General features: G+C 39.7%; 4 protein-coding genes, 3 long non-coding RNA genes and 1 other non-coding gene across 18 annotated transcripts; 5 read left to right on the top strand and 3 right to left on the bottom strand.

Moving 5' to 3' along the window:
- Nucleotides 1–13,448: 13,448 nt before the first annotated feature.
- Nucleotides 13,449–16,118, bottom strand: RPL37 (ribosomal protein L37). Its single transcript, XM_003981441.5, has 4 exons — nucleotides 15,962–16,118; nucleotides 15,209–15,344; nucleotides 14,886–14,970; nucleotides 13,449–13,566 (listed from the first exon to the last, which is right to left on the bottom strand). Exons 1-4 carry the CDS (start codon nucleotides 15,962–15,964, stop codon nucleotides 13,497–13,499), a joined length of 294 nt encoding a protein of 97 aa, XP_003981490.1. The 5' UTR covers nucleotides 15,965–16,118; the 3' UTR covers nucleotides 13,449–13,496.
- LOC111557036 lies at nucleotides 13,645–13,724 on the bottom strand. Its single transcript, XR_002736784.1, has one exon. It is a non-coding gene; the product is annotated as a small nucleolar RNA SNORD72 (small nucleolar RNA).
- A 3,669-nt stretch (nucleotides 16,119–19,787) lies between the features above and the next one.
- On the top strand, nucleotides 19,788–37,239 carry CARD6 (caspase recruitment domain family member 6). 3 transcript variants are annotated; one of them, XR_006585599.1, is made up of 6 exons: nucleotides 19,788–20,556; nucleotides 21,650–22,207; nucleotides 28,342–30,026; nucleotides 35,931–35,994; nucleotides 36,197–36,371; nucleotides 37,109–37,239. XR_006585599.1 is itself a non-coding variant. In XM_045037731.1 (4 exons), the coding sequence occupies exons 1-4, from the start codon at nucleotides 20,274–20,276 to the stop codon at nucleotides 36,218–36,220; spliced, it is 2,550 nt and encodes an 849-aa protein (XP_044893666.1). In that variant the 5' UTR covers nucleotides 19,788–20,273; the 3' UTR covers nucleotides 36,221–36,352. The 3 variants fall into 3 exon arrangements, 2 of the variants coding, with proteins under 2 accessions (XP_044893666.1, XP_003981489.2); XM_045037731.1 differs by lacking the exons at nucleotides 35,931–35,994; nucleotides 37,109–37,239 and having other exon boundaries at nucleotides 36,197–36,352; XM_003981440.6 differs by lacking the exons at nucleotides 35,931–35,994; nucleotides 36,197–36,371; nucleotides 37,109–37,239 and having other exon boundaries at nucleotides 19,791–20,556; nucleotides 28,342–31,584.
- Nucleotides 37,240–63,340: 26,101 nt separating this feature from the next.
- C7 (complement C7) lies at nucleotides 63,341–119,851 on the top strand. Of its 3 annotated transcripts, XM_003981508.6 has the most exons (18): nucleotides 63,473–63,616; nucleotides 67,243–67,298; nucleotides 69,241–69,316; nucleotides 75,019–75,160; nucleotides 77,553–77,700; nucleotides 78,758–78,896; nucleotides 87,150–87,320; nucleotides 89,761–90,004; nucleotides 92,140–92,250; nucleotides 95,851–96,017; nucleotides 98,264–98,492; nucleotides 100,387–100,558; nucleotides 102,308–102,395; nucleotides 104,793–104,925; nucleotides 108,148–108,339; nucleotides 112,967–113,057; nucleotides 116,279–116,463; nucleotides 118,656–119,851. In XM_003981508.6, the coding sequence occupies exons 1-18, from the start codon at nucleotides 63,611–63,613 to the stop codon at nucleotides 118,835–118,837; spliced, it is 2,532 nt and encodes an 843-aa protein (XP_003981557.2). In that variant the 5' UTR covers nucleotides 63,473–63,610; the 3' UTR covers nucleotides 118,838–119,851. The 3 variants fall into 3 exon arrangements, with proteins under 3 accessions (XP_019667038.2, XP_003981557.2, XP_019667043.2); XM_019811479.3 differs by lacking the exon at nucleotides 69,241–69,316 and having other exon boundaries at nucleotides 63,341–63,616; XM_019811484.3 differs by lacking the exons at nucleotides 67,243–67,298; nucleotides 69,241–69,316.
- A 12,410-nt stretch (nucleotides 119,852–132,261) lies between these two features.
- MROH2B (maestro heat like repeat family member 2B) lies at nucleotides 132,262–203,951 on the bottom strand. 6 transcript variants are annotated; one of them, XM_019811443.3, is made up of 43 exons: nucleotides 203,588–203,951; nucleotides 203,459–203,503; nucleotides 201,765–201,826; nucleotides 200,235–200,345; nucleotides 198,567–198,726; nucleotides 197,752–197,850; nucleotides 194,898–195,052; nucleotides 191,778–191,918; nucleotides 191,338–191,430; nucleotides 191,177–191,246; nucleotides 189,184–189,297; nucleotides 188,228–188,301; nucleotides 185,687–185,809; nucleotides 184,839–184,952; nucleotides 182,618–182,774; nucleotides 182,431–182,471; nucleotides 181,399–181,540; nucleotides 180,798–180,841; nucleotides 178,414–178,521; nucleotides 174,823–174,939; nucleotides 163,089–163,196; nucleotides 162,406–162,558; nucleotides 159,637–159,663; nucleotides 158,742–158,861; nucleotides 158,446–158,525; nucleotides 152,290–152,425; nucleotides 152,100–152,195; nucleotides 151,749–151,838; nucleotides 151,260–151,380; nucleotides 148,785–148,882; nucleotides 146,036–146,188; nucleotides 143,718–143,875; nucleotides 143,080–143,206; nucleotides 142,298–142,485; nucleotides 140,858–140,998; nucleotides 140,424–140,538; nucleotides 139,644–139,790; nucleotides 139,219–139,401; nucleotides 135,148–135,303; nucleotides 134,670–134,804; nucleotides 133,925–134,027; nucleotides 132,855–132,920; nucleotides 132,262–132,401 (listed from the first exon to the last, which is right to left on the bottom strand). In XM_019811443.3, the coding sequence occupies exons 2-43, from the start codon at nucleotides 203,484–203,486 to the stop codon at nucleotides 132,295–132,297; spliced, it is 4,761 nt and encodes a 1,586-aa protein (XP_019667002.2). In that variant the 5' UTR covers nucleotides 203,487–203,503; nucleotides 203,588–203,951; the 3' UTR covers nucleotides 132,262–132,294. The 6 variants fall into 6 exon arrangements, 4 of the variants coding, with proteins under 4 accessions (XP_019667002.2, XP_019667010.2, XP_044893639.1 ...); XM_019811451.3 differs by lacking the exon at nucleotides 134,670–134,804 and having other exon boundaries at nucleotides 203,459–203,951; XM_045037704.1 differs by lacking the exons at nucleotides 181,399–181,540; nucleotides 182,431–182,471 and having other exon boundaries at nucleotides 203,459–203,951.
- On the top strand, nucleotides 135,224–139,220 carry LOC105260944. The gene is made up of 3 exons (XR_002735820.2): nucleotides 135,224–135,328; nucleotides 137,518–137,627; nucleotides 137,734–139,220. It is a non-coding gene; the product is annotated as an uncharacterized LOC105260944 (long non-coding RNA).
- Nucleotides 173,826–198,573, top strand: LOC123380157. The gene is made up of 3 exons (XR_006585585.1): nucleotides 173,826–173,887; nucleotides 179,638–179,818; nucleotides 197,012–198,573. It is a non-coding gene; the product is annotated as an uncharacterized LOC123380157 (long non-coding RNA).
- Nucleotides 203,952–204,080: 129 nt separating the features above from the next.
- On the top strand, nucleotides 204,081–217,105 carry LOC123380158. 2 transcript variants are annotated; one of them, XR_006585586.1, is made up of 3 exons: nucleotides 204,081–207,192; nucleotides 210,019–210,097; nucleotides 216,975–217,105. It is a non-coding gene; the product is annotated as an uncharacterized LOC123380158 (long non-coding RNA). The 2 variants fall into 2 exon arrangements; XR_006585588.1 differs by lacking the exon at nucleotides 216,975–217,105 and adding an exon at nucleotides 211,347–213,212.
- The last annotated feature ends 30,596 nt before the right edge of the window (nucleotides 217,106–247,701 follow it).

The following is a 247,701-nucleotide window of genomic DNA, read 5'->3' as shown; positions in this document are numbered from 1 at the left end:
CTCCCTTGGGACACCTGGGGGACTTAATCGGTTGGGCATCCTACATCGGCTCAGGTCATGATCTCACAGTTTGTGAGTTTGAGCCCCCACATTGGGCTTTGTGCTGACAACCCAGAACCCACTTTGAGTTCTATGTCTCCCTCTCTCTCTGCCCCTCCTCCTGCTTACACTCTGTCTCTCTCAAAAATAAACATTAAAAAAAAAAAAAAGATTCTCCCTCTCCCTCTGCCCCTGCACGCGCTCATGCTTTCTCTCTCTCTCAAAAAGGAAAAATGTGTAGAACTTTTAATTTCAGAAATTAAGATGGTTTTATGTGGGAATTTTATTCTGTTTGTGTTAGGCATTTGGTTTAAGTCTAGCATGTTTTATTTTTACTGAAATGGTTCTAGATTACTTGACTCTATGAAATTCTTCCTTGGAGAATCTTCTAGATGTCTTATTTGATTACAGACCTTTAGTAGAAGACTGTTTTGTCTGGAACTAATATTTTGTCATGTTTTTTTCTTGGTTAGATTTCTATATATTATCATAAATTCAACCCAAACTCTCTACCAATTGTCTAAAATATTTTCTCAGGACTTTAAAATGCATGGAGTGGGGGCACTGTGTGGCTCAGTTGGTTAAGCATCCGACTTTGGCTCAGGTCATGATCTCACAGTTCGTGATTTCGAGCCCTGCATCGGGCTCTGTGCTGACAGCTCAGAGCCTGGAGCCTGCTTCAGATTCTGTGGGTGTGTGTCTCTCTTTCTGCCCCTCTCCCACTCACCCTTTGTCTATCTCTCAAAAATAAATATTAAAAAAATTTTTTTTAATAAAATGCATGTAATGTATGACATGCAGAAAGTATTAATTAATGCTTTGTCATGTTTTTTACTTGCTTAGTTTTCTATGTACTTATCAATTCAGCCCCATTCCAATTGCCTAAAATCTCTTAAGACATTAAAACATGTGTGATATATATTATCAGTTTGATCTTCTTGAACACAACTCTCCTAGACAGAGCTTTCTTACCTTATTTGCCTTCTACACATGTGTCAGAGTTATCACCCAAGAATCCCCCTTCACCATCTTCCTAGAGAGTCCCTTTACCTTTGTCCTGTGTTGGACTTAAATTGTTTCACGTATACAAAACAGTGGTTTCCTTTTTTTTTTTTTCCCGCCTGTTTTTGTTTCTGTTTTCCCTGGTTTGTGTGAAATCTATTCCACCAGTATCTTTAAGAAAAAGGCGCAGGGAAGTAAATTTTTCTGAGAGCTTATGTATTTGAAAATGCCTTTATTCTACCCTCACATTGGTAGTTTGATTGGATATAGGGTTTTAACTTCGAGAGTTTCCTTGAGAATCTTGAAGATATTGCTCCATTGTCTTCTGACCTTCCTTCTTTTTATTTTTAAACACGTTCATTCAAGTATGATTGGCATTTAATAAAATTCACCTTTTTGTAGGTGTAGAATTCAATGAGTTTTGAAAAAAATATATATACAGTAACCACCACCACTGTTAAAATATAGAAATACCTCCACCACCCCCTAAAATTCCTTCATGCCCTTTTGATTTCTGGTCACATAATTTTGCCTTTCCCAGAATGCCATACAAAGAAAATCATACAATATATAGACTTTTGCATCCAGCTTCTTTCACTTAGCATAACCCTTTTGAGATTTATCCAGGTTGTGTCATGTGTCGGTAGCTTATTGCTACTTATTACTTAATAGTATCCCATTATGTGCATATACCAAAATATTTACCTATTCTCCAGTCGTGCTGTGCTGTTTGCGTTGTTTCAGTTCGGAGAGCAGGAATAGCCTGCTATACACATTAGCACACAATACTCAAGAGTCAGATTGCTGGGGTTGCACGGTAGGTATATGTGTAACTTTATAAGAAGCAGCCAGATTGTTTTCCAAAATGGCTATACCATTTTTCAATTCCACCAGCAATGTACAAGCATTTGTTACCACTTGGTATTATCATTTTTTATTTATTTGCTTTTCATTTTTAGCCACTCTAGTAGATATGTGGTGCTAGGTCATTGTGGTTTTAATGTGCATCTCCCTGACGACTAATGATGTTGAGCATCTTTTCGTGTGTTTATTTGTCATGCTTAATTATTCTTTGGTGAACTGTCTGTTTGATTCTTTTGCCCATTTTAAAAAATGTGAAATTAATTTTTTTAATTACTCACTTCTTCTAAATACAAGTCATTTGTCATATATGTTTTGCATATATTTCCTTCAAGCTCGTGTCTGGTCTTTTTATTTATTTTTTAATTACTTCTTTTGGAGAACAGGAATGTTTAGTTTTGATGAAGTCCAATTTACCAGTTTTTTGTTTTGTAGGTTGTGCTCTTTATGTCATATCTAAGGAATTTTTGCCTAACCCAAGTTCACAAAGATCTTCTTCTGTTTTTTTTTTTTTCCATAGTATTGGGTAGTTTTAGGTTTTACATATGATCCATCTTGATTTCATAGTATAAGGTATGGCTTGAGATTCTTTTTATTTAAAAAATTTTTTTGGCATATGGACGTCCAATTGTTCCATGACGATTTGCTGAAAAGACTATTCTTTCTCCGTTGAATTACCTTGGCACCTCTTTTAAAAATCAATTTACCATATATGTGTGGGCCTATTTGTGGACTCTGATATGTTCTACTTATTTATATCTGTTCTTATACGAGTACTACACTACTTTGACTACTGTAGCTTTATAGTGAGGCCTTGTGTGTGTGTGTTTAACAATTGCATTACTATTCCATTGTAAGAATGCACTCTAATTTATTTAACTCAACCTCTACTTAGGGGACTTAGGTTTTTAAAGTATATATTATAAATAATGCAATAATAAATGCCCGTGGGCATAGAACTTTGTGCCCTTGTGATAGTGCTTGGGTAGTATACACGTTTAGAACTGGGAATGTTGGATCAGTGTTTCCTCACAGTTTTCCCTAGCAATTGCGTCTGCTTTCAGGTCCAGACCCACTTGGGTTGGCCTTAGAGTGGAATGAATTAGACTGTCTTGGCTGTGTTCCAAGGCCCTGCATCTGATCTTAAACCATGTCTTTCAGCCTACTAGCTCTTTGTTAAAACAAGGATTTCCTGCTTTCTTCTTTGGTCAGTTCATGGAAGCTATGGAAAGGTGCTTTCTCAAGAACAGAAAGATAAGAATGCTCTTTCAGAGTTAAAGAAAGTGTTTGTTGAGACTTCCAAAGCATTCTACCCTTTTGACAGTTATATTTTTGATAAGTTGGCAAACCAATTCTCAAACAATTTTTAATTATGTGGGAGTGGGTTAATCAGTTTGCTGATTAACCATGAAGGCAGGTGAAGTGCATGGTGTGGTGGAGAAATTGAGTAAATGGTGAATGTATGACCTTGAGATTGAACCTGAACTCATGTAGTAGATATCTCGGGATCATGCCTTGTCTGCTCCCTCTGCCTTTCAACTGAATCTTAGCCAAGTAGCTGATCCTTAATCAGAAATAATTCCCAAATGGTTAACCTACCCCAACCTAGATAATAAGAGTTGATGGTCATTTTGTTTTAAACATGACTTAGGCTTATCCATGACCATTTTCCTGCCTTCCCCTCTTGGTTCACTGATATATCCCCAATGCCTAAATCAGTGCCTGGCACAAAGACAGTTTTCAGTTTACTTTTGTAGACAGAAGGTTAAAAACAAGTTTGTTGGATATATGGTCATCTTGGTTACTTGGTTAATATGAGCTTCACCTGAGAGATAAACCATGCTCATTGTTCTGATCAAATCAAATTTCTCAGCCTACAGTGCTATAGAGTCTAATATAGCATAGATCATTGATTGTAGTCAATTCACCTAGATACATGTTGTCTTTATAGGGTTCTTTCTGACTTTCTGCTATTATCAAAGTGATATCTCTTATCCAGGAATGATACCTATATAGTAATAATAATGACCACTAACATTTATCAAACTTTTACCAGGCACTGGGCTGATAACTTATATGTACTATCTCATTTTGTTCTCATAGGAACACTTTGCAACAACAACATTATTAGATAGGCACATTTTATTTATTTATTTATTTACTTACTTACTTACTTACTTATTTTTACCAATTTACAGGTAAAAAGCTGGGCTTAATTGACCTAAAAGGTAGTAACTTTTGTATGTTTTGATTTTACCTATAGATTTACATGGTGAATGCAGCACCATTTTTTTTTAATTTATTTTGAGAGAAAGAGAGAAAGTGGGGGAGGGGCAGAGAGAAAGGGAGAGAGAATCCCAAGCAGGCTCTCGCTGTCAGCATGGAGCCCAATGTGGGGTTCAAACTCACAAACCGTGAGATCATGACCTGAGCCAAAATGAAGAGTCGGATGCTTAACTGCTAAGCCACCAGGTGCCCTGAACACTATTTCTGATTCAGACGGCTTCAATGATCACTCAACCTCAAAATGTTAAACTTGATGTCAAGGTTCATGCTATCCGATAGGGTAACCCCTAGCCACACATAGCAATTGAACGTTTGAAATGTGACATCTGAACTGAGACGTGTTGGAACTATAGAATACAGACTGTATTTTGAAGACTTGGTATGAAAAAAGAACGAAAAATATCTTCAGTTTTATACTAATTACATGGTAAATGATTTTAGACATACTGTTAAAAAATATTAAAATCTCTCTCCCTCTCTCTGCCCCTTCCTTGCTTGCTCGCTCTCTCAAAATAAACGTAAAAAATATATATATAATTAGTTTCACTTTTTTTACATTAAAAAAAAGTTTATTTATGTATTCTGAGAGAGAGAGAGAGCGTGGGTGGGGGAGAGACAGAGAAAGAATTCTAAGCAGGCTCCATGCTGAGCATGGACGCGGGGCTTGAATCCACGAACTGTGAGATCATGACCGGAGCCTAAATCAAGGGTCAGGTGCTTAACCAATTGAGCCACCCAGGCACCTCTTTTTACATTTTTTTAAAGTAATCTCACACCCAACATGAGGCTCAAACTCATGATTATGAGATCAGGAGTCACATGCTCTATCGACTGAGCCAGGCAGGCACCCTGTTTTCTTACATTTTTAAATGTGGCTGCTAGAAAATTTAAAACTGCTACGTGGTTTGCATTTGTGGCTCACATTATATTTCTAAATTAGACAATGACTGTCTAGCATATTTTACAGATATTTATATTGGCCAAGTCAGCACAAATTTTACTTAGATTAAATCTGACAAAGAACTCTAAGCTGTATTAAAATGATTCTTGGGGTGGGGAGGCACCTGGGTGGCTCAGTCGGTTAAGTGCCCAACTCTTGAATTTGCCTCAGGTCATGATCCCAGGGTCATGGGATCGAGCCTGGCATCGGGGTCCACTGTGGAGCCTGTATCTTAAGATTCTCTCTCTCTCTCTCTCTGTCTCTCTGTCTCTCTCTCTCTCCCCCTCTGCCCCTACCCCCACTCCACCACTTGTGCGCATTAAAATAAAAAAAATAAAATAAAATTATTCTTGGGGTGCCTGGCTGGCTCAGTTGGCAGAGTATGTGACTCTTGATCTCGGGGTTGTGAAGTTTGAGCCCCATATTGGGTGTCGAGATTACTTAAAATCTTTAAAACTACAATGATTCTTGGTAAACTTGGGAAAGAGGCCTACGATTTTTCCAGAGCCAGGCTCCTGCAATGGCCACAGGTGCCTAAATGACCAGAAGCTTCCCTCAGAGCCCCTTCAGGCAGTTTCACAGCAGAAGGCTATTGGGCAGCACGCCTCCCCGTAAATGGCTTCTCCATCAACATCCCACTGGGCTTCCCAGCTAAGTCCCAGCAGCAAGACACTCCAATACCCAATGAGCTATGCTCTACTTTCTCTGACCTCTGAATCTCAATTCCAGGGGTGAGGCTTTTTCCTTTGATGCCTTATCTCTGCTTCTAGGGGTAGTGCCTGCTCCTTTATTTCTGCTCTTCCTATATTCTGTAGAGTTCTCTTTCATTTTTGTATTCAATTCTTCATTACCTCCATCCCTTACATTATAGGATTCCTGTTCAGGTTATTGTGTGGTTTCTGTCTCATTGAACCCTGATATACCAACTATTTTTGCTGGATGTTTGTATTTTACACTCTACATGTTATCTCTGGCATTTATGTGGTAAACTACTATGTTTTGATACAGTAAGTGGCTTCCTTATTTTGCAAATACTAAATGCCTGTCTGTGCTTGCATCTACACAGATTTTAGCATAGTCTAAACTCAAGACATTGAAAAAACCCAGAAGGGAGAATGTGCGTGATGCTGTCTTTAAATCTACCTATAATTGGTCTATTTAGACTTTAAAAGTTCTCTTTAATGAATATGAAATTTATTCAAAAATTTTAAACCGTTCAAAATTTAACTGTTGAGGATTTTACTCTATAATATATTCTGTCACAGGACTTTTTAAGAGGGAGTAGATCAGAAAAGAGCAGATTTGCTCTGATCAAGATTACTGGAAAATGGTTTCTTCTTACCTTTTAAACAAGTTAACCCAATGCTAAAATTATGTATGTGCATGGTATCTTGGATCTATACTTTATCACATATGATTAGTATGATTAGCACAGTGGTTCCACATCCAGGCCATGGATGAGTAAGGGTTCTACTAATGAAGACACATTTGCTAAAAGCTCACATTGTGCAATGTCTTCATTAAAGGAATGCATTCCAACAACACTCACTGCTGTCAAATTTTTATTAACAAAGAAAATATGTGCCTTTAAAAGTAATCTATGCCCTTTTCTCCTCTCCATGATAAAGGAGTCCTTTCACACCGTCTCAAGTTTCCTGAAACTGTAAAAGCACCGCGCAATGCTGTGCTACCTCACAGGGGATGTTCCCAGAGGTGTCTCTCCCAGGAGCCGTCCCTAATTGGACAGTACTTCTCTCTGAGGCTTTCCGCTTCCTGTGTCCTCGCCTGGGGAACTCTTCTCTGAGGGCTGCTCCTCTGGGACACAGGAGGCATCAACAGTTTCTGCCCTGACTATGCCTTGTCCATTCTGAGGTGGCTGGATCATATGCCACCCCTCCATTCCTCCCATTTGCCCAAGATAATGATGGTCCTGAAATAATACCATTTGCCGCCTGGCACAGTATCATTTGCTTCCTCTTCAGCCACCTCTACTAACTCTATCCTAACTTGGGGAAGCTGGACTTTTCTCTGATACCATTTTACCAGTTGTTTTTTTTTTTTCCAGAACTTTCCTCTCCAGGACTTACTTTCTCTATAGAAAACGTGGGAGTTCAAATCATTTTAAACATTTTTAAGGGCAAACCAAATACTTTTTTACATTGCCAGATGTTTATGGTGCAGAGCTATATAAATGTAACACTTTACCAGAATAGGACTTTTCTTGCTTTAGGAAACTACCAAAATTAGACACACATTCTCACCCCCCCCCCCAAGAAAATATATCCAAAAACCTGGTCACAGCTTTTAGAATCCTTGGATCAATGATATAAAAGGGGTACAAGGGAGAGACTGGCAAAGAAAAACCTTTGAAGAGTTTTAAGTATTTAATCCAACCTTGGAAACAAGGGTTGCTACCTTCTAGTCCTAAATATGGTGAAGGGAACTTCAAAGGGACCACTCAGAGCTTTGAAATGTGTTTCCTGCAACTGTTTTGGTGGCGTGCCAGGAGAGGCCTGCTGCCGTATCTCCCTGCACTTCAGAATTTGGTCAGGTCAGGGATGTGGGAATGTTTCCTGTGGACCAAATGTGGGCCACTCAGGAAAGAGCATGGAATAGTTTTGGATCCTGCCAATACAGCCCTGAGAGGTAGAGAAAATCCTAGGAGAAAGAAGCTGGATACTATGGGCTAGAAAGAAGTCACAAAAGACTATTCTGAATGGAGATGAGAACTACAGGAGAGGGAAATCAGTAGGAAATCTCCAAGGTAATCCAAGAGCTCAAAGAGTAAAAGTCAGCTTAATCCTCTGCTGGGTCCAGGGAGGAATAAAATTGCTGTTTACAAGTTCCAGAGTTATACAGAAAGCTGAAACCAGAGCAACCATTCCCCCTTTTCCACTGCTGGCATCCAGCCCAAAGGAAGTCAGGCTGGAAGAACTGAGTTAAGGTTAAGTCATCTTTGAGTTTTGGTTTATTACAAAGGATTGGACATTTTACTTATTGAAGTAAAACTGTTTTTACAACTAATCATGGCTGGAAGATATTTTTTATTATCTGTGAATGCTCTAAAAATACATGGGTCAGACCAAGTCTTCATCCTGGGGCACTGGAGCATATTCCCACTGTATAAAGAAAGGACACAAAAAGTTAGGTTTTTATCTCAATCCACTTACCATGCTTATTCTACAAACCACTTGCATACACAGGAACCATTTTTTCAATGGAATTTTCCTTGACAAACATCCCTCTCTTAGTGTACAAGGACACTTTTGCTTCAGATTCTATTCTTGATTCCTAAGTTTACTGATAGTCTCTACCCTGTGCTTTTCTTATGATTCAAACTACTTTTGTTTTGAGGGAAAAAAAAAACTAAATACAATCCATATGTACTGTGAAAAAGAAAGCTTTCTCTGAAATAAAACAATTCTATAATGCATTACTTTTTAACATTTTTAAAAAGAAGTTTAATTAATTAAGTCCTATCTGCACCCACGATGGGGCTTGAACTCACAACCCAAAAATAGTTATGTGCCCTACCAACTGAGCCAGCCAGGCACCCTGTTACTTTGCTTTTCTTACATGAATATACAGTATTACAAAATTTCAGCTAATTATAGCCTAAGCTAAATTTTGCAACCAATCCAGAACTCAAAAAAGGCAGAGTATAATCTCTGCCTGAATGACTGTTCTGGTCTTTGCGGGGGTGGCTCTTTTTCATTTAGCTTAGCCACCTTTTTTAAAAAAAAAAAAAAAAAAAGAGAGAGAGAGAGAGAAGAGAGCACTAGTCAGGAAGGGGCAGAGAGAGAGGGAGACACAGAATCTGAAGCAGGCTCCAGGCTCTGAGCTGTCAGCACAGAGCCCAAAGCAGGGCTCAAACCCACGAGCCGTGAGATCACGACCTGAGCTGGTCCGATACTTAACCGACTGAGCCACCCAGGCACCCCTCTTAACCACCTTTCTAAGAAGGGTTCTCTACCCCCACCCCCATTCTCTTTCACATCTTTGTCTTCACAGCACTTATCACTACCTGAAATTGCCTACTTGCTAATGGTCAACCTCCAACACACACACACACAAGCCTAGTCCACACGATTGAAATCTGTCAGAGCAGGGTCCTTTTGTCATTTTCTACCTATCTCCCGGACCTGGAACTACTTCTGGCACACAGAGGTCACTAAACAGTTATTTGATATAAGAGAAAGGGCACTATGTCATCAACAGAAATGAAGAAAACCACAGAATTTCCAGTATCTTTCCAAAAGCATCTTTTTAAAACTAAACTCTCCATTCCTCATTGCCCATCTTTGCTGAATCCTTAGAAAACTGGCTTTATTCTCAATACTCTACTGAAATAAAGTTTATGGAAAGTAAACACTAACCCAAATTTTGCCAAATCTGGAAATCTTTATTTTTAAAATCTTCATTCTCAAAAACAAACACCCCCCCCCCCCCCACCACCACTTCATTCTACTTGACCTCAGCCAGGTGATTGAATGCCCTGTCAAATAATCCCCTTTCTTTCTGACTCAACCCTGTCCTAGTTCATGGGTTCATTATTCTGCAAACACTGGAGTTGACTGTCAACTTCAACCACGTTTTTGTTCCCACTGCACCTCTAACATGGAAGGCGCATAGTAGGAACATTACTACACAGATTGTATGGTGAACAAATGAATGAACTACTCTCTCTAGTATATGGACATTTCCCCATATCTTTCTTTGAGCCTCTCTAAACCGTCTTTTTGTTTGTATCTTTTCAGTTTCAACCATTACTGTCTGAAGGATGGCTACTGAAGTTCCTCAGTCAAGAAATTGCATCCACCATTTCTAAATGGCCACTAGGTCTCACCATCACCTCCCATCTCTGTGGAAATTATCTTCACCATTCTAACCTTTAAAATAGGCCCCCTCCCCCTTTTTTTTAGTTTACTTTGAGACAGTGAGTGGGGAGAGGCAGAGAGGGAGAAGTCCCAAGCAGGCTCTGCACAGCCCCCATGAGGGGCTCAAACCCACAAACAGCAAGATCATGACCTGAGCTGAAATTACGAGCGGGAATCCCCACTGACTGAGCTGCCTAGGCGGCCTAAAATATGTTCCCTTTCACAACTCTAAGTTCCCTACTTCTACTATAGAGCTCCAGTCTAGCCACCTTTTTAAAAAAATTTTTTATTTATTATTGAGAGACAGAGACAGAGTATGAGCATGGGAGAGGCAGAGAGGGAGACACAGAATCTGAAGCAGGCTCCAGGTTCTGAGCTGTCAGCACAGTGCCTGACGCGGGGCTTGAACTCACAAAACTGTGAGATCATGACCTGAGCTGAAGTCGGATGCTTACCCAACTGAGGCACCCAGGCGCCCCTCCAGCCTAGACTTCTAACTAGAACTGCTACCAGGTTTATTCAATTCCTCCTGAACACTTCTTCATGGTGTCCCACAGGCATTGCAACAAAACCCGAGTTTAGTGTTTCCCTCTCTTGCCTCCATTCTACTCTACTTCCTCAGTGAAATGAACAAATCCCCTCTGCCATGGCCAGAAAACTGTCATCAAAGATTCCTATCTCCCTGGTAATATTTTTGCATATATGACCTCATGGAATGTTCACACAGCCTGTTACAGAAGGAAATGGGAGGGGGGCTGGAAGCTCCCTTTGATTTAGATATTCTCGTTTGAGACCTCCCTAATACAGCCAGTCCTGCCACTACCTTAGCCCACTCCTCATTTTCACACCATTTCAGAACCTGCTTCCTGATTTTCCAGCTTCAAGACTCATGACATCCACATCACCACCTTCCACATTTATCTTGATAATGAAAACTAACCTTAGTGCCACTGGGGGGTCCAAAACCTTCAATGACTTCTCATTACATTAGCACTTTAATTACTACTTGAAACTTTTCTTCATCTGCTCACAGCTTGCTTACACCTCTAGATTCTTCCCTCTCTTGACAAACCACACTATCTGTGATTAAAGGACCAAGTAAATAATACAAGACACAAGGCACTCAGTATTTCTGGTTCTCCTTTCAGCCACACGTTGGTGATACTCATCTGGTCCTGAGTAGCCTCTGCCCAAGAAACACAAATTCCTCAGCAGTTCAGTAAGGTGATTAGGTGGCTCAGGTGTCCCTTTTACGGTCTCAATAGAATTAAGTAGGGCATCTTTTGTCAGACTGGGACCTACTGCCCAAACCTCAACCAATCCTCAGGATACCATCCAATTCATCAGACATGAACTTCTGCAAACTGACTCAACTGAATACACCTGTTTGCACTCTTCAGAATGTGCCAACCCAGCCCCATCTCTTTCCCATTGCTTCTCCCTGGGCTTTAAAATCACTGCTAATTCATCAGAGCGGTTTCATTTGGTCCATGTGCCTTCCATGGTCTGTGGGGAGAATTACCACGGAGCCAGAGTAGTTTTCAAAACTTACTCTGTGCTAAGGGTCACACGCATTGGCAAATGAAGTAAGCTCACCTTATACTCCAACACACAGGCCTTTGTTAATGCATCCCTGCCCACCAGTCCCCACACCCCCTTCCCCTTTGCACCAATGCTTTTCCTGACCTAGTATTCAGTTAATTCCACAGGTCTTCAGGTCAGTGCTCATTTGCCTCAAAGCCTAGTTATTCTATACTGGCCATTACCTATCTTAATGGGTCCCTCCATCATTCAGGAACCAACTAGTAGTAACACTGGAAGATTTCAGAAAGACTTTGCAATCAAGTCCGATTATTTCAGTTCAGTTCTCTCAAGCCAAAGTATAGCTAAGCCTTGAACGATGGAGGGTTAGCATGCAAACGTACCATGCAGTCAAAAATCCACGTGTAAATTCAATTCCCCCCAAACTTAACAATGGACTGGAAGCTTTACTAGTTAACAGTCAACATGCATTTTATATATGTATCATACATCATATTCTTACAGTCAAGCTAGATATGTGAAGAAATCATCAGGAAGATGTCTGTAGTGCTATACTGCATTTATTGAGACAGTTCAAACCTGGTTGTTCAAGGACCACCTGTAGGTTTTAGATCAAAAGCAATTTCATAAACTTGATCCTAATTATTCAGTTGTCTACTGTAAAAGCACCTTTGCTTAACTATTTGACTGTGCTCACAAACACATGAAAGTTACCATTAGCCTTCTAGTTTACCAGTGAGCAGAGGCACTGAAGTTAGGAAAATCACACTAACAAATGGCAGCCAAGCTCCAGGAACCATACTCTTAATAGATCCCTAAAGTACAGAGCTCTGTCATTTCAGATCTTGTGTCAGGAAGCCCCATATCGGTTTCTATCAGCAGGGGCTCCTGTACAACTGACTGTAAGCTGTGATCTGAAGTATGAGTTAGGAGCTAAAGAGAAAATCAGGAGGGCAAGACTTAGCTAGTATCCTGGCAAAGCATTATAGGGGGCAGTAAAGTAAGGTTAGCAAGGCACTGAAGATCATGAACATCCTCCACAGGTCAAGTTGTAATCAATGAAAGCTGTTAGACAGTACTTGACCAACTCTATTTTATGGTGACTGTTCGAACACTCGTGCTCCACTTAATCTTCTCTGCTGTCACTCCAACTAAGTTGGCCTTGTCACATTTCAAATAACGGACAATAAACCACCAGAGCTGGGAAAGCATGGTAAAAAATTTCAGAGCACTTTAACACAGAAAGATCAATGATCATTTGAGGGTTACAAAAATTCTACTGGGGACTTTATTTATCACTGCCTTTTGTCCACAAATCCACGTTTACATATTTCGCTTTCCTTTACTTTCTATTCAATTCACTACGTTTGCATATGGCCCTACAGACTTTCTCTTAACCCACCCCACTCAAGTGTTTTTTGGACTGCCACCTAGCAAGTAGCTTCAGGTATTCACTTAGCTGGCCACCTTAAATAACACATAAGCCTGTATACTAGACACCAACCAAGCGTTTTGGAGACTCGATGAGCTAACATCACCTTTCCAAAACTCATTCAACACCCGTCCTTCATGTTCTCACTGGTACTCCAAATCCTATCACATAGGATTAATGACCACTCTCCAGTCATTAGACTATAGCAGATAAAGGCTACTAAAAGCAGTTATGCTTTCTCATTTACTCTAACATTTTAAATATCCATGTATGTCACATGAGCTCTGCTGTGCTAACTCATACTTTCTTTCCATTATCTTCCAGTGTTGTCTGCTTGAAGACAACCCAGGTCAAAACTAATGCCCCAGAACAGTAACTTAACAAGTAACTCTAATATTAAGTTGTCCCATCCCCAATCCTACAATAATTCACTGATACAAGGCAATTAAAAATACCTTAGCACACCACATATTTTTTAAAACCAGAACATTTATTGTGTGACTAATCGTTGAAATCCTTAAGATGAACTGGATGCTGCAACAGCTGCCCTCTTGGGTTTAGGCGTTGTTCCTTCACGGAATCCATGCCTGCGTAATGTTAAAAAAACCATTACTTCAGCAACTCCAATATTTACATTTCAACTTTTACTAATACAGATTTAAATGAGCTTATCTCAGTTGAATGCTGAAATCAGTATCAAATTCATATGTTCAGACATTTATTTTTACAACATCATGGATAAGCTGCATTTTATTTACTACTTCTGCATCAAATCACCCATTTTAAGCATATACTTAACTGCAACTGGAAAAAAGGTCAACAATTTATTTGGTTGTACTGATCACTGGGCCAGTACTTCTTTCCAGATATTAAGAGCCCTAAGGTTATTTGTGAAAACGTGTCCCTAGGCTATTGGGCAGTATCCTTTAACCAAGGCAAAAAAGGAGCAGGTTTAATGGCGGATATTTTCTAAACTGCTTAACTATGCTTTACATTTTTAACTTTTAATATGCATACACACTAAGGCAATTAAAAATACCTTAGCACACCACATATTTTTTAAAACCAGAACATTTATTGTGTGACTAATGGTTGAAATCCTTAAGATGAACTGGATGCTGCAACAGCTGTAGTTATCCCCCTTTTAAAGACTTCTGATCAGTTCATGCTCTTAAACTGACATTAAACTAGCAGACCACTCAATACTAAGCCCACACTACTGTATAATGCTTTTAAGGGCAAAGAAAGGTCATCTCAGCACATGAACACAAACACATGTAAGCGTGTGGTGTTTACAAAGCCTCAAAATTCCTTGTTATCTTTTAAAATTAGAAAATCTGGAATTGAGGGGGCAAAGACCAGGGATTCCCCAACAAAGAATGATCTTAGTTGAGACCTAAGACACCTTAAAAGATGCCGTTAAAATGCAGTTTCTCTGAAAGTCCAGGTTGGAGCTGAAATTCTGCATTCTAACTCTAAAGCCTGGCTTTGACAAGACAGAAAGGTATCTTTCATTCTATACTAATGCAATAACTATGACAGTTTTCTGTAGCAGATTTGCTCAAAGCCACAGAAGTGAAGGCCTGACCCCAGGCCTCATTCACCACTACTGTCCTGACAAATTTTGGTGAGAAAGATGTAGATTATCCCTGGTATTATTACATTTGAGGGAGTCGAGCTCAAATCACTCTACACGTTTATAGCTTATACTATTGCTCACTGAAAGATTAACAAAATGCAGATTAACTGATCTGAAGTTTACAGTGGCAGCAAAAAAACAAACAAAAAAAAAACCTTCCAATGAGTCATTCCCACCAACCAGGGCAGTATCCCTAGTTTACAGTAGATAAAGAGGTTCTTGTTTAAGCTCACAGAACCAATTACGATAGAAACACAAAAACTGTACCTGAATCTGCGGTATACAATTTTTAGGTGCCTCATTCGACCGGTCCCAGTGGTATTTCTTCTTTTAGCCTTGGCACTCCAGTTATCTAAAACATAAATTCAGGTCAGGTTCTAACTGGTTTTTCCTACACACGTTGTACGCACTGTCGGTCAATATACTTTAAAAAGTGCCTTGTTTTTTAAATCCACTTCGTCCACATACAGATGCACTTTTACGTTAAGTACCAAGTACTGCCCAAAGCCATGCCCACTTAGGTACAACGCAGACTATTAACATCCCTTCCAACAGCTAATACAGTTGTGTTGAAACATCAATCAACTTACACTTTCTCTTTCGCTTGGCAGGATAGCCACATTTGCCACAGGTCGACTTCTGAAGGTGGTAGGCCTTCGAGCCACAGCGGCGGCACAACGTGTGCGTCTTATTGCGACGCTTTCCAAACGATGACGTCCCCTTCGTCTGCAAAGGGGATGAACGATTCGGAGATCTAATAATTTCTATATGAATTCCGATGTCTTCAGGATAAGAAAATTAACTCTTTAAAAAGATTTTTAAAGACAATCTACGGCTGAAACTGCAGCGGAAGCTTCTAACTTTTTAAATGCTAAATTAACTACCAGCATTTCACGTTACCTAAAGCATTCTACAAGGGTTGCAGTATTTCGAAATCAGCTACGTTTTTTTTTTTAAAGAAAAAACAAGTCGCAAGACGAAATAAGGTGGTGGTTTTCCTACGTATTCCGACCCCCAAAATCTAAGAGCTCCTGCCAGGTCTCCCCTTCAATGAATTCCTTTGCTTATAGAGCCAAACACTCCCAAAACATGCTGCTTTTTCCAGTCTCATCCGAGGAAAGGAGTTCCCCCAAAAATCAAAGGGAGCAAGGGACCGAGAGTGGCGCCTGCTCCACGGATGCAGACTGAGTACCCCAGTTACAGTTAGGAGCCATTCTACTGGCCCCGTTGCTGCCCACCCGCTCCCCTTATCAGGAGCCTTGCCGGCCCCCTAAGGATGGCAAGGAGGACAACGCAGAGGATGAGGATGGAAGGCGATTCCAGAACCCTTGGAAGAAACTCACCATCTTGTTTCCGCAACCGAGACCAAAGAGGCCGGAAAAGAAGGCACTTCCGCTATATGGTGGCTCAGAAGCTTCCGCCCAGGAAAGTACTTCCGGCGGGACCGGTGCACCGTTCTCAAACGCCCGTAGCGCAGTGTGGGTGGGTCTAGAGGAGGATCCAGAGCCAGGCGGGGCCAATAAGGGTTTCAGGGCCGGGTGGCGGGAGGGCTCACAGCTTCCTAGTGTCCGAATGGGCGTGACTTCGCTGGACCCGCCTTGGCCGAGAGCAATGTTCACGCCAGACCTGCGTTCTTTGTGCGCCTGCTCCTGCTCTTCCACCTTCTCGGGTTCTCAGAGTTGTGGTCACACCGCAGATTTCAGTGGGGAACCTAGGGGTGCCCGTGCTGACCCTGCGCTACCGGCGTGAGGTGTTGGGTTCGGGATGGGACTGGAATCCCCAGCTGGGAGAAACTAGCGCTTCTGGCTAGACGCTCTTGGCTGAGCCGGTTCTTCCCTAGAGGTCGTCAGCGGTATGGAGAACACGGACCGGCCTCTGAAGAGCTGGGTTCCGAATCTAAAAACAAAGGCGAATCATGTTTTTTTCTAGCTGTAGTAATTTAGTGGCAAGTATTTTGATCTAAAATTATATTGTGTCAAGGGAACCTGTAGATGTAGTTTCCTGCACCCTGATGTGAGGAAATCTGATTTGGCCCCTTTAGGTAGGGCCTGGCAGTCTGTACTTAAGCACTTTTATTATTTTAAAAACATTTTTTAAGAGAGCACGTGAGGGTGGGGGAGAGGGGCAGAGGCAGGGAGAGAGAGAATCCCCAGCAGGCTCAGCTCAGGGCCCAACCTGGAGCGTGGTCCTACTACTCTGGGATCATGACCTTAACCGAAATCAGTATTTTGTTGCTCAACAGACAGAGCCATTCAGGCACCACTAATTTGTTTCGTTTTAAGCCTCTTAAGTTTGTAGGAACTTACTAGAACCGTAGTAAGAAACAGCACCTAATGCAGAAAGTTCCTGGAATTGCAGTTTAGTCTGGGCACTTAAATGTTGGCCTCCTCTTTATCCCTTGGCTGCTGACCCCTCATCTCCGATCTGCCACTATCTCGAGGACAGAGACTGCCCTGTGAACATTTTTATTCCCAGCCCCTAGAAAAGAGTCTAGTACTTCTACAGCGACTGTTAACCTGTTCAAATTAAATGTCTGATTTCTAGAGTTCATTTTGTTCTGCTAGCAGTTATTCCATTACCTTTGCTAATATCTCACAAGTGACAGCCACTGAGGTGGCTCTAATGCCGTGGAGACCTACGTAAGCAAACAAATCTAAGCCCGTAAATGCCTCCACGTTGGGAAAGCAAAACATTAAGGAGAGGGTGCCTGGCAGTCAGAGCACGCGACTCTTGGTCTCAGGGTCTTGAGTGGGGCGTAGAGAGGACTTAACAACGAACCAAACAAAAAACAAACACAAAACCACTAAGGACAACCAATTAAAACTAACTGGGCTTAAAGTTACACCCAATCAAGTCCTTGCCTTTCTTTGCTTCTGCACTTTCTGTTTTCCCAGGCTCTTGAAGTCTGAGACTCCTAACCACTTCTGGTTTGACACTGCCCTATTAGAATTCACTTTTGCTCAAACTCTTCAAAATTTAAATATGCCTCAGTTTATCTTTTAACAGCCCCTTGTGATTACATTGGCCCCACCAGATAACTTCCTTAGCTCAAGATCAGCTGATTAGCAACCTTAATTACATCTGCAACCTTAATTGTCCTTTGCCATGTAACCTAACATATTTATAGGTTGTGTTAATAAGGACATAGACACTGGGGTGGGGGGTGGGGGTGGCATTCTGCCTAGCACAGGTGTCCGAATAAATGAGATTAGAAAAGGTAGGGCAGGTGGCAACCACTGAGGAACCAAAGCAGTATGACTGGCACTGTGTGAGATTCTTTTTTTACTCTCCCAGTTGTAGACAGGGAAAGTGAAATATTTTTGCTCTTTGATGTAAAGTAGTTGTTTTTGGTGTGCTTGATTCCACGCTATTTCGGTCCTAGTCAGGTTAACCCTTAGCTCTGCAAAGCCAATTCAGAACCTCCAGGTTCCTGTCCAAATGCCATGTTTAGGTCAGGAGTAAATGAACTTCTGAAACATGATATATGCTGCTACCTAGGTATTTGCTCTATGACATGTTGCCTTTCAGCAGAGAATGATGGAGACTACATAAACACTGCATCCATGATTCTGGTACAATCCAAGGCTCTTGACCACCAGCACTTGGCACTAGCCCTCCTTCCCCCCCCCCCCCCACCTATAGTAAATGAAATTACTGCTGACTTTTCTTTCTATTTTTTTTAAAAAAATGTTTATTTTTGAGAGAGAGAGATTGTGACCAGGGGAGGGGCAGAGAGAAAGGGAGACACAGAATCCCAAGCCCAAGCAGGCTCTGTACTGTCAGCACAGAGCCCAACATGGAGCTCAAAGTCATGAACCGTGAGATCATGACCTGAACCGAAATCAAGAGCTGTCGACGCTCGACTGACTGAGCTACGCAGGTACACATTCAACTTTTAAAAAGAGTGTCTTGCTGCATATAATCTTTTGGGACTTAAAGTTTTCCCTTAATATATGGTTATCTTCTGGGTCACTGAAGGTCATTCTTTTTGAATGGTGTATACTGTTAATGCAACACTAGAGTTTATTTATCCAGTATCCTGTTGATAGTTATTTAAATTGTTTTGTTTTCAGGTTCTTGTGAACTACATACCTATAAATAAAAACCACCCAGGTAGTTTTTTTAGAAAAATCAAAATGAAGTCTGCTAATAAAAACAAAAACTATGAAATATTAAAATAAAAAGGAGTGTTTAAAGTAGAAAGTATGAATCCCCCTGTCATCATATCCTCAGAGTTAACCAGTGTTACCATTGGGCTATCTCTCTCCTGACTGTGTTCTTTTAAAAAAAATTTTTTTTTCAACGTTTATTTATTTTTGGGACAGAGAGAGACAGAGCATAAACGGGGGAGGGGCAGAGAGAGAGGGAGACACAGAATCGGAAACAGGCTCCAGGCTCTGAGCCATCAGCCCAGAGCCTGACGCGGGGCTCCAACTCACGGACCGCGAGATCATGACCTGGCTGAAGTCGGACGCTTAACCGACAGCGCCACCCAGGCGCCCCCGACTGTGTTCTTTTAAATCTATATCTACATATGCATATAATATATGTATGCTATGCACATTTTAATTTTTTAAACAAAAATGGGATCTTAACTTGCTATCTTTCATAATGATATATCATGGGTATTACTAGCTGTCAATATGTATAACTCACTTCATCCTTTTTACTTATTTATGTATTTATTTTTTGTTAAGTAAACTCTGTCCCCACTGTGGGCATCAGGATCATGACCCTGGGATCAAGAGTCGCATGCTCTACTAAGCATGCTCTACTAAGCCTGACAGGTGCCCTGTCCTTGTAAGCTGTTCTTTTCTGTTTCACTGTTGATGTATCAACATTTATTCCACAAATGCCCACTTTATTTAAATCTTGGTTATTTAAAATTTTTCTGCTATCATAAATAATGCTGTCACGAAGATTCTTACACATGTATCTTTGGGCATTTGTCTGATTATTTCCTTAAGAAATTTTCTAGAAGTGAAATTGCTGAGTTGAAAGGTATAAATTTGTATTATTTTTTACTTTTAAAGTGTTTATGTATTTTGAGAGAGAGTGTGTGTGTGTGTAAGCAGGGGAGGAGCAGAGAGAGGGAGAGAGAGAATCCCAAGCAGGCTCCGTGCCCAGCACAGAACCTGATGACATGAGGCTCAGGAACTGAGATCATGATCGCGGCTGAGATCAAAAGTCAGACACTTAACCGACTGAGCCACCCAGGCACCCCTTAATTTGTATTTTTATCTATCAGCATTTATTTATTTATTGCTGCATATTGCAGGATTTCTCTCCAGAAAGAATTAATCAATTCATTCTTATCACGAATAGAGCTCCGAGCAGGGAATACCTAGTCCAAACTAAATTTCAGGAGAGACTTCTCAGAGGAATTAACACTGGGGCTGAGTCAAAATGAGACTGAGTCAAGTGAGCAAAAGAGCAGATAAATAATCTATAGGGAGGCAGGCCTGGCTGGGTTTAGGGCTGGCTCCACCCCCCACCCCCCACTTGTTTGTACTTGCCCTCTCCAATGCTAGATATCTTTGACCTGTTTAATCTTTGCTGAATAGAATTACTCTTTGCCATTTTTTTTAAACCTGTATTTATTTACTATTGGAACGGTTTCAAAATCCATTTCCTGGTCTAGAGGACACAGGAACAATGGCTGCCAGGAGTGTTCCTTCAGAGATCATAGAAAAAGAACGAAAAAAGTTACTTGAAATCCTCCAACACGATCCTGATTCTGTCTTAGATTCGTTAACCTCTCGGGGGCTGATTTCTGAGGAAGAGTATGAGACTCTGGAGAATGTTACAGATCCCCTGAAGAAAAGTCGAAAGCTGTTAATTTTGGTACAGAAAAGGGGAGAGGTGAGCTGTCAGCATTTTCTCAAGTGTTTACTTAGTACTTTTCCAGAGTCAGCTACTGTTGGTGGCTTACAAAACGGTAAGTTGGATTTCTGTACTTTTTTGGGGGGTAAGAGTAAGAGTGACAAGGCAGATTCCCTGAAAAAAGAACATTATTGTCTTTTGTTTTCATTTGTCTTTCTCCTGGAGATAATTTTCACTAGCATATGAAAAAGGGGAAAAGTGTCCAGGATTTTAAAAGCAGGGAACAATGTATTTTTTTGGTTTAGGGGATTGATAAGATTTTGTTCAAACTGTATCCAAAACTTGCGGTTTTTTAGTGCTAGTATAAACTGCTTATTATTCAATAAGTAAATTCATGGATGTTTTACAACCCCAAGACCAAATGCTGCATCTTTCACTTAGTATAGCCATTTTGGAAATATCAGAAACATGATTTTGTAGCACACCTATATGGTGGATCAGTAACTTCATTTTTTTTCTGTGATAAGAATACCTGCAGAAGCCTACTCTTCTGAAACAATTGAAATGCTAATTCTTCAATGTTTAAAGATAATTAGTGGCAGATGAGGGAGTAATTCTTCCAGAATGGATTTTTTAGTGACTCTGTACATTACTACCAGAGACAGATGTAGCTCCTTTTTCTAAAAATCTAAAAAATATTGAAGATTATTTCAAGAGGTATTAGAGAGGTAGAGGTTCAGCCAAAAAGGTTCATGTTAACAGTCCGTAATGTAGGACAGGACCCATGTGCTTAGAGAAATAGATATTATTATTTCTAGAACTTACTATTCCAAATTAGAGCTATTTGCTTCCCAATTAGAAATTATTAGGATCAGATTTCATCAGCAATGGCCCTAGGAAATCTGACTTGGTTTTGGGTCACAGTAAATCCACAAGTCAGCACTATTTATAGGATTCAAATTTTCTGTTTCACTCATGTACTCTTTGAGTTTGCTATGAAGAGCCAAACTTTTGAGCAAGGTAGGAATGTGATCTGATTTTTTTCCAGTGAGAGAAAGAATGACAATTGACTTGTTATTTGTCTGGGAGATGCTAGGTATTCTTATCCTCCAGTTTTGAAATAAAGAAGAGAGATGATGCTTCGAGGTCTTTTTGTTAATTTGAAAAAACAAAATACCCCCCCCCCCCAACTTTCTTGTGCTTTTCAGAATTTTTAAAACATAAGAATATAGAACCTCTTCAAGCTATCGGGATAAGCAAGAATTCAGAAGATGTTTTTTCCTCTGGAGAGAAACAGCCCGAGAATCCTGAAATCACAGTGTCCTTCAAAGAGAAAGAACACCTGGATGTGGGAATTTCTGAGTGCTTCAGGGACACGAAAACTACTTATAAGGGAGCTGCTTGGTCCTCAAGGGAAAATGAGGAGGAATACAACACACCAAAAGGCATATTGCCACATTTAGTTGAGAACATTAAATATGAAATTCCAGCAACCATTGAGTATTTACAGGATGGACAGAGATATGAGGAGCCAGATGATTCTTTGTACTTAGGAAAAGAGGAATATTTTGAATCTGTTGGACACTCTGAAGATGGAGAAACCTCTGTGGAAGAAGAGGATTATAATGACTCAGAGCACGGTGTTTATGATGGCGAAGAGGGCGCTGCATATTCAGAGACCACACAGTTCTCTGATGAAGAACAGAGTTATGAGGATTCCGAAACTGGCATGTCATTCGCAGCGGAGGAGGAGAAAAAGATGGAAGGTATGGCCATACTATGTGGTAGTTGGGCCACAACTTATTTTTAGGTTTCCACGACACAATGGGGAGGAGGGGTAAGGAAAGGCACCAGAAAAGCAGCTACTCAGAAACTCCTTATGCCTCTCTAGTTTGGAATTTCCTTATGGGTGGGGTTGACAGAGAGGAAGACCTAGGCCCTACAAAATGATGGACAATATAAGCAAAACTAAATACTGACTGTCAGCTTACAGGTTTCTGCAGTTACCTCCATGGTACATATAAGTTGCTAACCACTAACTTTGCTCAAATTAAGCCTCAAATTAAGCCTCTTAAGTCATTTCAGTGCCTTTGTGACCAGTCAGAGGGATATGGAGATTATGGGCCTAACTACTGAAGTGAAAATCAGAGAGGAGCTTATAATAATTGGATAAGATCCCAAAATATTGGTACTTGGCTTGATCCAGTCATAAATTATCATCTTGATAAGGGAAATTATATTGGTATCTTGAATTGGAATATTTCTGAATGAAAATTCAAAATGTTAGAAATGCTTCATTTGGAGAGATATTGTCTATGAAAATAAATATCACCAACTTCTGAGCAGAGAAGGGAAAGAAACATAGCTATTGTCTCACACTCAGTCCAAATCGTGGGGATCCATCATCCAGTTCTAGGTAGGAGAGGAGTAATGTCCTCCTCATCACACCTTGTATTAGTTTGCTACTGCTGCTGTAACAAAGTGCCACAAAGGAGGTAGCTTAAACAATAAACAACAGAAATGTGGCGTCTCAGTTTGGAGGCCAGAAGTCTGAAATCAAGGTTGGTTACTTCTGAAGGCTGTAAAGAAGAATCTGTTCCTAGTTTCTGGCAGTTTGTTGGACATCTTTGGCATTCTTTGGCTTGTAAAAATATCCCTCTCGTCTGCATTCATAGTTGTCTCCCTGGGTGCATTTCTCTAGGTCCCTAGGTCTCTAGGTTCTCTAGGGGTGCATTTCCCCTTTTTATAAAGACATTAGTCATATTGGATCAGGGCTCACCCTAACACTTCATCTTTACTAATTATATCTGCAATGACCCTATTTCCAAATAATATCACGGAGGCATTGGGGGTTAGGAATTCAACATAGGAATTTGAGGGATACATAATTTAACCTACAACACAATTCTTTTTTTTTTTTCTTTTCAAATTTTTATTTAAATTATAGTAAGTTAACATACAATGTAATATTGGTTTCAGGAGTGGAATTCAGTGATTCATCAGTTTCATTCAACACTCAGTGCTCATCACAACAAGTGCCCTACTAATAATATCCATCGCCCACCTAGCCCATCCCCTGCCCACTTCCCTCCATCAACACTCAATTTGTTCTCTATTGTTAAGAGTCTCTTGTGGTTTGTTTCCCTCTCTCTTTTTTATTTTTTATTTTCTCCCCTCCTATATGTTCATCTATTTTGTTTCTTAAATTCCACATATGAGTGAAATTATATGGTATTTGTCTTTCTCTGAATGACTTATTTCATTTAGCATAATACACTCTAGCTCCATCTGTGTCATTGAAAATTACAGTATTTCATTCTTTTTTTTTAATTAAAATATTTTAGTGTTTATTTCTTTTTGAGAGAGAGAGAGAGAGACAGAGCATGAGTGGGGGAGGGGTAAAGAGAGAGAGAGGGAGACACAGAATCCAAAGCAGGCTCCAGGCTTTGAGCTGTCAGCACAGAGCACCACGTGGGGCTTAAACTCATGAACCACGAGATCATGACCTGAGTTGAAGTCAGACACTTAACCTACTGAGCCACCCATATACCCCAAGAGTTCATTCTTTTTAATGGCTGAGTAATATTCCATTTACAACACAATTCTTGTTCCACCCTCATACCTTCCCAATCCATAGTCATTTTTAGGCCTCATTTTTTTTTAAGTTTATTTATTTATTTTGAGAGAGAGAGAGAGAGCATGAGCATGAGCATGGGATGGGCAGAGAGAGGGGGAGAGAGAGAATCCCAAGGAGGCTCTGCACTGCTGGCATGGAACCTGACACAGGGCTCTATCTCACAAACTGAGATCAAGACCTGAGCCAAAATCATAAGTCAGATGCTTAAATGACTGAGCCACCCAGGTGCCCTAGGGCTCATTCTTAATTTTTAAAATTTATTTACATATTTCACTTATCGTATAGGGTTGACTTAATTATTCACTGCATAGTATCATCATTATACTGTGAAAAGCCCCATGTCTTTTTATTCCCTTTTTTCTTTATTCCCCATTCCCCTTATTCTATAGGTAACATTCTAATATTATGATGTGTTTCTTGCATGTTACTGTTTACTTTGTATGATCTTCTTTTCTATGTCAGTTATTTAGTGTAATAATAGAGCTTATCAAAATTCAGTTGCTTAAAACAATAAGTGTGTGTTATTATTCATGTGTCTGTAGTTGGCTGGGCAGTTCCTCTGGTCTTTCCTGAGTTTTCTCATGTGTCTGTGGTCAGCTGGCTATAGACTAGTCTGTCGTCTTCTGGCAGTCTAGTCTGGACTTATTCTCGGACTAGATGGGGCATATTCTTACGGAGAGGACCCAGGAGTATGAGAGAAGGCAAGAGGGAGAGAGAGAAAGAGACAGAAGAGAAGGCTTAGATTTAGTACTATCATGCCATCTGAATTAGTTTCCTAGGGCTGAAGAAAGCACTACACAAGGGTAGCTTAGGACAACGGGAGATTTATTGTCTCATAGTTATGGAGGCCAGAGGTCTGAAACCAAGGTGTTAGCAGGGTCAAGGGCTCTCTGCAGGCATTAGGGAAAGAGCTGTTCCACTACTCTCTAGTTTCTGGTAGCCTCAGTTATTTCCTGGCTTTAAATGCCCATCTTCTCTCTGTGTGTCTTCAATCACTTTCCCTCTGTGCATGTCTCTGTTTTCAAATTCCCCCTTTTTGTAAGGACAACAGTCATACTTCATGGGAGCTCACCCTAATGACCTCATTTTAATTTGACCTCTTTAAAGATTTTGTTTACAAATAAGGCCACATTCTGAGGTACTGGGGACTTCAACAGAATTTTTTTTTTTGGTGGGGAGCACAATTCAACCCATAGCACCATCACTTTTGCCACATTCTGTTGGCCAGAGTATGTCACACAAAGACAGTTGTGACATACTCAAGAGTTGGGGAAAAACAGATACCACTTCTTACAAAGTAATATTGCAGAAATCCAAAATATATCCAGAAAGCCATTAATTGGGGCTATTTTCTGCAATTAATCTAGCACCTTTAGTAAAACATGTCAAGGAAAGTTTCAGTAATAATGTAGTTCTGACTTGCAATGTAATTCTAGTAGCTAACCAATCCAGTCTAGTTGGCTGGAGGCATGAGGCTAACTCTGTCTTTTTCCTCTGTAATATTTGTTTGTCTATGCAGCTAGGAACTCAAAAAAAAAATCCAAATGTATCTGATTCAAAGGAGAAACATCATTATGTTTTTTGTTATGTTAAATTTCATGACAAAAAAAATCACAGTGTCAAATCTAAGTCTCAGGAAGGCTTATGGTGTTGCTTTGTGTGCTCTGCACTGTATAAGGTCAACTTGTGTATAGACTATAGCGATCAGCTCCCTTCCCTTCCAGCTTACAGTTGAGTTCATCCAGCGGCAGGAACCCATATATTTACCGTTTCCTGTGCCCTTTCTTCCTGAAGACCTAAGATTTAATGTGATGTTGTTTCCGTTTAGCCTGAAGAATTTTTATTTATTATTATTATTTTTAAATTTCTTTTAGTGTAGGTCCATTAGTGGGAAATTCTCTTATTTTTTGCTTATTGAGAAATGTCTTTATTTTGCCTTCATTCCAGAAGGATATTTTTGCTAGATATTGAATTATAGATTGACAGGTTTTCTGCCTTCAGCACTTTATGGATGCCATTCCTGTCTTTTGGCTTCCATTGTTTCTGATGCTAAGTCTACAGTTATTTTATCATTGTTCCCTGTAAGTGTTATTTTTCTACTTAAAAAAAATTTTTTTTAGCAGTTGACTCTTATATAGTTAGATATGATTTTCTTTGTTTTTATCCCCCTTAGGATTTGCAGAATCTGTAAAAAAATTTTTAACCAAATTTGGAAAATCTTTAGCCATTATTTATCTAAATATATATTTCTGTCCCACTTGTTCCCTCCTCTCTTTCTGACACTTCAAGTACATATATGTTAAAGTTTTTATTACTCTTCCATTGGTTCTAAGGCTTTATACATTGGACTCAAATTCAAGAATCTCCTTTCAGTAGGTGGCAGCTAAAATCATTTCTTTTTGCCTTAGCTGGGGTATTTTCATAAATTTTAAGTTTACAAACATATATTGGGTTCTAGATATTATTGCTTCTTAACTTTTTTTCTTTTTATCCATTTTTGTGCTTGTTGATTGTATCATTGTTGCTCTGTATAAGATTTGTTTACTCTGTTGCTTCTGGGTATGGTATCCAGATGAGCTCTGTAGTAGTCAGGAAAGACTAACAAGTCCTTACCTTGTCACTACTTGGCCTGGGCTGTGTGGGTACCAGTTTTTGTGCTGAAGAAACAGAGGATTGTTGTCCAAAGGCAAAATAGGTGATAGGCAAGAGCAGGACCTAAAAGCTTTCCTGAAACCTAGCCTCTTACTGCCTCCCCTGGGAACCCTTTTTACTAGCCCCAACTCCTCCCTTACCTTCTTAGCCCAACACATATTCCACCTGAAGCAACTTTTAGACTGTCCAAGGATTTCTTAGTTATCTTTGTTAATCCTTGAAATCCATACCTTTCTCTCACTTCTGTTGTTTCTTACCAGGCTAATTTTATAGGGGATCCAAGAAGCTTATGCTTGTTTGCCAGGAGTAAATACTACCAGGAGTAAAAAAAAGTGCTCTCTGACCTTCTTCTCTAAGCACTATCTCTGTATTCCCAAGAAGTGGTTAGGAGGTATTTTAGGAAATGGGAGATTAAGAGAAAGTAGGTACAGCACATAAATTCTGAGGAAACTTTAATGGACATAAAATCTTTCATTTCTCCAAACTGTAACAAGAGATACATTTAAGAAAGAAATCAGGAGCACCTGGGTGGCTCAGTCAGTTAAGGGTCGAGCTTTGGCTCAGGTCATGATCTTGGGGTTTGTGAGTTGGAGCCAGTGTCAGGCTCTGTGATGACAGCTCAGAGCCTGCAGCCTGGTTCGGATTCTGTGTCTCTCTGTCTCTCTCTCTGCCCTCCCCACTCATCCTCTGTCTGTCTCTCTCTCAAAAATAAATAAACATTAAAAAAAGAAATTAAAAACCAGAAAGAGAGAAAGAGAAAGAGAAAGAGAAAGAGAAAGAGAAAGAGAAAGCAAGAAAGCAAGCAAGAAAGAAAAAGAAACCAGTATCGGGGTGCCTGGGTGGCTCAGTCAGTTAAGCACCAGACTCTTGATTTCGGCTCATGTCATAATCTCACCGTTCTTGAGTTCAAGCCTTGCATCTGGCTCTGTGCTCACAGCATGGAGCCTACTTTGAATCCTCTGTCTCCCTCTTTCTGCCCCTCCCCTGTACACACTGTCTCTGAAAAATAAACAAACATTAAAAAATATTAAAAAAACAAATCAGTATCATCCTAGAGAATTCCTCATACACGTGTGCATATCATGGAATATTAGCAAGGTTTTTCATCATTGCATACAAACATTAGCCAAAAAATTGGAAAACCTAAATGACCATCAGTAGACAATGGTTAAATAAGTAATGGTCCGTCCAAATCATGAAGTACGATGGATTAGCTAAAAATGAATTAAGTCAGTCTGTGTATGAACTGACTTAGAAGAATTTGCAAAGAATACCATTGAGTGAAACGAAGTCGAAGAATCATTTATTTAGGATGATATGATTTATGTAAAAATAAAATAGCATCCACTGAACCAAATGATATATTTCTCTGTGTTCATGCATTACCTATATACTTGCATAGAAGAAGGATGGGAAGCAAATATACGTAACATATTGGCATCTCTTAGAAGGAAAATGGAATTGGCAGACTGGCAAAAAGGAACTTTCACTATATTTGTATCGTTCCATCTTCTTACAACGAAAAAGTCAATTACTCACTTAATTTTAAAAGTCAATGAAGGTAGCTTAGATTCTGAATGTGACATTCACTGAGTATCTTTTTCCCTACAGAAAGAAAAAAGGTATTTAAAGATGTCCTGTCATGTTTGAACATGGATAGGAGCAGAAAGCTTCTGCCAGATGTTGTTAAACAATTCTCCTTAGATCGAGGATGTATGTGGACACCTGAGACTCCAGGAGACTTAGCCTGGAATTTCCTGATGAAAGTTCAAGCGCTGGATGTCACGGCCAGAGATACAATCCTCAGACACAAGGTCCTGGGTGAGGGTAACAAAGAGGAACTGCTGACTGGAGTAGAGAATTTGGAAATTAGAGACATACAAACCATTAATCCCTTTGATGTTCTTTGTGCATCTATGCTCTGTTCAGACAGCTCGTTGCAACGCGAGGTCATGTCAAACATGTATCAGTGCCGGTTTGCTCTTCCCCTGCTCCTGCCAGATGCAGAAAACAACAAAAGCATCTTAATGCTGGGGGCCATGAAGGGCATTGTGAAGAAGTGGTCAGCACAATCTTCAGGAGGGCCTACAGGGGATACAGAAAAGTGCCTGACTCTCATGAAGATGCCTGTCATCTCTTTTGTGCGCCTAGGATACTGTAGCTTCTCCAAGTCCAGAATCCTCAACACACTGCTTGTCTCTGACCAACTAAAATCACACAAAGTCTTTCTCCATCAGGATTTTACTGGCCCGGTGTTTCCCCGGCAGATCTCTGACGGCCTGGTAGAGATAATGTGGCATTTTCCTGATAGCGATGGTCTAATGGAAAATCCTAGTGTTTTCCAAAAGCCTGTTGCTCTGGCCAACCTTCGTGGAGATCTAGAAAGTTTTTGGACACAGTTTGGTTTCTTGGTGGAAGTTTCCTCAGCTGTGTTTTTTTTCACTGACTACCTAGGTGAGAAGGAGTGGGACTTGCTAATGTTTTTAGGAGAAGCTGCCACCGAGAGATTCTACTTTGTCCTCAGTCCCCAGGCCCAGGAGAGTGAAGAGACACAGCTTTTCCAGACGACTCTGAAGTTGAAGCCATCACAGCTACTGTTTTGGAAGGGGGAGGCACCTGGGGAGAGAGGGAAGAATATTGAGGGTCTTCAAGCTGCTCTCCAGGAAGTGATGTCCTCTTCGCTCAGATGTGTGTCTGTGGAGGACATGGGCTCCCTGGCCAGGGAGTTGGGAATCCAGGTAGACCAAGACTTTGAGAATGTTCAGGGGATTCAAACCCCCCCTAGTGAAAATTTGTCTGGAACAGCTAAAGATGAGAGACAACAAAGACCCAGTCAGTCAGAAAGCTCATGTGAAAGCCCAGCTGTGATGCCTGGAGAATCTGGGGCTAGCCAGAATCTCCAGAATTTCTACCTCCTCCCAGGATTCGTGCCTCGTCTGGAAAACTGTCCTTTACCAACCAGAATTGGAGGGAACTTTAGCCACGTTTCTTTGAAAGCCCCCTGGGTTACGGGCTCCCACTTTTGGTCAGAGCAGAGGTCTAAGTGGTTCCGTCCCTGGCCCTTTCAGAAAACAAGGGCCTATGGTCGAGGTAAAAGTTTTGGGTTTCGGTACTTCCAGCCCCAGAGATTTTATTCACCTGAAAGATTCACGAAATTTTCAAGAACTGCTTTGGGACATCCTATGACTAAAACAATTGGAGGACTACCAAGACCTGTGTCTCAGCATGTACGTGCCTGGTCCAGGAGACCACAGACAACAGGAGCTCTTGAAAGGTCTGGGGTAGTGGTCTCCCAGGTAGGTCACTCCCACTCCCTAGGTCTGCAGCCAGCAGAAGCAGCTGGGAAGCCACAGCCTAAGCAAGGTTACACCCATAGAACACAGCCACCAAGGGCACCTGGGAAACCTATGAAAACAACATCCCATATTGAAGGTTTTTACCCTCAGGCCTTTCAACCAGCAGGAGCCACAAAAAACCCTTTAAGGCCTGCCTCTCATCAAGGAGCCAAACTGAAGACACAGGATGGGCCTTTAAATCCAGCCTTCCAAAGGTCCAATAGCAAATGTTTACCCAGCTCTCAGTTCAAACCCAGTCAGCCCAAGCCATCCCAGGTCAAACACTCTCAACCTGTGCCCTCTCAACCCAAACCCACTCAAACAAAACCCACTGAGTGCCACCCCTCCCACTCTAAACCTTGTCCACCCAAACCCACTCAGCCCAAACCATGCCCATCCCAGTTCTCCCAGTGTAAGCCTTCTCAGCCCAGGGCCACTCAACCCAAGTCATCTAAGACTAGTCCTGCACAGGCTAAGGCATACCATGCAAGAGCAGGGCCCAAGAAGCCTGGGAAACATTAAAGTGCTTACTCTAGAGACCTATGAAACATATCCTTAACCCAGACCATTGCTATCATGTGGTAACCTAAAGAAGAGTGGTAGTCATGGTAAGAGACCACTATTATTAGCATGACACAGAAAAAGAAAAGATATACACAACCTAAACGGTATCATTAAAACATTTGTAAGAATGATTTTTCCCAACAGGAAAAATATGAAACAATTAGGAGTAGAATCGAGGAGTAAATAAATGAACTAAATCCAACCCTGAGTATTAGGTGATATATAACCTGAATCCGAGGAATGGGGCTGTTGAGACCACCCCATAAAATAAGGCTCAGGCTGCCTGATTGTTGGAACAAAAATTGCTCTAAATGCTGGATGCTCCAGAGGTGTCTTGGTCAAAAGTTTGTGGTCAATATCAGCCACTAAGCAGATAACCTTGTTTGTTTGGGGGATGTTTAAATCAACTTACTTGTGATAATAGTTCCAATTTGCTTGGATAATATAACTCTCTCATTTGACCCTTACATATAGAAATAATGAACTAACAACCAATGATATAAATTATTTTGCATTAACTTGGGTATGATTTGACTATGTTTTATACTTAAAATGTTTGTAATAGTTAAGATAATTTGGCTTATTAGAGGATATTATACATTGTCCTCAAGATTCCAACTTAAAATGTATACTTGAGTTTTTAATTTTAGAGTTGTGACTTTTTAAGTTGAAAAGATTAAGATAGGTTTACAAAGCTTGTAAAAAGCATTGCAATGTTTAACAGAACTTAAGATTTACAAAATTTACAATTTTAATTCATTGGATTCATTATTATCCTAAACATACAGGTAAGTTCTGCTAATTAGAAGGATAAGTAAAAGGAATGTATTAAATTTAGAATATTTAAGCAAAGTTTAATTGTAAATGACATCAAATATTATTAAAAGGTCACTTTAAAGATTCATGTTAAAATTCACTAGATGTAGAAATAAAATAATAAGATTTGTAAATTGGATTAAGACCTCTGGTTTTTGGATTTTGATTTTTAAAAAATTAATACTAATTTTTAAGTACTAAAATAACCCTGCTTGTCTTTCCTGGGTTTTTTTTTTCTTTTTTGCCTTCAAGGACACCAAGGGAAAAAAATCATATTGATGCATAGTTAAGAAATGATCTTTAAAAAGGAATAACTAATCTCTGAGAACATTCTCATACTATAATAGGTATCCTTCATTTGTGCCTGTTTTAAGCAATTAATATGGAGTATTTAGAGGGTGCTAAATCTCTAAAGGTTATTGAAAGGATGAAGAAAGAAGGGACTATGCATGTAGATTTTTCTATTTGTCTTTTCAAGAGAAAAAGCATAACTATCATGACTACAAAATCTTTGATGTTAAAGTGGAGCTTCTCAATGAAAATAATCTTTTTGTTGTTTAAACTTTTGAAATGAGCAATATTAGTGATGTTTTAAAAATGTTCTTCTGAACATTTCTTCAAGATTAGTTATTGGAGGAGAGAACTTGTTGGGCTCTTTGTCACCAACAGATTCTGTGTCAGTTTGGGTCATGACTATACATATGTGGTTCATTCAAATCGGACACCTTTAGGAGAGTTTAATAATGGGACTATTTATAAAGGACTGGACAAGAGGTATAAACAGTGTAAAAGAGAGGGCAGCACACTGGATGTGAGTGTGAGGCACGTTGTCACCCCAAGATCTGAAGGGAGAGAAGGGGTCAGTGCTTTCTCCAGTCAGAAGAGCTGTGTAGGAAGGGTCTTGGGTCTGGCTGGTTGAGGGGGACAGCAGGCTACAGTGACCCACAGGGAGTAATTCCGGGGAATAAATATTTATTCCACACCCGATCTGATGGTGCATTCCCTTGGCCAAAGCCAACCAGAAACCAGGAAACAAGGAACCCACTTAGCCAGTTCATGTTGATCAGTCTTAGGGTTCAGAGCAAGGTGGAGAGTGAACCTGGAGGGGCAAACAGATGGCACTTAACAGATTTCTCCCTTTCCATTTCATTCTTCCTTCCTTTTCTCTTTTCTCCCTTCTTCCTTCTCTTGCACTTATTTATTGAGCATATATTATGTGTAAGGCATTGGAGCAGGAACTGAGGAGACATGGAAAGAGAATGAGAAATCCTACTATAGTTGTGAGACCCTATAAGTCTGTTTCCTCTTTATTATAAAACTATAAGCTCATTGGGGTGCCTGGGTGGCTCAGTCAGTTGAGCGTCCGACTCCTGATTTCAGCTCAAGTCATGATCCCAGGGTTGTGGGATCGAGCCCTTCATCGGACTCTGTGCTGAGCATGGAACCTACTTAAGATTATCTTCCTCTTGGGAAATACATATCAAAACCACAGTGAGATACCACCTCTCACCTGTCAGAATGGCTAAAATTAACCACTCGAGAAACTACAGATGTTGGTGAGGACGCAGAAAAGTGGAACTCTTTTGCACTGTTGGTGGGAATGCAAACTGGTGCAGCCACTCTGGAAAACAGTATGGAGTTTCCTCACAAAATTAAAAATAGAGCTACCCTACGAGCCAGCAATTGAACTACTAGGTATTTATCCAACAGATACAAAAATGCTGATTCAAAGAGTCATATGCCCCCCCCCCCCAATGTTTATAGTAGCACTATCAACAATAGCCAAATTATGGAAAGAGCCCAAATGCCCATCAACTGACAAATGGATAAAGAAGATGTAGTATATATACACAATGGAATATTACTCAGAGATCAAAAAGAATGAAATCTTGCCATTTGCAACAACGTGGATGGAACTGGAGGGTATTATGCTAAGTGAAATAAGTCAGAGAAAGATACCATATGATTTCACTCATGAGGAATTTAAGAAACAAAACAGATGGACATAAGGGAAGGAAAGGAAAATAAGATAAAAACAGAGCGGGAGGCAAACCATAAGAGACTCTTAAATACAGAGAACAAAGTGAGGGTTGCTGGAGGGGAGGTGGGTGGGGGGATGGGCTAAAGGGTGATGGGCACTTGGGAGCACACTTGTTGTGATGAGCACTGGACATTATATGTAAATGATGAATCACTAAATTCTACTCCTGAAACCATTATTACACTACATGTTAACTAACTTGGATTTAAATAAAAAGAAAAAAAAAGATTCTCTCTCCCTCTGCCCCTCTCCCCCTCTCACTCTTGTGCTCTGTCTCTAAAATAAATAAAATGAAAAAAACCCACAAAAAACCTATAAGCTAATTATATATAGTTTTGAAAATGCAAAAATAGACAAAGGAATATAAAAATAGTCTGCAGTCTCTTAACTCAGAGGGTAATGTAGCCCTCTGATTCACTAATAAGATTTTCATAAATTTTTTCTATTTGTGTATATTTATAGACAGCACTCAGTTACATATTCAAGTCTATGCTATGGTTGAATGTGGCAAAATCAAATAAGGGAATAGTCTAGTTTGTTTTGGGACAGGCAGTATAAATATAGTCTGTTTTGGGACAGGCAGTATAAATAGTATAAAATATTGGTTTTCCAGACTTAAGAAAGTCTGAATTCAGGACATGAAATATAGTTAAAGGCATCTTTGTATAATGCACAAGTTCAAGTGTTATAAGTCAAATGTGCAAAAATTCAGAACCACTTGTTTATATGTGTGTCATTTACTAAATTGAGAGCATTCAATTTGTACTTGGCTTTTTTTGTTGTTGCTGTTAGCAGATTGAAGAGTCTACCCAATGACGCCTCTTTCAACACCTGAAAATCCTTTCTTAAACACCTTAAGTCAATTTATATTTTTTACAAGAAAACCAATAAAGATTACCTTTTGTAAAAAACATTGAAAAAGTGTGTTCTTTGTTGAGATGCTGGAAAGGAGTATATTCCAATGTCATACAAAGTCTGGCCATAGGGACAAAGCTGCCTCATAAATCACACTATCCTCATAAATCTGTGTTTTACCTACATGCATGGTGACCTTCTGCATTTCTTTATGTCTTAGAATTTTTTATAGTCTCCTTCTTGGTAAGGTATAGCTCCCTTTCTGATGTTTGCTATATAGGGTCCATGTAAGCAAAGTGTCTGTTGGGGAAGATAAACATGACACTGACTGCCAAGGATTTAGAAATCTGATTTAATGGGTGCTTCTAAGTGGTAATTGCTCAAGGGTAGTTCTTAGTGTTTGTTAGGGTAAAGCCTAAGTAAGTTGTGATAGCAAAGGCAAGGCAAAAAATATAGTGGCTTAAATTATATGGGAGCTAATTTTTCCTTCGTGTATATAACAATACAGTCTGTCTAAGCTGATGGAGCAGCTCTTCTCCACAGGGCTCATCAAGAACTAAGTTCCTACCACCTTGTTACTCCATTTCTTTGGACATTGTCCTTTTCCGTATGATTGAAGTCACTCTCGTTACCTTGATGCAATTCACAGAATGTGAGAAAAGCCATATTCCAGAGAGTAGCCTGACTTAAGTTAGGGATGATTTGAAATTGTGTACTGTCTTTCAATCACATTCCATTGGCCCACACTTGGTCATATGGCCACATGTAGCTGGAAAGGAGGCTGGGAAATGCAGTCACCAGGTGGGTGGCCATGCATCCAGGAAGAAGAGAAGAAGCAGCACTTTGCCTAAATATCATAGAATATCAAGAACATCAGAGGCCCAGGGGCACCTGGGTGGCTCCATCAGCAGAGCATCTGATTTCAGCCTAGGTCATGATCTCGCTGTTCCCAAGTTTGAACCCTGTGTTGGGCTCTGTGCTGACAGCTCAGAGCCTGGAGCCTACTTCCGATTCTGTCTCTCCCTCTTTCTCTCTGCCCCTCCCCCACTCATGCTCTGTTTCTTTCTCTTTCAAAAATAAATAAAAACCTTAAAAACTTTTAAATAAAATAAGGTAGGGGCGCCTGGGTGGCGCAGTCAGTTGAGCGTCCGACTTCAGCCAGGTCACGATCTCGCGGTCCGTGAGTTCGAGCCCCGCGTCAGGCTCTGGGCTGATGGCTCAGAGCCTGGAGCCTGTTTCCGATTCTGTGTCTCCCTCTCTCTCTGCCCCTCCCCCGTTCGTGCTCTGTCTCTCTCTGTCTGAAAAATAAATAAACGTTGGAAAAAAAAATTTAAAAAAATAAAATAAAATAAAATAAGGTTGCTGCTGTGATCAGGGTATTGTCTGCTCCTGATCCTAAATTATACACAAGGGCCATAATGTTTTCTATTATTCTATAATAGAAATACAAACTAGACTATTCCCTTATCCCAGGTATTAGCATTCTTCACACTCTTTTGGCAAGTTTCCTTAAATTCAGAAGTAGTGATTGTATAACATGAGCATGCATAACAATCACCCAACATGGTTGTTAAAATTGTGTATTACAGGGGCGCCTGGGTGGCTCAGTCCGTTATGCGTCCGACTCCGGCTCAGGTCATGATCTCTCAATCCGTGAGTTCAAGCCCCGCGTCGGGCTCTGTGCTGACAGCTCAGAACCTGGAGCCTGTTTCAGATTCTGTGTCTCCCTCTCTCTCTGGCCTTCCCCCACTCATGCTCTGTCTCTCTCTGTCTCAAAAAAAAAAATAAACGTTAAAAAAAAATAATAATATAATAATAATAATAATAATAATAATAATAAAATTGTGTATTACAGATTGGCTCAGTAAGTCTGGGGTAAGCCTGAGGAATGGCCTTTTAACAGGGACTCCCACTGAGGCAGAAGATCCTGGGGCCACATTCTGAAAAACCCAGAGAGGGCCCAGGCTGCAAACCCGTTTTCAGGTGCTCAGAGAAAGAAATTTTCATCTGGACCAGGAATCCGGTCTGGGGTAATTTCCCTTCATTTATCATTCTCATTAAATTCATTGTTCATCTCCTGCTGGAAAATTGTGCACTTAAGAGCTGTTGGAAGGAGGTGATAATGAGGTAAAAAGTTTTAGCCATTTAACATTAGGACTGTTCTGTTCTACCTATAGGTTTCTATATCTAACACTTCACATTTTGTCTGCAAGTTTTGTACCTGATTAAATTTAAAAATGTCCTTTTACTTTTCAAAATGTGCTTCTTTCTCTTTGCTGCATGGCTAAGACATGACTTTTTTTTCGCATCAAGCCTCGGCCCTTTCTTCCTCTTGTCCAATGTCACCAGTATAGATCATATTATTCTTTCACTAATGGCAAAATGACTTTGCTAGGGATTAATGCAGATGATTTTGGGCTTGGGTCTTGATTTGACACTCCCATGTCTCTAGGCCTCACAAACTAGATAAACTTCTCTGGGATGGAAAAGCAGAGAGAAAGGAGAATAGTCAGGATACTGAGATGTTGTGTGTGTGTCCCCCAGACTGGTCCTTGCTCCCTACCCCCAGTTCTTGGCAAATTCCCCACTCCCACCTCTGGGCCCCGCGGATGAGCAATACAACCCGAAGAGAGATTTGAATACTGTGTACTTTTAATGTCTGTCCCACTTTTCATGGCCGGATTGGGTTAAGGGATGAGGTAAGAGAGGAGGAAAAACTCTTAATAAAAAAGCATATTAATTAGTACTTCAAATCCCATCCCAACAGGAACAGAGCGCCAGGAGGAGGACCAGATGGAGGAGAGCCAAGAGGGGTGTGGTTTAAACCCTGGCTGGGGTGTGTTTCCAGAGGACAGCGCAGTCTGTCTTGGGCATTTTATCAAATCGGGGCCAATTTCCTTGCTTTTAGACTGGACCTACTTTGGATGCTTTTAAGAAGATCAGGAATGAGATGAAAGTTTCAGAAGCTAAGAGGAAGACCTGTCAAAGATTATTCTGCTGTCCCAATCATACTGAAAACTACCCGAAGAACTGCCCATATAGTTTGGGTCCTGGGCAGCCATGGGGTGTGCTGCTCGGTTCTCCGCTCACCGCGGATCCACCTGTGCTGCCTGAGGGTCCACTGCAGGATTCCCCAAAGCACACGCGGGCCGGCTGCTCTCAGCCAGTGACTCTGCAGGGCAGGGGAGCTAGAGCCGGGCGGGTCCTCCCCACGCGGGGGCGCTCCAGCGGGCCACCTCTGTCCGCTCTGGGTTCTGAGACTTTCTCTGAGCTGCACCGTGGTCTGATGCTCTCCCCCCAGCCTGCCCCAACTGCTGCCCCCAACCAAGTCCTGCTCCCTCGTTTTGCCTTCCAGATGTCAGACCTGCAGGGTGGTGGGACACCCTTCTTGCCCACTCCTGCTCTTTTGCTTCGCAGGTTTTCCCTGCGCTTGAATGCTATCTTAGTCTATGCGTCGTGAAGGACTTGAACTGCCGCAAGTTCTTTGTGAAAAATGTTTCTTCTTTTTTACAAGTGTCTGTTTGGTCGTGGGCTCACCTACTCCCCCCTCAACTCTTGTATGAGAAAGCAGACCTGTCGAATTTTGTCCCTAGTGTTGAGAGCTTACTTCAAAGAGGGAAAAAATGCTTTGGCCCTTTTTAATTCTCTTTTTTAGGTTGGACATAGTGATTTTGAATGCAGAATTTTTTGCAAGAGCTTTGAAAAAGCTTAACGATAACCAAAAATCATTCACAATTTGCTATTCTCTTTTGTAGCTCACAAGAAAGAAGAAAAACAGCATAGTAATATGATGAGTGCCAGCATGTTGCTTCAGGTCTGTGGGATCTCTTCCAGTGGTGGCTAATAGTGTCAAATACCTCAGCAAGACCAGTAAGGTAAGAACTGAGACATGTGCCCTTGCCTTGTGTGCTCGGTGTCAGTTCAGTTTTAGGGAGATAAAGGCACAGAAGCCAAGCTGAACAGGGTCAAGGTGTTAATGGAAAGTGAGGAAGTGGACACTTCAGGAAATTTGATTGAGAAGCAAAGTGCTTTACTTATTTGGCCAAGAAGAGCCTTTCTTCTTCTCATCCTCTTCCCTCCTTCTCCCCCTTCCTTCTTCCCATACTTTCCTTTTTTTTTCTTTCCCCCTTATTTTCTTCTGATCCATCTTCCTTTTTGTTTTGTTTTGTTTGCATCCAAGTTAACATAGTATTGGTAAAGATTTCAGACACTGTTGGAAATATATGATGTTGGAAGTTCCTTGTAATGCCACCCTCTGGAAAGCAGGAGTTCTCAATTCTGGTTGCATTTAGAATCATCCAGGGAGATTTTTTTTTTAAGTTTATTTATTTATTTTGCGAGAGCAGGTGAGAGCAGGGGAGGGGCAGAGAGAGGGAGAGACAGAATCCCAAGCACGAGGCGTTCAAACTCACAAACCGTGAGATCATGACCTGACCGAGATCAAAGAGTCGGACACTTAACCAGCTGAGCCCCCAGGGGCCTCTAGGGAGACTTATTTTTAAAGCCTGATGCCAAGCCCACAGCCCATGTCAAAGGCATGGCACCCAGGTATGAACATTCTTTAAGGCTTTCTAGGTGACTCCAGTATACAGTCAAGGTTGAGAACCACTGCTCCAGGACTTTGCTACTCAAAGTATGATCTGTGGACCAGTGGCACAAGCATCAGCATTCAACAGATTCTCAGCTCTGCACTCCCTCTCTACCTGCTGAATCATAACCTGCATTTCAACAAGATCCCCTGATTTTCATATGCATAATAAAAACAGAGAAGCACGTTCTATAGAAAAATCATTAAAAGCAATAAGGAAGACTTTTTTTTTAAAGGTGGAATACACTCATGCTTGTAGACTGAGAGGAAAAGCCTATAAAGGAGAAAGAATACAAAGTATAAAACAGAATGTCATAATTGGTAAGGCAATGTCCCAGAAGTGGTGGGAGGGATAGAACTGACAGCCTGTTGGGAAAAATGGACTTTGAAGAGGAAAGGGAATTTGTTTCCTTATGACATTGGAAGGAAAGAGAATGAATGATAGACTTACAAGCAGATTTGAAGGCAGGGCAGTAGCCTCCTGATGGCCTTTGTTTTCTGCTTCTTACAGGGAAGTAGGAGAGGTCATTTGCTAACAATGAATGAGGTATTGAACACTCACCGTGTTTTGCAAACAAAAATCATATGTAATCTTTCCAATAGCGCTATGATGATTCTGTTATACACATGGGAATATTGATGCTCAGTCTCTAAACATCTGTTCTGAGGTTCCTTCTATATGTCTTCACTCCTTCGGTGACACCACTCAGTGCCCCTGTAAATGTTATCCACATGACTCTGAATCCCAGATCTACATTTCTGGGCCTGATCTGTGCCATGAACACCACCAAGTTGCAGACTTGACAATTCCATAATGTTGCCTGATAGGAATCTCAACCTGGGCAAAGAGAACTCTTCCGAAAGCTGTACCCCACCCTCGACCCCACTCATCATAATAAAGCTAAAATTCCAGGACTTCTCCTGCAAGTGCTTCTGTCGCACCCATCCCCAAGTCACCAAGAAGTCTGGTCAATTTGATCTCCATAGTATTCTGAGTCCCCACACTTGAGTAACATCTCCACTACCATCAGGCCAGCCTAAGCCACTGTCACCTCCTACACAGACCAGCCACCCTCTCTGCCTCTGCCATTGCCTCCCTGTAACCTGTTCTGTGCATTTCAGCCACAGTGAGGTGTGTGCATGTACATGGCCATTTAAAAATCATACCCACAAGGGGTACCTGGGTGGCTCAGTCAGTTAAGCATCCGACTTTGGCTTAGGTCATGATCTCACAGTCTGTGGGTTCTAGCCCTGCATCAGGCTCTTTGCTGACAGCTCAGATCCTAGTGCCTGCTTTGGATTCTTTGTCCCTCTTTCTCTCTGCTCCTTCCTCATCACGCTCTGTCTCTCTCTCAAAAATAAACATTAAAATTTTTTTAATAAAAATAAATAAGTAAAATCATACCCACAAACAGGGTAGTATAACCACCCCATCACAACTGCTCCAAAAGTGGTCAATAATTTGTGAATCATGTTTTATCTATGCTCACACCTTCACATTAAAAAAAAAAAGTATTTAAAAGCAAACCCAAGATAGCCATATCATTTCAACTGTAAATATCTCAGTAGGTATCTCTAATGGAGAAGGATTTTTAAAAGTACTGTAGCCAGAGGCTCAGTAGTTGAGCTGGGTGACTCAGTCAGTTGAGCGTCCGACTTCAGCTCAGGTCATGATCTTGAGGTCTGTGAGCTGTGCTGACAGTTCAGAGCCTGGAGCCTGCTTCTGATTCTGTGTCTCCCTCTCTCTCTGCCCTTCCCCCACTCAGGCTCTGTCTCTCTCTCTCTCTTTCAAAAATAAATAAATATTAAAAAAAATTATAAAGTACTGTAACCAGAATGCTCACTCATTTGTAGTGCTCCAGGGTGCTGCACACATTTATATATTGCAGCTAATCCTTCACAATTGTTTTGTGAGGTGGGCATTGCTAGATGACTTCACCTACAAGAAATTTTTTTTTTTTAATTTTAGAGAGACACAGAGAGAGCATGAGCAAGGGAGAGGGGCAGAGGGAGAGAGAGAGAGAGAGAGAGAACAAGGATCTTAAGCAGGCTCTGTACTCAGTGTGGAGCCTGACACAAGGCTCGATCCCATGACTCTGGGATCATGACCTGAGCAGAAATCAGTAGTCAGATGTTCAGCCAACTGAGCCACCCAGATGCCCCAAAAATGTAGAGAGTAAGGCACTTGCCCAAAGGGCCGAAATTTAAAGCAGGAGTCCTCAAATTGCCTGTTGGGTGCCCTTCCCACCTGGTCACTCTTCCTCTTTCCTATGTGTGAAGGCTCCTGTGCTCATTTCTTAGTGGCTTGAAACTCGTGATCTTGCATCATTTTAAGAAAAGAGAATATAAAAATGGGAACAATCTATCTATCTTCAGATTTTCCTACTAAATTTTTTCTTTAAAATTTAGGAAAAACATCATTATACTGCCATCTTCTGGCCTTTTGAACGCTAACACATCAACAACAATACAGAGAATTTAAAACCAGGTCTGTCCAGCTCTTTCCAATCTAGGGCTGACATATTAAACTTTGTATAATTAAAATTATTTCTTTAGTTAATTGAAAAAATTCTTTAACAGTTTAATACATATCAAATGTGGAGGCTAAAGTTACATATATTCAGAGATCAGTTATTTATTTTTATAGAGGGGATGGAAACAAAGATACATACTTAAAATTTACAAGTAATTCAGCAGCCACCTTTTGGCCATTAATTTCACCCTCTTCCAGTGATAGTTTTTAAGATTATGTTAATAGAGGTGGTAGGTAAAAAGGCTTTTCCACTGTTGGTGGGAGTATAAATTATTGCAGACCTCTGGGAAAGCCATTTGACTACATATATTAGAAATAAAATTAAACACGTGTAACTTTTGGCCCAGTAAATTTACTTTATGAAATCGTCCTACATATATTCTTGTTGATGTGTGCAAAGATATATATGTAAAGAATGTACAATCTCACATTGTCTATAAAGGACTAGAAAAACCTAGAATACTTAAGGAAATATGATACCTATGCAATGTGATTTTATGAAGTTGGTTGACAATAATGTTGCAGTTATGCTGGTAATAATAACTGATATTAAAAGAGGTTTTATTTATTTATTTATTTTTTAAAGTTTATTGATTTATTTTGAGAGTTAGGGGGAGGGGGAGAATTCCAAGCAAGCTCTGCCCTGTCAGTGCAGAGCCTGATGTAGGGCTTGAACTTACAAACTGTGAGATCATGATCTGAGCTGACATATTAAACTTTGTATAATTAAAATTATTTCTTGGGGCGCCTGGGTGGCTCAGTCGGTTAAGCGTCCGACTTCGGCTCAGGTCACAATCTCACGGTCTGTGGGTTTGAGCCCCGCATCGGGGTCTGGGCTGATGGCTCAGAACCTGGAGCCTGCTTCCGATTCTGTGTCTCCCTCTCTCTCTGCCCCTCCCCCGTTCATGCTCTGTCTCTCTCAGTCTCAAAAATAAATAAAAAACGTTAAAAAAAATTAAAAAAATTATTTCTTTAGTTAATTGAAAAAATTCAATTAATCTAATAATTGAATACATAATCTAATACAGATGCTTAACTGTCTGAGCCCCAGGTGCCCCAAAAGAAGTTTTTAAAAAATATCTTGGCCCAGAGCTGGAAGACACTACATAAAATAAGTACTCTTTTACAATTTTCTTTTGAGGGAGGGAGGGAGGGAGGGAGGGAGAGAGAGAGAGAGAGAGAGAGAGAGAGAGAGAGAGAGAAAGAGAGAGAGAGAGGCACGGAGAGAGGGAGACACAGAATCTCAAGCAGGCTCCAGGCTCTGAGCTGTCAGCACAGAGCCCGACACAGAGTTCAAACTCACAAACCGTGAGACCATGACCTGAGCTGAAGTTAGAGGCGTAACTGACTGAGCCAGCCAGGCATCCCTCTTTTCCAATTTTCTACTAGCAGATATTTATGTAGCAAAATCTACATTTGGATTTCTGCCGCTAGAAGAATGATACAGAGTTTTAAGAATGGAACATGAGGCAATAAAGTATAATCTTAGCTTCATAATCTAATACAATAAATAAGATAAAAATAATTTGAGTGTAAGTTATATTGTGTGGTTTCTATTGAGGAAAAATTTAAACTAACACGAAGAAAACCCTGGTGCCCTGTGAAATCCATACCATGAGGCTAACTTTATAGTGCAATGTCTTTTTGCTTACTCTCTATTTAATAATAAAATCTTAAATAGTTTAGTAATAATGACTGATATTTATCAAGTCTTTTCTATGTGCTGAGTGCTACCTAAGTGGTTAGCATGGGAGATGTCAGTTGGTCCTCTCCATGACTCTAGAAAGACAGCGTAAAGGCAATATTCCTTCCTATTTAATAAAATAGAGAGTAAGGACAGCTGAGTGACTTCCAAAGATCACACAGCCGGCAAATGGTTAAATCAGGAACTGAGTGTAAGTAATTCTGAATTCATATACAGTGCTCTTTGTATTATGCCCAAATGGGTCAAACGGGGAACAAATCAGTGCCGATGCCTGCACTGAAATTCCTGGTGACATGTATGAAGTGCTAAGCACACTGCCTGGCACAGAATAATTACTCACAAAATATTGATGATAATTCTTGTCGTCATTATTATTTGAGAGGAAATAAGGGTAGGTGTTTCCCCGAATGACACTGACAAGCATCCTTCCCCCACAACCCTTCCACTGAAAACTCTCAATTGTATTGTAATGTTCTCACACTAATATGCAGCATAAGACCCATGAAGACAGGAGTTTTGTCTGTTCTGTTTACTGCTGCACCCCGAGACATAGGTCACAGCTCAGACTAAATGCTCAGCAAACATTTAGTAACTAGATGAGAAACCAGAAGTTTTTCTTGTTCTTCTTTTCTTCTTTTGACTGTGACATCATTGGCCTACTACTGGTCTGCCATTCTGTATAATTTATAGGCTTTAGAAAAATGTTTCTCAAGTCTTGGTGGTTATGAAAACTTCTTGTTAAACATTTAGATACCAGAAAAAAGTAGATCCCCAGAAAGCTTCATTATATATTTTTATATCTTAATGAATGCACCCCCAAAATTTGGTACATGTATGCCATGTACCTTTTATATCAAAAGGATATAAAAAATACATACTGAAGTTTTGGGGGATAGAAAGCCTCCTGGGCAGGCCTCCCAGGTGGGCCAAGAATGGCATGAGAACAGAGAGAGAGGCCAGCTTGGGGTTTTATTGTGATTTGGGGGTGGGACTGAGGTAAGGTCTCTTCCAGGAAGCTGCACACACCCCTGTTGCTGGAATCTCCTTGGCCAGAGGTTAGCATCGTGTCCTTGCCTAACCGCAAGGGAGATTATAAAATGTAGTCTTTATGCCACATCATCAGGTGCCCAGTTGCCACATTAAGCTTCCATTACTACATAAAAAGGGGAGAATGAACATAAGGGGACCAAAAACAGTCTCAAATCCAGTTATTCAATGACATTAGTTGGAATAACATTAATTGTTTCAAGTCTTCTGTGTATAGTTTACCTCTCTTATAATTTCTAGTTAGTGTTCCAAAGGTTGCTATTTTTGTAGCTTACTTATGGGTTTTAATATATTCCAAAGCATACCAGGTAGGCTGGGGAGGTGAAGCTTAATGGAAAAGAAAAGGAAACTAACGTTTATTTCTGGCAACATGCCAGGCACCTGATTAGAGACTTTCACATATTTTTTCTCATTTGGAAGGGGCAAGAGAGATAAGAAGAAAGAGTTCTTTCATCCATGGCCAATCATTGGCAAAATGGTAAGGAAGCCAGTTTCTCTGTCAAAACTCATGCTTTCCCTTTCCATAGGTCTTTTCTAAAATGTGTTCTCTCTGTTTATTATTTTACAACACAATATCCAGCATAGAACATAACTGAAAATATTCTGTTGTGCAACATGGTATGTAGGATATAAGTACAAATGGGACCATAATTTGTCCAAATAAATACTTAGACATAATTTGGGGCCTTACAAAATAGTACTTTGATTAGATGGTTTCTAAATCTGATTGGTCTGGATCCCAAATAACAGTCATTCTTTCCCTGGCCAAACTCAAATAACCAATATGTGGGAGCATCAGGGCCAATGGTTGGGTGTGATCACATTTGGTTCCTTTTCCTAAAGCTTTCCGTGCCATCATCATACAAATATGAGCTGCCTTGGGTAAAAGACACCAGAATTTTCTCAAAGGAGAGTGGTTCATGTGGTCAGTGTGGTGAGTATTCTACACGAATCTCTTGTTTGCTATTTCTAGTTAGACTGCAGCTAGATGACTTTCTTCAGTTTATTATACAGGACAAGCACAAGGGCTCTGTGATATTGTGATTTATAAGACGAAATATGTATTTAGTCTTCTTCCCTTTTCTGGCACAGAGGTCCTTAAACTTTTGGAATTTCCTGCAATGAAAGCCTTATAAGTATGTCTTGTTATGTTAATGCGGTGATTTTCCGACCCCACCTAAGGGTGGGGGCTGGTTGCTAGGGGAACCAACCCTGTGATTTGGAACTTTCAGTCCCACCCTTTGACCTCTAGGGAGGAGAGAGGGACTGGGGGTTGAATCAATGGCCAATAATTTAATCAATCATGATTATGTAATGAAGCCTTCATAAAAACCCGGAAGGACTGAGTTTGGAGACTTCTCGGGTTGGTGAACTGGTGGAGGTGCTGGGGGAGTGGTGCATCTGGAGACGTCTTTTCCTCATGCCCTGTCCTATGTATCTCTTCCATCTGGATATTCCTGAGTCATATATGCTTTTATGATGAATTGGTGATCTGGTAAGATGTTTCTCTGAGTTCTGTGAGCCTCTCTCGTAAATTAACTGAACCTGAGTAAGGGGTGATAGGAACCTTTAATTTATAAGCAGTCAGTCATAAGTATAGGAAACAACCTGGGCTTGAGGTTGGTATCCCAAGTCAGAGGGGATCATTGGAACCTCCATTTTATAGTGAGTTTGTTGGAACATAAGTAACAGCCGGGACTTACAACTGGAGGCTGAAGTGGGGTGGGTGTGGGGGCAGTCTTATGGGACCAAGCCCTCAACTTGTGGAATCTGGTGCTATCTCCTAGTGGATAATGTCAGAATTGAGTTGAATTCTCAGGCACCCTACTTGTGTCCTAGAATTGCTTGGTGTTGTATGGGAAGATTTTCCCAGACCCATTTTCATTTTCTTTCTTTCTTTCTTTCTTTCTTTCTTTCTTTCTTTCTTTCTTTCTTTCTTTCTTTCTTTCTTTCTTTCATATGAAAATTTTTCATATGAAATTTATCGTCAAATTGATTTCCATACAACACCCAGCGCTCATCCCAACAGGTGCTTTCCTCAATGCCCATCACCTACTTTCCCCTCCCTTCCACCCCCCCCATCAACCCTCAGTTTATTCTCAGTTTTTAAGAGTCTCTTATGATTTGGCTCCTTCCCTCTCTGTAACTTTTTTTCCCCCTTCCCCTCCCCATGGTCTTCTGTTAAGTTTCTCAGGACCCACCTAAGAATGAAAACATATGGTATCTATATTTCTCTGTATGACTTATTTCACTTAACATAACACTTTCCAGTTCCATCCACGTTGCTACAAAAGGCCATATTTCATTCTTTCTCATTGCCAAGTAGTATTCCATTGTATATATAAACCACAACTTCTTTATCCATTCATCGGTTGATGGACATTTAGGCTCTTTCCATATTTTGGCTATTGTTGAAAGTGCTATAAACATTGGGGTACAAGTGCCCTGTGCATCAGCACTCCTGTATCCCTTGGGTAGATTCCTAGCAGTGCTATTGCTGGGTCATAGGGTAGATCTATTTTTAATTTTTTGAGGAACCTCCACACTGGTTTCCAGAGTGGCTGCATCAGTTTGCATTCCCTCCAACAGTGCAAGAGGGTTTCTCCACATCCATTTCTCTACATCCTTTCCAGCATCTATAGTCTCCTGATTTGTTCGTTTTAGCCACTCTGACTGGCGTGAGGTGATATCTCAGTGTGGTTTTGATTTGTATTTCCCTGATGAAGAGTGACGTTGAGTATCTTTTCATGTTGAGCATCTTTTCATGTGCCTGTTGGCCATCTGGATGTCTTCTTTGAAAAAGTGTCTATTCATGTCTTCTGCCCATTTCTTCACTGGATTCTTTGTTTTTCGGGTGTGGAGTTTGGTGAGTTCTTTATAGATTTTGGATACTAGCCCTTTGTCCGATATGTCGTTTGCAAATATCTTTTCCCATTCTGTCGGTTGCCTTTTAGTTTTGTTGATTATTTCCTTTGTAGTGCAGAAGGTTTTTATCTTCATGAGATCCCAATAGTTCATTTTTGCTATTAATTCCCTTGCCTTTGGAGATGTGTCAAGTGAGAAATTGCTGCAACGGAGGTCAGAGAGGTTTTTTTCCTGCTTTCTCCTCTAGGATTTTGATGGTTTCCTGTCTCATATTCAGGTCCTTCATCTATTTTGATTTTATTTTTGTGTATGGTGTAAGAAAGTGGTCTAGTTTCATTCTTCTGCATGTTGCTGTCCAGTTCTCCCAGCACCATTTGTTAAAGAGACTGTCTTTTTTTTCTTTGGATATTCTTTTCTGCTTTGTCAAAGATTAGTTGGCCATACTTTTGTGGGCCCAGTTCTGGGTTCTCTATTCTATTCCATTGGTCGATGTGTCTGTTTTTGTGCCAATACCATGCTGTCTTGATGATTTCAGCTTTGGAGTAGAGGGTAGTTTTCCCAGCCCCATTTTCAAATTGAGTCTCAGAACACTAACAGGGGCTCCATCTAGCCTTTGAGAATTTTGGATCATGTACCTGGAAAAAGGCTTTTCCACTTCATGTTTGGAAATCTTCCTCTAGCATTTGAGGGGCCCAGTATACATGATGTCAGCTCCTTTGTGCCCACATTGCAACATCAACCATTGGCTTGCAGTATTGCAGGAGTAGGAAACTGCCTTGTCTTTTCAATTGTGCTTACTTGGCAGATTCTCCAACATCAGCTGCCACATGGGTTCTGGGAAAATCTGCCGGGTAGGTGAAAAAGATTGAAGTAACTATAGCTGCTCTACCAGAGATCATCTTGCCAGGAAAACACTTCCGGTGTTGTGTGTGCTTGCCTATTCTTCCTAAGAACACCTGCTCATAGTTACCCTAGAAGGCCAAGAGAAGGGCTTGAGCAAGGAAAGATCTGTTGACACTTATCATCGTGCCCTTCCAGAAGGAGAACACCTCTTGCGCTTTGGGAAGGTGGAATATGCAATCCACTCTGCCTTTGTGCAAGGAGTCAGCAGCCACTTGGTGGCTCACATGTTGCATCCGCCACAGCAACTTCTCCTGCTTGATTGGACCCTGCAGTTGTGGAGGTGACACTGGTGATGGTGTCGTCAAGAAGTCCTTGGTGAAGTAGATGACCTGAGTAGCCATGGCAGCAGAATGGGCTGGAGGAGGAGGTGAGGCCAGAGTGGGTGCTTTGAGAGCCAGGAGTGTGGGCTTTGCTGGCTCGGCCCTGCTACCGCTGGGACTGAAAGGCTAGTATGTTGCTTAATTTCTTTCTACTGTCTTTTCCTTGTCTTTCTTTTTTCTTTCCCCTTTCAAGTAGGACTTTCAAGTGGTCCACCCTGGAGAAGGATTATATTAAGCAAAGAATAAATTGGTAAACCTATAATTTCAGGTCTCATGACAGATAAATATTTGGGTAAAAGGTATCTGGAAAATGTGTCCTGAATAAGTGCGTGAAAATTGGCACAGGGGATTTTTTGTTGTTGTTGAAAGAGAAGTGAAAAAAAGCGAGGGCAGAAGACAAAGGTTGGGGCATAGGGAAAGTCTTTGCACTAGTGTTGCTGCTAACTCAGGAGAAACACTGCTTTACTGCACTTGATCTATCGAAAGAGTCAGGCTCAATAGCTCCTTTCATTACCTTGGAGCATAATTCATCAGTGGCATTCTTTCCATATATTTTTGAAGGCTGCTCTCAGATGGAATATAAAATACTTTAGAAACCAATTTTAGTTATGCGAAGCATCATATTTTTTATATTCTTGCTGAAGGGACTTGGGGTGAACAGTAGGTCAGTTTTATCTCTCGCCCTCTCTCTCTTTTTAAACCAAAAGGGCACATCACTCAGCAGAGCACTCAGTGGTTATGAGAATGAAAAATATCTCCCCCAGCATAAGGTGTGGGGAACATATTGGATTAGAAAGTATAATAAGTTTTGTTTCTTGAAATAGGCCTAATCAATATACTTTTTGTACTTTATCAGAAGCATTCATCAATAATTGATCAAACACTAACTAGGCAAAACTTTTCCTGAGAGGGTTAGAAACTCTGGCTGGAGTTGCAGACCTGGGATCTGGGGTTGTATGTATGACTGTCACTCTACAAAATACTCTGAGCACCTACTATGAACCCAAATGAAGAGTGTCACTGGGTCTTGGAAATGCACTTGTTTGGGGGAAACATTACATATCTTGCCTGGAACAAGGGTCACGCAATCACTCCATCATGCAATACTTAATTGTAAAGGGAATGGGGATACAGTCTCACTGAGTGCAGGGTTATTTCCAAGCAAAGTTTTAAGAATAATGAAGGCTAGGGGCGCCTGGGTGACGCAGTCGGTTAAGCGTCCGACTTCAGCCAGGTCACGATCTTGCGGTCCGTGAGTTCGAGCCCCGCGTCAGGCTCTGGGCTGATGGCTCAGAGCCTGGAGCCTGTTTCAGATTCTGTGTCTCCCTCTCTCTCTGCCCCTCCCCCGTTCATGCTCTGTCTCTCTCTGTCCTAAAAATAAATAAACATTGAAAAAAAAATTTTTTAAAAAGAATAATGAAGGCTGGATCCTTAGGTTCTTACTGCACGTGGACAGGATGGGATCTGGTCAATAAGTGGAAGAATTGGGCTTAGTTAGGAGCACACAGAGTTCACCTGTGGTAACAAAGGGTCAGGCAGAGTATTGGGGCACAGATCCTGGTGGGCAGATGCACAATGGGAGCATATGGAAGTCCTCTTATAATGCATTCCATTTTATTATTGAAATAAATGGAATTATTGAAATAAGAAAGTGAAATATTGATGAAAGTAATGAAATAAGAAAGTTGTTGGTTGAGAGGCACCTGTATGGCTTAGTTGGTTGGGTGTCCGACTTCAGGTCGGGGCATGATCTCATGGTTCGTGGGTTTGAGCCCCACGTCAGGCTTTGTGACATGGGAGCCTGCTTCGGATTCTCTGTCTCCCTCTCTCTCTGCCCCTCCCCTACTTGCGCTCTCTCTCAAAAATAAATAAACATTAAAAAAAATTTTTAAAAGGAAGCCATTGGTTAAGAATGAGTGTGAGACAATAGATATTGGAGGTACGCTATGAGGGCAAAAGTATGAACTAGCTAGCCACAAGTTTTTCCATGTAAGAAGTCTTGGATTCTTTTCAGTCTAAGTTACACTCACCAACGTTCCCCTTTGCACCCGCTACCTATCCCTACTATCCCAGTTATCAATATTAAATTGAAGCCAGTGAAGAAAGATTGAATGACAAACTTAACAAGATGAATGAGAGAGGAATGTCATAGGGGACTGATATGCAAGTCAAAGAATGGTTAAGCCTGGGATCGATTCTTCCAAGCCCTTATGGGGCCGAGAAGGACCTTTGATCCTGTCACAAAATATCACCCATTTTCATGTTTACTCCAGTGTCTCAGAAGACACTAGTTTAGTTCCAGGGGTGAGAATTGGGGCAGAGGCTCCTTTCCTGGCTAGACTGCCTGACTGAGGATTGTAATTCCTGATTTTGACACTTACTACAGCTTCTTCTTCCATCCTTAACAGAACAGAACTAACAGAACAGAACAGAACAGAACCAAACCAAACCAAACAACTTACTACAAAGCTACAGTACTCAAAACAGTATGGTACTGGCATAAAGATAGAAACATAGAACAATGAAATAGAACTGAGTCCAGAAATAAATTCATACATCTATAGTCAATTTATTTTATTTTATTTTTTAATTTTTTTTAATGTTTATTTGTTTTTGAGACAGAGAGAGAGCATGAACGGGGTAGGATCAGAGAGAGGGAGACACAGAATCTGAAACAGGCTCCAGGCTCTGAGCTGTCAGCACAGAGCCTCACGCGGGGCTCAAACTCACAGACTGCGAGATCATGACCTGAGCTGAAGTCGCCGCTTAACCAACTGAGCCACCCAGGCGCCCCGTATAGTCAATTGATTTTAAACAAAGATAGACCATTCAATGGGTAAATAAAACTTTCTCTTTCACAAATGGTACTGGGACAACTAGATATCCATGTGCAAAAGAATGAAGTTGGACCCCTACCTCACCGTATTCAAGGTTAACTCAAAATGAATGAAGTCTTAAAAAGAGCTTTGAAACTCTTTGAAAAATGTATAGGGCTAAATCTTCGTGACCTTGATTTTGGCAAGGGATTCTTAGGAATGACACCAAAACAAGGGAGACAAAGAAAAAGTTAGGTAAATTGGATTTTATCAAAATTAAAAACTTTTGTCCATGAAAGGACACTATTGAGAAAGTGAAAAGACAACCTACAGAATGGGAGAAAATAAATGTGAATTATATGACTAATAAGGCTTTAGTATCTAAGATATATGAAGAACTCTTATACCTAATAACAAAAAGACAAGAAATTCAATTAAGAAAATAGGTAAAAGACATTTCTCCAAAGAAGAAATACAAATAACCAAAGGCACGTGAAACGATGATCAACATTCTTATTTATTGGATAAATGAAATGAAAGCCACAATGAGAGGCCACTTTGAGCCCTCTCAGATAGCTATAATTAAAAGATAGACAGAAGTGCTGATGAGGATGTAGAGAAATTAGAACTCTCATACATGGTTGATTGGAATATAAATGGTGTAACTGATTTTGAAAACAGTTTGGTAGTTCATCAAAATGTTAAGCAAAGAGTTACCATATGACCCAGTAATTCTAGTCTTAGGTATAGGCATACCTTGTTTTATTGCATATCACATTATTGTGCTTCACAGATATTGTGTTTCTGTTTTTTTTTTTTAAGTTTATTTATTTATTTTTAGAGAGTGCAAGCAGGGGAGGGGCAGAGAGAGAGGGAAACACAGAACCTGAAGCCTAATGAAGGGCTCAAACCCACAAACTGTGAGATCATGACATGAGCTGGAAGTCAGATGCTCAACCAACTGAGCCACCCAGGCGCCCCAGCAATAAAAGTATTTTAAAATTAAGGTATGCATATTGTGTTTTTAGACTTAATGCTGTTGCACACTTAAAAGACTATAGTATAGTATAAATATAACTTTTATATGCACTGGGAAACCAAAAACTTTGATTCACTTTATTGTGACATTCACTTTATTGCCATGGCCTGGAACTGAACCCACAATATTTCTGAACTATGCCTGTATATTTTCAAAACAATTGAAATGGTATATGCACAGAATATTGTTGATATATACCCACAGAATACTGTTATATTTGGTATATCCATAGAATGCTATTCAGCCATACAAAGCAATGAAATACTGATATATGCTACAACATGGATGAACCTTGAAAACATTATGCTAAGTGAAGAAGTCAGACAAAAAAGGGCACATATTGTGTAATTCCATTTGTATGAAATATCCAGAAGAGGCAAATTTATAGAGCCAGAGAGTAGATTAGCGGTTGCCGGGAGCTTGTGGTTGTGGGCAATGGGGAGGGGCAGCTAATGGATATAGGATTTCTTTCAGGAATGATAAAAATATTCTGGAATTAGATAGTGGCGATGGCTTCACACACACATATATTTTAAACCACTAAGTTATGTGCTTTAAATGGGTGAGTTTTATGGTGTGCGAATTATATCCCAATAAACAAATACACCAGACAAGCAATAAGGGAGCAAACAATATGGAGGGCATGACTATACACTGACAGTATGAATGAATGCAGAGGGTATAAATCAGAAGAATATTCTACAGAACTTGTTGAATGATTGGGTGTGGGAGGCAGTGAGAAGGAGGAAAAAACGAGCGATTCAGAGGTGCCTTATCACCTTGTGTTTCATTGATTTATTTATGTATTTGCCCATCCCATTAGAATACATGTTCTTCGGGGCGCCTGGGTGGCTTGGTCGGTTAAGCGTCCGACTTCGGCTCAGGTCATGATCTCGCGGTCCGTGAGTTCGAGCCCCGCGTCGAGCTCTGTGCTGACCGCTCAGAACCTGCAGCCTGTTTCAGATTCTGTGTCTCCCTCTCTCTCTGCCCCTCCCCTGTTCATGCTCTGTCTCTCTCTGTCTCAAAAATAAATAAACGTTAAAAAAAAATTAAAAAAAAAAAAAGAGTACATGTTCTTCAACCTACCTTGGCTAAATACATTGGGTCCATTCTATGGGGAAGGGGAAGTAAGTGGCAGTTTCAGACACACTTCAGATAAAACATCAACAAAGGTTTCCATTTTCATGGGTCTGCTTTATGCAATTCAAGAGTGTTGCTCATTTTCCCCTGTGAAGAGAGAAGTTTGTCCTGTGTTTGGACAATTTTGAGGTTTCCCCATTTTAGTCTTGATGAGAGAAGCACTAACCTCTGTTGACTCCACATTAAGTGTTGGATGTTCTGTCAAGTTCTTCCCAACTTTTCCCCAAAGAGGTGCTGTCTGCTGTCTTCACTTCACCTTGCTTTGGGCCACATGTTTTGGAAGACTTTTTTTTTTTTTTTTTTAACAATAAAAGCATTTGTTAACATAACTGATTTCACTTTTTGCTCAACCAAAGTTGTAATAATGCAACTGTCAACTGGACCTTCTCACTGGTATGAACTGCACTGTCACTCACAATGCTAGTTGATATCATTTCAATCTAGAGAAAAGGATCTTGATAGTTTGATAAATCTGTACATTCTCATTTTAGTTCACGTAAATTTTGGTCAGTAAAATAGCCCTTGGTCTCCTGGTGACTATCTTCACAGACCCCTAAGAATCTAATGTCACATAGTTGGTGATTTCCCTGGTAATTAATTATTAATCAGGTACCTTCTGATTAATTGCAAGTTGATTGATTGTTCTCAGGAAGTCAGTCAAATTGTATATCATTGGAGGAATATCTTCAGATAAACTGTTTTGCTAAAATTTTTCTTTGGCTCATATTTGTTTGTGTATTTATTTTACTTTATTTTATTTTATTTATTTTTTAATGTTTATTTTTGAGACAGAGAGAGAGCATGAGGGGGGAGGGGCAGAGAGAGAGGGGACAGAGGATCCAACTCTGGCTCTGTGCTGACAGCAGCAAGCCTGATGTGGGGCTCAGACTCACACACCACGAGGTCTTGACCTGAGCTGAAGTTGGATAGTCAACCGACTGAGCCACCCAGGTGTCCCTGTTTATGCATATATTTTATTTATTTAAAATTTTTTTTTTAAATCTTTATTTATTTTTGAGAGAGAGAGAGACAGAGTGTGAGCAGGGGAGGAACAGAGAGAGAAGGAGACACAGAATCTGAAGCAGGCTCCAGGCTCTGAGCTGTCAGTACACGGGGCTTGAACCTACGAACTGCGAGATCATGACCTGAGCCGAAGTTGGACGCTTAACCAACTGAGCCACCCAGACGCCCAATGCATATATTTTAAAACTTATTTATTGTTCATGGGTGAGGAGGGTGTGGAGATCTATATGTACTCAAGATGATTTCGTGTGCATTTTATGTATTTTGAATTTCATCAGCCCCACAAAGAAGGTCTCATTTATCCTTTTCTTTTCTTTTCTTTTCTTTTCTTTTCTTTTCTTTTCTTTTCTTTTCTTTTTTAAGAAAATTGAGGGTTAAGGGATGTCTGACTAGCTCAATTGGTAGAGCATTTGACTCTTGATCTAGGGGTTGTGAGTTTGAGCCCCATAATGGGTGTAGAGATTGCTTAAAAACAAAATCTTAAAAAAAAAAAGAAAATTGAGGGTTAAGAGGATATCACTTACAGTGAGTGGTAAAAGCCTAAATTTGACACAGACTTGTCTGATGTCCTTTCTGACAAGCCATGTTCTCCCAAGAAGCAGGCCCACACTAGCAGAAGCTGAAGAAGGAGCAAAGAGAGAGCGAAACTACCTTCTTTATGAGTATGGGTACCTTATTACATCTTCATGCGTATTTAAGTATACATGGTCAGTGTACTTTATTTATCTGCTCACTATGAAATGAAATAGGATACATTTTTAAACATGATCACATAGAAATTGTGGAAATATATCAACAGTGCACTGAAGTGAAGATCTATCAATCACCAGATCTACCTGGCATCCAGACCATTCCTTCGGCCCTGGTATTCATGAAGCATTTCATTAAAACTCTTGTTTCTGTTATTGCAATGTACATCCTTACTATATACCCCAGCTCTATCAGACAAATGAATAAACAAACAAGCCAGCAAAGGGCAGAGAATCTTTAGGATGCTATTCTATAGTTAGAATAATAAAATAATGGAAGCTAATGAAATACAATTAAGTAATCTACAATTTCTTTTTTGAATAGGTAATGCATTCATTAATGTATTAAAAATATAAACTAGTGTAAGGTAAAAGGCCTTAGTCTCATCTCTTTTTCTATCTTATTTCCATCTTTCCACCTGGTTCCCTTTTCATACATTTGCCCCGTGAGATGATTTTATTAGTTTCTTTCTTGTTCTTCCAGAGTTTCTTCATGCAAGTATAAACCAATGTAAATATATATTCCTTTCAACCCCAAAGTAACTACTGCTCTGTACTTTTCTTTTTTCTGCCTAACAGTGTATTTTATATTTGCATGTCAGTGTGTAGAGAACCACTTCAGTTTTTTATAGCTGCATAATGTTCAATGTAATGTGTACACTATAATTTGGTTGACCAATCCACTATGGATGAGTGTTTGGGTTGTTTCTTTTCTTTTCTTTTTATTTATTTCTTTTTATTTTTTATTTTTTAATTTACATCCAAGTTAGTTAGCATATAGTGCAATAATGGTTTCAGGAGTAGAATCTAGTGATTCATCCCCTATGTATAACATCCAGTGCTCATCCCAACAAGTGTCTTCCTTAATGCTCTTTACCTATTTAGCCCATCCCCCCACCCACAACCCCTCCAGCAACCCTCAGTTTGTTCTCTGTTTTTAAGAGTCTCTTATGTTTTGTCCCCCTCCCTGGTTTTATATTATTTTTGCTTCCCTTTCCCTATGTTCAACTGTTTTGTGTCTTAAATTTCACATATGGGTGAAGTCATGTGACATTTGTCTTCCTCTAGTTTCGCTTAGCATAATGTCTTCTAGTTCCATCCACGTTGTTGTAAACGGCAAGATTTCACTCTTTTTGATTGCCGAGTAATATTTCATTGTGTTATATACCACATGTTCTTTATCCATTAATCTGTTGATGGACATTTGGGCTCTTTCCATACTTTGGCTATTGTCGATAGTGCTGCTATAAACATTGGGGTGCATGTGTCCCTTTAAAACAGCACACCTGTATCCTTTGGATAAATACCTAGTAGGGCAATTGTTGGGTCATAGGGTAGCTCTATTTTTAATCTTTTGAGGAACCTCCATACTGTTTTCCAGAGTGACTGCACCAGTTTGCATTCCCATCAGCAGTGGAAAAGAGTTCCCCTTTCTCCACATCCTTGCCAACATCTGTTGTTGACTGAGCTGTTAATTTTTGCCATTCTGACTGGTGTGAGGTAGTATCTCATTGTGGTTTTGATTTGTATTTCCCTGATGATGAGTGATGTTGAACATTTTTTCATGTGTTTGTTAGCCATCTGGATGCCTTCTTTGGAAAACTGTCTATTCATGTCTTTTGCCCATTTCTTCACTGGATTACTTGTTTTTTGGGTTTTTTTCTTTTCTTTTTTAAAGTGCACTCTATGCCCAACATGGGGCTTGAACTCACACCCCCGAGATTAAGAGTCACATGTTCTGCTGACTGAGCCAGCCAGGCACCCCTGGGTTGTTTCTAATCTTTTGCATACTAGCTCACATTTATTGGACTAAACTTAGTATATTCCAAGCAAGTGCTAATTGCTTTACTTAGATTTATTTCGTATAACAATCCTATCAGTTAGATAATATTATTTCCACTTTTTAGGTGAGGAAACAAGAGGAACAAAGAGGCTGAGTAACTTGCCCAAGATTTGAACCCAGACTCTCTGCCTTTAGGGCAGATATTTGTACACAGATTAGTGCCTTTTCGCTTTCAGGGGAATTCCTACTTTTAAGAAGTTTCTAGTTATGTGTTTGTGACTGTGCTTTACTGTTTTCTAAAACTTTATCACAAACATTTGAAGAGTTAGTTGTATAATTCAGAATTTTATTTCTTTTTTAAAAAATTGTATTTTGAAAAAAAATTTTATTTATTTTGAGAGAGAGTGTGCACTCACACGTGCATGAGTGGGGGAGGAGCAGAGAGAGAGGGAGAGAGAATCACAAGCAGACTGCTCACTGTCAGCATGGATCCCAACTTGGGGCTCTATCTCACAAACCGTGAGATCACGACCTGAACCGAAACCAAGAGTGGGATGCTTAACTAACTGAGCCACCCAGGTGCCCCAGGATTTTATTTCCACACACTCATTCTTTATTTTTCCTTGGCCTTTGGAACATGCAATGATAAATCTGACATCAAAATATATCTGTGTAAAGGCAGCTTAAGGAGGTAAAGCTTAAAATTATGGCACAGACTGAGATTTTGGGAAAGCAATTACTTTTTATTTTATGGTTATAATATGCTGGATTCTTGATCTGGAAAAACAACAACACAACAAACAACTCTCTGTGTAGACACTCCGAGTTTACTGTGCAGATCAGATAAATGACCTTGTCCTTTGCTAGTCACCCTTCCCCTGCGGGTCTTAATTCAGTTATGGAACCATGAGAATCTTAGCATTTTGTGTCTTCCTTCTCAGAGCTGCTTGACTTAATTCAAATTTAAACCAAATGAAATGTATCTTCGAATTGCAGGCTACTGCCACAATGTGCATTGCAGATAACTGAAAAACCCAGCTGACAGCTAGAAACCCGAACAAATCCAGGCCTTCTCCTAAATTTAGCAAGTGCCTGCCACTATTGAAAACCATAACGACAAAGTGTCTTATCGCTTCCTGATTGTACTTTGATCCTTGCTATCCTTGCCATCTGCGGCCACCAGGGCAAAGGCTTGTCCAGTGTTGTAAAGGGCAAGGACAATGGTCTAAAAGAAAGTATGATGACCTGGAAATACTTCTTAATCTATTTAAACCTTAAACATCATTCTTATGAGGGATTGGATGCCAATCTAGTGATCTCGCTTTAAATTAATGCAGGCAGACAGTCTCTCCTTTGCTGTCTTGCCCACTGCTTCTTTGCAGTGTATTCAATAAACTTCTCTTTTAAAAAATAAGAAAATAAATAAATTAATGCACAAATCACAGTATTTAATGCAGTGCTATCAGTATTGATGGGCAGCATCCTATTAGGTATAATGATAAAGCATTTAACAATCATTGTTTTGCTGAAAAATTCCTTTAGATAAGGTATTGCCTAGCAGCCATTTTTCATTCTCAAACTATTCACACAGTGACACTTTAATGGAAAAAGAGATACTACCTGGAGTACTTATTAGCTTAACAAGCACTTGACTTGGAGACTAAGATTCAATGTTTTTCACTCCTGAGTGTTTTAACTCCAGGGCCTAATACTCTTCTCTTACTCAAGGGACTGGAGCATGCCTGCCACTAGGGGATGCTGTTGCTTTTTGCTCTAACTTCTGGCAGTTTCAATTCTGACCTTCTCAGACTCAACAGAAGAGAGAAAAGGAGGCTTCATCCTTCCTCAGCAAGTTTATTCCTCTTCTGCTGCTAGAGTCAGTGGAACAATTCAGAATGAAATTGGCTTGTTAAAATGTTTTCAGATATCTCCCCAAGGTGGGCCATAACAGCTTCTTGGTATCATCAGTGATCTGTTTCATTAGAGTCTGGGGATGTTAAGGTTTTTGAGGTGTTACCAAGAGAAGTGAAGACTAATGGGGAATAGGGAGTGTGTCATAGCAAGAGACAGGGAGAGGGCTGAACCCCTGTGGACCCTTCCCTAGTCAGCAGAAATCTGCTTTCCTCTTCCACTGATTCGGAATTGGCTTAGACGTTTGCTGAAGTGCATCTGCTATGCCAGTTTTTGAGGTTGTCAGAAATACAAGCTCTGGGGTCACATGAATTTGGAAAATTCTGGTTTGAAACAACTTTTAAGAAATTTTACTTCGTGTACAAGTTTTAGAACATTTAATGCATTATAATGCATTGTGGCATGTGTTTTGTGAATCTAAGGCTGAGTACTGGCTAGGAGTAGACACCATAATGGTGGTTCTCAATGGAGGAGGGATGATTCTGCTTCCAGGGGGCATTTGACAATATCTGGAGACATTTTTGACTGTCTAGGGAAGAGTGTTACTGGCATCAAGTGGGTAGATACCAAAGACGCTGCTGAATATCCTCCAGTGCACAGGACAAGCTTCGTCTACCCCCTCTACCAACAAAGAATGATCATGCTCCAAAGGTCAGTAATTCAAAGGTTAAGAAACTCTTCTCTATAATACATATAGCTTCTTACAATTAATTAAACATAAAATTAATGATTTTTTCTTGAGATATCTTGTAGCACCAGAGTGGAAAATATGTGGGGAAACTCTGCCCTCAGTTTATCCACAATGTTTTAATTATGTTTCAGTTGCCAAGTGGTGAGGTTTTCCCTCAATACTATTTCTCTTTGAATTCCGTATGGCACTTGTCACTGTTGACTGACCTCTCTGTATGTTTCTCCTGAATTGGCTGGACACTGCATTGTTTTGGTTTTCCTCCCCCTTCTGTAACCTCTCTCGCTTCTTTCTGGCTCTTTCCCTTCCTTCTGCTCCCTGAGTAGTGGCATATCGTATTGTTTTATATTTCATTGTGATCAGTCTCCCATGATTTCACTTATGTGTCCTCATGCCAGTAGCTCTACCTATATCCTTGTCCCAGGTATTTCCTATATTTCTTTCCAAAAAGATCTACATTTCTGGTTGTGTGTTGGTTATTTTCTCCAAAGTAAAATGTCCCCTCTCCAAAATCACCTCTTCCTCTTCAACTTCCTATTTCTGTCCTTTATTAATTTGTTTACATTCTTCTAATTTTCTCAATCAGACATGAAATCACGTTTAATCACAGCCTTGTGGTTCTTTATCTATCCCTTCTTAGAGGAGGCTTTGATTCACTCTTGTCTGACTACTGAAATGAATTCCAAGTTACATGTCCTTCTTCCCCTCCTTACCTATGTGGTCTGCATATTACCACTGTTTTGATCATCTGAAAACATCACTTTGATTCTTTCTTTAAAACTTCCATTGAGTGAGTTTCCATTGTCCTTTGAATAAATTACACACAACGCATGCCAGCAGTCAAATTTGCCACAGTACATCTCCTACCTACAGTTAAAGCCTTTGTTCCAATGACTTCTCCATTGACATTCCTCCTGTTGAAGAAACATTGTTTATGTGAGAGTAAAGATGTGGTGGAGATGGGAGAGTGAAAAGCACTTGGGGAAAGGAAGTTTTTGTTAACTTTTTAAATGATCTCTGGCATACAGTCTCTGGGAGCTGGACAATTCAATTTCTACGTTATTGTAGACACACTGTATGCGTGTGACTCATCCTCTAGACTAAGGATACTTTATAAATGGGCTCATATGATCTTTATGGCATGTAAGGAATGAAAATAATAAAGGATATTGCTCAAAGCTTCTGTCAAAATCTATAGCCTGTTATATTATGCATCCTCAGTAAATATTTGTTGAATTTAGAATAAAAAATTAATGAATGCATTCATGCATGAATGACAAGCTACTGTGGAGGTGCTGTTGGTATCCTGCTTATATTCCCTTAGCACTCATTGCTACAGGACAAAGGCAAATGTCTGCAAATATTGCTAATACCAGCAACCATCTACTTGAAGGCTTTTTTCCCCCCTAGCTACAGGTGTGTGCTCAGCTACCCCCCCAGAGCAAACTGAAGTGTCAGAGAGTTGATGAGTCTAGGAACTACCCTCAATCAATGATAGGATATTGGTAGATACATTCCTTTAGTCAGAATAATTCTGAGAAGCGTTCTGCAACATCTCTCATTTCCACATTGAGACTGAGTTCCAATTCCCACAGTGGTATCTTGCATGATAAAGTACCATTTACTGACCACCTCTCCTTCCTTGTCTCACTTTCCCATCTCCCAGCAATGCTTTGTAGGATCACTTCTCAAAACGGAAAACAAAACAAAAACAAACAAAACCTCACAAAAAACCCAACCAAAACCCAAGCCAAAAGACCAAACCAAAGCGCGCGCGCGCACACACACACACACACACACACACACACACACACACACTCAGACACACACAAAACCAAAACCCTATTTTCAATTGATTTCCTCTCTCAGAATCTGCTTTCAGGAGGAACACAAACACAAACTAAGCCCCCAAATGTGGAATTGCACACTGAGTACGTAAGAAGAGTCCATAACATCTGGAAGTCATACAATTGGAGTTGAATAAAACAAACAAACAAACAAACTTTCAGGAATTAGAGGTCATCTTCTCTGTGGCAAAATTTCTTCCACACAAATTACTAATGGTTTTAACAAAAGATGTGTAAGCTATCTTTGGAAACCCACTGTCAATTTATGAGGGAAAGGTGAGGGTTGTTCTCTATTTTCTTTTTTTTTTTTTTTTCAACGTTTATTTATTTTTGGGACAGAGAGACAGAGCATGAACGGGGGAGGGGCAGAGAGAGAGGGAGACACAGAATCGGAAAGAGGCTCCAGGCTCTGAGCCATCAGCCCAGAGCCCGACGCGGGGCTCGAACTGACAGACCGCGAGATCGTGACCTGGCTGAAGTCGGACGCTTAACCGACTGCGCCACCCAGGCGCCCCATCTATTTTCAAGCTCTTTGGATAAAGAAAGAAATAAATCATTAAAACTGGGAAATATTCACTAATGAAATGTTTAGTTATAAAATCACTCAACTCAGAAAATCCTTTCCCACTTAACACTTATGTCTTTCCCACTCATAACACCCTAGTAGCAAGTGTCAGAATATTTGGCCAAACTGTGTGAATAAAACCTAGCTCAGCTTTAATAGTGTGAGAAATAAGCCCACTGTTCCAATCGAAGGAGGGATGTGGGGACTCGGGGCACAGTAAAGCAACGCTTTAATCAATGTTCTTACAAGAGCAGGTGTCTGATGGACAGACACACTCGGGGCGGTTACAGCAGATAATTTATCTCCTACTATTCAGGTCCCTCCCCTGATTCCTCATTGGCTGAATACTACAGAGGTTACAGCTTTACCCAGACAATGCCTATGCCCATGTAAGGCAAAAAGTAGTCTGATGTACATTCCTTGAGGTGATGCAGAGACTTCAGTTCTTTGGCACATGCTCATTGCAAAGACTGCGAAAGTAACCTTGCCAAACCAAGAGGGAAAGAACCAGGAAGTGAAATGTCCAAGGATTTGGGACTCCATGGTGGGGGGGGGGTTTGTACATTTTCCAATAGGTTGGAAATTAACCTATTGTTAATAGGTTAATAGGTTAATAGCTCCCAGCTGTCAGCACAGAGCCTGACGAGGGGCCATGAGATCATGACCTGAGCTCAAGTCAGATGCTTAACCAACTGAGCCACCCAGATGGCCCTAGACAGCACAGCTTTTATTTGGTACTTCTGAAAATGAATCATCTCCCTGCCTTCTCACAAATAGAAAATCTGAAATCTTGCAAAAAAATAAAATACAGCATTCATGAAACCTCTGGAAGTGATGTTGGGAACTGCTAGAATAAATGCAAAGCTGTGGAGAACAAGGATCTAGCAGAGTTAGACAAGACAATAACTGAAGAAGGGAAAATGGACAGTTAATGACCATGATAGGAACTTTCCAACGATGATCTGCAAGTCAATGGAATAGGGAAAGCACTTGGGAAAAATTAGTGAGGCTTTTAAATATGTTTGCAAAAGATGCTTTTTTTTATCCATCTGTGAAAGTCAAGTGTGAGTCATGGATGTAATATTGTGTTAGGATATGTATATGTGTGTGTGTGTGTGTGTGTGTGTGTGTGTGTGTGTGTGTGTGTGTGGTGGTGTTGTTTGTTTTGTTTTCCTTTCTTTTTGTTGGGGGAGGTGTGGAAATTCTACTCCAGAATGTTCCATTTACCTCCTGAGTGACAGAACTGAATTTAAATCCTTTCATCTCAAAGTTTGGTGTACAACACACTTTAAGAGAATCATGAAAACATCTATTTCATTTAGAAGATTGAAACAGGAAGGAGGCTTATCCTTTGCCTTGTACAGGGTCTCCTTTGGTTGAAAATCACTTAAACATTGAACTGAGAACATTTGTTGCCTTTCTTGATTTACAGATGTTTTCTTAGAACTACATTGCCAAACAGTCCCAGCTGGCTGTAGCTAAGGCCTGTGTAAATTGATAAGAAGCATCTGGCTTCAAGACACCAACTAAGTACAGGGGCAGGCTCTTTGTGTCCCCAGAGAATCTGGTTGGGGTAGGAACTAAGTCTCAGAACGACTTGCTGTGTTTATGAGTGAGTGCCAAGTTAATCCCCAGCAGGAAGAGACAGGGACAGAGCCCACTGCTGGGCTCTTCCCACTGTTGAAAATTCACCAGGAGCTCAGCGGAAATTTTCTTCCTTTCTTCTGCCCTGAGTGTTTTCCCAAACATGAAGGTAAGATAATAATTTCATTACTTTTGTAAGTGAAGCGATCTCAAAAGGGAGTGAGGCTTAACTGAAATGGCTCAAATAAGGAGAAGACATGGGGAAATAGGAAAGAGAAAGATATGGGGATAACTTAAAAAAATCCTTATTTAAATATATTTAACAATTCAGACAAAGTGAATTCCTTTTTCTTGTTTTGCAGTAAAATTAGTGGTTCGAAGGTATGGAAATGAGAGTGGAGACTATGTTTATGAAAGTCCTGAGAAAGCCATCAAGGAAAACAATAGTGCCATTGTTATTTTTAGGGAAAAATACCTGTCGTGTATTTTGTTTGTTTGTTTGATTTGCAGCTATGCAATGAGTCCCCATGATCTGACTTATCTAAAAGCTTTATAGAAAAGTGAGTTCGGAAACTTGGAACTTTAGAATTTGGAATCCTGGACCAAAGGGTCAGGAATGTGAGAGTGGAAGACACAGAGAGAGGAATGCAATGAAAGGCTTACCAAATGTACATGTTGGCCCAGTGCAATGTAGCCAAATGTTAGAAAAATTACTATTCAACTAAATACAGGACCAAAGACAGCAACTTCAACTCCAACTTATTTATTTTTTAAATGTTTTATTTATTTTTGAGAGACAGAGACAGAGAGAGAGAGCACACAAGCAGAGGAGGGGCAGAGAGAGACAGGGACAGAGGACCTAAACAGGCACTGCCCTGACAGCAGCGAGCCCATGTGGGGCTTGAACTCATGAACCATGAGACCATGACCCGAGCCGAAGTTGGCCACTCAACCCACTGAGTCACGCAGGGGCCCCAATTTTTGTATCATTTTTAAAAAGTTTTTAAAATGTTTATTTATTTTTGAGAAAGAGCACAAACAGTGGAGGAGCAGAGAGAGAGGGAGACAGAATTTGAAGCAGCTCCAGGCTCTGAGCTGTCAGCACAGAGCCCAACACGGGGCTCGAACCCATGAACTGTGAGGTCGTGACTTGAGCCGAAGTCAGTTGCTTAACCAACTGAGTCACCCAGGTGCCCCAAGTATCATTTATTATTAATTTATGATTGTTCTATCTTGTCCATTTGTTAAGATACTCTTTCTGAAGGTGGGAAATGATAACTTGATGACTTGTTTTCAGGGACTTAGCTAGCAAATTCAAGAAATTCTTTTGGTTAATAGATTCAGCTTGTGTAACTCATGAACAGAACTGCCTTGTAATTAGGCAGATCTTCAGAAGTTACAATAAGGAGTATGTATATGGGGAAGGTGTTGGCAAAGGCACTGCTGAAAAAAAATGTATATTCCCTAAAGCTTGATTGAAATTCTTTTAAAACACGTGTAATAATAGAATGTTAAGAATGAATTTTTTCATGATGACTGCTTTGGCTGAGAGTCAAAGGCCAAGAAGAATAAGTGCTCAGTATCCCCACATTTTAAAGTGAGATACTGGACATTCAAAGCAGTTTTACAAAAGGATAGTGTCCAGTGACCTTTGGCTATCCCCATCCTCCAGAATATACAGGATCGTGCCCCTTAGAGTATAGGGGATGTAGGGAATCATACTCTAGTCATGTCTGGGAAAATCTAAAGGCACAGGCTGGTTTCCTAGCCTGCCATTAACAGAGTTAATCAACACAGCATTATTGGTTACATTCTGGACATCCAGAGTCTGACAGGGTAAGGATGTGTGCAGGTATCGTATGGACACAATCTGGACCTTTAGAAAGGAGCCAGACTTGGGTTGTCAGGGCTATTGCCTGAGAAACTGCCTGCAGGATGAAGCAACTCCAACAGGCAGCATCCATATGGAAAAGGAGTCCCAGGAGGCAAGCACTGGGGAGAGTCAAGTGTGATAAACAAAGAGATGAATCATTTTTGCCAAGAGCATAGTGGTTGTAGATCACCAATGGGGGCCATCCAAAGAACCACAAAAACACAGTGGGAGATAAAGACTTGGCATTCAAATATCCACCACATCCTGGGTCACCATTATGGACTCCAGCTGGATTAGTCACACAAGACCCTTTTTGGCTCTTGTCCCTCTCCTGTTGCTGTGACTTTGAAGAAGACAGAGGCAGTCTGGGGATGTGGGGAAGAAAAGCAGAACAAGGAGGAGGAATTTGGAATCAGACTCCACCCCACTCCCATTATGAGCATCCAGAACCCAGGAGTAGGAGAGACACTTAAAATTGGATATTGAATTGAAATTTGACTGTTAGAGTGTTTCAGAATCTTTGTTTTCCAAAAATGTGACTATCTGTTAGTGCCTATGAGTGACCAATAAAGCTATGGAGATAGGCTTTCCCAGGGACGGAAAAAGAAGTTGACAGCATGGAGTAAAGATATATTGTTGAAAAACAGAAAAATTAACCCAAACCCTTGTAGGTTTTTTTTAAATTGTTTTTAATCCTTGTACTTTTTAATTAAAAACAAAACCTGTAGAAGGTGTTGCTTTATGTTATGTGCTTTACCTGCTCATTAAAAAAATCACATAAGTATTCATACCTCCCCCCACTCATTTCCAGCATGCCCATAGCTGTTTGGTTATGCTAATCAGAATAATAGGCTAAAAGCTTCTGAGAACAATAAAAGACAGAAGTGGGCAACTAGGACTTTACAACTGAAAGGAAGATACCTAATAAGATGGCAGGTGATCCAGGAAGGCAGGGAGAAGGATCTGGAAAAAATGTTGGGAGGCCACTCCACAAATACATTGAAAGAAAAGGTTTGAGGAGGTCAGGGAGAAGAGAAAGAATATTGGCCTGTTAAAATATGGAGTAAGATGGTTTTAAGGACTTTTACACTGGGTTATATATTGAATACAATTGATATCCTTGGAGAATCTCCAGGAAAGATTTGAATAATATTCCCGGACACCCTCAGTTGTCAAAGTAGGGAAATACATAAAAGTAAAAAAAAGTTAATAGAAATTACCTATAATTTCATTGCCAGAAATGAACTATTATCCTTTATTATATTTCTTTCTAGATTTGTTTTTAATACATGTTTGACTTTTCAAACAAAATGTAATGCCATTTTATATACAATTTTGTGACCTTCAATATTTAGGCTGGTGCTGTCATGGACAGATGATTGCAACAGGCCTCACAGGTGTTTTAAAAACCAGAGGAGCTGCCCATAGAACCAAGGGGCAGGGTGAGGATCATGGGCCCTCTGGCTGGGGATGTGCCTCAACTTTTGGTTGACTCTTCATTTATGAAACTTACTTCCCTTCTAACTTCTCACTCTTGGCTGGTCTTTCTTCCAGGCTTCATCCTCTTTGGGTGTCTTCATATGTGTTGAAGTTAGAGTGAAGGAGGGTAGAGAAAGGAATGAAAAGATGATGGGTCCTTAAAGAAATGCTCTAATGAGCTACATTTTCAATTTGCTTGGCTATGACATTCCCCAGTCCCTAGCCTTCTTTACAGAAATGAATAGTAAGAGGTGAGCTCAACAGAATTGTATTAAACTTTTATTTAAAATGGAAACTTAAAGGACAAACAGAGTCATGGAGCCTTCTCCATGCTTCTTTCCTTCTTTATATTCACAACTCACAAATCTTGACTTGCACAAATGTATTCACTTTCAACTCATTAAAGAAATATAAACTAAAGCAATGCTTTATTCTCCCCCCAGGCAATAAGTTTTTTCATCTTGGTGGGATTTGCAGGAGAGTTCCAAATTTTTTCAAGGTGAGAATGTTTTGGATTGTATTGGAGATCATTAAAAATCATTATTATTTTTTTTAGTTTTAGGAAGTTCTTTATCATATGGCCTGATTTTAACATTGCAGCCTGAACATCTTTTTCCCTTCAACACTTATCTTTCTGCGTTTTGAGAAAAGGCAATGATAGCAAAAGCTTGTTTTATTCTCATTCTTCTTTTACTTTATTTTATTTCCCATAAGGAAGAAACTTGAAGACTAAAACTACCTCAAAGTTTTCTTCTTGTTCCAGTACCATGATTGTACCTGCAATTCAGAGAATTGCACCGACCTTAGAATTAACACATCTTGGAGTAGAATGTGATCTTTAAATGTAGTCATTGTAAAACATTCTTTGGATTTTAAAGGTTGAAAGTTTTTTTTTTTTCTTAATTGAAATACAGTTGATACACAATGTTATGTTAATTTCAGGTGTACAACATAGTAATTTGACAAGTCTATACATTATGCTCTATTCCCCACAAGGGTAACTTCCGTCTGGTTGAGAGGTTTTTTTTTTTTAAGAAAATGGGTGTGCTGACTCTTGAGACCTGGAAAAAAGCCACCATCATTTACTCATGGCTTTCTCTTGCTTTCACTGTCAGTTTGATGGGATAGGACCAGGTCAGTTCACGTTTTCAAACTACAGAATATGTTGTCAGGGGCTGTGCTAGTGACTGGGGACACAAAGGGGGCCAAGTGTCTGAGAGTCCACTGGGTGATACAGATCTTGAAACGGTTGATGTCAATATAAATGTGCTAGGCCTCTGGGACAGGCCTGCATGGGATACTGTGGGAGCACAGAGAGATGAGACCAAGCTGGCTTCCCTTCCTAAGCCTCAGTGTTTGGGGAAGGTCTCTGCCTGTCCCTGGAGCACAACATAGAACAATAGCAAGTTCCTATTGTTTAAGGGTCAAAAACAGTGAGGCATTTGGATCATTGGCGCCATGTCAAGACTACAAGTTAGCAAGTTTGGCTTGAAAAAAAGCATGAGAGGCACATGCACTTCAGATCAAACTTCTTACTTTCAGGATCACCTCACAGGCTTAAGATAAGCACAAATCACCTTGACTGAAGGTGTCCCAAGGCTAGGAATCTGCTCAAAATCCAGAAATCAGGATTCTGATTTCCTTTACCCCTTGTAAAATATGCTTTAAGTGAGACTTCCTTAATCGCTGAGGATGAAGTCATGATATGCTCTCTACAAAGCTGGAGTTAAGCATCACACAACAGATTCTCCATTCTTCATGTATTTTAGTGGAGCGGAATTGTTTAAGCTCAAATGGACGCTACTTGGATGTGTTCTTGAGGAGTAGCCTAAATGCACAGGGGGAATATTTAAAAATCAATTTCTGTCCATTTCATCTTTGCCAGTTCTTAGTTTTTCTCTTCTGATAGGGTCTTTTTAGAGCCTTTTGTCTTCCACTTAAGAGTTTCTGTTATAACTCTTCAGTTCATTATTTAGAATCCTTTCAAAGACCGTATACCTTCCTCCCACAAGTTCTCACTTACCCTTCCAACTGTGAACACTCCTTTATCTATATTTCCATAACACATTATACTGTATACATTTTTGTTATGAAATTGATCAAAGTAGGTACATTGCATTATGGATCATGTTTGTATTATTATATTATAATTATTTGTTTACATATGTGTCTTTGTCCTCTCCTCTATCAATGGTCAGTGATCTCTCTGTTATTGTGTCTGCAACTTTAGTATCTAAATAGTGCCTGGTACATTATAGATGCTTGATAAGCGTTAATCTTGAGAAAAGTTGGTTCCTTCCACATGTATTTTTATAGATCTTGGGATACTTTTGATGTCTCAAAAAATTGTAAAGCAATTATTTTTTTTGAAATATTTTTGACTATTCTTTGTGCCCCCTCCCCCCCATTATCTTTCTACCTGATTTATCATAATTTGGCAGTGCTTCCTCTCCAGTCAATTGCCAGTGGGATTCCTATGCCCTGTGGTCAGAATGCAGTGGTTGTACCAAGACTCAGGTAGGACCATACAAAACTTTGTATTTATTGTCTCCTATGCAGAAATAGCTTACATATGGACAAAATGACATTAGCTTTTGAATGTTATTTTTTATGTTGAAAATATAATTGGTAGTTTTAAAGGGAGAAAAGTATGACTCTAGTGATTAATAATGTAATAAAGTAATTTTTGTGTTTCCTATTTTTCTTGCAGGACTTTTCTAAATCTTACATTTGAGCCTAGAAATATACACAGGGTATAGCAATTCACTAACTCTTTAACTAGAGAACTCTTTAATTAGAGGAATAGAGTAGCATGAAATGAAGATAGTAGGTAATTCAAAATCTGTTTCATATTTACTGGGTTCAACTTTTCTTCTTATTTGAAAGGAACGCTAACGAGTAGCAAAACTTTGTTTTACCTAATGAACTGAATGATCATGAAAAATGAAACATTTACACCTTTTTAAAAAAGATTTTATATTTAAGTAATCTCTACACCCAAGGTGGAGCTCGAACCTACAACCCCAAGATTAAGAATCACCTGTTCTACTGACTGAGCCAGGCAGGTGTCCCTGTATTTTTAAACTTTTTAAACTTTAATTTCTGAGTAATACAAATAAAATACTGGACTTGATCTGGAGATTATAAAGTACTTCTAAAAGTGTTTTTTTTTTTCCTTATAAGTTATTCATTGGAGGAAACAGGAAGGTCTAAATAAAGAAAACACTATTTACAATTTTACCAATTACAAGAAACCAGGGGTGTCTGGATGGCTCAGTTGGTTAAGCGCCTGACTCCTAATCTCAGCTCAGGTTATGATCTCAGGGTCCTGAGTTCAAGTCCTGCGTTGGGCTCCACACTGGGTATGAAGCCCACTTAAAAAATAAAAAAAGCATGAGATTTTAGAGGTGCCTGTGTGGCTCAGTTGGTTAAGTGTCCGACTTCAGCTCAGGTCATGATCTCACAGTTCATGAGTTTGGGCCCTGCAATGGGTACATGTCTGTGCTGACAGGTTGGAACCTGCAGCCTGCTTCACATTCTATGTGTGTGTCTCTCTCTGCTCCTCCCCCACTTATACTCTCTCTCTCTCTCTCTCTCTCTCTCTTTTTTTTCTCTCTCTCAAAAATGAATAGACATTAAGAAAAAATTTTTAAAAGAAACCAATATACCATCATTTTGGTATTTATTCTTTCAATTTATCTTCTTTCTCTATGTTTATAATTTTTTTTTTAATTTTTTTTTTAACATTTATTTATTTTTGAGACAGAGAGAGACAGAGAATGAACAGGGGAGGGGCAGAGAGAGAGGGAGACACAGAATCTGAAACAGGCTCCAGGCTCTGAGCGGTCAGCACAGAGCCCGACGCGGGGCTCGAACTTACGGAACGTGAGATCGTGACCTGAGCCGAAGGCGGACGCTTAACCAACCAAGCCACCCAGGCGCCCCTGTTTATAATTTTTTTTTTTAATTTTTTTTTCAATGTTTTTTATTTATTTTTGGGACAGAGAGAGACAGAGCATGAACGGGGGAGGGGCAGAGAGAGAGGGAGACACAGAAGTGGAAACAGGCTCCAGGCTCCGAGCCATCAGCCCAGAGCCTGACGCCGGGCTCGAACTCACGGACTGCGAGATCGTGACCTGGCTGAAGTCGGACGCTTAACCGACTGCGCCAACCAGGCGCCCCTATAATTTTTAAAAATACAATTGTTTGATTAAAGTTTTATATTCTACTATTTAAAAATTTTTGTTTGTTTATTAAAACTTTTAGAGAGAGAGAGCACAAGCTGGGTAGAGATAGAGGGAGAGAGAGAATCTTATGCAGGTTCCATGCTCAGTACCGAGCCCAATGTGGGGCTCAATCCTACGAGCCTGGGATCATGACCTGAGCCGAAATCAGGAGTAGGATGCTCAACCGACTGAACATGTAGACACCCCTTTATTTGTTTATTAAAAAAATTGCTTTTAAGGTAAACTCCATGCCACACATGGGGCTCAAACTCATGACCCCGAGATCAAGAGTCATATGCTCCATAGACTAAGCCAGCCAGGTACCCCTATATTCTACTATTTTACCATGATACTCTCAGCGTGAATTTTAACAGCTGTATTATTTGCTGTTATATGAATATACCCATCTTATATATCCACTTTCATATTGTTTGAGATTTAGATTATCTACATTTTTGTTTGAGTGAAACTTGAGTGAATATTTTTGTACATAGAAATCTGTCCTCTTTTCTGATAATTTTCTTAGGACAACTTCCACAAATATAATGTTCATGTTAAAGATTCTAAATATTTGAATGAATAAGTGTTTTTATTGAGATATACTTAACACATAACATTTATATTAGTTTCAGGTCTATAGCATGATTCTATAGTTGCAAAATATTTTAAAGGTGGTTCAGCTTGAATAAAAATGTGTATTTAAAAATCACTTTTTAATTCTTAAAATAACAGAACTGTATTACAGGAGATAATTTCTGTTTTATTTTTTTATTTTATCAAAACAATTTTTTTAGATGTTTATTTTTGAGAGAGAGAGAGAGACAGAGCACAAGCAGGGGAGGGGAAGGCTCCGAGCTGTCAGCACAGAGCCTGAGGAGGGGGTCGAACCCACAAATTGTGAGATCATGACCTGAGCTGAAGTTGGATGCTTAACCGACTGAGCCACCCAGGTGCCCTGATAATAATTTCTGTTTTGAAGCATCATCATAATCATCATTTTCATCAAACATTTAGTACCTACATGAGTGGTATTTACAAAACCAGTTACTTGAATGTGGAATTTGGCTTTGGGCAAATAGATGACTACTCTGAATACAGACAGGCAAATGGGTCCATGAATAACAAGGCAAAAATCAAATACTGACCACAGAAAACATTTTTATAATTTAAAAACAAGCTAAGAAAGAACACTAAATAGAAAGGGATGAGAGGTATTTTTCATATTAGTAATTTTTTTCTTTGCATGAAGGTCATCATGCAATGATTACATCCCTAGATGGTAACGACAACATTTTCATCCAGAGAGACAAGTGAAAATGGAAACGGGGTCATAAGATCAGAAGTTGTCAGGTGAGAATATGGCTGCTCACAGTGGGCAGCTGTCGAGGTCATCCTTGTATGTGGAGAGAGGGAAGCATTACTTAGATGAACAACACAATCTGTGCTTTAGAACTTCAGAAAAGGACAATTAAAAAAAAATTTTTTTTTAACGTTTATTTATTTTTTTGCGACAGAGAGAGACAGAGCATGAACGGGGGAGGGGCAGAGAGAGAGGGAGACACAGAATCGGAAACAGGCTCCAGGCTCTGAGCCATCAGCCCAGAGCCCGTCGCGGGGCTTGAACTCCCGGACCGCGAGATCGTGACCTGGCTGAAGTCGGACGCTTAACCGACTGCGCCACCCAGGCGCCCCAGAAAAGGACAATTTAATAAGACACATTATGAGAGGCGTCTTCATCAATCAAATACAGAAACTAGGAACTTATGAAGGAACTGCACTGAGTTCTATTCCCCACTCATATTCCTCCATGGCTCCTCTGCTCAGATACAATGGAAGGTGCCAGCACCAGGCCCAGGTTGACACACAGCTGCTCAGAGATCAAACTGCATTACCGAGACCCTTTGTCCCAATGAGTCCCCACTTCTAACCCAGTTTAGGATGGGTGAAGAGATTCAATGTTGGTTTGTGATGAGGGATAGAAGCAAAAATGTGTTCGCATTTAGCCCAGAAGGCTGACCTATAGCCTGCGTAGTTCCGATAAGTATCAAATATGTGCTGGTTGCTGCATTCTTAGAGTCTCATGACTGTTCATCTCACTTGTTAATATCAAGCTGAATGATAAGCATCGGAGAAATCCTGTGAAACTACTTTTAAGAGTAGAAATTTGAAAAAGACATTTATGATCTAATATTCCCTGCACGTCCCCTCCCCTTTGAGCACTTAATATAATAACCAGCATCTTCACACAGTAAAAGTGCAGCTCTTTCTCCCCACGGGCCCTGTCCCCGTGCTATAATAAAAGCACCTTTTTGCACCAAAAATGTCTCAAGAATTCTTTCTTTCTTTCTTTTTTTTTTTACTTTTTACTTTTTTCTTTTTCCTTTTTAATTTTTTAAATTTTTAATTTCTTTTTAATTTTGTTTTATTTTTTATTTTTTTAAATTTACATCCAAATTAGTTAGCATATAGTGCGACAATGATTTCAGAAGTAGATACCTTAGTGCCCCTTACCCATTTAGCCCATCCCCCCTCCCACAAGCCCTCCCGTAGCCCTCAGTTTGTTCTCCATATTTATGAGTCTCTTCTGTTTTGTCCCCCTCCCTGTTTTTATATTATTTTTGTTTCCCTTCCCTTATGCTCATCTGTTTTGTCTCTTAAAGTCCTCATATGAGTGAAGTCATATGATTTTTGTCTTTCTCCGAGTGACTAATTTCACTTAGTACAATACCCTCTAGTTCCATCCATGTAGTTGCTCAAGAATTCTTTCTTGACCATTCGCTTCTGACCCCACATCGGTTTGTAGATCCAGTCTTCCCTGTTGATCTTTGCTCAAGGTTTAAATTCTCTGGAATGTCAGATTCTATTTTTTTTTTTTTTAAATGGGGAAAAGATGAGTATAGGAAGAGGCTTAAGTGATGCATCTTTGATTGCTGTTGGGCAGGAAAAGGATTTTATGGACCTTTCTTTTTGTTTAAGTGTTAGATATATGTGTTCACATTGATAAAATGAACTTTAGGATGACTTAGGTGTTTCTCGGTTGGCTTGATTTCCTCAATTTTCCGATACTTTCTCTCCCAGATGTTTGCCTTTGACATATTTCCCACTTCAGAGGCCAGTGATTTTTATTATCTAGTAAAATTCCGTTGCAGAGGTAGCTTCACCTTTGGATGACCGAGGTTTCTGTGCTGTAAATTTGACTTCCATATTAGCATCTTTCTCTCCAGATTTATTTTGCATTGCCTTCCTGAAGAAGGCTTAACATTCAGCTCAAATCAATTGCCACCATTTTTCTAAAGTTTTTTTTTCCTTTTTTTTTAAGAGTTATTTTTTATTTTTTATTTTTTTGAGAGAGAGAATGAGAGTGCACCTGGGTACACATGAGCCAGGGAGGGGCAGAGGGAGAGAGAAAGAGAATCTCAAGCAGGCTCCTTGCTCAGTGCAGAGCACCACATGGGGCTCAGTCTCACGACTCTGAGATTATGACCTGAGCCCAAATCAAGAGTCGGCCCCTGAACCCACCTGAACCCAGGTACCCCTCTAAAGGCTTTTCTAACTTTACTTCTTACCCATTGTTCCCAGTATCCTTCCCGCCCTCTGACAAAATCCATTTCTCCTTTCTAGTTGGCACACAGCTTGAGCAGAAACATTAAACGTTCTATATCGTAACCTATTTGCTTATATGTCTACCCAGCTAACTCTTTCAAGTTGCTTTTTTTAAGAGCCACTGTTTTTATTACTATTATTTTTTTAATACTCAACCCTGAGAATAAATACATAGCTGGGAGAATGTCACAAATAATAATCCAAGTGTCACTTGTCACATACTCCAGGACAAGTAGGTCTGTGGGTTTATTGATTTGGGAGGTTTTACATCTGTGGAACACCAGAACAATTTCCTGAACGCTGTTTCTTCAATTGCATTAATTTCTCTCAGATTTGTTTCTCAGATAAAGGAAAGGAGATATCAGAAAGTACTACCTGTTCTGTGTTTAGACTCGCAGGCGGTCAATAGCTGTTTACGGACAGTATGGAGGCCATCCCTGTGTCGGAAATGCATTTGAAACACAATCGTGTGAACCTACCCGAGGATGTCCAACGGAAGAGGGATGTGGAGAGCGTTTCAGGTGTTTTTCAGGTATGTTTTCATAGGCTTGGTAGGCAGGGTGTAATTTCAAATGCTATTTGGTTAACTTGCTCAGTATGTGTTTGTTGACTTTTACTGAATGTGTATCGGCCTTAAAATTAATTTCAGGCCAATATCAGTAAGATTTTTATTGGCATATTAATTACATACTCAGCTATCATTATTTAGAATGCAAGAGGAGGCATCTGTTAAGAAAGGTAAGGATACTCCTCACTTCTTTGAAAAGAAATATGGCTGTTGCCAGACCCAAACAGTTCTTGACATTGCATTGTTGGTGGAGATGTAGAATGAGTCCGGTACACCGAGATTAGGCAAAAACAATGTTACTGCCCAAATTATCATTATGTTTACAAGAGAAGCAACTCTAATTAGCTAATCAAGGAGTAATACAGGTCACTCATATACACAGGGTGATTGAAACACAATTTCAAGTTTTGGCATTGAGTATTATTTGACCTAGTGTTTATGTATCATTTGTGCAGTGAGGTTAATTCAACAACGTTTACCAAATATTCATTATTGTTACTATGTTCCAGATACAGTGGTAAGGATTGTGGATATACAAATGAAATGCTTAGCCTCTTCCCTGAAAAATATTAAAGTTTATGCACAGAATAGTTCATAATTAATCTCTGTATTAGAAGTGCTCCTCAACAAGACCTGTCAAACTCCTATTTTACTTTCAAAACCCAGATCAGGTGACTCCTCTTTTCAGAAGCATTCCTTAACTTCCCAACTGATACAGATAATTAACAAATCACTTCTCTGTGTCCCTCCATACATTGTACTATCTGTAATCTGGAGAATTTACTGGCCTGGTTATCTCTCTTGGAGACAGTGAACTCCTTGAGGATATGGATTATATTGCTTTAATTTTTTAATGTTTATTTATTTTTGAGAAAGAGAGAGACAGACAGAATGTGAGCAGGGAGGGGCTGAGAGAGGGGGAAACACAGAATCTGAAGCAGGCTCCAGGGTCCGAGCTGTCAGCACAGAGCCGGACGCGGGGCTCAAACTCACAAACCACCAGATATGACCTGAGCCGAAGTCAGACACGTAACTGACTGAGCCACCCAGGTGCCCCTGTTGCTTTAATTTTTGCATCTGGAATACTTGGTACATAGTAGACTGTCCACAACATTGGATCGGATTGAGTGAGAGCATAGTGGGATGCATGCTATACCGTCAGGACAGTTGCATGCAATGCACACTATGAGGACACAGAGGAAGGACATGCACTATAGCCTGTGGAGGAGGGATGGTCTCCAAGAGGAGATGATGTTTAATTTGGTTCTTGAAGGACAGGTTGGTGACAGGTAGAGAAACCCTTCTAGTCTGAGGGAACCGTAAGTGCAAGGTCAGTGGAGATGACAGAAGCCTGGCCTTTTATTCATGCAGGTGTGACTGTCGCATCAGAAGCTGGTAGGACAGTGGCTGGAGATGATGCTGGGGAGGTAGGCAAGGGTTAGATCATCTGATACCCTCCAGTGCTTCCTTGATTCCTGGGATGTATGTCTATCATAGCAATTACGTTGCTGAATTATAATGATCTATGTCTTCATAGTCCTTTCTGTTAGTTTGTAAAGTATATGAAAAGCCCAGCATACCATTTTTATTTATATTTGTACCTAACACCTGGAAGAGTGTCTTGCACAGAGTATATGCTAAAGACGTGATGAGTGTTAACCTTTTGATCCAGTTTCTATGCTCTCAAAAGCTTACACATCAAATCACCAAAAGAAGCAGGGCTTTGACATCTTGGTCAGTGATGGCAAAAAATAAACTGAAAGTTGAAGGGCAGAATGTCAATCTGTCTTCCCAGTGGTCGGCACTGTTTGATTCTGGAAGATTCAGACAAACTGCTTGGTTATGGGTGAGAGCCTGGAATTTGTTTTTTTTTTTTTTTTTAATATATGAAATTTATTGTCAAATTGGTTTCCAAACAACACCCAGTGCTCATCCCAAAAGGTGCCCTCCTCAATACCCATCACCCACCCTCACTTCCCTCCCACCCCCCATCAACCCTCAGTTTGTTCTCAGTTTTTAACAGTCTCTTATGCTTTGGCTCGAGAGCCTGGAATTTGAATTCAGCTTCTATTTTCAATTTTGTGTCCAGCTGAGGTCAGAATCAGTTTTGTGTATGTAATATGAGGACCCAAATAATCACCAGTCTTTTCCTGGACATCTTGAGGACTGATCTCAAATTCATATTAGAATATTAATACAATTTTGGGAATCAAAGGCAAAACCCTTTTGATCCCAGGTAGTTGTTCCCTTCTTCCCTCTTTTATTTATTTATTTATTTATTTATTTATTTATTTATTTATTCATTCATTCATTCATTCATTCATTCATTCATTCATGGTGCTTATCTTGTGTACAGGCCAGTGCATCAGCAAATCTTTGGTTTGCAATGGGGATTCTGACTGTGAAGAGGATAGCGCTGATGAAGACAGATGTGAGGACTTAGAAAGCAGACCTTCGTGTGACCTTGATAAACCTCCTCCCAACATAGAACTTACTGGAAATGGGTAAGGTGCTGGCCAGTTTTCTGCGCATATTGATGGATAGTAGCTTTTCATTTTGTTTTGTTTTATTTTATGGTTTGGTAAGTCTGATAACAAATCACCTAATAGCTCAGCCTTTGGCTCAGAGCTCTTTGCCACATCCTGAAACATTTTTTCATTCATACCTGTATACTTGAAAATGTATGTGGTAAATGCAGAGTGTCCAATTGTCCCTAGACTGTCCTGCTTTTAGCGCTGGAGATCCTATGTCCAGGGACACCCCTCAGACCTGGGGAAACCTGGATAGCTGGTCACCCTGTGGGAGAGAGGTAGAAGTAGAGAGAGACAGAGGGAGAGAATTGATTCAATGACACTGATGTGAGGCTCCTTATGAGAATGAAGAGACAATAGAGTAAGAACAGAGAAAGAAGAGAGAAAGTAACGTATTGGAATATTGAGGCTTGAAAAGTAATTGTCTGAACTGGCTGGGAACTTTCATTTTCAAGTGAAGTTGGGACAATCCCATGTTTGTCTTTCCAAAAAGAATTCTGAGGAATTTTGAGGGTCAGATCCAAGTTGAAGATTTCAAGACTTTAAAACTGTCTATTTTAGAGTGATAGAAGTGGCTTTTCTATCATAGTTTAAAATTCATTAACAGAAAAATGGTAAAATTACTCTAAAGAGTATACCATTCAGTATACTAAGAGGCAAATTAGTTGAAATTTGTTGTAGAAAGTTCTTTCTCCTCAAGAGTCATCTTAATTGTATTGGTTTTATTTATAGATTCAACTCAAAACCAGCTGTTGCCATAAATACAAAAGGGCTATGTTTTCCAAACATGTTCTTAGGCTGAAGGATGTTGGATTTCTCCAGTTATTAGTTTTAGCTATTATACCACCCAGGGGAGGTTGGATAATATATGGTATGCATTAGGACATTGTTCTTTTTATTTGAGCTCTCTCAAAGAGATACTTCACTATATTTCAAAAATTTCTGGAAGTTCTTTTTCAGAAACTGCTATTTCTGATTTCTAACCATCTTTTCTTCCTTCCTTCCTCCTTTTTTTTTTTTTTTTAAACAGTTACAACGAACTCACTGGCCAGTTTAGGAACAAAGTCATTAATACTAAAAGTTTTGGTGGTCAATGCAGAAAGGTGTTTAGTGGGGATGGAAGAGATTTTTATAGACTGAGTGGAAATATCCTCTCCTATACATTCCAGGTACTTAATTTCATTGATTTAATTTATTTTTAATCTGTGAATTATTGCCAGAGGTCATTATTTATGTGATATTGATTTTTTGGTATTTGTTGAGAATTTATTTGTGGCCTAATATTTGATCAATTCTTATAAATGATTTATATGGGCTTAGAAAGAACACATATTCTTTAACTCTGGGGTACGGGGAAATGATACTTTAATTTGTCTCATTTAAGCTGAAATATTCTTTTGCCTCATTTTCAAGTCCATGGACCACATGGGCCCCAAATAGGATGGTCTGTCCCTGTACAGTGTCAAAGCTCAAGGCCCTGGCCATGACTGGTCATGATAATCTCTTCGCCACTGCCACAGTGTCAGCTCACTTAAAAATGCTTTCACTGTTAAATTGTAAACTATTTCATATATGCAAAACAGTGTAAGTAACATAAACATACAGTTTGAAGAAAACTAATTAGATGAATACTCATATATGCCAACCACGTACCTTAAGAAATAGAATATTGCCAATGACTTAAAGGCTCCCATCTACCCCTCTCTGGTCACATCCTCCCCACTCTGACAAACCACCATCTTCTGTTTTGTATTAACCACTTCTTTGTTTTTCTGTATATGTTTATCTCATATGTATTTGTCCCTACATAAAAATTTGTGATTAGTTTTATCTATTTTTTGCCATTTATGTAAGTAAATCTTATAGTATATGTTCTTCTATGACTTTTTTCCCCCCTCAAAAATCACAGTTTTGAAATTTATTCATGTTAGTCTAGATGCCATTTTTATTGCTGGTTCTACTTTTTTCTTATGAAATTGCCTTGCACATTCTTGTGCATGAGTTCCATGCAAATGAACTAGATTTTCTCTAGGGCATACACCTGGTACTTGGATTGCTGCCTTGCAGGTTATCATAGGTTACACTTTACTCAGTAAAGTTTCCAAAATGGATGTATCATCAATTAATACCCGATCTGCAATGTGGAAGGGTGGCCTGTGCTCCATATCCTTGTGAACGTCTGTATTGCTAGACTTTTAAATTTTCCTTAAGGTCTCAGGGTCTTCTTTCCAGCCTTCTGCTTCTTGCAAGCTGTTTCTGTCACACATGCCTAACCTCATTCTATTCCATGATTTCAACACAAAATCCACTCACACAAAAAACAGTTATGTCTTTAGGGGGAGAATCCTGAACATTGGAAGGGGATATTCTGTTGGAGTACTGCCAACACATTCCACAAAAATGGTGGACATCCTCTGTCTTAAAACATCTGTCCTTAGAGTGCCAGTAGGGGAGAGGGGCAGAGGGAGAAAGAATCTTAAGCAGGCTCCATGCTCAGCATGGAGCCCAGTGCAGTGCTCGATCCCATGACCCTGGGATCATGATCTGAGCCGAAATCAAGAGTTGGATGCTCAGTTAACAGGCATCCAAAACATCTGTCTTTCTAGAACCTCAACAGATCAAGATTTCTGGTCTCATCTCATTTTGGCATCTTGTTCTCTTCTTCCAGGATCTTCTCTCTCATTTCTTTCCTCCCTTCTTCCCAGAATTCTAAAAATTTCCAGTTCAGTGCTTCTTATCTCTTAGTCCCGAATTTGTAAACTAAAACTATTGGGATGTTCAGATAGAAGGGCTTTTCGTTTACCAAAATAAACCCCCTTCAGAATGCAATTTTGATTATAAACAGCAAACAGCATCATCCTCTGACTTACAACAGAATAAGTTATATTTAAGAGTTATTGTATCATGAAAATGGAAAGTGAAACTGATCTGAAAAATAATGATAGGTACCAATTTTTGATTACCTACTCTGGCATCTGTACTGTTTTAGGCAATTTGTATAGGTTTAATCCTCATAACATCTTTGGAAGGTAAGTAATATTTTACTATTGTATATATGTAGAAATTGAGGCTCAGAGGACTCCAGCTGACTTGCTCTAAATCGCCAAATTAGTTAAGTAGTACAGCTTGGATCCAGCCTGTCAGACCTCACAGCCCTTTGTTTTTCTAGTATGTTTTACTCTCCCAGTATCTTTTATTTAACTGCTTTTTCAACTCTAAATTCTATATGGTGTATAATATGTATTGTAATTTAACCATTGGCCAGAAGGGAGAATGTGACATAGGCATATGTAGAAAACTTTTTTCTCCTATTCCTAGGAGGATGGGTTGATAATTCTTCATAATTATAAGAGGGATAATTGCATATATATTTTTGGATCAAATTTAGAATGTTACAGAGCAGAGAAAATAATGAGAGAATTTCTGACATAGTTGGAGGATAGACATGCTGGAAGTCTGCAGTTTCTGAAGAAGAGAAATAATTTAATAACAGCATAATCCTGACATTCATTTCCCTCAGCATGGCTTGGTTTTTGGATTGACATCTGAAATGCCTTTCCAGTCACTGAATTTGAAGGAGTTTGTCAGAGTTAGAGGGAAATTATAGAGATGTTTTGAGGATCCAGCCTGAGGGAAGTGAGATGGAAGCAATGAGTCAGTCCCTGAAGTGCTAACCCCATGTGGATATGCAGGTGGTAAGTGTCTTCCACAGGCAGATAGACCTGAGGCCACTGGGTGTTCAGTTACCTCTGAGTGGAAGATGACTTCTGACTTGTCGGAACATAAACATTAGTAAGTAAACACAGAACAGAATCAGTTAATTTCTCTTGTGATCTCTGTTTCAGTTTTGAGCATTGTAGTTTATCCAGGGCAAACTTGGTCTCTTGTTGACTAAGTCACTTTCTTTGATGCCATGCACTTTCTCTATCTCCTCATATTTTTCATCCCACGAGGAAGCCTTTGACACACAAGCACATTCCTGCTCCATGGTCGCTTTGGAAGGTGCCCCTCCTGTAGTTGTCTGGGAGGCTACCGAAAGACTTTTTGTTCATTGTCAACTTGGAATGAGTCACAGATGGGAGTAAAAATTAGGGTGGAGAAAATGAATTACTTCTTGGATCCTCCTGTATTTAGTTTTGAATGCACTTCATTATATTTTGGGAAAAGAGATACTAGTGTATATCAAATAAGAATCACAAAATTATATTCTAATGTTATTTTAACTAATGATTAATGATCTGATCCTCTGCTTCCTCTGTTGGTCTGAATCTAGATATCTGAGATTTCTTTTTTTTTAGTTTTTAATTTTATTTATTTATTTTGAGAGAGATAGAGAGATACAGATGGGGGAGGGGACAGAGAAAGGGAGAGAGAGAATCCCAGGCAGGTTCCCTGCTGTCAGCACAGAGTCCGATGTGGGGCTCCATCCCACAAACTGCAAGACCACGACTTGAGCTGAAACCAAGAGTTGGATGCTCAGCCGACTGAGCCACTGAGGCATCCCTGGATATCTGAGATTCCTAAATCTACCTTTTAAACCAGGAATCATTTAAATGATGATCAAAAAATAGCTCACATACATTATATACTGTCCACTGTTTCAAGTGCTTAATGGATCTTCTTTTCTTTATAATAACCTAAAAAAAGTAGGCACTGTCATCTCTATTTTACAGTTGAGGAAACTGAAAGAAACAATGCTGAATGATTTACCCACAATCATAGAGGTAATAGATAACAAACATGGATTCTGAACCCAAGAGTGTCTCCAGAACCCTTGTAACACACTATACTTAAGTGGGGTTGGAATATATATGAGTTTGATATATACGGAATGAAACCGTAGAGAGAGAAAAATGGAAGCTGTGGGAGAGGGAATGAATAATGAATTTAATAAGTCCTTAGAAGAGGTGGGAAGGAATGAAATACAGAGAAGAGACAGAGAAGTTAGCTTTATTATTTTTGTTTGTTTGTTTGTTTGTTTTTGGAAGATAACTCAGTTTTTTAAAAAAATATTATTTATTGTCAAGTTGGCTAACATACAGTGTATACAGTTTGCTCTTGGTTTTGGGGGTAGATTTCTGTGATCTATCACTTATATACAACACCCAGTGCTCATCCCAACAAGTGCCCTCCTCAATGTCCATCACCCATTTTCCCCTCTCCTTTGCCCCTCTGCCATCAACCCTCAGTTTTTTCTCTGTATTTAAGAGTCTCTTATGGTTTGCCTCCCTCTCTGTTTGAAACTATTTTTTCCCCTTCCCTTCTCCCATGGTCTTCTGTTAAGTTTCCCAAGTTCCACATGTGAGTGAAAACATATGATATCTGTCTTTCTCTGACTGACTTATTTCACTTAGCATAATATCCTCCAGTTCCATCCATGTTGTTGCAAATGGCAGGATTTCATTCTTTCTCATTGGCAAGTAGTATGCCATTGTATATATAAACCACATCTTCTTTATCCATTCATCAGTTGATGAACATTTGGACTCTTTCCATAATTTGGCTAATGTTGAAAGTGCTGCTATAAACATTGGGGTAAATGTGCCCTATGAATCAGCACTCCTGTATCCTTTGGATAAATTCCTAGTATGCTATTGTTGGGTCGTAGGGCAGTTCTATTTTTAATTTTTTGAAGAACCTCCAGACTGTTTTCCAGAGTGACTGCACCAGTTTGCATTCCCACTAACAGTGCAAGATGGTTCCTGTTTCTCCACATCCTTGCCAACATCTGTTGTTTCCTGAATTGTTAATTTTAGCTGTTCTGACCAGTGTGAGGTGGTATCTCAGTGTGGTTTTGATTTGTATTTCCCTGATGATGAGTGATGTTGAGCATTTTTTCATGTGTCTATTGCCATCTGGATGTCTTCTTTGGCAAAGTGTCTATTTGTGTCTTCTGCCCATTTCTTCACTGGGTTATTCATTTTCTGAGTGTTGAGTTTGATAAGTTCTTTATAGACTTTGGATACTAATTCTTTATCTGATATGTTATTTGCAAATATCTTCTCCCATTCTGTCGGTTGCCTTTTAGTTTTGTTGATTGTTTCCTTTACAGTATAGAAGCTTTTTAGCTTGATGAGGTCAAATAGTTCATTTTTGCTTTTATTTCCCTTGCCTTAGAAGATGTGTTGAGCAACAAATTGCCGCAGCTGAGGTCAAAGAGGTTGTTGCCTGGTTCTTTTCTAGGGTTTTGATGGTTTCCTGTCTCACATTGAGGTCTTTCATCCATTTTGAGTTTATTTTTGTGTATGGTATAAGAAAGTGGTCCAGTTTCATTCTTCTGCATGTTGCTGTCCCGTTCTCCCAGCACCATTTACTAAAGAGACTGTTTTTTTTCCTATCGGATACTCTTTCCTGCTTTGTCAAAGATTAGTTAGCCATACATTTGTGGGTCCAATTCTGGATTCTCTGTTCTATTCCATTGGTTTACGTGTCTGTTTTTGTGCCAATACCTTACTGTCTTGATGATTACAGCTTTGTAGTAGAGGCTAAAGTCTGGAATTGTGATGCCTCCTGCTTTGGTTTCCTTTTTCAACATTACTTTGGCTATTTGGGGTCTTTTGTGGTTCCATACAAATTTTAGGACTGTTTGTTCTAGCTTTGAGAAGAATGCTGGTGCAATTTCGATTGGGATTGCATGAAATGTGTAGATTTCTTTGGATAGTAGTGACATTTTAGCAATATTTGTTCTTCCAATCCAAGAGCATGGAATGTTTTTCCATTTCTTTATATCTTCTTCAATTTCCTTCATAGGTTTTCTATAGCTTTCAGCATACAGATATTTGAACAACTTTGGCTAAGTTTATCCCTATTTTATGGCTCTTGTGCAGTTGTAAATGGGATCAATCAGAGAAGTTAGCTTTAGATGGAGGAGGGACACCTGTGGAAGAAAGGAAGGGGAGAAATGTAAATATGTTTGTCGATTTGTTAGCCAGAAATTTAGGAATCCTCTGTCTGGTAATGGGAATGTTTGTAAAGAAAGAGGTTAAGGTCATTTTCTGAAAGTGAGGAAAGTGGTTCTAAGATTGGGGGATTGAGGTAGGGGTTGAACTTTTGAAATAGGTACTGTAGAAAATGGGAAAGAAAGAGAACGGACTAAAGAAATATAGGGCTGCTGGACTGCATTGAGGGTTCCCCTGAGATCAGAAATCATGAATGGACTTACAGTGGTACCCATCTGTAGCTGTGTGATTTTTCTATTGTAGTGCTAAGTAGCTTGGCTGTGAGCATTGAACCAGGTTGGAATTCTGCCTGGCAAGCATGATGGCAGGGTCTATCTAGGCGAGGATGTTAAGTTCATTGATGAGAAACTGTTGAAGTCATGAACCATGAAGGCAATCCGAAAAAGAAAGAAGTGAAAAAAATGAAGGTGCTGATAGGGAGAGAGAAAGGAAACTAAGTTGAAGAACTTGTTTCTACGAAGTTGAATAATTGCTCTGGTGATGATAGTATGAGAGTCAAAAGAGTATAGGTGGCAGACTGTAGGATGTTTGAGTTTGTGATTTTAGAGGAAGGATCAGTCTGAGAGAATTCAGGATTCAAAGTTAGATGGGAAAGAGAGCATCAATTCAGGGTCATTTAAGAAAATCACATCAGCTTGAAGAAGATGACTTGGCAGCCATATGTAGAGCAGAGGAGAGTGAGGAGGTGCCGAACTAAATCATCTAAGAGGCTTATTTGCATGAATCGAGTATTTGAATTGTAGATCTGAAGAGGGAAAATAGGTTTTCTTTCTTTCTTTTTTTTTTTTTTTACATCAAAAGGAAGATAGATAACTTCTCTTTCTTAAGAGAGAGAGAAAAAAAAATTAAATTGTGTGCCTATCTAAAACCTAATAGGACCAAAACAGTATCTAGTGGCTGCAGAAATCTCTAATAGCATTCTTATTAACGTCTTCTTTGTAGTCAATAATAATACATATATTCTCCATCTCAGCTTTGACCTAAACTTATGCATTTGACTTTGAAATAGATCCATTTCATAATTTAATGAAAATAATGCCCTAATAAAAGATATGAATAAATCTATCTTTTCGTATTTTGTGGTGTGTTCTTAACATTCATGCATAATTTTGAACATGGGCAATGATAAAAGTAATATAATATTTTCTGGCATTTTCCTGATGAATTTCTTTCCAGTCTTTTTTTTTTTTTTTTTTTTGACTGGGGAATATACTTGCACTGATGTAATTAACAGGATTATCACATTTATAACAGTTTCTCATTTAACATGAGTATTTCTCTTCATAGGCATCATTTAAAATGACTGCATAATAATCTGTCATTTTCTTTCCTTTTAGGTTTGTGTTTAAAGTATATCATACCCATCATTTTAATTTTCCCTGTGCTTTTTTATACTTCGATCTCAAACACAGATGTGTATGGATATATGCTAACAACACAAATGCTCGTGGAAACACAGTTACTGATTTGACTATTTTATATGGAGCAGACATTGTGAGAGGGAGTCCTCGTGCGTGTCTTGTTTTATTCTCGCGGTGACTGGCATTTGTTAGCAAATTAATTGTCTATGACTTAAAAATTTCGAGATTTTTGTGTCAAGATTCAGATTTATCTCCTTTCTTGAAAACAGATCACCTGTCAGTGCTAGAACCTGTAGTTACACATGGTTAACTGTATGATGGATTCCTGCGTTGGTACCCCTTTTCCACAGTGCGTGTGTTCACTTCATCACCCTGCCTTCCCCTGAATGCCTCCAACATTTATATTACTTGCCAGCCCCCTGTAGGCATTTTATTTTGACACTTGATCTAGGATAAAGTAAGGGATAAATAAATGATTATCTTCTTCATCAGTGCTGGAGCTGTCATGACTCTGTTAGCCACATGTGACTATCCTGTTGCCTGCTTCAAAATTCTTGTGGGATGGCCTTTTCTTCTACTATCTATCACAGAAAAAAAATCCAGTTTCAGCATTAATTAGAAAATTATAGCTACTACTGGATCATATAGAACATTCCCAAAGTCCAAAAGATCTACATGCTTCAGATCACCGATTTGCATTTCTGTTCCCTTTTATTAGATGAAAAATCAAGAGCCAAGTGCTTTTCAGTTCTCTGTTAGTATGGTTTTGTTAATTTTCTGACTTCTGGCCTAGATGTTGACATTAAACAAAATGGGTGATGTTTGTACACAAATGCATTCTGTGAATCACTTGGGATTACCATTACTGAGACCATGTCTCCTGCTTAACGAAGAATAATTATAGAATGGACTCTATTCCTTATATTTATATGGGCCTGGTCACCATGAGAGCCACAGTTGTTTTGTGTCAATGAAGAGCTTTCTTTTTTTGGAGAGGATTGTGTAAAGAAAGTATTCACGTTAAAGGATCCATGGCAAAAGATTTTGGGTTATACCCAAGGCCTTGATTTAGTCACAACAAAACTTTTCATTTTCTTTATAGGTGAAGATAAATAATGATTTTAATTATGAATTTTACAACAGTAGCTGGTCTTATGTAAAACATACTTCAGCAGAATATACATCATCTAGTAGGAAACGCTCCTTTTTTAGATCTTCAGCATCTTCTTCGTATAGTCATATTTCACACAGCAATGAAATCCAAAAGCAAAAGGTTAGTATGAAACATGAGTTAACTTTTCCATATTTTACTGCTTAAGTATTTCTAACATTAACAAAAGTGTACTTACCAAAAGGATCAGCTTTCATTTTTAAATTAGGGTAGTAGTATCTTCTTCAAAGAGACAATGTAATATATTTCCTTAAGAGGTAACATTGTATCTTGTCAATTCTCTTGGATAATATATCTATTAATACTTTGTCTTCTTTCTTTCTTTCTTTCTTTCTTTCTTTCTTTCTTTCTTTCTTTCTTTCTTTCTTTCTTTCTTTCTTTCTTTCCTCTATGACTAACCTTGGGCTGAAACTCACGACCTCAAAGTTAAGAGTTTCATGCTCCACTGACTGAGCCAGCCAGGCGCCCCTATACTTTGTTTTTCTTATTAAAGTATTTGTTCTTATTTGAAAATCTTAAAAAAGCATTACTTTCAAATCTACTAGTTAAAATTTTCTTAAATTTCTAATTTATGATTGCTATACATGATTATATGTGTTATAGAATTGAAAAAATCCTGTTAATATATGTTTTCTAAACAGTAATGCTAGAATCTTTCTTAGAAGGTGCATAAAACTAAAAGATTTTAAAACACTTTGTTACTTTTGAGATACCACATTAAAAAAATGTTATTTATTTATTTATTTTGAGAGAGAGAGAGAGAGAGAGAGAGAGAGAAGGCATGTGAGGGCACAGGGGTAAGAGGAGGGGCAGAGAGAGAGGATCCCAAGCAGGCTAAGTGCTGTCAGCACAAAATTGGATGTGGGGTTTGATCTCTCAAACTGTGAGATCATGACCTGAGCTGAAATCATGAGTTGGACGCTTAAGTGACTGGGCCACCTAGGTGCCCTGAGATACCAAAATTTTTATCTGAGGAAGTTAAAAATCTTATTTTTAGAAAGTTTGTTGTTTTGAGATACTAAAATTTTTATCTTGGGCAATCTGAACAGTTGAGATGACTTGTACTAATTGATGTATACCTACTGCTGATGAATTTTCACGTTGACCATCATTCAAAATCTGCATACTTCATCTCATTCTTGAAGTCAGTAACTTGATTAATAAATCACAGGGAGGTATAAAGGAATATTGATTTTGTTTGTTTTGTGACTAAGAATCTGACTATGGGAATAAGAATTGTATAAACATTTATTGTATTTGTATTATTGTTCACAGAAATGAGGATTTGATATAAGGTAGATCTGTCTTGGACATCATTAAAAGATGCTTAGGAAGTGTTTCAAAAACCTCATATCCACTACTGGGTATTTACCCAAAGAATACAAACACTAATTCGAAAAGGTAGATGCACACCTATGTTTATTGCAACAGTATTTACAATAGCCAAATTATGGAAGCAACCCAAGTGTCCATTGATAGATGAATGGGTAAAGAAGGTATACTATATATATACAATGGAATATTACTCAGGCATAAGGAAGAATGAAATCTTGCCATTTGCAACAACATGGATGGATCAAGAGAGTATAATGTTTAGTGAAATAAGTCATTCAGAGAAAGACAAATACCATATTATTTTACTCACATGTGGAATTTAAGAAAACAAACAACAGAGGCGCCTGGGTGGCTCGGTCAGTTAAGCGTCCGACTTCAGCTCAGGTCATGATCTCATGGTCCGTGAGTTTGAGCCCCGCGTCAGGCTCTGTGCTGACCGCTCAGAGCCTGGAGCCTGTTCCAGATTCTGTGTATCCCCCTCTCTCTGCCCCTCCCCTGTTCATGCTCGGTCTCTCTCTGTCTCAAAAATAAATAATCGTTAAAAAAAAATTAAAAAAAAAAAAGAAGAAAACAAACAACAACGAAAAGAGACAAACCAAAAAATCAGACTCTTAACTATAGAGAACAAACTGATGGTTATCAGAAGGGAGGCAGGTGGGGGGGATGGGTGAAACAGGTGATGGGGATTAAGGGGTGCACTTGTGATGAACACCAGGTGGCATATGGAATTGTTGAATCACTATATTGTACACCTGCAACTAATATAACATAGTATGTAAATTACACTAAAATTAAAAAAAAGCCTCATTATAAAGTGAGGAACCATAGTATGAGATATAAATTATATGTTCACCTTACCTATAAGTCATTGTCAATGTATACTCCTTAGGGACACATTATTTTATATACCTATTTGTGAGCTTGTTTAGTAGGGAATGAAGATGATGCTTTTTTTCTAGTTGAGATTTTAAAGGCCATATATGTAAGAAATTACGTATCACTCAGATATTCCTATTTGGCATTCCAAAAACTCTTTAGATTGCTTCAGGTGAGTGAGCCCAGAAAAGACCTCATCATGCATCAAAAATAAAAATTCATATAGTTTGGGTTGGAGGTGGCAGTTGATGGAGACATTGAACAGGAAAGTAATTTCACTGACTTTTTATCTTCAAACTAAAACTCCTTTTATTCTTCCTTCTTCCCATAGAGTCATCAATTGTTGGTTGTCCAGAACACTGTGGAAGTGGCTCAGTTTATCAATAACAATCCAGAATTTTTACAACTTGCTGAGCCCTTCTGGAAGGAACTCTCCTACCTTCCCTCTCTGTATGACTACGGTGCCTACCGAAGATTAATCGACCAGTATGGGACACATTACCTGCAGTCTGGGTCCTTAGGAGGAGAGTACAAAATTCTATTTTATGTGGACCCAGAAAAAATCAAAGAAAGCGGTAGAGTATTAAAAAAATTTATTAACTGCAAGCATTGCAGGAATTTTAATGGGGGAAATAACATGTAGTTAGCTTAAACTTTTAGAGATTTAAAGTATGACAAATAGAGATTAAATTGCAAAGGAATCCAAAGTGGTGTGAATCCATTATAATCTACTCAAACTCTTCAAACTGCCTACTCTTTTGGCTAGTACCCTGAAATGTGAGATAACCATCATCATTACTGGCTGTCTCCAGGAGGTATTGATTGGATTTTTAGAATACTTTTTAATGTTATCCATTTCTCAGCTTAAGTAATATTCTTTGAGGAAAAGCTAATAAGGTATTATATTTCAGAAATCAAAATGTTTTAAAGAAGTATTTTATTTACCTCTGTTCGTTGCCACTCACATTCCTATAAAAAAAACCTGCTCTGGATATCACAAGTTTGCTTACTACCTAATTCTTATGGCTTGAATTTATTGGATGCCTTTCTTACAAGAGGCAAGTTTCATGTTAGCAATGATCCTCACCGCTACCCAGAGAGATGGCCACTATAATTCTTGTCCCACAGACTGAGACATGGAGAGTCAGTGTTAGATAAGACTCACCCACGGGCATATGGGTTGTAAGGAGGTCTAACTTGCTCCCAAGTCAGCTGAACTTTTTCCTTATGCTATGTTGTTGCTAGAATGGCCTGATTTTTGTTAGAATCAGTGCACACCATGGAGTTCATGATTTTTTGGACCCCATAGTAAGAGGACAGTCCTCACCATGTGTCCCGATGTGGGAGGGTAGAGGGTTGTGTCTTAGTGTCCATTCCTTCTCTCCAAACACCTTTTGGCTGGTTTACTAATATTCCAAGTCAAACCTACTTCTTCACAACTTTGTCCTTCAGCTGATGTCCACACTTCCTTCTCCATTCCAAATCACCTCTTCGGGGTCTTTCTCTTCAGTCAAGGCTCCCTTACAACCTTGGAGGAGAATAACACTTACTACATGAGATTCAGAGGAAATCTTGTAACCTTCCCTTGTGGGTGAATTACAATATTTTTCTATGTTTCCATTGGCTTTTTTTCCCCCAATGGGCTTAGTTTTTTTGTTACCAGTTAAGATTTAACTAGAATTTGAACTTTTCTAACTTCCCTGGTTGGAAATGATGTATAAGCACAAGTTTTTTTTGTAGCAATGACAGGGACAATATTTCTTTGGAAAATTAATCCAGCAAGTGGCTTGATCTAAACTTAGTTTCACTGCCTGCCAACCATTTATTCCTTAGCACTTAAAGAAATGGGGGAGAATTTTATTAAAGCTTTCCAATTTGGTCAAAGCATATTTTTTAAGTAAAAATTTTACTCTTGAGAAGTTTCTGTCCTTCCTAAAAGTTCTAACTGAAATATAATCAAAACTCCTGAGATGTAATAGATCCCCCCCATTATTCCTTTAAGAAATATTGAGATTATTACAACACAGTTGGCAAAATTATATAAGAAAAATATATTTCCACACTTATTATTTTCTATCCTTCTTTAAAAAATGCATTGGCAAAACTCCATTTGATAATGAGTAGAAATTGTTACATTCTGAGGTTATGAGTCATGGGAAGGAATTGTTAGAAACTAGAGATAGTAAACATATTAAAATCAAGAGATTGAGGCAGTAGACCTGAGGTTTTAGGAATTAATTACTATAGAATCAGAGCCCAGCTTTTGGGGTTTCCAGTAGGTGGACTGGGACCATCACATGTCTACTTTTATCTGTTTGCTTCATACTTGAGAAGCTGACTGTATGTGGGTCAAAGATATCACTGTTCCGGGTGTTCCTTCCACTGTTTCATGTAGAAATCACCCCAGTCTCCTCTCTCTGATCCAAGATAATAGAAGCCAAAATTTGCTGAATCATTTGAAAGTAAGTTTCAGACACATGATGCTTCATTCCTAAGTGTATGCATGTACGTGTTATTTTGTTTAATAACAAAAAAAATATATTCCTTTTTCTGACCCTTGATCCTCCTACAGCACTTGAAAATGTCCCTATCATATCACTCTTGATTAGATGGCCACAATAGTAGAGTATCCCTATCCTCCCACCTAGCTGCATCTCAAAAGACGTGTTTAACAAATGCAGAAATAAAACCTTTAAAACTTTTCCCTCAGGTCTTAGTTCAACAGATATAAAGACATGTACTTCATCAAGTTTCAAATTTTTGTATTCGTCATCAAAGGGCAAATGCAAGGAGCTGGAAGATGCCTTAAAATCAGATTCAGGTAAATAAGAAGGGGGCAATTTGCATTACAAGCTTAATCTCCATCCCTCTCTCTTGTGGTTAATTCCTGGCCTCAAGGTCCTTTGAAATTTTATCAGGTGTTCTATCTTGTGTTTTTAAAAATGTATTTGGTTGTTTTTGCCTCTGCTCTCTCTTTCATATGTCATGACAGTGAGACACTGCCATGGAAAGTTCACTGGGTATCTCCTGTGCACGGTAGATGTGTCCTCAGCATATACTACCTTTTCCACCTGCAGTGACAGTTGGCAATCCAGCCTAGAAAAAGGACACCAACAGGAGAGATTTAGTTCCACTCTGACATGGATGCTCAGATGCTGCTGCTGGTGGTGGTGGTGGTCGTGGTGATGGCAGAGGGAGTGGGGAAGGTGGTGTGCTATTCTTTGAGTGATTAGAAAGGAACTGGAAAAAAAAAACAAAACCTGATTTAGATTGTGTCTAGATGCCCTGTTAAGGAATTTGGATTTCATTCTGGTAACAAGGGGGTACCATTAAAGGATTTAGTACAGGAAGTGATTAAATGAAAGGTTAAAAGATAAAGTTGTAGAGAAAGAAGAGGGACTGAGAAGGGATAATCTGACAGGATAAGAATCAGCGAAGAGGTGCCTGGCTGCCTCAGTTTGGTAGAGTATGCAACTCTTGATCTCAGGGTCGTGAGTTTGGGCAAAAAGCCTACTTAAAAAAAAAAAAAAAAAAAACAACCAGAAAAGATCAGTAACATTAAAAATAAAGGAGAAAGAGAAGTCAATAAAGAGAAATTCTAGACAGAAGTTAAGTAAGAGAAGGGCTGGAGACTGTTCATTGAATTTGGTGATTACAACTTAACTTGCCTTACAGTGAGCTTCTTAGTGTGGTAGCAATGGACTGAGCAGGTACTAGAGCTTAAATTCTCGGTGACAGCATAAATTGGGGCAAAGGTGAAGACTGACCCAGATGCCAGAGTTCTTACTGAGGAAGTGGGGATTCTTGGGATATTGGCAGATGACTGTAGGAAGGAGGAAGACAGAGGAATGAAACCAGGTGTATGTACTCATTCACTTCCTTCATTCATCAACTGTTTATGGAGCCTGTGGTACATGCAAGGATTTGTTCTAGGCACTGGGGTACAAGCAGTGACATGCCGGAGAAAATGCCTGTCTTCGTGGAGTTGGCATGACAGAGGAGGAGGACATGTTTTTGTTTTTGTTTTTAAAATTTTTTTTTAAGTTTATTTGAGAGAGAGAGAGAGAGGGATAGAGAGAGAGAGAATATTCATGAGCAGAGGAAGGGCAGAGAGAGGGGGAGAGAGAACGAATCCCAATCCAAAGCTGATGTGGGGCTCGAAATCACAAACTGTTAGGTCATGGCCTGAGCCGAAATCAAGAGTCGGACACCCAGCCGACCGAGCCACCCATGTGCCCCAGGAGGACATGCTTTTGAAAGAGATGGAAATATCGTGATCTGGAAATAAAGATGAGTGGGAGCTTTGGGAAGATAGAGACATCAGTTATCAGCTGGGCTGGCTACTGGAAGCTGCTCACTGATTTTATTTGATGTTGTGTTTAACGTACACATAGCACACATAGCTAGGTATTATTCATATTCTCATTATACAGACAGGGACTCCGAGTGACAGAAAGATTGCCCACGATCACGTTTGGTAAGCGGCAGACATGAGATTCAAAGGCATGATGTGTGGCTTCACAGTCTGGGCTCCTGATTGTCGCACCATGCTGCTTGTCTGGGGGAAGAGGGCCAGAGGGAGCAGAGAGCTCCCTGAGGTATGGAGAGAGAGGCTACAGGCTTAAAAATAAAATTAAAACGGATTTCTCAGAATCTGTAATTCATAAACAGGTGTGCCAGGGCAGGTGGTGATTTCTCCAACTTTACTATACGAGGGGATTACCCGGGAAGTTGTTAAGATGCTGGTTCCAAGGCTGTCCTCCCAGCTGTTCTCTTAGCGGGTGTTGAAGCTCAGAAATGTGTAGTCACTCCAGATGATTCGGCTCTGGGTAGCGGAGGGACTGAACTTAGTTGTGATAAGCTGCCTTAAAAGGGTGACTATGTGCATATCAAAACCAGAGCTAACAATGACAATGAGGACGCACTCCAGCAATTTGTCAAAAACACCGGGCTTTAATAATTTCTTTTTTTTTAAGTTTCTTTTTTTTAAAGTTCATTTATTTATTTTGAGAGAGAAACAGAGAGAGCAGGGGAGGGACAGAGAAAGAGGGAAAGAGAGAGAATCCCAAGCAGGCTCTGCGCTGTCAGCACAGAGCCCGTCTCGGGGCTCCAACTCACAAACTGTGAGATCATGACCTGAGCCAGTCAGATGCTTAACAGACTGAGGCACCCAGGCACCCTAGGCTTTAATAATTTCTGATAAATGTACAGTTTTTGAGTTTGCAGAATTTTACGAAATTGCAAATTTTCATTAAAAGAAATGAACTAAAGATCACCCCAAATCTGGTTTGCAAGTTAGGAATTTCCAGTCATGACCAGCATAAAAATCAATTACAAATGGAGACAAAAATATTTCTGAAATTATAAGGCACTTAAATGCAGAAAAGAATTTAATTGGTATTTACTGTTTAGAACACTTTTCATGTGTTAATGTATGCCTGTTAATTAATAGCTTTTTTTGCTTAGTTAATATTCCAGATGCAATGAACTCCCCACATTTATTTTTATTTTTATTAAAACATTTTTTTAAATGTTTATTTTATTTTTGAGAGAGACAGACAGACAGACAGAGAGTGTGAGAGGGGTGGAGTCAGAGAGAGAGACACAGAATCCAAAGCAATCTCCAGACTCTGAGCTGTCAGCACAGAGCCCTATGTGGGGCTTGAAATCACAAACTGCGAGATCATGACCAGAGCCAAAGTTGGATGCTTAACCGACCGAGCCACCCAGGCGCCCCTAGCTGAACCATTTAGAAACACATTCCATGATGCTTCATCCCAAAATATATATTTATTTCCTAAGAAATAAGATAGTCTCCTGTATAACATAACGTTCTTATTATACTAAGAACATTAAGAATATGAACAATAATTCCCTAATATCATCTACTGTCAGGTAATGATTGTGTTTTTCTTTTCTTTTTCCTTTTAATAGATATTTTTGAGAGTCGTTTCAGATTTACAGCACAATCGAGCAAAAAGTACGAAGAGTTTCCATATACCCCTGTCAGAAACTAAGGCCTCCCCACTCTCAGCATCCTCCACCACGGGGGTGCATTTGTTCTAAGTGATGAATCTACGTTGACATATCATCATTGCCCAAAGTGCATAGTTTATGTTAGGGTTCCTTCTTGGTGTTATACATTCTATGGGCTTGGACAAATGTATAATGCCATGTGTCTACCATGATAGTGTGATGTAGAGCAATTTCACTGTTCTAACAATTCTCTGTGCTCCAACTATTTACTCCTCCCACCCACCACTGCTGGCAATCACTGATGTTTTCATTGTGTCCATAGTTTGTCCTTTACCAGAATAGGATGGGTTGTGTTTTAGTACTTGAGAGACATTTCACTTTTTGATTCTTCTCTTTGTTTCCTTTGTGCATCCTGACCTATTTCATTTGATTTCTCCTCGTATAGGAACTCAAAGCAATGTTCTGCGAGGGAACCCATTTGTCAGGGGGGGCAGTTCGGGCTTCGTGGCTGGCCTCAGTTTCCTGGAGCTGGACAATCCTGCTGGAAACAAAGAGCGATATGCTTCGTGGGCGGAATCTGTGACTGGTCTTCCCCAAGTCATAAAACAAAAGGTACGTCCTGCTCTGTTGAAAGCACACAAAGCAGACATGTTTATTCGCATTGGGAAAATGAGATTAAATCAAGGTGGTTAAACAGAGACAGCTGTAATTAGCATTTTTGTATCCCAATTATGTTTTGTATAGCAAAATGAGTGCATACATAATAATAAGAAACAGAAGATTCATTATCTTGCATGTCCATATTTCAATTGTAAAGGTTAAATGTCTTGTAAATCCCAAGAGAAATTAGTAACAAAATTTGCATTTTAAGCTTTTGACCTGAATTTGATTATGTTTTCCTTGGTCTCTAATTCAGAGGAATTATAGATTCTTGCAAGAGGAAGGCATTTAGGCTTGTCTACTGTCTCATCAGATCACCTTTGTTCCTCTGGCCATGGCATGTAGGCTCTTGGAGACATGTAAATTAAAATAGAACAAACCTGACTGGCAGAATTTTAGGATGTTTTATTGATACAGTCACTTCTGTCATAATGCTACGTATGTGTTCCTAAAATCAGACAGCTAGACAGAATTGCACAATGAAGACCCCCTGGCTTATGGGGAAAATGGATTAAGGACACAATACTCAAAAACTTGATCTATGACACTCATTAAAAAAAAATAGGCATCAGTAAAAACAATAGTATAGCTTTGTATGTGTTAAATTGTTAAGAAACGCATATATATTAATGTAGCACAATTCTTAGAAAAAGACTTGAAGCTTGCTGGGTGCTGGGTGGGTTAGAGCCTTTGAATTATTGGGAAGTGGTAGGAGGAGAGCTGCCAGAGGACAGATAGTTCCTGCATCAGATGTGGATGGGTGTAGTATATTACACAGGCGGTGAACTGCATGGATGCTTGAAGTGTGTGTTTGTGTGTGTGTGTGTTTTGTGTATTCCTATGTTGGTTCAGTTGTGTCCACTTTTCTGGGTTCACCTGGTTTTTCTTACGGATGAAATTGTATGAAATTTGTGATATGTTCATGGTGTTCCCTAACACATCCATCCCAATGGAACAAATTTACCCTTTCAAAACAAGTGCTATGGCAGAACTGATTCTATGATCTATTCTTTGTCATGGGAGTCAAGAAATGTCTCAGGTGAAACTTGACTTGGACACATTTTATAATCCGCCCCCCCCCCCCAAATTACAAAAGCTTCTTAAGCACCCTCCCAACACCATATCCACCCATTTGCCTCTAAGTAAGGGTAAAAGGAAGAGGCCAGTTTTCCTGGCCTTATCATATATCACGTTCTTATCATAACGTGCCACCATCAATATTCACAATGACCTATTTTCAATACCAGTGCCCCGTTACAAATCTTAAAAAATTCTAAGTTGTTGATTAGGGAGGATCAGACATTCCTTCTCATTCTCAACTCTGCATTTCTCCACATAGGACTGTCACTATCATAGCTGTGCTAACTTATTATAGGTATACGTTCACACAGTGCCATCTAGTCAGTTCTTTTATAATGCAGTGTGAGAGAGTTTGGGCAGAGATGGAGGGAGATGTGGCTGGGTCTGTAAGTTATCCTCCTACTCCAGTGGTATGCTGTAGCCAGCTCAAGATGGACCCTCATAACAGCCAAAGGTGCCTATCTCTTCCCGACTCCATGGTCACTGGCATCCCAGTGGCAACCTGAAATCGGCCATGGGAAGAGTAGTAATACTGCAGAAATTGGCAAATGCTACAAATCAGAGCATTTTTGTTCTTAGGAGAGCAGATTGTTAAAGCTTAGCCAGCACATCTAGGGGCTCCAAGCTGCTTTTCATCAGACATATTCAACACAGAGAAGTAATGTCTGTCTGTTTTAAATTTTGTCAGGAAGAAAGAGTCATGGTCTCTGCTAAGAGACATGTTAAGTCTCTTAGAGCTGGGTATTTAATCTTAAATTTAATTGCACTTGCTTCTTCACTGTAATTTAAGTGCATTTCCTTTTCTTCTGCCCTCTGCAAGGGTAGAAATGTACTTCCTTCAAAATAAACTTTCAATAACTAGAAAATGAATGTCCTGTTGGTTTTGAAAAATTTTATGCAAGATACAAAAAATATTCCTTCCCTGTTCACTCCTATTTTTCCCTTTGTCTTGCAAAGAAAATGAATTGCTTTCTTTTTATTTGAACAAGAAATAATTGGAATTAAGATGAGAGTGGCTTTTGATTTTTATTTTAATGGAGATTCAGCCTAAATGCCAGGAGAAAAATATTCTTGCCTAAAACCCTGATTTACTGACCATGATGTCTTTATCTGTATAGCTGACCCCTCTGTATGAGCTGGTAAAGGAAGTACCCTGTGCCTCTGTGAAAAGACTATACCTGAAGCGGGCTCTTGAGGAATATCTGGATGAATTTGACCCCTGCCATTGCCAACCTTGTCAAAATGGCGGCATTGCCACCGTCGAGGGGACCCAGTGTCAGTGCCATTGCAAACCATACACATTTGGTGTGGCTTGTGAGCAAGGAGTCCTCGTGGGAAATGAAGCAGGTCAGTGTGCTGAGTTTTTGCTAGTTATGCTGGACACTATGAAAAAGGAATCACTCTTTTCTGCTGATCCCTGAGATCATGCTTCTTTGTGTATTAATTTAGTGTCTCCCTTCCTATTGCACTTCTGGGTTCTAGCAAGGGGGTTAAGGCCCTCTGCTGTCTCTGTTTTCTTGTCTTAATGAATAGACCCACCATGCCCTCCATTCCCTGTTCTCCATTAGAATAGATTAATGCCTAAAACACGTCTCTCTTTTATGCCATAGTCAGCTCATTGAGGTTTTGTCATAACAGGTCTGTGCAGCTAGTGTGCACATGGCTTAACCTTTCCAATCGCAAGCTCTTTGAAATATCTCTATTTCTATTTTGTATTATGTTTTATCAATCAATTACTCACAAATACTTTCTGAACATCTGCTGAATGTGCTCAACTGAAGGCTTGGTGCTTTAGAGGCACGTCAGTTCACACAGAACTATGTGAAGTTTGACTTTATGAGTAGACAAAGTGTGGGACAGTTTTGTATTTATTTATATGCCTCTCTCCTCTAGAAAACTCATTTCTTAAGGTCAGGGCTGTGATTCCTTTTTTTTATTCCCAGAGCCCAACAAGGCTTGATTCATAGAAGTCACTTAACAAATGTTTGATGAATGAATGAATACATGACTGAACTATGATTGCTTGTAGACAAGCGTCAGGAAAGCCTCCTTGCCTCCAAATGTCTTCCCAAGTAGCCTGTCTGGTAAATTGAAATTCTACCATTTTGATTTCATTCCTTTGTGGCTTGGATTTCCTATTATTTGATAAAATGGAAGTTCCCCCTGCTGGTAAGGATTGGGGTAGCGATCATAATATATTAAGCTATTGTTACCCCTGTTAATATACTCAGAGGACTACTTTATTAACTCAATTTCTAATTATGGAAGAAAGTATAAGGAAACTCATTGGAAGATATAACCACATTAGTTTAGTTTTGGTGTGTATGATACTGAGTGAGGGGTGGGTGCCGAGTGGAGGAGAGACGGATGTAGGCTACACGATAGAAATAGGTAAGGAGCAGTAAACAAAACCATCTATCAATTGGAAGTAATGTTTCAGGAGCATGGTCTCTGAGATCTGTTTGTAACCAGGAAAGCCAAGTTCTTAGAATATAGTGCAAGTTCTCTCTTGCCTACCCCAAGGTATATGATGGGGGAAAATTCTAAAAGCACCGCTGGTCATGAATCGGCCCTGAGTTGGAAGGTGGCCAGGCTGGGTTGAGGAAGTGCCTGCAGACTGAAGGATGTTGACAGGAGGTAAAAGCATTTCTCCTTCTTATGCATTTCCTCATTTTGCACAGTGCCAGCTCTGAGGTTGGCAGTCTGGAACCCAGTAGATTATGTTCTTCTCATGCCCAACCATGGCTTTTCCAATAAAAATGTTAACAATAGGAACTGCTGTAATGAGAGGAGCCTGGACTCGGCCATAAGACCATGTTGCTGTCTGGACAGGACTCTTGGCAGCCATTGCAGCACTGGACATGACATTTAACCCCCTTGCCTTAGATCCCATACCTATCAAGTGAGAATGGTAACAGACTTCCTGCCCACCCGGATTCATTCTTGTGAGAAGTAAATGAATGGCATGAGGTATGACAAAATGCTCTGAAACAGTTCTAAAATAATAAACAAATTTAAGATATAATTGCAAGAAGTTCGTTGATGCAGCCTTAATATCAACAAACCCAGTCAATGTGCAGAGACATTATGGTCATTGAAGAAGACCTCCTGAACAGAGTGAAGGTAGTATGTGCCCAGACTGTCCTCTCCCTCAATAACTGCCTGAGCATGAAGCTTAATACTAGACTCTGAAATCTTTCTCTCCAAGTACTTTCTGAACAGTCTTTCTCTTATCTTACAGGAGGGGTTGATGGAGGTTGGAGTTGCTGGTCCTCTTGGGGCCCCTGCATTCAAGGGAAGAAATCAAGGAGCCGAGAATGCAATAACCCACCTCCCAGTGGAGGCGGGCAGTCTTGTATTGGAGCGCCAACAGAAAGCAGGCAATGCGAGGAGGAGGAACTCCAGCATTTGCGGTAATGGTGACCAGATCTCCTGGCAATTGCATAGAATAGAGTGCCCTCTGCAGGAAGCATGGAATATGTGATTGCTGCTATTAAAAGATTTAAAAATTAAATGGCGATTTTTATCAGTGACTTTGCCTTTAGCAGTGGGGTCAGTTGAAGGAAGAAGTCATGTGTGGACAGCTTGCACTTGTGTGTTTCAAGTTTTTCTGATACAGATGTTACAAAAGGCTGGGTAACTAGAAGGTCATCTGGCCAAGGGGATCTGAGCAGCAGCTTTGGCATCAAGCAGATCTAACACTTTGCTGTGTGACCTTGGTAACACCTCTAAAATTAGTATAATCATAGAAGGTAAAACAATAGTAAAATGTCAGAATTAAATGAGATTCAGCATAGAAAGTGATTAGCACAGTGCCCAGCACATAGTAAGCATTGATTAATAGTTGTATTACTCTTCAGATATACCAATCCTATTCATTCATGTATTCATGTATTCATGTATTCATGTATTCATGTATTCATTCATTTATTCATTCATTCATTCATTCATTCAGGATTAAGCATAAAGCCAGATGCTCTAGATGGCTAATATCTTGACTGATTAGCCCAGTTGTCTGACACCAACTTCCCATTTGCCGGGACCTTGCAAATTCATCAAGTCTCCTGACTAGGAAGCTGGAGAGCATATGGAATTACTGTAGGAGGAGAAGCTACCTTCGGGGCACATATCTCTGGGAGGATGAGGGTCTCCAGCAGAGGAGGCCTCTGTGGACTGGGCTGCTTTTCCCAGCCACTAGACATGAAGCTGGAAGGAAAGGAGCATCCTACGGAGGCGCTGAAGGAATTCTCACTCTTCTTGGTGCTTGGAGGGAGAGAATGTTCTCCTCCTCCTGCCCAGTACAAAGAGGAAAATCATGATCAATACTTCACATTTCTGAGTTTCCTCAAAGTGTGGAAAGCGTATAAGGAACTCAGCTGAGAAGGAGGTGACATTCACGGGCTATTCTGTAATGCTTTCCCTCAGATTTCAGATCTCTGGAGTGGAGGTAGTACTGGTGGCACGTTGGCTTCAGAGGCCATAAAACTATTGTTTAATGATGGATGTCACTGGGATTACCATTATTATGAGCTTCCTCTAGAGATTGCCTTGCGGGAGGTAGAAAGAGCATGACATTAGGAGCCAAACCGACTACAACATGAATGCAGCCTTGGTATTTCTTACCTTATAATCTTGGACAAGTCATTCAAACTTTCTTTTCGTCGCATACCTCATAGGGTTACTGTGAAGGTGCATTGAGATGTTGCGTATTTATAGAGCAACTGCCAAGTTGCCTAGCAGAGAGTAGATGTTCCCTTTCTTGCAGGGTCACTAACAGGAATTCCTTTATTTTTAATCCAGAATCAATTCTGTGTTAAAGGCACTTCAGAACCAGACAGCCGAAGAAAAAGTAGGTCTGAGGCAGGTGACCTCTAGAAATCCCATGAAGTAGGTGTTTTGTCCAGAGACTTTTATTTCCTTTTCTTTCTCTTTGTTTTTCATACTACTGACTTAGTAGCTATTTTTTGGTAGTTTATGTTTGAATTTTCTATCACAGGATATGATCAGATATTGATCCCGAGAATGACAAAAATAGCACATCAGCATGTTTACAGGAATGGAGTTCTTTCAGATGTTAATGAAAAATTCGCTGTGGTGCAAAATATTTATTATGCTGTGGAAATCCATCACATTAATTATGTTTTGTTTCCTTTTCCTTTCAGATTGCTTGAACCACATTGTTTTCCTTTGTCTTTGGTTCCAAAAGAATTCTGTCCATCACCTCCTGCCTTGAAAGATGGATTTGTTCAAGTTGGTTATGAAAGATATATTGTTTTCCTCTGCATATGCTCTTTGCTCCAAGTTCTCTCTCTCCCTAATGTCATAATCGATTTCCTTCTTCCATGATGAAATAGTGCTACAAATAGTTTATATGTGCATTTTAGTTTTAGTGGTAAGGGTTTTAGTTTGTGACTTTACTTCTTTGGCCAAGGTGATTAGAATTCTGCAGAAGGCAGTATATCTTCTGCAGTAAGGTAAATCAATACTGCTGCCCAATGAAATTAGAAATGTAATCATGCCAGAAGGCTGTTAAACATTTCCATTCTTAACACTAAAATAAGAATCCATAAGCAAGTTCTGCAGCAAAGAGGACTTTCTCTATTCTTGCCACTGAGAAATGTCTTTCTAAAGATTTTTTTAGAATGTTTATTTATTTATTTTTGAGAGAGAGAGAGCAGGGGAGGGGCAGAGAGAGAAGGAGAGATTGAATCCGAAGCAGGCTCTGTGCTGTCAGACGCAGGGCTTGAACCCATGAACTGTGAGATCATGACCTGAGCTGAAATCAAGAGACACTTAACTGACTGAGCCACCCAGGCATCCTGAGAAATGTCTTTAAAATTTTTTTTTTCAGAAATGTTGGGTTTGGGAAGAAATATTGGGTTTATTCCAGAGGCCAATAAGACATTTTGCCAGCATTGGTGAGATATGGGTCATTATACTTGGAGCGATTTTCTTGTTTAGGAAGGAACACAAATCACCTGCCACTTGTCATTCTAGGGAATTTTCTTGGCCTTGAGGCCATATTAATTTCCGCTCTTCTCACTGCTTGTTATGATGAGGCTTTGGCCTCAAGCTCCAATGAAGTCTCCTACTGGCTCACGTAGGAGGCTTTCGTCAGGACCCCCTCAGTGCCGCCAGCCTTGCTTTCTCAGAGGGTTTGCCTTTGAAATTCTAGGCCTTTAAACACACACACTGACATTTTGCTGAAGTTTCCCCAAATGTAGATACTGTTGGGAAATGGAAGAGGGCTTCTGTGTGTGTGTGTGTGGGGGGGGGGACAGAGGGGAATGAGCCCAACATCTCTAACACTCATTCTGTCCCAATACAGTCACCACAATCTACTGAGTTCCTGAAGGAAACACAGGCTTGGTGAACAAGGCCAAACAAACTCATATACTTCAGCAAACCATGAACTGTTGTCCCAAACTCCAGTGCATGTGGTGTCCTGTAAGGGGCAGGGGTTCTGAACACTGCCCCATGGACGGGCTACATCACAGTCACACAGAGAACTTAAGAATAGAGATTGCTCCTTGCTCCTTACCTTCCTTTTTTTTTTTTTTTTTTTCTTTCTCATTCTGTAGGTTTAGGATAGAGCCTAAGAGTTGTGCTTTTTTTTTTTTAAATTGCTACTAGTGGTTCTGATACAGAACCAAGTTTGGACACTGTTATAACAGTCCCTTCTGTCAGGCAGACGAAGGCCTATTGGCTAGAACCAAAGCAAATCAACTGTCCTTTCCCAATTTATTCAAACTCAAGTATTAACCTGGGCCCTTTGTGTCCTACCAACTGGAGCCAGACTGGACCAGGACTGACAGTGAATAGTAGAAGGCACCTTGGGATTTGGTTCTAATGCCTGGAGTAGCCAGGTGCTAATGCCTAGCTCTCAGCCCTTCCCCAGGCCGATTTTCTTTACCACCCCTGGGGTGGCAGAGAGCCCCAAGAATGAGGAAAGGAACTAATAGAGATCCCAAAAAAGCATGATTACCCCTTTAAGTTTCAGCTTCAAATTCTTCCTTGCTTCACCATGAAAGCTCACCTCCTGGCATGTCCTTGAATCTGGCCCAGCCACAGTGGCCCTTCCCTCACAGGGTAGGGGCTGGAGCTTAGGATGGGAGAAGATCAGCATTACACTCCCTCTAAAAGTCATCAGTGAGAAACTTAAACTTTCATAAACATGCTGATAGGATTTGCACATTTCTGTCTGTTCCTACCAGCTTTTATTAGGCGGTATGGCCAATGAGCAGCCCATGACGTCTTACTATGAAGACCTGACCAACAAGTACATTTCCGAGATCTGATAACAACTGTCTTTTCCTGGAACATGCAGGGGCCGGGGGGGAAGGGACTTGGGCAGTGTCCACAAAAGTAATTTTGGTAAAATGCTTAGTACAGTGCTTGGTATTTGGGGACAATTAATAAATTATATGTGGCATTAATGGCTTTATTTTAGTTATTGGTAGTACCAGTGTCATTGACTAGGACCATACAGGGAAAATTGTTTTTACAGATAATTTTTTAAATTAGTTATTTGAACTTAGTTTGCCTGATGACTAAAAGAAGGCATCATTTATAGCCCAAATATATCTAAAGAAACTTTTTTTAATGCAAAATAGACATACTCTCTCTCTCTCTTTTATTTCTCTTTAGGATGAAGGTGCCATGTTTCCTGTTGGGAAAAACATAGTATATACTTGCAATGAAGGTTACTCTCTAATTGGAGACCCTGTAGCCAGATGTGGAGAAGATTTACAGTGGCTTGTTGGGGAAATGCATTGTCAGAGTGAGTGGACTTGGTTGTAGCATATAACTTAAGATGAGAGAATAATGTGGAAGGGAATGAATCAAGATGAATAACCGCTCACTGTGTGGCCCGTGTCTTGACATTCCTTTCCTGAGAAGCTCATATGCTCCTGTTCAAGTTTCAGCTGTGTCTTGAAAAAGCCCTCAGCAGTCTCTAGTTGATAGTGCTTCTGTTAGGCGAGGCACATTTCACTGCAATTTTAACGTTTCTGGTGCAAATTCGAATAGGCCAGGGAGCTCCATTCTGGCTAAGACCTTCAGAACATCCCATATAGTTCAATTTCTAGGGATGTGACCAAATCAGTGTACTTCCTTGATTGTCCTGCAGTATTAGTTGGTTCAGCAGATGGATAGAGCTGTAGAGATACATTTTTTGCTATATCAGTTGGTCTAGGCCATGGAGAAAAGCCTAGTGTACACGTGAACATCTTTTTCCTCTTGGGTATATATCTCTGAATAAAGTCTCTGAGTCATACGTTGTACATACATTTAGACTTAGATGCTACCAGACTCCCAAATGGTTGTACTAATTTACATCCCTACCAGGATCTGAGAAGCCAAGATTGCTCTGTATCCTTATCAACACTTGATATCAACAATCTTTAAAAAATTTTAGCTATACTGATGAGTGTGTAGCAATATCTTATTTTTTAATTTTGACTTTTCAATTTATATTTTTCCTGGTGACTATGTTATGATGCCTGTTTTCATGTTTATTTGCCATTTGCATATCCTCTTTGGTGAAGTGACTGTCCAATCTTTAGCTCCCCTTTTCTGTTGGTTTGTCTTTTTCTTATTTGTAGGACCTCCTCTCTTCCTCTTTGTTTCTGTCTCTATCTGTCTCTCTGTCTCTCTCGCCTGGAGTCCTTGAGCAGAAATTACTGAAATAGAATATAAACATTTTCTAGCTTACAGTAACAAAGCCAAAAGTTGGTTCTTTGAAACGTTTAATAAGATGCTTTTGCTTGAAGAGATTTTTTTTCCCTTTATTGTGAATCTGCTGATAAGAAGTTGACCCCGTCTTTGTTCATCTTAAAATGTCCTTGTTTTATCTTCATTTTTGAAGGATGTTTTTATGGGTAAGGAATTCTAGGTTAGCAGTTATTTTATTTAAGCTCTTTAAAGATTTTATTCTAGTGAGACATTCACTCTTAGTCATACCACTTCTGGTTTGGAAATCTTATGTCTGGACACTTTTGAGAATTTCTCTTTTTTTCTGGTCTTTGGGTTTCAGAAGCACCTCCACAGTGATGTGCTGAGGTGTGATTTTCTTTGTCTCTACCCTGGTTAATATTTGAAGCACTTCTTGAATCTGTGCTTTTATGTCTTTTGTCAATTTCAGGAGCTTCTTCGCCATTGTGTCCTCAATTATTGCCTCTGTCCAATTCTTGCCCATTTTTCCTCACAAGACACAAATGATATATTTTTTTAGATTGTATATATTACTACATTATTTTGTTTTACATAATTTTTTTCTTCTCTCCGTTTCATCCTAAATATTTTTTAATTGATCTAACTTCCAGTTTATTAATTCTCTGTACACTTGTATATAATTTGCTTTTAAGAACTCTGTTGAGTTCTTAATTTCATTTTCCAATTCTAGATATTTCATTTGTCCACTTTTCTATACTTTCCTTTTCTCCATTGAAATTCTGTGCCTTGTCATTTAATTTTTTCCCAACATGTAAATCACAGTTATTTCAGGGTCCATGGCTGTTAATCCCATTCTCTGGACCTACTGAGGGTCTGTTTCTATTGTCTTTTTTGGGGTTTTGGTGAATTCTTTTCCTTTTAAATGTCAGAATAGTTTTGATTAAATGCCAGACTTTATGTGTGAAAAAATGATGGAATAGTCTGAGGTTTTGGATGATGTTCTCTTCCTCTAGAAAAGACTTGATTTTGTTTCCTGCAAACAGTGAGGCTGTTTTATGTCCGGTTTACCTTTATTCCTAGGGTGTAACCATTAAGGGATCCTAGTGGAAGGTCTGAGATATCTTCCTAGGTCCCTCCTTTGTGACAGGACTGGACTCTACCTCTTTGTCCCCTAGCCCAATTAGACTGTTAAAAACTCTACTCAGCTTTTCAGCCACAAGCTATAGTTCCTCCTTAGTTTAGCAGCCTTTAAGCATTTTTTTTTTTCAAACTTAACAAATACCTCAAGGAGAAAGGCATTACCAAATGTTGTAATCACCCCTTTAGACTTCTCGCTAGAATCTTGTACCTTCAAATTTTCATGACCTTGGTATCTCTCTGATGCTTTCGGAAGTACTTTTTCCTTTACTTTTGTATAGCTTTTCTATTTGTCTTTGTGGGAGCATGATTGTGAAGCCAGTGATTGCATCATGGCCAGAAACAAACAAATCTGATGCTAGATTATTAGCTTTATGAAGGCAGGATATGTAACTTGTATCTGGTTAAATCCCTAGCAGCATACAACGTAATTCGTTAAATATAAGCACTCCATAGATGCTGTTTTTGAAGTAATGAGTGAATGGAATTTCTGATGGAAATGGTACAGAAACAGAGCAGTATTTTGTAGAATATTGTCCGAAGTCCATTAGAGAGATTGCCAATTTTTTTTTTTCAAATCATGAATTCTGATTTGCTTCCCATAAGGATACATGTTTCTCTTTTTTCTCTTTGCTGTTTTCTCAAGCAGAAGATTTGAGGTAATGAATGTAACTGAGAAAGACTAGAGATGGAAAACCAAAGAACATTTAATACTTGTATGGTTTCAAGGTTAAAGGTGGTTCTTTAAAACTTTCAAATAATAAAAATATCTAATTGGATATATGCTAATGGTATGCAAACAATATGCAAATTTTCTTGGGAAAATTCTGGTGGGACTTCATCAGACCAGAGAGATAAGTGGCAGCTATGGAAAGTTTAGTTTTGACAGCAGCCTGGGCTTTTTAGGTCTCTGTTTATAAGGCTGATTCATTTTATGTTGTCACATTGCTTTGAGGGCAGGAGTGGAGGATGGGAACTGTTTTGGTCTTCAGTCTTTTATTGGTCAATTACATGCCGGGCACTGTGGGACATGTCTTTCAGGGCATCCTAGGAGTGAACTTACCTCTTCCTCTTTGTCCTCTAATGTGAAAAAGCAGAGCATGTGTATTAACACTATTCGACGTTGTCTTTTTTAAAAAAAGATGGCTTAGGAAAGCAATGACCTTTGTATTCTGTTTTCTTCTATCTTTAGAAATTGCCTGTGTTCTACCTGCCTTGATGGATGGCATACAGAGTCATCCCCACAAACCTTTCTATGCAATTGGTGAGAAAGTGACCATTTCCTGTTCGGGTGACATGTCCTTAAAAGGTCCTTCAACATTTCTCTGTGGATCCAGCCTTAAGTGGAGTCCTGATATGAAGAATGTTCAGTGTGTGCAGAAAGGTGAGTAGCTTGTAGGTCTGTCCAAGGACACCTGCACTCAGGTGAGTGAGGGTCCTTGTGGCGGTCCTTTATGGCACTGGATGGCCATAACTGTGAGTTATTCCCTCTGTCCTTGTCCCCCTACAAGAAGGTCGGCTCATAGATGGGGTAACAGACTTTGTTTCACGTGGCATAGATAGAGTCATGGAAAGCAAGGAAAAGCAAGAAGAGCCCTGTGGTTCTGAAACTAACTTAAATCCTTATCAAAGATTAGCTTTGTATCTGTTTTGGTGCCAAGAAAATAAAGGATTTTCAAAGGATGATTTCTGGCTTTTTTCCTGATTTTTTTAAATGTACTTTTATTAAGTACCGAGTTTAAAAACATTCTGTATGTTTCCTTTCTGGGTTTTCAGAGGGTTTATTGGCATTATTGAAATAGAAAACTTAAAAGCATTTACATTTAACACTGCAGAGCAGAAGTTATTTAAAGCAAAGTGTTGTGGCTTGTGAAGCCATTTTTAAGAGTGGAAATCCAAAAATCCAGTATTTTGAACATCAGGCAAATTAAAATGGTCTTTAAAGAAGCTATGGTAAGAAGAGATTTAAAAAGCCAAACTATTTCTTTTTAGAGATATTTACGGTGGGATGGATTTATTTTTTAAATAACCTCCTATTTCTTCTTTACTTACATTTTTTTAAATAAATGGAAAATACATGTTTGTGACAATTAAAAAACAGGAAAGAAGGAAAACTCACTTGCATTCAATTTTGTATGGTATTCTTATTTTTCTAGTGTATGACTTTATTTTTTATTAGTTTTTTTTAATGTTTATTTATTATTGAGAGAGAGAGCATGAGCATGGGAGGAGCAGAGAGGGGAAGACACAGAATCTGAAGCAGGCTCCAGGTTCTGAGCTGTCAGCACAGAGCCCGACGTGGGGCTTGAACTCACAAACCGTGAGATCATGACCAGAGCCGAAGTTGCACGCTTAACCGATTGAGCCACCCAGGCGCCCCTCCAGTGTATGACTTTTATTTAATTCAATGTGAAGTTTGCCTTTTACAGTGAGTATGAAGTACTAGATTTCATGAGTGATACCATCAGATGGATCAGATGGTCACAACTTAAGAGAGGGCAGGTTGCACAGAGCCGTCTGTGGCTGATGGTGGGCATGGGCTATGGTATGAAACATAGATGCTGATGACAGAAAACAGGAGGGCAGCATGGCCAATGGTGTGCCTGCTGTGCTGGTTCCCACGTGCTCGTTAGCAGTCAGAGGTCCAGAGCAGGGACAAGTCCTTTGTTTTTTACTGCGCTGAAGCATAAATAGGAATTTATCAGGCATGTTTGAAGTAATGGACCTGTACCAGGAATTCTAAAATTAAAGAGAACAATGTACACTTGATGAGGTTGCTCTTTTATTCCGAATGAGATATTATATACTTATCTTTCTAAAATGTCTCCTTCATTCATTTTGTAGCACAATTCAGTATGTATTTTCTCCTACACAGTAGCAAATTCTATTAACTTTTAATTAAGGGTATTTTTCAGGCCTGTGTGTTTTTCAGAAGTCATGATGAATATTAATAGTAACTACCCTTAAAATATGTCTATCACAAATAACAAACTCCAGGTTTGTCAGCCTCCGAGGTTGAGCTTTCTCAATACCTGATGTATCGGTATTTAGTCTTTTTTTTTATTGTGGTAAAATAAACATAACATAAAATTTACCATTTCAGCTATTTTTAAATGTACAGTTCAATGCATTAAGTGCATTCCCATTATCGTGCAACCAACATCACCAACCATCTCCAGGACTTTCTCATCTTCCCAACTGAAACCCTGTGCTCATTAAACACTAACCACTGATTTGTCCCTCCCTCCATCAGTATGTAGTTTTGACATAAAGATATAGGAAGTTAAGAAAGCTGTGTTCTTAAACGCAAAGGTCTTCGGTCTAGCTGATTCTACCTGTGATTTTTCATAAAGAAATTGTAATAACTTCTGGAAAACATTTAAAATCCAAACTGTCATTCTTATGAATGATTAACAAATAAACTTTTAAAAACTATCATTTCCAGTTTTATTTTTTTTAATTTTTTTTTTCAACGTTTATTTATTTTTTGGGACAGAGAGACAGAGCATGAACGGGGGAGGGGCAGAGAGAGAGGGAGACACAGAATCGGAAACAGGCTCCAGGCTCTGAGCCATCAGCCCAGAGCCCGACGCGGGGCTCGAACTGACAGACCGCGAGATCGTGACCTGGCTGAAGTCGGACGCTTAACCGACTGCGCCACCCAGGCGCCCCTCATTTCCAGTTTTATTGAGAAATAATTGACATACATCACTGTAGAAGTTCAAGGTATACAGCGTGATGGTTTGATTTGCATCTACTGTGAAATGATGACCACGGTAGGTCTGCTTAACATCCGTCACCTCACAAAAGCACAATTAAAAAAAAAAAAGAGGGGTGCCGGAATGGCTCAGTCGGTTAAGCGTCCCACTTTACTTAAGTCATGATCTCATGGTTCATGAGTTCGAGCCCCATGTTAGGCTCTGTGCTGACAGCTCAGAGCCTGGAGCCTGCTTCAGAGTCTGTGTCTCCCTCTCTCTCTCTGCCCCTCCCCTGCTCATGCTCTGTCTCTCAAAAATAAATAAACGTTAAAAAAAAAAAGAAAAAAAGCAAATTTCTCCTTGTGATAAGAACTCTTATGATCCACTCTTCCAACACTCTACCTGTATATCATTGAGCAGCATCAACCACATTACATCCCCAATACTCATCTCTCTTATAACTGGAATTTTGTACTCTTCGGCCACCTTCTTCCATTCCCCTCCCCCCCCCCCCCCCCATCTCTAGCAAATAAACGTCTAAGCACAATGAAGAGCTCATTTGCATGGCTTTATCATAGAACTTTAGTTTTGGTACATTTAGATTAGACTTTTCTTAACCCCAACACTATAGGAAGTTTGGGCCCGGGAGCTCTTTGTTGTGGGAGTCTGTCTTGTGCATTGTAAGATATTTAGATATTGCCAAATTGCCCCTGCTTGAGAAGCACTGATCTAGATAACACCACCTTAAAAAACATTTTATTTTGGAATAATTTTAGATTTCGGAAAAGTTGCAAATAGAGTTTCTATATGCCCTTTACCATGTTCTCATAATATTAACATCTTATATAACTTGACATAATTTAGTGGGTTGACTAAGACATTAATATTAGTGCAATACTATTGACTAAACTACAGACTTTATTTATATATCATCAGGTTTTCCACGAATGTCTTTTTTTTTTAATGTTTATTTATTTTGAGAGAGAGAGAAAGCACAAGTGAGGGAGGGGCAGAGAGAGAAACAGGGAGAGACAGAGAATCTCAAGCACACTCAGTGCTGTCCGCACACAGCCCACTGTGGGACTTGAACCCACAAACTGTGAGATCATGACCTGAGATAAAACCAAGAGTCGGATGCTTAACCAACTGAGCCACTGAGGCACCCCTTCACTGATGTTGTTTTAATGGTCTAGGATCCAATTCAGGATACTACATTGCATTTAGGATACTACTATTATAAAGGGGACTATTTAAAGAATGAGTACTTATTATACACATTGCTGAACCTGGCAGGCTACATTTCACATATTTACCATTTTTACAAGTTACGAATTGTCCCCGAGATTTTACTGTCTTATCTAAAGCTCTTAGGTTTTCCAAAGTGAGGAAGTATCGCATCGTTTGTGCATCCGTAAAAATATGCTTTTCAGATAAACTACCTTTATAAATATATCCAACAGAGAACTAGTTTTATGATGGGAAAGTATATATACCATTGAATTCCATTGTCATGAAGCAGGAAGGAGGTGGGAATAACAGGATGTTTTAGGTTAGTCACCTTGTAATCAGGTATAGCTGAGGAGACGACAGTTAAATTAAGCTCTTGTAAGCTGGCCTAAGGTGTTTTCCTGTCAAAGTTGGAATGATGGTTGACTTTTGATCCATTTGTAGAAAACACAAAGCAATGGGAAAGGTATAATTAATGTAAGTACCTCTAGATATTTATTTACTCACCGTTGAAAGGAGACCAATTAGACACTTACACGTGAGAGGTTGTTAACAGATCTTGGGGTACCAGGGAGTTCTCCATGTGGAGATCACATTACGGTGCTTTCTGCCCCACTATAGACAGAGGGGGCAACATGCAGTCCAAACAACAAACAGTTTATAAGCACCGACTGCTTGATGAAAGGGAGCCTGCTCCACTGGCCTTGAATTCAGACGAACATGGACTTAAATCCTGGCTTGACCAATTTGTTAAATGTGTGAACTAGCACTAGTTTCTTAACTTTTCTGACCCTTAATTTCTTTAACTCTGAAGTGGGCATTTGTTAGGGGGATTAAATATCACAACAGCCACTGTTCCCACAGTAGTAAATGCTCAAGATATGGTAGCATTGAAATTATTTGTAGGCTTCTCCTAGGAACACTGTTGTTTGTAAAATGCTTTACAGCTTTTTTTTTTTTAACTGTACAAATTTGTAGCAGTTGAGAATATTACAGAACCTGGTTCAACAATTAAAATAATAGTTTGTTTACCACAAAGAAGCTCTTCTAATGATTGCATCTCCCTTATCCTTTTTTTTTTTTTAGAAACCACTTTAACCCTGGCAGTGCCTGAATGTCAGCCCTGGGAGAAACTGAAGAATTCAAGATGTGTTTGTAAAATGCCTTATGAATGTGGGTAAGCTCTGTCTTTGCTCACCTCTCTCTGGTTTGTTTTATTCAAGATAAAAAATGTTTTGGTAGATGCTAGTGTCTCTGTTTGATCCAGGGTGTTGCTTACCAAGGGTTAAAGATTTTTGCTTGCATTTTAATCTGGCCCATCTGCTGTCTGTTATTTGCCTGGGTCTCTGGGGCTGACACCAGTGGTGTTAAGCAGTGTTCTACTCTGTCTAGAGAAAGGCTGAAGGACTTGGGCACTGCTAGTTTTCTACATAAGTTGGGGCAACATGAAAACTTGAGGATTTATAGCTTACAAAGATTAGGATTGAAATTCTCTTGAAAGATACACTTTTTAAAAAAAAGTTTATTTCTTTATTTTGAGAGAGACAGAGACAGCACGAGCAGGGGAGGGGCAGAGAGAGAGGCAGAGAGAGAATCCCAAGCAGGCTCCATGCTGTCAGCACAGAGCCCAATGCAGGGCTGGAACTCATGAAACCGTGAGATCGTGACCTGAGCTGAAACCAAGAGTCCATGCTTAATCAACTGAGCCTCCCAGCTGTCCAAAGATACACTCTTAATGCAGTACCAATAGAGATACTGGTTTCTGAAATGTCCGTGTCTCTAGATGTGCATTACGAGAATTCTACCCAACTTGAAATCACTCCACCGTGGGTGGATATCTGAAGTAGGTACTAGATGTCTATGTTATGGTCCTAGTTGGACAGATTGTATGATTGCATTAAGACAAGAGGAGGTTTCCTAGGGGACTGTTTACAGAAGTGTGGGCAGAGTGAGAGAAACTGGCAGGACTCCCACAGGGCAGTACTCCCAGACTGCAAACAACCAGGGTACAAATCCATGCCCCCAGGCCTGCAGAGTGACAAGAGGAGCTTTTTTTTTTAAGTTTTATCTATCTATTTATTTATTTATTTATTTATTTATTTAGAGAGAGAGAGAGAGAGAGAGGCTGTGTGAGCAAGGGAGGGGCAGAGAGAGAGAGAGAGAATCCCAAGCACTGATACTGCAGAGCCCATTGTGGAGTTCAAACCCAAGGAACAGCAAGACCATGACCTGAGCTGAGATCAAGAGTCAGAGGCTCACAGGAAGAGGTGCTCCACAGGAAGAGCTTTTATGCAAAGCTGGAGACAGAGGAAGATTCTGTACAGATGGCAGCCAAGGAAGAGTGGAGTCCCTCATTTTAGGGACCTCAGAGACTGCCCTGGAGTGAGTCAGGGCAGTAAATATCCCTTAAATCTCCTGCCATTGCTCAAATTCACCTGAAGCTAGAGGACAAGGAAGTCTATGGATATAGCTCATAGTTTCAGCCTTCCTGGCAGCGGGGGGTGGGGGGGGGGGGGGGGGGGGGGGGTGGAAGAGTGGAGAACCAATCTGGAGACACAAATGGGAGATAACTAGGCTAAGACGTTTATTGGTCATCTTTAAGGCTAAGAATCAAAACACAAATTTACTGACCAGTTACAGTTTGCCCTTGAACAACATGGGGGGTTAGGGGTGCTAATCCCCTCGCATAGTCAAAAATCCACATATAACTTTTGACTTCTCCAAAACTTAACTACTGAGAGCCTACTGTTGACTGTTACCAATAACATATGTTATGTTACCAATAACATAAATATTTTCTGTGTTATATGTATTATTTACTGTATTATTATAATAAAGTAACTAGAGAGAAGAAAATGCTATTAAGAAAATCATAAGGAAGAGAAAATACATTTATAGTACTATACTATATCCAAAAAACCCAGGGGCACCTAGACGGCTCAGTAGGTTAAGCGTTCAATTCTTGCTTTCAGCTCAGGTCATGATTGAGTTCTACTTCGCAGTTCATGGGATTGAGTTCTACTTCGAGAGCCTGCTGGGGATTCTCTCTCTCCCTCTCTCCCTGCTCCTCCCTTGCTCGAGTGCGTGCGCACTCTCTACATAAATAAATAAACATTAAAAAAAAATCCATGTATAAGTGGACCCACGCATGCAGTTAAAACCAATGTTGCTCACGGATCAACTATACTTGGCTTTCAATTATTATTGTCGTCAAAACACATATCCAACTCCTTGAACACTCACAGGGAGTAATGGTGATTCTGGTGGCATCTTATAAGATGTAACTTCTTGTGAGAAAAAAATATAGCTAAATACTGTAAATGGCAGTGGTGGTCATCCCAGAATATTCTGACTGTGGTGTTATTTTTTATTAATCATTGTTGACTTTGATTCACTTTCATCCTCTTTCCAACTTCTCTGATTCATTTAGTTTATCTGCAGCCTGCTGTTTAGAGACTTGGTGTGAGCTTTCTATCAGATACTGATAACCAGGTGGCTTTACAAGGTCTCTGCCCTTCAAGCTGTTCTGAGTAGTTCGATTTAAGGTTTAAATAAACATATAAAAGAAAGATATAAGGATTTGTTTTTGTGATGTAAACAACTCCAAGTAAATTTAGCTCTTGGCCATTGAAGAAAGTATGAGAGCTAAACATATATAAAAATAAATATAGACTCCGTCTACTATACAAAAATACTTTGTTGTCTAAGGTTTCACTACAGTAATGCTTTCCTTATCCATCAACATTCAGAAATGTCCTTGTTTTTATTAGTGACATTTCTACAAAGCTGAATCTCACCATTTGAGTACCAATGCTTAAGGAAAAAAAGTAATACTTTTTCTAGAACTATTTCTAAACTATTTTGTAAACATAGATACTTTAAAAAATCCTATTGAAAAATACAGTTTCATCTTCCCTTGAGGCATCGGTCATGAAGTGTTGCACAATGCCGTGTTATGGACAGGAACTCTCCAGGCTACCGGACTGGGAGGAGCTAACTTCTCCTGCCTTCAATGGTCCCACAGGACTGCCATCTCTGAATGTGTGATCTTTGCTGATTTTCTGTCTCCTTCCTGCTTGTCAACCCACCCGTGTCCCCAGCAGACCTTGCCTTCTCTTCTAAGTTGCTGTATCTGATCTGCTCTAGATGAAACAAGATCAACACTAGATATCTCAGCTTGTAAAAATTGGGAGCAAATACAGAGCAAAATTTGTTCATCTCGAAGATCTGAGGAGGGTGAGCCCCAGCGATGAAGGAGATTTGAGTGTTTGCTCCATCTTTTTCCTGTGGGTGGTGACATCTGAGACACTGAGCTCCCAGCCTCGCCTTTCACTTCACATCCTCCACTTGTAAGAAGGAAAGTCTTCTAAATAATGTAATTTAAAAAATTTGTTTCAGATCCTCCTTGGATGTATGTGCGCGAGATGAGAGAAGCAAAAGGATACTGCCTCTGACAGTTTGCAAGCTGCACGTTCTCCACTGTCAGGGTAGAAATTACACTCTTGCTGATAGGGAGAGCTGCACTCTGCCTGTCCCAGCCCAGAAAGCCTGTGGTGCCTGTCCGCTCTGGGGAAAATGCGATGGTAAGGGGCATTGTGTATTTGTAACTATAACAGTGCTAAGGTAGTAGTACTGAGGTCTTTTATTTTATTTTTAAATGTTTATTTATTTTTGAGAGAGACAGAGACAGACTGTGAGCGGGTTAGGGGCAGAGAGAGAGGCAGACAAAGAATCCAAAGCAGGCTCCAGGCTCCGAGCTGTCCGCACAGAGCCCAATGCGGGGCTCGAACTCAACGAGATGTGAGATCATGACCTGAGCTGAAGTCGGAGGCTCAATCGACTGAGCCACCCAGGCGCGCCAGTACTGAGGCCTTTTAAATGGTAGTTTCTAGTTTAGCAGCAGATCCAAGCAGATTCCTGAGGACATGAAAGTTCAGGCTGGTTTGAGAGTGAACTGTCCTTATCCACAGTCCTCCTTGGGGAATGGGGTAGGTCAAGTATCTAAGAAGACAAGGAGACATTCTTGATGGTTTGAATGTCCTCCCAAACACTGGTGATTCTCATTCCACCTTCATGATTTTTGCTCTGTCCTCCTATTATCCATATAATGAACTCATTAAAAAAAAAAAATAGACTCACAGGGGTGCCTGGGTGGCTCAGTCAGTTAAGAGTCTGACTTCAGCTCAGGTCATGATCTCACAGTTTGTGAGTTCGAGCCCCACATCGGGCTCTCTGCAGACAGCTCAGAACCTGGATCCTGCTTCAGATTCTGTGTCTCCCTCTCTCTCTGCCCCTCCCCACCCCTCTCAAAAATAAGTAAACGTTAAAAACATTTTAAAAAATGGACTCACATAAAAATAACTTTTTTAAAAAAGGAAATTTTATCATTTCTTAAAAAGAAGCATCACTTGCCATAAATATTAGATGACCACAAAAATACATATGAAACAAAATAAGGTTGTAGATTCTAGCCAGATGCTGCTGGCAGCTTGAGGGATGCTGCTTCTTTGGGATAAAGGGAGTTCAGCAAGTGTTAGGGGGTGTTAAAAGCATATCAGTGCCAAGGTGACACTTTCTCCTAGAAGTAATAAAAAGAATTTGAAGAGAATAAAAAAAGGAGTTACTCTTTCAAGTTGTGGTTCAAGATTGGCCGGTCAACTGTGTCCATATAGCACTTACAGTGATCTTGAACAGCACCCCTGGCATGGCCTACCTCCCACAGTTTCAGGTATATTATCAAGGGGGAAAGCCAGGCTGGCTGCAGCCAAGTCACTGCCTCAGTTTCCCCATCTGTAAATTTGGGAGCCGGACTATGTGATCTGTGAGATCTCTGCCAGCAACTCAGGTCCTCCCCATGGCCTGTGCCAGCCGGGCCCCTGCTCTCTCGCTCCTGGACTGTTGGCCACCCAGGCGATGACATACTGAACTCTAAACCATTGGGTTCGGTTAGGATCGCCAGTCACCAGTGAGCTTGTCACTCCTTTTGGAGACACCTGGCTGGTGCATTCCAGCCTGACACCTAAGCGCACACTGTGAATTCTCCCCCAACTCATTTCTGGCTTTTTTTTTTTTTTTTAATGTTTATTTTTGAGAGAGAGACAGACAGACTGTGAGCAGGGAGGGGCAGAGAGAGAGGGAGACACAGAATCTGAAGCAGGTTCCAGGCTCTGAGCTGGCAGCACAGAGCCCAATGCAGGGCTTGTACTCAGGAACTGTGAAATCATGACCTGAGCCGAAGTTGGCACTTAACCCCACCCAGGTGCCCCAGACTTGTTCTCCGCCCCCCTCCCCCCACTGTTCCCGCACCCCGTATGTGGTCTTCTGTGTTTTATGCCCTCTCTCTTAAAGTAAGTTGAGTTCTTTTCTTTGTCTCTGTTTGAGCCTTGAGTCAACTTGGTCTTTGTTGAGGTCTCCTTATCTGGTCAGGGGTTGAGGGCTTACTCAGCTTCTGGCTCCCCTAGCCAGCAGCCCAGAGGAGGAAGAGAGAGAGGGAGTGCCCCTGATTTGGAGAGGGCTGGCCCATGCCCCCCCCCCCCCCCCCCCCCCCCCCCCCCCCCCCCCCGGCGGCCTGGTGCCAGCCTAGAACCCTCCTCATGCTGAGTGGAGCGCAATGCTGGGCTTCCCTGGCCCTCCCCCTCTCCCAGGGCGGTCAGTTGATGCCTCCAGGCAGGAGCTTGGAGAGATCTCCGCAGGGCATTGGGACTTTGGAGGTAATGTGACTTCACTCTCCCACCTCCTCCATGTGCCATTAAGCCTCTGCCGCTCTTCTTTCCAGCCCAGAGCAGCAAATGTGTCTGCAGAGAAGCATCGGAGTGCGAGGAAGGCGGCCTTAGCGTCTGCGTGGAAGTGAACGGTGTGGAGCAGACGATGACCGAGTGTGCGGCCGGCGCGCTCAGGTGCCAAGGGCAGGGCGTCAGGGTCACCAGCACGCGGCCCTGCGGAGCGGGGACCCCGTAGGCTCCCGTGGCCCTTGGCTGGTTCCGAATCCCGCAGCTGCCGTGGCTGAGGTAAAACGTACATACGGTCACTTCTCCCAACTGCCAGCCACCAGTAGAAGCACCGACCTGCGTTCTGCCAAACCTGAACCGAGATGCTCCTGTTCTTCCTATTTAAAATGCCAGTCAGGATGAACAGTACGCACGAACCTTTGCATGAGCTGTGTGTTCCTGGACAAATTGCTGACACGCCTGGACCTTGACTTTTTAATCTGAAAATGAGAGGATTAGACCGGAGAACCTGGAATACTCCCTTCAGCCCTATGATTCTTTTAAGTATGATGGACTCCACCCATGGGCCGGAAACACTGTACAAAAGGATTAGGAAAACGGTAAGATTAGAGAGGTTGGCTTCTCTCAGTGAAACTGAATGCAAACGGGACCTTAAATGGAAAAAGACAGATACAAATATCCATCCCAAGGAGTAATCTCTCGCCTGGCCCTGTGGACTCCAGTACCACATGTAAGGATCCTTAAATCTTACTGGGAATGGAACCGCTGAAATTTCAGAACCAAGTTTATTGTGGTACCTTCTGCCTTCTTGTCGAACAACAAACACAATCCCGTCTTCTCTTTGGGGCTTTTCTTTAGTGTGTGTCAAACACGAGGACTGTAATTTGCCCACTTTCTCCCCTTTTCTTCTGTAGGAAACATCGGTTCATGCCTGGGCTGTTGAGTGATCATATATTTGACAAAATAGTTTTCTCTAATGTGAATACATGCTTGGATTTTTCAGAGGGCCATACAGGTACATCAGTGTGAGACATTGGCCTTCTATTTATTCCTTATTCATCTTTCATCAAAACAAAAAACTAGCTGTGGGAGATCACATGAGTGGGCTTAAATGGAATTTAAAATATGCTTTTATATACAAATAATATCTGTGTACTTTTCTGATACTGATAAAGACATTTCAGCAAAACCTTAGTTAAAATGACAGTGATTAAAATCTCATTAAAGATACTATCCTTTGGAATTTTTTGATCTATATCATGTTTAATTTTAAAGAATCTTCCCATGAAGAATGCCTAATGTGTTCTTTTTAAATATATTTTTATTCTTTAAACTACTTTATTGAGGTATGATTGACATGTAAAAAGCTGTACTGATTTAATATGTACAACTGGATGCGTCTGGGGATAAGTATATACCAATCAAGACCATAAACCTATCCATCACCTCCCAAAGTTTTCTCCCACCTCTCTTATTATATTTCTTATTTATTCTTATTTCTCACTTATTTTTATTAAAAATGTCACCTAAGATCTTTCTTCTTAGAAAATCTTAAGTATATGTGAAAGGATTGTTAGCTATAGGCACTATAGCACATAGCTACAGCAATGCTATGTAGTGGATCTCCAGAACTTACTCATCTTGCATAACTAAACCTTGGCACTCTTTAAGCATCACATCCCCAAATGCCCTTCTCCTCAGCCCCTGGCAGCCACCATTCTACACTCTGCTTTATGAATTTGACTTTTATTTTATTATTTATTTATTTGAGAGAGAGGAGCGGGGAGAGGCGAGAGAGAGAGAGAGAGAGAGAGAGAGAGAGACGGAGAGAGAGAATCCTAAACAGTCTCCACACTCAGTCCAGAGCCCTACGTGGGGCTCAATCCCATGACCTTGGGATCATGGTCTGAGCCAAAATCGAGAGTCAGACACTCAACCAACTGAGCTACTGAGGCATCCCTTGAATATTTTAGATCATACCTATACGTGAGATCATCTAGTATTTCTTTGTTTGGTTTATTTCATTTAGCGTTGTGTCCACATTCTTGTCCACCCACATTGTTGTAAATGGCAGGATTTCCTTCCTTTTGAAAGGCTGAATAATATTCCATTGTGTGTATGGAAAATGTACCACATTTGCGTTATTCATTCATCCCTGGATGAACACTTAGGTTGTTTCTGTATCTTGGCTGTTGGGAATAATGCTGCAATGAACATGGGAGTGCAGCTACCTCTTTGGGATCCTGATTTCAATTCCTCTGGATATTTGCTCGGAAGTGGAATTACTAGATCCCATGGTAGTTCTATTTATAACTTTTTGAGGAACCTCCATACTGTTTTCCACAATGGTTGTCTCAATGTGTTCCTACTTGAAATCCACGTAGGATCCAGGTCTAGCTTTATATACCACATTGTCCCTTGAGTGAAGAGTCAGATAGAATATATGGAAGTTATAAGGAGGCAGGTTTAAATAGATTGAAAACAATAATGTTCAGAAATGCTTAATTGAGGCCAACTGCATTTGTTAGAGGTTATAAGGGAGTTAATTTCTACCCTGGGTAGGGAGACAGATTTGAAATTGCAGGCCCAGATGCAGATCCAAAAACCAAGTTGAACAAGTAATTTATTTGGGAGGAAGAGATCAGTATCCTTTCAATAACTTCTCCTTTTGTCTTAAGCTAGTATAAGGTTAAATTTCTACTACTTGTGCTCTACCACCCTCCCTTCCTAATTGATACAGAGGATATGGTAAACATTATCGAATGCTATAGGAGAGGTCAAATGAGGTCTGAAGCAAAGAAATTAGCAGATTTGACAACTAAGATTTGAGAAAGAAGTTTCACAGACTTAGTGAAGGAGAAGTAAGGGGTTAGTGAATAGTTGGTGGAGAAGGAGGGAGCAGGAATGAGGTAGAGAGATGCCATCTTGAAGTATTAAATTTTGTACCTTCTTTCTTTTCTGAACATTCTTACACTCAACCTTTCTTCTAGTTAGAGATGTTCATGATTGCTTATAAGAGTATTAGGATCATTGCAGTAAATCTGCAAGGAGAAAGTAACTTTCAACGTTAAGTCTTTTAAAGTCTTTTGAAACTTGAAAATAAGCTCTTGAACATCTAAATAGAAGGCTCAGGGGAAAGCTAGGAGGACTGTTTATGCCATGAAAATTGACTGCAAAGAGAAGAGAGGGAGTGTGAGAATTCCTCCCGTTTGCCCTTCCCGCTGCCTCGGACCAGGTGAGGGTCATCTGGGTTAGAGAGGGCTATAGCCTTGGAGGAGAAGGCAGAAAGTGCTGGCATTAAAGCCTCTGGACCTAGTGGGGGACAGAAGAAGAGGAGGGAATTGGCAGGTGCATTAACCATCCCTAGCCTCAGCGAGGTACATGGGAGCCAAGCCTCATCCTCCACGTCATCACTCACAATTTAAGTGGACACAGCAAGTCACCCAGGCAGAGAAGCTGCTTTGGAAGATCTGATCACATTGGAGAGTGTCTTCTTGTGACATTTCCTAATAACTGACCAAATGGAAGTGCTGCTTATCAATGCCCTCAGATTTAGTGAACCTCGTCCAGACTGCTCTGCATATAACCTCCCTCCCTTCCACCAACAATCTGGGACACTTGTAATCTCCTGAAACAGAGGAAGGTTCTTATACTCAGGTGCGGGGTACTGGGAGTGTGGGGTTGCAAGCAGAAGTATCTGACAAATGCACCCCGGACCTCTGAGTTACCTGGCAACTGGCCAGCTAACTGGTTAATTGGATCGAGGGCTCCCCGTCTCAGCTGGGAAAGTCATGACTAATCTCAGCTTCATGTGAGAATTGTGATCCCATTCTGTTGTGAAGTAGTCACTTAGAGCTGCAGGTGCTGGGCAGATGGCGTACCCAGCATTCCCTAAAACAGGTTGTTATGTGCCTTTACCTTTGGGTTAAGATAAATATGTGTATTAAGGAATACTGTTGAACCCCATAGCTTATCATCTGTTCTATATTTTCTCTCTGTGGATACCAAAATTTCTTACTCCCACACACTCACTAACCCACCATAAGCATTTGGGTTATTTCGTTTTGTAAAAAAATGTTCATTTTTGGGGCGCCTGGGTGGCTCAGTCGGTTAAGCGGCCAACTTCGGCTCAGGTCATGATCTCACGGTCCATGAGTTCAAGTCCCGCGTCAGGCTCTGTGCTGACAGCTCAGAGCCTGGAACCTGTTTCAGATTCTGTGTCTCCCTCTCTCTGACCCTCCCCCATTCATGCTCTGTCTCTCTCTGTCTCAAAAATAAATAAACGTTAAAAAAATTTTTTTTAAATAAATAAATAAAATGTTCATTTTTGAGGGAGAGAGAGAGGGAGGGAGGGGGGGAGAGAGAGAAAGAGAGAGAGAGAGAGAGAGAGAGAGAGAGAGAGAATATGAGGGGAGAGGGGCAGAGAGAGGGGGGGGCAGTGGATCCGAAGCTGGCTCGGTAAAGACAGGAGAGAGTCCGACACAGGGCCGGAAATCATGAACCACAAGATCATGACCTGAGCCGAAATCAGATGCTTAGTTAACTGAGCCACCCAGGTGCCCTGGCATTTAGATTATTTCTAATAGCTAGTGGAAGTGGTCATCATAAACTTGAAGATAAACTAAAATGCTATGTACTTTGGGTACAAAATGAAGTAGGTGTTCAAGTGTACCTGTTCTTTTTCTGAGGTAGGAGAGGGGTGGAAAGGGACAAGAGAAAAGAAATGAAAGAGAGAGAGAGAGAGAATCATTTTTAGTACAGGATTAGCAGAAATGAGCAGCCACATTTGCCTTGCTACCTACCAGTCCACTGAGATTTTTCCTTCTGGATGGACTAAAGTGTATTCAACACTTGTGCTAGAAATGGAATGACCTGTTTCTTTTTCAGAACACCGAGCCAGAAAGCAACCACAGTAGGAGGCAATTTCCGTTAATATCTGAGAAACCAGAGGTATATGCATGCCTTTCAATTACCTTGGTCTTTCAGGCAGCTCACACATTCGGGGACAGGAAAGCTGATGGCATGATAGGAATCCCTGCTGTGACAACCAAAGCACTTACAATTTGTCTTTTTATTTATTCCTGTCAGGCAAAGCTCCAGATTTACACTCAAAACATCGATCATGTAAGGAAATTTGCTTTTCCAAGCCAAGGGTTAACAAGACTGTATAGAAAGACTGTCGTTGTTTGAGAAGAAATGGGCTGATGGTGACTAGATGCGTAGGAGAAGAAAGACAATAAAATGTTATTTTTGATTTACAGGCTGAGGACAATTTCCTGTGAAAGGACAAACATAAAGAACTGTCCTGTTATTGCTGCCATTTGCGCGCATCCTTAGGAGAGGAGACTTGCACTGAATTCCAGGGGTGGGGTTTTAGGTACACAACACATCAGTGATGTTTAAGACAGAGATGCATTGACTTGAGGCATAAAGTGTATGTGCTGCAGAATGAGTGTCCATTATGTAATAATCAGCTGATCAAGTCGGCTGGGAACACAGAGGGGTCAAGGAATTTTCTATAATTGTGAAATGGAATTTTTCTCATCAAAGGTTAAGTTTCCCAGGCATCCTCAAGACAAAGTGATTAACACAAAAGGCTCAGCGTTGATGTGTTATTAGACTATTATACAATCCACGAGTGTATTATGACAGTATTTAATAAATGGCTCCAATAGAACTCTAAGTCTGGAAACTCTTCTCTGCACAGATGCTAAGTATTAAGAGAAACTCCTGAGGTCAGGCATGATGTAAAACTGGACAAGCCAACTAAGTGGATGATTACAGCCCTACTGGATTAAATAGTTTGGTATGATAATAAGGAGCCCTCTGAAGTACTACGGATATGGTGCACAGAATTCATTAAATGTGATTTTCTGCTTGTTCTATCAGTTGTTATTGAGAGTGTTGACATCTCCAACTGTAAGTGTGGATTTATTCATTTGCTTTATGTATTTTGAAGCTCTGTTATTAGGCACATAAACTTTTAGAATCATTATTTCCTCTTGATGAATTGAGCCATTTATTGCCATGAAGTGTCTCTTTATCTCTGATGTATCCTTTGTTTTGAAGTCTACTTTGGATTCATATAGCTATACCAGTTTTCCTTTGACTAGTATAGAAGTAACATATATAAGTGATATATATATATAAGTAGAGTATATCAGGGCTCTCCAGAGAAACAGACTCTATCTATGTAACTTCTATCTATCTATCTATCTATCTATCTATCTATCTATCATCTATCTATAAAATATGTTTATTATATATTTATTATGAGGAGTTGTCTTATGTGATTGTGGAGCTCAAGTAGTTCTGCAATCTACCATCTACAAGCTGTAGATCCAGAAAACCCTGGTATAAATTCCAGTCTGAGTCTGAAGCCCTGAGAGCCAGGAGCGCCAATGATGTAAGTCCCATTCAAGGGCAAGAGAAGACCAATGTCTCAGCTCAAGCAGTCAGCCAGTGCCCACCCACACTGGGGAGGGCCATCTGCTTTACTCAACTCAGTGATTCAAATGCCAGTGTCTTCTTGAATCACCCTCACAGACACACCCAGAACAAATGTTTAACTAGATACCTGGGCATCCTGTGGCCCAGTCAAGTTGACACATAAAATTAACTCACAGGTCCACTCCTGGTAAACGTGGCACCTATAGGCATCTCCAAAATGTACTTAGTCTCCAAAGAAGGATAATAACAAGGTCATAATTCTACCTAACGTAATATAACTGAAAACATAGTAACTCCTTCCTCAGAGAGGAGGCAAAGAAATTGAGTGATGTTGACTCTCCTTCCTGATATTCTATAACTTAAGTACTGTGATGTAAAATTAATAATACTTAAATACTATGATATAAAGTAAATAATTTTATGTTGCATGATATAGAGATAGCAAAGAGAATAATGATATTTGCAAATACACAACACACACTTGTAACAGAATAAGGAGGAAATATTCATGGCAGTCACAGTCCTCATTTCTGTAACTGGTCATGTGGTTCTACCTGGCATTTATAACTTCTTTCTTCTGCTACCCAATCTGTACTCCCTTCACCTTCAGCAAGCACCTCAGCTAGTTGTGGTTTTCTTACCTGATGGAGTGACCCATATCTTTATTGCTGAATGGTATGGACCATTAGTAGTCCTTCCTGGGTTGGGTTGTTGTAGTTTTTCATTGACCTTAATCACAGGGCATAGTAATACTATGAGATGCATTAAGGGAGCTCCTGTATTCCAGACATATTCTTCTTTACCTTCATTGTGGAGTAGTAGTCCAATTTTCCTTTGGCAATCAGGATCAATCACCCCATCCAGCACAGTTATTTCTTCTCTTCCTGTTGACTCAGAGGCATAAGGAGCCCAAAGTGGCCAGATGGCAGGTGACTCTAGCCAAATAATTGGACATAGCCCATGGATCAGTATATAATCACACATCTGGCCATTTCTGCTTCTAGGCAAAGTGAACAGCTGAGCGCATTGCTCAAAGTTCTGCCCTCTGGGAGGATTTCCCTTCACCACTGTCCTTCAGGGCTATCCCAGAGAGGCATTGATGACCTTATATTGATTGGACCAAATAAGAAAGAAAGAGCAGCTAGTCTTCAAGCACCACTGGATGTGCTGGATCATATGGCTCAAGTAGCACAGCAGCCCAGGCCTGTTGCAGAATCTTTTCTTGTTCTAGGATCCACTCAGCCCTGGCAGCTTTTGGGTCAGTCAGTAAATGTACTAGAGTAACATCCCCAATTGAGGAACATGTTGCCTCCAAAATCTAAAGAGGTCCAGTAGGCATTGTGCCTTTCATGGTTGTAGGAGGGGCCAGATGCAACAACTTAACCTTCACCTTAGATGGGACATGTCGACATGCTCTAGCACTGGCCTCCTAAAAATTTCACTGAGGTCCTTGAATTTATTCAGATTTCTTTCCCACCTTCTGATATGCAAATGTCTTGCCAATAGGTTTGGACTAGCTGCTATTTCTTTCTTATTTGGTCCAATCAGTGTAATGTCATCAACGCAATGAGTTGGTGTGATATAGAAGAGAAAGGTGATTGAGATCTCGGTGAACTAAATTACAACTTAAATTCCACTTGGTCATGGTATATGGTCCTTTAAATGTGCTGTTGAATTTGGTTTGGTAATACTTTGTTGAAGATTTTCACATCTATGTTTATCAGGAAAATTGGTCTGTAATTTTCTTTTCTTGGGGCTTCCTTTCTGGATTTGGTATCAGGGTAATTCTGCCTTCATAAAATGATTTTGGAAGTGTTCCCTTCTTTTCTCTATTTTTTGGAAGAGTTTGAAAGGATTGGTATTAATTCTTCTTTAAATGTTGTGTATAATTCACCAGTGAAGCTGTCTTGTCCTGGACTTTTGTTTGTTGGCAGGTTTTTGATGACTAATTCAATCTTCTTACTAGTAATTGGTCTTGTCATTTATTCTCATAATATTTCCTTAGTCCAAAAGCCTATCACTACTATCTGATATACCAGTTTATCTACTCTGTTAATCACATGCCAAAGTACAGCTTTTATCATTTTACTATCTTGATCAAGAACTTCTTTTGGCTACCCACTATCTTCCAGATACCGTATAACTTGATTTGTCGTTCAACATTTGGCCCTCTGCTATTTAACCATCTTTATTTCTTAATAAAACATTTCTGGTATAGTCCGATAGGGTTTTATTCTTTTACAGAATAAAAAAATTACAGAATGTTATAGACTGGAAACTGACTAGGCCACAAGTCCTGCCATAGGCCTGTCTACCCTCATCCACAGGCCTGTGCAGAACCTCTGAGCGTTGGATGTGAGGTAATTAATGATTTTCTTATGATTCCACTGGGATCAGGGTAAAGATAAATTCCTACTGCCCCTCTACTCTCTGAAAAACAAGTCCTCGTTAACCTATCCTTCAGGCTAATAATAAGCAATTTTCCAGGCTCTCCAGCTCCAAGATAGAGCTTCTTTTTGACCACTGTGCATTTAGGAAGGTGTTAGGGCATTGGTCAATTTAATCCTCTGGATTTACCTCTGAGACTATTTGGAGGAAGTGATAGGTAATGTAGAAGGATTCCTTATCTTATGTTTTTTGGTGGCTCCCAAATTGAAAAAGAAGCTATGAGTCACATGTATTTATAAAATTGTGTTCTCCAAATTTATCTTGCTTTCAGGATAACCACATAATTCAATAAATAAAATCCAGGACAGTTTGTCCAGAAGAAATACAAATAAGTAAGGACGTTTTGTTGAGAAAATAAAGTTTGACTTTTACTTAAAGTACAATGAAGAAGCAAATGCCATTTCTCATGTCATGACTTGGCAAGTTTACACACACACACGCACACACACACACACGCACACACACACACATAATGAATCCCATTGTCTTTCTCTCATATTGTTCTTGACTCTATCCATGTTTTCTATTGTCCCAGTTTTAGGGATACCTGTAAAAAATGAGTAAGAAAGAGAAATTCAACAAGTGATCATTCCCAGAGTGCAGCCATACAAAATTGCTTATCAGAAAGTTGTTCTCTGTCAGGGGCCTGGAAGAAAGCTCGCGATTAGCTCACAGGTTACCATTATATCCAGCTGACTGTGCATTCTCTAGTCACACACTTAGGTAATCTGAAGGATAATGGTGGAATTGGGGACTAAATCTAGTAGTAATAAAACACTATTAGAAAATCTTTGTTACAATCTCAGAGTGTCTTGAGGGTTCCGGAAAAAGTGCCTGGTCTTGTATTTTTTGCTTTAAAACTAGGGCTGTGCAGGGACAATTCCAATTAAGCAATCCTCCTGGCTTCTTTCCCTGGAAGCCTATTTCTTTCTTCCCATCTGTGATCTTTGTTCTCCTCTTTTCTGGTAAAACTGTTTTAGCCGGGTCAGCCAAGCTAAATGTCCCTGATTTACCAGCAGAGCCCTGGCTCTCACTATGGGGTCAAAGGGCAGGGTACAGAATTGCAAAACAGTGATCCTGAGCCCTTTAAAGCAGTTCTAGTCCCTGAAGCACTCTATCCTAAACTAAACATGAGTTGAGAAATGATTAAATGTACAAATAATAGTAAGGCAAGCAACAGGAGTGAGGAATCTGTTGATTTCTTCAATAGTACTTGAACATGCTTTTCCTCTGTAACTCTATTTCCCTGAGACCGCTCCACAAGTATTTCTCCCTTGGGTGATATGCCTGCGTTTGAACCATAAAGATGAACCACAGAGGGCCATTGGAGGACTGACTGTCAAGAGAGGCCTCCAGGGGGGCGCTGGTGGCAATTCTGAGAGGGAATAGTAGTCGTTGGGAGGGCTTAATAGAAATAATTGTTGGGGAGAACAAAGAGATCTACGTTTTTCCTGCCACACAACCCGACTGTGGCTCAACTGCAGGGACTGTGAGGCAGGCACAGCAGGAGTACCAGCTGCTGAGCTGGGATCTTCTGAATGGAGAGGTCGCCTCTTTTTCAGCCCCCCAAGGAGGGCAGCAGCATTCACAGGATCAGGAACACAGCCCCACGGAGGTGGTATAATCAGTTAGTTGTATATGACAGTTGCTGAGTTTACATTAACATTTGTGATTCTAATGATAAATTTATTCATACTGTTAATACTTATACTGTATAGGGCACCTGGGTGGCTCAGTCGTTAAGCATCTGACTTCAGTTCAAGTCATGACCTCATGCTGAGTTTGAGTCCCACTTCGGGTGAGCTCGAGCTCCACTTCCGGTAAGCCCTGCTTCTCTCTCTCTCTCTCTCTCTCTCTCTCTCTCTCTCTCTCCACCCCTCACTCACTTGTGCCCTCTCTCTCTCTCTCTCCAAAAAATGAAAATAAAAATAAAAAACATTTCTATTGTATAGGTAACATTTGCTTAACAATGATTCTATTCTAGGTTTCTAAATGCTTTACATATACATTAATACACTTCATCCCCACAATAACACCTTGAAATAGATATCATTACCCTGATTTTACAGATGTGGAAATTGAAGTACAGAGAGGTTAGATGTTTTCCCCCAAGTTACACAACTTGTAAGGAGAGTTGCTGGGATGTGAGGAAAAAATGTGTTGGGAATTCTTGTCAAGAGAGAATCTTAAGATTAGGGTTTAGAGAGAGAAAGTTTCAGTGGCAACGTGTGTTTCATGTGCCCGTTCTACCTAGTTTCTTTTCTTTTTAGATTGAAATACAGTTGACACACAATGTGCTATTAGTTTCAGGTGTACAGCATAGTGATTCAATCAGTCTGTATGTTATGCTTTGCTCACCGTAAGCATAGCTACCATTTGTCATCATGCAACATTATTACAGTACCATGTTCTACCTAATTTCTATCGATCAGTGATGAGGAAGGCTCTTTGTTGGATGCTAGGTGGGATGGAGAATAGTGGTGGAGATATATAAATTAGTATCAGACAAAGTCCTGTGTCAGTGAGTTTATACTCATGTTGAGAATATCCTACAATTCCGAGGTGGCCCAGCTCAAATTCTGACTCTTTGCCCCACGTTTCAAAACTGTCTTGTACAATACTGTGGCTACTAGCTACACATGGCTACTTAAGCTTAACATTAAAAATTTAATTCCTCAGATAGACTAGCTGCATTTCAAGAGCTCAGTTGACACATGTGGCTAGTGGCTACCATATTAGTGCAGATATAGAACGTTTCCATCGCTGCAGAAAGTTCTAGTGGACGGTGCTCTTTTGAAAAGTCTTTTGACTTGAAATAACCTGCCAAAAGATGTCGACTAAACCCATACCTCTTATTTTCTTTTTCTTGCTCTGTTTCATATATGTTATGCTTGGGAACAGCTTCTGACTTCATTAAGAATTTAATGAAAGCCATTACCTTGAAAATGCACCTACACAATTATACACAGAAATTTGCATACAACATTGGCGGTATCATGGACTCTTTGTGTAATGTTTACCCCCTGGAGCTTAGTCAATGACCCCAAAACTTAGTGGCTTAAAACAACAAAGATATACTATATGGTTTTGTGGTTCAGGAATTCAGGAGGAGTTCAGCTTAGTGATTCTGGCTCAGGACTCTTATTAGATTGTAGTAGGGTTGTCAGATTTAGTAAATAAAAATACAAGATGCTCAGTTAAATTTTAATTTTAAATAAACAATAAATATTTTTTTCAGTATAAGTATGTCTCATGTAATAATCAGGGCATACTTTACTAAAAAATATTCATAGTTCACCTGAAATTCAAATTTAATTGGGCATTCTATATCTTATCTCATAATCCAGTCAATGTGTCAGCTGAGGTTTTAATCGTCTGAAGGCCTTCAGACCTGGGGAGGGCTCATGATCTATTTCCAAGATTGCACATTAACATAGCTAGCAAGTTAGCTCTGGTTGTTTGCAGCAGATATCAGTTCTTTGCCACATGGAACTCTTTTGGGGCTGTTTGAGTATCTCCCTCACTTGGTAGCTGGATTCCCCCAGAGTAAGTGATTCAAGAGAGTTCAATACCATGTGTGATCTCACCTGGGAAGTCACACTTTGTAATTTCTGAAATATTGTATTGATTGCACAGGTCATCTCTATTCATTGTGAGAGGGGACAAGATGAATATCAGAGACAAGAATCGCTGGAGGCCATCTTGGAGGCTGGCTCCATCTTCTAGAATTTAGACACAGAGTTCATAGCATATAAGTTCCAAGAGGGTAGAATTTTTCTATTTTTTCGGTTCATAGTCGTAACCCTAGTAGCTATAACAATGCCTTGTAAATTTTAGGCACTCAATAAATATTTGTTAAATGAGTAAGTGGACTCTGGCCTAAAATATCTGACCTAAAAAATTCCTAGGGTCCCTAGAAGATCGGTAGGAACAAAAGATGCTTCCCCAAAGAGGTTGAGGAGGAAGAGATTAGAATATAGGTAACAGGAATTTGGAAAGGGATGCATCAATTTAATAATGTTGCTAATGAATGATCGTGATGGTTTGGTCGTGTCCAATGAGTACCAGCCTCTGTGTTAGAAACTTCTTTTTATGTACATGATTTCATGTATGTAACCTTTCATGTAGGCATTGTGAAAAAGGGTCAGGAGTTATGATTCAGATGCTGTGAAGAAGATTAACACATGCATGCACACACACACGTACATGCACACACATACACACACATACACGCCATTCAAAGGAAGGAGTGCTCTGGGATAACGACAGAAAGAAAACCATGAGATTTAATACAATGCCAGAATGGGTCTTTTGTAGAAAAGTATCGGGCATAGCCTCGACACAAAAATTACAACCTGAGAAAGAACACACAGGTTCAAGTTTATTGTAAGGCTGCTTTTTAGAAAGTAAAGCGTGTGGGTAGTAATTCAAGGCTGGCAGAGATAATACAGAACAGAGCTATGTGTGGCAATAACAGTAGTCCTTTTCTTAATGGCAGCAGAATTGTTTCCAGTTCTGTCATTTTTTGATATCTGCTGGGACATAATATTCCAGCTATGTGGCTGTCACTACTGAAATCACAGGTTATCCCTCAAGTGAATTTGTGGGGTTTACTTTTTACTAATGGAAGGTGGCAGGGAGACCATGGAGGGTAAGGACTATATCACTACTCCAAGATCCCTATGCTAGGCGCCATCTCTATCCTCAAAATGCTGCAAGTCTGTAGGTTGTGAGGATGAAGACAGGAGTCAGTTGTAGAAAAAGCCTAGCAGTTTATTTCCTGGTAGTTTACAGAAGGATGCTTATCTCTCTACACCTCCTCAGGAGCGTCTGCAAGGCAGCTTCGGCTGCTCTCTGGACACTGATACAGGGGTCTTGCCGAAGTGCTTGGAGCCCTGAAACAGAAAGAATAGCAAAGTTCAGTGAACGAGGAAAGCCAAGGCTCAAGCTCTGCCTCCCTGTGAGGCTCCATTGTTCAGGGTCAGCTCTATGCAGAGCCCTGGGTCCATGCTTACATTCCATGCCAACAGGTAGGATTTGGATCTGCAAGCTGAGGATCTATTTTAACACTGACATAGGGGAAGAGGAGATCCTGACCTTGTGATCAGTAGGTTTATAGACAATCAGAAAATAATGGTCTGTTGGGAATGATGCCTGCAAAGAGCTGGAGCTGGGGGTTGCTTTATACTCTGGAGAAATCCCAGGATCTAGGGAGCATTAGAGACAATAATGAGGTACTATGATTTCCAGTTTCTGGGCTCACATGGAACTTGGTGCATAATTAACTTCTCCTTCTCACAGATATTTCTCTTACAACAGGCTGCACAGAAACTAGGGTTGGTACTCACGTGTGGTCAGTTGCTCTTTGTCTAATAACTGCACATATTGGTTGGTCAGATTGAGAACAATGGCATCTAAAATCAACAGGAGAAACAGGTGCTAATTTCGTTATAGAGGAAGAGGCCATGAAAAACTGGTCAGGTTAGGCTCTGCTCCTGGTCAGAAGTTAAATGGTCTGGCTAGTGAATGAGCAAACTCCATGACTCCCTTTGTGCCCCCAGAATGATGCTGGGCTAATGTCTATTGGGTGTTAAGTGTCATGTGTGGAAGTGGTCCCTCGGCCAATGTGCATTTGGGAAAGATCACGCGGTGTCCTCACAGGGCATGCCGGTTGTCAGGGTTTCTAACGTGTGTAAGATATGATCCCTGTCTTCAAAAAGTTTACAGTGTAGCTGGAGGGATCATATACATGATCCAATAAGGAATCCTTATGTTTTAACTCAGTCTTACACGTGGCCCATTCACAGTGGGCTGGATTAGTTGGAACTGGCTTCATGATAAATTTTAGAATTTCATGATAGAAGGATCCTGAGGGATTCACTTACTTTCCTCTTTTATTTTACAGATCAGACAAAGAGGCAACACAGAGAATTTAAGTGAATTGTCCAGCATCACAGAGCAGAGCCAAGGTCTGCTGGCCTCTTGACCCACACACTTTCCACTTGTATCATGTTGCTGCTAAAACTCTCAGCTTCAACTGAGCTTAAAAGGTTTACCATGGCTTATGTTAAGGGACAATGCAAAGGAAACCATTTAGGCAGTGGCAGCCGGCTGGGAGCAAAGACTCAGGCAAAAGAAAGAGTGATGACTTGGAACCAGAGAGGCATGAGGGCCCAGTAGGGAGGAGGGTCTAGTAGGAGGAGAGGAGGTGTTGGGAAGTCAGAAGATGTTTGCAAAAGAGAACAAGTTGGTTCCTTTGAGGGAAGATGTTCCAAGAGGTAAAATGAATTCCTTTCTGGCATTTCTTTTTTGGTCACACCAGTCATACTTGTGTTCATGCTAGAGTAGCTTCCAGTCAAAGCAAAAGTGGATGGGAAGGAGCAACATAACTGAGTAGGGAGTGCAGATGTGCCCTCACCTGTGAGTTTGACAGCAGCACTCCGGATCATCTCCCAGTTGCTGCTGAAGAAGGTGAAAGAGTGTGTGTGGAGGATCCACAGGATTTCCTGGTTTCTCTTTGCCTAAAAGAGATGTATTTTACAAAGAGGACAAAGAGGGAAAGTGACTCTGTGTGAAATTTGGCACCCTCTAGGTCCTGCAAAAGGAAATCTAAAGACCAGTGAACACTCACAGAGCCATTATTTTACTGGAAGATGTCTTCTGGCCATTTCAAACCTGAATTTAGTCCGAAAAGTACTGGGGGGGGGGGCGAGTAGGAGCACCTGGGTGGCTCAGTCAGTTAAGCATCCAACTCTTGATTTCTGCTCAGGTCGTGATCTCATGGTTCATAAGTTCGAGCCCTGCATCAGGCTCCATGCTGCCCATACAGAGTCTACTTGGGATTCTCTCTCTCCTTCTCTCTCTGCTCCTCCCACAGGCATGCTCTCTCTCTCTCTCTCTCAAAATAAATAAACTTATAAAAAAGAAAAGTCCTGGGGCTTTTGGGACTAATCAACAGATGGGTTTCAGGAATCTTGAAGAACAGATCCCAGTCAGGACTTGGAAAAGAGCAGAGAGTAATGTGGCAGGACACCAAGAATCATTGCTGTCCCTCCAAGACAGTTCTGACTCTGGCCAGAGATCCTTGCTGTGTTGTTTGCTTGTCTGCGATTTGCCTGGACTCTTGGCTATGGCTTTGCAGGCAGCATTTACTGCATGCTCACCAGTTTCACACAGAGTTGCCGGTAGAAATCTCTGGCCCTTGGTAGATCCTGACCATCGAGGAGATGATCTAACACCCCATAGAGTTCCTGAAGGCCCAGAAAAGGGATGCAGATGATCAGGACATCACGGCAAGCCTAAGAAACAGAGTTCTTTGAGTCACAGTCCAGAATACTGGATTGTCTTCTGGAAGAGTGGGGTGCTGCCTAGGGCGGGGAGAGTGGCAGTGGATGCCTGCAATGTGAGGGGCTTACGATCTATGCTGGCACCTTCCCAGATTCAAGGATGGAAGAACAATCTGAGAGAGAGGGCAAGAAAGAACCTAGGGCTGGAGAAGCGGTTTTCAGGTCTAGTTGGGAGTGGTGGCCTCAGATCTGGCTTCTGGTCCAGCTAGACCAGCTCTCCTGGCACTTCTGGCCAAGGGGTGGGGAGCCGAAGGGGTGGGGTGGAGGTGCGGGTGTCTGTGCAAGCACCACTTACAGTTCCAATCTTGGGATTGGGATCCCAGAGGTGGAGAAGGAATGAAATCATGCTCTTTTTTATTTCTTCCGCAAAAAAAATCTTCCACCTTCTTCCTGTTAGGGATGCCAGATTCTCAAATAAGAAGATGGCAGTCAGTCTCACATCATCCTGCTCCTGTGACGACAGATGCATGTCATGGGTGAGTCCCCATCACAGGCTATTCCCAGCCGGTGTCAACCCCCCACCCTGCCCTGTCCCACTTCAGCAGAGGGAGGCTGTGCCCCGGGCACTGGTGCGCTCCAGTCACTGCCCTCATGTGTGCCAAGAACACTCTTTCTTTTCCAGAAGCTCTGCACTCACACTCCACGAGTTTAAATGACCATGGGTCTGGGACTTGGTTTCTGTCAGTTGAGTAGCTACTGGGGAAACATGACCACAGGGACGGTAAACAGGCCAGGGAGGGTTCCTGCTTATGTATTTTATACAAATTAGCCTGACTGCACCACTAGCCTAGACTTATGGGGCTTCAAATCTAAATTGCCCAAGGCCTAAGGCTCTTCTCCAAGGTCCCAAATACTTTCCAATATGATGAAAGGCAACTCGGAAGACCCTTGGTCTCAGAAACAGAGAATAAACAAATAGTGCTTAGCCCTACCCTTGCATATAAGAAGTTCTGGAACTTCCTTGCTTGTTGTCCAGGACGGTTAGACAATGATTTTAAGAACCAAAGGGTGAGGTGGTGGAGAAAGATGTTCTTCTATCATCCCCCAAACCTTGCTGATATTGTTCACAGCTCTAACAAACACTGATGGATTTTCTGGAGGTTCTTCTTTTTTTCCTCCCAGGTCCAGAAAAGTCGTTTAAAATACCCATATAAAGGCAGAGTGATGAAGGGAAAAGTCGTTCTGAGTAGCAGAATATTATATTTTGGATTAGCGATAAACAAGGGCCAACTTTTGAAAAGCATCCCCATGAATATGAGGGGGAGAAGATAGAGAAGTATTAATTTTGGTGGCAAGATGGAATGTATCAGAAGTGGGCACAGAAGCAAAAATGACAGAAAAAAGGAAGTTAATAAAGATCTTCCAGAAAAAAGAAAGATGGCTGGTTGGGACAAGGCCAGAAAAGTTAAATGAATACATGAGACGTGACCTTGTATAATGGAAAAAGAAGTACAAATTTCGATGTACTAGAAAAAAAAAAAATTTTTAAGTTTATTTATTCTGAGAGAGAGAGGGAGAGAGAGGGTTGGGGAGGGGCAGAGAGAGAGGGAGACAGAAAATCCCAAGCAGGCTCTGCAATGACAGCTTGATGCGGGGCTCAAACTCACAAACTGTGAGATCATGACCTAATCAAGAGTTGGACGCTTTACTGACTGAGCCACCCAGGTGCCCCTAAAGGTTTTATTTTCAAGTAATCTCCACACTTAACATGGGCTTGAACTTATATCCCTGAGATCAAGAGTTGCATGCTCTCCTGACCGAACCAGCTATGCTCCCTAAAAGGTCTCTTTTTAGGAAAAAGAAAGCAAACCAATAACAAAATACCTAGAAAGGTATTTACTTTTTTCAAAATGTTTAAAATTTTCCCAAATCAAATAATAGGACCTAATGATAGGTTAAGGAATGATCAACCAGTTGGATGATGAAAAAGCAGAAAAGAAGCAATGAACCTGTTGTAGGTGCTGGGAAAGATCCTAGAGTTTAGTGTCCTTGTTTCGAGTTGAGAGAGTGGGAGTCATAGAGAGTAAGGTGGCTGCTCAGGGATGGGGATGGGCGCAAGCAGGGACTGGAGCGTGGCATGGCAGCCATATTTTCCGTTCTGCCCCTTCACTGAAGTGTCACCATGTTTTAAGAATTCCAAGCGGGGCGCCTGGGTGGTGCAGTCGGTTGAGGGTCCGACTTCAGCCCGGTCACGATCTCGCGGTCCGGGAGTTCGAGCCCCGCGTCAGGCTCTGGGCTGATGGCTCAGAGCCTGGATCCTGTTTCCGATTCTGTGTCTCCCTCTCTCTCTGCCCCTCCCCCGTTCATGCTCTGTCTCTCTCTGTCCCAAAAATAAATAAACGTTGAAAAAAAAAAAAAAGAATTCCAAGAAAGTGCTTAAATATTGAAAGAAACGGAGGGGGGAAGAAGTTTGGAGATTATAGAATTGTATGCTCAATATATAGATTAAAACTGCAGGGGCAAGGTTTCATAAAGTATAGTTAAATTTATTGGTGAGAAGAGAGCATTGCCGGAGAAAAAAATAGCATGGCATTACTAAGACCTAAGTTTTATCAAACTTCACTTTTATACAAGTATGATGGAATTAATACCTATTAAGGATGAGAAAGTGCTAACCTAACAACCAGCAAGACTTTAGTTGTTTTTTTTTTTTCTTTTGCATAAGACTGAGAAACATTATGTTGACCAGAAAACTCATAGGTGATTATCGGAGGCTCAGATCCAAGAGAATTATCATCACTGGACCAACAACAGCCTAGGGAACCTAACAAACAGGTGGGGGCCCCGAAGGGGTTGCTTCAGCTCTTTGTTGTCGAAGATTGTCATCAATGATCTGTGTAATGGAAAAAAAAGAGAAAAGAACATCTTTGTTATTTTACAGAAGATACATCATTGGAAGATACAGCATTGAGTGGGAGCCAAGAAAGCAGTTTTGAGGACAAGATGAGAATTAAAAAGTAATGTTGGTAACATTGGAGAAGGTAGCCGGAAACAAGCAGAAAGCTGCTGTCAAAGGAAACTAAAAAATACAAAACTGGAGAATTATTGACTGTGGGTATATATTACAGACTAAAATCCAGAAGTCTATACAGTTAACGGATTGTCAAAGAGTCAGGAGGAAAGGGCAAGAGTTATAAAAAAAAAATTGGAGTGGATAAATTAAAAAATCAGACCTGAGAGGTAATTTTTCTTCAGGTTGTATTCAATACTCTGCAGGCCACATCTAGAGATACAACACAGTCACTGGCTTGTAAAATATTTAAGGAGCTGAAAAATTAGGTTTATTATGAATAATGAAGGAAATGAAGACTTTTCAGTCTGGAGACTAGAAGGTAGAAAGGTAATTTAATCAAGCCTTAATGTTTAAGAGGAGGAAACCAGCAGTTTTCCATCTCCTCTGACAACAAACATGAGGAAACAGTTTTCGATTACAAAAAACAGATATAAGTTGGAGGTGAAAGAGATTTTACACTGATGACGGTGAATAAGCCAAAAATAATAATAAAATCTAGTTTTCTGGAAGGTATAAAGGAAAATGACTTTCCTCTGTTCTAGGGTCACCAACTGATCTTTTTTGAAATTTATTTCTAGGCTATTGACTAGATTGGGGGTTGGCAAGTTCTTTCTGTAAAGGGCCAGACAGTAACTAATTTAGACTTTGGGGGCCATATGGTTTCTGTAACAGCTAATCAACTCTGCAGATGAAGTGTGAAAGCAACCATAGACAATATGTAACCGGTGAGCGTGGCTGTGCTCCGAATAAAACCTAATTTATGAAAAGATGCTCGGGGCGGGATTTGGCCCACTGGCTATAGTTTATACTGACTCCTCGATGAAGTGAACCACACAAGCATTTTGAACCTTTGAATCTTGATGTGGAAAAGAGTGCTGGAGATGACAAGGTCTTTACTGGGGCCTTTGTTCTGTGTTGAGTTCTGCGGTAGTTTTTGGGAATGACAGGACAGAGAGGAAAGCTGTGAAAGGGAATATACATGAGGGTATTGCCCTTATGGGCAAGTGGAGCTCAATCCTTGTGATGGGTGAGGAAGCTGGGAAGTTTATTTGCAAACTTTTGTTTCTTATTGTTTATTTCCTGTTTGTTCTCATTTGTCTGGCCCACCCTGCTCAGAGCAATCCTGATTCCCAGGCCAGAGAGTACCCTCAGGCCGAGAGAGAGGCAAGAAGCCAGCAGCCTGCATAAGAACTGTACAAGTGACCTCTGTGCAGGTGACCCGTGTGCGGGTGACCACAGGAGAAGGCCAAGGAATATGGATGGGACGCCAGCATTGCCTGCTACCAGCACCACCTGAATCTCTTTCTGCTCACTCACTCCTGGGAGGGCAGAATTCTGAACAGACTCACTTACGTCTTCAAAAAAGGTTCTAGTTTGCAGCACTATTTCTTTGAAGTAGAAGCTCACATCCCGGTCTGTGAGCAGCTCCAGGATCTTTTTTAGAGCCTTCAAGCTTTCACAGACAACCTCGGTGCGGGCCAGGTGATATAGGCCTCTGATGATAGATTCCAGTATTATCTGCTTATGCTTCTTCACCTATTTGGAAATAAGGTCTCGTAATCTTGAAAGTTGCTCTCTGTGCATCTAGAATAGGGTAGGAGACTCCCAAGGAAACTGGAATTCTGTTAGGGTCACATACACTTCAATCAAGAGATACCACTGTAGCAATTTCTTTTGGATTTTTACTTAATTGCTATACAAGCACGAGATGTGGGTTAGTAAATAATTATTTTAAACTCTGATTAAGTGTCCCCCGCACCTACCCCAACTCCCTTTACCTTGTGAGGGGCTCCAGAAGTTGTATTACCAAGCCCTCTGATGGCCATTTGCCTCAAAATGGCGTTGGAGTCCCAGGCGCTCTGATCCATCAGGATCAGCACTTCCCGTAGATTCCCATGCTTCCAAAGGATTGGCTCCTTCATGAGCTGAAAACAACCACTTCACCCCTTTAGTTAAAGGAGTGGCCTCTCTTCAGGAGAATGATAAGTGCATCATAACTACAGTTAAAGACTAGCACCCGGCTGCTCTTGGAGCAGGGGAGAAAGCCCTCAGGTGAATCAGCAAGTCTGGCAGAAAGGAATCTCTCTATTTGAGAAGCCCACAGGCCAAGGTTACATGGTGATGAGAACCACACTACCCAGTTAAGTAGGATGTCTCTAATCTAAATGGAAAAACAGGAAAATGGGAGTTACTGGGAATGTTCTTTCTCCGGGTTGTCTGGGACAACCTTTATGGCAGGGTGTGAGGGGACAATAATATAGTTCTTGGTTACTTTTTGTTTTGTCCCTGTCATATCTATCGTCCACCCTTCTCTGTCCTGGGAGGTTGGTTCCGGCAGACTGGAGCGAAGGAAGAGGTTTGGGTGAGTTCTTTTTCCTCTCTCGTTCCCTTCTCAGGTACTGTATTTCTGGCGGCGGCTGAATCTCAGTACTACCAAAGCTCTCCTGAAGGGCCCTCTTCTGTGGTTCCAGCTCCCACTGAACTGCTGACCCTAAGAGAAATGCCCCCAAGGGGACCCAGAGAGCCTGCTGGGCCGTGACATGACTGTTCTCTCTTGCCTCAGAGAAGAAAGCTGTGCCGGTTATCCGGTAGTTCTCCAAGGAGGAGGTGAGAGATGCAAACAGTTGCTCCATGATGTCTAGTATGACTCCATGTTGCCACAGCGCCATGCTCCTAGAAAATGCAAGGCTCCAATTGTAGCAGAGACTTTTTTCTTTCTAAACAACGGAGGAGATTTTAGTCTATTTCTCTCTCAGGGAAATAAATGATCTCAAAAGGAATGTTCCATGAAAGAGCACTAAGGATTTGGGCTCTTCCCACCGTCCCTTCCCATCTGCCTTTGCTCTTTCTTCCCTCTTTTTTCCCCGGACTAAGGATCCTCACAAGATCCTTGGTGAGTCCATTGCTTCCAGTAAAGTTGCCTACATGGCAGTTTTTACTCTGTTTTTAATTTTTCTCCTTTGTATCCAGTTCTCGAATGTCCACACATTACCTGGCCAGTGCACATACTCCTACATGGTGGGTACTGGGGCTGCTGAGAAGGGTCCATAAGTTGTCCCCCTCATCAGATTCCTTGGCAAGGCCCTCTTTCTTGGCTTGGGCTTGCACACACTTCAGAGTTGTGATTGAGAGCCTGAAGGAGACAGTGGGCACCACAAAAGTAAGTCAACCCCATACAGGGAGTTGTGAATCCCAAGTTCACTCTTTCTGTTCCCCACAAGGCTGCTTCACCCTGGATTAATGGATGTTGTGTGAGGGAAAAAACCAGACAGCCTGATCTCACACTTCAGTTTGGGGGCCAAAGGGGACACTGAGGTGATTTGGACCAGTAAATAATGCCACAAAATTTTGTTAACCTCTCATGAGAAAATAAAGCCCTAAAGATGGAAAGTGCCAAATACTGTATTTCACTGATTCTGAAACAGCCCTTCAGAAGCAGGATGCGGCTTGCAATGGATAGTGTGTTATGACAGTTGGCCAGACAGTGGTTGTGGTGTAGTTGTTATTACCAGTGCGTGCACACGAACATGCATGGATTTAGGCACGGTTGTTTATACTGTTGTCATTTTGGTAACATTGTGTTATTGGAACTACATGTGTTGGGTCTAACCGTTGTTTAAAATGTCTTTACAAAGTGGATTTGAGGGGTGCCTGGGTAGCTCAGTCTGTTAAGCGTCTGACTTCAGCTCAGGTCATGATCTCACAGTCTGTGAGTTTGAGCCCTGCGTCGGGCTCTGTGCTGACAGCTCAGAGCCTGGAGCCTGCTTTGGATTCTGTGTCTCCCTCTCTCTCTCCCCCTCCCCACTCACACTCTGTCCCTCAGAATGAATAAACGTGAAAAAAAAAAGATTAAAAAAAAAACTAAGGTGGATTTGACATTGGAATGAAAAGTTGTGCAAAAGGGCACAGAAACAGCGTTGTGATGTAGGATCAAAATGTGTATCTAATAATTCTCAAAGAGCTCTTTGAATAAATACATAGTAAAAAATTTAAAGTATAACAAAGCATTGATTCATGGCTTAATCAGGATTTTTTCTTTCTTTTCCAATAGTGCACAAAATAATTTTGCTTCCTTCAATTGGTGATATCTTAAATTCAATAAAATATGGTATTTATTTCTATTTTTCTTTTTTCCTTGGTGGCGTTGACTATCCCAGAATTCCAGCTTTCTTTGAAGGGTCTCAAAGAAAGAAAACAAATGGAGCAGAACAGGCTCTCTATGGAAGCAAACAGAGCTGCTATTCCTTGTTATGTGACCATTCTGGGCAACTGTACTGGGTACTGCTCAGGGAGGAAGAGCAACAGGGCTCAAGGGCAGTGTGGAGACTCGTTGCCTCATGGGTAGTTGAGGCCACGCCAGGAGGCATAGGCGTTGACTAACAGAGCCCCTCCTCCAGACAGCTCTGGCAGGCCCTCTGGCCTGGCCATTTACCTGCAGGGGTCTGCGGTCTGCTGCCGTTCTCCCTGTGGCATCACCCGCCGCCTGCGGCTGAAGGTGGAAGTGGGCATTTTCTGGCCCAGCGTGCAGCTGACCAACTTCAGGAGAAGAGTGAACACCTCCGGGTACAAGCTTGTGACAGGGGTGCCTGCCGATACCACTTCATACATAGCACAGGCCACCTGAGGGGAGAAAGGACTTCGTGGTCAAACAGGCTCCTTTCCTCCAAGGACATCTCCCTGGCCTGACCTTCAAGTTGTTTTCTCCCCAAAGGATTGCTTTCCAAGTTGACCACACTCATACTCAAAACGAAACGAAACGAAATGAAACGAAACGAAACGAAACAAAACAAAACACAAAAAATGCCAGAAAAGAGGGTGTATTTGTTTGGAAACTTCTCAGCTCATACTATGTTTCTCTCTCAGGACTGTTATGTTCGGCAACTCCAAACTCTAGGGGGCACCAGTCAGGTGAAATGAAATCTTTTCCAGCATTGAGGTCTTTCAAAGGGATGCTCTGGATATCTTAAGACTAATTTGTAAATACAGACCCACAGATTTTCTTTGGGATGATGAGAAATTTGCTTCTAAAAGTGATCAGCCACAGACAAAATTGCTGCCATAGTTTTCCAACTAACTCCAATTAACTGGAGCCGATTTAAAATCAGGGTATAAGAGGGGAAGAAGTATGATTAATGCTACATCACCAAGTTCCAGGTGGGGACAGACCACGGAGTGGGACACAATTCCAGGTATGCGATGGGTTGTCCAACTCACTGAAATCGCCTCCAGCCCAGCTACGTCATCTTCTAATTCATTCTCAAGTTTGTCTGTTAAGGCTCTCAAGAGCTTACCACTGGAGGCTGTGTTCTCAGCCAGAGCCTTCCACAATGTCTTTGTGTCCCTAGGGTGGTAAGCCAGGAAGCTGATAAGAAACAACTCTTTGGAATATGAGCTTTTTCATCTGTTCCCCTCTAAAACCACATTATGACTAATCAAAATTTCAAGGACAGATGGCGATGCTAACATGCCCGGAGATGATAAGGATGTGTTATTTAACAGTCCAGCATTCTGGACTTGGGTTACCGAGGTTTGTTAATGTCCTTTAAGGCACAAACCTCTCACATAGGTGAAATTCAAGGCAACCAGAAAGAAGAGAAATACTCATTTTCTAATATTCACTTATTCCTATGATGTATTTTTTTTAAAAAAGAAATCTTATCATATTAGGAGGATATGTATATGAAAAACACTTGGAAAAACATTATTTATGATTCAAACACCATTTTTGAACTTATCATTTAGGTGAGATGTTCTCAACCTTTCTTTTTACTCTCTTTCTCTCAAACCACAAATTCTTCCTCAGTGCGGATTAACATTTCCTGGGAGAAGGAATGAGCTCGGTTAGAATCTACCTGTCAAAGGGCAGAGGCTTCTGTAAAAGGTTAGCAACAACCGCATCCATGTGAAAGCTGGCTATCTGAGAGATGGCTTCCAGCATAAACCGAAAACTTTCTTCCTTTTGTCTGAGGACTGGCATGTGATAGTAAATCATGTTCAAGATCTCCAACAGCTAAAAAAAAAAAAAGTCCAAATCAAACATTAAATTGCCATTTTCCCTCTACTATATGGCTTAGGACACATATAGTCAGCATATTAATCATGGGTAGTTGATGAATTATATAATAATGTTAGAAACACTAGTTAATTCTATGCATGGCCTATCTCCTACTCACGAGGGCTGTAGGTATATTGGGTATTTATTCCTAAGTCAATGTAGCAAATATTTAGTGAAAGACTGCATTATGCCAAGTGTTGTGCTAGGCATTGTGGGGGATTTACCAAAGAGGAATACGATGTAGCCCTTTCTCAAAAGGAAAGAATGTTCTAAGAAAGAATACCTGCCATATATCCAAAGGCCTGTGTGCCAGGCAGTATATGGCAAATGGTACACAAGAGGTTCACAAGATTGTGAGGGAACCCAGAAGTAACTGAGGTCACTTTGGAGGGACACCTGATGTGGGTCTTGAAGGATATATAGAAATTTCAAAAGGCAAGGTGGGGATGGTGGGGAAAGTCATCCTCATCCCAAAGAAGAATATAGATAAAGATGTAAAATAAAAAAGCATGATAATGGATGAAGCACAAAAGATTTTTAGAGCAGTGGAAGTATTCTGTATGTTACTGCAATGGTGGATATGTGCAATTATACGTTTGTCAATACCAACAGTTAACTTTAAGGGAAACTGTGGACTTTGAGTGATAATAATGTGTTGATGTAGATTCATCGATTGTAACAAATGTACCACCATGTTGTAGGATGTTGATGGTAAGGGAGGATACATGTGTGTGGGGAGAGGAGGTACAGGGCTCTATGCCCAATTTTGCTGTGAGCCTAAAACTGCTCTAAAATATATATATATATATATATATATATATATATATATATATATATACACACACACACTAGCATGAGAGCATGGGCCCAAGCAAATATGGAAAACATTTCTGGAACAAGAGAATGGTCCAGTTTGGAACACAGAGAAAATGAGGGTAAGAGAAGATAACTTGACAGAAAAGATGAAGCCAGATCCTAGAGAACACTGAAGGTCACCTTCCAAATTTGGATGTGAATCTGTGGGCAGCAGGAAATGATATTATACATTTGGATTTTTGATGTGGAGAAGGGCATATCTATCTGCTAGTAGCTTTGCTTCTAGTAGCTATTTCTCTTGTTTATTTTGGATAGATATTTTTAGGTTAAACATGACATTTACTCTGAATTAAAATTCTTTAAACATAAATATCTGGCAAATATGATTACCACAGAGTCCCATTAGGGGAGGATTTAGGTCCCTATTGCTCCCTTTTAATGCCAAACACACAAATACAACAACATTCCAAATTTATGAACCTTTGATCTTCCCATGTCCAGTATAATGCCTGCCACATAGTACACACTCAGTAAATTTTTTAAAAAACTGATTGGAGAGTAATTAACACAGAAATAATTTCTAAAGGTCATACTTTGGAGAATTCTTTAATTTAGGGTGGTTGACTCCGGGACATGGGCACCATAACTTCTTTCACCTATAGGAGGTGCCTTCATTGAGTTAAAGATTCTCTTCCTCCTTATTAATCTTTGAATTGCCTGAATTTTGTGTCCAACCTCAAGAGACAGGCTAGAGCATCCCCATTTGGAGCTCTTAAGCAAGCTTCCTGAGCTCAAATCCTTTTCACTCTGACTAACTCTCCAGCTGGGAGTAAGGACTAAGGACTTTCCCTCAATCGGTTCTTCAATGACACCTTCCTTACCAGAAAACAAACCCCAAGGTGTGTGGAAGAGAAGCCTGAAGAGAGGCAGTGGAATTAGAAACTCTACTGATCCTCAGTGGTCATCCCAAAGGTGATCCACACAGTCACCCTCATCCTTATAGATCTAACAGTCCAGTTTTCCAGAATCCAAATGCCCTTGGTTCAGAGCTGCTGTCTCTAGCCAAAGAGTGACAGTTGGGAAAGATTTTTTGATCACAGACTAGAGAGGCAATTGAGACAGGCTGAGACAACATGAGCCTGGTTGTTAATACACAAGTTGGGTCTCTGCTGAGGCCTCCTGAGGCTATGCATGCTCTTGCTTATTTCCCAACAGAGGACAAACTGGGAAGTAGCAATCAACTTGGCATTTCAGAAGTGTTAGAATTCTGCTCGATGGCCAAACTGGCTGTCAGTTCACCTGTTCTTCCAAAGCAGCTCCCTGCTCCTTCAGGGCAGCAACCATCCATATGCCACAGGCCTTTGTACAGGTGGGGTTAAGGGTCTCCAGACCATCCAGGGTTTCCTCCAGGAACATTAGAATTTCTTCATTTGGGATGAGTTTACTGACAATCTGAGAATGTACCCAGAAAGATTCATGTTATCAATCATCTCACTTCATACAACATGCTGCTACTGTTGTTTTAAGATATTGGAAACCACTGGAATTTCCAAACAGCACATGATTAGAACTATAGAAACTACTGAAACAGATAGAGACAATACCCTACAACCTCTAGGTAAACTTTTCCTACAGTTGCCCTTTTATCATTTTATATTTATTGAATCCCAAGCCTCATGAAGCGATTTCTTCTCCAAACTTCTAGTGTACTCCACAAGGGAAAAATAATGTATAAATTTTGTATAACAATTTATTTGATATAAATTACTTCAGCATACATTTCATATATCACAGAAATATGTCTTGGGTATGCCAAAGAATAGCTAAGGCTTGGGAATTTAGGAAAGTCTATCACCAGGTACTAAGTGCCATGCTGAATAACAGGTGCCTCACAGTTTCCATAAAAGTATGAATTGTTATGATTCCTGTCTTTTACTCTTTCATGTTTCAAAATTAAGAGTAGCCAAAAGTTCTAGAAAATAAAAACTTTGCAATTTGGTCTCTAAGTACAAGAACTATACAGAATGGGTGATAGCAGTGTGTGAGTATGAGTGTGCATGCGTGTGTGTGTGTGTGTGTGTGTGTGAACACATATGCATGCGTGCATGAGTCCTAATGAAAGAGCAGGCAGGCAGGTGAAAAGTTAGCAGTTTGAATGAATTCCAGGAACATTGTCTGGGGCTTTAACCAAGCAAGATGGTTGTGATTATGAGTTTGTAGGTATGAAGACATTACTCTTTACAACTGACTTCCCTCTGCATTAAGTGACCTGATGATTGATATTTAATAGTAATGTTCTTGAAAGGAAATGAGTCCCTTTTCATGAATAGTTGCATGTCTCAACCAGTTTCTGAGTCATTTTTGTTCCAAGATCAAGGGACCAGACTGCCGCATCTGTTCTATGTAACACGAAATACCTGCTTGGGCTCCAAACTCAATGGTTATCTGTTTTTTTCCTCATATTGGTATGGATGATGGTTTAGCAGGAAAGGAAGGAGGGGAACTCATGTTTTTGGGTACTTATCATGCATCAGACACTTTCTTAGGCATTTGACCTATGTTTCCTCCGTGCCCCTCAACTGGCCTCTCTCCCTTATTCTGGACACTTTCTTGTTGTTTCTGCTGCTGTCACTTTAGTCCAAGCCACCTCCTTGTAGTTTCCTCCAAACTGACCTCATTAATTTCACTCCTGCTGGCCTGTATTGTAGTATGAACACAGCAGCCAGATGACCCTCTGAAATAGAAGTCTGATCACGTTCCTTCTTGCAGGAACACACCTAGCCCGTACAGGGCTTGTGCAAATTAGGAAAAGACACCTGTCCTCAAGACAGTTCACTTCTCTCTGTAAGTATATGGTCATAATGACTGATTTTGTTGGACCTTTTACTGCCATCTGTGGATAACTACCTTAAAATACATAAATATCTACAATGTTTACATTAGGAATGATGCTGCCTCACATGAAGAGGCCCTTGTGCATTTCATATCTGGCACAATTGGACATAGTGCCCCGACTTATGCTCAAAACCCGGTGCTGGCTTTTATTTCCAACTGGAGTAAAAGTCAAAGTCTTTGGAGCATCTGGGTGGCTCAGTCAGTTAAGCATCTGACTCTTGGTTTTGGCTCAGGTCATGATCTCAAGGTTCATGAGTTTGAGCCCCACATCTGCATTGTCAGTGCAGAGTCTGCTTGAGTTTCTCTGTCTCCCTCTCTCTTTCTCTGCCCCTCCCCAACTCGCGCTGTCTCTATCTCTCTCAAAATAAGTAAATAAACTAAAAAAAAAAAAAGTCAAAGTCTTTAACAAGACCTGGAAGGCAATTGAACCATTACTGAGCTATCTCTTGGATCTCACTACCTCCTTCTTTCTCTACCTCAGGGCCTCTGTACTTGCTTTCTCCTCTGCCTGGAATGTTCTTTTCCTTCGGTCTTCATGGTCTCCCCTTCACAGTGGCCTTTTCTAGGAAATCACCCCTCCCTTACTCTCTATTCCCTTACTTGACTATATTTTTCTCAATTATCACTACCTGACATATTTATTTGGCTGACTCCATCCACCAGGATACAAGGTCATCCAGGGCAGGCATTTTGTCTTTTTCTATTCTTAGAGCCTAGAACAAAGTCTGGCATATGATAGGTGCACAGAACATAGTAGGCGAATGCATAAATGATTAAATAAATGAATGAATTCATTGACCAATTCTCAGAACAACTCTGAGAGGTAGGATATGCATTTCTTTTTAAGATGAGGAGAATGGGTTTCAAGCAGTGCACACAGAATGCGTTCAATAGACTCCAAAGCTCTTGTTTCTTCTACTCCACTCCACTGCCTCCCTTACCCTGAAGAATCTTGGTTCACAATATTTCTCAGAGAATGAAATATAAGCAGCAGGTGTTGACTGGGCACATGCACCCCGGGTTAATGCATGATAGCCTAAAAGGATGGCTAGACCACTGCTCTCCTTGGTGGTGGGGCATACACAGCTTACTTATTTGGAAATCAACCCAAAACTATCTTTACATCCCTTGGCCAGTCCTCCATATCTATTACCTTTGCTATTTTGGAAGAAATCTTGATCTGGACCTGTACATCATCACACTGCAGCCCTTCCTGCAAATCCTGCAGTCTTTCCACCTCTGGGTGAATGCCTAAAATCCACAAGGGGGGACATAGGCAAGAGTTTAAAGACCTGATGGGGTTGAAGAGGTTGGGCATATTGAAAGGGCAGGCGTAAAAGCAAACACGCACAGGTGGTTTAGTACCATGCTAAATACTCTGCATACAATGATCTCATCTATTACTCATAAACATCATCTGAGGTAGACACTCCTGTTTTTGCAGATGAGAACGATGAGACAGAAAGGTATAAAGTCATTTGGCCATGGTTATCTAGCGACTAAAAATAGCAGAGTCAGAATTTGAACCCTGGTCTGTCTGACATCGGTGCCTAGGCTCTGACTACTCTGCTATGCTGCTCTCTCTGTTGGAGTTCCATTTTGCAGTGAGCCACTTTGGGGAAAATGGAAAGGTAACTATTGCAATAAAAACATCAGCAACTCTGCAAATGATTGTTGGAATCAATTTATAAACCCAGACCTAAGCAGTAACGATTTTCTGCTTGTTGTTTGAATGTATAGTAATTGTGGAAACTATCACCTAAACCATTTTGTGGCGGGCATCCCAGCCCAACAGAACACACATGGACTTTGGAGTCAGACAGACCTGAGCTCACAGCCCAGCTCCACTACTTGCTGGAATGAGTACATTTCTTTCTTTTTTTTGAAAAGTTTTTTGAAGTTTATTTATTTTGAGAGAGAGAGAGAATGAGAGGGGCAGAAAGCGAGGGAGAGAGAATCCCAAGCAGGCTCCCCACTGTCAGTGCAGAGCCCAATGTGGGGCTTGATCCCATGAACCATGAGATCATAACCTGAGCCGAAATCAAGAGTCATACACTTAGCCAACTGAGCCATCCAGGCGCACGGCGGATGGCTATGTTTCTTAACTTCAGGTCTCTTCATCTCAAAACTGATTATTAAATGGGTATTTAATTTAGCATCACACTTGTTACTTGTATTCAACGGGTGTTTCATAATCATATTCTTTCTCTCTGCCATGCTTATTCGATCCATTGAGGAAAAGAGTTAAAGTAAATAATGAAGTATGGGATTTTTTTTTTATTAACAAAGAGTACTTGAGAACCTGAATTTTGCATGTTTCAGGAAAATAAAGTACACTAAAGGAAGAATAGGTAGAACAATAATAGAGTTGAAATTCCTATCTTCCTACGAGGTTCCTCTCTGGTACGTTTCTTCTCTTCCTGGGATGGCCTCTTAGTTCTTACCTCCTTAACTCATTTTTTATTTTGTGGCTTGGTACAAGCATATATCCTTAGTGGATTATCTTCCCATACCCCAAGGGACTTTCATACCTAGTTTGACTCTGTTGAACATTATTTTTTCTTCTCCACTGACTAACCACCCCTCCTCCCCCAAGCCAAATCCCACCTTTTAGTTTTAACACATTTTTTATATGAATTTTACAGTTGTAGTATCTCTGTGTCTCCAGCATCAGAGAAATGCTTGAAACATGGAAAGTGCTTAATAAACATTTTCTGAGTACTTAAAAGAAAGAGAGTGGAACACAGGTGTGAGATGGCATTAAAACTTAGACCCACAACCCCGCAAGTAACCCTCAGTTTGTTCTCCATATTTATGAATCTCTTCTGTTTTGTCCCCCTCCCGGTTTTTATATTATTTTTGTTTCCCTTCCCTTATGTTCATCTTTTTGTCATATGATTTTTTGTGGGAGGGGGGATGGGCTAAATGGGTAAGGGGCACTAAGGAATATACTCCTGAAATCATTGTTGCATTATATGCTAACTAATTTGGATGTAAATTTTAAAAAAATAATTAAAACTTAGACCCATGGTCCTGGCTGTGCCTGGGCTGTACAGAACTGCGCATGTGCAGTGCAAGGCCATCCTCTGTGAAGCCACTGCTGGTTGAACCTGGACCTGAGGCCCTGCTTGTTGGTTTCAGCCCGAGATTGAGGTTTTAAAATTCCTTACCTTTCCTGATATTGACACTCCACATGTACTTGGAGAGCAGAGTTTCTGTTCTGGAAGTTGGAAAAACCTCCACAAAGTTGTCTCTCTTAGAGAACTTTAGTAATAGTGCTATTTCTTCCTGAAGAAAACCTTGTGATAGAAGAAGCATTGCTAATACGCCAAAGTGCTCAGTGATTTAAACTGGACACTCTCAAAACATTTTCACCTACCCCAATGGACCTTTATAATGCATCTGTGTCATTATCTTTATTTCTAAAAATAGCAAAAAACAGAGCCATTGGGGAAAAAAGATCCAAAAGAGAGACAAATCCTATACATAATTAATGCATTAGAATGCCGAAACGACTGAACAGCGGAAAGAGAGGGACAGAGAGACATCGATGAACAAAGAGGAAAACTGAGAACAAAAGAAAACAGGTATCTGCTCTTCATTTGTGGGTTTCTCATCTTTCCCTCACCTTTTATACAGAACAGACCAATCGTGGAGCTGGCAGCTGCTTGACGGATGGTGGGCAGGGTGTCACAGGAGTGAGGAGCCAGGAGGCCGAGGAGTGAGCCGATCTTAAAGTGTTCTGGAGCCTGGAGGATAAAGGAGATGGGGCGCAAGGTGATGGGGAGGCTTGACATCCCAGGATATTCCCAACAACACTGGAGATGAAGTCCCTTATTTTCCCCCTAAAGGTCCTTAGAATGAAATTGAATCTTGGACTTTCCCTTTAAGGGCAGTGGGAAAGTGAGCCGGCAAGCATGTAAAGGCAGCCAGATAGTTTAATCCTAGTGTCCTTGCCTCACTCTGGGGTCAGGCGACACCTCTCAGGTGCTTCTCTGGAAAGCACTCCATTCTGGGACTGGAGATCCATCATGCACAAGTTTGGAATTCCAGAGGCCTCAGCTGATCCCTACTGTCAGCAAAGGATGAAATCTATTCACTGCTGGAGATTACTTACCTCCACATCATTTGTCAGCACTTGTGCGGTGATCTGGAAGGCTCTTTCTCTTTCCCAGTCTTTGTGTGAAACAAGCCACATTCGGAGAAGCTGTTGGTCAAAGAATAAATGTCCTTTCCTTAGCACTCCTCATATTCACTCATTCTCATTCTCTGGCTCCTGCTGTCTCTGCCTCTTCTGTAACGGTGCTCACCTCCCACAAACAATTTTAAGAGGACTGGCCCTATGTGGTGGGTTAAATGGGTCAGGCTGGACATCTCCCTGGGAAGAGGATGAGGTAGAGTCTGGAGTGTCACCTTGCAGCACAGATGAGGGGATGTGGGAATCAGTTTGAGCAGTGGCCCTACTCACATTGAACATTTCTTGACAGTCCTCCGCTTTCACATTATCCCACATCATGGTCCTCAGCAGCCTTCCCAGAGCATCCATGGATCGTTCGTAGAGAAACTGAAATCCAAAGTGAGCATGAGTGTCAGGCTTCGGCAGGAGAGTAGAGTCTCAATGTAGTTCTTGATTTTACTCAGGCCTCACCCCCACGTACATGGATGTGCTCCTTGTCCTTATCTGTTTCGCCTTCGTCTTTGAGTTTTTCCAGAGGTGGAAGGGGAAGCAGCCTCCGAATAGTCTCTTCAAGAATATTGAGATGGTCATTTAGTGAGAGCTGAGGCTTCAGTTTGCTGAAACGAGAACCATGTAGAGGGATGGACGTTAGGATGACAAACAAAACATAGCCCGGAAGAGTACCCAAGAACTGCCAACCATACCTGAAGGGGTCAGATATGTTTGCCGACGTGTTGGAATGTCGAGGGAGGTGGTGACAGAAGCAGGGAGAGGTTGGGCACATGGAATCAGACTGTACTGGCGTGCATAGTCAACATGCCTCATTTCTAATTTATTAGAGTGATGAACAAATCGTCCCTAGCTTTGTGGTATTTAATCCCTTATTACATGATCTGTGGTAACATTAACCCACTTGTTTTTTCTAGTGCTCATGGGTTGTGTGTGTGTGTGTGTGTGTGTGTTGGGTGGGGGGAATTCTAAATTTGGAGCAGTGATTTTTATCCATTTCATATGTCTTCTCAGGTTATAACTGGTGTCACACATATTATAGGTACTCATGAATGTACCTAGAGTAATGACATTGTAATCATCCTTCCTTCCCCCTCCCTTCCTCCCTCCTTTCTATTCTCCTTCCTTTCCTTCCTTCATTCCCTTCTTTCTTTCTTTCAGGTATTTACTATAAACATCACGAAGGTATGAGCCTAGACATAACGTGGAAAAATGTAAATGTTCGATAAACATGAAAATCCCCATTTATTATTTAATAAATGTAAATCAAGACAATAAAATGCCACTTGTCAGCTACCAAATTAGCAAAGAAATTGAAAATGATGACATGGTTGGGGCAGGGTGAAACTGGTTCTCTCACAGGGGAATAAAAGTCAGTACCAGCTGGGGCAGGTCAATTGAAAGTGTTAAATATGTTGAACAGTCTTTTCATCTTTATTGTCTGGCTGACTTAAAAAAAAATCAACTTATTGAGGCAAAATGTATGCACAACAAGCTGCATCCAGTTAAAAGTGTGCAATTAAATGGGTTTTGCACCCATGAAACCACCACTATAATCAATATAGAACACCTAGATTTTTCCTTATGCCCCTTTACAGTTCATCTCTTCCTTCACTCTAGCCCCTGAAAACCGATTGGTTTTCAGTCATTAGAGATTGGTTTGCCAGTTCTATAAGTGTGCTGTCCAAATGAGGGTAGTCTCTAGTGACAGGCAGCTATCCAATACCTGAGTTGTGGCTAGACTGAATTAAGACATGCTGTAATTCTAAAACGCACTGGATTTTGAAGATTTTGTATGAAAAATCATGTAAATTATCTCATTACATTTGTTAAATATCAAATACACGTTGAAATGATAATATACTGAATATATCGGATTAAGTAAAATTATTATTAAAATTAATGTTTCTTTTCACTCTTTTAAAAGTGGCTACCAGAAAATTTTAAGTGACATATGTGACTTGCATTATATTTCTACTTGACATTATTTTAGTGCCTAGCTAACTTTTAGTTTATCTTCCACATTTATTTATCTGAGCTTTCTTCAAACTTCACGTATCTTTGTAAACATGGCAACCTGTGCCTTCTCTTAGTTGCTTCTTGCTACAGTTTAGCAGATTATGTGGGTATGTTTTTGCATCTATTTTCCCCAGTATACAAGGCCATATTTTGTTAATGGTTATCTTTTTTGAATCTAGCTCAATGCCTGGTACATGGATGACATTGAATACTACTTATTGAACTAAATTGTCAACTTTTATAATTAAAAGTTCAGAGAGCACTTTTTGCATAAAGTGCTCACCAAAATATTATTTATAGTTTTTATTTTTTAATGTTTTATTTATTCTTGAGAGAGAGAGAGAGAGAGAGAGAGACAGACAGAGAGACAGAGCATGAGCAGGAGAGGGGCAGAGCGAGAGAGGGACATAGAATCCAAAGCAGGATCCAGGCTCTGAGCTGTCAGCACAGAGCCCAACGCAGGGGTCGAACTCACAATCCGTGAGATCATGACCTGAAGTCTGATGCTCAACCAGCTGAGCCACCCAGGCGTCCCTATTTATAGTTTTAAAAACTGACAATTAACTATAGCAAGAGGAGGTTGATTAGATAATATGAGATATATCTATACAGTAAGTCATTAAACAGCCATTAAAAATGCTGTTTGTTACCTCAACATAATAAAGGCTATATATGAAAAGGCTACAGCTAATATCATGTTAATGGTGAAAGACTGTAAACTTTTCCTCTGACATTTAGAGGAAAATCTAAGATCAGGGACAAGATAAGGATGCTTGCTTTTGCCACTTTTATTTAACATAATACTGAAAGTGCCAGCCAGAGCTATTAGGCAATAAAAAGAAATAAAAGCCATGTAGATTGGAAAGAAGAAGCAAAATTATCTCTGTCTGCAGAAGATATGATCTTATATATAGAAAACCCTAGGGTGCCTGGGTGGCACCCTAGTTGGTTAAGCGTCCAACTTCGGCTCAGGTCATGATCTCGCAGTTTGTGAGTTTGAGTCCTGCATTGGGCTCTGTGCTGACAGCTCAGAGCCTGGAGCCTGCTTTGGCTTCTCTGTCTCCCTCTCTCTCTCTGACCTTCTCCTGCTTGTGCTCTATCTCTCTCTGTCTCTCAAAACTAAATAAACAGTAAAAAAAAAAATTAGAAAACCCCAACATTCACAAAAAATTATTAGAATAAAACAAATTCAACAATGGCGTAGAATACAAAATCAACACATACCAATCAGTTGTGTTACTACATTAACAATGAATAATCAAAAAGGAAATTAACAATTCCATTTACAATAGCATCAAAAAGAATAAATATTTAGCCAAGGGAGCAAAAGACTTGTACACTGAAAACCACAAAAGGTTGCTAAAGGAAATTAAAAAAAACACAAATAAATGGAAAAACATCCCATGTTCATTGATTTGGGCGCTTACTTTTGTTAAGATATCCATACTACCCAAAGCAGATTATAGATTTACTGTAATCTCCATCAAAATCCCAGTTTTTGTAGAAATGGAAAATCCATCCTAAAATTCATATGAAATCTCAAGGGACCCCAAATAGCCAAATAATCTTGAAAAAGGACAAAGTTGGAGTTCTCACACTTCCTGGTTTCAAAGATTATTACAAAAACCACAGTAATCAAAACAGTGTGGTTCTGGCATAAAGAGACAGACATATATAGACGAATGGAATAGAGAGCCCTGGAATAAACTCTGGGATACATGGTCACAAGGGTCCAAGACCATTCAGTGAGGGAAAGGAAAGTCTTTTCAATAGTGTTGGGAAAACTGGATATCCACATACAACAAATGAAGTTGGGACCCTTACCTTATTCCATATACAAAAATCAAGGCAAAATGGATCAAACACCTAAATGTATGAGCTAAAACTCTTCAACTCCTGGAAGAAAACTTTGAGAGAAAGCTTAATGATATTGGATTTGGCAATGATTTCTTGGATATGACACTAAAAGCACAGATAACAAAAGGGAAAATAGACAAATGGAAAATAGACAATAGACAAATAAAAATTAAAGCTTCTGTGCATCAAAGGACACAATGAATACAGTAAAAAGACAATCTATGGAATGGGAGAAAGTATTTACAAATCACATATCTGGTAAGGAGCTTATAACCACAATATACAAAGAACTCTGACAACTCAACAACAAAAAACAAAGACTCAATTACAAAAATGGACAAAAGAAGTAAACATTTTTCCAAAGAAGGTGTAAAGATAGGTAATGAGCATATGAAAAGATGTTGAAAGTTGCTAAATCATTAGAGAAATGCAACTCAAAACCACACTGAGATTCTAAGGATGGCTGCTATTAAAAATAAACCAGAAAATGACAAGGATTGGCAAAAATATGGAAAAATTAGAACCCTTATGCACTGTTGATGGGAGTGCGAAATGGTGCCATTGCTCCAGAAAACAGGATGGTGCTTCCTTAAAAAATTAAAAATAGAATTCTCGTATGATCCAGCAATCCTACTTTTACGTGTATACGCAAAAGAATTAAAAGCAAGGACTGGAAAGGATATTTAGGCACCCATGTTTGTTAGTGGAATTATTCACAAGAATCAAACCATGAACACAACCCAAGCATCCATTGGGTGAATGGATTAACAAAATATGGTGTATATATTAAATGGAATATTATTCAGCCTTAAGAAGGAATGAAATTTTGACACAGGTTATCATATGGATGGACATTATTCTAGTGAAATAAGAAAGGCACAAAAAGACAAATACTGCATGATCCCATTATATGAGGTACCTAAAATACATATTCATAGAGACAGAAGGTAGAATGGTGTTTGCCAGCTCTGGTGGGAGGAGGGAACAGGGAGTTGTTTAATGTGTATAGAGCTTCAGTTTTGCAAGATGAAAAGAATTCTTGAGGTTGATTGCACAACAATATGATTATACTTAACACTGCTGCACTATGCACTTAAAAAATAGTTAAGATGATACATTTTTTGGGTATTTTACAACAATTAAAATATTTTTTAAACAAATTTTTAATGCTTATTTATTTTTGAGAGAGACACACACACACACACAATGTGGTGAGGAGCAGAGAGAGAGGGAGACAGAAGATCTGAAGTGGTCTCTGCACTGACAGCCCAGAGTCCGATGCAGGGCTCGAACTCACAAACTGTGAGATCATGACCCGAGCTGAAATCGGTTGCTCAACTGACTGAGCCACCCAGGCACCCCTCACAATTAAAATATTTTTTAAAAACAATGAAAAAAGAACAATGTTTGTAAAGAATGGTAATAACATGGGAATATGTAAGGTGAAATAAGGAAAGACAGGATGCACGATCGTATGTAGAGCACGATCTCAACTCTACTTGAAATGAAGAATAGGCTATGAATTGAGGGACACATACCAAAATGTTGAAAATAGGGGGCTATTATTATTATTATTATTATTTTTAAAGGTTTATTTATTTTAGAGAGAGAGAGCACAAGCTGAGGAGGGGCAGAGAGAGAGGGGGACAGAGGATCCAGGATCTGAAGTGGGCCCTGTGCTGACAGCAGAGAGCTCGATGCGGGGCTCAAACTCACAAACTTGTGAGATCATGACCTGAGCTGAAGTCAGCTGCTCAACTGACTGAGCCACCTGGGAGCCCAAAGTTTTTATTATTTTTAAAAACTTTCTATAGTTTCTAAGTTTTAACAATGAATTTGTATTTCTTTACTGCAGGGGGAAAATATTATTTTAAAATTTTGATTAAGGGGCGCCTGGGTGGCTCAGTCGGTTAAGCAGCCGAATTGGGCTCAGGTCATAATCTCGCGGTCCGTGAGTTCGAGCCCCGCGTTGGACTCTGTGCTGACAGCTCAGAGCCTGGAGCCTGTTTCAGATTCTGTGTCTCCCTCTCTCTGACCCTCCCCTGTTCATGCTCTGTCTCTCCCTGTCTCAAAAATAAATAAATGTTAAAAAAAGAATTTAAAAATAAAATAAAACAAAATTCTGATTAAAATTATTTTCTTCTTTAGGTTTATTTCTACTAACCAACTAAAATATGATTAGGGCTTTCGTAAGTTTTTTTTTAATGTTTATTTTTGTGTGAGAGAGAGACAGAGCATGAATAGGGGAGGGGCAGAGAGAGAGAGGGAGACACAGAATCCATAGCAGGCTCCAGGCTCTGAGCTGTCAGCACTGAGCCCCACGTGGGACTCAAACTCATGAACCTTGAGATCATGACCTGAGCTGAAGTCAGACACTTAACCGACTGAGACACCCAGGTGCCCCAGGGCTTCATAAGTTTTTAATTGGAATATTAAAATTTGCCTACAGACCAAAGTCTAGGAAAAGAAATTTCCTTTTGCACCAAAACTTCAATCCTTATGTATCAATAAGTCTCACTCCTCTAAGTTGCTCTTTCTCCCTCTTGGTTATCAAATGGTCGGGCACTTAGTTCTGTAAGTCTGAAAAGAGGGAGAAGCCCAATTTGAAATAGCCCATCGATGAGCTGTGTTCACTTTGGGAAGGGTGCACTGGTGTATCCATTGACTGAGAAGTCAGTTGATCTGAAGGAGGATATTGGGAAGGAAATATTTTTCTCAATGAGAGCAAGAAAAATTCTCTAAAATCCTCTACCTGAGGTATCTAATGGCGATTAAAGCTTTCCACCGAACAGGGCTAGCTAAGGAATCCAGGGGCTCGTCTCTGATGAAGTCCTGTAACACAAACAAGGAGGTGAAATATTTTAGAAAGGGGAGTTTCCACATGCAGCTGCAATCCCATTGGACCACTGGGTGCCCTTGGTCCAAAATATGGCAGAGATCTGTTTGTTCCCTGGGACTGGCAAGTTTTACCCACTTAAAAAAAGACAGCTCTGTGCTCTTGGTAACAGACTTTTCATGGCCTTGCCCATGTCCTCTCTGCCCACTCACCAGCATGTAACCCAGTAGCACCTCCTTGTAGGAGAACTTGAACCCTTGATCCGCAGCATCTTGGACAGCAATGCCAATCTCAGTGATACTTCTTGTGAAACTCATTTGCAGATCCATGTCCTAAAACGAAAGGATTCACAGTGCAAGCCAAAGTCTTGGGTACCACACCTGGTTCTATAAACCCAGTTCTTGACCTAGGGTTGAACTATGTGCCCAGACAGAAGTGAGAATCTGTTTCTTTTTCTTTCTCTACCTCAGTTTAGGATCAAAGTTGCAGGGAAATTAAAAAAACAAAGGTCAATTTCTACTCCTTCCACCCCCTACCCCCCACCCCCCATAGATTGAGGTTCTATAAGGCAGTGGCTTTTAAACTTTTTGGACCATAAACCACACAGTAGGAAACAGTTTACAATTCCATTCTGTACTTACATTCTATCTATCTATCTATCATCTATCTATCTAAATATAATATATATAATAACTGAAATAAAAGTTTTATGATACTTATTGCTATGTACAATGTTCTCTTCTATTTCTTTTATTTCATTAAAAAATTTGCTGGTGCGGTCTATTAAATCTATCACATTGAAATCATAGTCTACTGGTGGGTCACAGCCCATAGTTCTAAAAATACTGTTCTAGTTTGCAGTCTAACTTTCAAACTACCTGCAACCAAATATAGCTCTATGTTCTGTCCTAGATTAAGCTCAGGGATCCTGGCTTCAGAATTGGATTAATTAGTTATATATTGGGATCCTTTCCTCTCCTCTGGAATCAAATCAAGAGGACTTATATGCTTCCTGCATTTCCAGGGAACATACTTGGTATTCAAATGTATTTGTATCAAATACATCATATACATATATCAAATACATATATCAAATATATTGCATACCTTATTCATCACAGACATGCCCAGAACCTGAAAACCAAAGGCAAAAGCAGATATAGAGCCGCAGTTAGAGAGTTCCCTTACACCCGCAAGAAGACCCACCCACCAACCTGAAAACAAGAGTGAAGCAGGACACGGAGTCTTGCCAAGGAGTGGGTGCTGTTCACTCCCTCCCCTATTTCCAAAGTGAGGTCCTGTACATTGGCAGACATTTTCCCCAGGTGAGTCTGATCTACAGAACGCAGCATAAAGATATCAGGCGTTTGGGTTTCAAGCCTCACAATTTAAAGAGACTCTACCAGATTTTGGTAAGAAAAAGGATAGAGGCTGTTGGCAGAAAGACCAGCGAAAAGCTATAGAATGAAAGTAATAAGGGAGCCGACTTTGGAAGGAGATATAGTCAGTTCTGCTATGATGCTTGCATTGAAAATGCAATTTTGTTCCAGTGAAATTGATATGTGAGTAAATACTTCTGGTGTATTCTGAATTTTGTGTTTGCTTATGCACAGTTTGGTCCACGGCAGCAAAAAGGTGAACTAGCTGAATTGAACTGCATAGGAATACTCACACAACACCTCAAACACGCCAGCTGCCTCAGTTTACCATGGTAAGAGCTGCTTCCCATACAAATCTGGCATTCTAGCTGTCTGTCTGATTTCAAACGACCCTTCTTTATACCACCATTTCATAATAACTCACAACTTTCACAATTGAATTCATGTGTTTTTCAAGGAAAAGTGACATAATTTTTTATAGTACTTAGATATTTCTTAAATGTTTTTTTTTCTTAAATGGTTTTAAAAATTAGGTTCCTATTTTTTTCTGTGTCATTGATGGGGTTTTTGAATGTTGTGCCTCTTACCCCATTTCCCCCACAATCCGGTGGTTTTTTTGTACTATGTTGTGCATATGCTGTGTTACAGCAGAACTGACTGTACCTTGAAAATGTACAGTCATCATTATCTAAAACATCTTTATCTCTTTTCCTCTTTTATTTTTATCCTAATTTCCCTCAATGACCGACTAAAAATTAATGTAACAGAAAACATCTTAATGTTTAATGTTTATTTATTTTTGAGAGAGAAACAGAGTATAAGTGGGGAGAGAGAAGAGAGAGAGACACAGAACCTGAAGCAGGCTTCAGGCTCTGAGCTGTCAGCACAGAAGCCTATGCGGGGCTTGAACTCATGAACCGTGAGATCATGACCTGAGCCGAAGTCGGATGCCCAACCAACTGAGCCACCCAGGTGCCCCAGAAAACATCTTTTTTTAAATCATATTTTTGGTTTTCATCATTGCTTTTCAAAATTTGAGTGCATCAGAATCACCTTTTCAGGAGCACGGCAAAAATACAGATTCATAGATCCATCCCTAAAGGCTGTGATTCATTAGAGATCTCTATTTTTAACAAGCTCTCCAGGTAATTGTCATGCAGCTGAAGGGTGAGGATCACTGCCCTAATCCCTTTCACTGGCGTATACTTATATCTGTGATATCATGAGTTCCCTGTGATTCCATTTTTATCACATACACACATGAATAAATATCAAGAGTACAGATTTATCAAGCAGGTGGTGTGTGGAGGGCACAGAAGAGGAGGTAAGACAGCATAAGGTACCATCCCTAACATCAAGGTGCTGACAGTCTGATGTGGGAGCAGATGTGCACGTAATCGGCAGAAGCTTCTGAAACTTGGCTATGGATAAGAATCATTTATAAACCTTTTAAAATTACAGCTGTCAGACTCCACCCCAGATCTACAGAATCAATCTCCCTGAAAAATGGTTCTGGGAAGCCGTATTTCAAACTTGATCCCAAGGTGATTTTTAGGTGGCTGACCTGGTACTAGTTAGCAAAATGGCTAAATTGACAATATATATAAAGTACTTTATTAAAGATATAAAAAGTACTATGGGGGACAGAAGTGATCAGATGAATTCCAACTCAGATGTGTGGTTCTGAGGCAGGAATATTCCTGGCATGTTTGAAGAGCATCAGCGACAGCCGGGGGGATTGGTATGAATGTGTGTGTTGGGGTGCGTGTGAAATAGTACCTAATGATGTAGACTGCGTAGATTGGTTAATGATATATTTTTATTCGCTTAAAGGTACATGTATTGTGGGGCGCCTGGGTGGCTGAGTCGGTTGAGTGTCTGACTTTGGCTCAGGTCATGATCTCACGGTTCAGTTCTATGAGATTGAGCCCCACATCGGGCTCTGCACTGACAGCACAGAGCCTGCCTCAGGTCCTCTGTCTCCCTCTCTCTCTGCCTCTTCCTTGCTCATGTTCTGTCCCCCTCTCTCTCAAGAATAAATAAACATTAAAAAAATTTAAAAAGATACATGTATTTCGCTTACTATTTGTGAGGCACTGTTTTAGGTGGTTTATCTATACCACGTAAAAGGTTGAACAACTACCATTAGTAACACTTCAGAGACTATTGCAGGGAAGTAATGAATCTGTAATGCCCTAATGAGGTACTGGAGTAATTATTTTAGGTTTGATTCGAGGGAGACTGCTATGGGTACTTACCTAGGAAGGTATCATGGGACATGAACTGCCCAAGGTTTTGGAAAGAAACAAATTACCTGACCCTGTTTTGTTATGAAAAAAATTTTTTTTTTGTCTTACATTCTCATCTTCCAAATATACCAGGTCCTGTCTTGCCTTTGGCCTGTATCTTTTGAGCATGAATATTCCCAAGAGGTGAGCCCCTCCAAGGTTTGGGAACCCCAGCCTAGAAATCCAGGCAGCCCTGTGCTAGCCATTACCTGAGAGCACTGGCCATAAAGAAATAGGACTTGGGATACGATGTCTTGATCAAGCCTGGTGAGGAGTTGACCCTTAGGAGCATGGAGGGCCACAGCTCCGTAGATTACCATGACATCAGTCTTGGTGAGGCTCTTTTTCCCAGAAAAAATACCCTGAAAGAGAGACATAAAAACTATGATTGAAGGTGTCGCCTTCCTTCCATGTTGTTTCCTAATTCTATGGACCACTACAGGGATTAAGAAATGAGACTGCGATGATGAAAATTAGCCTAAAACTGATATGCTTGCTTGGTCAAATTTAAACACCCAAAACTATGTTATGGATCTATCAGGCTTTAAAAGAGGTCCCTATGGGAAAGCATGTGTTAATTTTTACTTATTACATCTCTTTCCTTCAGGGGAAGCAGAGTGTACACAATGGAAACTGACCAGGAGGCCTGAACAGTTGGTAGAGGGACAAACCTAGGCACACACAGAATTCCTTAGGACCTTTCGAGTCAGCAATAGTAATAGAAAATGGAGTAGATCTGTCAGATAGCTGGTCATGCTACAGGGCCTGGGCTCAGGCAATTCTCACCTGGACTACAGACCTGGGGACAGGAAGAGGCTGTTCACTGATGGGATCAGTGTCGTTTGCCCTTGCAGTGACCAAAAGCTTTGGGACGGAAAGTTGTTCTTTTTACCTTACATCGATTCATGAAAAACTTTTCCCGATCTTGGAATGTCTTAAGAACTTTTAAAACAGTATCCAAGTGATTCTCAGCGCAGTATCCTAAAATAGATGTTATTCCCTAAAGTCAGAAAAGATAGGAGTTTTGAGTTTAACCATTCACTTATTCAACAAATATTTATGGAACGCCTATTATGTGTCAGGCACTCTTCTAGGTGCGGGAGACAACAGTGAACAGAACACACTGAACTCCCTTTCCTTGTAGTGCACACAACCAGGGGGAAATGACAGGGGAATAACTTTAAATAAGCACACAAATTTGCTAAATATGCAAATATATAGTATTTCAATGGTGAGAAGTGCTATGGACAGAAGGAAAACAAGAAAAGAGAATAGCACTGTAGGTTGGGACATTTTCAATTTAAATAGGTGGAAGTCTTCATTAACAGGGTAACATTGAGTAGTGTTCTAAAATGAATGAGGGAGCAAGCCATTGGACTGGGTGGGAAGGACAGTTCCAAACAGGATGGGGGAAATGGTGTTAGAAATAATTCCAAGAGCAATAAATGATCACATCTGACAAGGAGAAGATAAATAATAAAAAAGCAGTCTCAAAAGTTCAGTAAGTCTAGTGGTTTCTGACCATTTAATATGGAAGAGAGAATCCTAAACATCTTAAAATTTCTGAGGACAATGTATAACAAAATACACTACAAAATTTTTTTTATACTAGGTGGTCTTTATTAGCCTGGAAATTTTTAAAATTTATTTTTAATTTTTTTTAACACACTCTCCTTCCTCCACATTCACATATACTCTGCAGCTTAGGCCAGGGTAGGGAATAGGTAAAAGTGCTTTGAAAAAGCTCTCTAGGTTATGCTTATGTTTTCTCTAGGTTGAAAATCAATAGCATCTAAGGTTATTTTCAGCTTGTAAATTCAATGATTTTGATATTTATGATTTAAGTTAAAAAATCAAGGCCAAAATATACTAAAAATACTTTTTATTAAGAATAATTGAAATTCATTTTTCAATACTTTCACAAACCTGGTTAAATAATGAAGCATTGATCCTGGGATGCAAGTGTGGTTCAATATTCACAAATCAGTGAATGTGATATACCACATCAATGAAAGGGTGAAAACTTTTTCAATAGATGCAGAAAAAGAATTTGACAAAGTACATCCATTCATGATAAAAACCCTCAATAAAGTAGGTTTAGAGGGAACATACCTAAACATACCTAAACATGAAAAACCCAGAGCTAACATCATACTCAATGGTAAAAAACTTAAGAGCTTTTCCCTTAAGACCAGAAACAAGACAAGGATGTCTACCCTCACCACTTTTATTCAACATAGTACTGAGAGTCCTAGCCACAGCAATCAGGCAAGTGAAAGAAATAAAAGGCATCTGAATTGATAAGGAAGAAATAAAATTTTCACTATTTGCAGACGACATGATGGTATGCATAGAAAATCCGAAAGACTACCAAAAAACTACTAGAAATGGTAAATGCATTCAGTAAGGTCACAGGACACAAAAACAGTATAGAGAAATCTGTTGCATTTCTACACACTAATAATGAAGTAGCAGAAAGAGAAATTAAGAAAACAATTTCATTTACAATTGCATCAAAAATAATAAAACACCTAGGAATAAACTTAACTAAGGACATGTAAGACATGCACTCTGAAAACTATAACACTGATGAAAGAAATTGAAGACAGCACAAATGGGAAGCTATTCCATCCTCATAGATTGGAAGAACAAATATTGTTAAAATGTCCACATTACCCAAAGTAATCTACAGACTTAATGAAATCCCTATCAAAATACCAACAGCATGTTTCACAGAACTAGAACAAATAACCTTAACATTTGTATTGGAACTACAGGAGTGCCTGGGTGGCTCAGTCAGTTAAGCCTGCAACTCTTGATTTCAACTCTGGTCTTGATCTCATGGTTTGTGAGATCAAGCCCCACATCAGGCTCTGTGCTGACAGCACGGAGCCTGTTTGGGATTCTCTCTCTCTGACCCCCCCCCCCCCCACTCATCATGTTCTCTGCTTCTCTGTCAAAATAAATAAATAAACATTAACAAATTAAAAGAACCTATGCTTAATTCACACTTGTCCCGTGTCTATAAAAGATACTAAACTTAAAAAAAAATGGAATGGAGCTACAAAAGACCCTGAATAGCGAAAGCAGTTCTGAAAAAGAAGTATAAAACTAGGGCCCTTGGGTGGCTCAGTCAGTTGAGCATCTGACTCTTGGTTTCAGTTTAGTTCATGATCTCATGGTTTGTGGGATTGAGCCCCACGTTGGGACTGCTTGAGATTCTCTCTCTTCTCTCTCTGCCCCTCCCCTCACTTGCTCATGCTCTCTGTCAAATGAATACACAACATTAAAAAAAAATAAAAAAGTTATAATACTGGAGGTATCACAATTTCAAGATATAAAACAAAGCTGTAGTATCAAAATATAGACACATAGATCAACAGAACAGAGAGCCCAGAAATGAACCCATGATTATATGGTCAATTAATCTTTGATAAAGGAGGCAAGAATGATGCTGTGAAAACTGGACAGCTACCTACAAAAGAATGAAACTGGACCACCTTCTTACACCATATACAAAAATAAGTCAAAATGGATTAAGGACTTAAATGTGAGACCTGGAACCATAAAAATCTCAGAGTAGAGCATAGACAGTAACTTCTCTGATTTTGGTCATAGCAACATTATTCTTGGTTTATTTCCTGAGGCAAGGGAAACAAAAGCACAAATAAGCTATTAGGACTACATCAAAATAATTATATATATATATATTGGGCTTTTATATATATATATGGCTTTTCCCCCCAAGTTTTTATTTAAATTCCAGTTGGTTAACATACAGTGTAATATTAGTTTCAGGTGTATAATTTGGTGCTTCAACACTTCCATACAACACCTGGTGCTCACTACTATAAGTGTCCTCTTAATCCCCATCACCTATTTAACCCATCCCCACCCCCCACCTCCTCTCTGGTAACCATCAGTTTGTTCTTTATAGTTAAGTCTATTTCTTGGTTTGCTTCTCTTCCCCCCACCCCCCATGTTTTTCGTTGTTGTTGTTGTTTCTTAAATTCCACATATGAGTGAAACCCAATAGTATTTGTCTTCTCTGACTTATTTTGCTTAAGATTATACTCTCTAGCTCCATCCACCTTCCTGCAAATGGCAAGATTTCACTTTTTTTTTAAGACTGAATAGTGTTCCATTATGTATATATACCAAATCTTCTTTATCCATTCATCAGATAGACATTTGGGTTATTTCCATAATTTGGCTTATTGTTAATAATGCTGCTATAAGCATCAGGGTGCATGGATCACTTCTAATTATTATTTTTGTATTTTTTGGGTAAACACCCAATGCAATTACTGGATCATAGAGTAGTTCTGTTTTTAACGTTTTGAGGAAGCTCCACACTGTTTTCCACAGTGGCTGCACCAGTTTGCATTCCCACCAATAGTGCAGAAGGGTTCCCCTTTCTCCACATCCTCGCCAACACCTGTGGTTTCCTGTATTGTTAATTTTAGACTTTCTTACAGGTATGAGGTGATATCTCATTGTAGTTTTGATTTGCATTTCCTTGATGATTGCTGAGTGATGTTGAACATCTTTTCATGTGTTTGTTGGCCATCTGGATGTCTCCTTTGGAGAAATGTCTTTTCATGTCTTCTGCCCATTTTTGAACTGAATTATTTGTTTTTTGGGGGTATTGAGTTTTATAAGTTTATAAGTTCTTTATGTATTTTGGATACGAACCCTTTATCAGATATGTCATTAGTGAATATCTTCTCCCATTCTGTGGGTTGTATTTTACTTTTGTTGATTGTTTCCTTTGCTAAGCAGAAGCTTTTTGTTTTGATGTAGTCCCAATAGCTTCATTTTTGCTTTTATTTCCCTTGCCTCAGGAGACCCATGTAGTAAGAAGTTGTTACAGCTGATGTCAAAGAGGTTACTGCCTGTGTTCTCTTCTAGGATTTTAATGGTTTCCTGTCTCATATTTAGGTCTTTAACCCATTTTTTTAATTTTATTTTTTTAAATTTATATCCAGATTAGCATATAGTACAACAATGACTTCAGGAGTAGATTCCTTAATGCCCCTTACCCATTTAGCCCATCCCCCCTCCCACAACCCCTCCAGTAACCCTCAGTTTGTTCTCCATATTTAAGAGTCTCTTATGTTTTGTCCTGTTTTTATATTATTTTTGTTTCCCTTCCATTATGTTCATCTGTTTTGTCTCTTAAAGTCCTCAGATGAGTGAAGTCATATGACTTTTGTCTTTCTCTGATTGACCAATTTCACTTAGCATAATACCCTCCATTTCCATCCTCCATTTCCATTTCCATTTTCCTTGCAAATGGCAAGATTTCATTCTTTTTGATTGCTGAGTAATACTCCATTGTAGATATATACCACATCTTCTTTATCCATTCATCCATCAATGGACATTTGGGCTCTTCCCACACTTTGGCTATTGTTGACAGTGCTGCTATAAACATAGGGGTGCATATGTCCCTTCTAAACAGTACACCTGTATCTCTTGGATAAATACCTAGTAGTGCAATTGCTGGGTTGTAGGGTAGTTCTATTTTTAATTTTTTGAGGAACCTTCAGACTGTTTTCCAGAGTGGCTGTACCAGCTTGCCTTCCCACCAATAAAGCAAAAGATCTTCTTTCTCTGCATCCTCACCAACATCTGTTGTTGCCTGAGTTGTTAATGTTAGCCATTCTGACTGGTATAAGGTGGTATCTCATTGTGGTTTTGATTTGTATTTCCCTGATGATGAATGATGTTGAGCATCTTTTCATGTGTCTGTTGGCCATCTGGATATCTTCCTTGGAGAAGTGTCTATTCATGTCTTTTGCCCATTTCTTCACTGGATTATTTGTTTTTTGGTGTTGAGTTTGATAAGTTCTTTATAGATTTTGGATACTAACCCTTTATCTGATACGTCATTTGCAAATATCTTCTCCCATTCTGTCAGTTGCCTTTTAGTTTTGCTGATGGTTTCCTTTGTTGTGCAGAAGCTTTTTATTTTGATGAGGTCCCAGTAGTTCATTTTTGCTTTTGTTTCCCTTGACTCTGGAGACGTGTTGAGTAAGAAGTTGCTGCAGCCAAGATCAAAGAGGCTTTTGCCTTCATTCTCCTTGAGGATTTTGATGGCTTCCTGTCTTACATTGAGGTCTTTCATCCATTTTGAGTTTATTTTTGTGTATGGTGTAAGAAAGTGGTCCAGGTTAATTCTGCATGTCGCTGTCCAGTTTTTCCAGCACCACTTGTTGAAGAGACTATCTTTATTCCACTGGATATGCATTCCTGCTTTGTCAAAGATGAGTTGGCCATATGTTTGTGGGTCCATTTCTGGGTTCTCTATTCTGTTCCACTGATCTGAGTGTCTGTTCTTGTGTCAGTATCATACTGTCTTGATGATTACAGCTTTGTAGTATAGCTTGAAGTCTGGGATTGTGATGCCTCCTGCTTTGGTTTTCTTTTTCAAGATCGCTTTGACTATTCAGGGTCTTTTCTGCTTCCATACAAATTTTAGGGTTATTTGTTCTAGCTCTGTGAAGAATGCTGGTGTTATTTTGATAGGGATTGCATTGATTATGTAGATTGCTTTGGGTAGTGTCGACATTTTAACAATATTTGTTCTTCCTATCCAGGAGCATGGAATGTTTTTCAATTTTTTTGTGTCTTCTTCCATTTCTTTCATAAGTTTTCTATAGTTTTCAGTGTATAAATTTTTCACCTCTTTGGTTAGATTTATTCCTAGGTATTTTATGGTTTTTGGTGCAATTGTAAATGGGATCAATTCCTTGATTTCTCTTTCTGTTGCTTCATTGTTGGTGAATAGGAATACAGCCGATTTCTGTGCATTGATTTTATATCCTGCAACTTTGCTGAATTCATGAATCAATTCTAGCAGTTTTTTGGTAGAATCTTTTGGGTTTTCCATATAGTGTATCATGTCACCTGCAAAGAGTGAAAGTTTGACCTCCTCCTGGCCGATTCGGTTGCCTTTTATTTCTTTGTGTTGTCTGATTGCAGAGGCTAAGACTTCCAATACTAAGTTTAATAACAGTGGTGAGAGTGGACATCCCTGTCTTTTTCCTGACCTTAGGGGAAAGCTCTCAGTTTTTCCCCATTGAGGATGATATTAGTGTTGGGTCGTTCATATATGGATTTTATGATCTTGAGGTATGATCCTTATATCCCTACTTTCTTGAGGGTTTTTATCAAGAAAGGATGCTGTATTTTGTCAAATGCTTTCTCTGCATCTATTGAGAGGATTGTATGGTTCTTGTCCTTTCTTTTATTGATGTGATGAATCACGTTAATTGTTTTGCAGATATTGAACCAGCCCTGCATCCCAGGTATAAATCCCACTTGGTCGTGGTGAATAATTTTTTTAATGTATGGATGGATCCATTTGGCTAATATCTTGTTGAGGATTTTTGCATCCATATTCATCAGGGAAATTGGTTTATAGTTCTCCTTTTTAGTGGAGTCTCTGTCTGGTTTTGGAATCAAGGTAATGCTGGCCTCATGGAAAGAGTTTGGAAGTTTTCCTTCCATTTCTATTTTTTGGGCCAGGTTCAAGAGAATAGATGTTAATTCTTCTTTAAATGTTTGGTAGAATTTCCCTGCTAAGCCATTTAGCCCTGGACTAATTTTTTTGCAGATTTTTGATTACTAATTTGATTTCCTTACTGGTTATGGGTCTGTTCAAATTTTCTATTTCTTCCTGTTTCAGTTTTGGTAGTGTATACGTATCTAGGAATTTGTCCATTTCTTCCAGATTGCCCATTTTATTGGCATATAATTGCTCATAATATTCTCTTGTTATTGTTCTTATTTCTGTTGTGTTGGTTGTGATTTCTCCTCTTTCATTCTTGATTTTACTTCGGGTCCTTTCCTCTTTCTTTTTGATCAAACTGGCTAGTGGTTTATCAATTTTGTTAATTCTTTCAAAGAACCAGCTTCTGGTTTCATTGATCTGTTCTACTGGTTTTTTTTTTGGTTTCAATAGCATTAATTTCTGCTCTAATCTTTATTATTTCCTATCTTCTGCTGGTTTGGGGTTTTATTTGATATTCTTTTTCCAGCTCCTTAAGGCGTAAGTTTAGGTTGTGTATCTGAGATCTTTCTTCCTTCTTCAGGAAGGCCTGGATTGCTATATACTTTCCTCTTATGACTGCCTTTGCTGCATCTCAGAGGTTTTGGGTTGTGGTGCTATCATTTTCATTGACTTCCATATACTTTTAATTTCTTCTTTAACTGCTTGGTTAGCCCATTCTTTCTTTAGTAGGATGTTCTTTAGCCTCCAAGTATTTGTTATCTTTCCAAATTTTTTCTTGTGATTGATTTCGAGTTTCATAGTGCTGTGGTCTGAAAATATGCACGGTATGATCTCTATCTTTTTGTACTTGTTGAGGGCTGATTTGTGTCCCAGTATGTGATCGATTCTGGAGAACATTCCATGTGCACTGGAGAAGAATACATATTCCATTGCTTAGGATGAAATCTTCTGAATATATCTGTTAAGGCCATCTGGTCCAATGTGTCATTCAAAGCCATTGTTTCCTTGTTGATTTTTTGATTAGACGGTCTGTTGTGAGTAGGGTGTTGAAGTCTCCTACTATTATCGTATTACTATCGATGAGTTTCTGTATGTTTGTGATTAATTGATTTTTATATTTGGGTTTTCCCACATTTGGTGCATAAATGTTTACAATTGTTAGGTCTATAGACCCCTTGATTATGATATAATACCCTTCTGCATCTCTTGATATATTCTTCATTTTAAAGTCTAGATTGTCTGATATAAGTATGGCTACTCTGGCTTTCTCTTGTTGACCATTTGCATGATAGATGGTTCTCCATCCCCTTATTTTCAATCTGTAGGTGTCTTTAGGTCTAAAGTGGGTCTCTTGTAAACAGCATATAGATGGGTCTTGTTTTCTTATCCATTCTGTTACCCTATGTCTTTTGATTGGAGCATTGAGTCCATTGACGTTTAGTGTGAGTACTGAAAGATATGAATTTATTACCATTATGATGCTTGTAGACGTGGAGTTTCTGTTGGTGTTCTCTGGTCCTTTCTAATATTGTGTTTTTTCCTCTTTTCTCCCCTCAGAGAGTCCCCCTTAAAATTTCTTGCAGGGCTGGTTTAGTGGTCACAAACTCCTTTAATTTTTGTTTGTCTGGGAAACTTTTTATCTCTCCTTCTATTTTGAATGGCAGCCTTGCTGGATAAAGAATTCTTGGCTGAATATTTTTCTGATTCAGCACACTGAATATATCCTGCCACTCCTTTCTGGCCTGCCAAGTTTCTGTGGATAGGTCTGCTGCAAACCTGATCTGTCTTCCCTTGTAGGTTAGGGACTTTTTTTCCCTTGCTGCTTTCATGTTTCTCTGCTTGCCTGAGTATTTTGTGAATTTGACTATGATATGCCTTGTTGATGGTTGGTTTTTGTTGAATCTAATGGGAGTCCTCTGTGCTTCCTGGATTTTGATGTCTGTCTCTTTCCCCAGGTTAGGAAAGATTTCCCCTGTGATTTGCTCACATAACCCTTCTAGCCCTATTTCTCTCTCTTCCTCCTCTGGGACCCCTATGATTCTGATGTTGTTCCTTTTTAATGAGTCACTGATTTCTCTAATACTTAAATCGTGCTCTTTTGCCTTAATCTCCCTCTTTTTTTTCTGCTTTATTATTCTCTATAAGTTTGTCCTCTATATCGCTGATTCTCTGTTCCGCCTCTTCCATCCTTGCCACCACTGCATCCATCTGTGATTGCAGCTCAGTTGTGGCATTTTTAATTTCATTCTCGCTAATTTTTACTTCTTTTATCTCTGCAGAAAGAGATTCTAATCTTTTTTTGACTCCAGCTAGTATTCTTATTATCGTGATTCTAAATTCTGGTTCAGACATCTTGCTTGTGTCTGTGTGTTGGTTAAATCCCTGGCTGTCGTTACTTCCTGCTCTGTCTTTTGGGGTGAATTCTTTCGTTTTGTCATTTTGAAGGGAGAAAATGAATTAATGAAGTAGAAAATTGAAATTAAAAAATTAAAATTAAAAAAATATTAAAATTAAAAATTAAAAACACACCCACACAAAAATCGAATAGATGATGCTAGATCCTAGGTGTGTTTTGGTCTGGGTGTAGAAAGTGGTTTGACAGACTAGAGAAACAAACAAAAAAAAAGGGGAGGAGAGAAAAAAATAAGGAAATCATTTGAGAATTTGAAAAAATGAATACACTAAAGTAGACTAAAATACACAAAAGTAGTGAATATGGTAGAAAAAAATCATAGAAAAATATTTTTAATAAAAATTAAAAAGAAATATGAATTTTTTCATTTTCTGTATCTAAGAAAAAAGAAAAGAAACAAAAAAGAGAAAAAAGAAAAAAGAAAAAAGAAAAGACAAAGAAATCGTTTGAAAATTTGAAAAAGTGAATACACTGTAGTAGACTGAAATAAAATGATGGGAGTAAGATATAATTTGAAAAAATTTACATAAAAGCAAAAAATATAGTAATAAAAATTAAATAAAAATATTTTAAAAATAAAATGAAAGTAAAAACGAAGTTTTTCTCTTTCTGCATTAAAGAAAAAGAAATGAAAAAGAGATAAAAGAAAAAGAAAGAAAAAAAGGAAAATTTTTGAAAATTTGAAAAGGTGAGTACACTGAAGTAGACTAAAATAAAATGATGGAAGTAAAATAGAATTTGAAAAAAATTACACAAAAGTAAAAAATATAGTAATAAAAATTAAAGACAGATATTTTTAATAATAATTGAAAATAAAGATGAGGTTTTTACTCTTTCTGTATTCAAGAAAAAGAAAAGAATTATAAAAGAGAAAAAGGAAAAAGAGAGAGAAAAAAATGGAATAGATGAACCTGCTAACAGACTGAAGTCAGACTGAAATTGCTTCGTTTTCCCCTAGAGTTCAGTCCATGTAGCTCTTTATAGTCCATAGATTGAGCCGGAGGTGAGGTTTGTGTTCTTGAAGAGCGAAGTTGACCCAGTTGGGCTGGCCTCAGTGTAACAGCTCTGCTCTCCTCTAGATGGCGCTGCTAGCCTACTGGGGTGGATTGTTGCGCTGCTCGTCAGTGCGCATGCGCATGCACGGGAGCGGTGAAAAATGGCGCCATCCGCCACCCAGTCTGTTCTCCCGGATCAGCAATTGCGCACTGGTCCTCCGTCTTCAGCTCTCTTCCACTCTCCGCTTTTCCACTCTTCGTGACCAGGTCCCAGGTAGTAACTCTCTCCCGAGCTTTGTCTCAGATGTGGCTGTTTTCCCCAGCCCCTTACTTCCGAAGGACTGCGGCTTTGACCCGCTCTGCCCCTCTGCGGGAGGGTCTCACTGAGCAATGGCCGAATGAGCAGTGGCCGAATTTCGGCTGCACCCAGGAATGCCTGCTGGATGCTGCTGTTGCCGGTGCCCCAAGACTGCGGCCAGGTGCCAGCCTGCCCCCCCAAAAAATCGCGAGACAGTGTAGCCTCAGCATTTCAGGGATCATGGAAAATTGCAACACACATCTGGCACCAGGCTTCACCCTCAACAACCTTGCCTCAGCACCAGCGAAATGTGGCTGCCTTCCAGGGTCTGCTGGGACCAGGTGGCCTCACAGCCTCTACCAAATGTCTTTCCAGCAGTGTAGCCTCTTCTCCCTGTGTGGCCTGAGAACCTCCTGGACCCCACTCTGCTCCTGGGGATTCACCTTTCCCACCAGAGCACCACCAGGTATGGAGCTGTGGAGTTTCAGACTCTGCGCTTTCCCTGTTTATAGTCTTAATGGAATTTAAACCCTCTCCTTTCTCCTTTCTCCCTTTTTAGTTGAGTCCCTGCGCTGTTTCGAATTTTCCACTTTCTCTCCAGCTGCTTTTGGGGAGGGATGCTTTTCCAGTATTCTCCACAGCACCCCCCCCCCCCCGTCTCTGTCCTCCCTCCACACATAAAAGCAGCTTCCTGCCCTCTGAGGCTTCTCTAGACACAAGACCCACAAAAAACTTCCATGCTGTTCCGCCATCATGGCTCCTCCCCCTTTAATCCATTTTGAATTTATTTTTGTGTATGGTATAAGAAAGTGGTCCAGTTTCATTCTTTTGCGTGTTGCTGTCCAGTTTTCCCAAAACCATTTGTTGAAAAAGTATCTTTTTTTTTTCCTATTGGATATTATTTCCTGCTTTGTGGAAGATTAATTGATCATATAATTATTGGTTCATTTCTGGGTTTTCTAGTCTGTTCTGTTGCTCTAGGTGTCTTTTTTGTGCCAGTTACCATACTGTCTTGATCACTACAGATTTGTAATATAACTTGAAGTCTAGAATTTTGATGCTTCCAATTTTGTTTTCCTTTTTCAACATTGCTTCGGCTATTTGGGGTCTTTTTAGTTCCATAAGCGAAGGGGTTTAGGAATACACTTATCATGATGAGCACTACATTGTACACTTGAATACCATCGTATATTAAGTATACTGGAATTAAAGTTTTAAAAATAATGGAACATTGATATTTAAACAGAAAAGCAGAATTTTCTGAAAAAATTCTGTTGGATTATTTTGAATGTGTCCATGGATTCTGGGCAAGTAAGACATTGTCATAAGACCTGTCAGTGGTTGTCTGAATGGAATTAGTTTTTGTCATTATACGAGCAAATTGAGAGAAAGGAGTCCTACCTGCCGCTGATCTCCTAGTTGGTTGGGAGCAATGAGAAATTCCTTAATCTGTGAGCTTACAAAATCTGTATCTTGGCAGGATGCTAAGGTGGTTCCCAAAGCTTTCCAAAGAAATTTCTGGAAAACAAAAGACAACAAGGAACAGAATGTTAATGGTCGGAAAGCAAAACTCCAGTGAAAAGTGGAAAGAGTTTACACAGTTATCCAAAGGACAGAAATTTGGGTTACTTAATGACTACTTACTAAACATGAACTTCAAGTATTATTTCTTCCTGAAAGTGTTTTCCTCCCCACCAGGCTCTGTCCTTACCTGTGCTCTTCTGTACTCCTCTATGCCTTGTGATGTGCCATTATAATACCTTTTTACTCCTTACTGTAATGTTCAATTTTCTTGATTGTCTTTGTGCTCAGAATTTCAGTTCTTGGTAACAGAGGGCCTTATTGATTGCTTTCAGTGCAGTCCCTGGTAGCTAATAAATGCTCAATAAATGCTTTTAAAATACACATGTTCAGTGAAAACTGAGTTATTTAAAGATGATGTCATCAGATATTCTCAACTTTCAAAGTATATTAACTTACTTTATAGTTTAGGAGATTTAATCTATATAGTTTTGAAAATAATACTTTGTAAGCTCTACTATGATCTCTCTCAGGAGTAGGGTGAGTTGTCTAGAGGTGCCGTAGAACGTGTCCAGGGTGAAGGAGAAAATACATACAGAACTTTTACGTACATGGTATACCTTTTAGTAAGGGATTCTGAGTGAATTAGAGAGGGAAACCTCCCAGTGCAAGTTTGGGAGAGCAAGAGAGCATGTGGGACATAATTCTGTGGCTTCCACGTCCCTTTAGTTGATGAGAATGTTGGATTCATTATGCTAGCCCTAACATGGATACTTCTGTAATGTCTAGATGTAGAAAAGACAAGACAGACATGACTTTCTGTTCTTGTTCATTTAGCCATACAAGATTTAGAACTATGGCAGAGGGAAGAGGGTAGCCCAAGAGTGCCTTCTGCACCACAACACATGCCTGAATGTAAATATGTGTATGTGTATGTATGTATACGTGTGTGTGTGTGTGTGTGTGTGTGTACACATATTGATAGATCTATATTATTGTGGAGGTAATATACAAGGAAAAAATTCACAAGAGGAGATACTTGCCATATGGCTAGAAAAATGAAGTCATGAAGTCTTAATTTGTTTTCTAAGACTAAAATTATCTACAGCTATATAATATCATAGGATTGCCTGGGTGGCTCAGTTGGTTAAGGTTCCAACATTGACTCAGGTCATGATCTCATGGTCTGTGAGTTGGAGCCTCGCGTTGGGCTCTGTGCAGACAGCCTGGAATGTGCTTCGGATTCTGTGTCTCCCTCTCTCTCTGCCCCTTCCCTGCTAATGCTCTCTCTCTCTCTCTCTCTCTCTCTCTCTCTCTCTGTCTTTCAAAAAAATAAACAATAATATCAGATTGCCATCTCCTTATTTAAAATTTCCATCTTGTCACATACAGTAGAGAAGACTGGCGAGTTGCAGGTTCATTCTAAGGACTCTGTAGGGTTTGAAGGATTGTAGTGATTGAGGCGTCATTATGGATCAAAAGGAACTTATGGCACTAGAGGGAAGGAAAAACTGGTAGTAACCAATAGAGTTAAATTAGGACATTCAAGAGAAATTGTACAGATCAGTCCAACTAGGGATGAGAGGGCTACGTGAGGTGATAGAACTGGTGGAACAACTGCCTGAGTAAGAATCCAATGATGCAGCACCCCTTGCACTCTTGATTTCCAGGCAAAAGTCCCCCATGATAATAGAACTATAATGAGAAAAACTGTATACCACAGGGGAACAAATATTAATTAGAGCCAAAGCTGCTAGAGTGCATTTAACTCTACCTTGGAGGAAGGACAGGAAGGAGTCTGCAAAAGTCCTATGCTGCAGGAGAAAAATGATATTATGAAGGGGACTTATGTGTAAAGGGTTGGCCTTGATGCCTCCCAATAATATTGACTTATTGCTTCTCTGCTGATGTTGGTCAGATTCAGTGTATTGTGCATTCTTCCTCTGAGACTTGGCAAAGAACCCCAGAAATCAGGGTCTCAGAACTGGGGAAAAATGTGTTCAATTGCAAAAACAGCCAGAACCTTTCCGTCCCACCTCTATCTTGTGACTTGCTTTGACCAATAGAATGTGGCAGAAGTAATAATGTGCCTGTCCAAGAGACTTTGTATACTTCATTACCACAATGATGAGAGCAAGCCTGGGCTGGCCTGCTGGAGGATGGGAGACCACAAGGATCAGAAACTTGTCCTAGTTGAGATCATGACAGACCAGCCAATGCCCAGTATATGCCAGTGAGACTAGTTGATATCAGATGATTGCCCCCTGCCCCCTCCCGTGAGTTCAGCCCAAGCTGTCAATCTGCAAAATTGTAAGCTAAGTAGGAACCTATTATTTTAAGCCACTAGGGGTAGTTTGCTATGCAGCTAAAGCTAATTGGTATACTCTTACTTTCTTGTTGTTAAGTATAATGGCTGAGAGCCATTTAAGCAGCACATTGCTTGAATTGCTCTGTCTACCCATACCACCACTACCTTGGACTCATCTTGTAAGTCTGGAAGCTATCGGACGAATGGTATTACATGAGATGCACAAGTGTAGTTCGTATATGAGAAGATGAGGCATTGCTCACCAAATATTCCTGATGAGTTTGTCTGCAGGCTTGATAGACCAATTTGGAGAATCAGTACTCTCCCAAATTAGAGAATCAATCAGAGGAACTTTGAATATTGCATAGGAGAGTTGGAAGTTGATAATAAATAATTTGTTGGAATAGATACTTACTACTAGAACTGATGACTTAGGAATATCATTAGAAATGATATAACCATAATGATAACCTTGATCTACTTTTTTATGGAGCACAAGTCTTGGGCCTGGCACTTCACTAGGGACTTTATATACTTTATCTCACTGAACCCTTATAACACTACAACCCTCAGAACAGAGTATAACTTTCATTTTAGATGACTATCCTGAGGCTCCAGAGAGGTTAAGTAATTTACCTAAAGTTACACCAGTAGTAAGTAGCAGAAGCTGGAATGAATCCCTTTTGAAATGGATGACTACAACTCAAAGGGTTAGGTAGAAGCCATCTGGGAATAGAGGAAGGAAAGATCTAGTCTTTAAGCATTCTTTTAGTTCTAAGTTTTTGTTAAATTGTAGTAGATGGTTTCTTGTGGCCTGCCTCACAAAACTGGCCCAAAGGACACCAATACATAAGCTGACATCAAATCAGTACTGGGACAGGGACTACTATTTTCCTTCATTACCTATTTTTCTTCCTTCTTTAAAACAGAACACCTGAATTTCAGCTAGGTACATATTTATCTCAAAGGCATTGTACTACTCAGTTTTCCTTGCAGTAGGTGCAGTCCTATGAATAATTTTTGGTCCAATTCATGGTGAAGAGAAGATAGCATTTTTCCAGTAATTTATCCCTCTTTTTGGTGGTAGTACAGACAAATTGGAAGTTAAACAGCCATTTTAGGTTATAAAGTAGGAAGTAAAGTCCCTTAGTTGAAAAACCAACCTTCTCAAGGGAGGTGTTGCTGTAACTGTTCATTTGCTGGTTGAAATCTCGACTCAATTGAATGGTCCAGGCTATGTCACTGATCTTCCATAAAGATTCTTTGAGCAACTGTTGCAGGAAGTGGAAGTTAGATATGAACACAACTAGTTAATGTACTTTCTTGGTACTTTTTGTTACCTTAGTTTTTCAAAGAATAGATACATATTGAATGAGATTATTCATTTTCCCATTCAAAAAGTTGGTCATTTTGGAAGTTTTCCTCTTATTTTATTAAAGATTATTTATTTATTTATTTATTTATTTATTTATTATTATTATTATTTTTTTGGAATGTCTGCACCCAATGTGGGGCTCAAACTCAGAACCCTGTGATCAAGAGTTGCACATTCCTCAGACTGAGCCAGCCAGGCCCCCCCTCTTATTTTATCTTATTTATTTATTTATTAAAAAAAATTTTTTTACATTTATTCAATTCTGAGAGACAGAGAGAGATGGAGCGCAAGCGGGGGAGGGGCAGAGAGAGAGGGAGACACAGAATCTGAAGCAGGCTCCAGGCTTTGAGTTGTCAGCACAGAGCCTGATGCCGGGCTCTAACTCACAGATCGGGAGATCATGACCTGAGCTGAAGTCAGACGCTTAACCGACTGCGCCACCCAGGCACCCCTCTTAGTTTATTTTAATAGCCATATTCTGTTATGTTCTGAATTCCCTTTAAGAACAAGTTACACAGAATGTGGAAGCAACTCCATGTAAATGCCGTCCTTTTTCCTCTTAATAAAAATTGCTGAAAGGATTAAAATAGAAACTAATCCATTCCGAAACTTAAAGTTAACATTTTAAAGTTTTAATCAGATTTGGAAAACTCCATTTGTCAATGTTAGTTTGTTTTATTATATACTAAGAGAAAGGGACATTTTTTGAATAAAGAATTAAAATGTCTTGAAGGACCAATTAAATGTACAAGTACATTTTGCTAACTTCAACTCTAATAACTAAATATTCCTGGTTTCACCAATTGTTCTGAGCCAGGGCCTCAATCAGTCATCTGAACCCATGCCCTTCTTCATTGAACAATACATAAAATTGTGTTTTTGTCTTTTTGGAGAACAAAGTCCATTGAAATTTCTAAAGTTAATTATTTCTCCTGTGTTTTCCCTACTTTAAGCTTAGAAAAGAACATTTAATTTCAAAACCAATGAAGATTTCTATGTATTTTCTTAATAGGAACTCATTCAGTGAGTGGGTCCTTTGATGAGAAGAAATTAAACAGCCTTGGAAGTCTAAGAGAAGAAGGCACAGGCAAGCAGTTTGGGAAGAAGAAGACTAAATGGAAGCACACCCAAGACTGGAAGAGGGAAAAGAATATTCTCGAGGCTTCCCTCTGGAAAAAGAACCTTCTCTCCTAGTAAGAAAAGTTACTTTAAAATGGTAGTGGGGGGGGGGGGGGGAATAAGGCAGGAATTTTGAGAGAGAGAAGGGGGAAGATAAAAGAAGCATGAATTTAGGAGAGGTAGATCCTAGATTTAAGGACCAGGAGAATAGAGTATTTGCTTTCAAATCTCATACCGGATAAGAATCCCTTGTGGGAGTCTTTAAAACATGGAGTTCTCAAGAACCAGTCTTAGAGATTCTGATTCTGGAAGGGGCAGTGATGGCACATGGAGGTGATGTGGAAAGGTCACTAAAACTTGACATTTTTAAGAAGCCATAGTTAATTTCTATGTAGGTGGGTTATGAACGGAGACCCTGCTTGATTAAAAGCTTCCTACCCACAAACCCCTTGACCTCCTGTAGGCTCTTGAAATCAGAATCCTCTCTGTAGAGCCAATAACCAACTCCTACCTCCAATTTACCATTTGGGGGATTTGGCACTGTCTGTGGCACTGTTCAGTTCCAAAGGTCCAACAAATTTATAGCTAAGAGATTTTTTTCTGGAAAAATGGTGTAATGTGGCTTTCTGATTTTTAGAAATCAGGAAAAATATGGTGAGAAACAGAAAGAGGAAGAAACAGTTACATTTAGAAGCATAGAAGTGGAAATTATGTCGATTTGTGTTTCTTTATATAAACAGTAAAAGAATGCAATTATAAGGAGAGGAAAAACTGAAAATTAGAATAGATTTAAGAAAGACACAAATATTTGTAAGTGATATCTTCAAAAACTATCTGAAACTCTTAAATCAAAGATTTAAGATTATTGTTCAAATTATGGTGATACAAAGACTGTACTTCTGAAGTGATCACTTCTAACATTCTAGTCCTCTTGTTAAGGAAAGGAAATGTTGTTTGCTGTCCTTTGGTATCCAGATCTTTGTAGTGAAGATGGGTAACTCTAGAGGATTTCATCACCCCATCATGAACTATTAGTCTAGAAGCTACCCTTACCTGAAGCAGCATGGTTTCCCATAGCACGATGCTAGTGTTCTTTCCTAGAAATAGAAATTGATGCAATAAACTGCAAAACAAAGGTCAGGACTCTGTTTCTCCCTTGCCAGGTCCCCAGTGGATGCTGGAGCCCCATTTCAAGCTTTACACAGGATGGTTATTTCAGATGTAATTTACTATGTTGCCAACTTTAAGTGCTAGTCAGGTGGGCAGAAAGTCTTCAATCCATGATAAGAATTTAGGCTTTTTGCTACTTTCAACAGTCACTACTGAAGTGACCATATTTTAATATTATAACATAAATAGTAATAACTTTTTAGGACAATACCAAAAAGGAGTTTCTCTAAATATAAGGAAAAGACCAGAGTGAAAGTAAGAGTTCCTGTTAAGAATGTTACCCCCAGATCCTCCTGTAGTACAAGTATTTGGTACAGAAATAGAACATAAGGAGTCAAGGAAAAAATGTAGCTGTCTACCTTTCATATCAAGTTCATTGTTTTAACTGCCTAGAATGAGCACTAATGGTTTTAGACAGAGAAGTGGTGCCTTTTTCTTTGCGTTCTTGCCTCGTTGGATAAAGACCTGATCCCAATGCTTGTACCTTCCAGAGGCTGCAGGAGCTCAGGTAAGCGTGCTTTCCATAGGTCTACCAATTTTGGGTGAATTATCTCAGGCAATATCTTCAGAAGTCCTATTGCACCAGCGCCACATAATTTCCCTAAACTGGCAAGCATAGATATTACCTGAAAAAATGGAAGATAAAAGGCAAATCAAATTGAGGTATATTTAAAAGTCCTACTTGCCTTTTCTATTTATCACTATCCTGGATTCCCTTGATTCCTACGGTAGACAATCTTAACAAATCATCAGTCTGTTCTTACTTATTTTAGAGCAAAGCTAATACTTAGACAATACTCTCCAATTTTTATCTGAGGATAAAGGTGAAAAAATATATAGAAACCATCAACCAAAAATAAATGGAGGGTACCAACACTTAGATATATTTATTAATTAAGGGCCTGTAGAAATGGTATTTGAGCAAATGATACATATGGGGGAAAAAGGAAATCTAAATAATAGGTTTAGATTTAAGTTCCCCAATCTATGGGGGAAAGAAGGAAATCTAAATAATAGATGTGGAGTTTGTTTGAATGGTACTTAGGGATCAAATTCAGTCTATGCTTATTTTAAAATAATAAATTAAGTTTAACAAGCATTTCAGAGTGAGAAGATAATCTTGCCAGCAATCTTAATGAGTGTCATTAGCAGAACATTTATTATGCCTTTCTAGTGTTTCTTTTGGTTTGGAGTTGCTGCGTAATTTTTATTAACATTTATTTAGAACTGAATGATCTATGCGGTGTCTGGGTGACTCAGTCCATTAAGCGTCTGACTTCAGCTCAGGTCATGATCTCACGGTTTGTGGGTTCAAGCCCCACATCGGGCTCTGTGCTGACAGCTCAGAGCCTGGAGCCTGCTTTGGATTCGGTGTCTCCCTCTCTCTCTGCCCTCCCCACCCCCACACTCTGTCTCTCTCTGTCTCTTAAAAATAAATAAACGTTAAAATAAAAAGAACTCAATGATCTATATTGGCTTAAATTTAACCAGCATTAGTTATTTGTAACTCACTCACCAGAAGCCTGGCCAGTAGCTGTTGTGGTGAAGGAAGTTTCACTAGAAAGAGAAAGCGATTTTCATTATTGCTGTGGCAGCTAGAAAAATTCAGATTGGAATTGGGTGTATGGTCAAGGTACTGCAGCCTTTCTGGAAATGAACATCTCATAAGAGAAGTGTTTTGCTTTGTTTTTGAATGTACGCACCAGCTCCTGTAGAGATGACAAGTGCTGTTGACTCCTGTGCATTATTCTTCTTCCTTTCCTCTGCCATAATCAAGCTTCTGATGATATTAAACAGGTAGTCCAAAGTTCCTGTGTATTCTGCAGGTACTACAAAAGTCAGGATTCTTGGCCATAGCACCTGTGGAAACAAGGCACAAGACAAGGATTGCCTGTTCTTTTCCATGATTTCTCCTTGGTCCTCACTCTTGTGTTGCCCCCTGATTTAGAGTAGGTTCTCTCACTTGCTATTTTTTTTTTTTTTTTTTTTGCTCTTCAGGCCAAATCAAAATGAAGTCATTATATAAAATCTCTGCACAGCACATTCATTTTCAGGTGCTAGTTGTAGTGAGTGTTACTCAGCATTTCTGCATGGGTTTGCTGCTGGAATTTGGGGCAGGACAATCCTTCATCGTGAAGATGAGTTCTACAAAATGCAGGAAGTCTAGCATCCCTGGGCTCCACTCACCAGGTGCCACAAAGCCTCTTATCAATGTGACAACCCCAAAAAAGTTGTATACATCCCCAAACTCAAAGACTGGAATGGACTGCTCTGAGAGAGGATGATTGGGCACAGACAGTGAATGGGCTGCTGCTACTGTTTGTGCTCCAGGTGCTGACCTTCTTGCTCTGAAATTCTGGAACACCTGTTTCTATAGTCAGTCTGTTTCATGTTCTCTGGAAAACTCCCTTGCCCTGGTGGAAACCTAGGTGTCAACATGGACTCTTCCTTTTGTCTTGTCACCCAGACTTAATCACCAAGCCCTGTCCTTTTATCATTATAAGATCTTCCATGCCCCTGCATATCTCTTTCCTTCTCTCATGACTCTGCTACTATTCCTGTTAAGTTGGAGCTGATCTCAAGCTCCCTCTTTTTGCTCTTAATCTATTCTTATGTAAATACGCTAATCTCTTAAAGTTATCATTTAAAAAATTTTTAATGTAGGGGCGCCTGGGTGGCTCAGTCGGTTAAGCGTCTGACTTCGGCTCAGGTCATGATCTAGCGGTCTGTGAGTTCGAGCCCTGCGTTGGGCTCTGTGCGGACAGCTCAAAGCCTGGAGCCTGTTTCAGATTCTGTGTCTCCCTCTCTCTCTGACCCTCCCCTACTCATGCTCTGTCTCTGTCTCAAAAATAAATACACATTAAGAAAAAAAAAATTTTTTTTAAATTGTTAATGTTTATTTACTTTTGAGAGAGAGAGACAGAGAGACAGAGCATGAGTAGTGGAGGGACAGGAAGACACAGAATCTGAAAAAGGGTCCAGGCTCTGAGCTGTCAGTACAGAGCCCAGTGTGGGGCCTGAACCCACGAACTACGAGATTATGACCTGAGCTGAAGTCAGATGCTCAAACAACTGAGCCACCCAGGTGCCCCTAAAGTTATCATTTTAAATGTTTAGCTTTTGTTTCAAATTTTGAATGGCTATCCAACACAAGGTAGGGATTTGGCATTTCAGGCCCACAAGAGTATGGTCCGAGACTTCTTTTCATCATTTATCTTTAGATTGAAATGTTTCAAACTTTAGTATGCATCAGAAATATTGGTACTTATTTGCATGCAGATTCATGGGCCCCTTGCTCAGAACGTTGATTCAGTAGGTCTGGGGTATGGAGATCTGCATTTTAAAGAAATATTTTAGATAATCCAAGAACTACATCTTAAAATGCCATCCTAGATGAAACTCTGATCCATTTAAATTGGTCTGTTGATTTTCTCCTGTCTGTGCTATGCATTTCTAGTCAGTTAATCCTTTCTCAGGTTATTTTTGCTTAGGGAAAATACAGCTTCTGAGGCTTAGTCCCCTTAAGGTGCAGATTATTTTTAACCCTCAGGTGAAGTCTGAGAATACGTGCTTTCAACACCTTCCCAGATGAATGGGAAAAGGTTAGCCATTCACTGAATCAATATCTCCACACATCACTTACTGTTATGTCTAGATATGTTAGGGGAAGAAGGGAAACAATATATTAAGATGCTTGTAAACTCTCATTGGCTATCCAGATATAAGAGATCACGAATTAATTCAACACCTGTTTTTGAGAAACTACCATGTTTTGGGCACTGAGCATGGTAATGCACTTCCTCTAATGAGAGCATCAAAAAGCTAATGACACATGAAGGACAAATTCTTGTCTTTACTCCTAAATGGGCAGAGCTTCAGAAAGATGATCAAAGTAACTGTCAGTGGTGACAAAAGACCCCTTACCTGGGGCATGCCAATGACCAGTGGGTCTAGGGTTTTTAAGACCTCAAGGCTTAGTTCCCGAACAGATTTCTCTCCCTTTTCATCCTCATGGGAATTAGGTTTCATTGGTTTTTCCTTCAAGAAAGATGAAACAGGTGACTTGTTAATAGTCCCTCCTGCTGATCCCCTCTGACCTTACTTGGATGCGTTCTCAGACTCTGGGGTGGAGGATGTAGTCACTCAAATTAAGGGGCTCAAGGAACCCAGCAATCTTGGTCTTCAGTGTCTAATTTCTGTTTTAAAGTGTTCCTTGGAGGAATGGGTTAGAACACACTGCTGGATAAAGCAAAAAAGCAAAAATTGTGAGGATCCTTGAACTGCAGATGTTCTCTCTCTCCCGCAGGCCTTTGCCATTTTCTCTGGGGCAAAATTTTCAAAGACACTTCTTCCTAGTGGAGTGGACTGTAATTTCAGCTGTCGTGGTCTTACTAAGATCACAGAGCTCTTACCCACATGGTCTTCAGGAAGTCAACCCCAGTGCAGCAAGAGTGGATGTGTCTTGTTTTCTCGGAAGTAATTCATTTTCTCTACCCCTGTCCCAAGCCTTTGAGGAAAGGTTGTCTCCTCCTTAGGGAAAACCATAGTTTCACCTACCTGGGGTTTATCATAAGTTGAAAGTGGTATCAGTGAAAGAAAACTGAGGAGAACACTAAAGGCTGAAAAATCTTTCAATGAAAGTGATAAGATTGAAATATAACTTCTAAATCAGTCATTGAATTGAACCTCAGCCATTAAAAAACAAACAAACCAGTTGAGTCAACTGTCCTGGTTACAGTGTAGCTTTCAAAACCGCACCCTCTTCATCATACCAGATTCTTGTTGGACATGGCAAACTGGGAGAAGATGTAATCAATCAGTGGCCATCCTTCCCTGGCTTCGATGTAGCATTTTTCACACATGGTTTGGATAAGGAGGAGAGTGGAATTCCTTACCTAGAATCATAAAAATGTATTTGCAACATTCTTCTACATTGGGCAGAATATAAATTTAGCTTCTGTCCTTTAACTTCCATGGATTATTTAGTGGGAACCTTTCCAAAAAGGAGTATAAGTTGAATGATGGTACTATAAATAGATGGAAGAGGAAGTAAGCTATAGTTTATGATTTAAGGGGTTACAGGAAAGCATCTCTTTCTTTTTTTAAGTGTTTATTTATTTATTTTGAGAGACAGTGCGTGAGCGGGGGAGAGGCAAAGAGAGAGGGAGAGAGAGAATCCCAAGCAGGCTCTGTGCTGTCAGCACATAGCCTGACTTGGGGCTTGATGTCATGAAACATGAGATCGTGACCAGAGCTGAGATCAAAAGTGGGATGGATGCTTAGCTGGCTGAGCCACCCAGGCACCCCTTTTTTGTTTTCTGCTTTTTTTTTTAATGTTTGGGGAAAGCTCTCTACAGCCAAAATCTTTCTCCCTAGTTCCCAAAACATATCCTCTATTACTGTAGATGATGAAATTTTGGTACTGTGGGCTAAAAAAAGCACTGCCTTGCTTTTAAAATCCTCAGTGAAAGATAGCAAGTTGAACTACAGATCTACAATCTTTTACCTACAATTTCAAAACCCAAATAACGCTGGAAACTGGAATTCTGTTTCTTGAGTTTGGAACTAACTCATTTGGTGGCAAAACCCAACTGAACTGTTTTAAAACTATAGTCTTTACTTATTCAATGTAGTGTGAATATGCATATGTTTTCTTGCAGAGATATTAATGAGTTTGTGACTCCTGTCACAGAAATGTTTTTCTGAAATCAGGAAGGTTGTGAATTCTGAAATATATCTGGCCTCAGGGATTAGAACAAGGGATTATGAACCTGTATTACAATGTTTAAATAATTAGTTTTGCTTATTGGATTGCTTCCCTGAGGAATGAAAGCTCAGATCTAATTCTTTACTGAATGGGTGTTTTAATGGAGAGTTGGAAAAAAAGAATAATTTTGAATAAGGAGTTAGGCCACATGGTAGCAATTAGCAATTAGCATAAAGGTACTAGTAGTCTACCTAAGTGAGAAAAAAAAGTTACAAATTTTCTATTTTTGCCTGGGGAGCTGGACTTCCTTAAAGTTTCTGTCCTCTTTTATTCTACCCTAAACTCTTTTAGTACTTTTTCAATTGGCTTGGCCACTTACTGGACAAGGTTTTTTATATGTAATCACTCCACTGTTTATTAACTATTTATTATTATTATTTTTTTGTTGTTTCAATTAAAAATTATTTTTAATGTTTATTCATTTTTGAGAGAGAGAGACAGAGTGCAAGCAGGGGAGGGGCAGAGAGAGAGGGAGACACATAATATGAAGCAGGCTTCAGGCTCTGAGCTGTCAGCAGAGAGCCCAGCACAAGGCTTGAACCCATGAACTAAAAGATCATGACCTGAGCGGAAGTCAGATACTTAATTGACTGAGCCACCCAGATGCTCCTCAATTTTTAATTTAAATTCTAGTTAGTTAACATGTAGTGTAATATTGGTTTCAGGAATAAAATTTAGTGATTCATCACTTACATGTAACACCCAGTGCTCATCCCAACAAGTGACCTCCTTAATCCCCATCACACATTTAGCCCATTTCCCCACCCACCCCCACTTCAGCCCTCAATTTGTTCTCTATAGTTAACAGCCTGTTTCCTTCTTTCCCTTATGTTCATCCGTTTTGTTTCTAAAATTCTATATATGAGTGAAATAATATGGCATTTGTCTTTCTCTGACTGACTTATTTCGCTTAACATAATTTTTGTTATTTACTGCATAGCTTTTGTTATAATCATTGTAGACCAAAGCCTCTTAGGGGAATTTTCTTATTTTCATTGGTTTCTGTATAGGACTTTGATCCAAACAAAATATGGTTTTAATTTAAAAAATACAATAATTTCTAGTTCTTATATTTGTTTCAGTACAAGTTATATATCTTTTCTGATATGGAATGCTTTAATCAAATAATCAGGAAATATTGCACAATCTACTATGTTCAAGACTTGCTGTAGGTGCTTCCTAGTTGGAAAATAGGGTATCTAAACTAAAATTAAAAAAAAAAAACAGGTTTAGGGGTTATTATTTTTTTGGAGGAAGATATGTTATTTTTATAATTAACAATTTTAAAACTATTTGAAGAGCATAGCTCTGTGATGCTCTAGGCAAAAATCTTTTTTTATACTAATAAGCCCTTGAACTGAGTGTACTTTAGAATTTACCTTGATATAGTTTATCTTTCAGGGAAAGATGGAATTCTACTAAAAATAGAATTCATCACTGAGCTCTTTACAAAGCAATCTCATAAGTAGATTTTTAAAGAATCAAAACCATTTCATTAATTCATTAAAACATCATCAAAAATCAAAGTCCCCATTAATTCTCTTACTTTTATACTGAGGTCGCCCATGACAACTTTGACTGTTCTTTCAATTGAAGTGATATAATCCCTCAATTTGGGCTCTGAAAGACAGGGAGAGAAATTAAGAGACTGGGTTCAGTAGGAGTACAGTATGTTCTAGGACTGATGAAAACCTATTAGACTTATGGCACATAACTGCAAAGTCTTTTGTCCATAACATTTCATGTTATTCAGTTTTCTCTTACTCTCTTCTTTTCCAATTTTTAAAAGATGTTAATTGCTCTCTTTGCTCCCTATTGTATTTGGTTTCATCTTGTTTAAAATGTTAGGTTCCAAAGTGGACTCAATATATCATGCCCAATGGATTAGCTTTAAATTTTGTGAGACTATGTTTCTTGTCTGCTGATTCTTCAGTAAATCCCAGGGTTAGCTTAATTTTTAAAAATATTATAATGTAATATAATTCATATTGTATTGAATCCAAGATATCATCAACTTTATGAGACATCATTATTTTATATTGTACCAAAAAACCCCTTATAGTGGCCGATTATAATTAAAGATGGTATCAATTATGAGACACACTCCAATATCATGAAAGTATGTGCTTCTTGGCATTAATGAAATATGATATTTCATTAAATTCTGCTCTTTTCTAAATGTACTAATCTCTAGAATATTGTGCATTCCTCCCACCTGCTCTCTATTTATTGGGCCACTTAACTAGCTTACTAGACCTTTTAAATTCTAATTCTACTTGTCCTTCTCCCCTAGGTATATCTCTAAATATCATGAAAGAAGAGAGGTGATTGAAAATGCCTGTTTAAACTTAGTAGATTGTAGATGACAGAGAAGACAGAGTTTCACTTGAATGTGATCCTCTGTAAACACCCCAAAGACATAGAATAGAGTTAGAGAATGCACAGGCTTCAGTTTTCTTCTTGGCACAAGATAAACCACTGTGACCTCGTCCCTTTGCTTACCCTCAGCATTGATAGCCGATCTTAACAAAGTCAAGATTCCCGTTCGAAAGGTTTCATTATTGTTTCTCAATTGTTCATCAAAAAATTCCATCAGGTCTGCAGGGTTGGAATGGGCTGAAGGTTGAAGAAATGCTGGTCACAGAACTCATTTTCACCTTAGGTAAAATACTTGCAAATGGGAAAGGGGGGATTCCATGAAGATTGTCACTCTTTGGTTGGTAATTAGATCTTATGATATTGGTGCATCTTTAGCAACACAGAATTAGGCAGTTTGGTCACTAAGAGAGATTTATATACTTAGGTCCACATCGGTTCATGCCTGTGAATATGACTTTATTTGGAAATGAGGTTTTTTACAATGGAATCAAATTAAGATAAGGTTACTAGGGTTGGCCCTAATTCAATATGAGAGGAGGAAAGGAGAGGAGACAGGGGGAGAATGCCTTATGAACATGGAGGCAAAGGTCGGATTGATGCTTCACTAGTTGTGGAACTAGAGAGCTACATGAGTAAGGCAGGAAGCAGGGAAGAGAGAGAAGGCCTGATGTGAGTAGAGCAGTTTAGGTTCACACTTATCAGAGATAAGGTGAAACAGTTAATTACATCGAGCATAGAACAGAGGAAAGAATAAAAACAGAGGGATCAATCAGGAAAGACCTAGGATAAAATAGAAAGGTATGTAGTGAAGTAATAGAAATGACATTTTTGGGGGAGGGAGGATGTCTGGGAGGTATGGGATTGCTCTTGTCCTTACTTCTTAGGGTCTGTGTTAGAACAGAGTTTGTATACTGACTCTGAGAGCTTTGTGCTCCCTCTACCACTCGTTCCTGTTATTCTAACCAGGCAACAAGTGGTATTGTGATGTGAAAGCAAGAAGGAAAGGGAAAGAGTAAAGGGAGAGAGAGAGAGAGAGAGAAGGAATAGGTACTAAGAGATAACCAGGGAGAAAAAAAGCATGACTTTGGGTTTGACACAGTTTCAAATAAACTCAAATACCAAGAAAAAAAAGCATTTTGTATCCCTAGGATTACCAATTCACCCTTGTTTGCCTGGAAATAAATTCATGCATATGTGGTCAATTAATTTTTGACAAAGGAGCCAAAAAATATATCAGGGAAAGGATAGACTCTTCAATAAATTGTGTTGGAAAAACTGGACAGCCACATGTCAAAGAATGAAACTGGATCCTTACCTTATACCATATACAAAGATCAAATTAAAAAAAGTGACATGAGGGGCACCTGGGTGGCTCCGTCAGTTAAGCGTCCGACTTCGGCTCAGGTCATGCTCTCGCGGTCCTTGAGTTCGAGCCCCGCGTCGGGCTCTGTGCTGACAGCTCAGAGCCTGGAGCCTGTTTCAGATTCTGTGTCTCCCTCTGTCTCTGACCCTCCCCTGTTCATGCTCTCTCTCTCTCTGTCTCAAAAATAAATAAATGTCAAAAAAAATAAAAAAAAAAAGTGACATGAATGTAAGACCTGAAACCATAAAGCTCCTGGAAGAAAACATAGGTGGTAAGCTCCTTGACAATGGTCTTAGAATGATCTTTTTGGATTTGACACCAAAAGCAACAAAGGCAAAAATAAATAAGCAGAACTATACCAAGCCAAAAATCTTCTGCTCAGCAGAAAAAAAATAAATTAACAAAATGAAAAAGCAATATATGGGATGGGAAAAGTATTTGCCAACCATATATCTGGAAAGGGGTTAATCCCCACAGTATGTCTGGAAATTTTCTGGTTTTAGAACTAGAAGTAAAGGACTTCTGGGGAAACCAGAGTAATTGATTCCCCTACCTGTTGTGCTTCTCTTGGGAATGGGTAGGATAGGGAGAGGCACAGAATACTGTGAGTTTGAAGGAATGTTTTTGTGTGTGTGTGTGTGTGTGTGTGTGTGTGTGAAATAACTAATGTGATAGTTTGCACACCCTTCATCATTGTTGTCATCATCACTGGGAAACATTTTTATTGAAAACCCTCTGGATGCTGGGTCCTACCTAGAATGAGGAAGCAGCTTGAAGCTTCAATTTCATTTTCCTTCACTGGAGGCTCTGAAACTCTGCACACCTGAATGAGAAAGAAGAACCAGGAGGGAGATGTTAACAACAGAAAACCAGTGAAAGTGAAACAATCAGATCTGACAGCAGGGTTTTCTTACCTGGTGGAGTAAATTGATAAAGATGGTTTTTCTCAAGCCCTTTGGAAGGGCAGCATCATAAAGGACCACCGCGGTCAGTATTTGTTTTAGACTCTAGAATGAAAGCTCTCAAACGTTAGTTGGAGGCTGCCTGTGAAGCAGCAGCACAGGATGTGGAAGACAATTATGTTTTGTGAGGCAAACCCATCACCTTCCTGCAGTTACCAGTTTTCTTTAGTGATTCGTGCCTCAGCAGCTTGAAAAGAAAATTCTTAATCTCTTTTTGGAGATTCCATCACCCAGCTATGCCAACCTCTTCTCTACCTCCTATTCCTCAAAAAATATTTAAGTTCAGCTGCCCAAACCAGTATTTCAGTTCCCTTGGACCTCTTGGGATTTACTGTCTTTCAGGATGGTTGCCAGTAGACTCTGAATCGGTTCCTTTAGGGCGTGGCTCTTACCTGAGTGACGTGGAAATCAATCTCTTTGTCTTTATACTGCTTCAGGAGCCAGGGTACCTGGTCCAGGGCATATTCGCAGAGGTCTTCCCGATGAAGTAGCAGGCTCACCGTGGGGCCATGCGCCTTAACAATGGCCAAAGTCTGCAGAGGCAGCAAACAAATACCGTTTCTAATATTTCACTATGTTTTTTGTACATTTCTCAGAATATCAGGGGCTTTAGACAACCCCCAAAAACTTTCCTCACTGTTTTCAACCAAGAAAGATTCCTTCAAAAAATGGTTAGGTTAAGATCATTGCACGAGGCAATTATATTTATATTTGTATTTATAGCTATATCTACACCTATATCTATACTATTACTCATTTTAGTATTTTCCCTGTCTCCCTATGTCTTTCTTAAGAAAAGAGTTCTTGGGGTGTCTGGGTGGCTCAGTCGGTTGAGCGTCGGACTTCGGCTCAGGTCATGATCTCGCGGTTGACGAGTTGGAGCCCTGCGTGGGGCTCTGTGCTGATAGCTCAGAGCCTGGAGCCTGCTTTGGATTCTATGTCTCCCTTTCTCTCTGCCCCTCCCCTGTTCATGCTCTGTCTCTCTCTGTCTCAAAAATAAATATAACCATTAAAAAAAGAAAAGAAAAGATTTCTTAAACCTTTCTCTAATGGTCACTTTCTTTCAATATGCTAACAGATTTAAAATTTCCCTCATATTTATTTTTTAAATGTTTTTATTTATTTTTGAGACAGACAGAGACAGAACATGAACAGGGGAGAGGCAGAGAGAGAAGGAGACACAGAATCTGAAGCAGGCTCCAGGCTCCGAGCTGTCAGCACAGAGCCTTACACGAGGCTCGAAGTCACGAACTGTGAGATCATGACCTGAGCTGAAGTTGGGTGCCCAACCGACTGAGCCACCCAGGCGCCCCAAATTTCCCTCATGTTTAAAAAGTTTCTTTGACTCCGTATTACTTAGACCCCGATTCTGTTTCTTTCCTTAAAAAAGTGGAAATGCTGAATCAGTAAATTCTACTCCTGAAACCAATATTACACTATATGTTAATTAACTAGAATTTAAATAAAAACTTGAAACAAACAAGCAAAAAAAGCAAAGCTCTCTGGGGCGCCTGGGTGGCGCAGTCGGTTAAGCATCTGACTTCAGCCAGGTCACGATCTCGCGGTCCGTGAGTTCGAGCCCCGCGTCAGGCTCTGGGCTGATGGCTCGGAGCCTGGAGCCTGTTTCCGATTCTGTGTCTCCCTCTCTCTCTGCCCCTCCCCCGTTCATGCTCTGTCTCTCTCTGTCCCCAAAAAAAAAAAAAAAAAAAAAAGCAAAGCTCTCTGAAAGAGAGGTCTACATTTGCTATCTCCACTTCTCACTTCTCATTTATTCCTCAATCCATTATAATCTGGCTTCTATTGACACAAAAAATGAACATGTATAAAATATAAGTGTAAATAGGTTGATTATAAAAGTTTAGAAATCACAAAAGTTATGATGAAGAAGAAAACACAGTATTCACATTGCTAATAGTATCTATAGTACCCATGACCATACACTGTTTGGTGTATTTTAATATGATTTTTATTTATTTGAAATTTTTTCTATACTTTCTCCATACATTTTAATTTTTTAAAAAATTAGTGTTATTCTTTATAGTTCTACATTCTGCTTTTTCTATCTAATATTATATGATGAATTTTTTTCTGCCTGCTAAGTTTTGTCATACAGCAAAGCATCGCAAAACTTAGTGGCTCATAATAACAACCATTTATTTCACCCAACTGTGTGTCAGCTGGACAATTCTTTTAAGGAATTGGACATTTCCAAGCAATGGACACTTTTCAAGATTATTCTTACTTGAGCACTGGAATAATACTCCATAGATCTCCCTTTGCTTCTTGAAAATTATTCCTTGCTTAGAACCCTTTCAAAGGTCTCTCATTTCCTATTAAAAAAAAGTCCAAGCTCCTGTGTAGCATTCAAGGCCCTTCATTGTATGGCCAAGACCACCTATCTAGTTTCATTTATTTCTGCCCCTTTATATTCCCCTTTCTCTTCTCCCCTTCTCTTTCTCCCACTGGGCTCACTCAAGTGTGCATGTTATCTCATCTCAGCCTATGCTTCAGTGAGTTTTATTGCCTCTTTAGGGAATGCATCTTGCCTGCAGTGAATGTCTTTATAGGCTGCAAGCTCAGTTTCAATGTCATGGCCTTTCCAGTACTCACCACAGGAGTTAAGTGCTTCTCTCTCTGTGTTCCCTTATTACTTTTGTGTACCTTCTAGTCACTTGTCTAACTCTTTCTGTGGGAAGCTAGGAAAGTGCTTGGCAAATTTGTATTGAATTTTGATTTTCAGGTGCCCTAAAGAGAAGACTTCTACAGGATATTTTAAAAGTTCCATGTTTGCTAATGATTTAACTACCCCAGCATGTTAAAAAAATAAATGCTTTGGTAGCTTAAAGTATAGAAAAGAAAGTGAACTAGAGAAGGCTATGTGTTGCATCTTTTATAATATAGCAATAAAGGACCTAAAAAGGATTCAATTTATACTACATTTAAAAATTATACCAATTAAGCAAGATAAGCAAGGGATTATATGTGAATGCACTTTGTTACCTATGTCTGTGCAAGACATTACAATATTTTGAAGCAGTTATGAACATTCTTTAGATGTTATTTTATTTCATGGTCATCTTCATAGACATAGGAAATTTCTGTGGCCTGTTTTTCTCAGTCAATGGCTCATCCCAAATATGGGTTATGGGTTATATAAGGCATGAAATAACTAACTTTATGTATATTTTACTCATTTTCAGTTATTTATTGTTCTTTCCGTACATTGGAATGTCGGTTCCATGAGAGTGGTGATTTTGGTCTGTTTAATCCCTGCTGTATCTCCAGAATTTGGAACAGTGTCTGGCATATCATGGGGACTCAATAAATATTAGTTCAGGAATGAATAAACAGTGATTTGAAACAGGAAAAACAAAATATTTGATAAACCTGATAAATCACAACTCATAGCATTCCAAAACAACTGAGACTCATTATCACGTCAGAAAGAATGGAGCAAGTTCAACCAGCATGGACAGAGAGCTAGCTTGAGACATGTTGAGGCCGCCACTCACTTGCACGGGTGAGGTAATGGGGGCCCACTTCTCCATTATATACCGGAACAGCATGAAGATCTTGTCAGATAGTCGGTTGGCGTCCAATCTGGGATAGGGGAAGTCTCTCCAGTGGTTGACATACTTGTAAATGGCCTTGCTGAACTTCTCAAGGGCTGCATTTTAAAAACAACCACAGACTGAGAAAAATTTAAAGATGGGAGGGACCGTAAAATAATTTGAGAAGAGTGCACTGATGATTAGCAAATGTGTAATAATTTCTGTAAAATGTTATGACTGTACCAAATAAACATATAAAAAGTGTTCAGCCACATTAGTGAAATGCAAATTAAAACCATAATGAGATATTGCAACAGACCATCCAGAATTGCTAAAATTTCAGACAATTTCAAATGTTGGTAAGACTAAGGTGCAGTTGGTATTTTCACATACTGCCTGGGGTGGGGGGGCGTGGAGCATGAATTGATACAAACATTTTAGAAAGCTGTTTTACGCGATCTACCAAAGTTGAATATGTGTTCTTCATGACCCAGAAATTCCACTCCTAATTATATAGTCATTAGCTACACAAGTATATAGGAACTAAAAAACTTATACAAGAATGTTCATATTCACTTTTTTTTTTTAGTAATAGCCTCAAACAGGAAACAGTTTAAATATCTGCCAACAGGTAGGATGGAAAAATTGTAGTACAGGCACGTAATAGTATAGAGAAATGAACACGGACTATAGTTTCAAACAACATCATGTAGGATCTCAAAAATAGACAAAACTAATCTATGGTTGTCAGGGTTGTGGTTACCCTTGGAGAGGATGAAGATGGTGATGATTGGGAGAAAAGATGAGGCAGTTTCTGGGGTACTAGTAATGTCCTGCTTCTTAACCTGAGTGGCGGTCAAATGAGTAAGTTCATTTTGTGACAACTCATCAACCTGTACACTTCTGATTTCTGTATTTTTCCATGTGTCTGTTTCCCTTCAATAAAATTAAAAAAATGTTGGGCCTGCAAAAATATTTGCACCACCAACCTATACATACTTACATCAACTGCATTAAATAATAGTTTTTGTTCCTTCAGCCCTCATGTTTCACTAGATGAAAAAGAAAATTCATAGTTTACTCCTTAACAATACCTCACATGCAAAGAATACTCTGGAAACATCCTGAGTATCTTAGAGCTGGCCATTAACTGGCTAATTCACTTTCTCTTCAAACTGATAATCTCCTGCTATGCTTTGTCATAATCTTGTGTGTGTGTGTGTGTGTGTGTGTGTGTGTGTATGTGTGTGTATGTATGTTTGTGTTGCACTGGCCTATAAACAACATGAGAGAAAGGATGTCTTATCTATTGATGGTATCTGAAACAACAAGCACGATGTCTGCTTATTGGCTGATTGGTTGAATGAAGAGCTAGATGAGTGGATGGATTACTACAAAACTTTATACTTGTTCTGTAGTGGCAGTCAGGCAAAATCTGCTTTAGGACCAAAGGGTTCTAGATAACTTTATAACAGAAAGACAGAGAATCCCTTATTCAATGCCATGATGATTTCTAATTTTATTTCCTTTTCCCTGTTGGTTGTTGATGTTGTAGGTAGAAATGCTATTACAGACACCAAAGTTTATTTGCAAGAACACAATGTTAGCTGTGATAGTAAGTAAGGAAATTAAAGGAATTGAAAAGTGGGCTAATCTAGTGTAATTGCTCAAGTCATTGAGCCAGACTGTCACAATTCAAATCCTGGCTCTGCCGCATACTAGCTGTGACTGCAGGCAAACAGTTAACCTTTCTACGTCTCAATTTTCTCATCTGTGAAATGGAGGAAAAATGTTACTTACCTAATAGGTTGTTGTAAGGTTAAAGGAAACAATAATCTTAAAATACCCAAGGCAGTACTCAGGCACATAGAAAATTCTCAGTATGTATCAGATACAAATGTTGCCTTCATTGAGGACAAAACAAGAAGAAATTGACAAAACAACTGAAAAGACTTGGTTGATAGGTAAAGATGACATTCCTGACAGCATGGGCTTTTAAATATTACAAAACAGTAGTGTTGGGGGTGTCAGAGGTGAGAGGAATCTTAGTAATCACTTTACTTGACATGTTTCAGGTGAAAATGAGATTGAAAGAGGGCAGAGTCACCTGATGGTTCAGTGGATGATCAGAGAGAAGAGTCCAGGTCTCCAGACTCCTCCAAGAAGCCCCTCACTGTGCTGGAAATGTTTTTTCCTAGGAATTCCGGGGCATGTTCTTCTTTGTAGACTCTTGATTACTGTAGATGTATTTTAGTTTTGGGGGGAGAGGGGGTTTGTGACCCATAGTTTGTTTACCTATTTTCCTTAATTTTATGATTGTTTGTATTTTTGATTAGTTTGCTTACTTAGCATTACTACAATACTGTGTTATAAGGAAATGCCAAAATTTAGCCTGCTGCTAAGAGCTGGTGAGCTCCTAGAACCATTGTGGGGAAAGTGATGGAACTAAAGAAGGAGGCTAGAAATGGAGGCCTTTCAGGGCAGTGGAAAGAGTATAGACTGGGTGGTCACATAGACATGAATGCTACCTCTCCATCTCATTGACGGTCACCACTTTAAGGAGATTGCTTAATTTCTATGACCCTCAGTTCCTCATCTGTAAAATGGGGTAATAGTACTTACCTTGCTTTGAGGATGGAGAGAGATAGAATTATAATTGCAGTGAGGATTGAGAGAGAAATTTCCATGGGGTAGGCACTCAATAAATGGTAGCTATTATTGTTAGAAAGAACAGAACAAGAGTGAAAGGAAAAATAAAGCATTTGCTCAATTTATAGTGTGGTCTTCACAAAAAGGGAACCATAGGGATACCCACCAATACAGAAAACTCCCTTCATCCTTTCCTCTTCGGCCAGCCTGAGCATGGTTTGCATGGTGAGCAGGGTCATCATCATGAAGGGAATACTCTGGGACACTGCCAAGAGGGGCACAAGAGGAGAAAAGCATTAACCCCCCACACTGGGATGTTCTGTGACTCTTCATGTCAGCATTTCAAGGCTGCATGGGGGACACAGATGAGGTGCAGCGGGAAGATATCCGCCTCTATCCCTCTCTTGCCATAATGCCTGTCTGTAGTTAGAGAATCAAGGAGTGGTCGGTTTAAAATAAGGTGCAAGCTATAAAGTCACCTGTACCTGTTTTTTGGTAGCAGTTGCTTATTTGGATAATTATTTTATTAATGTCCATCTCTCCCATCAGAAATTTCCTGCATCCCCAGGGCCTAGCACAGGTAATAGGCTCTCAATAAATAAGTAAACAAGCAAACAAATACATATCTGTCAAGTAAAATGGTGTAGAAAAAAAAATCATAACAAACCCTTAGTTCATGTAAATGTCCAGTGGTTTGTGGAACGTGCCTCGCAGAAAAAGGGCTTTTGCAAAAACAAAGCCAGATGAAAGGGATGGTGAGGGTGGGAGGGAGTCCAGCCAAATCCAGGGCAGCATGGACTCATGGTGAGTCAGCAGGCTCATCTATGCTCAGAAACAGCTGCCTAAATCCTGCTATTGATATTCTTTAGCACAGCAGAAGGGAGGTATGTTCTCCTTTCTGTTGTTTGCACCCATTTGGTTTTAGACAATTAGTCAGGGTAGTTGTTTCCCAGGAAAATGTGGCGGTTATTTCCTCCATACCGTAGCTTGTTGCCAGTTCAGCCAAAGCAAGCACAATGAATTCATTTGGTAGCTCCAGTATCCTGAAGTTACTTTGGACTTCATACATCACAGAGTTGAAATCATGTGCAGCAAGAGACACCAAAACCTCACCTGCCAGCATTCTGGTTTCTCTGAGGATCTGAGCAAGAAAAGGAAAATAACGATAACAACTAGAGAAAGAGCAGAGTGAGTTTGCAGAGAGGTAACACTCTAGCTAATATTACGAGTTCCCCTGGCTTTGGGATAGAGAGAACAGGCTGTTACTCTCCCAGCGGGGGCAGTGGGGGGGGGGGGGGAAGCCCCTAGAGTAGGGGTCAGTATTTATTTTTTTTAAAGAGAGGAGCACGAGCACGGAAAAGGGGCAGAAAGAAAGAGAGAGAGTATCTTAAGCAGGCTCCATGCTCAGCGTGGAGACCGGTGAAGGGCTTGATCCCATATGTCCCTGGGATCATGACCTGAGCCCAAATCAAGAGTCAGAAGCTCAACCAACTGAGCCACCCAGGCACCTCCAGATGTAATTTTAATGAATGTTTAAAACCATGTTTTAATAAGGTTCTTGTAAATATGAGGTCAATATATGTTTTCTTGCTAATTAGCCAGGCACTATGAACCTAGGATTTATGTTTTGTGTTTAAGTGATGAATCACTACAGTTGAAAGACTGAAGGGAATGGTGGAAGGGAAATGGGGCCAGGAGTCTAGAGTTTGAGGTTTTAGTATTGTCCTGATCCAGTTATCATTGATAGTGGAGATATTTGGAGGGACTTCTGCTTTTGGTAATGCTCAACTAGGTAAATTTGATGAACTCTCCTGCTGAGGAAAATAAAAAGAGCCGGACAAGATATTAAAAAATATACTCATAAAAACATCACAACAAAGGGTAGAATGAATTACTAAATTAAGATCTGGAAAAGATTGGCAATCTGGAGAGATAAGTTCTATAGTTGGGATTGCTTTGCAGTATTTTGGGAAGAATAAACAGAATTTAGTACTAACAAACGGGAAGACCTTGGTCATCCCACTTCTCATCTTTTGGTCTAAGACCCCAAAAGCCTGCATTTAAATGAAAGGTTCAATTGGCCCTCCATGAACCGTAGCCCAGCTTGGAGTCACAGATGTGCCCTGCCTCCCCCAACCCCAGCTCCAAAATCTCAAGTCCTGAAATTAATCATGGATTGTTAGCACCCTTCACAGATAACAAGTAAAAATCCTTTCTGGAAGAAAATAACATCTTAGGACTCAAATTATTTCTAGAAATAATTTTTCAGATATAATGCCTAGCGTATGTAGATAAGTAGACACATGAAGAAATCATAATTCATATGGGAAGAAAAAGGAAACTGGGTTCTAGTTACTTGTTCTGTCAATAGCTGTGTTACTTTGAAAAAAAATAAAATGTCTCTAAGCATCAACATTTACATCAACATGTAAATATGATCTCTGAAGTCTTTTTTAGCTTTGCCTCAGTTTCCTTATCGGTGAAGGGATAAATAATAGGTATTGTAATAATATATGAACAAATGAAAGTGATTTGAGGTCCAGACAGCAATGTACAAGAAGCTTATAAATGTCCACGTGGATGCAGCTGGGTCAGTTAAAGACCTGTTGCTGGCCCTGACATTGATTCATCATCAAGAATAAAACTTACATTGGTGTCTCTCATGTCCTTAGAAGCATAATAAATCAACCGTTGGACAATTGCATCATCCAAGATGTCGGTATTCTGAATGACGGAAGTGAGATGACTATAAATGTCTTCCTGTGGACATACACAGAAATTTGAGTTACAAAACTAAAGGAATCAGATTAAGTCCAAGTGAATAACACCATCAAACTGAGCAATGTATTCCTACTTTACAATGGATTTTACATATCTTAATTGGGGCTTCCTGAACATAATATGCAACTCTAGGAGTGAAGGCTTATATGTAAAGCAAAGTTCTTTCTGAAAACTATCTTAACCTGACAACATTACTTCAAGGACATCTAACTGAAGGTGGAGGCACCCTAGCTAACATATCAAAGTCTTGAAAATCACTGTTGTAGGGCCCTCAGGGGACTGGAAATGCCCATTACCCTAACTACTGCTCTTACCACTAGGGAGTGACTATGGTAATAAGGAGCACACTGTGATTCCCAAGAAGGCTGATAAGCTATGAAGCTAGATCCTACGAGAGATTTCTATGCCCTTAGCTTTAGTTCCGCCTTGTAGAGAGAAAGTCGTGAATTCTTTTGGACAGATCTTAACCTTTAGAAATCATGGGGCTTGGCCAGGCACTATGTGAAAGTTCCCTTAGGTGGCTACATGGCCTTTGATAGATGAGAGACTGGTGTTCTGAAATGCCCAACAGCCTCAAGCCTATTGCCTTCGAGGTACTGTGCCCCTGTTGAAGGTGTGGAATAACTCCCTCGAATAAGGGATTCCAATACACTTCAGGGTTGAGAACCACGGATAAAGGTGTATGTAGGCCCTGCCCTTCACAGGGAGGCTGCATTGAATCATGATTAGGAGCAATTTTTTTTTTTTTTTTTTTTTTTTAAAGTCAGACAGGCTTGTGTTTGGATGTAGTCCTGCTGTTCTGGTCATGTCACTGCTCTGGGTCTCACTCTTCTTAGTTGTGAAATGGAAACAGCTATACCTACCTCATAAAGGTGTGAGGAGTGAATATAATACAATTCACTATTGGGAAGCATCTAGTGTGCTGCTTCCCAGACAAGTGTCCTTGGAGGTAGATACTATTTTATAAAAGGTTTTTGAAGCCAAGAAAGCCTTCACATCCCAGAGAAATAAATCTCTAATTGTGAAACAGCATCACAGATGAGTAGGGGAGATCTTTTGGGATTTTCCTAGGAAGTCTCAGCTTATACAGGAGGAGACTCTCATCCACATGGTTGTGAGTCTGACATCCCCCTCTTACCACATCTGCCTGTATAAGGTTATAGAAAGGGGCATTCTTTTGCTAGCTTCCATAATTGAATACTCTGATTTTTCAAATACTAATGTCATTGTTTAAACATTATAATGATTTCCATTATAACTGTATCTTCTGAATGATTGAATGCCACATAAGAAGCCAGAGAGAAAAGAGGAAGTCAAGGGAAAGAAAGAGGTATATGAAATGTTGCGATTCGATTAGAGAAAATAAATGCAAAAGAGACTTTTCTCTATTTTCCTTACCTTACTCATATTATCTTCCATGTTCAGCATGCCTAGAGTGAGGTTAATATCTCCAAAAGTATCTAAAATGAACAGAAAAAGAATTAAGTCTCTGCTGAAATGCTCTCCTATTAATTCCAATGCAATAGTTATAGAAATATTATTTTCTGTTGCCTTCTCTCTCTCTCTCATTCCCTCTCTCTCTCCTTTGCCCCCTATCACCCTTCTTCTTTTTTTAATGTTTATTCATTTTTCAGGGGGAGAAAGAGAGAGAGAGAGAGAGCACGCAGGGGAAGGGCAGAGAGAGAGGGAGACACAGAATCTGAAGCAGGCTTCAGTCTCTGAGTTATCCACACAGAGCCCAAAGTGGGGCTGGAACTCACAAACCACAAAATCATGACCTGAGCCGAAGTTGCCACTTAACCAGCTGAGCCACCCAGGTGCCCCCGGGTGCTTCTTCCTGACTGCCAACTCTGCCAACCCTGATGGCAGGAGCTGTGTCTTATTCATATTTCATATACTTGACATTCTTGCTAATAGCGGATACTTAGTATTTTTTTCAAAATCTAAATTAAAGGGGAAGGGGAAGATAAAAGATGCTATATTGCTAATTATCTCACCTGTCATGTAGGTATCACCCTATACATTCTCTCTATTAAGGCTCAGCTCTCAGATGCCATGAGATTAAACCCTTACACCCTTAAATGTGAGAGGGCAATTGTGTGGTATAACGGTTTACTTTCACTTCCCCCTCAGCACCTCCCCCATGTTGTTTTCCATACTTTGGCCACCTCTCGCCTACCTCTCTTTCCCTTTGTCTAACCTTCTGCCAGGTTCCTTTTCTGGTTCCAAGCTCATGGAAACTTCACTTTTATTTATTTATTTTTATTTTAAAAAGATTTTTAATGTTTGTTTATTTTTGAGAGAGAGAGAGAGAGGCCAAGTGTGTGAGTGGGCGGGGGGGGGGGGGGGAGCAGAGTGAGAGACTGGGAGACACAGAATCCAAAGCAGGCTCCAGGCTCTGAGCTGTCAGCACAAAGCCCAACATGGCGCTCAAATTCACGAACCATGAGGTCATGACCTGTGCTGAAGTTGGACGCTTAACCACCTGAGCCACTCAGGTGCCTGAAACTTCTCTTTTCTGATAATGACCTAAATTATTTTGACTTGCACTTTCAAGGCATATTTACATTTGAATAAATCTCATTGGAAAAGTGAAAAAAAATTGAGTCCAAGGAATTAAGCAATTTCAGGCCACATGGTAAGTTGGCAAGACAGAAACTCTTAGAGGTGAGCCTCCAAATCAAGCCACAGAGCCCTTTAGCACAGTCTGTTTTGGCAAAGCAGATAGGCAACCATCCTTGAAAATTAGGGGAAAATATTTCAAAGGACTCTTCCAGTATTTAAGGTTAAACAAAAGACCTTCTTTGTGCTGTAGCCACTTTCTTCTCAGGTAGACTACATATTTTTAAAGGTAGGGCACGATTATCTCTCAGGCTCCTAGTCTATCAATGGCCCTTTACAATCAATGTGGCTTTATTATTTTTGAATAAAAGGAGAGTAAAAGAGAAATAACCTTACTTTGGTGTACCTTTTCATAACATCTTTAAGGTGTAAAGATCTTCCTTAATGACCCACACTATCCCCCTCCCCACATATAGATATGATTGTACAGACACAAAACACTTAGCTCCTCAGGATCCCGTGATGCTCACCTGCAGATTCTTCCATGTCCTGAGTCATGTCTTGGCTGTTTTAGGCTAAGAGACAGCACCTAAGTATCAGAAATAGTATGGCTAAAAAATTGAACAAGAAAGTTGGCAAGTTTCTCACATAAGGCTCACATAAGGTTCTCTAAAGGACATTCCCTCCTCTACTTGATTGGCACAGTGATCTGGAAGCGTCCAACGATGGGCTGCTATTGAGGAGGATGATGCTGTATTCTACCACTATGACATTTTCTTGCTTCTGAGCTCCTGCTGACCAACAAAATGACTGCATCTCACCGAACACTGTCCCTTGGGTGGAGACCAGAGTATCTGAGAAGGAAGAAATTAGAGACTGGGACTCAAACCATTTTTGTAGACCAAAGGAGTTCCTCTCCCTAAACTTGGGTCCATTGATCACAAATTTGGGAATGGTTTTCAGTGGTCACTTTACTGGCCTGGTGTTGGTAAAGCCTTTATGGTGATCTTGTTGATTGTTCTACTTGGTGAAAGTCAGTCACACAAACTGGGCATGCTCAGTGGGCCGGAATGCCCACCAGGGGCAGTTGAATGGAATGTCCAACTGACAGCAGCAAAGCAAAGCCTTCTTTGCCTCCCTTCCTGTTCCCCATTTCTCCCTCCACCATTCACATGGTCTAGGTCTTGGCCTCACTCTAGACTCAGGCTTTTTTTCTTTGATTCCATTTTCTCTTCTTGTTTTCAAATCATTTTTTATCCACATCCCTTGACTATAATGCTTTCAACTTTACGTATGGACCTAAATCTGGTCCCAATGCCCCTGACCCTAAATCTATATGACCACGATTTTCAGTGTCTGTCCAGGCTGACTGTATGTTAATGTGGCCGGTGTTAGGTAAGGGGGTACTAGCTGTCTATAGGTCTGGATGTGAAAGGGGCCTTGGAAAGGAGCACATGACAATTCTCATCTGCTGCTGCTTTTCAGTTATTTTTCCTTTATTGGTGAAGTTTATTTCAGACTCCTAAGTCAAATGCTTCCAACTAAATCTTTGAATGCATTATTCTTTTTACAGACAGATTATTTTGCATTGTATTTATTATAAAGAGCCTCAGCAAGCTGCTAGTTAAGAACATCTAGAGCTTCCCAAGTCAGCGTCACTATTTCCCAGATTGTGTCCATAAGTGCCTAGTAACAGGAATCCTCTGGTGTCCTTACTTAAAATGTCCATTCCCAGGACAATTATAATGAGGGGCAGAAATCTGTATTTTTAATGAACACCCCTAGTGATTCTTGAGCTCACAATAGTCTGAGAAGCACTGCCTAAGATCATTGCCCAATCACCCACCAGGGGATAATTGAAAATTTAGCAGTTATTTGAAGGGTGTTTGTTGTGAATGGGGGAGAAGACTACTGCTCATCCCCAGTGCCGTGATTTGCTCAACCTTGAAGAATAGGCTGAGAATTGGTAGGTCAGAGAGGTACTGAAGTAGCCTGAAACTCTTAACATCTTTTAGGGAAATAAAGACGTTGCAAATTATGTGCTCTTAGAATCTTAAAGAACAACGTACAATAGAATCAATAATAAGAAAGTGAGCTATTTAGGTAATTGTTATAATCAATTTCTTACTCATTTTGTGAATGGTGGCAAATAATTTTTCTGAATGTCTGTATATCAAGATTTCCTTGATTTCATAGAGATTAGGGAGGTTAGGAGATGATTGATTTATATTGACTTTGTAATTTATTCATCAGGGCAATCAAAACACATCTTTTTGCTAACTATTCTTTCAGATATAGCACATTTACCCATTGATCTCTCTTTTCATATAGTAACATTGCAGATAGATTTTTAAAAAGTCAAACTTCAAAACAACAAATTTACTGTCATTTTTGTTCCATTTTTCTGGGCCATCTTGTTTCATTTCCCCATTATTTCCTGTTTTTCTTTTTACACCAGGTTAACACAGTATGGGTTTGATTTCTCTGAAGCCCTGGAAGCATGCTAAACACTAACTCTCAAAGCTAATAGGATGGCATGTGCTAACAAATGAAGTATTGTTTCTGAATATATGTTTGCAAGGAAGTTTAAATTCAGCTTGCTAAAGAACTGAATTTAAGAAGTTTAAGAAGAAAGAACTGAGGAGTCTCCCTGGGTATATGATAACCATTCTCTTTCAGTTTAACTTGACAAGTGAGACTACCCAATCCCAGAACTACTATGCCCAAATGAGGTATTATCAGCAGGAATATTAATAAGGCAGTAAAGGTGAAATATAAAACTATGGGAGGATATCTATCAATCAATCTATCCAATATCAAAATTTATAGAAATTTACATTTTTGTGGTTTTAATGGTTTTATTTTAGAATACAATTCATTTGAATGTTGACATGAATCCTTTTATTCTTTAAATGAAGAATTAGATTTTATAAAATATATTTAAAATGGAATTAGGCTCTGCTTTTTTTTTTTTTTTTCAGTCAGTTTTAAAACATAAGCCTAATTGCTTACACTCTGGTGTATAGAAAGGTAAGAAATACTAGATGGTAATTTTATACAGGGCTAAATGTTGCCCTGCTTTTTTAGCAGTCTCATTTGCTTCTTTCTTTTCCTTCCTCTTCTTCCTCCTTCCTTTCCATTCTCTCATGTCATTTTCTCTCCACCCCCCTTTTCTGGTCTCTCTTACTCTGCTTTTTCTTCTTGTTGTAAACAGTAATAATAAAAGGATAATTTTCAGCATAATTCAGTTGAGTTCCATTTGAAACACATTTACTGACTACTTCTTAGGCAAGAAACCCTATGATAGAGCTGCTCCGACAGACCATGATGAAAGAGGCCATGTTAACCTCAAGGAATTCATGGTCCATGGGGAGAAGCCAGTCTGCTGATACAACTAACTGAAACAATGAGGCAGAGTAGCAATTGTTATGACAGAGGAGTAAACAACAAGAACGAGTTGTGAATTCTTTGCACAGAGGACAGGGGTAACATTTGAGGTGGTCTTTGAAAGTAGAGATGAGTCCTCTAAATAAATGCAGAGAAATCTTTTTCTCTTTATCCTTCTCTAAGTAGAAGACAGCAGATCCTCTAACTTCTTCAGCATGAATAGTGAACAGAATAGCATTTTCTTGCTTTTTCTATTTTTTTTAAACCGAGATTTAGGCTGTTATTGTTTTCAGAGCAAATATACAATGTTTGCATATGTCTTTATCACAAAATATATATTCAAAGTTCATTCTTTCTTCCCTTTTTCTTTCTTTCTCTTTTTTTTTTTTTTCCCCAGAGAAGGGTTCATGTATGAAATAACAGGGAAAAGAAGAAACAGCATTAGACTTGGACTAGACTTGGAGTTCACAAACTTCATGTGTGTCTAAGTTTTGATTCAAACTACCTGGTTGTATTACTATGAGAAAAATCAGCCTCTCTAGACTGAGTTTGAGTTCCCAACTGCAAAAAAAATGAAAGGATCAGATTAGTTGACCTAAGGATCATTTTGTGCATGAAGCAACTTTGTTTTCACTTTCTTGGTAATACCAAAACAATGTACAATGTTTTTAATTACTAAACAACAAATTTACAAGTGACTTTTTTTTTTAATTGCGGCCTTCTGTGGGTTGGGAATTTCTTACATTCTGCACCACATAAACCCAGCATGGAGAGTTCTTTCTACCTTGAATTTATAGCAGCAGCTAGTGATGTAGGGAGGAGGTCAGAGAAGTTTCCAGGGACTGAATGCAAGCCAGCCATCACTGGGGACAGCATGGTAAGACATGTGACTATACCTCACAGCCTAATATAATGACTGAGCTTAATTTAATGCTTCTTGATTAATACTCCTTAAGAGATATTAGTCATGAATTGCTAATCTGAAGCATGTTTAAACAGCAGCTGCTTTTCTGTGTTTTACTAAGCATGATGCATTTTTAACCTGAAAATATGGTTTTATAGTCATCCTTTCAGGAATTCAGAAGGAGTTAAGAATTGAAGATAGGGAAGGAAACTGTCAAATGGATTTATAAAATGGTTTCATTCTCAAGTGATACATAACTGAAGGTCTTGCAGGCGAGTAATTTTCTAGCAAATTGTTTCCCAAATACCTCTCATAGTAGGCATTTCTAGCTTTGTTACCAACAGGTGCCAGGAGAGGAACATAGACTGACTTCATAAACTGAGTAGTGAGAGAATCAATGGGGGCCCTTTACCTCTGGAAGACCTTGCTTAGCAGCCTGGCATCTGAGGGAATTTGCTTTCTGTGACCTAGAGTTCATTCAGCCCTTCCCAGAGCTTTTAGAAGGTCTAGGTTTTAACGGTCAGTTACCTCTTGTATGCTCAGGTCATGTTATGAGAACATCTTTTTGAATGAAGAATTCAGTTTTAATGGCTGCTAGATAATTGAAAGTAGGATACTTTCATTCTCTCAGCTTTTCATAATAAGTTACTTGGGCCACATAACTGCCTAAGTAACAACTTTTAGAAGAAACAGCCATCGGTATTATATTTTTAAGGATTAAAAGACAATTTTATTACCTCTAGCTGAATGTCTCACATTTAGAAAGAAAAATCTTTTACTTTTTTTTTTTTTAAAGAAAGAAACACATGTCTGTTTTGATTACTTTTATAAGATTAACAATGTATTTCTAACTCATGATTTTGGTGATTTCAACGGATTATAGAGTTGCCTTAAAAATGTGAATATTTTCGTGTTACACTTAGAGATTTTCAGAATCCCCCATGTTCAATGAGGTTTTTTGTTTGTTTACTAATTCTTTTATTTAACAATAAAAGTTTTGTTTTTCCTTTAAAGTAGTGCTATCAACATGAAAAGATGCTCAACATCACTCCTCATCAGGGAAATACAAATCAAAACCACACTGAGATATCACCTCACACCAGTCAGAGTGGCTAAAATGAACAAATCAGGAGACTATAGATGCTGGAGAGGATGTGGAGAAATGGGAACCCTCTTGCACTGTTGGTGGGAATGCAAACTGGTGCAGCCAATCTGGAAAACAGTGTGGAGGTTCCTCAAAAAATTAAAAATAGACCTACCCTATGACCCAGCAGTAGCACTGCTAGGAATTTACCCAAGGGATACAGGAGTACTGATGCATAGGGGCACTTGTACCCCAATGTTTATAGCAGCACTCTCAACAATAGCCAAATTATGGAAAGAGCCTAACTGTCCATCAACTGACAAATGGATAAAGAAGATGTGGTTTATGTATACAATGGAATACCACTTGGCAATGAGAAAGAATGAAATCTGGCCATTTGTAGCAACATGGATGGAACTGGTGAGTATTATGCTAAGTGAAATAAGTCAGGCAGAGAAAGACAGATGCCATATGTTTTCACTCTTATGTGGATCCTGAGAAACTTAACAGAAGACTATGCAGGAGGGGAAGGAAAAAAAAAGTTAGAGAGGGAGGGAGCCAAACCATAAGAGACTCTTAAATACTGAGAACAAACTGAGGGTTGATGGGGGGTGGGGGAGAGGGGAAAGTGGGTGATGGGCATTGAGGAGGGCACCTGTTGGGACGAGCACTGGGTGTTGTATGGAAACAAATTTGACAATAAATTTCATATTAAAAAAAAGTACATAGGCCAGTGGTCCTAGCCTTTTCTATATGCAATTTTTATCCAACCTATTTTCATATTGAAAATCAAATCAATTATCACAAATCAACTTTTATAAACTGGTTAACTATCATACATTATTAAAAATTAATATTCAAAATTAAAAAAAATAAAGTAGTGCTATCAAAACTGTTCCTCCTGACCCTGACCCTCATAGCTGCATTGGAATTGGGTTTCTTTTCTTTTCTTTTTTTTTCTCCAAGATTTTATTTAAATTCAAGTTAGTTAACATATAATATAGTATTGGTTTCAGGAGTAGAATTTAGCGATTCATCAATTACATATAATACCCAGTGCTCATCCCAACAAGTGCTCTCCTTAATGCCCATCCCTAATGCCCATCCCCTCACCAACCTCCCCTCCAGCAGTCCTAAGTTTGTTCTCTGTATTTGTCTCTTTTGGTTTGCCTCCCTGTATGTTTTTATCTTATTTTTCTTTCCCTTCCCCTATGTTCATCTGTTCTGTTTCTTAAATTCCACATATGAGTGAAATCATATGATATTTGTCTTTCTCTGACTTATTTCACTTAGCATAATACACTCTAGTTCCATCCACATTATTGCAAATGGCAAGATTTCATTCTTTTTGAGTGCTGAGTAATATTCCATTACACACACACACACACACCCACCCACACACACACACACACACACGCACCCACACACCCCACATCTTCTTTAACCTTTCATTAGTTGGTGGACGTCCAATAAGTTTTAAAAAACTTATTAAATGAAACTATTCAAAAACATTTTAGCCAAGAAGTGGTGGTAAAAAATTAAGTAAGTTTCAAATAATACAATTTCTGGTTACCAGTAGCACTCAGATATGAACTGGGATTTTTGTTGGAAAGGAGGCAAATCATAAGATCATAAACTGGATCAAGGATTGAAAAACAAAACTTGACCTTCCTGCCTGGTCCTAGTGTTATATAATTCTCCATCTGCTTCCATAGTGCACAGAGAAGAATATGAAAGTCCAAGAAGATGAATCCAGAGCCCATGTCAGCATTTTGTAATTACTAAACCAGAAAAGTAGGTATAAATATTGGAGATGTTTAGCAATGAAGTTGCAATCTCTAAGTTTCTATCTTCTGTACAATGGTTAGTTGAAAAAGGAAATGCAAGGGGAAGATGTTGCACTGAGTTTTCATTAAGTTATTACTATCTGTTATTTTGTTTTGGGTTGTTCTCGCTTTTGTTGTTTTTATGACCTAACTAAAAAATAGACTAACCAGACCAAATCATTCCAGCAGCATTAAGTTTATCGTGGTCTTAAGAGCATGGTTTCTGATTTTAAGAGAAAGTGTTCTTCCTGAACTCTATGAAATAATCATGCTGATGATATAATCAATCTAATTATTAATTACTCAATTGTTAATTACCTACATGTTAATTACTTCTTAAGCATTTTTCTGTTCTGTATTATATCTCATAAAATAGCATTCCTTAAATCTTCACTGTGTCTTAGTAGTATATTACTTTTACAAAAGCAAATAAACTTTTCTTTGTGGTTTACCACCTAAAGCATGTAACTTCTAAGTCTGTTTCTATTCATTGATTCTTTTTATTCCTCTTATTGATTATATTTTCCTGCTTCTTAGAATATTTTTCATTGGATGTGAGACATTGTAAATTATTTTTTGTTGGGTGTCGAATATTTTTAAGCTTTGTTCTGTGACACAGCTAAGTTACAGGGGAACAGTTTGACCCTTTCCACGGTTTCTTTTATGTCTTGTAAGGTATAAGGACCAGACAACCTTAATGAAGGGCAAATTTGGCCCTACCACTCAGGTGATATTCTTCTGTTGTCTTGTGAGTTATGAAGCTTCACACTCTGGCTGGCTGAAAATATAAGCTATTCCTGGGCCTGTGTGAGCTTTGGAGTCATTACTTCCGTTCCTTTGGCATGGTTTGTTCCCTAGTCTTAGTTCTCCCCACGTGTAACCCTTAGTCACTACTCGGCTGCAGAGCAGAGGTGAACGCTCTGCAGCTCTCCGGAGCTTTCTCCATTGCAGCTCCTTCCTTCCCAGTGCCATACTCACTCTATCCACTTTGCCCTGCCTGGACTCTTAGCTCCATATCTTCCATCAGATAGACCTCCAGGCTCTCCCTGGTTTCCTCTACCTTGTTTTGGAGCTTAGAAACTTTTTCCAGAAGTAATGTTGGACAATCCCTGGGACTAACCCCAGATTTTCCTCCTCTCTCAGAGATCAATGTCCTGCACTAACAGGTGCTCAGGTCTGAAAACTGTTTCTTATGTCTGTTCTTTTACTTGTTTTAGGTGGAAAGGTAAATCCAGTCCCTGTCACTTCATCATCTTTGCCAGAAGCAGAAGTCTGCCCACATTCTTACATATATTTGTGTCGTTTCTGTATTGTGAACAGCTGCCACCTGTTTTGCTCCTAGGAACACTAGTGTGTAAATTAGGAATATGTTTCCTTTCAAAACAAACAAACAAACAAACAAACAAACAAAACAGAAACCTGGAAAACACTCTTGACAGTGGCTTAAATATACAATGTTTTGTTGTTCTTATATAAAAATCCATCTGAAGAAAGGAAGCCAGAGATAAAACAGCGGTTTAGCAGTGTTGTTCTGGATCGAGGCTCTTTCTTTTACTGCTTTACTATCTTTAGCATGTGTTTTTGACCTCTTAGTTGCAAGATGGCCTTGCTATACTTCTGCACCTCATGTTGGCATTCCAGAAATGAAGAAGGTAGAAAAGTACAAACCTTTCTCCATTTAAGACTTTATATTTTAAATTTGGGAAGAGAAGACATTCACAGTGAATTCCATTCACATTTTCTTGGTAACAATTTGGTCACATGGCCATTTTTCACTGCAACAGAGCCTGGGAAATCAAGTATTTTAGCTTCTATGCCTCTCAATAGAGGAACACAGGGAAGAAAGGAGTTATGAGGATCTTTTAGATAGACAGTGCAGAGTGTCTGCCAGAACAAAAATCCTATTATGTTCCAAACATTTAAGGGTACATGGTAAACCTAAATATGACCAGAGGTCTGTGAGGGAGCCAGATATAGGCATTTATTTCCTTTGTTAGATAACATTTTCCATCTGTGTTTGTCAGTTGGTTTTATGTAAATCATGAATAGCGTATAAAAATAGAGTCAAAATGGTAAAATTAAGGTATAAAAGATAAGTTCAAATGGAGATGATACCTCATATCATTGTCCTAATCTGTGAGGTTTACTCCATTAATATTTGTTCATTATTTAATTTATTTTAGAAGTTCTCAAAATCATTAATTTCAACCTTCAGTTATTTATGCTTTTGTGCCTCTTGAGCACACACAAAGGCAGAGATAAACCTGTGCGTACATGTGTGCACATGTGCACGCACACACTCATGAATTTTAATGCTGTTAAGATGATGAAACTTATGGTAATACATTTTCTTTCTTTAAAAAATTCCAGTGTAATGATATACAAGAAGAACTGCAATTAGACTAGATAATTAAACAGATGTTTTGGCATGAACCCAAGATCTCAAGGGATAGACTCTGAGCATAATTAACAATCTTTAATGTGTTCTTTAAAGGGCTGGGCGTGGTTAGTTTCAAGGCTTTTGTTTTTCTGTTTGAGAGTTGAATTGCTTGAGAAAATACAGGAGTTAGAAAATGTAGGAAAACAGGAAAAATTGGCTGGTGGTGGTTGAAGAAGGACTTTGCAGAGAGAAAATAAAAGTCTAAATAAGATTTGTTTTTATTTAAAAAATATGGAAAATATCAGATATTTGTAAAAATAGAGATGATTGTATAATTAATACTCCTATGTGTTTTCATCACCTGATTAAATAATTATCAAGTCAGAATTACCTCTTTCTTCTATATCCTCTTCTGTTTCCCCATTTGTAGATTGTTTAGAAGCAAATCCCAGTGTATGATTTCATTCACAAATATTTTAGAATGTTTTTCTGAAAACTAAGGGTTCAAGAGTCTTTGAAGAAAAAGTTAGCACAATACCACTATTATACTTAAAAATTAACAATAATTTCCTGATATTGTCAAATATTCAGAGTTCAATTTCCTCTTTTTTTTGAGGAGTTTTGAGTTTTTTTGAGTTCATCTGTTTTAGTATGAACCAATTATGATATATCCATTGCAATTAGTTGATATGCTTCTTAAGTTTCTTTTAATCTCTACATTTTAATTGGGATTTCAAAAATTTGATCTGTATGAAGAATGATGTAAATCTTTTCCATATCCTAACTGAACAGTCAATAAAATCTGCATAGTTTACTTGTACTATTTAGAACATATTTGCTTTTGGTGGAATGAAATAAATACTAAATATGGTCTCTTGTTCTGATGTGGGGGTTTGTGTGGGAGGGTGGGGAGCTTCCCCACACCAGCAGGCAGTTCTCAGACACTAGCAGAGTCAAAGAATTCAACTCAGTTCTAACACTGTCTACCCAAACATAGCATCAGATTTCACAAGTAAGGAGCTCAGTTCCACAAAACCTCACTACCTTCCCCCCAACCCCCAACTTCAGATGTCAGTGGCAAGCCCAGGTTATCACCTGTGCTTCCAACCAATTGGCTACAGATCGGCTATAGACCAGAAGTTTCCACAAACTCCTCAGGTTTCATCAGTTTCCTAGAGTGGCTCACAGAAGTCAGAGAAGCAATTTACTTACTAGATCACTGGTTTCTATAAAAGGACTTGGCTCGGGGGCAGCCAGACAGAAGAGATGCATAGGGCAAGGCATGGGAAAATAGCACAGAGCTTCCTTGCCTTCTTCAGGCGCACCATCCTCCCAGCCTCTCCATATGTTCATCAACCCAGAAGCTCTCCGAACCCTGCAAATGTTTCATTACACAGTCATGGTTGCTCACTGGTGATTGAACTCAATCTCTAGCCCCTCTTCCCTCCCTGGAGGTTTTGGAGGTGGGACTGAGAGTTCCAACCCTCTAATCACATGGTTGGCTCTACAGGCAAACTGCCTTCTCAAAAGTCACCTCATTAACATAGCAAAAGTCACCTTTATGACTCTCAACACCTAGGAAATTCCGAGAACTTTGGGAACTATGAACCAAGAACCCTGGATGGAGACCAGATGTATAGGACAAATATATTTTGGTCATCTGAATGGTCGAGCAATCACTATATTGCATATGGTTTTAAGGTTAGCATGAAGCAAAAGCTGCTATTACCTACCATAACTTAACAACATGTGGGCTGTATTAGACTAATTAAATTTACCCCTACTTACAAAATATGGATGTGGGGGGAAACAATGGTATTAAGGAAAAGGAAATAAGCTTAAAAACAACAATACCGTACAATATCAGCTATGAGCAGTTGCCTTATAAAGGCAAACTTACACACTGTAAGAAAAAATATTATTTATTTGTTTATTTATTTATTTATTTATTTATTTATTTATTTATTTATGAGAGAGGGAGAGAGAGTGCAAGTTGGGGAGGGGCACAGAGAGAGGGAGAGAGAATCCCGTGCAGGGTCCGTACCGCCAGTGCAGAGCCTACTGTGTGGGGTTGATCTCACAAGCCAGGAGATCACGACTTGAGCCAAGATCAAGAGTCAGACACTTAACTGACTGAGCCACCCAGGCGCCCCATGAAAGAATATTTTAAAAAGTGCATGTGTGTATGTCTAATTTACATTATATATTGGCAAAATATCTCATTTACAAGTTATAGTACTTAGACAGATTTGTGGTTCTGAAGTTGGCACTTAAATATTTCCCTTGCCTGTCAGGAAGTGTCACTTTTAAGATTTATTAAATGAGTACCATATGCACATTTAGACAGTTTTATTTTAGCGATTGAATTAACAATTTTCACAAGGACCATTTTGTCTCAATTTGTACTGACTGCACTGTTTTAGGTACAGCTTTTTCCACTGCAGGAGGGGTATCAGGCTTATCTATTTTTTAATGCCTTAGAATATCTCTCTTTCCTTTGGTACATGGTGGAGTAAAATGGATGGATGACAGAACCTTAGAATTGGAAGAGATGTTAGATAGTGCTACAGGGTAATATGTTCTCTACTATAGACGCCCCTGCCCTCCTCCTCACTCCACTTCCAGTTCTTAGCAGGTGCCAACTTGGCCTTTGCTGGAAAACTTTCAGTGACAGGGACTCTACCACTTTTACACTGACTATTCTATTTCGACACAGCTCAAATTGTTAAAAAGGCCAGCCTTATGTGCCAATTTGTTTGGTTTTGGGAAGTCTATGTTTGAGTGCAGTTCTGTCTTTTGTAGTAGGAAAATTCTATTCTCACATCCATATGATAGTACTTCAAATATTTGGAAAGATTTCCAGACCCATTCTGTACCTCACAGCTTTTCTCTTTTCTAGAAAAAAGTCTTTAAGTGATCTCTTAATAGTTCTTCCAATAATTCGACTTCCAGGTCTCTTGCCATCTTTCTCACATTCCTATGAATACTTTCTAGTGTTTAAAAGCCCTCTATATTGGGGCGCCTGGGTGGCTCAGTCAGTTGAGCATCTGACTCTTGATTTCGGCTCAGATCATGATCTCACGGTTCGTGGGATCAAGCCCCCGTATCGGGCTCTGCGAAGACAGTGGGGAGCCTGTTGGGATTCTCTCTCTCTCTCTCTCTCTCTCTCTCTCTCTCTCTCTCAAAACAAAGAAATAAACATTAAAAAATAAAATAAAAGCCATCTATATTGTCAATAACTGATCACAGTATTCCATACTAATGCGTGCATTGAACTGTGCTTACTTCAGCCTAAGATTCAGATTTTTTTAAAGATAGCTCTACCATATTGGGTTTCTATGCTCTAATTAACTCACAGATTAATGCACATATCTTTTCACTTGAATTGCCGGCATACCAGATCTTCCCCAACTTATATTTGAGCAAAGGAGTCTTTAAAGCCAATTGAAAATTGTATCACTCTGCTAAAGTTAGTCTTACTTGCTTTGGCTTATCGTTCTAGTTTATTTAGGTTGCTTTGTATTCTAACTTATTGATTTTACCTCCTAGATTTTAGAAAAAGTTCAAATAAAACATACTTATTTTCAGTGAGGGCAGGGGATTTTTACTTGTTTGTATTTCTCTGCTTCTAGTTTCTAGAATAGTGCTAGGAATATACTAGGTGCTCAATAAATATTTGTTAAATAAATAAATTTTAAAGATACATGTTTTTGACTAGTTCAGAGGCTGTAAATTAGATGGTCTCAGCCATAGAAATATTTAGAATTGGTAACACAGGGCCAGCCAATAGAGAGAGAATATCAGAGGACCAGAGGCATGTTTATTGGCATATTTACTGAGATGAAGGATAAATCTTTTTAAAGAAATGAATAAAATAAGCTTCACTTGCTCAGGAAGGTGAGCAGGGTTCTAGATCTAGGGATTTCACATAGTAGACAATTATAGATCAAGTCATCACTATGATAATATGGGGAGAGAGATCCTTGTCATTAGGTAGGACAAATGAGTGTGTCCTTCCCCAAAAGGAGCACATCAGGAACTCAGGAACTTTACAACTTCAATTAAATGTGCAAAACCCAGCTACTAGAAGGAACGAAGTCAAATAACAGTTAATGCACACTTAGGATCACACAAATCTATAGTGTAATCTGTATGGAGGGGATGGGCCTAGAACTAAAATTTGAGGATTACTTCCCAGGCGCCCAAGATTTGCTCCTGGTTCATCAGATCTGGGTCTAAATGGCTTTGAAGAAGACCTTGAGGGATGGGAATGCCAGTGTTATGAACTGAATATTTGTGTCTTCCCGAAACATATTTGTTGAAATCCTAATCCCCAATGTGATGGTATTAGGAAGTGTTGTCTTTGGAAGATAATTAGGTCACAAGGGTGGAGCCCTTATGGATGGGATTAGCGCCCTTATCAAAGAGACTCGGAGAGAGCTCTATCTCCCTATTTCTGTCGCAGAAGGACACAACAAGAAGTTGGCAGTCTGCAACCTGGAGGAAGGTCCTTACCAGAAACTGACTATGCTGGCACCTTGATGTTGGACTTCTCAGCTTCCAGAATTGTGAGAAATAAATTTCTTCTGTCTATAAGCCACCCAGTCTTTTGTACTTTTTTATAACTGTGTGAACTAAGACAATGAGTAAAATAATTTTTTTCCCCCAGAGATTGTGACCAAGGAACTGAGCTCTGGGGAGTAGCACTAGAATTCTTACTTAATTCCAAGCTCTCCTATTCTGGATTAGGGAGGTTTTTGACATATATTTTTGCTTTGTCAAGATTGGCTTGGGAAAGGGAATTGGTTCAAGCCTAAATATTGAGAGAATTTGGAGACTCAGTTTCTAGAGATGGTACATATCAGGGCAGGAAAGATCAAGCAGGGATTGAAATCTGTAGCTGACCCTAGATTATTCTGTCCTTATTGACACTGAGAAACCAGCTATTTGAACACTGATCCTCCATAAACCTAGAGATTTTTCTTTTTTTCTTTTTCTTTTTCTTTTTTAATTCTAGAGATTTTTCCATGTGTATCTATCACACAATGCTCTCTCTTGACTACACTATTGAGAAGGTTTTTGCTAAGTCCTTAGTTAAAATGAAAACATACCCTTTATGGTACTCTTAATGAGTCTGAGAATCATATCAATCAAGGCTACTCAGAGAGCTTCAGAAGGGTGTTCAGATTCCTAGCAATCATATCTTTCTTTTCCAACAGCTTATTAATTATATATTTACTAATCTGTCTGAAACATTTTGGGGGGTATTAAATTATAGTTCTCAGGTTCCACTTTCCTCCACTATTTGAAAAATTAGGACTTTCTCTCTCTGCAGTATTTGTTTTGTTTTGCATTTCTCTCGCCCTTTCAAAATTCCTAAATATTGAGGGTGGGTTCAGGACAAGAGCTGCAGTTTCTCCTAGTACACTGAAATGGGACACACCACTTTATCCCTTTTGTCTGATAACCTGGAATCTTCCACTAGCAGTTGGATGGATTTCCTGTATCCACTTCCTTCCTTCCAGCATAGCCCTGAAAGTTCTGTATTCTTTCATGGATGCATGCCTCATCACCTTCTAACTTTGAATATTTCTATGCAACTTTTAGTGTCTCTTGTGTCTTCTTTCTTTTCTTTTCCTTTGTTACATGAACTATGTACATGAACTAGTTTCTAGGCCCTTTCATTCCCAAATAAGGGAGGAAAAATCCCACCAAAAGGAGAATTTAAATGTTGTTTTCTCTCCTTTATGCTAATTATTCCTTCTGCACCCCTAATAAAAACGTTATAGTGTAAATTTTCACAGGTAGTACAGGGGAGGAAAATATTTACTGAGCACCTATTATATTCCAGACACTGCATCATATTGCTTTTCATTATTTTAGTATCCAATCCTTCAACAAAGCTGTAAGGTGAGCATTACTACTCTCATTTCACAAATAAGGAAACTGAAGCTCATAGAGGATGCGATGAAAGGGATGCAGAAAGAAAGATAATTAGTTTTTAGAACCACACTTGGTTTTTATTGTCTAGATTTAAGTCATGCAGTTCAGCAGATGAAATTCATCTATAGTACTTGTTTCCACATTTCCTTTTTGGAACCAGTTTTAATTTCTATCCTCCTGTGTTCTACCCAAGTCCATAAATAGTTCTGTTTCAGTTCAAACTTGAATTTTCTCTAGTCAGTCCAAATGTACTCATGTTGCATTTCATCCTCTAGGATATCCCATCCATTTGGCAAGACCAAAATGGAATAATCTGATACCCTTCTCTCTTTGCCCTTGAGGTTCATTTGTTACCAACACCAGGTAGATCTATGCATTGTCAGAGGGACTTCCGGAGACCCAAGACTCAGTGTAAAAGGACAACAGTGGAAGTGCAAATTTCTGGTATCACGATAAACACAGTTATATTGAGATGTGAAGGAGGAGTAAAGTTAGGAAGACAGCAAGATTTTCAGGGTCTTCAAAACATCCTACATCCCGTGTGTTCAGGGGACATTCCGATTCTGTCGCCTTTGGCTTACAGCATGTTTGTTGTCATCTTCAGAATGTTTTCATATCCTTCATCTCATCAAAGCTCCGCAAGGTAAAGGAGGCCAGCTATTCTTAACTACACTTTACTGTTGAAGAGACCATGTCTCCCACAGACTTAGCAACTTACATCGCCTGACTTCAGGAATAATCCCCTTTGCTATTTTCCTTATTAAAACCAGCAGATGCTTGTGTATTAGAGAGTGGAATTATTGGGTGTTCAAAAATTGTGTTATTTTGCTGAACACTGAGGAGTAGAACAGGCTCAGGGTGCTTCTGGGGGCTTAAAGGTAGAGATGAGAGTTGAGAGAATGCTTTCCTGGAGCATCTGGATGTCGTGGAGGACGCAGCAGTGCACAAAGGGGGCAATTAGCCCGGGAGGCAGGGGCTTTGGAAAAGCCATAGTCATAAGATATTAATAACAAAAATTTAAGGAATTGGGTGTATAATGAAAATAGAAACCACAGTTTTCTAAAAACTCCTGAATAATAGATAATCCAGAGGTGCTAACTTTATCTTGTACCTTAGTCTCCTGTCGGGGAAAACCTGCTCCTTTTAATTTAGACCCAGCTCTGGTGCAGCAATGGCAATTTCCCAGCATCCTCCTCAATTTCTGCTGAGCACTGACTGTTGGGATGCTTCTAATGAGATCAATTATCATGTTGGCAACTCAATAAGACTTCTGTGGGAGAAGTAGAGAGTATGGTTTGAGACAAACACATCCCTGAGCTGTTTTCTATCATTCACACAGGCTACACAGATTTTTTGGTAGAAAACTAGACTACAGTAAAAATCAATTGCTGTATCAACACAGTACTCCTAAGAGGTGTAAGTGTGGTGCCCGGAAGCTGATACGCTACCTTTCTGGGTAGCATATTCTTGGGGAATCCCTTTGGTCTCTCCTCAAAGCAAAAGATACACAAAGAGAAATAGAACTGGTGCTTGAGTGTGAAAGGAGAAGTTTTTTGTGTTCTCCAAGGACTTGTTTATCTCCATATCCCATGGCCAATGTACTGCCCGGTACTCTGTATCAATTTTAATCACACTCTCATCCATTTGTAACCATGCTTCTATTTGTGTGATGGTGTGATTGATGTCCGTCTTCTCTCCATGAAGACGAGGAGCATGTGTGCTTTGCTATCCATGCGTGTCTTCCGTACTTAGCGAAGTGCCTTGCCATGGCACCTCAATAAATAGGTAACCACTAACCACCTAGTGAATAAACACAGATCATCTGCTTGAGTATCATTTGTGAAGTTCACACCCTTTCATTTCAAAATGAAGTTAACCCAATATTAATCATATGCTAAGCAAGGAAAAGGCTAGATCAAATCCTTTGGTCATTTCAGGCAGTCTAAAATTATGGTCTTGTTTTAAATTTATTTCTTTAAATATCTTTCTTCAATATTTACTTGATGGAATTAAGGGGGCAAAGTGGTATTTTTCTGAGATGTGTATTTATTTATTTGAGAGAGAGAGAGAGAGACAGAAAGAGAGAGAGGGAGAGACAGAGAATCCCAAGTAGGTTGCCCACTATCAGTGCAGAGCCCGACGCAGGGCTCAAACCCATGAACCATGAGATCATAACCTGAGCCCACGTCAAGAATCAGACGCTCAACCGGCTGAGCCACCCAGGTGACCCCAAAGTAGTTTTTATTAAAGAAGAGTGCATAGACACTGATTTACTTGTAAACTCACATGCAATGACTAAAGTGGATCAGGGTTTACAAACTTGTCAAAATGTTTCCTCTTTATCTTCCTGTTACAGACATTCTTAGTTGTCTCTTAAGTACCTATTCTCTTCTATAGTATTCGAAACTTTCTGCTTCATTAGCAAATAACCTAAAAGGAACATTTCAAACTAAAGATAAGAGTAAAAGTCTCCCTAAATTCTGTTCTCACAACTCTGAAGCCTACAACCTTGACCACACTAAAAGCATAAGATAAAGTTTGTAATTTTATGAAATGTCCTTTATCATGATGATTTGTAACTCTTGATGTAACAAAAAAAACATACACAACCATGTATTAAACTTTACTTCTCTGAAGTATTTTTTTATTTTTTTAACATTTATTTATTTTTGAGAGACAGAGACAGAGCATGAGTGGGGGAGGAGCAGACACACACACACACACACACACACACACACACACACACACAGAATACGAAGCAGGCTCCAGACTCTGAGCTGTCAGCACAGAGCCGGAGCCCGATGCGGGGCTTGAACTCATGAACTTTAAGATCATGACCTGAGCTGAAGTTGGATGCTTAACCAGCTGAGCCACCCAGGTGCCCCTGTAGTATTCTTTTCTTCCTCCAGATTGTATATCCTGGACAGCTGCTCTCACATGGGCTTGAATAAAACTCTTCCTTTTTTTTTTTTTTTTTCTTTTTTTTTTGGAAATTCTGAAAGGTTTTCATTTTGCATCAGCAGTGCTATGTACCATTTCTTGGTCATGCCTTAGAAGGAAAGGAGGCTGACTTTTGTTTTCTTTCTCCTCCCAGGGAGCTGGAACGTGGGTATGGTGGTGACTTATGTTTGTCTTGAGGCCAACGGTATCACCTAGGGATGACAAAAGAACATTGTAAGAAGAGCTTGTCACAGATATTGGTGAACTGTTGCACCAACCAGGACGGCCAAACAAAACCTATATTGAGAGAAATAAACTCTGTGCATAGCATCTTTAATTATCCATATTTAAGGATGCACCTAATTTTGAACTATCCACTTGTTGCTATGTGAGACTGCTCTCGTCTGTTGCAGAATACTCAAAAGTTGTCAGTGCTGGGAGTAGTGTTTTCAAATTTCCTCTTAAGGATCCTGTCTACTTTTGTAAGGTTTATATATGGAACAGGATGTGGAAATTAGTGTGAGTTAGTGTATTTTAGTGATGACTCAGCATGCTTTATAGCTTGACCTCCCCATAATCTGGACAAGAGGTTTCTATTTTTAAAAAGAAGAGATTTGGGGCACCTGGGTGCCTCAGTTGGTTATGCAACCGACTTGGGCTCAGGTCGTGTTCTCACGGTTCATGAGCTCCAGCCCCGCGTTGGGCTCTGTGCTGACAGCTCGGAGCCTGGAGCCTACTTTGGATTCTGTGTCTCCCTCTCTGTCTGCCCCTCCCCTGCTTGCGCTCTGTCTTTGTCTCTCAAAAATAAACATTAAAAAATAAATAAAAAGAAGGGCTTTGATGTAAAAGAGATTATTATCAAGTAAGAAATTAGTTTTTTGTTTGTTTGTTTGTTTTTATTCTATGATGGACAATACTAGATGTTGTCCTGATAGGGGACAGGAAATTTAAATGGAAATACACTCCCTACAAATGCTCTTAAAAAAACGCCCAGTAATGAAGGTTGAAACCTACAGGCCTCTGAGCCCAACTTAGTTATCAGAGTGCTTTGTGCTTTAATTTTTTCCTTAGATGTGTGGGCAAATGCTGTATCCAAATTTCAGATACAATAATGCTGTATGAAATTCAAGCCCAGAAATCTCAGGGGCATGCAACAACAAACATCTATGTTTCCTGCTTATGGATCTGCAGGTCGGCTGGGGTGGCTCTGCCTCAGGTTGCAGGTCAGGGTTGGGGTCTGCTCCATGTATCTGTCATTTTGGGGTCAGAGGCTACGGTGACGCATTGAAAGCTCTGGTCAGACACGGAGCGCAACCGTTGCTGATTGACGCAAGTCACGTAGCCAAGTCCTTCCTCAGTGGGGCGGGGGATTATATTCTGCTTCTGTGCAGCAGGTATGTAATTGCGAACAATAATGAAATCTCTGTCATAGCAGGATTTGAAAAGGAGGATTTCATACAAGGTTGGGAAATTTTGTATAAGAATCTTAAAAACTGGAGTATCTATCACCTCTGAGCGTATGTTCCCCTATTGGAAAAATGTCGGTGGACCTGAGTACAGCTTTCTTTCTTCAGATGCTCTTCAGCTGGCTAGAATCTCCACTCCCCAGAGTTGCCATTTGTCAACCCTCTTTACTGATCCTTACCCCTCTGACCCTAGGATGCAGTTCAGTTGATGACCTGTTGCTTAGCAGATGGATCAAGATGCACAAAAATACCTCAAAATCCAACTGGAAGGTGTTAAGGGGTTACTTATTACTTATTTATTTAACTATAAATAAGTTTATATATCTATTTTGAGAGAGACAGAGACAGCGTGAGTGGGGAGAGGCAGAGAGAGAGGAGAGAGAGAGAATCCCAAGCAGGCTCTGTGCCACCAACGCAGAGCTTGATGTGGGGCTTGAACCCAGGAAGCCATGAGATTATGACCTGAGCCCATGACCTGAACTGAAACCAAGAATCGGATGTTCAACTGACTGAGCCACCCAGGCACCCCAAGGGGCTATTTTTTTAAAGTGCAAGTAAATTGCCAGGAGAGAACCGTGGGACAGAGATCATTTGTCTAGTGGCAAGTCATTAGGATAGAAAGAGAGAATAGTTTATGGAACTTTTTATTGAAGAACCAGAATTGGAGCTGAGTCTCAAAGCAAGGGTGTAAGTTTGTTATATAGTAAAAAAGTCTTATTCTAATGAGTGGACTGCAGATAGTAAAGAATATGTGAAACAGAATCATGTCCTGAGTGTTAGAACAAGGTCAATAACAAGCAAAATGGGAAGATGCACTTATAACTGATCTGTTTATTTTCATGTTGTCATTTTTTTTCTCTTCTGTAAATGACAATTAAGTAAGTGCTTTGGGGGAAGAGAGAGACTATGAAATTGTAGGAATAAAAGATAAAAACTAATCAAACTTTATCAGTTTTTTTCACATCTGTCAGTTATTTTATTAAAAAAATTTTTTTAATGTTTATTTATTTTTGAGAGAGAGAGGGACAGAGCATGAGTGGGGGATGGGCAGAGGAGAGGGAGACAGAATCCGAAGCAGGCTCCAGGCTCTGAGCTGTCAAGCTGTGGGGCTTGAACCCGTGAACTGTGAGATCATGATCTGAGCCAAAGTCAGAAGCTCAGCCAACCGACTGAGCCACCCAGGTGCCCCTCTTTCAGTTATTTAAAGTGTAATTTTTATAGATTGAAATTTTTGTATGTCCTCTTCTTGCAGAATGATGGCTTGCCCGTGTCTCTTAAAAGCATGTCCCCTTTGTTCCTGGAATGTGATTACATTCTGTGAAGTCAACCAGCTGGTGATCTTGGGACTTAAATGTTGCTTAAATGTGTACTGTGGCTGACGTTTTAATATTTCAAGAGCTCTTACAGAATATTTCTAGGATTAATTGACCAAAAGCTTTTCCTTCATTGTGTATGGAAGCAATATTCAATCCTTTGTACATTTTGCAACCTGTAGGATTAAAAAGAAAAACACAACCGTCTCTGCTCCATTCTGGGGCAGGTTATGGGGGGTAGATTGGTCAGCTATTGCCACAAAACTGTTGTGTAACAAATCATCCCACAGCTCAGTGGTTTAAAGCAACAGGACTTACTTGCACAGATCTGTGGATTGGCTAAGGGTAGCTGAATTAGGCAGGGCGTGAATGGGCAGTTCTGCTATTTTTGGCTATACTCCTCATGTGCCTGCAGCTTGCTGGGTTCAGCTGATCCAGGCTGGGTAGATTTGTTTTGGGGGTTTCTCATCCCCTACCTGGGTCAATGAGTCTTTCTCATGATGCTGGTGGAGTGAAAGAGGCCAAGCCCAATCAAGCAAATGCTTTCAACCCCCTGCTTGTATTATGTCTATTAATATCCCATTGGCTAAAGCCAGTCACATGGTTGAGACTAGACTTGGGATGTGGGGGATACTCTGCCTTCAGTGAGAGGGCCTTAGAAAGTTACATGGCAAAGGGTATGCAGGAAGCAGTGAAGAACTGGGAACACTAATGCAACCTACCACTAAAAGCTTGATCATATGCTCATTCAAAACATGCACTACAGGGGCGCCTGGGTGGCGCAGTCGGTTAAGCGTCCGACTTCAGCCAGGTCACGATCTCGCGGTCCGTGAGTTCGAGCCTTGCGTCAGGCTCTGGGCTGATGGCTCGGAGCCTGGAGCCTGTTTATGATTCTGTGTCTCCCTCTCTCTCTGCCCCTCCCCCGTTCATGCTCTGTCTCTCTCTGTCCCAAAAAATAAATTAAAAAAAGTTGAAAAAAAAAATTTTTAAAAACATGCACTACAAAAATCAATGGTTTTGAAATTTAAACAGACTTGGATTCACATCTTGGCTCTGCTCTTTATTTGGTCAATTTTGTCAACTCTAAAATGGGGGATAGTAACGATACCTACTTAATGTTGCAGAAAGTACTTGGAATCTGGTGGGCACTTAATGAATGTTAATCCCTTTCTTTTCAAACAGGCTTTCTTCCAAATATCTTTTCATTTTGCTTTATGGAGCTGTGGTTTATTTATCAGAAGCATTTTATAATCTCTATCTTTAAAGAAACGCTTACTTGATATTGTTTGGTGGCATAAATCAAATACCTTGAAGGGTTCTTTTAATCTTGCATGAGAGATACAGATACAGATACAGAGATACAGAGAGAGATATAGTCCACCATCATCATACCTCCCCAGGAAAGTTCCTTCAATTATTTTTCAAAGTCTGCTCATAGAAACTGTCCTGGCATGATCATTTTTTTTTTTTTTTTGTCAGAACAAGACAAACTGGGTTAAGATAGATTTGTGATTTCTAATGAAAGTCGCATAACTCTAAAAATAAACATGAATTACAGACACACCACGGCGTTCTCTGAGCCTGAAGCAGATTGAAGTCTAAAATAACAGAGAGATGCTACATGCTGAGAGTGCATGAGGTGATATGTTTGAAAGCAAATTGACACTACAGAACTGGATGGAAACAAATTTGTTGTCATGGCAGAATTGTCAAGGGCTGCATCAAATTCCCCTCAAACAACAAATAAATACCATTTTCTAGAAGGAATACTTTTAGTGTTAATATAGGCTTTGTCTAGGAAAGGATGCCAGTTTGTGTTTTTGAGGCAGAATGGAAGGATGATCTCAAATGAAAGTTCTACTCAAAGTGAAAAAAAATAACTGAGGATGTATATCCACTCTACTAAGATCATGAAGCGTATTTATCATATTTTCTTTTCTTAAGGCACTGAAATTTTTAATTCCTATAAGCTGAGTAGGAGAGATACAATCACTTTTATTATTATATTAGAGATGAAAATTATCCATGACATTTTGTTTAAACTCACCAGCCATTAGAGTATGTTTATGAATATGGAATAGATTTTAAGGAGTATATAGCCATTATCTGGTGAAAGTCAGAATGAGCTCTTAGCGGCTTTTTTTGTAATATCAAAGTTAAGCACAAAGATGAGAGTAAAATTTCAGCAACATCCACTTAAAAAGGATTTTTATTAATTAATGTGCATATACAATATTATATAAAATTGAAAGCTATGGACAAGGGGAGTGCATGTGAGTTCATAGGCATATATATATATATGTATATAAATTAATGACTGGTTTTGGACAAGTTACTAATCTGTCCTACCTCTTCTGCAGAGTTGTTTTGAGTATCAAATGAAACAATACGTGAGAAATTTCTTTTAATTTCAGCGCCGTACCTCTGTCTTTAAGCTGTTATGAAAACCCTTATTCTAGAGTGCTTTTACATCTTCAGGACCTTTTGGTCTTTGAGGTTCTTGTGTATTTCTTTCAAGTCAACCCAATGCCATATTTAAAAAGTTACCAAGATTAGGCAGCATATACCAAGGGCTTTAGTGGTATTCATCCTTGTGTGACCTAGTTATAATTTCATAAATAAGCAATAAAACAAAGTTCTCATCACAGTGGTACTTACAAAATAAAAAAAAATTAAAACCACAATTTTTCAATAAGAAGGAGATATTTGAATAAATTATGGCATATTTACAACATAGACATTATAATAATTTTAAAAATGAATGTCATGGCACAATAGAATAATTTAACTGGTATGACACAAGTGCTAATATGTACAATTGGATGCAGACCACTAAGCTGGTATAGAGTTCTGGAAGTCTCTGGCAGTGTCAGACATATTCCTCCAGTTTCTGAAGTGTGAGGGAGTCTAATGGCCCCAGATGTGGAAGCCAAGGCAAATTCAGGAGGCGTATATAGAAGGCTTGGGGCAGCAACCATTTCTAACTACTATGGAGATATTTCCATAATTTAGTAACTGAAATCATTAGAGTAAACATTCCAGCTTAGTATCAGCCCATATGTGAACTCAAATGAATAGAATATAAAAGTATATGTATAGTATTATTTTATTAAGTTGTATTTATATATATAGGAAAAATACTGTAGATGATGTAATTATATTTTCTTCTTTAGTTTTGCTCATATTATCCAAATTTTCTACAATGCAATAAGATGGTTTTTTTTTTTTTGGCATTCTGGATGTTTCTAATTTTTTTTGCTATTGCAGTCTAGAGATGACATGAGCTTTCCCGTATCCTCAGGTAAAATGTGCAAGAGTTTCTCCTGGTTACACGCTTAGAAGTGGGATTGCTAGATAGAAGGGTATCTGGCTGCCCAACTATACAATATGATTCCACAGTGTTTCCCTTGGTGTCATAATTATACCCCATCAGCAACATATAGATGATCCAATGACAGCTATTCCCTTATAATCAGTATTGCCAGATTTAATTTTTCCTAACAATACGAGGTCTGTTTGTTTTTCATTGTGATCTTGATTTGCATTTTCTCATACATATATGAATGCCCCTTTCTGTAATCTTATACAGGCAGATGTGGTAAGAGGGGGATGTCACACTCACAACCATGTGGATGAGAGTCTCCTCCTGTATAAGCTGAGACTTCCTAGGAAAATCCCAAAAGATCTCCCCTACTCATCTGTGATGCTGTTTCACAATTAGAGATTTATTTCTCTGGGATGTGAAGGCTTTCTTGGCTTCAAAAACCTTTTATAAAGTAGTATCTACCTCCAAGGACACTTGTCTGGGAAGCAGCACACTAGATGCTTCCCAAACAATAGTGAATTGTATTATATTCACTCCTCACACCTTTATGAGGTAGGTATAGCTGTTTCCATTTCACAACTAAGAAGAGTGAGACCCAGAGCAGTGACATGACCAGAACAGCAGGACTACATCCAAACACAAGCCTGTCTGACTTTAAAAAAAAAAAAAAAAAAAAAATTGCTCCTAATCATGATTCAATGCAGCCTCCCTGTGAAGGGCAGGGCTTACATATACCTTTATCAGTCGTTCTCAACCCTGATGTGTATTGGAATCCCTTATACCAGGGAGTTATTCCACAGGGGCACAAGAGTTATTCAACAGGGGCACAGTACCTCGAAGGCAATAGGCTTGAGGCTGTTGGGCATTTCAGAACACCAGTCTCTCATCTATCGAAGGCCATGTAGCCACCGAAGGGATTTAGAAGAGATCTCTCACACAACGCCTGGCCAAGCCCCATGATTTCCAGACACTGCAGCTCTGTCCAAAAGGAAATGTTGGATGGATGGTGTTTAGGTGACAGTTAAGGTCTGGATCTCCACCAGCCTTATCAGGCGTAAGACTCCCTCTTTGCTTCTTGCCCCCTCTTTCTCTGCCTCCTCCTCTTCTCTTCTTTTGCTTTCTCTTTCTCTCACATTGTCCAACCCCATTACATTTAAACATTCCTCTCTACCTTCCATAAAATATCCAAAACCGTTGTCACCTTGCAAGTCCAGAAGAAAATAAAAGATCTGAAGTTCTCTGATTTCTTTTTGTTGTTTACCTATTAACTGAAATTTTCAAATGTACACACAAAGAAGAGAAATTTAATAGGGACCACACACATACCCTTGTGAGTCTATCAACCAGCTTCAGTTCTTCCTTTTATTTATTTTTTTTAAAGATTTTATTTTTAAGTAGTCTCTACACTCAGTGTGGGGCTCGAACTTGCAACCCCGAGATGGAGAGTCACATATTCCACTGACTGAGCCAGCCAGGCAACCCCAGCTTCAGTTCTTATCAACATTCTGGCATTCTAATTGTATCTAGCACTCTCCACACACACATTTTATCTCATTTTTTTGTTTGAGTATTTAAGGAAAGTCACAGCATACCATTTTAGTTGTAAATATTTTAGTTTGTATCTGTTATTTTTTTTTTTTAAGTTTTAAAGGGTTATTCCTTAGGGTATTTGATCTAGTGGTTGGAATGTTAAGATGGCAGAAGTAAGAACTGAGTGATTTAGGGGCACTTTCTCAAACGTAGAATTTAACACCCTGGCAAGGATCCCAGGGAATGGGTTAATTTAACTGCTGGGGTGGTTGTTAGAAGCCTGGAGAAAGTAGTAGCCCACGCTAATGAAATGGAGATGCTTGAGTTGCTGAGGCAGTTTGTAAAGAAAACAAAAAGGCTGAGGGACATGAGTGTCTCGGAGTGGATATATTATATGAGGTCAGCAGACCCACTGTATTACCTGGGACACTCCATTCATTAACACCACCAATTATGGCAGAGAAGGGCAGCCAATGAGAGTGCTTTTTACATCCAACTTCAGAGGAGGACAAGAATATAGGAACAAGAGGTTGGGGACAGTTGGCCAATAAAATGTCATCATTATCCCTTGCTCAGCCGATTTTTCATTGCTGTGCCAATTTTCAGATCCAAATTCACAGGATGGTGGTGAAAGGAAGGACCTTATAATGTCAAAGCAAATATATACTGTAAAAATACCTCTAGGGGCACTTGGGTCGCTCAGTTGGCTAAGCGTCTGACTTTGGCTCAGGTCATGATCTTGCAATTCATGGTTCGTGGGTTTGAGCGCCGTGTTGGGCTCTGTGCTGAGAGCTCAGAGCCTGGAGCTTGCTCTGGATTCTCTGTTTTCCTCTCTCTCTGCCCCTTCCCTGCTTGTGCTCTTTCTCTCTCTCAAAAATAAATAAATAAACTTTAAAAAAGAAAAAACAAAAAACCTCTAGTCCTTCCCCAATGGTACTGACAGCAATTTACTTGAATTACTGTATTCTGGGGAAATAAGAACATCAAAATATTTTGAGTATTATAGGACACAGGGTCTGAGTTAACATGGAGCCTCACTGGAGTCCTCTCTTACAGTGGAGACACACAAGTGCTGGGTAATAACTGGAGTCCTAGCCAAAGCCCTCCCTACAATAGGTCTTTTCCTTGTCACTGAGTGTATAATTGGAGTTGACTCACTTGGCAGCTGGAGTAATCTTCACATTGAGATTTTGGCCTGTGGGTTAAGAGCTCCAATGGTGGGGAAGAACAAATGTGAGACTCTGAAACTATGTTAAATCCCAGATAAGATATTAAATATAAAACAATCCTGGGGAATGGGGTGTGGATATTAGTGTCAAACAAAGATTTAAAAAAATCCATGGGTAGTGGTTCCTATTATATCCCTCTAATTAGCCAGCCTGGCCCTTGTAGAAACCTGATGGATGCTTGTGAATGTAGACTTCTTCACTCTCATTCAAGTAGCTGTCCTAATTGCAGCTGCCAACCAGACATGGTATCCCTGGGAGAGAAGAGTAATAATGTTTCTGGTATATACTGTGTGGCCCTTCATTGGTATGTGTTCTCTTCCATTCTCAATAAAATAAAAAAAATTTGCATCCATGTAGACAACAATTCATTCCAAGTTTTCCTCAGAGCTATGTTGACTCTCCCATCTTCGGCCGTAACAAACTTCAGAGATCTTGACCACCTGGACCATCTGGATTTTGATAGAACACCACACTAATCCATTACACTGATGATGTGATGCCGCTTGGCCAAGATTAGCGAGAGGTACCTGGCATGCGAGAGACCTTGGTACTCCAGAGGGTGAGAGAGAACTATATGGATTCAGGGTTGTGACACCTCAGTAAAATTTGTAGATGATGTAGTCAGGGATATGTTAGAGTATCCAACGTAAAAGACAAATTGCTGTGCAATGCCTGATGGTCTTCCTGCCTCCTGGAGCCAGCGTATTTGATACCTAGGAATTGTGCTTCAGCCCATATACAGTAACATGGAAACCTATCAGTTTTGACACGGACATTCTTGCCCCTCAGGCCATATGATCCAGCCAACACTATGTCCTTGAAATGTCTGGGGTGAAAAAAGTGTTCATTATGGAATTTGCAAGCCCCAGTGGAAGAATTGTAATTCAGGCCTTTGGTGAGAATTATACACTTTTTGAGAAACAGCTCCTGTAGAGTTACTGAGTGCTGATAGAAGACTTGACCATGGGTACCAAGGGACTGAACATCCCTCATTTCCTACTATGGTCTGGGTTCTGTGAGATCTGCAGTGTCTAAAGCCAGAGGGGCCCAGTGGAAGTCAGTCATAAGATGGAAATGGCACATCCGGAACTGAGACTGTAGATCTCAAAATGATGCATCCAAGATAGATTAGGTGGGACTGGTCTCATATGATGGGGGCAGGAGAAATATGTGTAGGATGCAAGTGATCCAAGTGGGTCCATTTTTTACTCCCTTACCCCATTATATTTGTGAGTGTACAAACACAGTAACTCCATCCGTAAGTCATTGAAGTACAATATACATTAATACATTTACCTGTTGAGGAGTGTCTGATCGCCAGGGCTTCAGGCCTCTCAGGAATGGGTGATATTAGGAGGTAAGCACTAAAGCCTTCAGATGATGGCTGAGGGGGAGGGGAATTGAAATGGATGGTGAAGGAGGGAGGCAGTTAGCACCGGGTGTGGTCCCAGATTCACAGTAATGACAGAGGCTTGGTCCCCCTTCAATGTTTACCTCAGGAAAAGAGGCCCATAGAAGGTGCTCTTTGACCATGTATGGAAATGTGGATCTATATAGTCCACGAAAGGTGGACTGCGGCATCTCAGGGGTACGTTGCTCAGATCTGTCTTTAGAAACTGCTGGAAGGAATGTAGTTAGCAGATAGCCCCCAACTACTTTGGGTTCGGTCACTGCATTTAGCCTAAGATCATCCTTTACCTGGGCTGCTCCCAGCCACGGGTAAGTGTGACAGGGGTACAAGAGCCATGCCTGTTCTGTCCGATACGTGACTCATGGAATGGGCAGTCTGCTCTGGGCCCATATCAGCGTGGCTGAGACTTCCTTAGCGGATCTTCCTCTGCATTCTCCTTCCTTCCTCTTATTTTTTCACAGGTGTCAGATCAGTACTGTGAGCAGATTCTCTCTGCATCCTCTAATTTCCTCTCCCCTTTTATTTTTGCCACTAAATCTTCAGTACCTCTCATTTCTTCTTGGTGCCTGCTTCCTGGAGGACCCAAACTGACACAACATAGTTATTTTTTATCTAATGTAATTAATGATAGGCTTTAAAATTGATCTTGTTGTTGTCTTTAGTTTAGTTGTCTTTATTCTCGATTTTTTGTTCCTTTTAACTTCTCACATTATCGTTTTAATCATTGCACCCCCATTACTTTGTTAGTTATATATATTTTTTAGTATTATTTAGTCAGTATCGATTTAGAGATTACAATCTGTATCCTTAAGTTATTATAGTATAATATATATTAATGCTTTTACATCTCTTTAGACCCTGCAAGGGCTTTAGAACATTTTAACTTCATTTATCCTCCTCTCAAATTATGTAATGATGTTTTCATGTCTTTTTCTTCCAAGTTTTCTTCATATTTTATTTAAATCCTCACACAAATGATTACAGAGTCCATATTCATTTGCCCACACATTAGCCTTCCCACCTCAATCATGTTCTTTGTAGCTAAAGAACAACTTTTGTTTTTCTTTTAATTCAGGTCTGCTAATGCTGAATCCTCTCAGTTTGTGTTTCTTAGAAAATATTTTTATATCACCTTCATTTTCAAAAGGTATTTCTGCTGTAGAAATCTATATAAGCAGATGTTTTCTTTCTGTCCTTTCAAAATATGATTGTCAGATCACTGGCTCCCATTATTTCTGTTTAGGAGTCAACTCTAAGATTACTTGTTGCTCCTTTGAAGGCTTTTTTTTTTTTTTTTCTTAACATTCAAGATTTTTTCTGCCTTTGCTCTTTAGTCACTTGACCGTGCAGTGACTAAATAATGCAGTCTAATTCAGCATTATTCTTAGGGTGTAACTCTTTAAAGGCTCAATCACAAGCCTGGGGTACTTTTCAGGGCTCCTCTTTTTGTGTGGTCCTGAAACTCAACTTGTGGTAACTTCACTAATTGGTGTAAAGTTTTGCACAGTTTCTCAACCTTTCAGCTGCCATTTTCAGAGTTGGCCATTACCTCAAAAGGAGGAGCTCACTTCTCGGTGCCTGTCTCCTCTGCCTGGATCTGGGCACCATAGATCCTCATTCCATTTGGTAGTTCTCTGATGCTTTTATGCATATTTTCTTAACAAATTATCTAGATGTACTAGCTGTTCTCAGTTGGAGGTTTAGTCTGATAAAACCCCATTGTCATTGCCAAGAGCAGAGTTCCCACATGAGACATTCAGAGCAGTGTGCTGCTCTGGAAATATCACTCTTATCACAGTAAAACTCATAGGTGTGGGCTTATTTTCTTGATTTGTTCTGCTGTGTACCGTGAGTTTCCTTTCTGATAATTCCTGTCTTCCTTTATTTCAGGAAAATTATTAGCCGTGTTCCCTATTCTTTAATTTTGGAACAATTATTAGGTATATGTTGGAGCTTCTCATCTATTCTCCTTACATAATATTTTCTAAGTTCTTATCTTTTGTTATGTTCTACATGTTGTTCTAGGTAAATTCTTAACTACTGTTCTCAGTAGTTCAATTTGCCGATTCTGTCCTCAGTTAGATGCTCATTCTATCTTTTTTTGTTTCAGTGTTGTATTTTTCATTTTATAAGTTTTCCTTTGGCCCTATTTACTCTTGATTCACATCTTCCTGTCTTTGCTACCTAATTATTTATTGATTTTGCCTTATAGACATGAGAGCAAGCCTCAGGGAAGAGAGTGGAAGTTCACAGAAGAATGTTCAGCATTTGGCACCATTGGTTTTTGTTTTTGTTTTTGTTTTTTTCCTCCTGAGATATTTGATGATTCTAAAATCAAGAGGCTGAGAGGTTGAGCAGAACTTTTAGTGGATTAATGGGGTCCAGGTAAAAATAGGAATTTTCCCCTTTATTTTCCTCATTGATATGTTGTAAATGAATCTGTCCACTTTAAAATAGTGACAGAAGTACTCAATCTTAGCAGCTATTATTTTGTTGTTGACGTTGTTACTAATATTACTACCCTCCTCTTCCTCTTCCACCTCCTTTTCCTCCTTCTCTGCTTCCTCTTCCTCCTCATCTTTATGGATATTTTAAAGTCCTTAGAAGAATGTTTTCATATTTGGCATTATTTTAGAGTAATGCCTCCTATTTCTTGAGCTTTATGATATTTATTTTTCTCATGTGCTTTGAAATTTTTATTTGAAAATTTCTCTTGTGTAGGGTGTGTATGGGTTCTCTTGTGTATGTGTATGGGTGCTTGCATTTGTATGTGTTTTCTCTTTCTCTTTTGCCATGTACATATCTCTGTGTTAGTATTTAACAGTTGGCTTTACCCAGTATATTGGAATCCGCACTGTGGAATGAGACATTATTTTGGTAACATGGGCCTATTATGCTGGGAGAATATCAAAGGTTTGCTTCCTAAGCCAGGTTAGCTCAACCTAAGTTTGGGATCTCAAATGCAGCTGGTCTCTCTACATGGGATGAGCTTTTTAAAGAAAGATTTTGTTCATGGCAAGAAATCCCTGCTCATCTCTGAATTCATTTAGACCCTATTTGTCTAAAATGTATGTGGCAGATGTTTCTAATCAGCCACCTAAAAATTGATCTAGATGTTTGTTCTGGTTCCATCCTGAAGCTCGATATAGGTCTGTGGTCCTAACCCAGACTTGGTTCTGTTTCTGGTTCATGAATAGCCAGATAAGATCATTTTAAGCACAAACATAACTTTAAAAATATATGCAAATAATTTATCATTACTGTGAGCTATAACAAGTTTTTAATTTAATGGGTAATCTTATAATACTACCTTGATTACAATGAACTATTATCAAGGGTAGCAATAGTAACAGTAGAAATGGAGTAATTATTACAGTGTCTGCTCACATTAAGCTTGTCATCATCTAAAACCCTCAGGTATTTTCATATGAACTGTTGCAAAGTCAGTAATTGATTTTCTACATGCACAAGAATATTTTTGATTTTCATTCATATATTTTTGTAAGTGGATGGAAGGAAACAGCCATATTCACAGTCTCATTAAAGCTATTGTTTATAACAAAATGGGAGAAAAAATAGATCAACCAAACTGTCCACTTTTATTAGGAAGTAAGGAAGTAAATAAATTAACTAAGTCACAACAGATATCTTGAGAGCCGTAAATAAACAAACAAACAAACAAATAAAATATTATGAAAACCACAAATGCAAAAATGATAGTAAAAATTCTGAGATGTTAACCTTGATTGTCTTGTGGGTCATATGCTTTCAAGAGATTTCATTGTTACTTAATTTTTTGTTTTGTGGGTTACATAATGGATTGGGTTTTTATCCTTTCATTAAGTACATTTTCAAAAATTAAGCATATAAAACACATTCAGGCGTTTTATCAAAAGCACACTATACTGATATCCTGCCAAATTTGCTTCTATATTAATGCATTTATAAATTCCAAAACTGGCAAGAAACATTTAAGTTGAATGGCTTCCCAACTGAAACATAAGCAAAATAAATATTTTCTTTAAGCATTAAGCAATTTTCGGAAACAGGTACAGAATAGTTCTTTTTATGTCACATTTTTTTCCCATTGGTTTTTTGTTGAATACCCATATGTTTGTACATCACTGGCAGCTTCTATTTTGTGATCATCCTTTTCTTCCTCTTTCTGTTATCTGTTCCTTAGGTGATGAGGTTGAGGCACGTATCTCAAGGGAACAATAAACGTATCAGCCAAGATAATCCAATTAATTTATTTGGATTTTAGTTGTAAAATGTTAGATTAACCATAATCCCTGGATCACAATATATTGTCACCATTGGTTTAGGAATAGCCTTCTGTTAGCCTTTTTTTCCCTTGTTTATGGAATAAAATTTTGACTTCTATTTTACATACAAATATTTGTACCATGAGAAACATGTTGCCATTTCCACTAAGTGGCTGAACAAGAGTAGAGTCCTTGAACAGGATTTACTCATCTTTTGATTATACTCAAAGGCAAAATAAGGTGTGTTAAAGAACAAAAATTCAACAAGTAAATTTAAAGATCTAATTGGCTTTGTTCAAAGATTCATGAATCAGGCAGCATCCCATCTAACAGATAAAAGCGTTGTACAAAATGGGAGGCTTTGTAGACAGAAGTAGTATAGGACAAGGAAGTTATTAGCATAAGAGAAGTGACTCCATTTTGGGCGGGGTGTTTCTTTTTAATGGGTATTAGCAAACATATTTGCATCTAATTAGCAGGAGTTGGAACACTGCATATAAATGTGTTCTAATTGGCAGGTGATTAAAATATTTTTAAAAACAAATTTGAATTCCTTTAGGGGTGATGAGCCCTGTGGGTACATCAAAAGAGCCCTCCCTCCCATTCTGTATGATCATAAAACTGCTCTTCACCCCTCTTTTGTTTGCTGGCTTTGAAGGCATCTGCATTTTGTCACCCGTGTTTAAAGCCTCAAAATTAATACTTGACTACTCCTGAAAACTGAGCTTCTAAACACAAAATATGTCTGTGCAAAGTGTGTGTAATACAGACAGAAGTAATACTATTGACAAAAATTCCTAAAGGAAAAGTTAACTTGGTGTGGTAGAGAATAGTGGGATAAGAATCAGGAGACTTACATTCTAGTCCTCATTTTGCTCCTAATGAGTTGGTAATCTCAGGAAAACCTTCTAACTTCAGTGACACTTCCCCTGACTCCCTAACCTATTCTCCGATCATTCTACCCAGTTTTGCTCATCAGAACCTAAGGGTCATCTTTTGTATATTTCTCTGCTCAATTCCATTCAAAATATCAGCAAGTCCTGATGATTCTACCTCCAAAATATATCTTGAATCTCGCTACTTCTGTCTCTTTTCTACAACAAGCCCAGTCAATGCTTTGAGAGAGGAAGTGGCTATGTGCTTGAGTCTAATCACTTCTCTAGTTTTATCAGCAGCGTCCTGCACAACCTAAAGAGCCCACTGGTTTCTCCTTCCCCCAGCAGTGGCCCCTGCCTGGGCCTAGCCCTGATTCTTGGCTTCTATCCAGCTGATGGCCAGGATCAGGTGCCGCCAGGGGCAGAGGCAGAACCTCAGCTCACCTCTGTAAGTTTCCTTCTCTGAAATGTTATCCCCCTTAGTCCTTGTTGCTGCTACAGCCCTATTATGCCTCAATATATGATTTTTAAACCTGTTTGGTTTTCCTTTTGTTTTCAGCAGCACATTGGCCTCCCACCTGCCTAAAGGCAAACTAGCTTTATTTTTCAGAGAAGCTCCAGACTCTTTCTCACCTCAGGGTCTTTACATGGGCTATTCGCACTGTCTGCTACTTTCTTTTTTAAATGCTTTTCTTTCTTTCTTTCTTTCTTTCTTTCTTTCTTTCTTTCTTTCTTTCTTTCTTTCTTTCTTCTTTCTCTTTCTTTCTTTCTCTCGAGAGAACACACACACACACAAACACACACATGCGCACACACACGAGTGGGAGAGGGGCAGAGAGAGTGAGAATCCCAACTAGGCTCCAAGCTCAGTATAGAGCCTGACACGGGGCTTGACCCCACAACCCTGGGATCATGACCTGGGCCAAAATCAAGAGTCAAATATTCAACCGACGGAGCCACCCAGTCGCCTCCCCTGCTACTTTTTCCCTAAGACTTCACATGTCCTCCAGCTTCTTCTAGCTCTTTAGTTAGTTCTCACTGCAGTCTGTAATAACTTATTTATTAGTAATTAATAATTTATTTTTTGTCTCTTCCATAATAATTTATGCTCCATGAGAATCAGAATCATGTTTGTCCCTAATAGTGCTTTTAGTAAGCTCTCAATTGGATGAATAAATAAATACTGAAATGAATTAGTGAATGAATAATTCAAAAAAGAAAACCGGCTTTATTCTCTTAGGGAAATTAGTTACATAGATTTTGTGTCCTTGGTAGATGACTCCCATATTTATGTTTCTAATCCAGTATTTTCTTTATTTCTCTTATGCTTTTACTTTAAACAATTAAATATATTTTGATCACTTGTGTAAATAGCTCTGTGCCAGTTACTTTGAGGTATACCAAGAAAATTTTGAACATAGCTCCTTTCTTCATGTATATTGTGTTCAATTTTAGTGGATATAATTAGTAAAGCTTATCATAGTCTTTAGACACAATGTTTAAGCATACAGTAAATGCTTAGTGAATGTTAAGTATATTATTACTGCTGCTTCTGTGGTTGTTATTTAGACAAGCACCCTACGTCAGGAATACTTAAAATGCCTTCTGGGAACTGATTTCCGGATGGACAAGGAGCCTATGACAGAATGTGTATGAACTTTATCACTAACTACCCTGCTTAGTTCAGCCTATTTTTTTTGTTGTTGTGGCGAGACTTTATGGATGAAGGAGGCAATTGGTTGATTTACACTCTGGTTCGAGCTCCTTATCTCCTTGGAAACCACAGTGAATAATTCACAGACACTCTGAGTGATACTACCTGAGGTGACTTTGGTGACAGGTGACCGTGGCACCATCTCTGGGATTGTAGGATCAATCGCCTACCCTTTAACATGGCATATTCTTTGCTCTTTCACCCCAGTTTGTCACAGTACCCTCGTTTTTCTTTCTGCCATTTTCTGCCCTTGTTTATCCTCCATTTCTCACTATTTTAGACAGGGAACAGTCTAGAGATAATGGGTAGGAATGAAACACCTCACTGAACAAGTGGGTGTGGATTTCTGCAATTCCTGAGTTTATGGCTAAAGCACAGTCAACCAAGCTGGAGGACTTGGGCATGGTGTCTCAAGGAGCAAACCTTTCGAAAAAGGTATGGGTGGCCATATGGTCTGATCATACGGGCACAAGCCTGGGAACAGAGGCCTTCAAGTGGGTAGAAGGAAAGGGGTGAGGGATAGGGTCAGTACTAGGGCCTGTGTTCAAGGACTCAGAGTGGGCAGTATATGATTCCTGATTTCAATTGCTTATCTCAGCTCAGGTCTGAAACAATTTTCCTGATTGGGTTTTTATTGAGTGTGTGCTATTATCTAAGTTCTGAAGATTCTAGTTTAGTAGGTCTGGGTGGGACTTGGGAATCAATATTTTATTTTATTAAAATTTTTAAACATTTGAGAACAGTTGACATACAATGTTATATTAGTTTTAGGTTCACAATGTAGTAATTTAACACCTCTATACATTATGTCGTGCTCACCACAAGTATACCTACGTCACCATACAATGTTATTACAATATCTGAGAGTCAATATTTTAAAAAATCTTTCCAAATGATTTTGATGACTCCCAGATTTGGGAATCACTACCAGGGGATCCTTTATTATTTCAACGACGTCTCCACTATCTGAAGGAAGTGTCGTTACTTTATTCCTACATGCTTCAGTGTATATTTCCTGAGAATAAAGACATTCTCTTGCAAAACTATTTCAGTTGTCTATTGCTGTATAACAAACTAGTCTCAACTTCATAGTGTAACATGGTGTATTACTTATGGCTTCTGTGGATCAGGAATTTGTAGTGGGAGATGGTTTCCATCTGTTTCATGCTGTCTGAAGCCTCAAGTGGGAAGGTTCAACATTTGTCATTCACATGTCTGGTGTCTGGACTGGGATGTCTCAACATCTGGGCTAAGTTGTTCTGTTGCCTAGGGTCCCTACACATGGATTCTTCATGTATCTTGGGTTTCCTCACAGTGGAGTGGCCTCAGCATCATTGACTTCTACCATAGCAGGTCAGGGCACTAAGAGCAAGTGTTTCTGTGAATAAAGACCTGTTTTTGGACAGTCTCATAAGTCACATCATGCTTTTGCTCTACTTCGTTAGTGGCAGCGGTCGAAAGCCTGCCAGAATTTAAGGGTATGAAATTAGAACTGACATCTCAATGGAAGAATGTCAGATGATTTGCAGCCATCTTTATTTATTTATTTATTTATTTATTTATTTATTTATAAATTTTTAAACTTTTATTCAGTATTGAGAGGCAGAACATGAGTGGGGGAGCGGCAGAGAGAGCAAGAGACACAGAATCCAAAGCTGGCTCCAGGCTCTGAGCTGTCAGCACAGAGCCCTACGTGGGGCTCGAACTCATGAACGGTGAGATCATGGCCTGAGCCAAAGTGGGCTGTTTAACCGACTGAACCACCCAGGCACCCGGGCAGCCTTCTTTATAATCACAACAGTAACCATTGTATAATTAAAAAATCAATAAATCTGGCCTTGATATAGTTCAGTCTGCTCCTGAGTTCTTAAGTTAGTCTGGGCAGGTTTGACTTCTGCCTGCCTTTTACGAGGTGTATGAAATTTGGCAAGTAACTCTGGTTTCTGATCCTTAATTTCTTCATCTCTAATTTTTGAGATGAATTTTATTTATTTTTGAGAGAGAGACAGAGTGTGAGCAAGGGAAGAGCAGAAAGAGAAGGAGACACAGAATCTGAAGCAGGCTCCAGGCACTGAGCTGTCAGCACAGAGCCCGACACGGGGCTTGAACTCACCAACCGTGAGACCATGACCTGAGCCGATGTCGGACATTCAACCAACTGAGCCACCCAGACGCCCCTTAATTTCTTCATCTCTAAATGAGGCCAACAACACCTATGTCTCTTAAGAGTTTCTGTGAGGACTAAGTAAAAATAGTTATATGATGAGTCTGGCACCTACTAGTGGCTTAGAAAGCTTTAGGTCTCCCTTTCCCTTCAGACAATTAAACATGACACTGAGTCTACAATTAATTGTTGGTTACTTGGGAAACTTCAGAGATGACTTTGGCTTTCCAAGAAATAATGAATAGATTCATTATGAACTGAAATTGTTGCCTTACTAGGTTCCATTTCTGAAGGTTCATCTTTCCTTTGTTAGATACACAATAAGTATATTCAACCAAGAGAGGAAACACTCCCTTTAAAAACAAACAAACAAACAAACAAACAAACAAACAAACGGGTATTAATCATTTTGAAATAAAAACCTATGCTACCAATCTATCGACATCACAAAAGTACAAACCTCAAGAACATGATTAATTTCTGGATCAGGATACGTTTGTCTATAAGGAGCAGAGAACCCAAATCACAAAATAGCTTAAACAGTAAAGAAAATTTATTATTTTATAACAAGAAGACCAAAAGCATGGACACTCCTGAGTTAGGTAATTCAGTGGCTCAGTGATGTCGCAAAGGGTCCACAAATGGTTCTTTCTAGGTCTCTACTAGAAACTCTTCCACATGTTGGCCTAGAACCACAAATGGAAATCCACTCATGGTGGCAAGATGGCTACAGTAGTTCCGGACATCATGTTCAGACCTGGCAACATTCAGAAGACACCATCTCTTCCTGTGAACTCCTGAAGAATGAGAAATTCCTTCTGTGAAACCCTGCATGAGATGCTCCTCACCTCTCATTCATCAGCCTTGCAATACCTGCACATGTCTAAACCACACAAGTTGGGAAATGGAACCCCATTGACTGACTTAAACAAATTGTTGTATACTTTTTGGTTCTGGTGTTGAGACTGAAACCAGCCTTTTCTGAAATACTGGCCATTGGCAGGGGACTGAATAGATTTTTTTGGGGGGGAGGGGAGGGACAATAAATAATATCTGCTACACTCTACTAGTTAGATTTTAAGTTACATCCAAGCTTTGGAAATTGGAATGAAGGATCCTTTTTTTGTTTATCTGCATCTTTAGTAAATGCTTGAAATTATTTAGAATGCAGTTTTGATAAGCAATTGATGTGAAATAAAATAGGAATGATTTGGTAATCAAGAAATATAAAGTGGATTTAATTAACTTTGAAAAGCACTTTAAAATAGTAAATGTTTCAAAAAACTAATTAACATTTTTAAGATTCTAAAAATTTTCCCAAATATATTAAGAAATTTTCTATAAGAGTGTTCACCATTTTTTTATTTCCTTACATTTCTTCTTAGTCCTAGCAGGTAAACTCTCTACGTAAGAATAGATTTTCTTTGCAACTTTTTCTACTAACACATTTCTCTATAAAATGATGGATGCAATGAAGAATGTATTTAAGAACTAAATATAGTCACTCCCCTTTCCAAATTTTAGTTTGTTTCTGTATTTTTCCCCAAGCACAATAGTAATCATAGGCCATGTTGAAACCATAGCAATTCCTATTTAACATCTATGGCCCCATAGAAAACTGAGTGTTCTGGAATAAAGTTTGGGGGCAGAGGGGCAGTGAAAGAGATCAGCTTCTTTTTTTTATTATTATGAAATTTATTGTCAAATTGGTTTCCATACAACACCCAGTGCTCATCCCAACAGGTGCCCTCCTCAATACCCATCACCCACCCTCCCCTCCCTCCCACCCCCCATAAATCCTCAGTTTGTTTTCAGTTTTTAGGAGTCTCTTATGTTTTGGCTCCCTCCCTCTCTAACCATTTTTTTCTTTCCTTCCCCTCCCCCACGGTCTTCTGTTAAGTTTCTCAGGATGCACATAGGAGTGAAAACAAAAAGAGATCAGCTTCTAATGTCATCATGTCATTTGTTACAGTTAATGTCAGACAAGTAGGTTAGGTAATGATGTAACAAATACCCCCCTCCCTCAACCTCACATAGGTTTATATTTTGCTCATGCCACATACCCATAGAAGTTTGATGAAGTATAGAAGACTTTGCTCATGTTAATGACTCAGGGACTCAGGCTGATGGAGCAGCCACCATTTCAAATGTGTCACAGGGAAAGGGGAGTTCTGGGGGGGATGCCAGCAATTACATGTTTTGTCCAAAAGCTATACAAGTACTTCTGGTCACATTTCACTGGTCAGAATGAATTACATGGTACCCCAATGCCACGATCCTACCAGGTCCTCGAGAAATGGAGAGCCAGCAACACTGGTGAGCGGTAATTTTGACAACTGCAGAGATGTACCAGTGTGTAGAGCTCCTTTCAATAGAAGAGAAGACATGCACCAAAGCAACAGTTTTCAGTTGTTATAAACAAAACGGAAATGCTTCAGTTAGGGTGGTACTCTATATTCTGGTGGTATTACAAACACAGCTTCATGAAAGACAACAAATTCTGGTCTTAGGGCCTTGAACTGTAATGTGGCTTTACCATCATGGTAAGGGTCACATTTTAGGTAAAATGTAACCTTTTCCCAAATCTACCATGTCACTGCGTACTAGGGGGGTGGATCAAGCTAAGTAATCCTTGGAGTGTACTTCCAGCTACCCAGTCTAATTTCCTCTTCACTTTCTATTCCTGGGTCTTCTGTTCACATTGCTTTGATATCATAGATTGTTAGGTTTTCAGCTGCAAACAGCAGGCCATCTCCATTGATTTGGCATGAAGCATGATTCATTCTGAAGAGAACTTAAAACCTTTATTTCTGGTGCTGATTATGGGAGTCATGCCCGCATGAGCACTGTGAACATGCACTTGTCATCAGCCTAGTCAGACAGCTGTTTCTGCTTTCTGAGCACTCTAAGTAAGTCCATGGCTCCTTAATAAATCAGGTTTCATGGCAAGACTGGCAATAGAAGAAATGCCTCATGTGATAGGAAATAAAAGGTGAAGTCCAGCCACTCTTTTCCATCGGTGTTTAATAATAATATTTTATTATTATTAATAATAATTATTAACTAATAATAATTATTATATCACCCAAGTAGTTGAATACACATTTCATTCTAGGCTCTTTGGTATTTGCTTTATGTGTGTGTGTGCGTGTGTATATGTGTATAAACTAGAGTGAGTTGACTGGTATTGTCCCCATTTTCCCATGGAAACTGAGTCTCAGAGGTTTGCCCAAGTTCAAGTAGGTACTCAATGACTCCAACTGTGAGAAGTGAGGTTTGACTTTATTTTATTAACTGTCCAGTTTTTTTTTATTCCCTAAAGATATTTTCTACACCTGTAGTTTTTTAGAACTAACTAATTGCTTTCTCTTTTGTATAATACTGGTTTAAATATACCTTTAAAATCTTCCCAGTCTACTGTGAGTACCTCCAAAATCTCTTCATGATTATGGACCTAACTCCTGTGACTTAGCAGGTACTGAGAAAATGCTTGTGAATGAATGAATGCATGCACGTGAGGCTCACACGTCTGGCTGAAACTCACCTGTCTCACGTGCACAAGTCCAGACCAGTGGGACCGGCTTAAACTCCAAAGCCGATTTGCCACCAATATGTCCATCCAAATGGAATTAACTATCTTTTCACATAAGTAGAAGAGAAAATTTTTAGAATGACGTTCATACGTTCTTTATAAAAGAAAATGCATGCTGATTATAAAAAAATCCAGAAAATTCAGAAAAATATGAACAAGACAATAAAAATAACTGCAAATTCCAGAGGTTTGTTCTCCTAATGATTGTTTTTAAAGATATTTATACATACACAATTAATATAGCTGGAATCATGTGTAGCACTGTAGCCTGGTTTCTCACTTTTTATTATGTCCTTTAAAGTCTTTTAGCAAACATACTTGTCTGTGGTCTCTTACTGTTCCATCATATGGGGGGAAGGCATAATTTATGATTTGACATTTAGGCTCTGTCATTTTTTGCTATTACCAATAATGTTGTTATGAAGATCTTTCTATATAAAGCTTTGTAAGCATGACTTTCAGTGCATCTGTCCATGGGAGTCCTTTGATCAGTGACACATACCTGTACCAACTGACATTTGACAAGTGCCACTGAAGCTGTATGGCCACAAGTTGTCAGGAAGACTAATAGGGTAGCAGTAGCCTGTCTCACTTTCATAAAATGACATGGATACAACTATAATTTTGCAGGCCATTTGTGGGGTTAGAGGCTCGACGCCTCATTGATTCCGCACACAACATATTCCAAAAGAATGAAGGTGACCTTAGAGACAGCTAGCCATTTAGAATCCAGTTAAACCAAACTTCAGGATATTTGGTGCCCAACACCAACCAGAGGCATCATTATCTGTCAGATTCTTCTTATCCAGAATTAGAATTTAGCAAGGGTATGTGGATGAGGTCTAGCTGGTGGGTGCGTTCTTCTGGAAAGAACAGAAGAGCTCAATCTTTAAAACTAAGGAATTTTCATTGTGGGAGGCTTTTATAGAAAGAGAAAAAAACAGTAACATATTCTTAAATTTAGTGAACTTTACTGAGGACTGTCAAAAAGAGGAAATCTTTACTTAAGCTTGAATGTCACCTCACCAGAGGAATGGAGTTTTAAAAATAACAGTCTTAGAATTTTGCTTTCAGGACATCTGAGAGAGATAGCATGTTAATTTACGAAGTTCTTTAAACTGGGGTCCAATTTATTTTGTCAATTTCTTGCAGAATCAACAAAAATTAAAATCCATATATATAGAAAAGGACTTGAACTGTTTCCAGTTACTGAAACTACAAGCATGAATGCTTAGTATTCATCTCTAATAGCCTAAGAGGATAAGCCTTTACCTTTGATCATGAATTTATTTAATCTTCTAGGACAGTGTTGAACATTCTAGATCCAAATTCCAGGTATTTAATATGTTTCAGTTTTGTTCTCTGCTTCATGATGACAATTTAATCTCTAGCTCTTAACACTTTTTCTACTAAATTGCTATATTAATATTAATATGTGTGTGAAAAATTCTACTGGTAAATGGTATGCAAATTAGCCTAATGCAAACTTTATTGCACTCAAAAAATCCTTTGAAACAAAGGTAACTAAAGTGGTAAAAAGAACAACTAATCACCATTAAAAGGGAAGATTGTTAGAAGTAAAAGAGTAACATACTTCAAAGCAAACATGACTGATTTTAATCAAGTAATATGAATATAATATCTGGTATAAACACTTGATTATATTATAGGGTGTAAACAGGAAACTTTGTTTTCCCCAGTCACGGTGCTATGGGTTGAATTGTATCCGCAAGAAAAGATACGTTGAAGTCCGAACCTCTGGTCGTTGCAAATGTGACCATATTTAGAAATGGGGTCTTTGCGGCTGTAATCCAATTAAGATGAGATCATTAGAGTGGGCCTAATCTTACATGACTTTCTGCTCATAAGACAATACACATTTGGTCAGACAGACATGCACCGAAGGAAGACAATGAAGACAGCCATGTCCTGATAGAGGTGGAAACGCACAAGCCAAGGAACACTAAACAACACTAAAGAACACCTCCCCACCCAAAATGGTGAGGGGCACTCTCATCAGCATCCTGCCTTCAGCACTCTCTAGGCAGGAGGTGGTTTCATGCACAGGAAGGGAGAATCCCCTCCACACCTGCCCTCATCAGGATCCACACCTCCCCGGGAGTCCTCCTGCAACCTGCTCACAGGCTTCAGCTCTAAGACTCACAATATCCCACCAGCGGGGCAGCCTCTCTGTCCTTGCTGCTGGTGCCCCACACCCTACAAATGATTCTCGCAGGGCTTCAGATGCCTGGCTTCAGTGGATACTTTCTGCATCCTCCACCTCCTCATTCAGGAGGGGAAAAGTTCTAAAAGGTCTCAGGGGAGGAGTAGGACTCTCTCTATGAAAACTGTATTCACTAGCCTGCCGATTCCCATGGCCTCCCTCCCGCCTCCCCTGGTCCCCTGGTCCCAGGTCCTCCTCTCCCCTCAGAACGGTGTGGGACAGGTGTGAGAGCTGGGGAGAGCAGCTCCAACTCAGTCCTGAGGAAATGCTCTTGATTCAGTAGTGGCTCTCCTTGGAACATGGGAGTATTTAATACCTCTTTGCCCTCAGTTTGGACTCTTGGGAGCTCTGAAGGCATGATGCTGACGAGATGGCCTGCACCAATTTTGTGAGATGGGAGGGGGTGGCGTGACTGGGGAAGATAGGTTACTGATTCGTGGGAAGAGAAAAATTCCCACTCAATTGCTGTTACGCTAGGAAAATTTTTTCTGTCCTAGTTTTTTTTTTTTTTCCTTCCTCATACTTCTTTTTTTTAATTAAATTTAAGTTAACTTTTTAAATTTACATCTAAGCTAGTTAGCATATAGTGCAACAATGATTTCAGGAGTAGATTTCTTAATGCCCCTTACCCATTTAGCCCATCCCCTCTCCCACAACCCCTCCAGCAACCCTCTGTTTGTTCTCCATATTTAAGAGTCTCTTTTTTGCCCCCCTCCCTGTTTTTATATTATTTTTGCTTCCCTTCCCTTATGTTCATCTGTTCTGTGTCTTAAAGTACTCATATGAGTGAAGTCGTATGATATTTGTCATTCTCTGACTAATTTCACTTAGCAATACCCTCTAGTTCTATCCTCGTAGTTGCAAATGGCAAGATTTCATTCTTTTTGATTGCTGAGTAATACTCCATTGTGTATATATACCACATCTTCTTTATCCATTCATCCATCGATGGACGTTCGGGCTCTTTCCATACTTTGGCTATTGTCGATAGTGCTGCTATAAACATCTGGGTGCCCCTTTGAAACAGCATACCTGTATCCCTTGGATAAATACCTAGTAGTGCAATTGCTGGGTCGTTCCTTCCTCATACTTCTGTTTGATATTGCAAGAAGTTTTAGATGTTGCCAACATCTTATGATGAATGAGATGGAAGAGGAATGACATTTAATGTATAAGGTATAATGAGGGTGCTGCAGGTGGC

This window comes from Felis catus, chromosome A1 (genome assembly GCF_018350175.1).
Source record: "Felis catus isolate Fca126 chromosome A1, F.catus_Fca126_mat1.0, whole genome shotgun sequence".
In the NCBI taxonomy this organism is placed as follows: Eukaryota; Metazoa; Chordata; class Mammalia; order Carnivora; family Felidae; genus Felis; species Felis catus.
The sequence above is the reverse complement of the archived record's forward strand: the minus strand, read 5'-3'. Positions and strand labels throughout refer to the sequence as shown.

Excerpts from the sequence above, each read along its gene's own strand:
- RPL37 (XM_003981441.5), bottom strand. Across the intron at positions 14,971-15,208 it reads TGCCAAGCGAAAGAGAAAGT|ATAACTGGAGTGCCAAGGCT; the intron begins GTAAGTTGATTG and ends TTTATGTTTTAG. Across the intron at positions 13,567-14,885 it reads ATTGTATACCGCAGATTCAG|GCATGGATTCCGTGAAGGAA; the intron begins GTACAGTTTTTG and ends AACATTACGCAG.
- CARD6 (XM_003981440.6), top strand. The coding sequence starts at position 20,274 with ATGGCTGCCAGGAGTGTTCCTTCAGAGATCATAGAAAAAGAACGAAAA. Across the intron at positions 20,557-21,649 it reads TGTTGGTGGCTTACAAAACG|AATTTTTAAAACATAAGAAT; the intron begins GTAAGTTGGATT and ends TGTGCTTTTCAG. Across the intron at positions 22,208-28,341 it reads GGAGGAGAAAAAGATGGAAG|AAAGAAAAAAGGTATTTAAA; the intron begins GTATGGCCATAC and ends TTTTCCCTACAG.
- C7 (XM_019811479.3), top strand. The coding sequence starts at position 63,472 with ATGAGTGAGTGCCAAGTTAATCCCCAGCAGGAAGAGACAGGGACAGAG. Across the intron at positions 63,617-67,242 it reads GTGTTTTCCCAAACATGAAG|GCAATAAGTTTTTTCATCTT; the intron begins GTAAGATAATAA and ends TTCTCCCCCCAG. Across the intron at positions 108,340-112,966 it reads TGTTCAGTGTGTGCAGAAAG|AAACCACTTTAACCCTGGCA; the intron begins GTGAGTAGCTTG and ends TTTTTTTTTTAG.
- MROH2B (XM_019811443.3), bottom strand. The coding sequence starts at position 203,486 with ATGACTCAGGACATGGAAGAATCTGCAG. Across the intron at positions 182,472-182,617 it reads TGTCATCTCTACAGGAGCTG|TGAAACTTCCTTCACCACAA; the intron begins GTGCGTACATTC and ends TTCTCTTTCTAG. Across the intron at positions 139,791-140,423 it reads GCACAGCTTTCTTCTCTGAG|CTCATGAAGGAGCCAATCCT; the intron begins GCAAGAGAGAAC and ends GGTTGTTTTCAG.